We start from the raw sequence: 229,845 nt of genomic DNA on the forward strand, positions 1-229,845 counted from the left end.
ATTAGGGCCATTGGGGGATGTTAGCTCCCCACCAGCTGCGTGGTGTGCCTTCTCAATGATCAAAAAACAGGTGTTTTGCCTTGATAATTTTATCACCTTGTCAGTGTGCCCAGAGATGAAAAAGGTCAAAAATCGCTGTCCTAGACCAGGGGTGCTCACACTTTTTTGGCTCGAGAGCTACTTTGAAACCCAGCAAGGCCCAGAGATCTACCAGAGTTTTTTTTACAATGTTCGCGCCATCATAACATATAACATTTATGTGTACAATGTATGTTGGTGTACCTTGAGCCCCACTGAGTATAACAGGACTTACTCCTGAGTAGACATGCCTAGGATTAGACTGTGAGGCTGTAATACTAGCCACACTTACCTGGGAGTAAGCCCCATTGAATACAATGGGCCTTACTTCCGGCGTTTCCTCCCAGAGGCACCTGAAGGGGAGGTCGGCACTCCGCGATCTACTCATTTTGCCTCGCGATCTACCATAGATCGAGATCCACCTATTGAGCACCCCTGTCCTAGACCCTCCTTCATGGCAAGTGGATCTACACGCCAAAGAGTTCCTGTAGTAGGCTAGTTCAGTGGGGCTTACTCCCAGGAACGTGTGTATAGAATTGCAGCCTCAAGGACTGTCATGAATGCATTCCTTGGCCCAGCGCATATGGCTTGTGGCAGCAGCAGCTACCATGCACCCAGCATCCCACATGGGCAGCAAGTCCGGGTGAGATCAGAAAATATAAGATCCCAGGAAATTCCTGGGCCTTCTTCTTTGGCTCCTTGGCCCCCTTTTTGACCCTGGGCCCAGGTACAAATTACCCCCTTTACCCACACTCATGGGCCCTGCTTCTCAAGTGGATTCACAAGTCAAAGAGCTACTGTAGCAGGCCAGTTTCCTCACAGATCGGAGGCTGTGTTAAGGAGCATCATGAATGTGTTCCTCGATGCAGCACATATGGCTTGCAGCAAGCGCATGCCAAGGGTAGTGCCCCCAGCATCTCATGTGGGCGAGTCCGAGTGAGATTGGAAAATGTAAGATCCCAGGAAATTTCTGGACCTCCTTCTTTTGCTCTTGGGCCTCCTTTACCCCATCTCATGGGCCCTTTCCCAGATTGCCCAAAGACAGAGAGAGAGAGAGAGAGAGAGAGTGCGCGCGCACACACACGTGCGCTACAATGTGCCCTCACTCTTCTTAATTTTCTGGAAACCTGGCCCCAATTCCAGTTAGAGCTGGCCATGATGAAGCTTGCACTTGAAAACATGTTTACCAGGGGGAAGAAACTCCATTGAATGCTGTAGGATTCACTTTGGAGGAAATATGCATAGAGGCTGCAATCCTAACTCTCTTTCCTGAGAGAAAGCCCCATTGAACAAAATAGGACTTACTTCTGAGTAGACCTGGTTAGGATTGTGCCCAGTCTCACTTATTTTGAACCTATAAAACCTACAGGGAAACTCTCACAAAAAGGAATTTTGTGGCCCTTTACAAAGAATGGTTGTTAAGTTGGTAGCAACACCTTACAATGGATTCAGTGGGATGTGCAGCAGCCTGGGCATGTTTACTTCAAAGCAAGCCCCACTGAGTTCAGTAGGACTTATTCCCTAGTAGGCAACTTAGGGTGGCAGCCTTGAGGCCAAATGCAGGAGATCCATGATCAGAATTTCTCATTTTTTTAAACTATAGGGGAAAACTTTTTCCCCTATTAATTAATTAATGGGTAAAATTATTTTTTAAAAAATTAATAGGGGATGGGCGAGGGGAGAATGACTTGGATCAGGAGGAGCAGTGTGGTCTTTTTCCCCCATGCCATTTCTCTCCTTTGCCGGACCTCTGTCCATAACTAGGATTACCATCTTCTTAAAAAATTATCTTGTGGGTGGTGGTGGACAGCTCGACGAAAGTGTAAACCCAATGTGCAGCGGCAGTAAAGAAGGCCAATTCTATGCTTGGGATCATTAGAAAAGGTATTGAGAACAAAACAGCTAATATTATAATTCTGTTGTACAAATCGATGATAAAGTCACACCTGGAGTATTGTGTCCAGTTCTGGTCACCACATCTCAAAAAGGACATAGTGGAAATGAAAAAGCTGCAAAAGAGAGCGACTAAAATGATTACTGGGCTGGGGCACCTTCCTTATGAGGAAAGGCTACAGTGTTTGGGCCTCTTCAGCCTAAAAAAGAGGCACGAGAGGGGACATGATTGAGACATACAAAATTTTGCATGGGATGGACAGAGTGGATAGAGAAATGCTCTTTACCTTCTCACACAACACCAGAACCAGGGGACATCCACTAAAATTGAGTGTTGGGAGAGTAGGACAGACAAAAGAAAATATTTACTTACTCAGCATGTGGTTGGTCTGTGGAACTCCTTGCTACAGCATGTGGTGACGGCATCTGGCCTAGATGCCTTTAAAAGGGGATTGGACAAGTTTCTGGAGGAAAAATCCATTATGGGTTACAAGCCATATTGGGTATGTGCGACTTCCTGATTTTAGAAATGGGCTATGTTAGAATGCCAGATGCAAGGGAGGGCACAAGGATGCAGGTGTCTTGTGTCTCCCTTGGGCATTTGGTGGGCCACTGTGAGATACAGGAAGCTGGACTAGATGGCCCTATGTCCTGATCCAGTGGGGCTCTTCTTAAGTTCTTATGTAACAGCAGTCTAATACGTAGTACTGTAGGCATGGAAACTTTACCAGCTATGAAGATGAGTGATAGAAATAAGCTGTGCATCAGGATGCTGATAAAAACACAGGTGCAGGGCCAGTGAAAAAGTTGGCAACCCTTTTAGTAACAGTACAGAGCTGAGGATTCAGTTTACAGTCTTGGTAAACCAAGTAGTCACAACAATTAGTGAAAACATAGTAAGATACTTTAATGTTAAGCTTGTAGCCTGTTTTTAAAAACCATCATTGGTGTCAAATGTGGTCAGTGGCTTCTGCTCTACATCTCTAAGCAGTGAGAATTTCCAGGATCTGCACTTCCAAAGGCAGGCTCCTGCTTCCTTGGGAGGAGAGATCACTGGAAGCGGATATATACTATAATACTTTGTTTACAACATACAGGTTTGAGCATCTGGTGGAGTTAAGTACAGGTTGAGTATCCCTTATTCAGACTACGTACTTGGGATGGGCAGGTGTCTGGATTTCACATTTGTTTGGATTTTGGAATAATTGCAAAAGTATAATGAGAAATGCTTCCTCTTGCTCTTTTCATCCAAACAGGTGCCTGCTGGCCTCTGGCATTTTTCAACATGTCTGTATGGGTACACACCACAAAGCAGAGAATTAAACTTACAGTTCTACCTGCACTGTACATGGGAATGAGTACAAGGCCTTCTAGTGTTCACACTGCAGAAAGTTAAAAAAAAGTCCTGGACAAAAATATGTGGATTTCAGAATAGCCCAGATTTCAGAAGTACAGATAAGGGGTAATCTACCTGTACCACATTCTTGCAAATAGCATACTAGCACCTTCTTAGACTCTATTTCAGCTTCTCCTGGGTCAAACCCAAAGGCTTCAATCCTACCCACTCTTACTTGGGAGTAGGCTGCATTGACTACAGTGGGACTTACTTCTGAGTAGACATGTCTAGGATTGGACTCTAATTCTCTGCCTCTTTCAGCATTTGCCAGTACACGCTGCCTTTGTCTCACTTATGAATTCTGGGAGGAAGGAGGGGAGAATGCCTTGGTTCCCTTCTCTCAAGCAGATGTACTTAAACGGTCCTGTGGGCCCAGAAGAGGCTCCCATTCCAGGTTTATTTTTTCCCCCCTTTTGTATTTGTTAACTCTCTTTTGTCCATTCCAGGCAAAATGGCTAATCACAACTGACTGTAGTGCCAGGTTCATTCACAACAGCAAATCCCAAGTTCACAAGAATATAAATAGCTTTCTAGTTTATTATTCTTTCTAGAATTATTATCTCTTGGATATTCCAAATTACATATTTGCCGCCTCTTTTTTTTTTTTTTAAACCAACTATAACTGTCAAACCAATACTTTAGTTTACTGTAGATAACATGAAAGAAAAGTGGCAGGGCCTCATAATAGCACTGGTCTGGTACCACATCTGTTAAAATTTTATCCCACCGTTCTTTCCTGATGGCAACATCGAACTGGAATGCAAACTATTTCAAGTAATTACTGTAAGGATTAAAGGTGTGCGCCACAGGTGTTCAGCATGTGAAGCTGAATTAGGGGAATCATTTCATGTTGGGGGGGGGGGAAGTATTAGCCAAGATTTAAAAGCTGTTTTTGGATATACAGTATTCAGAATTGTCCAGAAGCTGCAGTGCCTTTTTCGAGTCTTTGTTGTGGTTACTTGCTATAATCCACAATAACTGGAGGTTTAGGTTCTGTGGAGGAGCCATCATGGGTGATCTGGTATATGTGTGAGTGACTCCCACAAATCCCTTGAGCTAAATTCTAAAAGAATGTGTGTTTTATCCATTCAGTCCTGTCTGACTCTTGGTGATTTTATAGGCCAGAGCTCTCCATGCTACCCTGTCAAGCACAGCTTCTTTGAGTTGTTGGACTTTCATCTTCGTATCTGTTTTGATGGTATCAAGCCAGTGTATTTTTTGCCTTACCCTTCTTCTTGTTCCACTAACAATTCCTAACACTGATTTCTCTAGTGAATTTGCATGCATGACATGGCCAAAGTAAATCAGATGTACAGCACAATCCTAACCATGTCTACTTAGAAGTAAGTCCCATTAAGTTCAATGGGATTGCAGCTGTAGTCTTGCAATTTTGGCTACTATTGATGAATCTGGTTTTATACACTCCAGCACTTTCGTATTGGTTACCCTGGCTGAAAGACTAACAGGAGTTTGAAAACGCTCCTCTCACGCATAGCACTTTCAGTGCAGAATGTTCTTTTGTAAGCGACAAACACAAAATACATGATATACGAGCATCATATGCAGTGTTGAGTTGCCAGATGTAATACGGCTGCTTTTTCTCTGGGTCTTGGTGATCCAATCAGGTAGAACAGCACCTCATGAATTTAAAGTTGGTGTCATCCAACCCTTATAAAGTAGAGGGAGAGGAAGTCATCATGCAAAGAAGAAAAGCAAGTGGTAAGAGGGTGTGCTCAACATCATGTTTCCAGCCACTTTTCAGTGAGCTGGATTTATTTTAGGGCACTATGAAGAGAAAAGTAGCTGGGGAGGACAAGTAGAGGGGGGTTCTGCATGCCCCTCATGCACAACATTTGTCTATCTGTAATTGTGCCACACCACACCTTGCAGGTGTTTTGGGACTTGTTTTTGAAGACACAGTACTGTCACACTGACTCTATGCTCAGAGTCTGTTTCCTTGCTCTCAGGCCTGCAGAGAGGATTTCTGGATATTTTTCTCACTCAGGTGCAAATGACAGAAGAGAAAATATGCAAACCTTCAACAAGATATGAGAGAGCCCAACTGAATTGTGGGCCACCCTTTGAGCAGTGCCACTCTGTCGAGATGTCACTTCGCAGCTCAGCAGCTACCCTGCGCATGCCTGATCTTGTCTAATCTCAGAAGCTAAGCAGGGTCAGGCCTGGTTAGTACTTGGATGGGAGACCGTCTGGGAATACCGGGTGCTGTAGGCTTATACCATAGTCTTTCGAGACTAAAGGTTGCCAACCAGCTGCTCTACAGAGTACCAAAGCTACTCTGCAAAGCAGCGTGGCTGCAGAAGGGTGAAGCAAGTAAAGGCAAGGTCCTATTACTTAGTAAAGTGGATTGGAGGGAAAGTAATATTGTTTTCCCAAGACTACTCAGCAGGAATACAAATGAAAAGAGCAGAAGTGAAAACAAAATTCTACATAGCAAGCAGATAGAATTTGCACCGATGTATCCTGCAGTCTTGAAAATATTTTATGATGGGACATTTGAACCTTTCATACATAAAAAGATTCTCTGATTTTTCTAAAAAGAGCTTGAATTCAGGAAGAAAAACAGTAAGCAAGACTGTATAAATATTTTCTAGCTGCCTTGGGTAAATATACCATTTCTTGCAGTAATAATATTCTGTTCATTGTGGTGTAACTTCTAATACTGCTATCTGTAATACAACATGTAACATAACAGGGAGTGGATCCTCTGCATGGTCTGGGAAAATGATGCCTTTTGCCCAATTATGTTGAATTCAAAATGTACCTCCTTTTCAAGATCTACTTGTTGCAAGTTAACCGTAACAGTTAACTTATGTTATTCTAAATAAAATAAAATAAAATTAGAACAAATTATAACTGGTAACAGTTTTCATTTGCAATATTTACTTGAATTGAAGGTTATGCTAAATAGCTTGCAATTGTTATTAGGCACTGATGTGAGATGTTTTCATCTCCTTTATATAGCACTGATTAAAATTTGGCAAGATTTCATTGTAAAGGTTACAACAGATGCGTAATCAGCAGTGACCAAGGGAAATGCTAGTGAACAGGTGTGGAGCCTGAAACAAAAAAGATATAATTCTACATGTAGAATTGCTGACTGGGGCAAAGATAACAGCCATTGAAGATTGTATCAATATATGCATGGATGCTTGGTGTGCATGAATGGCATCAGCAAGAAAATGAAGGGTGATTATCTGCAGGAAGGAAAGATTATAGAAACTGACTGCCTAAGCTGTAGAGTGAAAATTAACCCCAACTTTTAATTATATGTCTTTATTCTTCCATTTTGAGTTATATACTTGAGGGCGCAATCCTAACCCCTTATGCCAGTGCTTTCCAGCACTGACATAAGGGCAGTGCAGCTCTGAGGTAAGGGAACAAACATTCCCTTACTTTGAGAAGGCCTCAGTGAGTGACATCCAACTGCAGGATGCAGCACATGTCCCATTGGCACTGCTATGCCAGTGCTGGAAAGCACTAACCTATGGAGTTAGGATTGCGCCCTGAGTTGTACTATTTTTTTCCTCCTCAGGTGAGCCTTAGTTTAGATCCAAAAAAGCTAATGTGACTTTGGGCACAATCCTAACCAACTTTCCAGCACTGACATAGCAGTGCAGTACAATACAGCACTGACATAGCACTACTGACATAGTGTGGCGTAAACTGCATCCTGCAGTGGGAAGGCAGTCAAGGGCGCCTTCTCAAGGTAAGGCATGTTTGTTACCTTACCTTGGGGCTGCATTGCGGCTAGGCCAGTGCTGGAAAGTTGGTTAGGACTGCACCCTTTGAGTCTCATGGGCTACTACATTATGATGTGTGATATTTATTTATTTATTTATTTATTTATTTATTTATTTATTTATTTATTTATTTGGCAAGAGGTCTCAATAAAAAGGAGCTTGTGCCAGGCAAATAAGAAGGCTGGTTAATCTCATACTAAATAGAATTAGAACCAAACCAACTTCCTATCATGCTTTGGCCTTTTAGATATGCATTATAAGGTAAGTCCTTATAATGAGGCCTTCTATACTGCTGCAGACTGTGCTCCAGTGTCGCAGTTGCATCAGTGGTGGGCAGTGTTAAATACAGGGATGGACCATGACTCAGATTTAAGATAAAGTGCGTTTTTCATGACTCATACAGACTCGATTTACACGTCTTTCGAACCCAGAACTGACTTGTGACTCATGTCTTTTCTGGGAAATGAGTCACGCCTGACTCTCAGCTTGACCTGTCTTTTCAAAAAGTTTCTAACTCGAGTCAAAATGACTCTAAAAATGCCTCTGAAAGAATTGCGACAGCCACCCATTATGACTTGGGGAGGGATGAGTCAAGGGGACGGTGACTCAAGACTCAACTTGGTCTTGGCACTGTGACTCTGGCACATCCCTGGTTAAATAGGATTGGGCTGCAAATCAGGTACGTAGTCAGCCAAAAGCAAGGACTGCTTGCTAGTTGGCTGCTTTTGGAACTCATGTCAGGTGAATGACAAATTACTGTCTGAACCTTCTGTTTTCAAGTGAAAACTGAACAGGTGTCTTGCATTGCCTCTTGCCAATTTGACTACACCTGTCCAAAGAAATTTATGGTTAACTTCCAGATGTGCGTCAACAAGCCCCTAAAAAAGTCATAGTAACAAGACCACAATAAAACAAAAGAAAATATGCATATAATGACTCCTTTTCCCTCCACGCATAATTTAACTCTATCAGTTAATGTACACTGGTTAGCACACTCGACTGGCCGAGCAAGATAAGGTAATCCGTTTTGCTACAGAACCCTTTCTAATGAGTAGCGTTGTGGCTAAAAAGGGGAGTGGGTGGGCAGGATCTCCAGGTTTTCCATCCTACTTCATGTGGTCAGGAGGCTGAATGGCAACCTGCTCCCTTACATTAACTGCAGCTTATGCAGTAAACATGCTAAGCTTTCACGCTGGAATCCATACTGAACTTAACAGTGTCGGGGTGGGTGCCGTGGTCTAGCTTTTTTTTAATCTAATGAGCCTAAACCAATCCTAAAAAGGGGGGGGGGGCTAACTATCACCAACAGTAAGTTAAAAACTGAAAACTAAAAACAACTAAAACTCAACCTAAAAAGCTAAAACTAAAACCAAGCTAAAAACTCTGAAAACCAAAAACACTTGAAGCTAAAATAACTAAGGATTAAAACTGAAACTAAGCATCAAATAAAACGAGAGACTAAAAACACTATAATAAGACGTTAAAAACTCAAGCCTAAAAACTGAAACCTGACGTTTCGCAGTATTGCAATTCCTGCCCCACTCTTTCACTGAGTTGGTTGAACTTGCTAGAGACCAGTAAGGAACTGGTATTTTGCATGTTGGGGATCCCATCTTGGAGGAGGAAAATCGAACCGCAAGCCCAGGCGATCAGGCTCTTCTTTACTCTGCTTTCCCTGTTTTTCCATGTCTTCATTCTTCAAAATGAATTCTAACCAGAATTCTCCATTCTGCCAAGAATTTTATGCCTGCAGAATTTGAAGAGTTCTTCTTGACTTGTGATAAAGTGGGAGGGCCTCTGCTCCATGGCAGCCACCAATAGAACATCACATTACTTCATAAGAAAAGTCCTTCTGGAACAGGCAAAAGGACCATCTAGTAGGGCATCTTGTTTCCCCCTGTGGTCGATTTTCTGCCTTTGGGAAGCCCACAAGCAGAAGAGAAGGCAGATTTGTCTCCCACCATCACTCCCCCACAGCTGGGATTCAGAGGCACACCACTGCTGAACCTGGCAGTAGTGGAAAGTCTTTATTCCTAGACTTCCTTGGTCATTGGAAACTTCCTGGACACCCTGGAATGTGCTTCCCCAGGTATTCATCTGGTCCTGTCATTGTTAGTTTTTCACCACTTGGTGAAAATTTGCTTATTCCAAGAAGCTTTCGGTGGTGGGAGGCTGTTGATTATGTTGTTAATCTTAGTTGCCAAACGCTGTTGGTTGTTCTTTGCTTTGTTCTCTGCCATTCTGAGGGTTGGGTCATGCTGCTGTTTGATTATTTTTTGATATCTCTGTGGGTTAAATTACCAGACTTGTGCAGCGATGTAATACTGGGGGCGTGCTATCGTCCTCCAGACCAGAAATCGGATAGGGACCTTGAAATGAGGAAACAGATCAGGGAGGTGACAAGGAGAGACAGGGTTGTAATCATGGGGGACTTCAATTATCCTCATATTGACTGGGTCAATTTGTGTTCTGGTCACGATAAGGAAACCGGATTTCTTGACGTGCTAAATGACTGTGGCTTAGATCAGCTAGTCACGGAGCCCACCAGAGGACAGGTGACTCTGGATTTAATTTTGTGCGGTACGCAGGACCTGGTTAGAGACGTAAACGTTACTGAGCCATTGGGGAACAGTGATCATGCTGCGATCCGTTTTGACGTGCACGTTGGGGGAAGAATACCAGGCAAATCTCTAACAAAAACCCTTGACTTCCGACGGGCGGACTTCCCTCAAATGAGGAGGCTGGTTAGAAGGAGGTTGAAAGGGAGGGTAAAAAGAGTCCAATCTCTCCTGAGTGCATGGAGGCTGCTTAAAACAACAGTAATAGAGGCCCAGCAGAGGTGTATACCGCAAAGAAAGAAGGGCTCCACTAAATCCAGGAGGGTGCCCGCATGGCTAACCAGCCAAGTTAGAGAGGCTGTGAAGGGCAAGGAAGCTTCCTTCCGTAAATGGAAGTCTTGCCCTAATGAGGAGAATAAAAAGGAACATAAACTGTGGCAAAAGAAATGTAAGAAGGTGATATGGGAGGCCAAGCGAGACTATGAGTAACGCATGGCCAGCAACATTAAGGGGAATAATAAAAGCTTCTTCAAATATGTTAGAAGCAGGAAACCCGCCAGAGAAGCGGTTGGCCCTCTGGATGGTGAGGGAGGGAAAGGGGAGATAAAAGGAGACTTAGAGATGGCAGAGAAATTAAATGAGTTCTTTGCATCTGTCTTCACGGCAGAAGACCTCGGGCAGATACCGCTGCCCGAACGGCCCCTCCTAACTGAGGAGTTAAGTCAGATAGAGGTTAAAAGAGAAGATGTTTCAGACCTCATTGATAAATTAAAGATCAATAAGTCACCGGGCCCTGATGGCATACACCCAAGGGTTATTAAGGAATTGAAGAATGAAGTTGCAGATCTCTTGACTAAGGTATGCAACTTGTCCCTCAAAATGGCCATGGTGCCAGAAGATTGGAGGATAGCAAATGTCACGCCTATTTTTAAAAAGGGAAAGAGGGGGGACCCGGGAAACTATAGGCCGGTCAGCCTAACATCCATACCGGGTAAGATGGTGGAATGCCTCATCAAAGATAGGATCTCAAAACACATAGACGAACAGGCCTTGCTGAGGGAGAGTCAGCATGGCTTCTGTAAGGGTAAGTCTTGCCTCACGAACCTTATAGAATTCTTTGAAAAGGTCAACAGGCATGTGGATGCGGGAGAACCCGTGGACATTATATATCTGGACTTTCAGAAGGCGTTTGACACGGTCCCTCACCAAAGGCTACTGAAAAAACTCCACAGTCAGGGAATTAGAGGACAGGTCCTCTCGTGGATTGAGAACTGGTTGGAGGCCAGGAAGCAGAGAGTGGGTGTCAATGGGCAATTTTCACAATGGAGAGAGGTGAAAAGCGGTGTGCCCCAAGGATCTGTCCTGGGACCGGTGCTTTTCAACCTCTTCATAAATGACCTGGAGACAGGGTTGAGCAGTGAAGTGGCTAAGTTTGCAGACGACACCAAACTTTTCCGAGTGGTGAAGACTGGAAGTGATTGTGAGGAGCTCCAGAAGGATCTCTCCAGACTGGCAGAATGGGCAGCAATATGGCAGATGCGCTTCAATGTCAGTAAGTGTAAAGTCATGCACATTGGGGCAAAAAATCAAAACTTTAGATATAGGCTGATGGATTCTGAGCTGTCTATGACAGATCAGGAGAGAGATCTTGGGGTGGTGGTGGACAGGTCGATGAAAGTGTAAACCCAATGTGCGGCGGCAGTGAAGAAGGCCAATTCTATGCTTGGGATCATTAGGAAGGGTATTGAGAACAAAACGGCTAGTATTATAATGCTGTTGTACAAATCGATGGTAAGGCCACACCTGGAGTATTGTGTCCAGTTCTGGTCGCCGCATCTCAAAAAAGACATAGTGGAAATGGAAAAGGTGCAAAAGAGAGCGACTAAGATGATTACGGGGCTGGGGCACCTTCCTTATGAGGAAAGGCTACGGCATTTGGGCCTCTTCAGCCTAGAAAAGAGACGCTTGAGGGGGGACATGATTGAAACATACAAAATTATGCAGGGGATGGACAGAGTGGATAGGGAGATGCTCTTTACACTCTCACATAATACCAGAACCAGGGGACATCCACTAAAATTGAGTGTTGGGCGGGTTAGGACAGACAAAAGAAAATATTTCTTTACTCAGCGCGTGGTTGGTCTGTGGAACTCCTTGCCACAGGATGTGGTGCTGGCCTTTAAAAGGGGATTGGACAAGTTTCTGGAGGAAAAATCCATTATGGGGTACAAGCCATGATGTGTATGCGCAACCTCCTGATTTTAGAAATGGGTTATGTCAGAATGCCAGATGCAGGGGAGGGCACCAGGATGAGGTCTCTTGTTATCTGGTGTGCTCCCTGGGGCATTTGGTGGGCCGCTGTGAGATACAGGAAGCTGGACTAGATGGGCCTATGGCCTGATCCAGTGGGGCTGTTCTTATGTTCTTATGTTCTTATGATATTGATTTTAATGACATGCCTTGATCATCATTTTTGAGTGTTCTCCAGGAAAAAAAAATGAACAAATTTGAAATATATACATGTATATTTGGTCTCTCTTTTAGTTTCACAAATAAGAGCCCAATCCTATCCTTCCCCCCCCCAGCCGCACCAAAAAGGAGTGCACTGTAGGGGTGCACAGAGGGGGGTGCAGATTGAGAGGCTTTGGAGGGGAAGGAGATTCCCTAATCCCTCTTACACCACTCCACAGTGGGCCTCCTCAGATCTGCTCTGGATGTTTTGCTGGCTCAAGTATGAGAGAAAGTTGATGGAGAAGCTGCTGACGGAGAGAATAGTATCTGGCACGTGCCATCATCATTGGGTCCACCCATAGCCTCTCCACGTCTGTTTCTCCCCCTCCCTGCCTGTTTTTGCCCCCCCTCCCGCCCCCTGCTGCCTTATCTGCTCCAATGGCTGCAATGGGTCTGGAGACAAATGGGAAGTGCCGCTGCCTCTTGCAGTTGTGCTCCCCAAATGGCCACTCACGGAGTGCACCCCGTGCTGATGGTGGCCATTTTGCAACAGCAGAACTCTGGGCTGTCCAAGAGTGCAGGACTGGGCTGTCCAGCAAAGACTGCAAAGCTTCTCTGTGATGCTTTGTCTGATTTACAGGCACTGCTACAGAAATCCCCAAAAATGGAAAAAATGTGGCAGCAGATAAAGTTTGCATGAAAAGCAAGAGGCACTAACAAATAACACATTTTAAGAGAGTCATATATGGTAAACATAACTATTGATGCTATACAGTCAGTGTTTCCCTAGAGACATTAGGGCAATGAAAGCTGTTTTTAAACCCCTCTCTCTAGCGAGAATGAGGTCCTCCTACAAGTTGTTTTTCTCCCTGAATTGGACACTTACATGCCAATGGCTTTAGAGTCTGAGGGAGTGGACAGGCACTATTAACTAATCCCCGTGTCCTGTCTCCCAAACACAATCAAAGCTAAAAATTCAGGGATGAGGTTTGGGTTATCTCTGAGAGAGCTGGGCTTCGCATGGCCCCTTCCACCTGTGTTGATCTTACCTACTCCAAATCCCCCACAACTTCTGTCTAGGTTACTCACTAATTCACTGTTTCTCAAACTGTAGGTCGGGACCCACTAGGTGGGTTGTGAGCCAATTTCAGGAGGGTCCCCATTCATTTCAACATTTTATTTTTAGTATATTGGACTTGATGCCAGTATGGTATATGACTGCATTTGATTAGATCTGTACTTTTCACAGGCTACAGTGTATATGCTTTTAACAGTGATAGTCAATGGGGCTTACTCCTGGGTAAGTGTGAATAGGATTGCAGCCTAGAAGTGTTAAAAATGTTTCCTGCTTGATGATGCCACTTCCGACCATGACATCATTTCCAGGTTAATGACATCACTTCCGGTGGGTCCCAGACAGACTGTCATTCTAAAAAGTGGGTTTGGGGCTAAAAAGTTTGAGAACCACTGACTAATTTATTACCTCTTCTGATTCCTTCATATGAGCCTCTCTGTGCATTCATATCCACTGGCTTTCCTCACATGTTGAACACACCCAATTTTTAAGGCCTGCATGGCATATGTTCACTGTATGTCTTTGGTGTGTAAGTGGCAGAGCCCTTGATTCCCATTTCAATCACTGGTGCCTCCAGATATTAAAGGGAAAGACCCCTGTCTGGAACCCTGGCTTTAACAGCCTGACACAGGGTAAAACCTTAGGCGTAACTAGGGTGGGGCCTGAGGGCACATGGGCACATGTGCCAAGTGGGCACATGACTGTTCCTCAGGCTGCACCCTAGTTACAGAGGAGGCACTGGTGGCTTTGCGCCCCCATTCCTTCTCCCTGCTCGTTCAAGGGGAGCCTCCACAGAAGAAGGAAGAGTGGGCATGAAGCTGTTCCAGGGAGCACTCCATCTTTGGGGAGGACCTGGAAGTGACATTACGTGATACCATGCGATGCCAGGGCAGTACGTTAGGCTTCTGGGTAGAACAACTTAGCAAATGCTCAATGTATTTATTCTGTAGCATTCACACTTTGTTATAGGACAGCGGTTTTCAAACTGTCTGGGAATTTGGAAACTGCTGTAAGTCCTTGCGGGGGCAGGGGGAGGCAGTGGGGGCGGGGGGAGGCAGCAGCGCGATCTCTAGGATCACACCACTCGGGGTTGCAGGGGCTTGGGTGCACTTACCAGAGCCTCCTGCAGCCTCCCGGGGGTGTGGGGAGCCCTGCACGAGCATCTGCAGGGCTCCCTGAAGCTGCAAAAGTGAAAGTGGAGTGATCACGCTCCACTTCTGGTTTAGCAGAGGCGGGGTGCAATTGCTTCACTTTCACTTCTAAAGCATTGGAGAGCCCTGCAGACAGTTGCGCAGGGGTCCCCGCACCCCCAGGAGGCTGCCGGAGGCTCTGGTAAGTGCACCCAAGCCCCTGCAGTCCCCTGAGCGGCATGATCCTGGGGATCGCGCTGCTGCCTCCTCCCTGCCTCCATGCTACCCCCGCCTATTAAGGGGGCAGAGGCCAGGGCCCACAGGCTGGGGCGTTGCGATGCCCCAGTTTGAAAAGCCCTGGTTGTAGGAGAAAATCTGTCTTTGGAGCTTCCTGCTTGGACTGTTTGAAAAGTCTACAATGCAAGACTGATGAAAGTTTCAAAGGATCAGCCCATCACTTGATAATTGTCTCCATCCTGTAACTTTGAATAGCTTTGTTTTGAACCCATTCGCAGTGAGATGTTTAGATATTTCAGTACAGTGTCTGCAGAGTATTTAAAAAAAGATACATCTCTCTCTCTCTCTCTCTCTCTCTCTCTTCCTCTACAATTTTGTTTGGATTGTGAGCATACAAAACATGTACCCAGTTAATGCTCAACGTATCTGGTACCATTTACAAAAGTAAACCTTTAGACTTAAATCACTGCCGGGAAATTTACAAGCCCTTTGCTCGCTGTGTTTTGATTGAGCTGTCAGGGGCAAAGGCTCTTGGGTTTATATATAGCCTTCTGAGCTCTGGGACTGAGCCCCTTTCGTGTGTTTCCTCGACATAATTTTGCTTTACCATGAAGGTGGGCTGAGCGGAGCAGATTGACGAAAGAAAGAGTGGGCTGGTCCCTTCATCTGGGAGAGCTCCCTCGCTCTCACCAAAGGACGGTGTTACAGAGAGTGCAGTCCACTGCAGTGGTGGCAGCATTGAGCTTGTTGCTCTCTTTCTAACATCATCTGCTAGGCAAGCTGCAAGTTCAGTGAACATCCACAGCTTACAGGAAATATTGTTTCTGCAAATGAATGCTGCCTAACTTCACCAGGAAAAATGGGTACAGGGGATTTTATCTGCATCACCATGACCGGAGGGGCACCTTGGGGTTTTAGACTGCAAGGTGGCAAAGAGGAAAAGCAGCCTTTACAAATTGCCAAGGTAGGACAATAAAAGACTGTCTATCAATACTTGGGGAGAAGGGGAAAAAAGAGTTTCTGGCAGGGGTTTGTTTGAGGGGAGCAGTTTCCCCAGCTTTCAAGTGTTTGATGATTACTTCTTTTCCGTATTTCTTTTAAATTTGCAACATTGCACCCAAATGTATTCTTAGAATGTGCAGGTTTTAATTTTAAGAGAACTAAGATTTCTTCCACTTGGTTACTGAGAAAGTACGAAGGGATTCTTTTCTTGCATTAAGACCTGTGAGATGTTGAGTGCTTTTAGCTCCTGTTGAACTTGCTGAATGATGTTGAAAGAACTCAGTACAGCGAGGAGTGGGTCTTGAGCTAACAAGCCGACTTTGATGAGAGATTTGTGACACTTTTTCTTCTAGTCTCTCCTGGCAATGGAATAAATGCGTGGCTACTTGAGAACATACAGCTACCATTTGGGGGAACTGGGGAAAGCATGATCATGAAGCAATTGCTTAACATTTAATCAAGCAATCTCTAGAGCTAGAATCATCTTCTTGAGATGCTGCATATGTCCTGATATATTTTTAATAGTTTACAATGAAATATTTCTGATTCACAATAGTGCTTACAAGAGCATTTAACAAGTATTTCTGAAAGTATCTGCATCATTAAGATTAAACAGTTTGTTTGGAAAATGAAACAATAGCTTAATGACAATTAATTTAACATGAATTAAATGTAAATTTAATATTTTGCTGTATTTGGGGACAAATTGTGTCTCCTGTGTGGTAGAATTCTATGTAGTTAATGCTTAAATAGTAGAATTTAGGATTAATTTTGGCTTAATTACTATAAATCATATCACATTAATGAAGTTAAGACATACAACACAATCCTATGTAAGAAGGAAATTTCATCAAGCTTCAACTCGATGGAAACTCCATAGAGTTCCATTGATGGAGTGGTGGAAACTTCATAGAGTTTCCACCACTCCATCTATAGTTTATTGGGAAAAAGATCTACAGAACTTTAGTGAGACTTGCTTCCAGGTGAGCATGTATGAAATTAGGCTGTATGGCTGAAATCAAACGTACCCTTGGGCATAATTTAATCCAGCCAAATTTACTTCTGAAGAAGCAAGCATAGGATTAAGCAGCATGACAATTTGCTTCTAATAGGAAAGGAAAAGGGAACACTCATTGTCTCAGAATTCTTTGAAATGGGTATGTAGGAATATATTACACCGGTTATAATAAATTCTTAAAGATTCTTAAACTTTGTTCAAATATATTATTTGTGTTTTTCAAACAGATAAAATGTTACTTGAAAGTACTATAAGATTTATTATAACTGTATTAAAATAGTAGTTAATTTCTTTTGGTAGATGAATATTGCCTTTCATTCTCTACGAAGACCCTCTCACCAGATTTTATTTTTTCTTTTCAACATGGCAATAAGCAGTGCAATGAGCAGGGCATCGAACAGATGTACCTTTATTAAACATGTTTTAGTTTGTTTGCAATAAATTGGTAAATTTGTTCTGAAACAAAAAGTTCCCTAGATCTTGTATGCAACTGTTCTTTTGCAAGGAATAGTGGAATCCTGCCACCTAGTGAAATTTAGGTGGGTGAGAGTAAAGAAAATATTAGAATTAGAGAGTGGGGGGTTTTGTCCCAATAATAATAATAATAATAATAATAATAATAATAATAATAATAATAAGCCCTATCCTATACTGGTTTTGGACATCCAGCTCAGATCCCAGGGATAACGACCTGGCATCCTTGGTCAAGAGTTGCAGCATGCATCCACAATATCTTATCCACTATCCATGGTATGTGGAATGTTTTATTGGTCATGATGAGATGAACGTGACCGCTTCCTCATTGGATCAAGTCTATCTAGTCCAGAACTTCCTTTCCAACAGCTGCCAACCAGATTTCCTTGGGCGTGCAGAAGCAGGCCATGAAAGTGATGGCTATACCCAGTTCCCAGCATCTCATATTCAGAGGTATACACAGTAGTGCCTCTTGCTCACAGAGGTTACATTTAACTAGCACCTACTAGCTGTTAGGAACCAGAGAAGCTGCAGACCACTACAGAATCCACCTGGCTCAGTATTGCACACACTGACTAGCAGCAGGCTCTCCAAGTTTTCACGGTCATCTTTCCTAGCCCTAGCTGGAAGTGCCCAGATTGAACCTTGGTTCCTTTGCCTAGAAGGCATATGCTCTACCATTGTACTGCAACCTTTCCCTGTTGCTAGACTTATCCTCAATTAATTCACACAATCCTAAATATCATCGCAGTCAGTGGTGGTTGTAGCTTCCAGGTCAATTTCCATATGGCGTGAAGCAGCATTTCTTTTCATCAGTATTGAGCTTCCTGTCATTTGCTGATATTCTCGGGTGAGAGAACTGGATACACATGACGATAGAATCAAATTATCAATGATTTCTTGGACATGTAATTTGCAGCAAACCACCAAGCACTGCTGATACCCAATCTTCACTTGCTTCCGAAAAGCTCCTCCTTGGCAAATGTTATTGAATGAATGGAGGTCCCTCAGCAAGGGTGTTTGGTGGCTTGTTCTCCTTGAAAATAGTATAAATATTGAGTGGTTTAAAACAGGGGTGCTCAAACCCTGGCCCTGGGGCCACATGCGGCCCTTGAGGCCTCTCAATGCAGCCCTCAGGGATACCCCAGTCTCCAATGAGCCTCTGGCCCTCTGGAGATTTGTTGGAGCCCACACTGGCCAGACGCAACTGCTCTCAGCATGAGGGCGACTGTTTGACCTCTCACATGAGCTGTGGGATGAGGGCTTCCTCCACTTCTTGCTGTTTCATGTCTGTGATGCAGTAGCAGCAGCAAAGGAAAGGCCAGCCTTGCTTTGTGCAAGGCCTTTTATAGGCCTTGAGCTATTGCAAGACCATTCATTCATTCATTCATATAAGTTCATCTTTAATATATTCATTTATGTAAACTTATGTAAATTTATTCAAATTTTAAATATAAATTAATTCTTTTTTTCTCCTGGCCCCCAACACAGTGTCAGAGAGATGATGTGGCCCTCCTGCCAAAAACTTTGGACACCCCTGGTTTAAAATGAAGAGAAATGGAGAGGGAGGGAAAGCCTGGCAGCATTTTATCGACTTATAATGAAAAAGAAAGTCTGTTTGGGTGACTTTTTTCCCCTTGCTTGGTGTGTTCTTTACTACGTCCTAGCATCATATTGCCTACTGATTTTTACACTGTGGGTCTGCGCCATTGTCTATAATATAAAACAACAAAGGGGAAACTTTGAATTATTTAAAATAGCAAGCAAAGAAAAAGAGCTTGGCTGAAACAGGACTTCACAAAGAGTCTGTAATAGCCATGGGACCCCACATGATTAGAGTCTTTCCCAGCGTCCGTTCCATCAGCTGGCCTATGAGGGAAAGGGAAGCCTGCCAAACTTCCAGTATGTTCTGTTAGGGGGATTTCCCAAGAGATATGGTGAATCAGCAGATCTTCAGAGCATCCTGCACTGACATTAGGCTGTTCTGAAGAATTCTGGGATTTCAGGCATGGCTGTCATAGAAAGCTTGGTTGAAATAATTCAGTCCATTTTAACGCTGCAGTATTTCATCCTGAAAACATGTGTTTACAACTCATTTTTATGGGCTAACATCATCGTAACTTACTTCAGCCTTTGATTTGTACAGAAGATGACCCATGATATAATAAGCTGAAAGAATCGAAACTATTATGTTGCCCAAACCAGGGACACTTAGCTCATCTCTTTAGCCTCTTTCAGGCAAATGAAAGCATGGAGGGGGAGTGTGATCCCATTGCTGTCCCTGCCCCCAACTTCAGTGCATTGACTGCATTTGTGAACACAGAGCCTATGTGCAAAGAACATAGCTTTTTGTAAGGTTCTTGATTGCATGGAGAGAGCCCACACATGTGCAGTTTGTATGTGGAGAGGCCATGTGTGCACTGAGCCAAGAGGTCTTGGAAGCAGGGCCAGTCAAACAACCCTGCTCTCCATCGGCATGGTCAGTCTTTTTGGTGCTGGCCTCATTAAGGTCCTATGGTTCTGAATCAGATTTCATGCCCAAGGTTCAAAGTGGAAGAGTAAAAATATCCTGCTCTTGGATTTACCCAGTGGCCAGTGTGTCAGACAAAAGTTCCAGCATTCTACCTATTATCCAAGTGCAGCAAGTGCAGTCTGTCCCTGGTCTGTCTCCCTGGCTATGGGCCTTCCTTCTTTGCCTCTTAGCCTCAGACTGTTGGCCAAGTGTCTCTTCAAACTGGGAAAGGCCATGTTGCACAGCCTGCCTCCAAGCGGGCCGCTCAGAGGCCAGGGTTTCCCACTTGTTGAGGTCCACTCCTAAGGCCTTCAGATCCCTCTTGCAGATGTCCTTGTATCGCAGCTGTGGTCTACCTGTAGGGCGCTTTCCTTGCACGAGTTCTCCATAGAGGAGATCCTTTGGGATCCGGCCATCATCCATTCTCACGACATGACCGAGCCAACGCAGGCGTCTCTGTTTCAGTAGTGCATACGTGCTAGGGATTCCAGCACATTCCAGGACTGTGTTGTTTGGAACTTTGTCCTGCCAGGTGATGCCGAGAATACGTCGGAGGCAGCGCATGTGGAAAGCATTCAGTTTCCTCTCCTGTTGTGAGTGAAGAGTCCATGACTCACTGCAGTACAGAAGTGTACTCAGGACGAAAGCTCTGTAGACCTGGATCTTGGTATGTTCCGTCAGCTTCTTGTTGGACCAGACTCTCTTTGTGAGTCTGGAAAACTTCTGCTTAGTCTACTAGAAAACTGATAAAGTCGGTAGGCAAGCATGATGATAATGGTCTCCTTAAAATGTTAATGTCTCGACTTTCCGCATCACAGTTCTTTGTTACAGCTTTTTGCTCAGGTTCAAGTAATCATCAGTGAGTGGAAGCGTTGTTTATGACTAGCTTAAACTCTGTGCACTCGGTTAGTCTGAATATACACTGTCAGGTAGACTAATTCATTATCGATGAACCTGACCTGAGTAAATGTAATTATGTGGTTCCATGGGTTTAGTCCATTTTGTGTACCAAGCAGCATTTTTATGAAACAATTTGCTTATACAGTGTTTGACAAAGGACGCAATCCTGACCCAGGATTGCCGTAAGGTACGTTTGCGCCTCCTCAGGAGGAAGCCACGTCGGTGCACAAAGATGCGCCGATACATGGAGGCTGAATCCAGCTTCTGTGGTGGCTTCCTCACAGAATCTTGCGTTGGCCCAGCTGGGCCGATACAAGCAGCAAAGGTAGACAGGGAGGAGGTGGGGAGGAGTTAGGAGGGAAGCATTCCTGGCCAGGGGGAGGGCAGGTGGTGGTCGGCTTGGGGCCACAATCCTGCACTGGATACAATGCAAGCCTTGTTCCAGTGCAGGGTAGGATTGCACGCAAAGTCTTCTGAATTTTCTATAGGGGACATTTTGAAGAGCTGAGCTAATCAAACATCACACATTTCATTGCTTGGACATATGATAATGTTGCAAAAACCTTCTGCTTTTCATTGTACTCTTACCCTATATAAACAATAGTCATATAGAATTCAGTGACGTTCCAGATAATTTGGGAGCAGTGGGTTATTTGGAAGACACACCCTACCTACCAATAAGAGCATGTGCATTCACATCCCGTCCTTCCCGGTGCACCTTTTCCTGATAGAACAGGAGGTTTGTCTGAACTGACCTTTAATACATTGTTTCAATGTGACATAGTGACCTGCATCAACATACACAGTTGACTCCCATCAGCTTCAGTGTGAAATAACCACCCAGGTGAGCTTAACCTGAGCACTTATGCAGGGTTTAGAGCTTGACTAGAGCTCCTGATCATTGGAAAGAATAAGGAACTGGCAGAAGGAAAAGAGAGAGAGCATGAGTTAAACGCCTTGTGTTTTAGTTTGACATTTCCTGTGTGTTTAAATGTTCCAAATGTGTCCTATTTGTTACACTCTTGAAATTTGTGAAGCAACAGTTATACAAGAGTCATACAGCAAGGCAGTTCTGAACAAATGAGGTGAACTTCTGAACTTATAGCTTTCGTAATGCTATCATGACTTCTGGGCCACGCCAAAAATGATTAAGAATGGCTTTTTTTTTTTTTCTGAAGAACCTCCAAGCCTTGTTTGAAATAGGGGAAACACTGTGTTTGGTAAAATTCTTCTCTGCAAACTGATGGACATATCCAGTTGCTGTAGGCAAAACCTGGAAGACGTTTGTTTGAACATTTTGGTCACTTAGTATTTCAAAACTCTTGTGACACAATTGGAGAACACAAGGATGTTTTATCTGTAATTTACCCATTTCTTCCTGGCCCAGAGGTGTACACATTTGTTATTTGTTGCATATATGCAAAATTGGGCAGAAATGGCTTAATGGAGGACTTTTAGCATAAAAAAGTTTAGCATAAACTTTTAGTTAACACCAGAACCAGGGGACATCCACTAAAATTGAGTGTTGGGAGAATTAGGACAGACAAAGGAAAATATTTCATTACTCAGCGTGTGGTTGGTCTGTGGAACTCCTTGCCACAGGATGTGGTGATGGCACCTGGCCTGGATGCCTTTAAAAGGGAATTGAACAAATTTCTGGAGGAAAAATCCATCATGGGTTACATGCCATGATGCGTATGTGCAACCTCCTGATTTCAGAAATGGGCTATGTCAGAATGCCAGATGCAAGTGAGGCCACCAGGATGCAGGGCTCTTGTTGTCTTGTGTGCTCCCTGGGGCATTTGGTGGGCCATTGTGAGATACAGGAAGCTGGACTAGACGGGCCTAAATCCAGCAGGACTGTTCTTATGTTCTCGGCATACAGACTGTATCTTTCTTCTGCATCTTGAGGATCATAATTTTTTTACAGTTTCTCAGATGGAAGTCTAAGACTTAAGAGAATGTATATGGGGTACAACCAATCCAGTGCTGTGGGATCATGGCTGCTTCTGTCAATAGGGCCGCAGGGGCTGGCTTGGTGTGGGTGTGGATCCTTGGTCATTGCTCCACCTGGCCAACCTCTGATGCTGCCCTTCGAATGATCACATGGGATCTTTCCCTCCCCACTAAAAGCCGGCCAGGAGGGACAATATTGAAAAACTCATGTGATCAGCACCAGCTACATGGCTGAAATGTTCCCATATGCTCTCTGGCATTCACAGTGGGATGAGTTTATTTCTGAGAGTTTGGGCATTATATGTAAACTTTCTTTGACAGCAATGATCCAATCTTTGTATCATCTCTAATACTATCAAGTTTTTCTCAAGGGCTCATATAAACATTTGGCTTTGATGTGTTAAAGCCATGGAGAAAGGTTCAGGCATAAACTTAAAGTTAATGAACTGTGTGGTAGCCAATGGAAATTGGAAATATATTTGTACCTAAGTGGACTTGCATGTGAGTGTGAAGAAATAAAATAAATTTCGTTTAATGCTTCTTAAGGTGTATACAGCACTAAAACCTTTTACTTGCTCAGAGGTCCATGCCAAGATACAAGTTTCATAATCAAAACCACATTTCCCTGCTCTCACTGCAATCCTCACTGAAACTGCCCCTGCCCTCTACCTCCCCAGCAACAATATACCTCCACTGTCAACTTACAAGCACTGATAGAGGCTTCTGGAGCCACCACTTCACACACTATCCAGCTGCGTGTTTGCAGCAGAGGCCCAGAAGTGTGTGACCGTGACCCAGCTTTTGCACTTCCCAATAGGGTTAGGACTTAAATCCTTATATGGGAAGTGGCTGATTCCTGGAAAGAGATTCTGGGACAAAGGAAAACTAAGGACTAGGGGCGCAATCCTAACTTGCACTGGAGCAGGTAGGCCAGCGGGTCTGCACTGCATCCAGCACAGGCTTGGGGCCAGAATTGAGACAACCTGAGGCAAGGGGAAAACTCTCCCCTTACCCCATGTTATGCTGCACTAGCCCCAATAAGTCTAGTTGGATCTGTGCCATCTTCTGAGGTGGCACAAATCTGAGTAGAGTGGAGCAGCCTCGCGGCTCAGTGCCTCTTGGGAATGGGGTCAGAATCCAGCATAACTGCCAGGTCTTGGCCCTGCCTCCTGCTCCCCAACCACCTGCCCCCAGGAACACCTACTGCCTGCCCTTCTCCCACCCCTAAACGCCTCCTCCCCACCCTCCTCACACACCCCTCCAGACCCCTGCGTTGGCCAAGCTTGGCTGACGCAAACGTACTCCGCCAGGCCTGAATCCAGCACAGGTTGGCCAGCTCAACTCCTTGCGCTGGCCTCCTGTCTCCTGGATTGACACAAACATGCCTTATGGCACGTTTATGACACCCTCTGGGTGACTTGTGCCAACCTAACCCAGGGGTTAGAATTGCACTGTAAGATCCTGAGACAGGAAAACTGAAGAGATATCGCCGAAGCATCTACTTGTCAGCTATTACATTCAAATCAATTTGTTCATTAACAGCTTCCAATTTAAATGAAATCAAAATTACATTCCAGCTGAAAGTCCTCAGATATTTATTTGGAAATGGTCACATTAACCCATCAGAAGAACATGATTTTGAAAACAGGCTTTGACCCAAGCAACACTGAAGCAAACCTCCTTGAGACTTAAGTGTCTTATATGGGTTCTGTGTCATATACACAGAAGTACTTTTGGGGGGGGGGTGTACGTGAATGAACACTGTCACGAAATACCTCAGAAAATCATGTTTCCCTTTCATTTGAAGACCCAAAGAAGGGGCATCACAAGGCAAAGTAGACATGTTTTCTTCTGTTCTAGCAGTACAAAGCCTTGTCCAGTTTTCCACTATTAAATTACACTTCACTTTGGGGTTATTTACAGATCAGATGTGATACATTGTTAAGTTGGGCAGCATGTTAGGAAAAAGTAGCTTGCTGCAGGCCAGTCCTCTTTTATAGGCCTTTTCCCAGGGTGTTGTGTTTGTGTAATATAGCCTGGAAGGAATGCTGCAGTCACTTTCACTGCCAAGGGAGTCATACGGGCATTTAAACATCAGTACAGCAAGGCCAGGGACAGACCAGGGACAGACTGCACTTGCTCCCAGTGTGGAAGGGATTGTCACTCCCGAATTGGCCTTTTCAGCCACACTAGACGCTGTTCCAGAACCACCTTTCAGAGCGCGATACTGTAGTCTTTCGAGACTGAAGGTTGCCAACAACAGCAAAGGCAATTATAATCAGGAACCGATGGCAGCCTACCTGGTCAGGTATACATTTGCCAAGACCTGTGCCAGATTGACTTTTGTGTACGCAAGAAACATGAGTCCAATGAAGCCACAAGGATGTTTAACAGTCCAATCCTGTGCATGTCTACTCAGAAGTAAGCCTCACTGTGTTCAAGAGGGTTTATTCCTATGAAAGCGTGTACAGTAGAGGATTGCAACCTAATGGCCTAATCCTATTGTTGGGCACCACTACCGGAACTAGTGTGCCTCCGGCGAAGCATGCTTTATGGCTGTCGCAAACAGCTTTCTGAAAGCACATGGAGCCAGAAGGCTTACTGAGCATTTTGTGTATTTCTTGTAGACCCACACACGCACACCCCACAATAGCATGCAGTGTGTGCTTCATTGGCATGCTGCATGCTATAGTGTGGTGGGAGGTTTGGAAGAGTGTGGCCACCTTTTCAACAGTGCTACTTCTGCTGAGGCATCGCTTTACAGCTGAGAGGTACTACAGAGCCCAATTATAATGGGGGGGGATAAAGAGCTTCTGGAGGGCCACATCCAGCCCACAGGCCTTATGTTTGACATCCCTGATTTAGTCAATGATAAAAAGTGGACTAAATCAAAGTATTCCTCTTTAAGTGGATGCATGGACTGTCTGAGAGGAAACTCTCTGGCCTACAGAACAGTCTATCATTTTGACTCAGGATTGCAGATATACAATCTAAACTTGGCTGATTAAATGACGTATGTTGGTCAGTATTTTTTCCCCCCAGGAGCAACATTCGGGTTGAAAATCAATTACATCCAATGATGTACAAAACCAGGTTCCAAATTTCATTGATCCAGGTTTTTTGTTTTTTTTAAAGCATATGGAAATAATCTGAAAGGCAAGACTATAATTTTATGTCTAAAGAAAGTAGAGTCCCAAGCAAGAAAGCGAAATGTTATATAGCTGTCTGCATGGATAGTCATGAAAAGGTCACTCCAGAAGAACACGGATGATTGGTGGATGTGAATAAGCATTTTTGACCAGTATTATATACAAATGAATGCATTGAACAAACTGTAATTTGAAGTTAGTACTCCATGCATAAGGTGCATGACTAAAACTGATTCCAAAAAGTATTTGGAGCATTCATTCCCATGGATGCAAAGTTATGGGGATTGTAGAACGTTTGGCATAAAGGCCTACCTTCTACATGTGCCCTACTCTGCCTCCCCCATTATTTAGTGTGCTAATGACTGCTCAAATCAGGATGTCTATGTGTGCTTTATTATACTAATACAAGCACTTCCCCCTTCCCTAGTGCACTGGTGTGCAACTTGCTTCATTACGTGATAAGGTCGCCATCTATAAACCGAGGGCCCAATCCTAGCCAACTTTCCAGCACCAATGCAGCCATACCAATGGGCTGTGCGCTGCATCCTGTGGTGGGGAAGGCAGTCACACTGGCCTCCTCAAGGTAAGGGAATATTTGTTCCCTTACCTCAGGATTGCATTGCAGCTTCATCAGCACTGGAAAGTTGGATAGGATTGGGCTGTGAGACTGGCTCCCACAAGATCACATCTAACCATTTCTGGAATAATCTCCCTGTCACAGTTGTAAATGCACCAGAGATTCCCACAGCATTGTAGGATGGTGTATCTAAGCAAATGAACTGGTGTTGAAATAGAAAGAAAACTTTCTTACTGTGCTGGACTTGACAGATTGTCTCTTTGCTTGAATGTTCAGGGTTTAACTGTAACCACACTAACTTTAGGAAAAGAACTTGCACAAGTTGGCTGCTGAGTGATTTTTGTGGTTTTCAGTGTCTCCTGGGGGCAATTTTGGCTAAAAGAATGATTTAAAATTGAGACCTACATTAGTCCACAGTGGAGAAACTATAATAACATACGTTCTTTTACTGTGATGACCAACTTATAAAATTATCTAATGTGAAGTGATGCAGCAAAATCCTTAGTGTGAATGAGGCACACAGCATGATAATTAGTTTGAGGGTAGACTATGGTCTTTGTTCTAAAAAAAAAAAAAAAGTGACATGAACAAATGCAGCTTTGAAATAGTCACTGAGAACAAAGGCATATTGCATACGTGTCTTGTTTCTCCCTCACTGGCTGTTCTCATCAGATTTTGATTTGCATAGCTGACCTAGCAACAGCTCTGTTGATCACCATTAACAAAAGCACACAGTTGGTACCATTGAGTGAAACTAAAATTAGAGCATCCATGAACTATTTAAATCTGGACATTTGGGGATTGTTGCTTGATCAGACCATGTGACTGAATGAAGAGAGATCCAGGACAGTTAATGCAACAAAGATGAAGTGGCACGATTTGGCAAAATTTGGGATAAATTTTTGCTGAACTTTGTGAAGCGATAGAAGAATGCAAACATAGTTCTCATATCCCAATCATAAATATTTGCAAGTATCTGTATTCACAGCAGTATGGTGCATGATCTAGCCCAGGGGTGTCAAACATAAATCCCACGGGCCAGATATGGCCCTCTGAAACTATTCATTTGCCCCCTGTGATAACTGGGCTCTCCAAGCACCACCGTCAGCTGCTCTCAGTTGTGAGCTGCAAAGAGAACCATAAGCAGAAGCAGTACTGCTGAAAGGGCAGCGCTGGGAAAGCCCAATTATCAAACAGGCCACCCTTTCAGTGCCACCTCTGCTGAGGTTTCACTGCTGAAAGGGCAACCCACATGATGATTGGGTTCTCCCAGTGCTTCTCAGAAAGCAAGGAATGATACAGGGGAAGAAGCAGGCCAAGAGGAGCCTGCCAAGGAGCTGGGAGAGCCAGTTTTCATGTAGGCTACCCTTTCGGCAGTGCCACTTCTGTGCCATTTCTGCCAAGGTGTCACTTGGCAGAGCACCTCTCAGCTGCTGAGCTGCAAAGTGACACCCCTGTAGAAGCAGCACTACTTAATGCTTAATGACTTCAGTTGCTGCTTAATAATATCACTTACAATCTCAGCAGGCCTAATAATTCTGTTTGGCCCATTATGTGAAACGGTTTTGACATCCCTGATCTAGCATCTGAATAGTAGTGCAAGGCAGCAAAGAAAGAATATTCTACCTCGCATGGTTATTGCGATGACAACATGAGCTATATTATTGAAATATTGCCATCGGCTGATGAAATAAGAACTTACCTGTAGTATTCTGACAGTGCTGTCCTATACATGTCTACTCAGAAGTCCCATTGGGTTCAATCACTCCCAGGTAAGTGTGTATAGGACTGCATTCTCAAATTCTGAAAACACAGGGTTTCCTAGTAACACTAATCTGGGGATGGAGGATATTTGTTAGTGAGGATCAATGGACAGGAGAAGCTATTGACTCCATCCCCTGCTTTCCATCTGTGATTTGCAAATAGCACCATCATTGTTCTTTGCTTACTGTGCTCACACAGTCCTTGGGGCAGAGGGGGCATTTTCAGGGGTGAATTGACAACTGTTAAGCACATCCCACCAATTTTCCCTTTGCAAGTGCCCTCCACCCTAATACAGCAAACTTGGGTTTGGGAAGACTATTTGCTGATTTCTACCTGGGGGTGGGGGGGGGGACATACAACAGATGCTACCTCAGAATGCCAGATGCAGGGGAGGGCACCAGGAAGCAGGTTGTGTCTTGTTGTCTTGTGTGCTCTCTGACGCATTTGGAGAGCCACTGTGAGATACAGGAAGCTGGACTAGATGGGCCTTTGCCTGATCCAGTGGGGCTCTTCTTATGTTCTTAGAATACCCAAAACAGAGAATATGTTCTTCAGTTGTTTGTAGGTACAGCTTTATTCAAAATGAGCTGACAGCTTCATGTAAAGATCTTAATTGCCTGGAAAAGTTTTCCCAGCTAAAAGTGAGCATTAACTGCATGTGTGCCTTGCCCAGGACAATGTCAATTTAAGTACCGTCCTCCTGTGTTGAAATCTTTGACCATCCTTATTTTGGAGAACTTAAAAAGAAAGAAGGTAAATGCTAATTTCAGCCACAAATACAGTAAACTTTCATTGTGGTTCCTCATTTTCCTTTCATCAGGGACGAGTTTCCAAAGAGCCAGCAGAAACCTTGTATCTCGCTCGAGCATCTTTGCTGAAACAGTCAAGTGGATTTTCGGTTTTGGCATAACACTTCCCATATGTATTTCTCTCCCCAGGAAAAGCTCCAAGAGTCCTCCTAAGTTTTCTTGGCTGTTTCTATGGATGTTTTCTTTCTTTTTGTCATCTTTTTATTAACCAAAATTATGCCAAATGAAATGTACAGGTACACAAGCATCTGAAATAGACAAAGCCAGCAAGAAAGAGCAATTCTCAGTAAATACGTAACAAAAGCATAAACAAACCGAATGATAAGAATAATGGAAGATTGTTACTAGAATGCTAAATAGTCCTACGTTTCATTAGTCATGACTAAGGAACTTAATCATGACTAAACTACGTATTATACATTGAAATGTCAGCAATTCCACCAGTATAGACCCAAGTAGTTTGATTAGCCATTTTCCATCTTCTTCTTTCAGAGAACGATTTCAGAGATCGTTCTTCTCTGCTACCATTGCGTCTGCTGATAGCCGTCCGGCAGAGCTGTTCCGTGTGGTGCGGGGCCTCCTCCATCGGGCCCCGCCAGTGGACCAGGAGGAATACACGGTCAGCCGCTGTGACGTGCTTGCCCAACACTTTGCAGATAAAGTTGATCGTATTCGTCGCGACTTGGATGCCACATTGACAATGTCTGTTGATGTCCCCTTGGCAACTGCTTGTCCAGTATTGTGGGATTCTTTTCAGCTTGTGCAGCCTGAGGATGTGGACAGACTCCTTTGGAGTGTGAGGCCGTCTGCCTGCCTGCTTGACCCTTGCCCAGCTTGGCTGATTAGAGCGGCCCGGGGGGGACTGGCTGAGTGGACGGGGAGGGTGGTCAACTCTTCTTTGATGGAGGGGACATTGCCGCTCGCCTTGAAGCAGGCAGTGGTTCGCCCCCTCCTGAAGAAGCCCTCCCTGGATTCCACTGTGTTGAATAACTATCGGCCAGTCTCCAACATCCCGTTTCTGGGCAAGGTAATTGAGCGGGTAGTGGCGTCTCAACTCCAGAGGGTCTTGGATGAAGCGGATTATCTGGATCCTTTTCAATCTGGTTTCAGACCGGGCTTTGGGACGGAAACTGCCTTGGTCGCCTTGGTGGATGACCTACGCCGGGGACTGGACAGGGGGAGTGCGTCCCTGTTGGTCCTGCTGGACCTCTCGGCGGCTTTCGATACCATCGACCATGGTATCCTTCTGGGCCGATTGGCCGAGTTGGGAGTTGGAGGCACTGTTTTGCGGTGGTTTCGCTCCTACTTGGAGGGTCGGTCCCAGATGGTGGTGCTGGGGGATGCCTGTTCGACACCCTGGCCCTTGAGGTGCGGGGTGCCGCAGGGTTCAATTCTGTCCCCCATGCTATTTAATATCTACATGAAACCGCTGGGAGAGGTCATCTGGGGGTTTGGAGTGAGGTGTCATCAATATGCTGATGACACCCAGCTCTATCTCTCCTTTCCTCCAGACTCCAAGGTGGCGGTTGAGGGCCTGGAGCGCTGTCTGGAAGCAGTGAGGATCTGGATGGGGGCTAACAAGCTGAAATTAAATCCGGATAAGACAGAGGCTCTCCTGGTTCGGAAATCCTCGATGCAGGTGCTGGATTATCAACTTGCTCTGAATGGGGTTGCACTCCCTCTGAAGGAGCAGGTTCGCAGCTTGGGGGTCCTCCTGGATTCACAGCTGCTCCTGGATTCCCAGGTGGCGGCTGTGGCTAGGGGGGCCTTTGCTCAGCTTCGGCTGGTGCGCCAGCTGCGACCGTACTTGGATCGTGCAGACCTGGCCACGGTGATCCATGCCACGGTGACATCGAGGTTAGATTACTGTAACGCGCTCTATGTGGGGCTGCCCCTGAAGACGGTTCGGAAACTACAATTAGTACAGAATGCGGCGGCCCGTGTGGTCACCGGAGCCAGGCGGTTTGACTCTGTCAGCCCGCTTCTCCGGGGGCTGCATTGGCTGCCCATTCGTTTCCGGGCCCAATTCAAGGTGCTGGTTTTGACCTTTAAAGCCCTATACTGCTCTGGGCCAGGATATCTTAGAGACCACCTACTCCCGTACAATCCGGCTCGCCATCTCAGGTCATCAGAGAAGGCCTTTTTGCAAGTGCCGCCACCCAAGGAGGTCCGGGGGGTGGCTGCAAGAAATAGGGCCTTCTCGGTAGTGGCACCAACATTATGGAACTCCCTTCCCCTTGACTTGAGAATGGCTCCCTCTCTTGAGAGCTTTCGGCGAGGCCTGAAAACACTGTTGTTTAAACAAGCCTTCTGATTTCTGGCCTTCTTAACTTTTTATACATCTTTTAGTTTTACAGGCTTGTTTCCTCGGTGATCTGCTCTTTTACTCTTTTAATCTGACTACTGTTTTTATGGCCCTGTAGTGTGTTTTTAAATGTTTTTATCTGTCTGTATTAATGTTTTTTAAATTTTATTGTTTTTAATATGTTGTTAGCCGCCCTGGGTCCCGTTAGGGAGAAGGGCGGGATAAAAATAAAGTTTTATTATTATTATTATTATCTAGTTCCCTACACAAAGCCAAAAGTAACCTAGAATAAGCAACTCTAAGGGCCAGATCCTATATCCAATGCTGCCTGGGCAACTGTCCTCTCTGCACTGGTCCAGGGCCTCAACACCAAGAAGATGTCACAGATAACAACTGGCAGTGAATGTTTTCACCAGCCAACAAAGAGGGTCTTCAGGGCAGGCAGGGGCAGGCTGGAACTGGGTGGGGGAGGGCAGGCTGAAGGGAGGATCAGGCCCAGGAAGGGGGTAGAGACAGTGGCAAACTCTTCCACCAGATCCTATGGCCCTTCTTGGCTTGCAGAGCCCGACGTGGGCCTCCTTGGTTCTGCGCCAGCAAAATAGCTGGCGCAGCTCCAAAGAGACCCATTGGGGAAGCAGTGGCTTTACCTGGAGTACCATTCCCTTACCCCAAGGAGACTCCAGAGGCTGTCCCAGCCCCATAGGATGCAGTGATGGCCATTTTGGTGCCATTGCTCCTCAGGGTGCTGCCAGGGGATAGGATTGGCCTGCCCGACTCCAACAACTCTTCAGAAAGCAATTCTGGTTTATAATAATGAAGTTATAGATAACTGATTATTATCCTTGGGAGGCAATGAACTGTGGAGAAAAATTCCTTTGTTCAACACCAATATTTTATTAATGATTCTAACCCAGTGTTTCTCAACCAATGGTACAGGTTCCTCCAGTGGTATTTGAGGTGGTGTCTGGTAGTGTTTGTGGTACCCCCTGACATCTGCTGCCTGGCAGTAAGACTAGTGACATGACATGGCAAATTGGTAGGAGGTTTTGCTGGAAGAACAGAGCTCCAAAGCATGCTTTTCACACACTAAAAAGCTCTCCTGTCCACCCTGAGCCTTTCAGTGGTGTCTGTCACATCGCATCCAGCTTCTCAACCCAGAAGTAACTGGCGATGACGTCATCACCAGTTACTTCTGGTGGTACTTCCAACGGGTGGATCATGTGAAGTAGTACGGTGGGAGATAAGCATTGAGAAACGCTGTTCTAAGCAGATCTGAAAGGGAAAGGTATGTTTAAGGTTGAAGTAATAAAAGGAACAGAAGACGGAAGACATCTTAACTTTATTCCCATTTATAATGGTAATTACTTCTGATATCTATTTAATAAACTTTATTTAAATAATAACTTTATTTTAAAACTATCAAATCTGTTTCCTGGAGAAAATGGAGCTAATTTTTGTAGTTTTTACAGCTGAGATTGTGGGAGTGGTCTGTTCCTCAGAATTAGATTAATGGAGATTATGCCACAATAGTTAAGACCATTTGTGGACCATAATTTTGAAAAGAAGACAAGTGACATCACAAGCAAGTTTTTCTGACTTAGTGATGTGATATAATGGGTTGTATCCTCAGGAATACACATGAAAATAAGATGGCATTTTGTGCAGTTCTGTGTCTGATTTTGCAAGTGCTTATGGAGGAAACTGTGCAACAATGAGATATTTAGGGCACAATCCTAACCCCTTATGTCAGTGCTTTCCAGCACTGGCACAGCAGTACCAATGGGACATGTGCGGCATCCTGCAGTTGGGTGTCACCCACAGAGGCCTCCTCAAAGTAAGGGAATGTTTGTTCCCTTACTTCGGAGCTGCATTGCCCTTATGTCAGTGCATTGCCCTTATGTCATTGTACACAGTGCTCGTACAATGTGTTGTATTGGGTGGTGTGCAAGCACAGAGCCTGGAAAGGATTCCAGATTTCTAAGCTCAAGAACCACACATAAGAACATAAGAACAGCCCCACTGGATCAGGCCATAAGCCCATCTAGTCCAGCTTCCTGTATCTCACAGCAGCCCACCAAATGCCTCAGGGAGCGTACCAGATAACAAGAGACCTCATCCTGGTGCCCTCCCTTGCATCTGGCATTCTGACATAACCCATTTCTAAAATCAGGAGGTTGCGCATACACATCATGGCTTGTACCCCATAATGGATTTTTCCTCCAGAAACTTGTCCAATCCCCTTTTAAAGGCGTCTAGGCTAGACGCCATCACCACATCCTGTGGCAAGGAGTTCCACAGACCGACCACACTCAACAGAATTGTAGTTTGCATTGCTGGCCAAAATGGGTGTCCTCGGACTTAAGAACATAAGAACAGCCCCACTGGATCAGGCCATAGGCCCATCTAGTCCAGCTTCCTGTATCTCACAGCGGCCCACCAAATGCCCCAGGAAGCACACCAGTTAACAAGAGACCTGCATCCTGGTGCCCTCCCTTGCATCTGGCCTTCTGACGTAGCCCATTTCTAAAATCAGGAGGTGGCACATACACATCATGGCTTGTAACCCGTAATGGATTTTTCCTCCAGAAACTTGTCCAATCTCCTTTTAAAGGCATCCAGGCCAGATGCCGTCACCACATCCTGTGGCAAGGAGTTCCACAGACCAACCACACTCTGAGTAAAGAAATATTTTCTTTTGTCTGTCCTAACTCTCCCAACACTCAATTTGAGTGGATGTCCCCTGGTTCTGGTGTTATGTGAGAGTGTAAAGAGCATCTCTCTATCCACTTTATCCTTCCCGTGCATAATTTTGTATGTCTCAATCATGTCCCCCCTCAGGCGCCTCTTTTCTAGGCTGAAGAGGCCCAAACGCCGTAGCCTTTCCTCATAAGGAAGGTGCCCCAGCCCTGTAATCAACTTAGTCGCTCTCTTTTGCACACACTATCACTTCCAAGAGTGCAGGAGTGCTTTGAAATGCCACGAACCTGGATGTGTGTGTGTGGGGTGGTGGTGTACAGGAGGTGTTTGTGTTCCAATTGGAGCAACAGCTTGTGGTTGCAGAGGGGGCTTGTTCAAAAGCTGCAAAAGGCAGGGTTGGAAGCAGAGTGAGGGGAAGCATGGACAGAGCTTCTTGCCTCAAGGACCCTCTCAGGACAGGGCGGGGGGAAGAAGCGAGGCCAGCCCAGGTCATTGTGTTGAATGGGGCTTACTCCCAGGAAAGTGTGCACAGCCCAGACAGAGAGAGGCCACAGCAGGCACATTTCCACCCCCAAGCAGGCAGAGGTGCCTCTCCATGCAACATATTCAATGCCTCAGTCAAAAGTCAGTTCAGTTGTGTTCAAAGGGGCTTATTCCCAGGGAAGTGTGTATGGGCGTGGCTTAGTCCAAAGGATGTTGCCAATGTCCTGATCACAGATGCTGTTCAGAAGGGAACAGCTAAAGCTTCCTCCTCTCCCCCACCAAATTCCAACCAGATTCACAGAGTATGAGAGGAGGGGCACTTTTTTCTCACCAGGTAGGGAAAAGTACTTTCTAATGCAAGTGTATGCATGCCTACTCAGAAGTAAATCCCATCATGCTCAATGGTGCTGGCTTCGAGGAAAGTGTGCATAAGTGTGCATATGTACATAATTATGTTCTGAATTGAAATCTTTGTCTACTTTTCTGAGTGTGGGTGTGAAGGGTGGCTTGGGTGCAGAGTGACCAGATGGAATGCAGGACAGAGTGCTTGTATCTTTAACCATTGTATAGAAGAGATAATTTTGGCAGGTGCAGCTCAACATTGTATTGGCAACCTTCAGTCTCGAAAGACTATGGTATCGCGCTCTGAAAGGTGGTTCTGGCACAGCGTCTAGTGTGGCTGAAAAGGCCAATCCGGGAGTGACAATCCCTTCCACACCGGGAGCAAGTGCAGTCTGTCCCTGGTCTGTCTCCCTGGCTGTGGGCCTTCCTTCTTTGCCTCTTAGCCTCAGACTGTTGGCAAAGTGTCTCTTCAAACTGGGAAAGGCCATGCTGCACAGCCTGCCTCCAAGCGGGCCGCTCAGAGGCCAGGGTTTCCCACTTGTTGAGGTCCATCCCTAAGGCCTTCAGATCCCTCTTGCAGATGTCCTTGTATCGCAGCTGTGGTCTACCTGTAGGGCGCTTTCCTTGCACGAGTTCTCCATAGAGGAGATCCTTTGGGATCCGGCCATCATCCATTCTCACGACATGACCAAGCCAACGCAGGCGTCTCTGTTTCAGCAGTGAATACATGCTAGGGATTCCAGCACGTTCCAGGACTGTGTTGTTTGGAACTTTGTCCTGCCAGGTGATGCCGAGGATGCGTCGGAGGCAGCGCATGTGGAAAGCGCTCAATTTCCTCTCCTGTTGTGAGCGAAGAGTCCATGACTCGCTGCAGTACAGAAGTGTACTCAGGACGCAAGCTCTGTAGACCTGGATCTTGGTATGTTCCGTCAGCTTCTTGTTGGACCAGACCCTCTTTGTGAGTCTGGAAAACGTGGTAGCTGCTTTACCAATGCGCTTGTTTAGCTCGGTATCGAGAGAATGAGTGTCGGAGATCGTTGAGCCAAGGTACACAAAGTCATGGACAACCTCCAGTTCATGCTCAGAGATTGTAATGCAGGGAGGTGAGTCCACATCCTGAACCATGACCTGTGTTTTCTTCAGGCTGATTGTCAGTCCAAAATCTTGGCAGGCCTTGCTAAAACGATCCATGAGCTGCTGGAGATCTTTGGCAGAGTGGGTAGTGACAGCTGCATCGTCGGCAAAGAGGAAGTCACGCAGACATTTCAGCTGGACTTTGGATTTTGCTCTCAGTCTGGAGAGGTTGAAGAGCTTTCCGTCTGATCTGGTCCGGAGATAGATGCCTTCTGTTGCAGTTCCAAAGGCCTGCTTCAGCAGGACAGCGAAGAAAATCCCAAACAAGGTTGGTGCAAGAACACAGCCCTGCTTCACTCCGCTTCGGATGTCAAAAGGGTCTGATGTGGAGCCATCGAAGACAACAGTGCCCTTCATGTCCTTGTGGAAAGATCTGATGATGCTGAGGAGCCTGGGTGGACATCCAATCTTGGGGAGAATCTTGAAGAGGCCGTCTCTGCTGACCAGGTCGAAAGCCTTTGTGAGATCTATGAAGGCTATAAAGAGTGGCTGTCGTTGTTCCCTGCATTTCTCCTGCAGTTGTCTAAGGGAGAATACCATATCAGTGGTGGACCTGTTGGCTCGGAATCCACACTGCGATTCTGGATAGACGCTCTCTGCAAGTACCTGGAGCCTCTTTAGTACAACTCGGGCAAACAGCTTTCCTACAACGCTAAGGAGAGAGATGCCGCGGTAGTTGTTGCAGTCACCCCTGTCACCTTTGTTCTTGTACAGCGTGATGATGTTTGCATCCCTCATGTCTTGAGGTACTCCACCTTCTCTCCAGCAGAGACAGAGGATTTCATGCAGCTCAGTGACGATGATCTCTTTGCAGCATTTTAGGACTTCAGCAGGGATGCTGTCTTTTCCAGGTGCCTTGCCAAAGGCAAGGGAGTCCAGGGCCACGTGAAGTTCTTCTAGGGTTGGTTCACTGTCAAGCTCTTCCAGCACAGGCAGGCACTCAATGTTGTTCAGTGCTTCTTCGGTGACTACATTTTCTCTGGAATATAGCTCAGAGTAGTGCTGCACCCAGCGTTCCATCTGCTGCGCCCGATCCTGGATGACCTCGCCTGTGGCAGACTTCAGAGGGGCAATTTTCTTCTGTGTTGGACCTAGGGCCTGCTTGATACCATCATACATCCCCTTGATGTTGCCCGTGTCAGCTGCTATCTGTATCTCGGAACAGAGCTGGAGCCAGTAGTCGTTAGCACATCTCCTGGCAGTCTGTTGGACTTTGCTGCGAGCAGTTCGGAGGACCTGCAGGTTGCGCTCACTGGGACAGGCCTTGTATGCTGCTTGAGCTCTCCTCTTTTCCTCAATGACTGGTGTCAACTCCTCAGAGTGGGCTTCAAACCAGTCTGCCGCCTTGTTGGTCTTCTTGCCGAATATGGACAAGGCGGTGTTGTAAACGGTATTCTTGAAATGTTCCCATCTGTTGGATGCGTTTGCGTCGGCCGGGCCTGGAAGAGATTCCTCAAGCGCTTGTGCAAATTCCTCCACTTTTCTCTGATCCCGGGTCTTGCTGGTATCAATGCGAGGTCTTCCTTCCTTTTTCGTGTGATACAGTCGCTTTGTTTGCAGTTTCACTCTGCTGCACACCAGGGAGTGGTCAGTGTCGCAGGCAGCACCATGATAACTGCGTGTGATCTTGATGCTGGGAAGGCTGGAGCGTCTGGTGAGGATCAGGTCGAGCTGGTGCCAGTGCTTTGATCTTGGATGTCTCCAAGAGACTCTATGTTGGGGCTTTGTGTTGAAGAACGTGTTGCTGACACAGAGACCGTGATGACAGCAAAACTCTAGCAGGCGTTGGCCATTTTCGTTCATCCTCCCAGTGCCAAACTGACCTAAGCAAGTGGGCCATGAACTGTTATCAGCACCAACTCTAGCATTGAAATCGCCGAGGATGAACAATGGCTCTTTTACAGGGATTTTCTTGACAGTGGTGGCCAGGTCATCATAGAATTTGTCTTTGGCTTCTGCTGGAGACGACAGAGTCGGTGCATAAGCACTGATGAGAGTGATAGGTCCTGCTGATGACTGGAGCTGCAGGGACAAAATTCTTTCACTTCCCACAGTAGGTGGGATGATGGATTTCAGCAGGGTATTTCTGACCGCAAAGCCAACGCCATGTTCCCTGGTTTCGTTTGGTGGTTTTCCCTGCCAGAAAAATGAGAAATTTCTCTCCTTGACAGATCCGGAATCTGGCAGCCTAGTCTCTTGAAGGGCGACGATGTCCATCTGCAGTCTGCTCAGCTCCATGTCGATGACAGCTGTTTTGCGTGCGTCGTCTATTTCTTGCAGGTCATCAGAGAAGCCAGGTGTCATTGTCCTAACGTTCCAGGTGCCCAGCTTTAGGGCAGTAGTTTTCTGTTTTCTGTTGCATGGTGCAGAGTTGTCGATCCGCTTGTCGGTTTTCACCCTAAACCCCACGCACCCCATGAGGTTAACGGACCGTGGCGAGGCAACACCTTACTGGCTGGGGACTGCCCAGCTTAAGGCGGGCGGTAGCTGCCCAATGAGATGCAATGATCTCTCCCACCGTCGGAAGCAGCCCCTGGCGTCATGCTCTACGCCAATCGAGCAAAGACTTATAACCGGTAAACTGCTGCTTCCCGTGTTGTGCCGACGCCGTATGGCGAAGTTGGAGTGTCCTCTCCAGTGCGCGAAGCCTGGGTAAAGAAGGTATGGAGGATAGGCTGTTACCCATGCAGCAAATCCCCCCTCTCCACGTCGCTGGAATGGTCCAATGGAAAGGCAGAAGCCAATACGGTTGGTTCCAGCGGCGTCGCAGGAGTTGCCAGAACGTGACTGTGTTCAGCCATGAACTGCCTAAGGGACTCCGGCTCCTGATTTTGCCTCGAGGTTGACTCCTGAAGGCTTTTCCAGAACTGGATGTAGCCACAAGGCAGTGGAGGTTTGAGGTCAGAGTTTCCTTCTCTTAGATGAGCTGCCTTCCTAGGCTGACGAGTCCCATCTACCCGGTGGCTGTTTAGTCGCCTCTTACGACAAGTACAGCCAAACTGAGGGCCTATTCTTAGCCCCCAGCCCCCAGCCCCCAGCTCAACATGGAAGGTTTAAAAAACTGCACCTGTCAAAATTCCCTCTTCTCTACAATGGATGCAGGTATAGGCACTCCGTCCCCCCTCTGTATCTGGTCACTCTGCTCTGACCATCCCCATATGCCTGCTTGGGGCACAATCCTATGGCTGTTTGCTGAGAAGCAAGATCCAAGGAGTAAGCAAAAAGTGTGCAAAGGCTCTCATCACAGGTAGGAGCAGGATTTTTTCTGCCCCCCAAACAGGATATCCTCATGGGGAACCCTACCTTTTTCAGCAGGCAGGTGCTGCTGAGATACATGCAGATACAGGAAGGAAGCCAAAGGCTTATTGGCAGCAGCGGAGAGAGTGGTCTGGCTGTTGTGATGAAGACTCCCCCCAATTGGTGTGAACATGTGGTTGCAAATCTCACATGGGTCTAAATTAATTGATGTGACTCATGTTGCCATTGAGTGACTGCATGTTTGTTCTGGGCCCATCTCTCCATTCCTCCTTCAGTGTGGCTACAGTTCCCCAGTGGCAGACCTCCCCAGCCCTGCGCCCTGGGGCAAAGGTCCATGATGGCGCCCGTGCCCCTGTGCGGGCAAATCCACCACCCTCCACTTACCTGGAGTGCACAGAGCCCCAGGACGCATTGGGGAAGTCTCCTTAGGCTTCCCGGACATCTTAAACTGTGCTTCCAACAAACTGGAAGATTCCAACCATGTCAAGAGCCTCAGAGAGGCTTCCACACAGTCCTAGAGACACATTAGGCTCCGCGCTTGGGGCACTTGCCCCTTTCACTTAATGGTCCATCCCTGCAGTTCCAAATGTTCTCTGGGCAACGGAAAAGAGTAAGAAACCAGTTTACATCTGTAGAGTTGATGCACTCTGGGAGTGACTTCTCAGGGGCCACCTAGCAACCTACAGGAATACACAAGGGTTTGAAGCAGGGTCTCCCACATCATTTTAAATACCTAGCTTCCAAAAACAGATGGACTTTTCTACACAGATATTGTTCACGGCGAATGAAGCTGGATCCACACTGAGTTTGTTTCATTTCAGTTCTTCTTTTCCCTGTTTGTTTTTCTTCTTTCCCTTCTTCCTACTTCACTGTACTATATTCAGAAGACGCCCAACATTTTGATTCCAAAAAAATCAACTGAGGTCAGCCAACTGCAGGCTTTAATTCTGATACAATTCCCAAGACAAATATATTGTATCAGCTCCGGACGTTTTTTCTGGTTTATTTATTTATTTTCACTGAGAATCTCGGGGGGGGGGGGGGAGAAGAAAACCTGGTCAGTGTACAAGGCAAGGAGCAGACGGAGCAAATGCCGTTTCCTGCTCAATTCTGCTCTGGTGTCTTCGACCTCCATGTGGGGCTGGTGTACCCTGTGGAGCTCAGATCTAAGGGGAAAGACTACACTGGACCTTTTGCTTGTTTTTATAGCTGCCATTTCCTTCAGCTCCATCAATGAAATTCCTTGTAAAGGACTCCTTTATAGCCATACACCAAAATGAAGCAATATCTTAGGGCCAAATCCTATCCAATTTTCCAGTGCTGGTGCAGCTGTGCCAATGGGGCATGCACTGCATCCTGTGGTGGTGGGGAGGCATTCACCACCAAGGAGGCCTCCTTAAGGTATGGGAACATTTGTTCCCTTAACTCGGGGCTGCATTGCAGCTGCACCAATGCTGGAAAGTTGGATAGGATTGGGCCCTTGGTTTGTTGCAGGGAAAGGTTTTGTTCCTTGAGATCTGGAGCAAAGAAAGGCATGAACAAAAAAAATATTTGGGGCAGTTTCATAGTTATCTTAGAGACCAATCCTGTCACCTGCCCCCCCTGTGCAGCTATGCCAAAAACAGGCATGCTGTATCCAGTGTATGTATGTGGGGGGGGGGGGGGATTAGTGGGCTTCAGAGGGGAAAGGGGATTTGAATCCTCTTACCCCTCCATTAGCCTCCCGCTTTGCAGTGGATCTCCTAAGACCTGCACCTGCAATTTTGCTGATGCAAGTCCAAGAAGACAAAGGGGGCAGACTTGAAAAAAGAGGGGCTAGGAGATACCACAAGTATAGTTGCAAATTAAACAACATACATTCTTGGCATTTTCCTTGTTCATTTACCTGTTGAAGAATTTTGCGTAGGTATTTTAAAAATAGAAATAGTTACATATGTTTGAATTGTACATACTATTCAATGAAATCATAGAATTAGTTATTAAAACCACCTGCTACAGATAAGGTTCTTCTACACAATAACTTTACATCCCTACCTAAATTGTTTTGTGCTAAGAGATTTTCAGCTCAATCCAGCACAACTCCTTATGTGGCAATTTCTTATCTAGATATAAGATATAAATAGTATATTCTACCTTTCCATTAAAAAAATAATGCCCGGGGTGTCTATTGTACAGTATTTCTATACTGCCTTTCTCACTTGCTCTCACAATGATTGAGAGGACCCAGGACAGTTCCATAGGCAGGCTGTCACCAAACCCTGTTTTTACAAGCGGAGTTTTTACAATTCATGTTCTATGAGAAACTCACAGAGCTCATCATCATAATCCAGATGCTTTCCTTCCTGTGTGGTCATCATTCTTTTTCTGCAGGAACAGCCACAAATCAACCAGGTATTATTTGTTCTTGGCAGCTGACCTCCACACTCCTCCACCTCTCAGCAGCTTATCACAGTTGACTCCTTGCCCTCTCACAGCTGGTGATCAACAATGATAACAACTCCTCAAGGTTCTATTCCATCACAACAGCTTATCAGCTATGATGATCTCCCATCCAAATAACAGCCAGGTTTATTCCCACCTAGCTTCTTTGGGCAAAGCACAGCTTTCACCTCCAGACCACACCTCCTGCCTCTTTATCATTTATAAGCTGCTCTGAAAGCCCTTTGGGCTGAAGTATTGGGGAACAAGTGTCTCCAAGAAGAAGAAGCAGAAGCAGCGTGCATACCCAAGGAAAACACTTATTTTTGTCACAGGATTCTAGGTGGACTCATATGTTCGTTATCACCATTATCTTGATCCAATCTGTTCATAAGGCTGTTAAAAGTGAAACTAAATCCAGAGATGTTCTTTGACCCCTGCTGCTTCTGTATTAAGGTTTTGCACAAGTGAGAAGCATAAGACCTGCTGTCACCCTGCCAATCAGGGGGCTGCATGAACTTGTTTGCAGGTTCCTGAGTACACATTTGTAGTACAGTGTTAGTGCTCATTTTCCTTCCATCCTTGGTCCTGTGATCTAACCAAATAACTGCTATGATGATGATCATTTCACATGTTCACACAGTTTAGAACAAAGTTTTGTGACCTACACGAATTGTATTGTTTTGTTTTTTAAAATGTTTCAAAGGAGGTCCTTTTTTTAAAAAAAACTTTCTACAACTATCAGTTCTTGAGCTAAGGAGAACGCCTTCAAATAGGACTGGAAAGAAGTTTATCACAGCAAACAGATCTGATTCCCTTAAAAGGAAGCAGCTTCGTTTTTCTTCTGCCTCTCTGGAGAACTGGCTACAAACTGGGAATTGTTATTGTATGACTCATTTGAGGACCAGAGCTACAGAGAGTTTAGATAAGATTTTAATAAAACAGACCCCAGATTACTGGAAGGCAGCTCTTTCTTTAAGGTGGAAGATCTCAAAACATTTTAAGGCAACAGAGTGAAATAAGCAGTGTGCAAAGAAGCGTAGAGGCGTGTAGTTGGTATTGCACATTGTTTCGAACACGGGAAGTCCTAGGCAGAACTGAGGAAGACCCCCTTCCAGCTGAAACCCTGGAGAGCCAGTGCCCCATTAGTGTAGCCCAGTGATTTTCAACCTTGTGCTGCGCAGCATATTGGTGTGCTGCAAATGGTCCACAGGTGTACCGCAGAAGTTTGGGGGAGAGTGATTTATTCATAGGGCTACTGGGGGTGAGCTCCCCTCCTTCTAGCAGCATGGTGTGCCTAGTCAGTTCAAAAACTGATGATGTGCCTCGATAATTTTAGCGTCTTGTCAATGCGCTGTGAGATGAGAAAGGCTGAAAACTGCTGGTGTAGGCAATATCAAGCCACACAAATTAAATGGTTGGCTCAGTATAAGGGACTTAATTTTGGCAGCAGCAAAGGCACAGTTACAATTTTAGGTATTGGTCTTAGCACTGGGAAAAATTCCGCTCCTTACAAAGAAAATTCTACACTTCTGTTTCGCAGCACTGCTGATCATGGGTGTGGTGCAGGATCTTATGCAGATGTGCAAATCAGATATTCTTGAAAGTGGGCAGACAGTATTTCCAGTGACACACAGGTCATCCAGCTGTGTTAAAATATTGCAGTCTGTCTTTTCTCCTGGATCTGATTCTCAACTTGATCATACATTTGCCTTGTGATCTTAGAGCAAATGCAACTGTTTGTGAAGGATGGAAGAGGGGTGGAGGGTAACTTGGGCTCAGACTATCAGTTAGGGAGGATCCTTTCTCCCTTGCTGCCTGCTGTGCTCTTCCAACTGGTCAGACTGGAGTTACTGGGAAGTTGGTAGCCTTCCCATTGCCACTACCAAAGACTAAGAAGTTCAAACAGATAGAGGCTGCCTTGGGAAAGTCCCACTTCCCAAGGTTAACAAAGGAGCCTCTAAATCGGAGGAATTCTCCTTCAAGCCAAACAGTAGCAGAGCTAAAATGCTCTGATGGGCATGGCAAAGCTATTCCCTCCTCAGTAAACTTGAATTGGGCAGGTCGTACTATGAAAATGCATTTTCATTCACCCCTGCTGTGTAGAGGGGACCCTTTAAAAGGTACCTTGGTCACCCTGGTAGCAAAGTGGGATGGGGAAGTATGAGCTTGTTGACTTTCCTGGATCTCTCAGTGGATTTTGATATCAGTGACCATGGTATCCTTCTGCTTCCATTGCTGCCTGCAGAGCCAATTTCAGAACATGATGTTGGAAGACTACTCTCAGGCCCCATGACATGTGTTATAGTCCCACAGGGTTGTCTCTCATTCTCTTTCATAATTATACCTCTGAAGTGAGATTATCAGGGATCTAGAGTGAGACATCATCACTATGCTAGTGACACACTAAACTTTATTTCTCCTTTTTATTTGAGTCAGCTGAGGCAGTAGAAGTACTGAACTAGTGCCTGGTAGTTTCAGTAGTGGAGAGAAAAAGGGCCAAAAAAGACCATGACGGAAAAGCAGAGTATAAATTATATAAATAAATACAAAATATAGATATGGGAGGAAGCAGTCTTTCAGGTACTGTATTCCAGAACACAACTTGTGATCATTATTATTTCCATATTGCATGCCTGTCTGTTTGAATGTGTAATATATATCAAGAAAAAGTTTGCTAGGGATATATATTTTTTAAGTATCCTGAGTTAGGCACTGGTATTCAAGGAGTAGAATTATTGGCTCTAGTCAATGACTTGAGCCGGGGGAATTTATGTACAGTCCATCAAACCTACACTGTAGGAATTTTTTTTGCAGTGTATTCTTCTCTAAAATCAGCTTATTGGAGCAATGGATTTTGGGTACAATACACCAGGAAACTTTTCTGCACATTTTAAATGAATAAAAGGAGTGCAAAGGAAGCAAGGAAGAGTTCTCTGTGGACAGCATTTACTACTAATTCATAGATGCACTTCGGTGGGAAATTGTGTTTATTATAGCAATCATCCTATTAAATATCTGCTAAGCTTAATTGTTTGCAAAACTTTGGATTAAAAAAAAATTATCTCTGTTTAAACTGGTCAGGACTAAGATGGGCAACAAGCATTAATGCTGGAAGCATAACTGCCAAGATCTTAGGAGTAGTCATCTGCAAAGAAATATAGTACACTGAGAAAAATTATTTTAAAGAGTGTGCAAAGCAAAATATGAGAGATATGTAGGGCAGGTCTGGATATACTCTTGCTTTGTGCATTCTAGTACCTGTAGAGTTTATGTTGGGATATGTGTCTGAGGGCCCAATCCAGAGAAAGAGATGGGCCTGCGCAAGGGGCCAAGCCAGGAGCATCACGAACATGCTGTAAAGCGCATTCATTCCTCCTTTAGAGCAGGCTAAGCCAACACCCAGATGCACACTGGCTCTCAGAGGCCAGATTCAGGTTCCATGCCAGTCAGACAGGGTAAGTTCATGATAGCACAGGCAAACTGGTGCAGTGACATGGGGTAAGCGGATAAATATAATAAAATAAATATCCTCTTACTCCAAGTTGTGACACAGCTACCTCCAAAACTGCGCTGGATACAGCACAGCAGGGCCTCTGAGGAATTTTATCAGGGCGTACAAAGTTTCTTTTGGGACCCTTCCCAAAGAGGGCGGCAGTGAAACAGAGTGGGGGGGTGGCAATGGGGGGAGAATGGCAGGGGGGCAAAATAGGCAGGGGGAAAGTGGCAACAGCTGGAATGGTCTTTGGAGCCCAGGTCTACCAGTCATCCCAGTGCAGAGTTCAGGTCTACCTGCCTGCCCAGCACTGGCAGCTAGATACAGTAATATGGGAACCAAACACACTCTTAAGTCTCTCTAAAATCTTTCAAATATAGAAGATCATTGCAGGAGATTAGTATCACTGTATTTAGGCTAACACTAGAATGGAAAGTGTCCTGTGTACACCAAAACAGACTTCTGCAGCAGCTGCTGTCCCACAGCTGTGTCTCTGAGCTCTTCTATGCTCCTCTGTGAGAAGCAAATCCACAAGCCAAAGAGCGACTATAGCAGGTTGGTTTTCTCCCAGATGTGGCACTGTTAAGGAATGTATGTATTCCTGGGCCTGGTGGGTATGGCTTGTGGCAGTACTTGCCACCATGTGCCCACAGTAATGCCCCCAGCATCCCGCGTGGGCTGTGAGTCTGGGTGAGATTGGAAGATGGAAGATCCCAGGAAATTTCTGGGACCCTCCTTTCTGACCCTGGGCCTGGATAAAAATTACCCCATTTACCCCCCTCTCCTTAGCCCTGCAGTGCAGGCCAGTTGGCCTGCCTGTTCCAGTGCAGTTTAGGATTAGGCTGCCTGTGTCTTATTTTCAGAATCAGTTTATCTGAATGGACACCCTATTTTTTTCTCTATACTTGCCTTTAGACTCAGTTTCTAGCAGTTCCAGACAATAAGAATAAAACCTACCCATAGATGAGAGCTCTGTTATATCTTCCAAGCTTTTCCCCCCCCCCCCTGTTTGTCCTTAAAACAGTCACAAAAAGAGATTTGGTGTTGGATTGGGCTCTTCTGCATACCCAGCAGAACTAATAGCATGAATGGAGTTGCAATTATAATTGGGAGAACAGCACAATGGGAAAGGGTTAAACACTGTTCCTTCTGATCAAAACCGAAGCCTCTCTGTCTGTAGCCGATTTATCTTTTTTTTTCTTCTTCTTCTTCAAGTTGGGAGATTTGATCATAGATTTGTCACATCTGTTTTGGCTGTAAGCCAGGACTAAGAATTAGGGAGTGTTTTAAATCTGTGTCCTTGAGTTTCCTTTCCTCTGTTAGCAGCATGGCTGCTGCTTTCTAACAAGTGCTTTCCACATTGCCCCAGTAATCTGTGCAATGCGGAAGCCATTTAGAAAGAGAGGATGACAGTGTATGTGGGCATCCTTCAGTCTCGGAAGACTATGGTGTCACGCTCTGAATGGTGGTTCTGGAACAGAGTGTCCTCTCCAGTGCGCGAAGCCTGGGTAAAGTAGGTATGGAGGATAGGCTGTTACCCATGCAGCAAATCCCCCCTCTCCACGTCGCTGAAATGGTCCAATGGAAAGGCAGAGGCCAATACGGTTGGTTCCAGCGGCGTCGCAGGAGTTGCCAGAACATGACTGTGTTCAGCCATGAACTGCCTCAGGGACTCCGGCTCCGGATTTTGCCTCGAGGTTGACTCCTGAAGCCTTTTCCATAACTGGATGTAGCCACAAGGCAGTGGAGGTTTGGGATCAGAGTTTTCCTTCTCTCAGATGAGCTGCCTTCCCAGGCTGACGAGTCCCATCTACCCGGTGGCTGTTTAGTCGCCTCTTACGACAAGTGCAGCCAAACTGAGGGCCTATTCTTATCCCCAGCCCCCAGGGATGACAGTGTAACGTCTGACACAACTACTACTATAGTCAGAAAGTCAAAAGCATTGGCATGGGAAGGAACCGCATCATCTACCCAACCTGCACGTAGTCGCTTCAGTCCATATGCTTTCAGAGTGGTGCGGGAAGCAGCACATGGAAGCATCAGCCGAACCTCTCTGATAAATTAGGAATGGAAGCCAAAATCTGCTTTAATTGTAGTCTATCAGAAAACAGTATCAATCAATTCTTGGAGGGATCTCCAATTCTTCCTGCATTTAGTCCTTTTCAGACCGTATACAGACCATACCATATACAATGGATTTGTATAGCGGCATATGTAGAATTTAGAGATGCTTTAGTGCAGGGGTGTCAATCATAAGGCCAGCAGGCCAAATGCAGCCCCCAGAAGTAATTTATCTGGTCCCTGTTATAATTGGGCTCTCCTAGCTTGACAATTGGGCTCTCTCATATCTTGAAATATGAACGAAATTGCACATTTTCTCTTTTGACATTTGCAGCTAATGAGTTTCTAAGTGAGAACAAACTGCTTATTTATGGTCATCATCTGTTTAATGATGTCACTTCTGGCCCTCAGCAGGCACCATGAATGCTAACTGGTCCAGCCCTCTGTATGAAACAAGTTTGACATCCCTCCTTTAGTTAGTGGCCTGATCTGTGTCTCTCACATATTGTTCACAAGGGGAAATGAGTGTCCCTCATCATGCACTTCTACATGTGAAAAAGACCATACACACTCCCAGGGTTGACTGAGTATGTGTTGAGTACATTCATATCAAGAGGGGAACCCTCTTTCTAGAAAGATGTTCCACTTCCCCTGCAGTATTAAAGAAATGAAGGAACCAAACCCACTCTGCTTCAGATGGTGGTTAAATAGGAATCTATTCACCTGATGTCAAATTCAGAAGACATGCTACCCCAGGGCAGTGGTGGGGATAAGCACCATGTGGTAATCTTTTCCTGTCGTGCATAGGGAGCTGGTGTTAGATGGTGGCTAATAAGACAGAGTGACGTTTCAGACTTCCCTGGTTTGCATCTCACCTTTGCAGTGAACTCCTTGGCTGTGGTTTCAGGCAAGTCACTCCTCAGTCTCAACTGCAATGGGATAAGACTACTTACTTTTAGATAGCAGTTCCCAAACTGCTCTCTGGGAGTTTGGGAATCACTGTACGTGCTTGTGGGGGAGGCAGTAATGCAATTGCCTCCATCGTTCCGCTGCCAAGGACAAAAGGATTTTTCCCCCTTACCTCTGGTAGCACCTGTCTTTGGGGAGGCAGTGTGGGAAGCCCATGAACCACTCTGCAGGGCTTCCCAAGCCTCAGAATAGCAAAAATTCCTGATCACAACCCACCTTTGGTTTTGCAGTTGCAAACCCAGAAATGGGTCGTGATCATGATCTTTGGAGGTTCTGAGGCTTGGGAGCCCTGCAGCAAAATCTGCGGGCTCCAAGCACCCCCCCCCCCAGAACACCGGCGCTGCCAAGGGTAAATAAAAAAAGAATGCTTTTGTCCCTGGCAGCTGTGCAATCATGGCGATCACATTGCTGCCTTCACCATCACCATTGCCCTGCTTCTTAATGGGATAGAGACAGGCAGTGGCATTCCTGGCCACTGAACCTTCCAGGCCCTACCTCCAGAGGTGCTACCCCCCCACCTGGAAATGCTGCCAGTGTGGCTTCCCCAGCCCTCAGAGTGCCTCTGGGGAAGATCCTTAGGCAGCGACCCTCAGATTGGCACATCGATATCAGTGGCTGACTGAGTGCCAGTTGGAGGGTGCTGCTGGGGGAAGTGGATGGAGGTGCAGCACTGTTCCCCCTAGCCTGGCACCTGGGGCATTTGCACCCCTTTCCCCCAGGTATGCCAAAGGAGACGGAGCTTCCCTGCCTGGGGCGTCATGACACCCCAGTTTGGAAACTTCAGCTTTAACATGAGTATAATGCCTGTGAGTTCTCTGAAACATGCAAGCAGTTGACAATCCCAAGTATAATTTCACATATGTTTACGTTAACATTTAATGTACAAAGGTGTTTCACAGAATGATTCTTGTAAGCTGGACAAATGTTCTCCTGATACCTTGGGTTTCAAACTGATGTATAATCCTACAGTCCTACAACATCTTCAGCATCTAATTATCTGCAAGAGAATGGAATGAGTTCAGCCCTTGGAAAAATTGCACACACACCCTTTAGAATATTTTGCTGTACTTGTTAAAATTAATTGCATAGTTCCTATTAGTTTAAATGAAAAGAAACCGCTATTTAGACGGAGAATTGGGTTGAAGAACAGTTTGGCCCTCTGTCTTTGTGGCTGGCTGTTATTACTGTTCTTTGTGCAGAGAGCAACTATTTGGAGTTAAATCTGCTAACTCCTAGCAATGAACAACTCTAAATTGCCTCCTGGATGGCTTCCACACTGAAATATGCCTGCTCTCTGTCCAATAAAACACTAGGATTTCAGGTCTGAATCACAGTGGCCTAAAACGGTCATTGAAGGCACTGTAATTAAGTGCAGAAGAATGAATTGGATGAACTTCTGTTTTGAAATTTATACTTTTCTAGTTGAACAACAGAGAGAACTTTTAATTGCTTGCAAGTTTGTTGATGGCATTTTTTTAAAAAAAAACAACAGACAACAAAACAGTAATGGATCAATTTAGCCCAGCTCTTACAGCAGGTCTTACAGTACAGACTACTCTGCTTCTGTCTCTATAGAAGGGTAGCCGTGTTTATTGTAATAACTTGCATTTGTGATTGATGTTCTACTCCTTCCAGTAGTCTGTGCCCTCTGCTGGAGAAAACATCCCCAGATTCCACTATCTTGGATGACTATTGGCCAGTAATCCAATTTATTGTTCTTCGGCAAAATACTTGAACCTGTGGTGGTGACCCAGCTCCACAGATTCCTGGATGAAACTGTTTATCTTGATCCTTTTCAATCTGTCTTTTGGCCTGGTTTCAGTAATGAAACAGCTTTGATTGTTCGACAGCCCAATCCTATCCCAATCGACAGCCCAATCCAGAACCTATGGGCCTTCTGTGTCAGCGGATATTGTGATCTGCTGACACAAAAGGCCCAGCCAGGGTGGAAGCATTATGCCACTGTCATGTGTGATGGAGCTGCTGGTGGAAACATCCAGTGATTCCACATGTTCACACTAAGCTGGGCATTCCACAGGTACTGGTAAGTTGATAGCCGGTTGAGCCATGTGTGGGGGTGGAGAAGATTGGGGTGTTTCGGGGGAGGAAATGAGGTGGCATGTCATGGCAGGGAGTGACTGAATCCAGCAGCAGTTGTGCATGCCAAATCCAAGTGTGTTTCTGTTGGTCTACTGTCTACTGCTAGATTCATAGGATCATGTAGAATCATAGAGTTGGAAGAGCTACAAGATTATTGAGTCCAACCCCCTGCCAATGCAGGTACATTTCTGATAAGCTGCCAATCTCTGCTTAAAGCCGCTCCGGTGAGAGTCTACCATCTTCTGAGACAGACTGTTTTATTACCAAAAAGGTTCTTACCATTGGAAATTCTTTTTAATGTTTAGTCAAAATTCCCTTTTGAATTTAGAACCATATGTCCAGGTCTTACTCTCCAGAGCAACAATGCTTCATCTTCCACATGACAGCCCCCCATATATCTGTAGATAGTTATCTTGTCACCTCTTAACTGTCTCTTCTCTAATAAAGTTCAATGACTTCAAACTTTCCTCATCCTGGTTACTCCCCTCTGGACTTGCTCTGGTTTTTCAATAACGGTATTCCAGGTGGGCCGTCTCCTCCAGGAAGGCAAAGTCCAAGTCTCCCTTCTTGGTGTCCTGTAGCAGATATTCATAGTTATATTACCATTGCTTCCCTCCCTTTTATTTTTATCCAAACATCTGGACTTTGCCACCCATCTTCATGGATTTCCTCACAGACATCAGCTTTGTTAACATCTACTACTCTCCCTTCCTACTCCTAGGCTGGCAGTGATGTGAGAGCCTTCTAAGTGGTGACCCCACTCTTTGGAAGTTCCTCCCACCAAATGTGCACCTGGCCTCCTCCCAGCACATTTTTTACCAGACACTAAAAAATGTGATTTGTTTAATAGGCCTTCTCTGAACTCTCTTGATTTAGTTGCTGATTTGGTGGAAGTGTTTTGCTGCTGCTGTAGGTTTTGTTTTGTTTTCTTTTAATGGTATGGCTTGTACAGATTGTTTTAATTTTCATCATTGTTTACTTTGAATTTCCTAGTGGAGAAAATGTGGAAAATAAATGTTTAAAAAGAAATATTCTGGAACAGTCCACCCAAAGCTGAGCATTTTTAAGGGTCAAACTACATGCTACATTAAATTTGTAGTTTGGTCCTTGTGCGACTGTTGTGGGGAGGGGGGAATATTTTAAAATAACTGCCATGTAGGGTCCCACTCTAGATTGGCACCATGGTGGGGGTGAATTGTCTTTAGCACTTTCCTTCTGCTGCAGCCCTGATATTGATTGGGCCCCACACAGCTCCTATTTCCCCTGTTGGACCTTCCTTTTCAGGTGAAATAGAAGCCATGACGACCCCAACCCGAGTCATGGTGGAGAAAAAGGAACACACACATACACGCACCCATCCTCAGTAAGAAACACATGGGGGCAATCAACACTTTTAATATTACTTGGGCAAATCTCATTGAATTAAATGGGAAAGTTAAATGTAGGCTGAAATCCCTTCCACTGAAGTAAGCTGGATGTAGAAGAGCTAAACTTTGAAAGAATTGTGTCCACTGTTTGCATTTGTTAGATTGTTCTGAGAAAACAGGGCTTCTCTAAGGGTATGTCATTTGGTTTCCATTAACTATTCATAATTTCTGTGGTAACTGATATCTTTTGGCCTCACAACAAACCTGCAAGAAGAGCAGAAAGACCTCCTAGGCTGAAGGTGACCTAAAACAGAAATTAAACAAATACGTTACTATGGTTTATGTTATGCCTGGCTGATTTATATCAGATTCACCACTGTATTAATATCTATCAGAATGTAATAGTGTTTTTGAGCAATAGTTAAAGTTGTCAGCTCGATGTTTATGCATTCTGTGTGTGTGTGTGTGTGTGTGTGCGCGAAAAAAAAATTGTATCTATCAGATTATGACCGCTAATAAGACAAGGCAACTTTCCCAAAGCCAACTGCTGGCAGCAGTGGCGTCACTAGGATTTGCGTCACCCAGTGCGGGAGGCCTGCGCGTCATGACCATGCAGTGGGCGGGGCAACGCCCCAGGTGGTGGGAGTGGTGATGTGCCATCACCCCGCCCCCACTGGTGTTTTGGCTGTACCTTTTGTTATAACACAGATATTTCAATGTGGTTTGTTTCATTGCATTCTGCATGAAATTACGCATTGATTGATATATAACATGATGGTGTTATTCCTCCAAACTCTGATTTTAGTGATTTTGAAAACTTGGAGAGTCACACACAAACACACACCCGTGTCAACTTACTAACACCTTATTGCAGTAGTTCTCAAACTTTTAGCACCAGGACCCACTTTTTAGAATGACAATCTGTCCAGGACCCATTGGAAGTGATGTCATGGCCAGAAGTGACATCATCAAGCAAATTAAAATAAATAATTATAAATAATTAAATTAAAATAAAAGAAATAATTAAATAAGGGGGAGCCAGTCCTGTTCCACCAAGTGAATCTAGTCTGAAGTAAGTCCTATTGTGGTCAATGGGGCCTACTCTCAGGAAAGTGTGGGTAGGATTGCAGCCTGTGAGCCCAATCCTATGCATGTCTACTCTGAAGTAAGTCCCATAGTGGTCAATGGGGCTTACTCTCAGGAAAGTGTGGGTAGAATTGCAGCCTGTAAGCTCAAGCCTATGCATGTCTACTCAGAAATAAGTCCCATAGTGGCCAATGGCGGTTACTCTGCAGTCTGCCTGCAATACTCCCCCCCCCAAAAAAAAAGAATCAGTGAGATCTTCAGCCCTCCCCAGTGCCCAGTTTAAAGTTCTTCTATTTCAGGCATATCAAGATAAAGACCCACCTGGCTTTGCAAGTGCAAAATAGAAAACATGCCCCTTACCAGTTCAAGCCTCTGTTTTTGTCTTTTTCAGTGGTGGGGGGAGGCTGCCTTCTGGAGCATTTGTTGCACTCCAGCTCCATCGGATTGGGACCATTCTGGTGTCCTCACATTCTCCTTTGCCTGGCCTGACCACCAGCCAAGGCACGTCTGCCTACTCGCAAGTAACGCGACCACGAGGCTGCTTCGCTGTCCATAGGGCTCAATAGACTGCAGCTGGGGGGACTTCCTTCTCGGGTGTTTTGGGGGGCTGCATTCATTGGATGAGGACCATTCTGACATTGTTGGAGTCCTCTCAGCCTGCCCTTTCCAATGAACTAAGGCAAGTTCACCTACTCGTGAGTAAACATGGCCATGTGGCTTCATTTCAGGCTCAGACTCGCAGCTGAGAGAGAGCTTCTAGGGTGTTTGGGGGGGGCTACATTTTGCATTGCGTTCCTCTGGGAAGTCCGCATCCAACGGTGTATGGCATGATGGGGTAGCTCCTACAGCTGCAATTTTAGCGCTTCACCCCCCTGGCGCTTCACCCCCCTGGCACGTCACCCGGTGCAGCCCGCACCCTCCGCACCCCCCTAGTGATGCCACTGGCTGGCAGGATTTGCTTCCATAATAAAAAATGTTAGTCTTCTAGCTTAGTCAGCTCTTCAGGTCAGAAGTCATATTACTCCAGTGACATGGGAACTTCAACAGCACTTGGAATAATTAATGTGATGCATCCAGGCCTCATTGGAGGAACTCTTTATGACATTTCTTTCCATGATAGCTTTAGGGAATATAGGCTAGCACTGGTGTGTTAGTGGTGTGGGCTCCTCCCCCATTGCCCAGTTGCCAACACCTCAGCTCATTTGGCAACCTTCAGTCTAGAGAGACTATGGTATCGCTCTCTGAATGGTGGTTCTGGAACAGCATCTAGTGTGGCTGAAAAGGCCAATCCGGGAGTGACAATCCCTTCCACACCGGGAGCAAGTGCAGTCTGTCCCTGGTCTGTCTCCCTGGCTATGGGCCTTCCTTCTTTGCCTCTTTGCCTCAGTCTGTTGGCCAAGTGTCTCTTCAAACTGGGAAAGGCCATGCTGCACAGCCTGCCTTCAAGCGGGCTGCTCAGAGGCCAGGGTTTCCCACCTGTTGAGGTCCACTCCTAAGGCCTTCAGATCCCTCTTGCAGATGTCCTTGTATTGCAGCTGTGGTCGACCTGTAGGGCGCTTTCCTTGCACGAGTTCTTCATAGAGGAGATACTTTGGGATCCGGCCATCATCCATTCTCACAACATGACCGAACCAATGCAGGTGTCTCTGTTTCAGCAGTGCACACATGCTAGGGATTCCAGCTCATTCCAGGACTGTGTTGTTTGGAACTTTGTCCTGCCAGGTGATGCCGAGGATGCATTGGAGGCAGTGCATGTGGAAAGCGTTCAGTTTCCTTTCCTGTTGTGAGCGAAGAGTCCATGACTCGCTGCAGTACAGAAGTGTACTCAGGACACAAGCTCTGTAGACCTGGATCTTGGTATGTTCCATCAGCTTCTTGTTGGACCAAACTCTCTTTGTGAGTCTGGAAAACGTGGTAGCTGCTTTACCGATATGTTTGTTTAGCTCAGTATCTAGAAAAAGAGTGTCGGAGATCGTTGAGCCAAGGTACACAAAGTCATGGACAACCTCCAGTTCATGCACAGAAACTGTAATGCAAGGCGGTGAGTGCACATCCTGAACCATGACCTGTGTTTTCTTCAGGCTGATCGTCAGTTCAAAATCTTGGCAGGCCTTGCTAAAACTATCTATGAGCTGCTGGAGATCTTTGGCAGAGTGGGTAGTGACAGCTGCATCGTAGGCAAAGAGGAAGTCACGCAGACATTTCAGTTGGACTTTGGACTTTACTCTCAGTCTGGAGAGGTTGAAGAACTTTCTGTCTGATCTGGTCCGGAGATAGATGCCTTCTGCTGCAGTTCCAAGGGCACTCCGATCTTGGGGAGAATCTTGAAGAGGCCGTCCCTGCTGACCAGGTCGAAAGCCTTCGTGAGATCTATGAAGGCTATAAAGAGTGGCTGTTGTTGTTCCCTGCATTTCTCCTGCAGTTGTCTAAGGGAGAATACCATATCAGTGGTGGACCTGTTGGCTCGGAATCCGCACTGCGATTCTGGATAGACGCTCTCTGCAAGTACCTGGAGCCTCTTTAGTGCAACTCGGGCAAACAGCTTTCCTACAACACTAAGGAGAGAGATGCCACGGTAGTTGTTGCAGTCACCCCTGTCGCCTTTGTTCTTGTACAGTGTGATGATGTTTGCATCCCTCATGTCTTGAGGTACTCCACCTTCTCTCCAGCAGAGACAGAGGATTTCATGCAGCTCAGTGACGATTATCTCTTTGCAGCACTTTAGGACTGCACCTTTTAGGACTGCACTTTTGCCAACACCATTGACACAGGAAGGAGTGACACTGTATTGCTCTCACACCACTACAATGTGAACATAGAAAGTTGCTTTATTGTGTGTCATTACCATTGGTCCATCTAGCTCAGTACAGTCTGCACACCATTGGTCCACCTATCTATACTGATTGGCAGTGTCTGGCAGCAGCTCGCCAGGCCAGATCTTTCCCAGCCAGACTTGAAGATGTCTGGGATTGAAACCTGTACCTTCTGCAGGCAAAGCAGGTGCTTTTCTACAGAGCAATGACTCAGTCTCAAGCATGACTGGCCAGTCTTAGTGGCTATCAGCATTGAGAGTATCAAAACCGACCTAGTGAAGGTGTGCAGTTATTAATGAGTCTAATTAAGCAGAAGATCCTGCATAACTTACCTCTAGATTGTGGACAGTTGGGCTAAAGAGGCAATGCAGATAAGTACCAAACAGATTGTTGATACTCAAGCAAAGTGGGAAGCATTGCAATGTAGCTCCTTCCCATATTGCTAGGGTAATATCAGACCCTCCCTCCCCCAGAAGGATGGAATGTCATGGTGCTGTACAAGCTATTTGATTGTAGAATGGTTGGCAACCTTCAGTCTCGAAAGACTATGGTATAAGCCTACAGCACCCAGTGTTCCCAGGCAGTCTCCCATCCAAGTACTAACCAGGCCTGACCCTGCTTAGCTTCCAAGATCAGACGAGATCAGGCATTGTAGAATACTCCAGGGAAAATATTCATGCATTTCAAGTTGATAGCTTTTCCCTAGAGGTGATGGTATGATCTAATACAGTGGTTCCCAGACTTACTGGGGTCACTGTACACCTGCAGCCTCTTCTTCCTGGCTCCATCAGGCACCACCATCTTGGCTCTCACGAAATTTCATGAGATTCTGCAAGAGAAGTCCTTTACAGGTTACAAGTCATAGTAGGTATGTGCAAGCTCCTGGTTTTAGAGGTAGGCTGCCTCTGGTTACCAGATGCAGGGGAGGGTGCCAGGCCACAGGTTGTGTCTGTCTTGTGAGCTTCCTCAGGCATTTGGTGAGCCACTGTGAGATACAGGAAGCTGGACTAGATGGGCCCTTGGCCTGATCCAGCTGGGCTCTTCTTATGATGGTGCCAAAATCTCACAAGATCTTGCAGGATCCAAGATGATGACACCCAAATCTCCTGAGTTTTGGGCACCCCATCTTGGATTTTTCAAGATTTCACAAGATCCAACATGGTGGTACCAGGAGAACAGGTAGAAGGAGCCACTGGGGACATCCCATGACACACACTTTGGGAACTAATGCTTCCATCATCAACGAGATTCATCGGAATCCTTAGAACATGTGCAGGCGACCTGTTCCCATACCAGCATCCTTTAAAAACTGCGGCAATGCTGGCATGGGAAGGAACAAGTTCACGAGCTTCTCCCATTTGGTTCACAGGAGCACTGCAGCAGCTCTCTCTCTGTTCAAGGGCGCAATCCAGAGGCACCCTTGTGCTGTCGCAAGTCCCTTGCACCAGCCCAAAGTTGTCATGAAAGTGCTGTAAAGCACTTTTGAGCTGATGTAAGGGGAGATAAGCAGGGGCCCACACAGACCCCAGGGACGGTGAGTTTGCGTTGGCCAAGCTCGGCCAGCACAGGAGTCTGGGGGAGAGTGGGGATGTTGGAGAGGAGGCAGTAGGGAGGCGTTTTGGAGTGGGGGGAGGGAGGGCAGCGGGTAGGAAGCGGGAGGCAGGGCTAGGATCCGGCACTTATGCCAGATCCTAGCCCTCAGGCTGACCCATGATCATCCCAAAACTTGCACTGGATACAGCGCAAGCCTGCCGGCCTGCCTGTTCCCATATAATTTAGGATTGGGCTGCAAGTTATTTTGGGATAGGCCTACAGTTGACAGGCCACCATTGAAGCATTCCATTGCCAGGATCTTCAGCTGCACCCATTTTTGTATCAGTATAAATTACAGTGACTGTTCTGGCTTTAAAAATGAAATTAATCTTTATAAACTGTGCAGTCACCCACCCTTCAGCTTGGGTTAGGCCACTTAGAAAACATATTGGTTATTCCAAGGGTGCATCAGATACACACACAATGTTGCAAATAACCCAATTATGGCATTTCTCTGTATTTAAGTGGGTTGGCTGAGCCCAGTGAACACACGAACCTGGTATATTCAGAGACTGGCAAGGCATAGTTGGTCAGATGTGTGGCATTTGCCAACATAAGTCTTTTGTCCTATTTAGGAAACAATTTTGTGTTTTTAAATTTCATTTGGATGCAAAATCACAATGTAGCTAGCAACACACTGGTAAGAATAGCAGTACAATTCCTTTTAATTCCAAGTGACCTTGAAGATAACCTTTTGCTTTTTTCTAGGGTCAAACCGTCTGGCTCTCAGAAAGGAAGTTCAGATGTCAAGGCTTTGCTGGGTTTTGCCATAAATTGCTGTTTCGTTTTATCCTTATGCAATGTTTTGATGGCGATGGGAAAAGACAGTTTCGGTCCTTGCACAACATCCTCATTCTAGACAAGACTGAAGGCCAAATTAGATGTAAGGGGTATGTGCAACCTCCTGGTTTTAGAAGTAGGTTATCTCAGATTGCCAAGTGCAAGGGAATGGTACCAGGAAGCAGGTATCTTGTCATCTTGTGTGCTCCCCAAGGCATCTGGTGGCCATTGTGAGATACAGGAAGCTGGACTAGATGGGTCTTTGACCTGATGAGGCTCTTCTTATGTTGCCTGACAGAAGATGCCTGAACAATTTCCTGGTGGTTTCTTTTAAAATGAAAAGTCACTGCAATGGGCTGCCAGTTTGAACAGAAAATGAGGGGAGGGGGTGTCAGCTTGGCATTTTGGTGGTTTTCTGCTCAAAATCATGCACACCCAAATGCTTCTCCATCTAGGGGGAGTGGGGTGGGAGAAACTGAACAGGAAGTTCAAGTGAACCAGTTCAAGTATTTTTTTTCTCATTGCCACTGGGATAGGATCAGATGACTCTGCCATTAATGCCAGATATAGAATATCATTTTGACTGCTCCAGTGCACATCCCTGTTCATGCCACAGCATTAAACTTAAATTATGGGACTGGGCTCCCCATCTTTATGCATGAATTGATTGTAAATTATTAGTCATTTATCATTTATATCATAGTTGGGCCAAAGTAGAACCCGTTAACTTTCAGGTAAACCACCTCCTTTAACCAGTTGACCTTTGCATGGGTAACACTTCTCTATCTGCTGGAGCACAGCACAAGGAAATAGGGAGAATGGCCCTACCTTCCAGCAATATGCTACTAACTCAGTGCTGGGAAGATCTTCTGATTGCCTTGATAAGTGTGGATGCCCCCTGTCTTTCAGCACTGCACTCCGGCTCAGACCTGGAAGATGAGAAGAGTCACCCAGTTGCCTTTCACTCTTTTCTGGTGCTGCGCTGTGTAAAAAGAATAAAATGGCACTGATTGCCATGGCTTCCAACAGCCATAGAAGGCATGAACTTAAGATCCATTATTTGAAGGGATTTTTCAGGGGGAGGGTATCACATGGCTCATTTGGCCCCACAATTTCTCATAAATGATACTTTGGCTCAGTCTTAAGGTATATATTGTACCATAGTTGGACTTGACACTTTTGTATGGTAATAGAAATGAAAAGCAAGTTCATACCCCAGTTGGCTTACTGAAGGAATGGATTATGGAGAACATTTGGATACTACAGAGGTTAGACAGCATTCTGTTTCTGAACGTTTAACTGTAACCTAATAATCTGTCACCAGAGTTCTCTGTCACAGGAAGTGTTTTTCACTTTTGTGACAACACTTTAAAAAAAAAAGATTGGGTTAAGATTATATTTGACTATTTCTATTCTTTGTTATACCACATTTAGAATTAATTTATTCTGCATTGCTTCACACGTGTCTCACAGAGTCAGCCAACCTTACAATTTTATAGGTTCTGAGGCATTTTCACTGAAGGAAACATAAGACTGAGGTACATAATAAAAGCTAAACTAACAGCGCAATCCTAACTTGCACTGGAACAGGAAGGCCGGTGGTATTATTCACAGTTAATCTTAGTGGCTTTCAAGGATATGTAAGGGAAATCTATTTACCATGCATTCCCCAATAAATACAGCCGACAACAGGTATAGGATTAAATGGGCCACTTTATTAACTTACAACAAGCGCAACAAGGCGAAATAGGAAACAATACCCAAACTAAGTGCGGGGTTCTAAATAGGGGAAACGGCCTAGCCGTCTACGTCCCCCAGTCTCATAGGGCGTCCACCCAACTCCAGGCGTAGCTCAATTGTTATTAAGCCCGCCTTTCACTGTCGCCCAAAGAGGGTAAGCCAGCCAAACTACTCTGCCTTCAGGTCACCCCTGCAAGGCCCCAAAGTTCAGACCAGGGGCTAGCCAGCCTACCTCCCCGAGCCGGTCAAGCATCCAAAGAGCGGTTCTGGCTCACCCCTGCCCTTGCTGGCTTAGATTGGACGCTGGAGAAGGTCTTCTGTCTACCCACCCCGCACTTCTACCGCCACAAGGAATGGAACTGAGTCGGGTCTAGCGCCTGCGTGCTAGATCAGGCTCAGTTGTCCCGCCCCCCCAAGGCCAGCCAGCCAATCAGCTGGCAGCAAAGCCCTGCTGCCAGCTGATAGGGGGATAAGCCTGGCAATCATTGCTAGCGTGCCCATACAGGCACGCTAGCTGCCTTAAGTCTCATAGTTGTATGTATGCAAAAAATCATTTCCATGCCTTGGGTCAGTTAATTATGCACAATCGTTATCAATGTCAATACTAAGCGACTGAATGCAGCTGCAAGCTTTTAAAAGTTTGCAGTGTGTGGCAGTTACATTTGGTTAGCTGGCCATGGGCAGGATGGTCAATAGCTGCCACATGCTCAGTGATCATGTGACTGAGGGCTGAACTTGACTTGATAAGGGGGGTGTCATGTTTAGTTAGTGCCCCTAATGTCTTTCCAAAAGGCAGCCATGGGCCTCTCGATCCAGATCCAGATTGGTTGGATCCAACTGTACATGCATGTAACTATATGCGAGATTCAGGATCCTGCCTTATGTAAAGTACTTGATTGTATGGGGAAATCTTGTACATGGGCAATTTCTATGTTCATGTGTTCTCTTCACATCTCTAACTGATGTTGGCAACCTTCAGTCTTGAAAGACTATGGTATCGTGTTCTGAATGGTGGTTCTGGAACAGCCTCTAGTGTGGCTGAAAAGGCCAATTCGGGAGTGACAATCCCTTCCACACCGGGAGCAAATGCAGTCCCTGGACAGTCCCTGGTCTGTCTCCCTGGCTATGGGCCTTCCTTCTTTGCCTCTTAGCCTCAGACTGTTGGCCAAGTGTCTCTTCAAACTGGGAAAGGCCATGCTGCACAGCCTGCCTCCAAGCGGGCCGCTCAGAGGCCAGGGTTTCCCACTTGTTGAGGTCCACTCCTAAGGCCTTCAGATCCCTCTTGCAGATGTCCTTGTATCGCAGCTGTGGTCTACCTGTAGGGCGCTTTCCTTGCACGAGTTCTCCATAGAGGAGATCCTTTGGGATCTGGCCATCATCCATTCTCACGACATGACCTAGCCAATGCAGGCATCTCTGTTTCAGCAGTGCATACATGCTAGGGATTCCAGCTGAACATGTAGCATAAAACCTGATTTCCCCCTCCACACCTTCACTGAACAGGTCAGAAGAGCTTTTTAATGTTCTGAGATCCACTCTAAAGCAAACCTATTCAGCAATTCCACCCACTCAAAACCAAGATATGCTCGAGCAGCTGGTCAGAGTGAGAAAGAACATACTAAGAAACATCGGCTGTGTGAACTTGATGATGACTAATGAAAAAAAATCTAAGAAGACTCAGCCGAGCTTGAGCAGTCTCCCAAAGCACAATTTACCGATCACTAACAACAGAAGCCTCACTAGCAACCACAATGAATTTGTTAAAGGAGGACATTCTGAATTTCTTACCAATTTAGGAAACGGGCAAGAAATAAAATGGTGGAAATATTTCGTAGAGGGCAAGTTGTCACTCCAGAAATATTAATCTTGTGTTGGAAGTACTATGGGGGAGACACCTCAATGCTATTCGAATTCTTTCTCCTCATCTTCAGACACTGCTTTGTTACAGAAACTGGAGACTAGGAAGGGCAGTTTGCATCTTTATCCTTTCCCAGCCCCTCTGACCTCCTCTTGTCATTTTGAAAGTCAGAGACTTTTACAGCCCAGTCCTAAATCCCTCCTCCAGTTCCGCCTTCCCTCACCCTCCACCCTCCTCCCTCCCTGGAACACCTCCCTCTGCCCTCCTGCCACCTTCCCCTCATGTCTATGATGCCTGATGCTTACCTTTGCTGCACCTGTGGCTCGGCTTGCACTACAGCCCTTAGGACTGGGCTCTTAATGACCTTCGGTTTATGAATTTTGACAAAAGTTTCTCCCTTTGGTTCTTTTTTGGCAGCGGTCATTTTTATAAACTAGAAATTCTGATTGAATACAGTACAGACTTTGTGTGAATTACACCTTCTGGACTCCCACTGATGGGGAATTAATTAAACGACACAGGCAATTTGATGACTTTAAAAAAAAAAAAATTCACATTTCTAGGCTCCCACCCCACCCCCACCGTAGAGAAAGTGAGCTGTTAGTACTTAGCGTTAAACAGATTAAGAAATGAATTATTTTTAGCACTTTAATCCCGGAAAATAAACAGAGCATCAATACAGTTTTCCACGCTAGGATGTGTGTTTCCAACATGAAAAGCTTGCAAAGGAACTGTGCAATGTCTGAAGTTGTGCATAATTGATCTTCCAACGGGCTTGGAAAGGCTAATCTGTTACAGTTGTTGTTTCTGGCATTCCCCTTCATGTGAATAATGCTGAATGCTATTTTCTTGCTTCAAATCCCCAGATAACTGCAGTCAGAAAACACACACTTTATGCAGAAGAGCAATCAGTGATTAAACTTGCACACCCAGATAACCTTTTCTCAGTAAGCTACATGTTATAAACATATTAGTTGGAGGTTAGGAAGACTGGATTAAATGGTTTAGGGTGGGTTGGGTGTGTGTGCAGATCAAGACTTGTGGGCTCAGTATTGTCTTCTTTTAGAATCTCCAAGGCAGGCTTACCAGATGTCCTCCTTTTCCAGGACTTGGCCTCTTTTTTAGTTACACGTCCTGGAAAAAACTTACATATCCTCCTTTTCCCTATGAGCAGCGCAGAGCCTTCTTGTAATTAAAAGATATTATGTAATAAATTATACGTAGTATAGTTTTAAATTTAATAATAAGTAATATAGTGTTTAAATTAACCATATGAAATCAATATACAAGTGTTTTTAGCTTTTATTTTGTCATGTCCTACATTCTTCTTGGATGTCCTACATTTTGGAGTTCCTTGTTCTCTTTTGCAGTTATGATATCTGGTCACCATGCTCCAAGGCCTAGCAATGGGCAGCCCAATCCTGAGCTGCCCATTGCGCAAGGCTACAGCGGCATTGAAATGGCTGCCAATGCATCCTATGGGCATTCGGGCAGCCACCCACAGCCCCAGACGCCTCCTTGGGGGAAGGGGACTTTGGAAGGGGACACAAGGAACGTAGTCCTGCAGTGGGGCTACTAGACTCTGGATCGACTATTTAGCTGGTGCAGAGTGAAGGAGTCCCACGTTGGGCCAGGAGGCCTGACACAGAGCTATGGATCCCTCTCCTACTCCACTCCATCCCACTGCCATGCCTTTCTCCCTGCCCACCCCCTGCCCTGGAACGCCTTCCCCCACTTCCCTGCCCACCCTGATGTACCTCTCCACCACCCGGTGCTCCACCAGCCACCAAAAGGCACCAGTTCGGCATGGGCTTGTGCCAAGCCTGGCACTGGGCCAGCGCTAACCCCTGCAGACGTGACTGATGGCACATTTGCGACAGTGCGGGCTGTTGGTGAGCTAGCGCACATTGTTCAGGATTGGGCCCTGAATCAGGCAAGCACAAAACAGACCTAGAATTAAGGGGAAATGTACAGCCCAGGAATTTGTTTTCAATATCAGTATCAGAACTGAATTCACTGTTTCTTTCACACAAAAATTCATGCTTGGTTTTCCTCCAAGCATTTTGTTTTATTTATTACAGAGAGTCAAAACAGACATTATACAGAATGAATAGAATGGAAAAGTAGTTTTGTTTTTTAAGCAGCAGTGGGGGTTGTGAAATGGGGCAGAACCATGGTGGGGGGGTAAGGGATTTGGGGGCAGAATCAGGACTGGAACCAAATGGGGGCAAAGCTCTAAAGCCTCTTGCGATGATGGACATCCCTAGGATTCCTTTCTTTTCCCCATAAGTTTCCTTTGACCGCCTCAGCATAAAGTTCAATAGGAAAGAGATTTCCCTGGCACTCTGAAATCAGCATGGGCAGGCAGACAGATCATTTTGTGAATTCCTTATCTTCTTCATCTGGGTCTAGTTGGGAAAACAGATCCCAGCCAACTCATCCACATGGATTGGCATGCACCAGCTGATCAAGCTTCCAAACCTACCTAACCAGACAGAGGGAAGGAAAAGGTGTTTAGGTAATTGTAAAACAGACAATAGGATGGGACAAGGGCATAATAGTTTCACCCACCTGCTGGGGATCAGAGGCAGTTAATGGACTCTTCAAGCTGGTATGTATGTACAGTTAGGGAACAGTGAGACTTAGATGAATTATGGATTCCCCTCCCTTTTTTTTTTTTTTTTGGGTTTGCTTTTAAATTTGCTTGTAATCATCTGCTCAAATATTCACTGGGATCCATAACTGAACACTGTGAACATTCGAGCCATTTTTCCAAGCCTGCTTAGTTAGCAGCAGCAGTTCTGTCCATGAAGATCCAAATTTATTTGGAACATTCTAAGCTGACCTCTTCCTCAAGAGGACTTGGGAGTATATTATGGAGACAAAATCAACAGCGTTTCAAATTTCTCTCCAGCTACATAAGAACAGCCCCAGTGGATCAGGCCATAGGCCCATCTAGTCCAGCTTCCTGTATCTCACAGCGGCCCATTATCCTTTCTTGCAATGTGATGATACAACAAAAACCAGATTCTGAACTCAGGGCATCTGCAGAGAATCACTGAGTTGGAAAGGACCAGAAGCTCTCAGCTCTATAACAGGATTCTCCACACACCGTCCTAAGCCCCATTTTGGAGTACTCCAGTGTTGAGAACAGTACAGATATCCTCTCACAGTACTCTTAAAACTAAATAACTTCCTTTTGCTTGGGGGCCCAGTTGAGCTGGGACTTTACTCTTAGTCTGTAGCAATCTTATCTTACGGACAAGACAGGGGCCTGTCCAAGAGCACCTTGTGTAAATGGAAGCAGAAAATGCTTGGAAAATTGAATGCCTCACGTTGTGGCATAACTGCTTTGAAGGGGAAATGTTAAAATCTTAATTTTAAAACAGGGTGCCTAAGATAGAGCTGGTTAAAAGATATTTTATAAAATAGCCAACTATCATAAAAAGAAATGTTCAGCCAAAAGTATTTGCACTGGTATTCTGTGAAAAACTGTAACCAACAATATAATCTTTTCCATTTAGGGTGCAGGGATTCAACAGGGTTTATAGTTCCTATTTTAAGGGAGTACAAAATATGGTCAGGAGTGTGGTGTTAAGGAGCAGTATCTACACCTCATAAAACTCGCTAGCATCCTGTATTTCCAGTTCTAGAAGTTCTCTGTCCCAAGCAATTATTGCATGTTTTCGTACTGGACTGCAAGATCTCAAAAGTTCTCAAAAGCCCACCTCTCCCTGCCTATAAAATTGTCAGCAACTCCATGGATATGGTTCAGGGTGAGACTGGGGCAGCAGCCAGGATATATTTGGAGGAAAACGTTGCCCCAAATGTAGCAGCTTCACACAACCATATCAGGGCATGTTCCTGGGGACATTTTAAATGCCAGCCATCACATCGCTACAGTCCTGTCCGTCTCTGGCCAACAGAGTGAGACGCACAGCTTGACTCCTGCCTTTTTAACTTCATACTTTGTTGTAATATCTCAGGAATTCGCTAAATCACTTTCAGGTGCTGTGAGACCGGTGTGGCCTCCAAAATGAAACGGAGGCTAATGAAGAAGTATAGGGTTACTATTTTGTTTAGTCATGAAGAGTAGGTCTTTTCCTCCAGAAGGCTCTTTTCCTGAGCTGTAGGTAGCTACCCCCAGAGAGCTGCCCTTAAAGAATGCCAGCTGCACATGGACATTTGACTGTGGGGCTCCCCCCCCCCGCCCCACATCTCCATGTGCTGCTGCCCATAAGGTAGGAAAAAAGGAAACACATGACAAATAAGGATACTCTTGCTGTATTTTTTTTTCACTGACACATGTTTGCAAAGAGCCTTTGCAATTGACCAGATGTGTTCCTATTTCTGCAATCCCATCCATGCTTAGTAGAGACTAATAGCTCAATCCTACAGGCTATTTGCGACAATGGGACGAGCATCCCACCATGGCAAAATGCCCAGTGAAGGTATGTAGAACCAGGGCCTATAAGAGGAATTTTAACAGGGAGAACAAAGCTTCTTCTGTGCCCCTTCCCAAAGGGGAAGGGGAGCAATGGGGGCAGGCAGAACAGGGGGCAAAATAGGGCGGGGGAGGGTGCTGACAGCCACAATAGTCTTTGGAGCTCAGGTCTACTAGGCGTCTTGGTGCAGAAGCCGCAGGTCTGCCTGACCATGCGGCATTGGCAGCTAGATAAAGTAATATGGAAAACCAAACACACTCCAAAGTGCCTCTAAAATTTTTGAAATATAGAAAATTGATTACAGAAAACTAGCATCGTTGTATTTAGGCTCACACTAGAATGGCTCGAAATGAACTTCTGCAGCAGCTGTAACCCTACAGCTGGGTTCCTGAGCTTCTGCTAAACACTGCTTCATGATTATGGGATCCACAAGCCAAAGAGCTACTGTAGCAGGTCAGTTTCCTCCCAGATTGACACTGTTAAGGAGGGTCATGGATGCTTTCCTGGGCCTGGTGTGTATGGCTTGCAGCAGCAGTTAACACTTCATGCACAAGGTTGTGCCCCAGCATTATGCGCTGGCAGCGAGTTCAGGTGAGATAGGAAAATATCAGGTCCCAGGAGTTTTCTGGGCCCCCTCCTTTGGTTCTTGGGTCCCTTTCTGACCCTGGGCCCAGGTACAAATTACCCCCTTTACCCCCCTCTCCTAGGCCCTGTGTAGAACACACCACCACTATGCAGGTTAAGCTGCTGAGCTGCTGTCACAAAGCAGAGGCAGCAACAGTAAGTCAGCACTGTGGGCATAGTGTAGCATGGAAGGGGAAGGCAGGATCAGAGGAGTGTAGGAAATGTTCTGGGGAGGGAGGGGCTGGATCTCAGTGGTGGTGTCTTGCGCCAGGCTCTTATAGCTGAACTTTGGAACACCCCCGTCTCTCCTCAGATTTTCACCAGCAAAGGTTTTGGTATATCTGAACCTTGGAACACCCTGTCTCCCCTCAGATTTTCACCTGCAAAGGTTTTGGTATAGGTCCAAGAAGATCAATAGATGATTGGGCCATCTACTGGCAGGTACTTATCTCCTGCTGGCTGTCCAATCACCCCACCCCTACAGCATGCTATGCGCTCCTTTTTTGTCACAGCTTCATGCTATAGCATGGTGGGGGGTAGGCCTGGGGTGTAAGTTCTATTGATCTCAGAGGGACTTAGTACTGAGCACATATGTTTAGGGTTGCCCTGTCTGCATCACTTCGTTTCATATGATACCAAGTTACAATATCAGAGAAGGTGGGCAATTTGCGTTTAAGTAAAATATGTAGTAATTCCAGAGATATGGGCCAAACTACACACAATGTGGTAGTTTTGGGCACAAACCTAACCCATTTTCCAGCACTGACATAAGGGCAATGCATCTCCGAGATGAGGGAGTAAACATTCCCTTACTTTGAGGAGGGCTCCGTGAGTGCCACCCAACTGCAGGATGCAGCACATGCCCCATTGGCACCACTATGTCACCACTGGAAAGTTGGTTAAGATTTGGGCCTTTGTGACTGAATCTCCTGATGCCTTTTTTCTTTAAGCAGCTTTCTCTAAAAGTAGCTGTAACAGGCTCTGATTTGTGTTGGGGCCATGGTGCTGGGGGATGGACCTCCCCCCCCCCCCAAATCACCCCTCTGAAATTCCTATTCTATGCAATAGATCCCTAGTGGAACATGATGTAGGAAAGTTGCTGTGCTAACTTCATATGAATCTGTCTTGTCTCAGTACTGTCTCCACTGACTGAAAGTTTCTCTCCAGGGCTTCAGAGAGAAATGATGATCCCTCTCACTGAGCTACAACCCCATTTTCAACTTGGGGTACAACTTAGGGTACACATGCCTTTAGAAACTGTTCCCATCTCTGGGTGGTGCCCCCACCACTCAGAGTGAGTGCATGAAAATGGAGATCTGTAACAAGTTTAGTAACATGTTTCTTTCCCACGTTAATAAGCTTCCAAAAAAAAACCCACACACAAAAACCCCCTCCAGTTATGCGGAGACATATTGCTAAAAATAATGTCGGGTCCTTTTTTGCACGTGCACTTCTCTGAGTTGTGGGAGAGGAAGCACCAGGCAAGGAGAGGGGGAGAAATAGCCTCAGATGCTTGTGTTAAGCTGCTCCTCTAGTTGCAGTGTCTAACTACTTTGGACCTATTTTATGATCATCCTTTTACAGCTAAGTCATTAGGTATGGGGAATTCATCAAGCCTATTATAGGAGGTTTTCTTACCTTAAAACTGCACTCTTTTTTCTCCCACTATTGTATAGTCTTGTCCTTTCCCCTTCTGTTTTACCCAAGGAGACTTTAAGAAAGTTCATTTCAGAAATTTGTGACAACCCCAGTTTGCATTTATTTAGATCCTAAACTCAGACTGGAGCATCTCAGTTTGTCTTCCAATTGCTGGCATTAAACACCAGTGATGCATTTTTCCTGCAAAGCTGCAATCCTGCACACAGCCTGCTTAGATCCCATTGACTTCAGTATTGTGCATAAACACAACTCTGACTGTGCATAAAACTGCTTAGGATTCCTCCTAATAGAAACACCTTTTCTACAGTTGCAGTTGGGCATTTTTCAGAAAACATTGTTTGCTAACAAGATATAGTTTGCCATCAAATACAGAAAGTACTTCTTCATACAGCATAGATTTCATTTATAGGATTTACTGTCACATGATGTGTTAATAATGGGCACTAATGTTGCACAAAACTACTCATTATGCTAGAGCAGGGCTGCCCAAACCCCGGTCTGGGGGCCACTTGTGGCCCTTGGGGGCTCCCAATCCAGCCCTTGGGGAGCCCCCAGTCTCCAATGAGTCTATGGCCCTCCGGAGACTTGCTGGAGCCCGTGCTGGCCTGGCGCAACTGCTCTCAGCCCGAGGACAACTGTTTGACCTCCCTCCTGAGCTGTGGAATAAGGGCTCCCTCCACTACTTGCTGTTTCACATCTGTGATACAGCAGTGGCAGTGAAGGAAAGGCTAGCCTTGCTTTGTGCAAGGCCTTTTATAGGCCTGGAGCTATTGCAAGACCTTCATTCATTCATATAAGTTCTATTGTTACCAAAAAGGGCTGTTATGTTTAAGGGAGTTATTATATTACCCTTTTGGAAACTTTAGGACCATAGGCTGGATAGCAAGACAGCGTAAAGCAAAGAAATCCCTTGTTTAGCTTAAAGAGGAGACTGGGAGAAAGGTAACTTTCAATCAAAGTATTATATTTTTATTGCAAAAACACACAAAGGTAAATATAATACACATGGAAAATGGTAAGTATATTTCTACTTGAATCCTAGTACTTGGATACAGTGTACCTAGCTTTTATGATGGCTGCATGTGCTATGTATTAGGTGTATCCGATAAGGAATCCGAAAAGGATAGGTTGTAGGGAAGGATTTTAGGGGTCCCTGGTCTGCCTAACCCTGTTTGCTAACTAAAGATGGGGGAAGAAGGGGAGAAATAGGTAGGATGGAAGGGAGAGAGTTTTAGACGCAAGATATATTTACCTGTCCAGGGGAGAAGTTGGATGGGAAAGAGTCCTGGGAAGGACCACTCCCTTGGGAGGGCAGCCAGAGAGAGAGCCATGTGCTCGGAGCTTTCTCTTAAAGGGTTGTGGCTGGCCTAGAATGACCCGGATGTGTCCTAGTGCTGGTCTAGATGCGCATGCTCAGTACACACAATGGTACACGTGGAGTATGTAAGAAAGACATGATGAACCAGAAGTCAACTTACCAGCCAGGCTGACCTTCTGGGGGAGGGAGGCAATTTGCATAAGGTGCTTAAGAGTGATAAAGCTACAACAAAAGAACAATAGACTTTTTCCTCTGGAGGTGCAGGCTTGTTTTGCATAATCAGGAGACATTCCTTGACTGGAGGAGGGGATGTAATCACTGTGAGCTTTGCAAACTTGTGACTTCTACCAGGTTTTTTGAAATTGGGCTTGTTTGCTTAGCCTGTATGATATCTTAGTCCATAATATATATACAAAATCATAACTTGGAAGGGAAAAGGAGATTTTCACGTAACACTATCTCTAATAAATTCATTTATGTAAATTTATTCAAATTTTAAATGTAAATTAATTCATTTTTTCCCCGGCCCCTGACACAGTATCAGAGAGATGATGTGGCCCTCCTGCCAAAATGTTTGGACACCCCTGTGCTAGAGAGAGAGAGAGAGAGAGAGAGAGAGAGAGAGAGAGAGAGAGAGAGAGAGATGTGGCAAAACCACCACAGTAGGGATGGGGATGAGTGGGATGGACTTTGATAGTTTGCTTCTGTTGTGGTTCTGACCCCGTACATGCATCCCCCTATGCACTTATCTTGCTGGAACTTCCATTCCATACACACTTTCCATATAATGTAAAGCGTAGCTACTGGCCTTAGACCCTTTTCAAAAGGAATTAGGCAGATTCACGGAAGATAGGTTAATCAATGGTCATTAGTCATGATGTGTATAAAGAACCTCCATGCTCAGAGGAATTAAACCTCTGGACACCAGTTGCTGAGGTGCAACAGCTATTGCTTTGATGTCCTGAATGTGGACTTCCCAGAGGCACCTGGTTGGCCACTTTTGAGAACAGAACATATGCACAGCTAGACCTCTGGTCTGAATCTTACAGAGTTCTTCCTCTGTAGAATTGAGTGCATCATGTATTAAACCATACAATAAATGTATGCAATTTTCTTCTTTGTGTACGCTCATTGTTTTAAAGCAGTCATTTGATTAAAGCCAGAGGATCTTTTCATTCCTTTGACCTGAACCAAACTGGCATAGAACAAGGCAGCTAACTAAAAATTATTCATTCTAATCAAGTCACCTTCCAAGCCCTGAGCAGATCATCTGTTTCTTCTTCCAAATGTTGGCTTGGAAGTCAGTTGTATGATTTCATATCAAGTGTGAGAAAGAAGATAGAGGCACAGAGGGAGTGTTGCACTGCCAAAAAATTGCAATTGGATGTTGCGTTGGGGATCTTGTCTAGTTATTCACTTACAGATATCTGAGCAAGCTAAAACAATCCATCATGGGTCTAAATATTCTTTCAGTATGGAATCGGGTGGGGGCAGGCTGAATTCTTTTCTGATCTCTGGTACAACTCACAAAACTGGAGAGCACAACTTACATGGAAGTTATTGGATGTAAAATGTTACCCAAGGGTGGAGGGAAGACAAAGGTACACATTTTAAGTGAAAGGTAATTAGCCAGATGGTAGCATTTTAGAGAACTATTGTAGGGTCATTACAATGAATGAACTGAACCTGAATCAATAATTTGGTACTTTGGCCAAAAAGATTAGTGACATGTCAGGTGGTGTCGATCTCAGAACTGCACTGAAGTCTCAGAAAGTAGCAGCACTCAGGGTACCAGGTGCATACTTGACCACTTGCAAGTATCTTGCATGTTGCTGGAAAGAATACTTGTGCCCCAGAATCACCCAGGACAGGCTAAAGAACAATATCCTCTTACACCTCTGCAAGCCTCTTGCTTTGTAATGGGTCTTCTCGGACCTGCACTGGCAGTTTTGCTAGCCCAAGTCCAAGGAGAGAAAGGGGACAGGGAGATTGCATGAAAGGATGACAGGATTCAGCACGTACCATACCCACTGGGATCCACGCTCTCCTGCAAACTCCCCACCCTGTTACATTCTCCTGCAAATCCCCCACCCTTCCCCACCCAGTTTTGCCCCTCCCCACCCCTGTTCTGCTCTCCCCCACTTCTCCCACTGACTTGCTTGCTCCAGTGGGTGAGCGGGAGAGTCAACAATGCAGGTGGGAAGGTGACAGCCTCCCCACTGGTATCCCTGCAGCGCTCTCTGTAGTCTCCTGCTGAAAAGCACTTTACGGCACTTTTGCAGCAGTTTGCGCTGGCAGAACATTTGTTTTGGCAGAGCTAAAGCCCTATAGGATTGGGCTGTTAAACACGTCTCTCAGCAATACATGTAAAGTAATATGTAATTTGGTCCTAAATAATGGGAAGAATTGCTGGCTAGCTTGGGGCAAAATAACCTGCCTAGTGTGCTACTGGAGCAAACCTGCCATTGAAACTGCTGGAAAGCTTCCCCTTGCTGCTATAAGCTCCCAGCATACTGGTTTCTTCGGAGTGTGGACCCATTATTTCTGCAATGATTTTCTGGCTTCAAGGGATTGTAGTTACCCTGCTTGCCTGTCACCAACATGATAAAGCCCCTTGTATAGCACAACTGAACTGCTCTGGAGAGGAAAACAGGCCATGAAGAAGATGTGCTTAGGGCTGTAAAAGGCACTGGGGTGCATATGTGTTGACACACCACTTTCAACAGTCAGACTCCTTCACCTTATCTCTTGCACTACCCACACTTGGTTGTGACGGCAAACCCGGTAGACTGAGCTCTAGGCTTCAATCTATGCTGCAGTATGGTCAGCTGATCTGAAAGGCCAGACCCAGTGAACAAGGTCTCGTATAACATGGACCTTGAAGCTGGTTCAACTATCAGTACTGTGAGAGAATGTCTTGTTGAATCAGATCAAGGTCACCCTAATGTAGCCTTTTTCTGACCATGGCCAGCCAGCTACTTTTGGAAGGTTTGGGCTCGATGCGTATAGCTATTCCCCATTGTTTGTCATGAGCATGTTATGTTCAAGGTTCTATTTAACTTCAGTCCATTTAATTATCAATTCTGGGAAAACTGGCTTATATTTTTCCATTTTTTCTCTCCTGAATCATCATCATTGGTGCAGCTGGAAGATGTACCATATCGGGGCACAACTTCTAGGGCCACCCCCCTCTGAACGTTACCAGATCTGTGCTTTGGACATGTCCAGAGGGTGTTCTGAGGCTACGTGTGGCCTCCCCAGGCCTCATAAGGCCTTCTAAGGCCTTCAGGAGGCCTTAGAATGTCACTTCTGGTTTTGTAGCCAAAAAAAAGGAAGTGACATTTTAAGGCCTTAGAAGACCTTCTAAGGCCCAGGAAGGTTGTATGTGGCCTCAGAACGCCCTCCATACGTGACCAGAACACAGTTCCTGTCATGTTTGGAGGGGGCACAGGGGTGAGCGAGAGGGGCAGGATCATGGCAGGAGTGGCATTGCTGCCCCTGGGAAGAGTGCTGCCTGGTGTCCTGTGGCCCTTGTGACCTCCCCTCAGCTACACTACTGTGTACTGCCATGTTCAGTGAGGTCTGCACAATACAACGACAACACCATCATCAACGAACGTCATGTTCAACACAACCCAGATTACACGGTAGAACAATTTATGGGTCATCTGAAGTTCACAAGAACTGTTCCTATTTCCACAAGAAATCCTATTTCCACAAGAATGACAATAAACCATGTTTAAAGTAGCTTTGACTTTCTAGGTTTTTGCACTTCACCTTTCTCAGTGAATTTGAAACCCTGGTCACGGCATTATACAATGTCTAATGCAAATCTGCAAAGTAATCTTTTGCCTGTTCAGTGCTGTAGTGACGTTCAGCCTGACTTTTGCTATCATTCCACAATAACAGGATCGTTTTCTCTAGTTGACCCTACATTCTTCTCCTCCTCAGTGAATTCACTGCCCCCTGCTGCCAAGAACAATGCACACATAGGATCTGTTGATTTCAGAGAAAACTATTAATATGAATTCCGTGTAGCCCTGTTATTGTTGAATTGCCAAGTGAAACATTATCTAACCTGGACATGCTGTCACACTGAAATTACCAGTAATAAATCTAGCCGCTCCGTTAACAGAAAAGGCCTCTGTACCATGGAAAGAGCTTTCATTTAAAATATCATGGGATTTCACTGATGATCTTTGGCATTGTTTCATAAAAGCTACTTGCATTAGTTTATACCAGTGTTTCTCAAACTGTGGGTCGGGACCTACTAGGTGGGTCACAAGCCAATTTCAGGTGGGTCCCCATTCATTTCAATATTTTATTTTTAATATATTAGACTTGATGCTACCATGGTGACTGCATTTGGGGTAATGTTATAGACCTGTATTTTTAACAAGCTACTATGAATATTCTTTTAACAGTGATAGTAAATGGGACTTACTCCTGGGTAAGTGTGGGTAGGATTGCATCCTAGGATTGTTAACAATTTTCCTGCTTGATGATGTCACTTCTGGTCATGACATCACTTCCGGTGGGTCCTGACAAGATTCTCATTCTAAAAAGTGCTAAATGTGTCAGAACCACTGGTTTATACTACATCAGGGGTGTCCAAAGTTTTTGGCAGGAGGGCCACATCATCTCTCTGACACTGCATCGGAGGCCAGGGAATAAAAGAATTAATTTATTTTCAAATTTGAATAAATTTACATTCGTTACATAAATGAATATATTGAACTTATATGAATGAATGAAGGTCTTGCAATAGCTCGAGGCCTATAAAAGGCCTTGCACAAAGCAAGACTGGTCTTTCCTTTGCTGCCACTACTGCATCACAGATGTGAAACAGCAAGCAGTGGAGGGAGCCCTCACCCCACAGCTCATTCAAGAGGTCAAACGGTCGCCCTCATGCTTAGAGCAGTTGTGTTGGGCCAGTGTGGGCTCCAACAAATGTCCAGAGGGCCAAAGGCTCACTGGAGACTGGGGGCTCCCTCAGGGCTGCATTGAGAGGCCTCGAGGGCCACAAGTGGCCCCAGGGCCGGGGTTTGGGCACCCTTGTACTATATGAAACAAGCACACATCTAGTAACGAAGAAAAAATCCTGCAAAGATTATCAGCAAATTGTGAATTATGCTTTGGGGCATATTTCATAACTGTTGGGCTTACTTACACTGATGGTTTTCCCCAGGGCAGTTGTTCATTGTTTTTGTGCAGCATGTTTCTATGCTAGTTTGATGGATTAGTTTGATGGACCGAAGTAGCTGCCTTGGGTGCCCTTTGGGGAGAAGGCAGGGTGAAAATTGAATGAATAAATTAGTTTGCTCAAACTGTATTTGACTGGACTTACTTTTTCAAGTAAGTGTGTATTGGATTGTCATTTATTGCTTCTTAATCCTTATTCAATGCATTTATTTTGTGTTTGGAATGACTTTTTCATATGAAGATAGTTTTAGGTGGCAGGAACAAGCCCAAAACAGCCCCCAGAGACAATTTTGTCTGCCATATTCACTCACTAATTAAGTGGCAGACATTCAAAATGAGAATAAGTGTTCTAGCTTTTTGTGATTGCCTACATTCGTCTCTCATCCATTCACCTTCAGGAGACATGTTAGTGCCATGTGATCACTGAATGCAAAAGTGCATGAAAATGTCCACAGATTTGTTGCTGATCATTAGTTGTTAGCTGTTTATTGCCACAGGTTAGTTGTTATTGCCTCTTCTATAATGCCATTGTACACTTACTCAAATCCATCAAATGTCTAAGGAAGCCATCTCAATGCACCTCCAAATGGTGCTAAACAAGTTACTCAAGCACTGGTGACAACTCCCTGAACAGTATAATGAGTGACCAAGGGCGCAATCCTAACCAACTTTCCAGTACTGGCCTAGCCGCAATGCAGCCCCAAGGTAAGGTAACAAACATGGCCCCCTTACCTGGAGGAGGCCCCCTTGACTGCCTCCCCACTGCAGAATGCAGTGCACACCACATTGGCACAGCTATGTCAGTGTTGGAAAGTTGGTTAGGATTACGCAGCAAGATGAATTGTTGGTTGAGAGAAATCCAGAGACCGGTACTTTAAAAGCAACTAACACCCTAGAAATTCCTTACAATAAGATCCCGTTACAGATGAATTATACCTTCACTATAACAAATGCCTTTCATATGGTACTTTTTAGCTTGACAGTGTTTATATAATGCAGACTTTCACCTAAGATTCAGAATTCAAGTACTGGTCATCCAATACAAGTTCTTCATGCGTGCCTTCAGCACTTCAGAAACCATGAAACTTCCATGAAGCAAAAGGATAAACATATTTCATTTGTGCTCACAGTGGGAGGAGAGAGGAGAGAAATGGTTTGGAGTCAGCACTGCAGAGCTATGCTGGAATAAAATATCCCACAATTGTATTAACCATGCAGATGATTTGGCCTACAAGGGCACAGGCCTTTTCCTGCCCAGCCCTGACTTCTGGGAAGTAGCTTAGGGAGCAATCCTATCATGCGCTGGAACAGGCAAGCCAAGAGGCCTGTGCTGTGTCCAGCGCAGGTTAGGGGCCATAAGTGGTTCAGCCAGAGGCAAGGGGAAACATTTCCCCTTACCTCCAGGTAAGGGCCACTGGCCCCTATGGGTCTCCTTGGACCTTTTCTGCTTGTTTCAGTGCAGGCAGACCGACACAAGCAGCTGAGGAGAAGCCGGCACAGAGGCTTATGTCAGCCTCCGCAGGCCAGTGCTTCTCGGAGTGCCGGTCCAGCTTCCCCTCCAGGAGGTGCAAACGTGCTTTACGTGCAAGGGACTTGGGCCGGCATAGGACACAGTTTGGATTGCACCCTGAGCCATAGTGCATGTTTCCTCATGAGTGTGCCTTGGTCCATTGGAAAGGGCAGGCCAAGAGGAACAAAACGCAACCAGAATGATCCTGATCCAATGAACACAGGCCCTAAAAACACTCAAGAAGGAAGTTCCTCCCTCCAAGCTGTTAAATGTATTGAACCCTATGGAATTTGAAACTGAGCTACAAGTTTGTGTTTAATCATGAGTAAGCCAGTGTTTAATAGTTCCTTGCTATGTTGGAGTTTTTTTCCCCCTGCACTTTAAAACCAGTTTGTTTCCATAGCAATTCAATGCTATGTTCAATTCTATAAGTCTAAGGGTGCAATCCAGCCCTTGACTTGGGCTTGCGCAAGTCCCTTGCACCGCTCAGGAGGGTCATGGGGAGGGCGGGGAGGATGAGGGAGGGAGGCGTTCCTGGGCGAGGAGAGGGCGGGCAATGGGCGGCCCTGGGGGCAGGCGGGGAGTGGGAGGCAGGGCTGGGATCTGGCAGGTATGTTGGATCCCAACCCCTGTTCCCAGGGAGAATGGGAGCCGCTCCGCTCTCCTTGGACTTGTGTCATCTCCAGAGGTGAAAAGTGGTGTGCCCCAAGGATCTGTCCTGGGACCGGTGCTTTTCAACCTCTTCATAAATGAGCTGGAGACGGGTGAGCAGTGAGGTGGCTAAGTTTGCAGACAACACCAAACTTTTCTGAGTGATGAAAACCAGAAGTGATTGTGAGGAGCTCCAGAAGGATCTCTCCAGACTGGCAGAATGGGCAGCAAAATGGCAGATGCGCTTCAATGTCAGTAAGTGTAAAGTCATGCACATTAGGGCAAAAAATCAAAACCTCACATATAGGCTGATGGGTTCTGAGCTCTCTGTGACAGATCAGGAGAGAGATCTTGGGGTGGTGGTGGACAGGTCGATGAAAGTGTCGACCCAATGTGTGGCGGCAGTGAAGAAGGCCAATTCTATGCTTGGGATCATTAGGAAGGGTATTGAGAACAAAACGGCTAGTATTATAATGCCGTTGTACAAATCGATGGTAAGGCCACACCTGGAGAGTTGTGTCGAGTTCTGATCGCCACATCTCAAAAAGGATATAGTGGAAATGGAAAAGGTGCAAAAGAGAGTGACTAAGATGATTACTGGGCTGGGGCACCTTCCTTATGAGGAAAGGCTATGGCTTTTGGGCCTCTTCAGTCTAGAAAAGAGGCGCCTGAGGGGGGACATGATTGAGACATACAAAATTATGCATGGGAAGGATAAAGTGGATAGAGAGATGCTCTTTACACTCTCACATAACACCAGAACCAGGGGACATCCACTCAAATTGAGTGTTGGGAGAGTTAGGACAGACAAAAGAAAATATTTCTTTACTCAGAGTGTGGTTGGTCTGTGGAACTCCTTGCCACAGGATGTGGTGACGGCATCTGGCCTGGATGCCTTTAAAAGGAGATTGGACAAGTTTCTGGAGGAAAAGTCCATTACGGGTTACAAGCCATGATGTGTATGTGCCACCTCCTGATTTTAGAAATGGGCTACGTCAGAAGGCCAGATGCAAGGGAGGGCACCAGGATGCAGGTCTCTTGTTAACTGGTGTGCTTCCTGGGGCATTTGGTGGGCCGCTGTGAGATACAGGAAGCTGGACTAGATGGGCCTATGGCCTGATCCAGTGGGGCTGTTCTTAGGTTCTTAAGTCCGAGGACACCCATTGTGGCCAGCAATGCAAACTACAATTCTGTTGCTTTAAGGTTGGGGATGGCACACAGCACTGCATAAGCACTGCATAAGTTAACGTCTTCAAAAACAGTGGTGTGTCTCAGATTCTTTCCCCCCTTTCAATCCCACTCCAGGGCAAGTGACAACTCTTCCTCACAAGCACCATTCCCCTGTTATATCCCTGACTTATCCGAGGGTCATGGAACATTCCATGTTTTTTGACTGAAAACCTGCCCTCACCTTATCTGTGAGATTGCCTTAGAGGCGAGTATCTATGGTAATTTTTAATACTCTTCACAGATTAGCAAGGTATGTTTAGGAACCAGTAAAAGTGTCATGAATTCTGTCAGATCCACAATTCACCTTAAATATGAATTTGTGGCACATTTAATGACATGTTGCAAAACTGACATGTTGCATGAACTTGACATGTTGCAAAACTGTGCACATGAGAATATTTATTGTTAACTTGTGATATGTGATAAAAATTGCCCCTGGATAAACAGTAAGCATTGTTGTCAATGGGTAGTGACAAGCAATTCTTCTGGAAAACTTGCTTACAGATTTCCCCTTCCATTCAGATGCTTCTTCTTTACAGAAGAACATGTTCTTTTATTCAATACTAACTGACTGAGATAGTCCTGGTGTTGAAATGATATAGGAATCCATCTTCCGACATGTTAAAAGTGCCCTTCGTGTTTCTGTAAAGTGTAGAGATAGTGAGCCCCATTAATTCTCTTTCAAGAAATGCTGATCAAAAGGCTTGTTGAGCTTTGCCAGGAAACATGATTTAAAAACAAAAAATCCTTGGGTGCTCTCCAGTGACCTATGTCACTGGCTCCAGCCCAGTTCTGAGGAAAGAGATGTTCCCATCACCATGAAAACAAGTATTAATTGGAAACACTGGCAGGCACCAGGCCAGAAGTTGGATGGGTATGGACAATGAACCTTCCTTAAAGTTACTCCCTCCAGGCCGGTATTCCAGGAATGGTCACATTGGCTAAAAACGTAAACACATGATTGTGCCTTGCTAACTTTTATCCCCACTGGAATTTTGTTGACTGAAAAAGTAGGATCGGGGTCATTGTAATATGTGAAATGCACAGGCCAGGCTTGTATATTGGTTTCCCTATTATGCTGTATTGAGCGTCAGCACAATCCTAAGCATGACTACTCAGAGGTAAGTCCCATGGTGTCCAATGGGGCTTACTCCAGGGATGAGCCAGAAACACAGCGCCAAGTCTTGAGTCAAGTTCTGAGTCACCGCCCACCTTGACTCAAGTTGCCCATGAGTAACAAGGGTGGCCTCCCTGTCTCATTCAGAACTGTTTTTTAAGTCATTTTGACTCAAGTCTGAGTCTTTTTAAGAATAAGTTGTGGAAGCAGTGAAAAGAAAACAAGCAAGCAAGCACACACAAAAGTTAACCTTGATTCTATTCGAGACTTTTCATTTTTAGTGTAAATCCTCCGAGTTTCAAGTCAGTGCCCAAGTTTTTGACATGGGTGACTCAAGTCTGTACGAGTCACAAAAGATGTGTGTTTTCACAACTCAAGTTCAAGCCATCTGAGTTATGGCCCATCCCTGGCTTATTCTCAGTGAGTGTGTATAGGATTGCGGCCTGAATTAAGTGTGTGCTGTCCCTTTAAGCATAATCCAGCCTCCTGATTGCTCCACTTCCCTTGGCCAAGGCAAAGCTCTGCTGCTGACCTGCATTAAAAGCCTGCCAGGGCGCTTTCATTCACAAATACTTCAGAAGGAAGCAAAAGGCCATAGGGCTGCCAAATTGCTGGTAAATCAGGGTTATCTTTTAGCAGAAGATGAAAGAGGCACTGAATTGCACCATACTAAATTTGCTTTGGTTTATCTCTCAAACACTTCTGTTTATTATACAACTTTTCTTCTAGTCTTGCATATGCATTATCAACCATATTGCAAGCTCTGTTCTGGACAATAGATGGATATGATATGGTCCCTACCCGGAAACTTAAATCTGCATTAGACGGACAAGTCAGGGAAGGCAAAGAGATGAGGAATGTATTACGAGCAACAAACAATAATTATTAAAGATCAGTTGGGCAGCCCAATCATATGTAACTCCCTGCTCAGCAAAGGAGCCAAGCCAGTTGGAAGCATGCTGTAACTCACAGGGGAATTTCATGCCCGGAGGATATCTGGGTAAGGAAACATTTGTTCCGTCTTCACCAGAATGGGTCTCCTCAGACCTGCACTAGTGATATAGCTGGCGCAAGTCCCAGTGGACCCAGGAAGATGGATTGAGGCCCGGAAGAGGGATAGAGTATTAGTGGCACTGCTGCCACCAACATCGCTCTGTTCCAGGCCTGTTTCCACCCTCATTCTGTCCTGTCTCCTCCCTGATTCACCCCATCTCCTCCCTGTTCTTCCCTCTCTCCACCTCCCTCTTACCTCCTGCACTGACTTACTGCACCAGGGGATGTGAAGCAACCTCTGGTGTATCACCATGGCTGCTTGCCACTTGCAATGGTAGCCCAGCTCCGTGATGCAGCATGTCACATTTTGTGACACCTGTAAAGGATCTTCTGTTGCTGAAACTCTGGTTCTGGCAGTGTAAGACCCTTACAGGACTGGGCCAAAAAGCATTCATTCTAATCCAGCTATGAGAATTCACAATATACCCTACAGATCAACTGCAATTGTGCTACTTGTCCTCTATAAACGGCAGCTGAAGAGAGTGATGCATGATGACAGTACTGTGAGATATCATGGATTATTAAGAATAGTCATATATACCACTTTTCAATGAAGCATGTTCTCAAAGCAGCTTTCACTGCAAAAGTGATGAGAAGACAGAGCTCTCTCCCAGAAGAGCTCACACAAAGGAAAGACCAGCAAACGGCCACTAGGAAAGACACTGCTGGGTGTGAATAAAATGCAACTGCTTTCGCCCTGCTAGATCTGAGAGATCCGTCGCATGAGAAAGTGTCTCTTTGCCCAGCAGGGGTTACCAGATTAATTTGGCTCAAAGTTGATTCCCACATTACTGCTGCCAGCAATGTTTCTACATGGCAAATGGCTCTGCCTGGGTGGCTCTGGCATGGGACACCCCCTGCACCATTTGAATCCCCCCAATTGCACATAGAGTTTCCATACCAATGCTGTACATTTCTAGAAGTGTCTGGAGTTAGAGTGAAAAGACTTTTTACAGAATCAGGGTGGCCTACATGGTAGGCCTGTTTCTGTAGCAAAAATGCTACCCTGGCAAAATGCTATCCTAGCTGCCTGTGATGAGTTGATATAGTAAGGCTAGATCAGAATGGCATGTTTTCTATAAGAACAGCATCAAATGGCTCCCCATCAATTGAAAATAACTAAGTGAAATAATGGTCCATATATTTAGAAATTATTCCCTGTTCTGATCCTTAATTAGATTCAGTTCTTGTGTAAATCTTGTGTAAATCTCTGCAGCTGTTTTCAATAACAGTATAGTTTTTGTTCTGCTGATTTAACCTCTGTCTGCTCAATCAGAAGGAGCCTGGTGAAATTATTGTTGAAACCAGATGACTTATAAAATATTGTACTTTGTTTATAAGTTAATATTTAGATTGTGTTGTGCTTGTGGAACTGAAACCTCTGATACTGGCTGAGTGAATGCACACATTCCAATGAATGGATGTGTGCCACGGCACCCAAGGGTGCTGTGGTAAACTCACAGGGGTGCCATGGAATGTTCCCAGTAGCCTCTTCTTACTGGCTGTCCTGGGTGCTGTCATCTTGAATTGTGCGAAATCTCAAGAGCCAGGAAATGGTGCTGTGACCACCGTAGGATTGGGAACCATTGCTGTAGGAGGAAGGAGTTCTAGGAAGTCTCACCAAGAGACGGGCTGACTAAAGAAGATAGGACAAAATAGGACAGGGGACTGCACAGAAGGGATGTGAGGAAATCATGGGAGGTGAAAACAGGAGTGGCCTCAGGAGTCGACCAGGTTGGATACTAGCTGAAGATTCACACACATCAAGGGGCCTGAGCTCAGTACCAGTGGCAATGGAACACCACCCAATGCACCGTCAGAGTGGGCAGGAGCACCAAGAGGGTGCCCAGGACTCCCACCAATCTGGTGCTGACACTGGATGGAAAGATGGCATTGAAGAGTAATTTTGGTAAGAAGCAGGACTGACAAAATTCATATGAGGTCTAGGATCAGGGGAAGCTGTGCACTATTGGCAGGAAAGAAGTAAACAAGCAAGAGAAGATTGAATGGATGGAGCGCAGTGGGTCAGGGAGCAGAAGCTTGCTAACTCGACAGTCTAGAGCCTGTTGAAACTCTCAGTGCTAATTCATGAGGATTAGGCTTGTCCTTTAGTACATGAGAAACCAAACATGTAGGAGTGGCATCAAAGCCAGGATGGTTACTGGCTGAGGGTCCATGCTTTTCAGGAGGCCTGCCTGCCTGGGTTGGCCCCTGTTCTCTCAAAACTAGTATTAGTAGTAGCACCTAATATGCCATTGGGGCAGATATGCAGGGCTTTGCCCCAGGCTCCCTAGCAACCAGGTGCCAGCCCTGGCTCCAAGCCATGCTTGATTTTATGTCATCCAAATCGCTATTACTGTTCCTTTGAGAGCTGCAAACATGGGAGCTTTTGTCTGTTGTGGCTTCTGCCATCACTGCAACATTGTGAACAGATACTCTAAAGGGATCACAAAAATGTCCCCTTTTTGGACTCTTGGGGATATTTAGGACCACGTGTGCACCACACTTCATTTTCTGTCAATTGGGAAAGAACCCCCACCATATTTTGATCTTCTTGTGAAGCAAGAAGGGATACCCAAGTGTGTTTACATTTGTTTTGTTTGCTTGCTTTTAATGTTCATGGCAATGTTGTACAACGTGCACAGTCACAAGACAGCCAACACAAATTGGGACAATAACATAGAGATAAACATTAAAACGGTCTTCACAGAAGTCTGACCATTTTGAATCTGGGGATTTTGCCACAAGGTGGCAGCAGGGTCTTATTTTAAGGTGCTTTGTTTTCATTCTTCTCCAGTGCTCAATAAATTAAGTTCTGCAGACTTTTTGGAGTTTTAGGCTCTGTCTGATTTTCATTTCACTCATTTCATTTCACTCATCAACCTACAGCATGGATGGTGTTGTGAGTGATTTGTCACACAGGAGAAACTTTCAAATAAGAAATTATTGGAAACCCAGTGAGAATCTCATGTCTTCTTTTAAACTAAAAATGATCTATTTTAAAGCAGATCTAGTGATTGTCTTGGACTATGTGTGTGGAAAACATCAGCCTTCAGTGTGGCAGAGGTACCTTAATCATTTTAATACCTCTGTCAATCAATGACGGAGGTCCAAATCCTAACCAACTTTCCAGTACTGGCATAGCTGTGCCAGTGGGGCATGTACTGCATCCTGCAGTTGGATGGCAGTCACAGAGGCCTCTTCAAAGTACAGGAATGTTTGTTCCCTTAACTTGGAGCTGAATTGCCCTTACCTCAGGGCTGGAAAGTCGGTTAGGATTGCGCCCTCAGATGAATAATAAGTATGAAACTCTACATTCACAGGTGGATTTATGAGTAGGAAAGATACCATAGGAGATATCTGATATTTTATTCTTTCAGACATCATCAGAATTAAAAGAGTAATTTCCCAAAACTTTGAATTAAGATTGCATGCAAGAAGTCCATGTTAGGTTTATTCAGGCGGAGATCCAAGTAGCCCCACAAGCGAGCTAGGGCGTTACTTGGGGTAAGGGGAAAAAATATCCCCTTATCCTGAGAAGACCTCAGCTGGCTACCAGCTAGCCCTGGATACAGCCTGAAAAATGCAGCCTGGCTGCACCAGCCTTAGGACTGAACTGTGATTTTTTAAAAATTATTTTATTAAGTAATTTTGTTAGTTATGATTATCTCCACTAAAATTAATGGATTTACAGCAATATCAGTGTTGAGTGGGATGCATCAATTTACTGTGAGCTCCAGGTTTTTTTGTTGTTATAATCTCAAATCCACAGAACTTCCTTTTGCCCCCAAGTTTCATCACATCAACCCTGTGAGGAAGGTCACTATTATCCCCATGTTACAGTTGAGTTGCTAGAGCCCATAATATGGATTCATGATGGGGGCTGAACTTGATACTAAATCCCTCAGATACAAATCTGAAATTCTATCCACTGGATCATGTGAGCTGCCAGTCTTTTTTATTTTAAGTTTCTAGTCATTAAGTTTGCTGAGATGAATGAAAAAGTAGCACTGTCACGTGTAAACAGTTAAAAGAATCTTGAGATGCAACAGGAATGTTAGTGCAGCATGCCCACCCAAATACTCTCTCCCAGTACAGATGAATTATGAAAGCAATGCATCAGTTGTGTTCGTAACATAACATGCAATAAAATATTTAGGCTTGAGATGTTGTATTTGAATTGCACCCATTTACAAAAGATGGGGCTTCTAGTTTTTTGAAGTTAAAGAACACAAATAAAGGACACATGAGGCCAAACTAACTGTGGATTCCTTTCTTTTCAGTGTCACATTTTTTGAATCCCCACAGCCAGAAGTTTTGTGCAGTTCAAATAATGCCCCTGGACATAGAATCATCCCTGTTCTACCTTTAGCGACCCTGAAGCAGCTCCTGATCTAACTTCTGTGGAAGGAATGGAGTTGGTGTCCTTAATTTAGCCCTGATATCTCATCTAACCCTGGCAGTTGAAGGCCAGGCTGGCCTTCTGAAAGCCTGCCCTATGTGAACATTGTGTCTTGCAGCAGTAGCACCAGCTGTTGCCGCTGCTTTTTGCTCTTCTAATGCCCAGGGACATAGTGCCCATGCAATCCCAGCCATTAAGAGATCACAGTGCACTAAGGTCCTTGCTAGAAATGCTCCTGGAAGTCTCCTATTCTGAATTTCACTCTCCTCTACCCAGATTACTGTCTGAATTGGGGAAAAATGTATTAGGATTTCATCCGAAACCCTGAGGTGGGGCCGGGCAATGCCACAAGACTGCCACCCTTTGAAAAATGGGGAAAAATCCAGGACTGAGGCAGGACCTAAAGACAAAGGGCAGGGCTTTGCAGCAACTACAAACAGTCTGAACTCAAGTTTTGCTGCCCATTGACCTAAGAAAAAAAAGTATAAAACCTGAAGAAACTCTCTTCTGAAGAAACTGGCAACTCTCAAAACAGTCTCCTTTTGGTCCCACTTAATGCAGGATTCCATTAAGCTACTCTGAGTTCATTAGTGGTGAGCACATGCAGCGCAGAGAACAAACTGGATGTAAGGACATAAGAACAGCCCCACTGGATCAGGCCATAGGCCTATCTAGTCCAGCTTCCTGTATCTCACGGCGGCCCACCAAATGCCCCAGGGAGCACACCAGATCACAAGAGACCTCATCCTGGTGCCCTCCCTTGCATCTGGCAAAGTGATTGTCTGCGCTGTTGCGCACAGATTCATTTTGCATGGTGCTTTACCAGTGTTCAGCAGGCCATACGCTCATCAGTAAAACACTATACAGGAAGAATCTTGATGAAACCATATACTCACATCAGTCAAGATTGTGCACTGATTGTGTTTTATCAATGCACATGTCTGCACTGATAATATAGGTTAGAAAAAAAATGTCAGTGAACTGACTGAATTGAAGATGCACCGTGCATGCTCCACTTTTGGAATTAATTAGAAACCAGAAATCTGGAGGAAGGTCAGAGCCAACCAGAAAAACAAAACCAAAGAAAAAATGGAACTGGGAGAATCCCGTCACCACAGTAAGGTAATTCTACAGATGGACAGTATTCCTTTAGGAAAGAAACATAGCATATTGAACCTGATATATGTCTTCAATAACCGATTAGACATCATAGAAATTTTTGTCATGAGAAGGTTGGTTGGCAACCTTCAGTCTCGAAAGACTATAAGCCTACAGCACCCGGTATTCCCAGGTGGTCTCCTATCCAAGTACTAACCAGGCCTGACCCTGCTTAGCTTCCAAGATCAGATGAGAGGGGTCCATTGAGATGTCACAGTGGCAACACTCAGTTTCATAGCTTCATAAGTTTGTGAGGGATCCACTGAGCCAACCTGCCATAAACCTTAGTAATAAGAGGGTAGCGATTGAAATACCTGTTCAGTTCTATTAACATGCCCAGATCAAATGGATGTTATTGTACTATTGAAAAATACAAGGTACAAATGCATATGTTTGTGTTAGAAGTAATCTTTTGGCTCTTGTTCTTCACAATGGATTATTAAAATGAAATAATAACTGTTGTAATCAACGAAGACAAGCTTTACAGAGGATGGAAAGATGAAGAATGGACAGGGGAATTAAAATTTGTAGATTACATGTACATTTGGAAAAAAAAAGAGAAACATGCATATATTGTACAAGATAAAAACACTGACCATACTCTGATCCCACTTCTAATGATTCCGCACGGACCTTTAATCTACATTCATATCCCCAAGAATTGGTTCTTTTCTCCTTCTTGGAATATCTGCCATTTTGATGTATTACACGAAAGTGCCTGTCTCTCCAGCACAACCTTATATAGCTGGTTGCATGGAACGTCCCTCTAAAAATAGTGTTCTCTTTGACTTTGAGGTGCCAGGCAACATGGAAACTGTTATATTTCAAGCTGTCATTTTGGCTAATGCATCCAGTATTCTTTTAATTGTCTGTAAAATACGTGAACTGGACCATTGTGAGCACTTTGCAAAATGAGAGGCAGCCAGCAGAAGCATTTTGGATTGGAGGAGTAAAATATAGAATGCCCTTGGTGAAGTGTTGCTCAAGTTACACCCTTGGAGGCTTAAGTCTTTTCTTAGGGTACAATTTGCATTCCCTTGAAGTCAGTTGGGAAACTTGAATGGACTTTAATGGATATGGGTTGCAACTTTTGTGTCCAAATCCAAACATGTCTAGGATCGGGGTTTAGTGGTGCAGGATGCGGCACCCATCAGAGGTGAGGCACTCAGTGTCTTTTCATCCAGATCACCCCTTAAGACCTGGGGCAGCAGCAGAGTGATATACTCACCTGAGCATTATTGCTCCGCTGCTGCCTTCTCCTGTCCTTTGCAGCATCAAATGTGCTTCCTTGGGGAAACTGTGATGATACAGGGACCTCTAGAAAGCCCACTGACAGATAACTCCAGGTGGCTTCTGAGAAGGAGATGATGACAGAGTGACTTGAGCAAGTGACAACTAAGTGAGTCTGTCTTTGCTTTGGGAGGGGCAGACGGATGGATATTCTTTTCCCTAAAGTGGCACTGTGGGAAAAGACTGGTTCTCTCCTGTCACCATTTTCTGCTACTGAGAAGAGGGATGAGATGAATATGCTTTTCAAATGGGCACATTTTCAGTGGGGCAAATGTACACCATGAGGGACACACCTCAGGGTTTTGCCTGGGGAATCTCCCCACCTGCTGGCATTCTCCAGCTGTCCTGCTGTCATAATTCAGGGCTGACTCAGAAAAAAAAAGTCTTCCTGTAAATGGCTAACCAAAGAGTGCCCATTACTTGTGGTTAAGTGGGGCATGGGCAAAGAAATCCCTCAAACCCATCTTCCTGGGCAAAGAAATCCCCCAAAGCCGTCTGCCTGACTCCTCCCATTTTATCAAGAACATGCCCCCCACTTCTAAAAACAGTAGCTTAGGGGGTTGTAACTAAAGGTAGGGAAGCTGGGGGAATAGCTGCCCCATAATTTGAGCACTATTGACTACTGCTCTCATTGCCTTACTCTCAGAGCAGATGAGAAACTGGCTTTTGTGGCTTCTGGTGTTGACTGGGATGCTGCCAAGCAATGAGATAAGTCATGAAAAATATCTCCTTCAGTGTACATTTCAGTGTTATCCATTGACATCACTGAGAGTGATAATTGCATGCTAGGTGAAAAAGAGACCCATAAAATGCACTGGTTTCTCTTCATGTCGCTTCCAGGATTTCTGTTGGGCAGAGACATGCATGCCTTCCTAGTTTGTTTATGTCATCATGTACAGGAAAGCCATACACTACTAGACCAATTGGGAGAAACAGATACAGGCAATAGAAGAAGCAAAGAGCTGTGGCTTCTATGAAGCTTGCTTTTGCTGAAATTATGGTCAAGTGTGATCTCCGTTCACAGGTGTTATCTCCATCAACAACCTTGCAACTGATGGTTCATAGAGAGCAAGACTTTCTCCTAAACATAAAACAGGCAAGAGTAATATAGATATGCTGTGCTGGTTTCAGAGATAAACATTCTTATTTAGGGGTAAACGAGAAAATAAGAGGAGGAAGCAGGCACTTCCAGACTCTAGAACCAGAGGCCTTTCATGAGGTCTGTAGACCCCAAATTCCTTCAGCAAATATTGAAAAACACAGTTCTATTCCCTTCCAAAGAAAGTCAAGTGGCAACCATAAAGATTCTCTCTGGTTCTGTCTGGACAACCAAAGCACATTTTGGTATTGCTTTTCATTATTAGCATATCTTTAACGGTGAGGAAAGCAGGGAGAAAATTCATTTCTTCTTAAATAAACCCTGATGGGTTGAATCAGGGTCACTGTGCTGGGAAGGTGTCTCACCTATTCCTCCCATGCCATTTTCTCAGTCCAGCTCATCCCAAAGCTGTTATTTGCTTTCCTGGGGAAGCATCCATCTATGTTTCAGAAAATATAGGAATTATCGGGAGAACTGATTACAAATGTCTTATCTTCTTTGGTCCTCATAAAGGCTTTTCTAACACTACAGTTGTTCCTGTAACCACCTGTTCCCTCCTTTCCTATACATATTTTATTTCTGTACCTTTGGAGCCCCTTTCAAGCATTTTAATGAGCAGGTATGGTGGAGGAATAGGTTCCTGTTCCACCTACACATGTTCATCAGACTGTTTGGAAGTGGCTTCTAAAATTGGAAAAGGGCACCCCTGTCTGCTGGAGATAGAGATTCCCTACTATTTGTACAGCACTATGTGTGGAGACACTCTATAGATGTTCTAATTAACATATATATTCTGGTGGCATAGCTGCAGTCCTACTCTCCCACTGCACAGTCTGTAGAATGCGTGAATGCCATGTTGGCATCCTTCAATTTCGGAAGACTATGGTATCGTGCTCTGAATGGTGGTTCTGGAACAGAGTGTCCTCTCCAGTGTGCGAAGCCTGGGTAAAGTAGATATGGAGGATAGACTGTTTCCCATGCAGCAAATCCCCCCTCTCCACGTCGCTGAAATGGTCCAGTGGAAAGGCAGAGGCCAATATGGTTGGTTCTAGTGGCGTCACAGGAGTTGCCAGAGCGTGACTGTGTTCAGTCATGAACTGCCTCAGGGACTCCGGCTCCAGATTTTGCCTCAAGGTTGACTCCTGAAGCCTTTTCCATAACTGGATGTAACCACAAGGCAGTGGAGGTTTGGGATCAGGCTAACGAGTCCCATCTACCCGATGGCTGTTTAGTCGCCTCTTACGACAAGTACAGCCAAACTGAGGGCCTATTCTTATCCCCAGTCCCCAGGGGAATGCATGAAAGGGGATAAAGGCAAGAAGGAACACGAGACCATCAAATCGATCACTACAAATGATGATGCACTGGGTACTACTACAGTGAGCAGTACTGAGGGCTGAGGGCTTGGCCTAGCTAGATAGGCCTCCTAATGGTCATGGGGCTTTGGTCAATGCTCAACCTGGTTGATCTCTGATGCCATCTCTGTTCACCCAGCCCTTGCCAGGGATCTACCAGTGATCTACCTTTTGCCTCCCTCTTCCCACCACTGTGAGTAATATGTCCCTTATTCCTTTCCTGGTCAGTCACTCTTGGGGTGCAATCCTAACCCCTTATGCCAGTGCTTTCGAGCACTGACATAAGGGCAATGCAGCTGTGAGGTAGGGAACAAACATTGCCATACTTTGAGGAGGCCTCCGTGACTGCCACCCAACTGCAGGATGCAGCACATGGCCCATTGGCACCACTATGCCAGTGCTGGAAAGCACTGACATAAGGGGTTAGGACTGCGCCCTTCATGCTAGAAGAGGTGTTAGAAGAGGAAGGCCAAAATCCTATACACATTTTCCTGGGAGTAAGCCTAATTGAACATAATGGGCCTTATTTCTGAGTAAACATGCATAGGATTGCACTGGAAGTGATCTAACTGGTGGCTCTGTAATGTAAGATATTTAAGAGTAAGGATAGAAGCAGAGTAAACACTGTGCTAATGAAAAGAAAGGGATTGCACAGTATATTTGGACAGAACACGGAGCTCAAGTGCAAGGGGCTCACTGTTGGGAAATGTGATGTGTCGTCAATTTACCAGATTAACATTTTGGAGATCATTACCTCATCCCTCCTTCGGTTGCTCATCTTGGACTTCTGCCAGAAGGGAAAAAAGGCAACGATTAGCAAGATGATAATGATAGCCTGTTTAGGTACTGCTTTTGAAACTCAAGAGAGCTTTTCCTTCCACTGAAGTCAACCAGCTATTTGGCTGCAGTCAGCAACAGTGGGCGTCGAGGTACACAGTGAAATGGTTGGTCTCTTACCACTTTTCATTTTTAGTGTACACAGCATAGGAGCCCATCGTGACTCCCACTCCTGAGACAAATAGCAGCTTTGGGAGGAGACAGTTTTTATCAGAACTGCAATGCAGAGGGAAAAGGTTAAACCTCCTCTACCTGTTGTGGTCCTGATCCAGATGCCCCTCTCTGGAGCTATTTTATTAAACACACGCAAAGCAAAAATATCTCGTTTGCCCCAGCAGTAAAAGGCCCAGCATTCCTTCTGCCTCCTATGTGTTGTACAGCTGTAGCACATTTCAAATTTTTGTATCTAAATACACTCCCCTTAAGTCGGGTCTAGGACAGGGAAGATGAGGCAGAAGTGCGGAGGGAGTCTAATATGAAAGTTATGGAATGAATTGAGTATCCAGTTTTGTAGGTGATCAGGGCACATGCAAAGCAGCTGTCTGTAGGGTTTCTTCTACCTTTTCACTTGTACATTATGGACAGCCTAATCCTGTGATTTTCAACCTTTTTCAGCTCATGGCACACTGACAAGGCACTAAAATTGTCAAGGCACACCATCAGTTTTTTGACAACTGACAAGGCACACTACACTGTCAAGCGGGGACTCACACCCCCCAGTTGCCCTACTATCAAATGATCCTCCCCCAAACTCTCATGGCACACCTGCAGACCATCTGTGGCACACCAGTGTGCCATGGCACAGTGGTTGAAAATGGTTGGCTAAACGATTCACCATATCAGTGGGGCAAAAGAAGTAGAGCAGTGGGAAAGCTGTACGGTGACCACAGTATCATTATAGGTATCAGGCCAGGTTCTTTTAATCACAGTATTCTAATTCCTGGTTAAATTCATGAGAAATATCTGGGAGCTAGCAAGAGGTGCAGCAGGCAATCACAGTTCCTTTTCTTCCACCCTTGGTCTCAGCTCACAACTGGAGACAGAAACCCCCACCCTGTCCTTCCTGCCTGTCCCCATTCATTTGTATCCATGGATGCCCCTAAATCTTGCCAGTATCTGCACTATTTCTTTCCTCCTCAACTAGTAATCATGGATGAGCTCCCAAATGGTGCAAGCATTCTGGAGTGTCCCATTTCTCTACATAGTGCCATTTTACCCATGACGACACTGTCCTTGAAAAATCTCATGTTCTAGGAAAGTGGAGCCTTTATGGGGAATCTTTCCTAGCTCATGCATGGAGAAAGAAAAATCGAATGAGGGTGATAGTGGGAGAGGATTCTAGAAAGAGTTGAGCACCTGGGAGAAAAGCAAGGTTTCTCTCTCTCTCTCTCTCTCTCTCTCTCTCTCTCTCTCTCTCTCTCTCACACACACACACACACACACAGAGAGAGAGAGAGAGAGAGAGAGAGAGAGAGAGAGAGAGAGAGAGAGAGAGAGAATGTATAGTACTGATGTAAGAGAAACCAAATGTTATGGGACTACTCCCTGTACCCAGCCTAACATGCAAACCTTTCTATCTAATTTTGTTTAATTACTTAATTAATAGTGTGTTGGGTGCTATAAACTACTTTTTTTCTGTTCTAAAAACCTAAACCAACCAGGTTAATCTAAATCAGAAGGGTGGGGGTGGAGTGGAATTAGCAGCAACATGGCAAATCCTCCTCCCTCTACCACCACAGCCCCCTAGAGTACAACTTTGTTCTATCCCCTTCACCATGTGGGGACAGGGTATTGTGATATTGTCTCTGGTTTGGGGCTTCTATGCATATCAGAGGTAAAAAATGCAGCAGGGGCTTTGCTGGCTTTGTCATGCACAATCAATTGATCCATCGATTCATTAGCTGTTGTCTTGATGGTACCTCAGTATTTTGATGCAGCACAATCCTAAATTCAGATCCTTACTCAGAAGTGTAACTGAGGTCAATAGAATTTACTCCCTAGTAAACATACGTAGCACTGCAGCCTTATCTTCTTGTTCATGCTATTATTCCCACTGTATTTCATGTCAGAGATGGCAGCAGCACTGTAGTAGCACCAAGTAGCACTGAACAGCCTTTATCTTTAGCCTTTATCTAATCTCTATACAAATCCATGGGTGCTAATTGCACACAAGTGCCTAACAACACCTATTTGTGATACTTATGGAATGCAGCGTGACCCCATCCCACGTGTAGTACGCATCTTGATTGAGTAGGACTGCCTGGCTTTGAATCTGCAGGCAATAATAAATACAATAAACTGATTCTCACTCTAATGTTTTATTCGGTTTTAGAATAAATCATCCCTAACTGGTAGTACTATCTGAGCTATTCAGTACAGTACTGCAATTTCCTGCATATAGTGCACTGGTAATTTTATTTAGTTGGCAGTCAATATGTTAATACTGTTACAAGGTTCTGCAGAGCCACTGTTGCTATTCCAGTATTTATCCAATAACATAGGAAAACATACTTCACAAGAGTAGCACAACAAGCAATGATTAGATTATATTCTTAGTTTTGAAATAAATGGATGAAAATTGTGAGGACAGGAAGAATAAAACTAATTTTACCCTATTTCTGGTCACATGAACTAAATCAAATGTAGAATTATTGAAATGATTATTAAAAACTTGAATACCATTGGTTCAGATAGCCTTGTAGTTGAACTCACTAATGAAGATATCCAGAGGAACCAAAGCAACAAAAATCTCCCACATACCCCCAAATCACCATTCAGTACCAAACAGGTGGTACTGAATGGTCAGTACCAAACAGTCAGTGGTTAGGTGCTGATCCTTTGCTAGTCTGTTGCTTAGTAGTTATTTGTTCAATCTCTCAATCTTCTGGCTATGTTTATTAGCCTTTGGTTAAGACACCCTTATCAGTAATACAGATTTCTATTATTAAAGAACCAGGGATTCGAGATACAATTGGAATCTCGAAACCATTTTTGAGGGAACATCTGCCTGCTGTGCTTATCAAATATCAGCATGTGTAACATAGCAGCAGTGGTATAGCCTCCTCTAGAAAACCGTTTTCTGATGCTGTAGCTGAGGACCGACCTTCAGTCACACCATGTGAACCCACCTATGTCTTGAGATTGACCAGGGAGGCCTTGTGTTCTTTTTGTTAGAGGTGAAATTTGTGAAGATCAACCCTCACACATATATCTTACATGTAAAGAACACATGATTTTATTGTATTGGTTTCATGGATTTTATGGTATAATTGAGTTGCATAGAAGCTCTCTTGAATAGCTAAAATATAAACCTAATGTTTAGATGTGTATACTGGTTGGCTCTTCAAGATTTGACTTCCCATGGGTGCTGACCCACATCTGGAGGGTCTCACTAAACCTCCTGGATGTGACCAGAAGTGCTGCACCTCCCCACCTTTGGTGCCATTTTGTTTTTTGGCAAAAAACCCAGAAGTATTTTGTGCACCTCAGAAAGCCTCTTAGAGGCTTCAGTAATGCCTCTTAGGGTTCAGTAATGGATATCCCCGCAGATACCAAGGGCAAACCTGTATTTTATTTTGATTTAATTAAAACTCAACTGTCAGTTATTTCCTTTGATGTGGTTGCTTTTCTTCTGAGTACCAGCCTTGAGGAGATGTGGCATCAGAACCTGAGGTTCCCACTGAGTTGTGGTTTCATTGTGTAGCGTTGGGCATTCGGGAAATTAAGACTTCAGCTGCAGTGGGTGCCATGAGGATATTCAGATTTGTTGCAGTGGACTGTCCCTACCAGCAGGTGGCACTTTATTGGACTTTGCTTAAAAGGAGAGCAGTGTATTACAGGATGCATCTTTCATCAGGAGCAACACGCTCTGCTGGGGGAAGGAAAGAGAGTCTTTGAATGTTCCAGGGAGCAGCTGTTGTCTAGACATTCTCTACATAAGCTGGTTCAAAACTGTAGCAGTGACCACCGAAGGCCAGAATGGATTTCTACTGTTCCAAAGCTGATGGAGTCTTTCAATCAAGGACAAATGTTTCCTTAATACTGGTGTTAAAACATTCTTGACTGCCTCCATGAACCTGCAATATGGCTCGAGGAATGAATGTCATTCCTAGTGCTAATGATGGTTGTGAGTAGTTCTGTTCCTCCTATATCATTTAGAGCAATCTTCTGTGTGATTCCTGACATAACCCAAATTCAAACTGGAAACTTGTATTTCTCCTAAAAATTCATTTATTTTTAAGATGCAAAAATGTAACATTTTATTATTATTTTTTTTCAAAATGCACATTATTCACTTTGCTGTAAGGAGAGCTTCTTAGCCACTACCGAATATTATCACCAAGCCCTACTGCAAAAATGGTAATGGAAAGTCATCACTATATCAAGCAACAACATCAAAAAGGAATGTCAATTGCAACTGCTTAGAGGGACATCCCAAAAACTTCAAGCCTCTTCCAAGAGTGTGTGGATGTTTATCTATTCCTGCAAGGAAAAGACATGCACGGCATACCATTCCATATTTGTAAATGTTTATCATTTCTGCAAGGAGGATAAAGGCTATGGAGACTCCTTCTGTATTGTCCATACGACTGCCTAGTACTTTAAACATTTAAAATGAATGGCTCACAGCTATGTCAAGGAGTACAGTACTGTATTGATGCTGTGAAGGAAAATTCCAAAACACTTTCTTTCACTGAACACTGAATTTTTACTGATGTGTTAACCAAATTCTGATTGTCCCTCACCATTATTTTTTAAAGTATATGAGTTTTTGGTAGAAGCATGCCAACAGCCCATGGGATGTGATGAAGGGCCACCTGCAGGATTGGGTCATGAGCCGCTTTCAGACAGAGCCATGAAATTACATTCATGAATGGATTCGTCTTGATTTTCCTATTATCAGCTTCCACCCATGTGATCTTATATTCAGCTTCCTGTGACTGTGTGATTGCATACAATGAACACAGTTGAACTTATTGTTAAACCTATGTTTCTCAACCAGTGGTATGGGTACCACCAGTGGTACTTGAGATGTTGTCTAGTGGTGCTTGCGGAACCCCCAGACACCTGCCACCTGGCAGTGAGACCAGAATGTGACACAACAAATAGTGGTAAGAGGCTCAGCGGGCAGAGATCCAAAGCATGCTTTTCCATGCTTGAAAAGCCCTCCCATCTACCCTGAGCCTCTTACTGGTGTGGGTTGCCTCACATCTGGCCTCCCAACCCAGAAGTAACTGGTGATGCTATCATCACCAGTCACTTCTGGTGGTACTTCGAGTAGGTGGACCATGTGAAGTGGTTAGGCAGAGGAAAAATATTGAGAAACACTGTGTTAAACTATTATTATGAATACATTTGTTTTTGTATTGTGAGTACGTGATACTTTCCCTATTGTTCCAAGCATCTTTTCTTTTCTTCATTCAAGGATCTATGCAAAGCCAACTACTTTGTGGGCAGGAGGTCTGGTCTAGAGGGTAGAGCCTCCATTTGCCTGAAGATTAACATCCACAAGGTCGCCAGTTCGAGGCCACCGGCACTGTGCGACCTTGAAGCAGCTGGCAAGCTGCAGCTGAGCTGTTCCATCTGCTCGGAGCGTGGGAGGATGGAGGCCAGAATGTTAAACCAGATCGGAGTGTAACATCTTGAATGTGGTGGTTCTTGAAAGAAAGAACCTTCTTTCAATTTGTAAAAATCCCTGCGTGGATTTAATAAGCCTGCCTGTGTAAACCGCCTTGAATAAAGTCTTGAATAAAGACCAAGAAAGGCGGTATATAAATACTGTATATTATTATTATATTATTACCTTGGGCAGATGGAATGCAGGATCCTGAATTACATTTTCATTTTCAGTCCTCCATGCAGAAGCCTCCTTATTTGCTAATAGTGACTAGCTGAGCAGTTCTTAGATAATAACCTGGCAAATGTCACTGCTCATTTCAGAATATCTCGGCAAGAACTGTATAGCCTATGAATCCTAAAAGAATGTAGAGATCTTGCATTAGGTCTTCAAACTCCTAAAGCAAAGCAATTCATCTTGCTAGTGCTTAAAATGAGCTACCAGTTCCAGTGGCACAGGCTCTTGTTTGTGATTGTGCTTCGCAATGTGACTCGGGTCATAGATATCCCAGACCTCACTCTTCCACCAATGCAACCTGAGATAATCCGAGGAATGCAAACTTGTTTTAATTCATGGAATGGTTGCGTCACACTTGAGGATTCCTTTCTGCCATCTTTTCTTCTTCTTCTTTTCTTGAGATTTCTTGCACATCAGGCATGCGGATTAAAATATTTATATACTTTATAAGCTGCTTTTCAACAAAAGTTCACAAAATCATTTACATAGCAAAAGGAAACAGAAAATGCTTCTCTGTCCCAAAGGGACTTGCAATCAAACGAGAAGTGCAAACAGCCGCTGGGAAGAACTCTCTGCTGGGTTGTACAGGGACAGTTGTCCTCCTTATCCTGTTAAATATAAGGGAGTCACCACTTTAAACTGGAGGCAGGAGGTCTGGTCTAGAGGGTAGAGCCTCCATTTGCCTGAAGATTAACATCCACAAGGTCGCCAGTTCGAGGCCACCGGCACCGTGCGACTTTGAAGCAGCTGGCAAGCTGCAGCTGAGCTGTTTCATCTGCTCGGAGCTTGGGAGGATGGAGGCCAGAATGTTAAACCAGATCGGAGTGTAACACCTTGAATGTAGTGGTTCTTGAAAGAAAGAACCTTCTTTCAATTTGTAAAAATCCCTGCGTGGATTTAATAAGCCTGCCTATGTAAACCGCCTTGAATAAAGTCTTGAATAAAGACCAAGAAAGGCGGTATATAAATACTGTATATTATTATTATTATATTATAAACTGTACTTTTTTTACCCAGCTCGTATTAAGAACCAAACAATATCAAGCAATAAAGGAGGTATGTGAACAATATCTGACCCGCCTGGTTTATAATTACAGCAGTGCGTTGTTTCTTATAGATTTGTGTCTATAAGAAAAATAAGGATGTGGCCACTGGTGTACTGGGAGGGTCAGCAGGTGCAAGTGCTCCCAGGCAGCATTGCTGGGGGGGGGGGGTGCCACTGCCTTCCACTGCCCCCCCCCCAGCTGTGCTGCCCAGGCAGCCTGCTGGCAAAAGCTGCCCACATGTACTCTCTGGACACAACCCCTCTGGTTGCATCTGGAGGTGTCTGAGGGCCATAAAGCTCTCTGGCCCTCAGAAGGCTTTTTAAGGCCTTCAGAAGACCTTAGAAAGGTACTTCAAGTATTAAAAAAAAAGAAAAAAGAGAATACCATTCTAAGGCCCTCGTTCGGCATTAGAAGGCCTTCTGAGAGCTGGAGAGGCTGCACATGGCTTCTCCAACCCTCAGAACACTTCCAGACACAACTGTGTGGCACAACCCTAGCAAGTCACTCCAATTGCCCCACTTCTGGACCCCACTGATCCTGATTCTCTGAATTTACCATGCTTTCATCCCAAATCCATTTAAGATAATACAGGTGCGCCCTGGTATTCACTGGTGTTCTGTTCTGGAACCCACCGCAGTTAACTGAAAACGCAGATACCAGGGAACGCCCCCACACCCTCTGTAGGTGGGAGGAGCTCCACTCCCCTCACCTCTAGAGGGTCCTCTGAGCCCAGCAGAGGCCACACATGTCCGTTTGCAGCCATTGCCAGACTCAGATTGAGCCTTACAATTAAAAAAACGCAACTTCCTGTTTTTTATAATACCAAAAGTGATGTTTTTAAGGCAGAGGGCCCTCAGAGGACCCTTCGGAGGTGTGCGTTGCGGGCACGCACAGGGGGCCCTGTGGACCCAATCCTCAGATAAGGAAATCTGCAGATATGGTATCTGCAGATACAGGGTTCCCCTGTATACATTTGCAAAAGCTATATTTGTAAAAGCTCAGCCAGTTCAAAAAGAATATGTTCGGAGGAAGCTTCTCTCTGTCTAATAACTCCAGAGGTCTTGGCCCTGTAGAGCTGAGGTGACATCTCAGTCCCCTGTGACTCAAGACTTTAGGGCTTAAGGTTTAAGCCATTTCTGCCCAATGTTGCATATACGTAACAGGGATCAAATGTGTACACCTGTGGGCTGGACAGAAATTAAAGCGATTTTTTTTAAGCAGCTGAGTATGACTCAGGCAGCAAGCACAGTGACTCTTGGAGAGGCAGGAGGCATCACATGGGGGATTTCTTTTACCTCATTACTCGCATGTTACCGATAAAGTAAGTTTTGCAATAAGGCCTGAGGCGCACTCTGCAGTATGCAGCAGAATGTGGCAGTGGATTGAGGGGAGAGAATTCTAGACTGTACCACTTCAGTCTATAGGCCGGAGGCACACCATTCCGAATGTGACGTACTGGTGATAGAACAACTGTGTAAGGACAAAAATGAGCACGTCAGGGATGTGAGTGCCATGTGCATACCGTTTAAATATGCAGAAATGTAACCCATTCTGTGGGCACATCAAGACTCTCATAAGAAGAGTGTGGGAGCACACTCACCATATTTTTTTCAGGAGTGCAGTCTTCTCTCAGGACTGGCATTTGGGGTCAGTTTCAGTATGACTGCTGATCCCTGAGGCTACCACTGTCCCCATTGATCCTGGGGCTGACTTATGTAGGCAGGAGCCCAAGGAGGGTAGTTTGTCCCCAGGGGTCTGGAGTTAGTTTGAACTCAGGGGAAACCCATGCTTGCTGTTTATAGCTGAAGCCAAGTTTGCATACACTGGTTCGCTATGTCTCTGAGATATCATGAGGCCGCTTCCTCCTCCAGAGCGGGCTTTCAACATTTAGTTTTTTAAAATGACAAAACAATACAGTGATGGACAAAACATTCAGTTGAGTGAGTATGCATATTGTGCTTTAAAAATACTGAAAGACAAACTGTCCACCTGAAACTTGCAGTAACAATTCAGTGATAGTACAGCTAGCTCTCTGTTGGCAACCTTCAGTCTCAAAAGACTATGGTATCGCGCTCTGAAAGGTGGTTCAGGAACAGCATCTAGTGTGGCTGAAAAGGCTGATTTGGGAGTGACAATCCCTTCCACACCAGAAGCAAGTGCAGTCTGTCCCTGGTCTGTCTCCCTGGCTATGGGCCTTCCTTCTTTGCCTCATCTGTTGGGCAAGTGTCTCTTCAAACTGGGAAAGGCCATGCTGCACAGCCTGCCTCCAAGCAGGCCGCTCAGAGGCCAGGGTTTCCCACCTGTTGAGGTCCACTCCTAAGGCCTTCAGATCCCTCTTGCAGATGTCCTTGTATCGCAGCTGTGGTCTACCTGTAGGGTGCTTTCCTTGCACAAGTTCTCTGAGCCAACACAGGCGTCTCTGATGCATCCTCGGCATCACCTGGCAGGACAAAGTTCCAAACAACACAGTCCTGGAATGAGCTGGAATCCCTACAGCTAGCATTGGTGTTCCAATCACAGGAAGAAGCCAGGTCACTGTGACTAATGACTCCTGTCTGTACACCTGTATGTAATTCATCATTAAAGTTGTCATTATGAACCATGATCTGCACTTGACTGCAGTTCCTCTCAGATACTTCAAAAGAAATAAAAGAAAATAAACAGGAATTTATTCTCTAAGGCAGGGTTTCTCAAACTGTGGGTCAGAACCACTTGGTAGGTTGTGACCTGATGTCCTGCTGGTTCTGGTTTGGGCCTTCCCACCTGCCCTTGCAACCTGTCAGCTCCAAATTGGAGTCCTCCGAATGCAAATGGAGGACACACCTGGCCTCCACATGCCTCAGAAGGCCTCTAGGACAGCCATTTTCAACCACTGTGCCGTGGCACACTGGCATGCCGCGAACGGTCCCCAGGTGTGCCATGGGAAATTTAGAGGTCATTATTAGTAGGGCCATTTGGGGGTGTGAGCCCCCCATTGACAGCACATTTTGCCTTGTCAATTGTAAAAAAACTGATGGTATTCCTTGACCATTTTAGTGCCTTGCCAGCGTGCCGTGAGATGAAAAAGATTGAAAATCTTTGCTCTAAGTGCAGCCAGAAAGTCACTTCTGGTTAAGTTTCAGGTTCAAGAAAGTGACTTTGATTGCTTCCAGAGGCCTGCAGACTGCAGAGGTCTGTGGAGGCCCAGCACTGGAAAAGGAGGTGGGTCGCAGCACCCTCCACCGCAGAACAGGTGGGTTGCAGCAGGGGGAAGTTGTGAACCCCTAAGGAGAAAGTTATTGGACTTCAACAATGTCATGTTCAGTTGTTTTCACGTGAATATTATGAATAGACTTTCTTTCTTTCTTTTTTTAGATTCGCAACAAGAGTAAAGCATTCAAGGCTGGGCTTTGTGAAGGGGATGAAGTGGTATCTATCAATGGCAGCCCTTGTGCTGACTTGACTAATTCAGAAGTTATTGCCCTGATGGAAGGCCTGGCTGACACTCTCCAGATGCTCATCAAGAGGTAAAGGAAACTCAATTTGGCATATATTCTGATGGATCCGTGTTATAGTCCTATCATTACTTCTTTACTATAGATTTGTATGGGCAGCAGGTACTATGCAAATATTTTGTTCAAATATGCTTTTTATTTTTACTTTCCACATTTTTATATTGCCCTTCCTCTAAGGAGCTCAGGGTGGTGCACAGAGTTCCTCCTCTCCTTACAACTTCATCTCCTGTGTGGTAGATGATCATGACTGGTCCAAAATCTCCCAGGAAACTTCATGACTGAACAGAGATTTGAACCTGGATCTTCCCAGACTCTATGTCCAAACCACTGCACCATCCTGGTTATTAGAAACAAACTTGATTTCAGAAATATTCACAGTGCTTGGTTATACAGGGCTCTGTGTGTGTGTGTGTGTGTGTGTGAGAGAGAGAGAGAGAGAGAGAGAGAGAGAGAGCACATTCTTTATTAAATGAATAACCTAGAATCCAATTGTACTCCCACTTGCCTGAGAGTAAGTCCTATTGAGCTCCATAGAGTTTACTTCTGAATACACTTGCATAGGAGTGAGCTGTAAATTGTATTAAATTGTAAAGTTAAGCTCCAAGAAGATCCCACTGAAGAAGGCTAAATGGGGGTTAAATGGTCTGTATAGTGTAGGTTATGTTGACTTCATTTTTATACACTGGATGAGTGTCCCCATGCTGAAATTTCACTTGGGGGGGAGGCAGCAAAGACAGACTTGGTGGTGTGAAGGGAGTTGTGTCATTTCTCATCATGTAGCAGGTGATATATTTGTGCAATCAGAGCAATTTTCTCAAGTATGCATAATGCAGTTGAAATAATGTTGTGGCAATATCGTGACAACAGAAGTCCTGCTTTGAGAAAAGTTGCCTGATCCTGCACAAAAAAATGGCAAACACCTCTGCATTTATTGTTGTTGTTGTTTTGTAAGGGGGGGGGGGAGAGAAATAATGCAGAAAGTCTCCAAGTATATTATTTTACTCCTGGACAGAGCAGCCTTGTAAGGGGGAATCTCTTTCTTTCTCTCCCCCTAACACAGACACAGCAAGCTACCAATAAAGGCGAACATGTAGCTGGCTTACCCCCAGGCTTCCTTCCTACAAGGAAATGTTTACAGATTCATAGTTTATATCTTCTGAGCACCACAATTGATTGTCCAAATAATGCAATCTGATGGAAACCAGCTACGGTCACAGGACTCAATAAATTAAGACGTTTGACCTTTCGGGAGCTCCAACCACGCTTTGATAAATGTTATAGATTGGTCCTGAGTCCAGATCCTGTTTCCAGCAACCAGTCCTGATAGGAGCGACTGTGAGGCATCTCTGACACGTTGACTGATTTATTTATCCCTTGTCAGCATATCTGGCTTTTCTGGGGTCTGTATACTGCGTGCTTTAGAATGCCCAAAATCTTCAGGCTTTTTTTTTGGTTTTAAAAATTAGTGACGTTGCCAAATCCTACATAGTTTATTTAAGGTTCTATTGAGTGTAATCTTGCTTTGTTGCAGCCAAACAGAAAATTTGTGGTATAGATCACTGGGACAGACAACATCTGAGGCAACTGGGACTGCAGCTTTCAGGGATTTGTATTCTCTGCTGTCCTTTAGGATACAGTTGTGGGAGTCCCATAAGAAATTACATGATGGCAAAATGCTGAACTTTATTTTAGGCAAAGGAGCACTCAAACATGGGGGTAGGCTGCTCACAAAGAACCACAAATTCCTTTGCCCAGATGATTTATGAAAACAAGTCAAATTCCCCCCCCCCCACCTCGTTCCCACACCAGCTCCCATAGGGCTATCAACTTCCTTGGTCCAACAGCTCCTACCCTTGAAAGGCAAGCCCTCCCTGTCCCTCAGAACACCACCCAAATGCAACCAGAAGTAATGGGATTTAACCAGAAGTTGTTTCCTGTCACATCCTGGAGTCCTTCTGAGACTCAGGGAGGCATCTGAAGTTCAAATCTGTAGATGCCAAGCCCAAGGATAAAGAGGACCCAATGTAGTTAAATGGTTGGCAACCTTCAGTCTCGAAAGACTATGGTATAAGCCTACAGCACCCGGTATTCCCAGGTGGTCTCCCATCCAAGTACTAACCAGGCCTGACCCTGCTTAGCTTCCAAGATCAGACAAGATTGGGCATGTGCAGGGTAACAGTTGCTGGCTGCATAATTGAAATTCTGTTTGCTAAGGTTTATATATTTATGTAATTATTCTGAAATCCAGACACATCCAAAATCCAGACACCTGCCTTCTCCAAGCAGTCCAAATAAGAGCTACTCAGCCTGTAGTTGGTGTAGGTGCAAGAAGGCCTGTTGGCAGCCAGGTGGCCAATGGAGAAATAAGTTACAAATATTTTTACTTACCTCTCCTGGGCTGTCTGGTCAGCCCTCCACAACAGAATACAGCATGAGCTCCGGCAGCACAGTTGCATCACATAAACCGGTGAGGTTAGGATTGGTGCATTAGGTTGCAATTTTATGCATACTTCCCAGGAAGAAAGCTCCACTGCAAACAATGGAACTTACTTCTGGATAGATATGCATAGAATTGTGTTATTCTTTACTTGGCAGTAGAATCACTGCATTGACATGGGTGCAGTTGGATAGGATTGGGTGACCCGTTTGTTTTTTATCACAACCGGAGCAGAAACAAGAGAGCTGACACATCTTTTCTGCAACCCACAACATCCTTTCAAAGCTTCCAGATTATCATTTATCAGCTGCACTTATCAAAAGGCGCATTGTGAGACCGTTTGGGACAGGGAGCCATTTAATTATTTTATCTTGTCTGTAAACTGCTTTTGAATATCTTGGTTGAAAAGTGGTATATAAATGTTGTTGATTATGATGATGCTTTGTAGTCTTTAATTGGTCTACAATGCAAATGAAAATTCTCCTTTGCTTTTCTGTGTTCTTTATGAAACACATATTTCTCTTCTATATTCTTTATGGAACGGCATTCACATGTGTCACACGTCTTGTAAGAAAGGTTCAGATAAGCTTTTCATGGTCTCACGTGAAAGTTAAAGATAATCACATTGCCCCTGCAGGTCACACTGTTTATTTACATATATTTCCTCCACCACAATTACCAGACACTGAATGGGGTTGATTCACTTTTTGCATTTATATTTCATCCTTGAATGTATGTGGGATGTGTGAATATCCCACATATATGTGAGATTATGCCACATGATCCTCACATCTATGCTGTGAAATAGATTATACACAAGGTTTACCAGTAGGAAGGAGTTGTAGCTCAGTGGTAGGGCATCAACTCTGCAGGTGGATGGTCCCAACTTCAATCCCTGGCATTGCCACGTAGGGCTGGGAAAGTCCCTGTTAGGAACCTTGGAGGGCTACTGAATATTGAGCTACTAGATGGGCCAATGATTTGAGACAGTATACAGCACGCTCATATAAGATTCAAGGCTGAGAGCCTGGTTTTCTCTAACTTGAGTCCACCTCAAAACTGGCTATGGAGAGTAATATCTTAGGGTGTATTATTAAGATCAAATTATACTTACAGTAACATATTTGTTAGAATTTGCTTTTCTGTGTGTTTGTGTGTCTGCAGATCTTCCATTGGGGTAAGTGAGGCCTTAAGTCCTGAAAAAGAAAATGGAGACCATAGTAGTATTACTAAAGAGGAGTATAAAGAGAGCACCACCCTGCAAATCAGAACAGCTGAGCAAAGGCCCCACAGAGAAGTGCAGATCACAGGGGCAACCATGGCAACATGCCAAAGAGAGCAGCAAGGTGATGTGGAGGCCTTTTCCGAGACAAAGCAAGAAAGAGAGATAACACACTGTCACAAAATCCCTCCCAAAGTGATAGAAGCCCCCAAAGCACGCTTGATAGAAGTGCCTACTTTCGCTACAGGAACTGGTGAAAGGCCAGGCCCTACGGTGGAGCTGCAGTTGTCTCTCTCACATGACAGGCACAAAGGCACCAGTGCTCCAGGTCTGACTGTCCTGAGGGCTGAGAAGAGCAAATCTACAGAAACAGGATCCACCCCACCACAAGATGGAACTAGCTGGGTGACTTCAGTTCCTGCCACTGGAAAAAGCCACACTGACCAATGGTCAAGTAGAACCTTCCAGATTGTGAGTGGTAAAGAAGTCAAAGCGACCTCAGGAGCCCGGACCAAAGAGCCGTCTCTCACCAAGGTGGAAGTGATCCTGGACTGCTCTGACCGGGAGAAGGAAGCATCCAGGTCTCTGTCTGAAAAGGGGTGTGTTGATTCTCCAGTGGAAGGAGGGCAGTCAGAAGCACCTCCTTCTGTCGTCTCCTTTGGAATCTCATCAGAAGGCACAGAGCAGGGAGAAGACGACCAGCACTCTGAAAGGGAACCTAGCAGACCTCACAAACACAGGGCAAGGCACGCCAGTAAGTATGTCACAGCTAAACCAGTTGCAATGCCTTAGGATTTCATGTTGTGCTAGACAGCTTTTCAAAGCATAATTGCATCCATGTGCCTAGTAATTTTCAATAATGCAGTTGGGGGGGGGTTTCTAACTGTTTCTTATTTTTGCCCCTCTTTAAACAAGTACTGTTTACTTCTTTAAGCAAATACTGTGGTTCAAGTTTTATCATTTTCATCTTGTCTCCACAAACTCCATAATCAAAAGGCTCTAGAAACTGACCATGTTAGAAAGCATGCTCTGAATACGATTTAACGTTGCTTTGTGTGAGACTCGGCTACTTACTTCCCAGTTGTAATAACAACTATTTGCTTGTACAGACAACCTCGTAGGCTTCTCAACAGGGCTTTAAACTGCTGTTCGAGAAAGCTTGTACCAGAAGAGAGGGGCATTGCGCGGCAAAGCACTGCTTATTTCGGATTTCATCCTTCACAATGAGTCTCTGTTTTGTCTAGAACAGGCAGACACCTTTAAAAATACAAATGATCTATAAAAAGCAGAGAAGAATTAAAAAAAAACAAAAAACAAGTCTCGTAGTAAAGCTTGATGATGCTTGCAGAAAGTCAGTTTGACAGACACCAGCATGTGTATTTTTGGCTAGTTATCCGATCCTTTCAGTTTTGCAAGGCTTCCCTGGACTGTAAAGTGAACTTATGATTCCTTCTGCCTTCCCTGCTCAGGGGTCAGTGCAAAATCAGAGCAAGGATCTTAATTTGCAATAAACTGAATGAGAAATAAGAAGAAGGCAAAAAAGACTAAGCCTGGCGCTCTTTGCTCAGAGCATCTGTTTATCGATTCACGTCTGTTGCCGACACATGCGCAGTCGTTCCGGACAATTTCCAGAATTCTGTCAAGGGATTTCATTGCAAAATGGCAAAGGCGCAATGATATACTATAGCGCTGAGCTCTCTTATGCAGACGGATGGGATAAGCATTGCTAACCCATTGCTAATTCCTCTATATGCATATTTTTAGCACGATAACCATTTGTATCAGCCTGTGGATTAATCCGTTACTTGCGCTTAAAGCATCCGTATGGAATCCGCACATTTATGCCATATTGAACAGAGTATAAAAGAACAGCGCACATGCTTTGCATTTTGGCAGCGAAGTCAGCAGCAACTGTGGAATTGTGACTGTCAGATCACACCGTCTCTTTAGAAAGGAGCAAAAATAACACCCGCATCAATGTTTGCTGTCTAATACGTACTTTTAAGAAATCACGTGCCATTTCAGTGCCTGTGTATCAGGCGATAAGTTTTCAGCCTGTCTTTTAAAGAAATTCACTCCTTTCTAAAAATATAACCAAAGGCTGATCTACAAAGAGCCACTTAAGGTGTTGGAATGCACAAGGACTAAGCATGTACCCAACAGGATTTTTGTCTCTTTTTTCCCTTGGAAGCTAAGCCTCCATGCCCATGCCAGATCACTACTTGGTTCAGAAACTCCCAGTTTCAAGGGAGGCTTGCCATGTGGAATGGGGCGAGGGAATGAGGAGGTTGCTGTCTGTACCACCCAGATCTAGAGCATCCTTGGCCATGTGGAATGAATGGGGTTCTTTGGATCCTAGCAAGAATCCAAAGAAAAATTACTTTGTCAATGCAGATCATTTTATCTGAACCAGTTTTTTATTTCCAAACTGAGTGAAGCAATACACATAATACAACGGACTCTGTTGATGACACTTTGAAAGCAAAGTGGGATAGAATATCCCATACTGCAATATGTACTAATCTGTAAAAAGAACAGGGCAAAGGTACGCTATGTATTATGAATTATGTATTCTTGACATTAAGTCTTAAGTAGGGTGGCTCTTGAGATAGAATATCCTATGAGGCAAACAGCCACTGGAGGGGACAATTTAGACTGGGAAAATTGACACAGAGGAAAATGGTTAAACACTCATGGATATGAATCCTAACCCCACCACCCCTAGGGCTACCCTTAGCTTATTAAAAGGTGCAGGAGATCAGACCACAGGTTTCCTCACATCACATCAAGTTTGGCTCTAGGGTTGCTTATCATGTACAATGTCCACTAACCATACGTCGTACTTATCTATGAGGATGTGTGTATTTTGTAATGTGGGAATTGCTGCAGATGCATTCAATTGTTCATTTTTTTCCTTTCTTTTCCCCTTCCCCTGCACCCCATCATCCAATGCATGCATGTCTGGAAGTAGACATAGTTATCAGTTACAGATACTGGTGACACTATTTTTACACTGCAGAATGAAAGCATGTTTGTACTCAGGCATGAACCTACACTGTAAAAATGTAACATAAGAGGCAATCTATATAGAAGGCAAAGTAATTTATCGTAGGATAAGCAAAATGCGAGAATTCTCTAGCAGTTGCTTCAAGGTGAAAGACAAGACCCTTCTGAAGCCTTTTTAAAATGATAGAGTTGTTGGCAGCCTAATATATCCCCTTCATTTAAGAATGTGAATGAAAGCCACTGATCAGTATATAGATCTAGAGCAAACAATACACTTTGAATATACCATATTTCTTCTTAAAAAAATGTTTTATTTATTAGTCTGATTCAGAGCCCAATCCAGAGCCGCACCTCTGCGTTTGCAAGGCACGTTTGCGGGGCTTACTGCCGGGCACCCGCGTTCCGTGGCTCGGTGGTCTCTGTGACCACTGGGCTGCAGGACAGGAAATGGGGGCGTGGTTGGGGGTGTGGGGGAGGCGTTCCGGGGAGGGGGGAGGCATAGTCAAGGGCGTGGGGGCGTTCCCGGAGGCGGGGGAGAGGCGGGTCCATGGAGCTGAGCTCCACAGGATCCAGGATGCTCGGGCAGGGCTGCTCGCCCTACACGAGCGCCTTCACTTTAGTGGCAACCAAACAGTCACCACTAAAGTGAGTAGTCCCATTGCGGGACTGCTTCCCTTACTCGGGGGAAGGGGATGAATGTCCCCTTCTCCCAAGGAGCCTCCCGCAGTAGCACGGGAGGCCCTGGATCTGGCGGGAGACCTTTGTGGAGCCGCTGGGTCCCACAGCTCCAGGCAGCTCAGGATTGGGCTGTAAGACAATTACTTAGTCTTTTAAATTGCTTAGCGCCCAATCCTATACAGAGCTATTCAAAAGATAATCCTATTATAGTCAATGTGGCTTACAGTGTGGATAGGACTGCAGCCTTAGGGCCCAATCCTATCCAATTTTCCAGTGCCGGGTCAGCTGTAGTAATGGGTGCTGCATCTTGCAAGGAGGGGGCAGTCACAGAGGCCTCCTCAAGGTATGGGAACATTTGTTCCTTTACCTTGGGGGTGCATTGCGGCTGCACCAGTGCTGGCAAGTTGGATACATTTGGGCCCTTAGTCTTTTAAATGCTTATTCTTTCGATAGCTTGATTAAGGGCCCAATTCTATCCAACTTTCTAGTGCCAATGCAGCTGCAATGCACCCCCGAGGTAAGGGAACAAATGTTTTCCTTGAAGAGGCCTCTGTGACTGCTGCCCACCCCAGGATGCAGCTCAGTTGGCACTGCTGCATCAGCACTGGGAAGTTGGATAGGATTGGATCCTAAATATCACAATGAAAATACCACACTGAAAGAGGTTGAAAAAAGTCAAAATTATTCTATTTCAAAACATCTTCGGAAGTGACCTTGCTTAACAACGCAAGTCATATTTGAAGCTGCATGATGTGTCAGCGCAAGTGGAGGCAACTAGCTTGAATAAAAATAAGAATGAGCAGAACTAGAAAGAACAATAGAAAAGCAAGAACAGCTCAATTCTAACTGCAGTGGCACTGGTGTGTAGCTGAGAGCAGCGTTGGCGAGGGCTACACTATATCCCACAGGGATTTTCAGCTTCTGGAGGTCTCCTCAGGGTAAGGGATATTTGTCCCCTTGCCCCAAGGTAAGCCCCAGCAGCCGCTATAAGCCAATTTGGATGACAGCCAGTGATATTGCTGGCGCATTTCCGAGTTGCCATACAGACAGTTCAGGCCTGGGAGGGGGGATAGGATATAGTGCATGCCTGCACTGCAGATCCTGTCCCTCTCCTGGGCCTGATCTACCCACCTCTGTCCCAGTCGCCACCCTCCCCCACCCCATTCCATCCTCTCCCACCCTTGCGCTGGACTTACCTAGTCCAGCGGGTGTCCATGCAACTGCTGGTGTTAGTGGGAAGGTTCCAGCCTTCCCGCCAGCATACCAGGTAGGAGTGCTGTCGCAAAACGCTTTACGGCACTTTTGTGACAGCACCTACCAGTGAAGCACATATTGCCAGCATACCAGCTGAGCAGGATTGGGCTGTTAATTTGGAACTCAGGGAACAGATATAATTAACATTGCAATTCTAGCTATAAAGTCCTTCTGTTCCTTAGTGGATATGATTCCTATGCAAGGCCATTAACAGTATTGCCTTCCTCTGTTTCTATCATTTGTTTCAAGTTCTTGTAATTACAAATTACAAGTTCTTGTAATTTATTGTGTCCCTTAACTCAGCAGCAAAATTGTATGGCCTACTAAAGATGCAGATATGACCAAGAACCAGAGAGTTGATGGCCAAGATTGAGATAGCTACTTTGGGTATGAACAAGGCGTGGATAGGGCCAGTGGGATTCTTGAGTTTTTTTTATTTGAACAGCAGGTCATATATAAACTACTGCTGAAATTCCCTTCATTTTCAAAAGGGGTTTTTATACAGCACAAGCCTCTGTAGTTAAAGAAGCACAAGCGCAATTCCACTTGTGCGTTGGAATTAGTTATACATTTCTTGATATCCTGATCTATATTATTTGTTTTTTTCCTGCCATGATTCAAAGTTTCATGCCTTATGCAATAAAAATTTCAGTTTTATAACAACAACTAGCAACAGTTGCTAGTAGTATTTTCACACTACCACTAATACGTTAGATGGCCCAGATCTGCTTGCTCTTTTTGATTCTGACCTTTTCATTTTAATGGGATCAGATCACACTTTGGTTATAAAAAAGATCTAAATGGGAGAGGCTAGTAGAACCAGCTATAGTCCAGAGTGTATATAAGTAAGGCATAATTCACCTGTTTATGTAAACCTGTATCCTGCTCTGCCCTGAGTGCTTAGCATGGATAGTATATTCCATAGCAGTTAGAAAAGATCCAATTAAAAAAAGAGTATCTATGAAAATGAATTGTTTGCTTATTTAGATACCTCTAAAGCCATCAAATGTCATTTGCTCTTTCCAGGAATTATTCACAACTGAAATATCCTGTTCATTCTAGGAATGCCTCTAAAAGTTCAGGCTAAAAGCAAATATTGTATCTTATTTGTAGCAATTATTACCTTCCCAATGAGTTTAGAAAAAGATTTCCAGACAATACAAATTAATGGTTTCTCCCTGTTCGTATAACTTTACCCAGTGTTTCTACAAGTAATTCTCTCTAATGAATTAAGAAATGAGTAGCTCATTTGTACCTTCTTGTTCAAATTAACTTTCCCATAATTTCACTGAAAACACGTATACCTGAGGGCACAATCCGAATATGGGCATGGGTTGCACAAGTCCCTTGCACCAGTCTACCAATGTCATGAAAATGCCGTAAAGCAATTTTGTGCCACTGGGAAAGGAGGGAGGCCAGTGCATGGACATGCACTGACCTCCGCAGGCCGGCCCAAGCCCTGTTTGGCCAGGGGAAAAGGTAAGCCCCTTGCTGGCCGAGCTAGGTTGGTGTGGGGGTCTGGGGGGGGTTGGGGAGGGCAGGAGAGAGGTGTTTCAGGGGGGAGAGGGTGGGTGGCGGGGAGGCCTGTGGGTGGGGGGGGTAAGTGGGGGTGGGCTCAGGATCAGGCAGACCCCATCCCCGTTCCTGGGTAGCCCTGGAGCAGCTTTGGGCTGTTTGGATCTGCGCCACCTCCTGCGGTGACGCAGATCCGAGTAGCCCCATTGGAGCTGCTGCCTCTTTACCCGGGATAATGGGAAGTGATTCCCCTTGTACCGGGCTGAGCTGCTTTCAGCCCCAACCTTGCCTTGGATGCGAGGCAGGTTCGCCAGCACGTAACACAATATGTGACACTGCTGATTTATCTTCTATCTTTCACTGGCTTAGATATGTACACAAACAGAAGCAGATATGGTACATCAAAGGCTCTCGTAAGCTGAGCTAGCAAATCTATCAGGGAAAAAAATGTTAAAAGAATTTCAGTTAGGGAGGAATTATTGCGGAGCAATTTTTATCATTGTCGGAACTGCGGGAAAAGATTAGTTTTAATGCCCTGCCCATGCATATTTGCATATGGGAGGATTCTTTCTGTACTGAAAAGAAGATTGAGTACAATATTGTATCCCAAATAGCTATTCTGTATCTTGCACTTAAAATTATTCTCACGTTATGCTGGACTCTGTTCACTGAAATATGCCCTCTATTCTTTTTCTGCAGGGCTCAGACGGAGTGAGAGCCTGTCAGAGAAACAGGTGAAAGAAGCCAAATCTAAATGTAAGAGCATTGCCCTGTTACTGACAGCGGCTCCTAATCCCAACTCCAAGGGGGTGTTGATGTTCAAGAAGCGTCGCCAAAGGGCCAGAAAGTACACTTTGGTCAGCTACGGCACTGGGGAGCTAGAGCGTTACGAGGACGAGGGGGAAGAAGGTGACAAGGAGAACACTTTTGAGGTAACCTTACTAGGCACAAGTGAGTCTGAAATCGATGAAGATTTCTTCTCTGACATTGACAAGGAAGACCGGATTGTGACATTTGATTGGGACACTGGGCTGCTTGAGGTTGAAAAGAAACCAAAAAGTGGGGACGAGATGCAGATGCTTCCAGAGACCAAGGGCAAAGGGGCACTCATGTTTGCCAAGAGACGGCAAAGGGTGGATCAAGTAACAGCAGAACAAGAGGCCATGAAGATGCAGGCGGTGCACAGTGTGGAAGAGCATCGAGAAGTCATGACAACAGAGAACAACCCCAAATTTAGTTCCTCATATCAGGCAAAACAGGAAGAAGTTTCAAGAATGCAGAGCCATGTAAGCAAAAGCTACATAGAAGTGAGTCGCGGTCATGGCCCAACAATCCAGCAAAATGGTATTGGGGTTGTACCCGAGAACAATATGATATATCCATCTTCTGAAGCTCTCAAATCAGCCGCTTCCAACAGAACAGCCAAGCCTTTCCCAGGTGTGCAGAACAGAGCAGCAGCACCGTTTTCACCCACCAGAAGCATGACTAGCCCTCTGTCAGAATTACCTCCACCACCTCCTTATACTTCAGTCAGCCCACCGCCGGAAGCCTTGTACAGAACTGCTTTGAGCCCAGTCACCAACACAGCTCAGCCAGCCATTTGGTCTCCGACAGAATCGACAGAACAGATCGCATCCAGGGATGAAAGGATTGCAGTGCCTGCGAAAAGAACTGGGATATTGCAAGAAGCAAAGAGACGGAGCACTGCAAAACCTATGTTTACTTTCAAAGAGGCCCCTAAGTTGAGTCCAAATCCTGCTCTTTTGTCCCTTGTGCAGCATACAGAAGGCAAAAAAGGCGGGGCTACTGGCTTTGAATCTGGTCCTGAAGAAGACTACCTCAGCTTGGGAGCAGAGGCCTGTAATTTCATGCAAGTACAAGCAGCCAGACAGAAGGTCCCTCCTCCAGTTGCTCCAAAACCCTCAGTAAAAGTTTCTTCTGCTGCTGCTGCCACCCCTGTTTCACCAGTCTGGTCACCTCCAGCTGTGGCTGTAACCCAAGGTCCTGTCTTTCCAGCACCAAATTCACCTGAAGTGACGAGTCCTGTTAAGACAGCACAACCTGCATACCCCCCTGCACCGCCTCCAAGTACTCTTAATCTTGCTGGTCCCTTTAAAGCACCCCAAACAGTGCTATCACAACAAAATTACACACCCAAAACAACACCAACCACACCACTCGGAAATACTGTGCTTGCTGGAGGAACTGGGCCAGCCTTTGAAATGCCCCCTGCTCTGAGTGGGAAAGGAGCCCAACTTTTTGCCAAAAGGCAATCACGGATGGAAAAGTATGTGGTAGACTCAGAAACTGTGCGGGCCAACATAGCACGAGCTTCGTCACCAACCCCATCTTTACCAGCTTCTTGGAAATATTCTTCTAATGTTCGAGCACCACCACCTGTAGCTTATAACCCTATCCATTCCCCCTCTTATCCTCTTGCTGCTACTAAACCACAGTCAAAGTCCCCAGGAGCTGCCAAAACTACCAAGAAAAAAGCCAAGAAAGCCCTTAGTTCCTTAGAGGTCATGAAGCATCAACCATACCAGCTTAATGCCTCCTTATTTACTTTTCAACCTCCTTCTAAGGAAGGGCAAACTCCTAAGCAACCTGCAAAATTTGACTCAGCGCCTGCCTCGAAGCAACCTTTACCTTCAAGATCACTCAATGCTGGTTCTCCTTCTAATGTCCAAGCATCTTCGGTGTACTCTGTACCTGCCTACGGTTCACAATCTTTCTTCCAGTCAAATGCCTCTAGCCCAGTAATTGAATCTTGTGCATCAACAGGCTACCCTACTTTTTTGAAGCAAGAACCAGCAGCACCGTCTATGTTTACGACGCCAAGGCCAAAGTTTTCAGCCAAGAAAGTTGGTGCCACAGCACAGGTGTGGAAGCCCTCAGCCATTGAAGAGTAAAACTTACAGATACAGCTCAGTATCCACTTTGCTTGCAATGAAGTGTTTGCAGTGGTCATCTGGCACCCAAAGTGATCCTCAGCTTACTTAATAATTTTCAAATATTTTGCATGAAATTTGGGTCCAAAAAAGGCTTAAATCTTTTTTAATGACTCAAAATGAATATTAATTTGAAATGTCACACATTTATGAATGCAATTCTCTTTAATATATTTGCATGCACCGTGTCCTAAAATGGGCATGTGCCACTCAGTATTAAGTAAGCAGGATGCTAGGTGCTAGTGCTTCAGTACACACATACACAGAGAACACTGTTCCTGTATTTCAACAGTTATTACATACAGTAGCTTTCACCAGGTTTTTTTTTTGGTTTTTTTTTTTGTGGGGGACGGGGACGGGGACAGGGACGGGGACGGGGACGGGACTATTCTCTGATGGCCAAAGGGTTTGAGCACAATCAAAATAACAGTATTAGATTTATTTCTAAAAAGTGCCTTCTAATATGAATGTCTCTTGTGAATGTTGTGTACAAAGTAGGTATAGGGAACTTGACCCAATCTGCAGTTGAATCCCTATAGTGAATCCTGTTGAGAAATCAATTCATTCATATTGAAATCAAATCATTCATCTTGATTGATAATGGGCTGATTCATGCTATTAGTTTTTCCCACTTCAGCAGTATGTGTGGGGATGAGTTTCTTTCTGTATTAGCGCAATCACAATTGGAACACATTAAGTGGTGAAATCCCAAGCAAACAACTACCCTGATTCTCAACCAAAGGCTGTGCATGGACAGCTACCATGGATCCATGGTTGTCTGTCATTTTATGATCATTCTGACAATGTAGTTGCATTTCATGTGATCCCATGATCCCCAATGATGTGACAATAATGAATGCAAATTAGCATTGATTGTCAGCCTCTGGTTTGTTTCACTTGAGGTTTCATTGCAGAATTGGGCCCTTCTCTTCTAAATGGTGGCTCAGTTGTGATCCATGATCATGAGTTACCACTTTGATTTCCCACCCTCCAAAAACGGTGCCAGTAGAGGGTGAGTATTACCATGTGTGGGAGAAGAAACATATTAGGGAAAGAGATGTTGACTGGGGAGGTTGTTAGAAGTTTCCCCTTTTTTTAGGAGACGTTGCCCTCCTCAGTGCTATCATGTTTTCTTGACAACCAGAAAGTGACATATCTTGGGAGAATGACATATGTTGGGAGAAAGACAATTAGAACTACTGAAGAGCCAGGAGGATAAGCTGGATTCTGCAGCTGTGGAAGTGATGCAATATGTTCTTGTGAAAGCATAGTGACTAAAAACCAAAGGGACATGTCCTTGAATACCGGTTTTGCAACCAGAGCAGTATGTGCCTTATAAATAACTGTCTAATGACATGCCATGATTCCTGACCTCATCTTTCTGCTGATCACTTGGGCACAGTCTTGTTTTCACTGTGGTATTTCCAATCCTGCTTCTTCCATGGTATTTCTTTTTACTCTGTTCTTGCTCTTTCTCCCTGCTTTTTATTAATACACTGTGGACCAGGAGGATCAAGACACTGTTACCATGCCATGTTCTGCCAAGTTTCCAGGACTAGATTCTGCCAGTTTTACTAATGGTTGTGATACAAAAGAAAAATCTGGACATACCCTGTATCTCTAGAATATCTATAGCAATGTCACTCTAGACAGTGGCATCTGAGAACATTCACAATACCACTGAATGCAGATTTCCAATGGCATAAAAGGAGGGCTGATGGATAGATGTTTCCAACTTTTCCAAAATTATTTTACAACATTGACTTTCATTGCTGTTCATGAACATAAGAATTCTCTACAGCTAAACAAACATCACAAAATAAGTGGCATGAATTACTGTGGAATTAGGAAAATTCTTTAGGTTAGTGGTTCGCACACATTTAGCACCAGGACCCACTTTTTAGAACGAGATCTGTCAAGACCCATCGGAAGTGATGTCATGACCAGAAGTGACATCAAGCAGGAAAATTTTTAACTATCCTAGGCTGCAATCCTACCCACACTTACCCAGGAGTAAGTCCCACTTACTAACATTGTTAAAAGAATATATATAGTAGCTTGTTAAAAGTACAAGGTCTGTAACATTTCCCCAAATGCAGTCACATCCCATGGTAGCATCAAGTCTAATATATTAAAAATAAAGTACTGAAATGAATAGGACCCACCTGAAATTGGCTCACAACCCACTTAGTGGGTCCCGACCCACAGTTTGAGAAACACTGCTTTAGATGGATTCAGATAACAGCCAAAGTGGCATAGTCATTGAGTAGTGAGAGTTTGTGTGAATGTGCCTACTAGAGATAAGAACATTTTTCTGAGCCTTATTTCAGTATAGTTTGGACAAACTAGATTATTTTCCTGGTCATCCAACCTGCTTCCATGCTTAGAGGCTTTCGGGTCTCGGCACGAAGCAATGTCTTACTAAAGGCTAGGAGACTGTAGCTTAGTGGAGGCTTCCATGCATTGCATATTTCCAAGTTCAATTCTTGGCATCCCCAGCTGGAGCTCTGGAAAGCCCCTGGCTGAAACCCTGGAGCGCCACTGCCAGTCAATGTACTATAGACAATACTGGGCTAGATGGACCAATGCTCTGACTCAGTATAAGGCAGCTTTTTATGTCATTATCACTGCATACCAGACCCAGGAGGCCATAGGCCTTACTGTGGCCATAATGCCATGAGTTGGTCCCTCCTTTCCAAGTCCTGCAGATTCCAACAGTGTTTTCTTCCAAAGGTTCAGAGTCTTAGATATGGATCAGGCTAAATCAGTATAAACTGGAAAAACAACAGTGGCTGAACACATTTTTAGAAACCAGCCCATTCTATATGTAGAGAATTCTTTTGCAGCACAACTTATCTAAAAATATATGGTACCAATATTTTAATCCTCTTGAGGTCTTTATTCTGTTCATTTTCCAGTTATATCCTATTATATTTTTTCTCTACCATTAAAATTGGTCCTTTCTTCTTTACTTGTCTTTTTTTTTTTTGCTTTTTCTTTGGTTTCACCTGTTTTAAGTGAAGTTAATATATAGCTTAGGCTTTCTTCAGGCAGCAAAACTTGCTCAGAATGCCATCAGATGCATTGACATGAACTTAAATTCAGCCTGAATTTAAGCCCCATAAAATACAGCCCCATAAAATCACAAAAGTACTATCTGTCTACATCAGTAGGAACAAATTGCTCTAGATCAGTATATGAGAATCATATGTATTTCTCCATCTAAGAGTGTGCCCAAAAACATTGTGGAGGGTACTTGCTCAGACTCTTACAGATGTTTTTAGGCATCACATGTAGGAAAAAACTAAAGGGGAATTCAATGGTTGTATCTTTCATGATCCCTTAAATTCTCAACCTTCATTCTTCCTTCTGCTTGTTAATTTCTCTCTGAAATGCTGATCAAAGAATGTCATTGGGATAATGTCCCATTGCTGATGACATATATTTGTGATAACATCTCAGGAATAAGTAACTGTTCTTCCCCAGTCTGGTCGCCAAAAGGTGACTCTTGGCCAATGGCCTGGTTGCTGACATTTCACAGCTGCTGACATCATCCTGCTTGTGTCTCAGGGACTACACCTTAGGAATCCGTCTGCTTTGGGTAAGTTGAGTAGACACCATAATATCTGCTGAACTGGGTTATGAATTGAGTTTTGATAAGCTGTGATGATATGAAGGCTGAGCTGAATGGAAATAAGTTAATCAGACCTGCCAGGTTCACATAATCATTTTTAATGTGCTGAGTCAACATGAGTTGTTTCCTCAATGGATCACCACATATTGAACTAGACTTGTGTGCAGGTTTCAAAAGCCTGAATCAAGGCACATAAGTTGCAACTTGGACATGTGCTGAAGCATTCACCAGCCTGAATCATCCCATTGAAACCCACAAACAAATTAAATATGTGTTGACTTCCACTTGTTAAAAATACTTGTTTGAATCAGAAATTGTTTCTGAGAAAAAGAAGTGTCAAGTGTTAGAATCCACAAAAACTATATCTTAAAAACATTACACCTACAGTTACTAGAAAAAATAATTGCCCCAGAAGTCCCTTTAGGAGAAGGTATTGTGGGTTCATATGCTTGTCCAGTGTTTATTTTTAAGGGACATTTTCTGAGAATTGTACTGTGACACATACATACTGCCTTGACACACAGGGGAACCCTGCCCTCTTCCTGAGTTGAGAGGAGAGTTTTAGATGCTTTTCATTTTTAACTCCACAGGGAATGGGTTGCAAAGGGGATTGGTAATAGAATACAGTGCCTCTCACCTCTTGTTCAAATATGGCCTAGGGCAGGAATGACTGAAAGCCATGACCAGCTGCTGAGTAGCCTGAGTGACATCAGTGTATGGTGACTGTCCGTCCCGTTTAAGCAGAGTGGCTTATCTTGCACCAAACCACAACTCACAGAAGTATTTGCTGTCATGTTTATCAGAAGGCCAAGTAAAGATGTGAACAAACCCGAAGATAAAAGCTTCTACTTAGGGCTGTGTCATGTACACCCCAAAATCCAAATCATATGGCAAGGGAAGGCAATGTTTGCTTTTGTCATTGTTGCCACAAAGCCCCAAACAAACTGAAAACCGGAATACTTGAAACAGAGAGGAATGGATGATTCGGGTTAGAAGGCCAGCAGTGAGAGAAGGGGTGGGAACAAAACAGTTGCCAGCCACTGCCCCCTTACCAAGCCTTTCCATATGACCACATTGGTTCTTCTAAAAGAAGCTTCCACACTTCCACTATGCAAAGAAGGCAAATGCAATTGTAGCCTGCATTAGTAGAACTGTAGCTTCCAAGTCATGAGAAGTCATGGTTCCTCTTTACTCCACATTGATGTTATTTGGCATTCGTGGGGTTGAGAATCTCTGTCAGCATAACACTCAGTCCCAGCTTCAACACAGTAAAGGAAGAAGGAAAGTTCAAATGCAAGAGAATACCTTTTCCTGTGGGAGCAAGAAAAGAGGACAGTGGGTCAGTGGGACAGCTAAGGCATCTGACACCCTGGACCCATAAATTTTTAACACCCCCATGCTCCCCTTACACCTTCCCTGGACCTCAGAAGGCCTCTGAAAGGCACCCCCTCAAGGCATAATAGACCCCCCCACCCTGCCTTAACTACACCACTGCAGTGGTAATGACAGCTTCCTGGAATGTGACTGCAAGAAGAAAGCAGCAATAAAGCAAGCTTTGCTCCACAGTTGCACTCTACTGTAGCCCAGCTTTAAAAATACAGGTTAGATGGAATTGGTCCATGGGATCCCCATTCAGTGTGGCTAGGCAAGAGAGAAGGAAAAGTGAAGGCCATGCATCCAGGATAGAAGGAAGCTGAGCAGTGGTACACAGCAGGCTACAATAGCGCCATTGGGCATCCTTGATTATAGTGGAGATGTCCTCATCTCCCCATAGTACTCACTAACCAGCATATGTAAAGGAAACTTAGGATATGGTAGACATCATCACAATAGCAGCACCACAGGAGACCAAGAATGATTAGCCTTGCAAGTCTCAATCTCTGTGAATCCTGGGGCTCTGGGTGTAGGGATATGCTGATGCCTTGACCTGGGGAAGGAAAGGAACCTTGTAGCTCAAGAAGCCAAAAGTTTAAATGGGACCTTCTCTGGAAGTACTGCACTAGGTAGTGAATCCACAGATATGCTCTTCAGATGGAGGCAGAGCACAAGGTCTTATTCCTGTGTGTCAACCCTCTCTAATTTCAGCTGAGAATTTACCTACTTTTCCAACAAGGAAGGTCAGGGATTCTTACTTGCTCAAATCCTGCTTTTCTCTATACCTTTGCTTGGATTTGGTATCTACGTGCCTGCACTTGAACATAAGAACTAGATTACACTGAATCCAGACGTTGGGCTACCTAGCTTGGTATTCTCTATACACAGTGGCAGTGGCTCTCAAGGGGATCCAGACAGGCGTTCTCAGCCCTGCAGGGATGTTGCTACATCCCAAGTTTGCTTCTGTTCCAGCAGCACAAGTTACCACTGCTGAGTTCTCCCATCTTATCTGACCTCAGTGCTTCAGGTCTTCAGTAAGACTGGTGATTCTAATCTTCAGTCTCAAGTCAAGGGAGCCACATCCATCCTACTCAACAACTTGCTGGAAAGGCCCCTGGTGACCTAGAGAACTCTCAGCTAATCTCCAACTTTTAGGTTGATGGGCTTATTGTTGACAAAGAAAAGATCTTGCTCCACTCACCACAGAGGATTTTCCTCTTGTAGTGGGAGGAAACAGGAACAGCAATTATGGGGAATAATTAGAGAGGTGGATTGATGTGTTTCTACAGAGTCAGGTGCCACTGAGAGCCTTGAATTGTTTATTTAGGCTGCCTTTCATGTGAAGCATTCAAAGCTGCTAACAAAAGTATAATAAAACAATTTAAAACTAATTAAAATCAATTACAAGTAGATGAAAAGGATGTCATCTATTTCACTCATAGATAAGCCCATTGTGTTCAGTAAGACTTGGAGCCCAGTCCCCAGCTCTGCGCACCATCTTACTGCCGGCATGCACTGTCGCAAACATGCCATAAGGCACATTTGTGGGGCTTAGCACCAGCCCAGCACTGAAGCAGCACAACCAGATGCATTTTTGGCATGCCAGCAGCCCCGTGCTCCGGGCAGCTCAGGATTGGGCTGTTAGGCTGTAATCCTATCTTACTGGAAACAAACACCTCTAATTATAACAATTAAATAACAGATAAAAACAAAACTAGGAACAAGAGTAAAGTTAGCAAACAGTCACAAAATCACTGACATAAAAATCATCTGCTACAGATCTGGGGGGGAATTATTTACCTGACACTGAATAAATTATAGAATTAGCATCATCCAATAATCCTTGGGGAATATTCCACAACTGAGGGCCCAACCCTATCCAATTTTCCAGCACCAGTGCTGCCGCACTGCAGCCCCGAAGTAAGGGAGCAAATGTTCCCATACTTTGAGGAGGCCTCTGTGTCTGCCTCCCCACCACAGGATGAAGTGCATGCCCCACTGGCACAGCTGCATTGGCACTGGAAAATTGGATAGGATAGGGCCCCAAATTGCCACTACTGAGGAGATCCTATCCCTGAACACCTCCCATTTCACCCAGAAGTCCTCCCAGAAGTCCTCTGAGAATTATGAATCATGAAGTTGGATGATGAAAATTGGACAAGAATAGACAGATTGCAACATTAGTCATGGGACAGTTTATACTCATGAATGAAGAGGAACAAACCCAATACCTGTAGAACTCTATTGAGAGTGAGGGACAAGGATGTGTAAACAGACCGCCCCCTTGAGCTATTGTTAAAGATAGACTGCTAAACAATGCAAGTCTGGATGTATCCAGTGCTAGAAAGTTGAGGGTCTGAAGCCCTTAGAAATAATCTGACATCACTATTTAAAATGTAGTGCCAATATTGACTTCTCTACTCCCAACAAATACACATGAAAATATGAGTTATTTGGTTTTAACTGAGGTTAAAAGAAGTTGTCAGCTCTTGACAGCAATTCAAACTACCATTATACTGTACAATTAAAACTAGCTGTTTGTCCTTAAAAATGAGAGACACAATCAAGGGCTATGTTATATGCTACATGTCTGCTACACATAAGTTCAGACTTCATGTGGGAAACCCAATACAGAGACCAAATTTTTTCACATTTTTTAAAAAAGTACCACTCTTCCTCCAAGGAGCTCAGGGTGGTATACATGGTTCCTTCTTCCTTTTGTCTTCACAACAACCCTGCAAGGTAGGTGAGGCTGGGAGATAGTGACTAGCCCAAGGTCACCCAGGAAGTTTCATGACTGAACAGGGATTCAAACCTGGATCTTCCAGGTCTAAACACAATACCAAAACCACTGCCCCATAATGGCTCTCGTAAGCAGATGCATATACAGCTGAGTCACTGAAGAGAATCTCACAATGTATGTCCTTTCAACTAGATACTTGCATTGGTCATTACCATGTGGTGTTTTGGACATGGAAGTGACTCATAAGAACATTCCCATTTCTTTAGTGTGAAATAAGAAGCAGTCTCAAGAGATATTAAGAGACAGCTGAGCATCGTCAGTTCTCAAGCCTACTGGTTAATGTACTTATATGGGTTTGTAAGCCTTTTTAAAAAAATTATTGGGTAAACCATCGTTACCATAAAGTAACTTGTATTGTATCCAAAATGCAAGAGTAACATTTAAGTTACTCAAAACCACTTGTCACTTTGTTTTAAGTGGGAATGCTTTCATTTCTACCAATATATATTTGCAATAAGGGCCTTCACAGTCAGTTGCAGACCTACCATTAGGTCCAATGGGGCAAATGCCCCAGGCACAAGCCTCAAGGACCACGTGTAAACCTCTCTGAGGCTCCCGACAGGGTCGGAAACTGTGCTTATGGTTTAAGTGTCAGGGAACCTCAGAGAGGGGGTGGATTTTTCGCCAGGGGTGGCAACAGCCCACAAGGGGGCACCATCGCAGACCTTTGCCCCGGGCGCAGGGCTGGGGAGGTTCACAGTTAGTTGCATACAGTTAGTTGCATACAGTGCAGTCCTAATCATGTCTACTCAGAAGTAATGCTCATCATGTACTTACTCCCAAGTATGTAGATTTAAAGCTTTGAAAAGACATCAGCACATCTGATTATGAAGCTGTAAGATCAGGAAACACGCTTGTAGAATGGCTGACAACAAAGAGGATTCCATAGTTTTTCTAATGTTTCTATCTGTATTTTATATTGTATTTTAACTGATCGTTAACAGTTTTAACTTTAAAATTGTTAACTGATTGTTAGCCACCTTGGATGCCCTTCGGGAAGAAAGGCGAAGTATAAATCAAATAATTAATGAATAAATAAGTAATAGTTCTGTACACTAAAATTACTTCAACCCAGGCTATCACCACCTGTGCAAAAATGCTCTCAAACATTACCAAATGAAGTTTAATTGGGGAAAGGGGTTGTTGCTAATTTGGGATTAATTTAGCGTGTGCACATTAACATTCCAGTTCTGAAAGCTTGACATCCAGCATTCTTCGGATGCTTCATTGCCAGAATATTCAGAATTTTGTTTGAAATGCTGCTTTTTTTTTTTTTTTTTTTTGGAGGGTTGAGAGTTGAATTAAATAAAGATTATACGATGGTATATATTATACCATTTATCAAGTTAATTCCTCTTACTGAGAGTTATGGGGATTTAAAATTATATAGACTGGCTTAGCAGGAAAGAAGTCTATGAAACTAGAATTTGTTCATCCTCATTAGAAAATGAGGACATTTTTTGCTTCAAATCTTTTATAAAAACCCTCATATGCTTTCCAACAGATCACTCTTGCTTGATAAAATGTTTCACAATATCGGTGGTGATGCCTTCTGTCCATCTTGTAGCCATTTTGACTCTGGGCGTCCTAAATCCTGCATTGCTGCTGCATTGCTTCGTATCCAGGAGAGCACAAGACAAGCTTCTGGTGGCAAGCCAGCCATAACTTCTCTCAAGTCATGATTTTGCACCCATTCTCTCTGCACTGGTAACCTTGCATTTGGATTTGTGTATTATGTTTTACATGAGGCTGGCCTTGAAAATAGAGAGGAAGTTTCAACTGGAGCACAATGAGGCCACTCCTTAGGTCCGGCCCATCCATGAGGCCAACTGGGATGATCACCTTAGGCAGCAGATTGGTGGGGGTGCCCATTTCTGCCCATCTACTCTGCTGCTGCTCTTTCTCTTTCCACTCCCTGGATTGGAAAAAGAAGAGGGGGACAGAGGAAGAAGAAATGTGGGTGGGAGGAGAGTGCTGAGTTAGAGTATTGGAGAGTACAAGCAGCAGAGGCCTGCATGTCATCAGATAAGCATTTGACATGCCACCTAATGTAGAGGAGGTCTTGGTCCAGCCCTGCCATTCATCATATAGTGCAAAAAACAGATCACGTCATTCCAGCCTTAGATTGTTTGCAATGAATGCCTGTTTGCTTCTGGTTTCAAAGTCTTGAATGGCCTAGGTCAGCAGTTCTCAAACTCTCAGGGAGTTTGTGTGTGTGGGTGCGGGGGGGGGGGGAAGGGTGCTGCCACTTACCAGAGCCTGCAGCAGCTTCCCAGGGGTGAGGGGAGCCCCCACGCCAGCCTCCGCAGGGCTTCCCAACATGCGGAGACAGTAAAAATCGCTATCACGGCCACTTCTGATTTCACAAACACAAAACCAGAAGTGGTTGTGATCGCAATTTTGAGGGTCTCCCCAGTGTAGGGAGCCCTGCAGAGACTACACCTGCACTCCCAGGAGGCTGCTGCAGGCTCTGGTAAGTGGCAGCAAGCCCCTGCACCCCTCCAAAGCAGTGCAATCTAGCGCATTGCATCATTGCCTTCCCCCCTCCCCACCCTTTAAGGGGGCAGAGGCCAGGGCTCTCTGGCTGGGGCATTGCAACAACCTAGTTTGAGAACCATTGGGTGGTGCAGGCTAGTTAGATCTGAGATGATTTGAGGCAGGGCCTTTGCCCATGGAACTTATTCCCGCAGATGATTAAATGGCTGTCTTTCAATTATATCGTAGCTTATGCCAACAAAGGCCTAGATTTCTTTTTAGTGCTCTGTTTTAGCTAAGTTGTTTTATTGATTTGTTTGATTGTTTCAGAGCCCAGTCGTAAGGGCTTCAGTGCCAGCAATATCCTCGCACCAGGAGCGGGGAGAGACCAGCGGAGGCCTCCTCCTCTGGACCCTATGCCCCATGTCAGGCTTGGAAGCCCAACACAGGGCTTCTTGAGTCTGCCCCAGTGATTTAGCTGGCACAGACTCGAGAAGCCCCATTGTGGAGGCTGGGGCTTTACTCGGGGTAAGGGGACAAATGGCTTCTGTGGCCCTGCAGGATACAATCGCAGCCATTTCGGCACCACCAGGAAGCATAGGATTGGACTGCCCAAAAGATAGTGTTGGAAAGTGTTGGAACAGCATCCAAGAAATTTTATAAATAAAATAAAAGCAGGTCAAAATGATATTACTAGCTGACAGCTGCATTCAGATGTTATGACAAATCATGGTGCGTTTTTTTTTATGTGTGAACCTACAGTGTGTCGGCTCACAAATAGGATATCAAACCATGGTTTAATGTCAGTTAGCAAACCACAGGTTCTGCTAACTGTGGTTTGCCATTATATCCAAATTCTCAAACTGTTGACAAATAACAGTTTTGACAATGGCTCCTCCGCAAGAGTGCCATGAAGATGGGAATGAATTTGTGAAGCTGAATGATGAGCAGACAGAAAATGAAAGCAGGCAAGGAGCTCTAAACTATGGTTTGCCTGTATGTGTGGAAGCTTGAGCCAAGATTAGGACACACACTTAGCACAAACCACCATTTGGTAAGATATCTAAATTGATCCTATCTCTAGAATTCTTCTGCAAACAAGCCAAAATATTCCTTCCCAGCACAGGAAAATTTGGTGTTGATTTGAAGAATAGGTTATGTCTCGAAGGTGGATAGCTCCCTCTGCCAGGTAAAGAATACATATACATACTGTAAGCATCTAAGACCACTCTGGAGAATACAGTACAAGAGTTAGACTCTATTGGCGAGAACTTGGAAGGAACATTATCAAGGCCTTTGCATACTCTATGAAGGAAAGCCCTGTTAACAGAAGGCCTGACCACGAGGAAAAACCGCTTACGCACAGTATCTTCCAGCTCGCCTCAACAAGCTATCTGGATGGCAGAGATACTCAGCTGCTTCAGCTCTTCAGAGAAGAATTTTTCTCTTATGTTCTGAAAAGGTGAGAATGCCAGAGAATGGGCCAATCAATGGCGCTGGTTCCAGCAGCAACCCTGAAAGATTATTTGCCTTTACGTGTTTCAAGATTTTCATGGCAGTCGCATGACTCTGAAGGACATTCTTCAAAACAAATTAAAGACCTCTTAAGGGGGCATACTGCAACTTTTTTTGAGAGTCTCCCAGAGTCTCCCAGCAATCATTCTTTCCCCCCTTATGGTCTTCTAAGACTGCACAAATCCCAGATCTAGCTTTAATCTGAGTAGTATGACCTGCAGCCCAGTATCGCATTACATACTCCATCAATGCAGCTTATAATGGGAATTTGACAGTGGATGTTAGAAGCAACTTGAAAGTGAAACTTGGCAGAAGGTTTGTTGGGTTTAAAACTTGATGGCGCACATGAAGCTACCACACCATGTGTGAGAGAGATGCAGTGGTAACTCACGTGGCAATAGACACCTCTTATTCCATCCCCAAAAGTTCCAGGGCATTGAATTGACTCAAGAGGCACACGTACATTTGAGAAAAACTTTCCTTAAGGGGACATTGCTTCCTCCAGTCATGGAAACAATTGTGTCCAAAGATAGCATGTGAAATGCACACCTCAACTGTGAATTGTATAGTCTGACAACAGGTTCAGAATCTGAAGGCTTCCCATGATTAATTGGATCCATCTGGAGCAACAAATGTTGCTTTCACATTTTTTTTTCCTATCTTGTACAGAACAATGGGGGGAAATAATAGGTTTTGATAACAGTGTTTGCTTTGCCCACAAGGAGCTTCTTCTTCTTTGCTTCCAGTTTAGTTTTCCTTGCTATACATCCAGTTGCACTTAGTTTCCCTCTGTTTTGAAAGTGTTTTGCTGTCCTGGTTTGCAGACAAACTAAGATTTGGACAAACCATAGTTTGTCCTATATGCATAAAATGGCAAACCATGGTTTTCTGCAACTTGGGATCAGAAGTTTCTAATCTTAACAGAGAAAGTAAAGGACTGTGTGAGCCCAAAGCTCCTGCTGGCATCTTCCTGTAATGCCAAATTTTGAACAGCTTTGGTTATCTCTGAGCTTGCAGTATTTCTTGACTACTATTTACAGAACATCATTATTATTCAGAATGCATTAACATCCTTATTTGTTGTCTCAACAGCTCTGTGAGATAGCTTACTGCTATTTCCATTCTACAAATGGACCATTAAAGCTGAGATATAATTAATGGCTGAAGTCACTCTGTGAGCCAAGGAGTGACATAAGATTTGGTTACTCTTAGATTACAATCCTTACAATCCTTAGATTACATGCTTACTAGGGCAGTGGTTCTCACACATTTAGCACTGGGACCCACTTTTTTAGAATGGGAATCTGTCAGGACCCACCGGAAGTGATGTTGTGACTGGAAAAAGATATAATCAAGCAGGAAAATTTTAACAATCCTAGGCTGCAATCCTACCCACACTTACCCAGGAGTAAGTCCCATTTACTAACATTGTTAAAAGAATAGGGGAGGGCACCAGGATGAGGTCTCTTGTTATCTGGTGTGCTCCCTGGGGCATTTGGTGGGCCGCTGTGAGATACAGGAAGCTGGACTAGATGGGCCTATGGCCTGATCCAGTTGTTCTTATGTTAATAAACATAGCAGCTTGTTAAAAGTATAGTTCTGTAACATTTCCCCAAATGCAGTCACATACCATGGGTAGCATGTTTAATATATTAAAAATAAAATATTGAAATGAATTGGGACTCACCTGACATTGGCTTGTGACCCACCTAGTGGGTCCCGACCCACAGTTTGAGAAACACTGTACTAGGAAATAAAGACAACTGCATTGTCAGTTGAATTTACTTCTCAGTAAATATGCATAGGCTTCCTCATTTACTTCCTATTCATCTGCTCTAGCCATTGAATAACAAAAGTCTTTGAAGGTTCTAGTCCCTATCCAGTCTAATAACTGCAATAATTGTTTTGAAACCTGTGATCCCAGTTTAAAGATCAGGACTGGTCAGAATAATGTCATGAAAAGTTCCCACTTCTAAGACCCACTTCTGCTACTGTTGGCCTGAATGAGCAAAAAGTACATGCAATTATTATTTATTTTCTTTATAGCACTCTGAGGGGAATATAACTGTATAGTTTTAATGTTACTGTTCCTCTCATGGGAGGGACAGCCCAATTCTAAGCTCTGCTGGCACAGCCGGGCCACACGGCCTCTGCTGTATCCAACACAGCTTAGGAGCACGCTGGAGGTCTCATCAGAGTAAGGGGATATTTTTCCCCTTAGCCCAGGTAATGTCCAAGCCTGCCCTATGGGGCTACTCAGCTCTCCACAAGCTATTTAGCTGGTGGAAGTCCAATTGGTCCAGTGTAAAGCTGGACAGCCTGGGATCAGGGCTAGGATATGGTGGAAAAGTCCTCCACTGATCCCATCTTTCCAGGCCTTCCCTGCCCTGTATGTGCCTGTTTTTTGTTTGATTTGGATTTTTTTTAATTCTGTAATATTCATACTTCAGAAGCCAAGGGAAGATTTGAATTGTGCAGAAAACTGATAGTAAAAGTGGTTGAATTAAAATGATGTTTTGAAACTGGGAATGAACTGAATTGTCAATGTGTTTGAGATCAGGAATGGCATGTTCCAGGGGATCAATGCCTGAATTTGGAGAACTATGTGCATATATGTGTGCACACATGTGTTGATTTGGAACATGCTGTCTGCAGATCAATGGATTCTGAACATTTTCAAGGTGCAAGAATATATTTTATTATTTTCCTTTTGTAATGTAACATGATAAAAATAATTGTTGAACTATAGTAAGTTATTTAATAATTTAACTTAAGAAAAATGCAATATGCAAATATTAAAAGTTGGTTATTATTTGTTGGTAGTAAATGCAGTATTAAAAGTTTTAGATTGGGGGTCTCCAGAAGGATGACTATATCTGAAGATAGGATATAAGTGTGAGAACTGTTGATTTAAATGATTGATTGGTTTCTGGCCAAATTATAAAGGAGACAGGCATGCAGTCTGCACCTGTTATTGGCGTCTTGTTCTACTAAAATCATGCATGTGTGCATTACTATTGATCTCCAGAAGGTGGCAGTAGTTGTATTAGAAGAAATAGGCTCCTAGTTAGTAATAAGGGAGACATGACACAGAAGTACTATGAACTGCACAGATTATGATAATCAGAAAGTTCATGAACAGTAAATGACAGATCAAATTAAAGCAGTAGCTTTAACTTAGCTTCAAGTAGGCAAAGCTCTGTCTGTGAGTTTGTGCTAAAAAAAAAATCTCTCTTTCCTTCATGTTATCATTATTCTTGATCTTAGTGATCAGGAGATTTCTTAGTTTCTTTTTCTTCCACAGTGCCATGACACAGAGAAGTAGAGTAGAACTGTGAAATATTAGGATTTTGTTTATGGCTGCAGTTTTCAAACTTTCTACCTAGAGGGAACCATTTCCAAATCAGTTTGCTGAGGAAACCCTATGGGTTGCACATCCCAATCTTATTCAGTGCCTTCATGGCGGGACCACATGGAGGTTTCCTCCTTTGTTTCCTTATCCTGTGTCAAGTCCCAGCCTGCCCAAAGGGGCTACTCGGACCTGTGCCAACTAAGTCACTGGTACAAGTCCAAGCAGCCCTATGTAGGGTTTTCAGACCTGGACAGAGATTTAGGATATGGCAGAGGCCACTGTCCCCACCCTCTCCCCACCTTCCCCCGTCCCAAACCATCCCCTCCCTGCCTTCCACCCCAACCCATGACACATCATTACCATTACCAGTGCCAATGGAGGTTTTCCATTTGCAACACTGGCCCAGCAACTCCTGTCATTGGTCCTGTTTTTGTGCCACCAGAAAGCACCCATATCTGCCAGAACATGACTTCTGTCAGCACAGGGTGACCATAGGAATGGGCCCATACTCTGAATACCTGTAGAATTTTTCTGGAGTAATTCATTTCTGTTGTTTGTTAATGATATCAAGGTATTTTTCTATGCAATGCATTTCAGCAGCGTGGTATTATTAACAACATTTGTTGTACAGGCATGCCCCCTTATCCACAGGGGTTCCATTTGGGAACCCCCTGCGGATAGCCGAAACCACGGATATGGGTGAACCATGACCTGGACGCTCAGGAGCTGAGGGGAGGCTGGCTCCCTTTGCCTCTGGAGTGGTTTCTGAGTTCAGCAGAGGCCGTGGACAGATGTCCATGAGCCTCTGCCAAGCTCAGTCTGAGATTTAGAGCTCAAAACGTGACTTCCGGTTTCATGGAAAAACCAGAAGTCACATTTTTAATGTCTTTTAAGACGTTATACCACCCCCTTTTAAGGCATTAAAACATGTGAAATCAGAAGTCATGTGTTTTCAGCTGTATAGCTCAGTCTGAGCCCAGCAAGGCCATCAACAGATGTCCACAGCCTCTGCTGAGCTCAGAAACCCTTTTGGAGGGGGCATGCGTGCGGTAGGATCTGTGAATATGGGGATAACTGAATGTGGATTATGGGAGCCGCAGATATGGAGCCCCCTGTACTTCTTAAATTGACTGCTGTTCCTTGCCTTGCTGCTGGCAAAGTTATGAACCAGGACGGTGTTTTGCTACCCAATACACACACTGGGTAACCCTGTCCTTTATAGAAAAGTAAATGCAGGAGACTGACTACTGTTTATCATTTTGACTTACAGTCTTACACAATCATGCTGGTGTATCAGAGCTGAAATATAACACATGCTCAGAGTGACACTGTCATGTGTTTTGTGGCTTTCCAAAGCTTGATATTTCAGCTTATGCATCATCAGAAGTGTTCTCTTTTTTTCCCCACAGCTGCAAATGGGAACAGAAGTAGAGAGCATTCTCTACTTGTATTACACCCCCTTTCTCTCCTACTTGAGTTTGCTTTGTGACTTTCCTCTTTAATTTGCTTTTGCTTATTTCTTAACATATTCTTCAAAAATCTAAATTCCTCGACTTCTGGATGTATGGGAAATAAGTACAGAGGAACCCAAAGGATAGGTAAGTTTTGCACACTGAAGTAGAATTCACAAGAACATTGGTGATTTGCACCACCAATGTTTCCCACAACAAAGTGATCCCTCTTCTCACCTGCCCCCCACATCCCATCATGCTATGGGACATAGCTGTCTTGTGAACAGCTCAGTCTCTGTTTTGGTCACAGAAGTCTTGGTTTTCGGTGCATTCCAAACATGAACTGCTGCCATGGTGGGGTCATTGGTGAAACCAGGATACAGGTACAAGTCTGTCTTGAGGGAACGTACAATAGTTATTATCAGCCACTGCGGCACGGCACATTGGTGCATCTCAAATGTTCAGCAGGTGTGCCATAGGAATTTGGGGAGGGTCATATATTAGTAGGACCATTGGGGGATGTGAGCCCCCAACCAGCAGTGTTATGCCTTGTCAGTTGTCAAAAAACTGATGGTGTGCCTTGACAATTTTTGCACATTCTCAGAGTGGTGTGAGATGAAAAATCACTGCTGTAAAAGGTCACTTTGTGTTGGGGAAAAAGTCAGATTTGCTTCTGCTTTGGAAGTGAATAAGGTTCTCTGTCATAAGTCATCCACTCATAGGATAATTCCTCCAACTTGTTCGCCTACTCAGAGGGTTTATTCTATTTCTAGCTTATTATTGTACTCACTGCAATAGAAACATGTTGACCAATATTCAGAGTAATAGAATACATGTTCTCTATCCAGAAAAGCTTGAACAGAGGATAGGAGATATCCATGCACATGATTTGCCTTGTGCTTTAATCTACCTTTAGGGAAAAGCTTGAGCAGAGACTAGTGCAGTCTCCCTGAACTTCAGAAGGCCACATTGTCACCTTGGGTCTACTGTTAGGGGTGGGTTGGCACCCCCTCAAGGCTAGGTACCCAAGGCAATGTATCCCGCTGCAGCCCCTTAGCTATGCCACTGGGAACAGGACCTCTTGAGAGCAATGAATTGATCCTTCAAAGCAGTGTTTTAAGTTCTTATAGGTTAGGAACTTGTATTGAGGTGTTCATGGGCTGAATTCCTCAGTTCTAAGTTTAGTACATTATTACTATACTAGGAAGCACTGACAATTTATGACCTAAAGTCTATTTAGTGCACAATGACTAATGTTCCGTATCCTGCTTGGTCATACCTATATAAATATAGAGATCTGCTCCACCAAAATGAGTGCTGTTTCTGAAATAAAACTGATGGAAGAGTCATCATACTCTCATAACTAGCTAAGGAAAAAGCCTGTGTGGGAACAGTATGGCAGTGCTCTTAGAAAGAAATGAAAAGCATTTGCCAAGTTTTCCAGTGAGCTTAACGTAGTTTAAGCGAGCATGGCACATACTAAAAGACAGGGCTGGCTTTGCCATGAAGTGACCTGAAACAGTTATGTGCATCACGGCCACCCTTGGAGGGGACGTGTCATAAAATGCCTCTAATTTATGTATATTTCTGTATAAATCTCTGCGATCCTCATGGTTTGGGGCATTTCCACCCTCCTCCCTGCAACTTGCTACTAAAGAATATTTCAGTATTTCAACTTGCTACTTGCTTTTGTTTGCATGGCTTCATTTGCGTCTCACTTCCTGCGCTGGAATGCTTGAGTTAGGAATGAGCCGGCTGATTGGCTAAGGTTCCTGCCTATGGCCCTCCAGGCAGAGAAAAGGTAGAGATAAAGTAACAAGATATGTCACTCTAGCCAAGGAAGAAAACGAAGAAGGGGATGGTAAAGCTGGAGCTGCTCCAGATCACCTCTCCCCACCTGTTTGGTGTTTATGAAGGACTAAGTAAGTAGAGAAGGTGATTTATGGCCCAATCCTGAAGCCAGTGGTGCCCAGGGCTCCAGTGGTGCCAAAATGGTGACTGCAGGATCCTGTGGGCACCACAGCTTCTGCCAGGGTCTCATTGACTATAATGGGGCTTACTCCCAGGGAACTATGAATAGGATTGCAGCCTTAACTTGCAAGCCTAGGCATGTCTACTCAGAAGTAAGTTCCATGGTGTTCAGTGGACTTATTCCCAGTAAAAAGTGTGTAGGATTAAACTGATATCTTTCTTCCACCGAGGGCTATGTTTGATTAAGGTTGAAAAAATATACAACCATGGGCACCACATACAGAGAATGCCTCCTGACATTTTCCCATTGAAATGAATAGAACTTGCCTTGCACTTGTTCTTTTCAGTTGGTATGGCTCGTCATTACGTTAATGAGGGAAGGAATATGCAGACTTTAATGACTCAATTACAGTTTGTTCTCCGTGTAATGGATTGAAGTTCATACAATGTTTTAAATATCATTTTCCAAGCAAGAAATATTTTCCTTGTTGTTTTTTTAAATGAGATTAAATGATTTTGTTTATTACATGGCCAAAGAATATGTCTATGATAAAAAGATCTAGTGTTTATTTTGCTGACCCACATGCTATTAAACTATTTACTCCCCTTTTGGGAATCAAGGGGAATGTTCATGTGGCCAGAAAAGACCCCTTAGTATGGTTATATAGACCCATACATGTAGCCTAATAGACAGTGTTTGCAAGGAAAGTCTAGGCTGTGCACAGATGACTGAAGGCTGCAATGAGCGAGCCCTTTGTTGAGTACAGAGTTTATGAATGAAAGTGCTCATTTCCTAAACAGATTAGGATTTGTGGAATATGAATGGATTGCTCCTATAAGTGGGTCAGGTTGTTCTGAGACTATCAGGACACGGATTTTTTTTATTTAACAAGAAGGTTGAATAGAGTGTCATCGTGGTGGTAGGCAAATCTGTGCAGTTTGGATGGAGAAGCAATTTTAATTTTCACATGGGTACCTCCCTAACAAAATTGAATATAGCCATTCTAGCACATAACTACTGCCACAGGAAGTAGTTATGACATCTTACCTAGATGCCTTTAAGGGGGGATTGGACAAATTTCTGGAGGAAAAGTTCACCATGGGTTACAATTCATGGTAGTTCTGTCCATGTGCATGGTAGGTATGCACAAGGTAGAGGTAGGCTACCTCTGATTGCCAGATGCAGGGAAGGGCATCAAGACACAGGTTGTGTCTGTTGTCTGGTGTGTTCCCTGAAGCATTTGGTGGGCCACTGTGAAATTCAGGAAGCCGGACTAGATAGGCCTTTGGCCTGATCCAGCGGGGCTCTTCTTATGTTCTTATGCTAATGTACTTTTATTTTAAATTAGGGGCAAACATAATTGTTCTTTTGGACATAATCGTTTGTGGAATAAGTACAACAAAATAGGATACTTTGGCCAAACAAATTACTGTATCTACAGGTATCAGAGCAAATCCCTTCTCTTCAAACAGCTGTATGGTTGCAGAGGTATGGTCCAGTTGTTCAGTTGGGCTTGCCCTGGGCGGTGAAGATGAGCTAGCCAGGTAGAACCTAAGGACCCTGCTTGGGCCTTAGTGTGAGAGGGCAGTCTCAGACACAGCCAGCCAGGGGAAGGGGTTGAGAATCGTTCAGTATCCTCCTCCTGCCTTAATAGGTCACAGGCAGCCAACTCTCAGGGCTGGTGTCTACCCTATACTGAACTCTTTATTGGCTGCTAGGGAATCTTTATATACAGGAACCTCTGGTCTCCACCCACTCCTCTGGTCTCCTTCTGCCTGTGCCCCTGTGTAAGTAATGTTCTTGTTGTGGGGATGCTGCAGTCCTGGAAGAAGCCTCATCTCCATACCTGGTTGCCCTGCCAGGTCTTCCAGAAGGTTGCTGAGGCTACGGCTGTGTTGCCACGCCATTGGCTGGTTATCTGGAGGGGGTGGGGCCATCCGTTACCCAGGCATGTCACGGTTAACTCAGAGGTAGCTGTCACATCGAGCACCGATCATGTCAGCCAGCTGAGCTCACCCCAGCGGGCCCAGCTGCTACTACATTGTCACTTTAGGGAGTTCACTGGTCAGGCCACCCAACAATGGGCCTGTTCAGGCTGCTGAAGAAACTGCTGGCCATCAGTGGCTCCACTGGGGCAGTGGTGTGGACCACCCCAGACGACAGCACTTCAAATATTGGCCACAGTCCACTAGGCACTATTGTCATTGCTCCACTGAAATGAACAGGTGGTTCACAGCAGTGGTGACTGGTGGATTGGAATGACTTTCTTTAGAGGAATGCTGTTAAAAACATTGGGCAACAAAAAAAATGTATTACACAGTAAGAGAATTTCTTCACAATTACCTCTTTTTTGCTTTATAATTTTCCATCTCCCTCACTGTCAAATGTGTCAATCAAAATTAACAAGAAGATTGTAAGCCCTCCCTGACTACCTGGATGCCAACTGGATTGCATTTCCATGTCCTCATGGGCCCAGCCTACTAATACACAATGCAAAAGAAAACAGGAAGAGATTACTGGTAGTCTAGTCAGCCATTTTTGCCCAGATGCTCTATAGATGACAGCAAACTTTGTCTCCCTGTATCTGTTTTACTTGACTATTTAGAACCTTTGTTTCTGTTTGTCCTACATCCTCTTTCTTTCTCTTGATTCTCTTCCCTTCCCTGAATTCCATCATAGCTATGTTTATGTCACTCTCTAGCATAGTCGCTCTGGTACTTCTGGGCTTATTCCTGCACACCACTGACCCTAGGCTTGATCCTGTTTTTCATCCTGCCTGCATTTGATTCAGCCACAGTGTTGGAAAAGAAAAAAAACAAAAAAAAAGCCACTGTGATCAGCTTGCATCTGGTTGCCCACAATATGGGTTGGCTGTTGAGCCTGGTAATGGTGATTTGTCCAAAATAATTGGAAAAAAAAAAAAATTGGTTTGGGCAAAGGTATAACAGGCTGTTGAAACTGCAATTACAAGCAATGTTGAAATCTGAATTTCACTCAAGTTAAAATTTACCAGCAAGTATTTACCCAATTTTTTTAGACCAGTTTAACTCTTTATTTTATAACAGTGGCTGGCTGGCGTTCCTGCTTTTTATATGAAAATCCACGGGGTTTGTTTTGTTTTTAGATTTTTTAATTATTGTAAATTGTTTTTTTTAATGTTGTATTTTTAAGGTGTTGTAAGCTGCCTTGTGCGCCCGTTGGGCAAAAAAGGCGGGGTATAAATTAATAAAATAAATAAAAATAAATAAAATAAATAACAGGGCTCTCCAAACTCTGACCTGTGGGCTGGATCCAGCACTCTGCCTAAGCCCTTCCCTGCGTGAACGGTGCTTACCATTCTGCAGAAAGTCTCCACAAAGTGTGCCCGTGAGCCCCCAGTCTTCTTGCCAGCCAGTCACTTCTGGCCTCTGTTGCCCCAGTGGGCTTTGCACCCAGATTTCGGGGCAGATGCAGCGAAGACTGGGGGCGCACGGCGGTGCTTTGCAGGGGTTCCCTGGTGGAACAGTAAGTACCATCTGCACCATGGAAGCCTTTGTTTTATATCATTGTGTTACACTGCTGGGTCAGTAGCCAAATAACCATTGGCTTCCATTTGACATTGTATTTCATTGCTATTCCATGAATGTAATTATATCTGAAGTTTTGTTCATCCTAGGAAAGAGGCGACGAACGGTCCTTGTCACTCCCTGGATGGCCTTCTTCAGCCACTTCGCCCTGCATGTCCCCTGTTTCTTCTGCGATGTTCCAGCCGGGTCCTGATTATTCTAGCAAACCAGCTCCAGCACTTGACAAGCCTGGGAAGCGGCTGACTCCTTGGGAAGCAGCGGCCAAGTCTCCTCTTGGCCTGGTGGATGATGCCTTTGGGCCCCAAACCATTCAAGAGTCAATTGCTGCAAATGTCGTGTCAGCGGCTCGCAGAAAAACACTGCCTGAGCCGCCAGATGACTGGAAACAAAAAGTTGCCTATGAGCACCCTGCTCCAAGTGCCCATGCCAAATTAACGTCATTTGGAAGGAGCCATTCTGCAACCATATGCCCTGCAAAGAGCACCAGGTCTGCTCCCGGCTCCACTGCCCATTATGGCTCTCAGCTGCAATACGCATACTATGGTCAACGTGCCCAAACAGATCCTGACATGACCTCCATGGATTCCAGGTCTGATTACTGCCTGTCAATAACTGACTCCAACTATAATCCACATCCAAAGGGATGGAGGCGCCAAACATGAGAATCTAAGACTCTGTCTTCGTTTCCCTCCTGGGTGTTCTATAAGTCTTCTAAAATGAAATGAATATAGGAAGTGGGCCATATGGATATGTGTTTTCTTGCCTGACAGTATGAAAGAGATCGAGAGCAATCTAGAAAGGAGCACAGTGTCCCTGACGTGTCTAGTGCCTCAGTCGTACAACAGATGTTTCCATTTGGTCCCAGCCTAAGGTTTTTTCTTTGTCTTTGTGTTCCTTCTGTTAAGACGATGCAGAAATCGTGAAATCAAATAACTAAGCACAAAGCAATGTCTCCACGTTTGAAAGCTACAGCTGGGAAGACCTCAACAAGTGTGGAGTTCAAGCGTTCGTGCATTAGCCAGTGAGCCTTTATGGAGAATGTAATCTTAGAGCTCTTGAAAAAGTTTGTTTCGGCTTCCCATCCCAGCCTGCTTGTGACCGGTTAAAGGTCCACCCCTACTGCTGACCTATCTGTAGTTTGGTGGAACTCTGATCTCCATTCTGCACAAATGACATCACTAATTTAACACATTTTAGTGGTAGTAGCTTTTCCCCCCTCACCAAATCAAATAGGGCTTAATCTATTGAATAACTAGTTAGTAAAGTTAGGTATAAGAGACCTATGCACCTAAACTCCTACAGAAACTGTTGGTGAGTGCTGTGGCATGGATTGCCATGCATCCACACATTGGCCAAAATATAAAAATTGACTTTCACCAGTGGTAAACCCACTTTTTGCTTGTTTCCTTATTCAGTCCTGAAGATTCAAATGTCAAATTTTTTTCTCACTGTTGCAGGACAATTTTTCATACATTTGAAACTATATCTGACAATGCTACAGTTAAAGACAGACAACAGCAGTGATGAATTATAGCAGGATATCAACGATATAAAATGGAGCAACATAATCAAAGGGGTACATTTTGATGGTTTATTAAAGGCAGGAAATGTAAAGGCTTTAGGTTTTCCAAACCCTGTGATCTGAAAGTTCACATTACACCTGAGAGGACCCTGTTTGCTCTCTGATGCTGCTTCAGGATATTGCAAACCTGTAATTTATTGGGATAATTTCCTCATCTTATTTACCAGTTCAGACTTGATGGTAGTTGTGCTTGAAAAAACCACCTTCTTGGCATGTGATTCAACTAAATATTCGGAAAGGTGAATAAGAGATGAAGATACATCTTTTCACATTTACTCACACTAGATACATATAGCTAGCAAGCTAGGTGAATAGAAAAGATGGCCTGAATAGGCAATGAGATTACCTTTAAATTCAAGCTGCATCCTGCTCCAGCTTCTGCTAGAGCTCAAGGCTATTCCATCATCATACTGAACATACCACAGATGTTGGTGTGTTGATAGCAGCATTTAGCCATTTGCAGGGAACGGGAAGGTTCAGGGGCCTTCCAGAATGGGGAGGGCAGGGGGCAGGAAGTGGGCTGGAGAGGGTGGATCTTGGCAGCACAGGTACATGCCAGATATTATGCCCAACTTTCTAGCCCACAGCGTCCCTTTACTTTCCTCAGATATACGCCATCAATATAGCTGGCATCAATCCGCGGAGACCCATAGGTGACCAGAAGACCTACAAAGAGGTAAGGAAAAAGTTTTAATTTACCTCTGGTTGGTCTTCTGAGAACCCCACTAACACCACCATGCAAAGTGTGCTCCGTTGACATGGCTGCATGCTGTAGTGTGGTGGAGGATTGGACTGGGCTGTATAGAACCCTACATTGCTCACTGTTCGCAATTCAACATTGTTGTCTAAAAAAAGCAGGTTTGCTTTTTTTAACGCTGGCTTTTTATTTTACTCAGACCCAGTTGGTTTCAATACTTAGATAATTATTCTAAAGCTTCGTAATTTGGGGAAGCAGTTTCAAAAGTGTTTGAATACTCATAGACATCCAGGTAAAGAGGAACTGTCAAGGGTTGTCTCTTCAGCTGACCAGTAAATATGGGAGGCTGAAGATCACAAGGTCCCATGTTTGAAGGCTTGGGGGAAAATTTGGCTTGTGAAGAAACCATTCCTGGTATTTAGAATATAGCTGGAATGAGGGGGACTTAAGAAGAGTAAGTGATGATGTAAGTGGAAAACAATGGTTCGGATTTCATTGCATATGATTCGGAATTAGTTGTTGCAACAATGAAGTAATATACACACCTCCTAGGAACATTCCACATTGCACTGGTTTGTGAAATGTTTACCTTACTAATTATGGAGAGCTTCTTATTCTCTTGGGTCACTAGCATGAGTGTTTGTGGTGGAACTTTTGATTTAGTAATAGGTCAAAATAAGGGTACAAAGTAAGAATGGTGATGTTTTTAGGAAGTCAGGTTCATATGGAAGAAGTAGGTTTATGCTACGTGTTCAATGGTTTGAGTCCAGTTTAGGGCAGTTCATATAAAGAGTCTTACATACATTGAAAATTACACATTAGTTGAACACATTTGTTGAACCAGAGTGTTTCTTGGTTTTTAAGCCAGCTGAGTCTCATAGACATTAATAGGCACAATCCTATCTCCCACCAGCCCAGAGTGTGCAGCACTGCTGACGAAGTGCATGATGTATGCTATGGCTGGTAGGATACCGGCCAGCCCAGGAGAGGTAAGTGAAGGACATTTTTACTTACCCCTCCATAGGCCTTTTGGTCTTCAATAGGTCTCCTACATCAGCTCCTTAATTGGCATAAGTCTGAGGACACTCTGTGGGCAGGTCCAGGTTGGTAAGGGGGTATATAATCCTGTGTGTGCAACACTGATATCCACCCTCTGACCAGTCCTTACCCCGATCCATGCACGATCTTCCCCAAACCGCCAACAACTACCAATGAGAGGATGGTGAGGCTTTGCTGCCTGGTGGAACCCACATGCAGTGCCAGGCTGTTTGAGCTGGGGTGCCCATTCCGCAGAATGATAGTGTGGCTTTCATGCCATCAGGCCAGGACTTATGATGGCAGATTATGAGATCTGCCACTGTAAGGCCTGGATAGGATTGGGCTGTGACATGAGTAACTTTAAAAATCAGTCAGTGCCACTGAAGTGCCCTCCACGCCGGAAGAACGAATGATCCCAGCTTTTAAATTTTATGATCGTAACTTAACTGAGCAGTTAAGTGATATGTATATCCTGAAGCTTCCACAAATAGCTTCATGCTTTAAGCTATGATCTGAAGCACACTTACTTGTTAGTATGTCCCACTGCACTCAATGGAATATCCATCCAAGTAGATGTGTTTGAACCTGATATGCCAGTGAATCAGGGTCCATTTTATGTACCAAAAGATGTAGTCAGGTTTCTGTTTTGACATTTTCTACTTTTACGTTGAAACCATAATAAAGTAGTTTTGAGAAAACAAGAAGGTGGTCAAATGCATCTGTAGAATATCCCTTTTTTCATTTCTCAGCATTGTGAAAACTGTTTTATACCTTTTCTTTGTAAATATTTGCCTGAAATCTGATGCAGCATGGATAAAAGTATGGCATAATATCCCATCTCAAGACAGATAGCAAGGGCTCCTTCACATGATTTTTTCCCCCCTGTCACAAAATGATTCCCATCAAAGAATACCAAGATGGCTCAGTTTGTTGATGAATGTTTTTGTGGGGAATCAACCCCATTTTTACTTTGGGTTGGTTCAGATTGAGTTCCAGATCAGATTTGGTATGAAGGATGTTGTTTTTTATGCCCAGCTGTGTTTAAAGTAAAACAAACGGAAACAATGAACCCAATCCAAATCCACGATGCAAAGTTCACGAATCTGTCCACTTTAAGCACGCTTAACTTTTTCTGGGTGTGTTTACACAGGTGATTGGATTGCTCAAGGGAGGCCCAGGCCTCAGAAGGCCTTCTGGAGATGTCTGGAAGGCACTTCCATTTTTTGGTGCAAACCAAAGTGCCTTTCAGAGGCCTCCAGGTAGGGCCTGTCTTAGGGCAATGTGGCCTTTCTCATGACATTGGACCCCACTCTCTGGGGGCCCCACATCAGGGCAGCAGGTGGATCTCCACTGCAGCCAGCATCTGGCAGCCTGGGAGGGCAGTGCGGCAAGTGGAGTATGGCTTTGTCACTGTCTACTGGGACTGTTTGATCTGAAATGGGCCTCCTGGCATTATGTCACCGCCAACCTTTTCCAGGTGCCATGCTTTGTGTGCAGCACCACAAGCATCTGACTTGCCACGGCTGCAGTTGCCATGGCTTCCTGGTGAGTGGGGGGGGGCCCTACGCAAGTGGTTCTGGGGTCAGCCATGCCTCCAGGAGGAGGTCTCTTGGTGTCTCAGAATACTTCCTGGATATGACTGGAAAACCATTCTGGTCATGTACAGGATGTCCTTGAGGTCCTTCAGATGTGGGATCAACTCCCACATTGAGTCAGATCCACAAGCGCTTAACCTGTGAATAAGAAGGGTCCACTGTACTTACCTGGGAGTAAATCCCACTCAGCTCCATTAGCCTTGGTTTCAAGTAGATGCGCATGTATTTGTACTGTACAGGCATCATTCCATAAGAAGAATGTTTACTTGCCATAATGCTGAACAGTTTATTCTCATTATATCACACCTGGCTGGGTATTTATGCCTAGGTCCTATATCAGAATCTATGCCTACATCCTTTGAAGAATTACAACTAGAGTTTGTTGTTCATTCCCACCCCCCAAGTGTAGCTTTCTTTGCTGTTCATAGGCAGAAATACATGGCTTTTTCCAATGGTGATGGGAAAAGATGGGAGATGGGGAGCGACACCTATTGAATTTCTACTTAACTTTTGAAAAGCCAAAAGATGGAGATTTAGAAGCCCCCCTTCCACTCAGCATCCCAATGTCTTTTCCTCAGTACTTGACCTATATAAAAGTAAGCTAAGAACACAAGAGTTGTGGTTTCAGTGCATTGTTTGCATTCATTCAGATTGTCTTCTGAGGTGTATGCTTCCTTCTGCTGTGCTTTAAGGTTGATGAATACATTTAAATTTTGACTATTCTACTGTTAAAAACACTAATCTAGAGATGTCTTATTTCACACGCCAGCAAATAATCTTTTCTGGTACAAGGAAGTGCTTGGAGATTTCATGTGATCCAGTTGCTCAGATTTTACAAGGTTTGCTTACACTGTGAGGCCTTGTTCGGATCAGCCAAAGCTGGCTTTATATAACTTATAAAGTCATGGAACGTTCATTAGGAGACCTCATTGGAAAATGAAAAAAGACTTTTCTTTTAAAAAGCAAGGAGAAGCTTGAAAGCAAAGTTGCAGGAAATCAATTTTGAGCATGGAAAATGGGAGATTAAGACCTATGTGAACATGTTCTGTGAGTCAACATCTTCACTGATGGTATTTATCACTGTCATGGCACAGTTCAACAACCACATACAGTGCCATAACCAATTGAATTATTCCACTGTGAGTAGTCCTTACATCTCTCTGAGGACAGGCATATAGGCTGATACTCAGTTTGCCTTTTGCAGTAAGGCTTTTTGTACTTAAAAAGTACTGCCTTTTGCAGTACCAAAACAGAACTAAAAAGGCTGATATAAGGAAAAATTTTAGGCTGGTAGAGGATTAAATAAAAATTGAAAGAGAAGATGTATTTATTGCATTGCTGTTTGGAAAAATTGAAACACCACTTCCTTGACAACCATCTAAGATCCCATACAACATTCATTCATTTCCAAGGTAAAGTTGCGACATCCTCAATACGAGAGTCGTGAGGATCTAGATAGTCATTGAAGTTGCTACACAAACCAGGCTGCATCCAGAGAAAGTTAGTCATGCTTAAATCCCATTGAAATTAATGAGACTAACAGCCCAATCCTGTGGGTTACCCTATGACATTTATGCTGTCATAAATGGCTTTCTGATGCTGCGTGCAATGCAACCCCAGCCAGCCATTCTGAGCAGCCTCTGCAAAACAGCATCAGCATCAGAGGAGAACTGCCACAGCCGTTGGACTGGGCCTGTGCCAGTATGTTGGTGGGTGGGTGTGTTATAGGCAGGGAAGGAGAGGGCAGTGGGAGTTGCTGGGCAGATCAGATGAGGGCAGAAAGTGAGGACTGGACCAGGGGCTGGATGGATCTCAACAGCAAACATACACACCGACTCCAATCCCCACTTCGATTGGATCCCCCATTCCCCTATCCAGACTGCCTGCTTAATCTCCTCCAGCTTTACACCAGCTATAGAGCTGGCACAGGTCCGAGAAGACCCACAGGGCAGGCGAGTCAAACATGAGGCCTGCAGGCTGATGTGGTCCCCAGAAGTTCTTTAACCAGCCCTTGGACTCTCCCAGCACCACCATCAGCTGCTCTCAGCTGCTGAGCTGTGCTGAAGCATCACTGCTGAAAGGGCTGCCTGGATGATAATTGGGCTCTCCCCTAGTTTGAAAATCGTATGATCAAGATGTGCATATTTTCTATTCTGTCATTTGCAGTTAATGAGTTCCTAAGTAAGAAAAAGTGCTTATTTCTGGTCATGACCTGCTTAACGACATCACTTCCTTCTTAATGACATCACTGCTGGCTGTCAGCAGGCATCATGAATGCTCTTCGGCCCACTGTATGAAACGGGTTTGACACTCCTGCCTTAGGGCATCAGGGGGCTTACGCCAAGATGAGGTAACAAAAGTTCCCTCACCTTGGGGAAACCTCCTCATCGCCCCCACCATAGGATAATAGGATTGGGGCATAAGGCTGTGATGCTATGCATACTCACCAGGGAGTAAGCCCCATGGATTATAATGCAACGGACTTCTGAGTAGACATACATACAATTGGGCTGTAAGGCTGTAATCCTCTACATTTACATGGGAGGAAATGCCACTCAGTGGAATGTACTTCTGAATAAACATGTATAGACTTGTGCTGTTAGTCTCTTCAATGTTAATGGTGCTTCAGTCATGACTATCTTTCTTTACATATGGCTCCATATATAGTGCTTGGGAACTGTCACTCTGCATGCTTTTGCTTTCCATGCACGGTACACTTTTTTCTAGCCCTGATTCTGGGGAATTTAACCAGGGCCGGCCCACCTGTGAGTCCAATTGAAGCTGTTGCTTTAGGTAGCGGATTGGTATGGGGGGGGGGGCTTTCGTTTCTGTCAGCCTCCTTGCCTCCACTGCTTCACCTTCTCCTTCCACTCCTTGAATTGGGAAAGGAAGAGGGGGACAGAAAGAAAATGTGGAGGGGAGGAGACTGCTGAGGTAGAACATTGGAGAGTGGGAGGATTGGAGGCTGGCACACCATCAGATAAAGAGGACAGCATTTGGCATCAGGTAAGGAGGACAGCATCAGGTGTCAGGAGGTTTTGGACTGGCCCTGGAAATACCTTTCATTGAGATAGATGCGTCAGCTTTGTATGTGTTCTGAGAATTGAAGTCCTTATTTCTTACCTGTGTGTGAAGAGACAGAGCTTCTTTAATGCAGAACATGCTCCAGCTTCAACTCAGTTGGCTGTTGAAGTCATCCTTTACCCCAGAGATTCCTGCAAAAAAAGACGTAGAGACTCTAAACATGTGTGTGTTCCTGAACATTAAGTGCCTGTATTTATATTAGCAGGAAGGACATCTTACATTATGTGTTTATTTTGATTAGCTTCCATGTAAGTTGCTATCTATGGCCACTGCCTTTGCATAACAGGTAAAGTTTGTACTCTCACTACGTAATTGTGTTCTCACTTGCACAAGCTGTTATTTTGACAAGGAAGGACACCTTGTTAGATGGCACAGTAGAGATGTAAAATTGTATCATCTAATAAAAATGATTTTACCAGTCAGATAGAAGACTTGATTTTCTTTTCTTCCCACTCAAGGTTGCCTGGGCATAATCTGAAACATAATAAAGTTTAATCTCTTGTTTGGAACCACACTGCATTTGTCGGTGACCCCTTGCCATTGTGTCCGCTTCTAGGAGCTTAAATAAATATTGGATCCCAGGGCAACATGTTTCGTCTCTAGAAAAGAGAGGACACGCAACCTTGTAGTCTCAGCAGATATTAGCACTCTCCCCCAATGCATCAATTCCATAATGCAAACTGCCTCCTCTCCCCCATGTTTTGTCCTCAGTGGCTAACAGCAGACTGGTGGGTAGGAGACACAGGGGGCATCTGCTGAACTCACCAGGCTAGCTTCTTTCCCTTCTTTCTTGCTAGCTCAACCAGTTCAATCACACTCCATTTTCCTTTCTGCCTTCCTGTCCCTGCAAGGCATTCTGGGGCACTACCCGACTGCCACTCTACTTTGTTTGGACAATGACAAATGTGCCTCTGCAAAACACATCCCCATCATCAAGCAGTGCATGCCTGTATGATAATGTCCCTGTCAGCCCATGGTTTGAAACTAATGTTCAGAGTTAACGACATTTTACCTAGGCCTATCATAACTAAGTCAAAGACAAGTAAGATATTCTGGTTAACTGTGTACAGGTGACAAGTAAAACAGTGTACAGGTGACAAGATTTGTTGATTACATAGATAATAAATAGTACTAATTGAGTAGACAAATATATTTGACTGCGTATATCATAGATTCATAGAGCTTTGAATCACTGAATTGGGTTTTCAAGGGTGTTTGGGTTTTTCTTACAAAGGGGACTCAGAACATAGTTTAGTGTCTGTCAGTCATTACACATGAGTGAAATTATTACAAGTCTTCCCTAAATGATGGATGGGGGTAGGGAGAAAGAGAGAGTTTATGGCCCAATCCTAGCATTTCTGTAGCATGAGATCTTTTACAAGTACTGCAAAATGCAATTGCAATACAGCCTCCATTCCTATAGAATGGGATGGGGGAGGGATAGGGTGGAGACCAGGGAGGAGAGGAGGGCAGATTGAGGATGGAAAGGGATGGTATCAGCCACAGCAGCAAGGTTGATATCCTATTGCCTTTACTGGTCTCAACTTGCCTTCCCAGGTCCTCTCGGACTTGCACCAGTTATGTAGCTGGCACAGAGCCTAAGAGCACCAACTGGGCTTTGAGGGCTTACTCTGCGGCAAGGGAACAAAATATTCCCTTACCTCAAGGAGGCTTTCATGACTTGAAACACCCCTGCAAGATACAACACACACCTCAATGACATGGCTGCATCGGTGAATGGGGAATTCGGAAGGGCTACTAATCAGTATAATTACTAATTAAGGCATGGGGTTGCTTACCTTCATTGTGGTCATGTCTATATTGTAGAAATTACAAAAAAAAAGTACAGTTATTCTGTATGGTGAATAAGATGTTAAGCCCTCTTAAAATTTAATCAGTCATTTTCTGATATTAACACCAGCTTTGGCTTTAACCTGAGATTACAAGGTATTTGATGGAAAAAAAAATCCATCATTTCTGAAAGATAGCTAGTATGGTCAGCCCTGTGGCATTTTAATACACTTTATATGCAAATAAAACTGATGAAATATCAACACAATATCTGCAGATCTAATGATTTCATTTAACCATGTCCGTATAAGACATGCAGTAGTAGCTCCTGCATCAGAGCACTGCAAGGTCATAATGGATGCAGGATTCCAAGAGATTTGTTTGAAAGGCTATGTAATTTAAAATCCAGAACTAGGATGGCATTGATACAGTTGTTTGAGTTGTTGGCATCCTTCAGTCTCGGAAGACTATGGTATTGCACTCTGAATGGTGGTTCTGGAACAGTGTCCACTCCAGTGCACGAAGCCTGGGTAAAGTAGATATGGAGGATAGACTGTTACCCATGCAGCAAATCCGCCCTCTCCACGTCACTGAAATGGTCCAATGGAAAGGCAGTGGCCAATATGGTTGGTTCCAGCGGCTTTGCAGGAGTTGCCAGAACGTGACTGTGTTCAGCCATGAACTGCCTCAGGGACTCTGGCTCCGGATTTTGCCTCGAGGTTGACTCCTGAAGCCTTTTCTATAACTGGATGTAGCTAAAAGGCAGTGGCGGTTTGGGATCAGAGTTTTCCTTCTCTCAGATGAGCTGCCTTCTCAGGCTAACGAGTCCCATCTACCCGGTGGCTGTTTAGTTGCCTCTTACAACAAGTACAGCCAAACTGAGGGCCTATTCTTATCCCCAGCCCCCAGGGGAAGGGTTCTGGATACAGTCCAGTTAAAGTTACTTGAGCTTTTATCCTATTAGGAATCAATGGGATCTCAGTACACAATTAGGGGCTTTGGTTCGTTAGATGTAACTTCATCAGGACGGACGTCCTTATAACTTTCCGATATATATTTTGGAATACATCGATCACTGAATACAGTTTTCAATCACTGAAAACTATATTCAAGATTTGTATGAACCAAACTAAATATTAATATATTTTCTCGCCTTATGGGTATAGAGCGTGACCTGAGATTGTGCAACATAACAAATAAGAGGGCAAATTTGCAACAGCTTTTAAGCCAAAATATTCATGCAAACTGAGTTCTGTCCAGTAGAGGGCAGTAATACCTAGTAACACAAACCAATGTAATGTAGTACAATGCACATAGTCATACTGTTTAAAGCGCCATACTCAGGAGAGAATAATTCTGCCCACAGCAATTTCAGATTGCCTGGTGTCAGCTCTAATTTTTATGCACTGCGATTTGTCTGCTTAAAACGCATGCAACCACTGCAACAGGCATAATATTTGCACGTGGGTATGGAAGGGTGATTGGATCCAGCTCTGTGACAACTCTTTTCTTCAAGTTGAAGTTCATGTTCCTTCCCCACCTTTATCTCTTGAACTTTGACTCACTCCTTTGTTTCCTCCTCCTCAGATGCACTCATCAGAACACTTAATGCTTCAGTGTAAGCACTACCGCTTTAAGCCAGTTGAACCAATTGCTCCCAATTGGGTCCCATGCCTAAGGGAGCCCCATGCTAGGGTAGTCTAATAATAATCATAGTTTTGTCAAATCCCCACAACAACACATTGCAACAGATACCTAACACCACGTTGCAGGTTTTATAGAGAGCAGCAAGGATTTTAATTTTCTTCTGAATTCTTAAAAGTCAGTAGTGTTTGTTTAAGCTGTTTATATTTTGGAATTTTTTTTTACTTTATTTTTTTTTTAATATTTCTTTACTCAGCGTGTGGTTGGTCTGTGGAACTCTTTGCCACAGGATGTGGTGATGGCGTCTGGCCTGGACGCCTTTAAAGGGGATTGGACAGGTTTCTGGAGGAAAAATCTATTACGGGGTACAAGCCATGATGTGTATGTACAACCTCCTGATTTTAGAAATGGGCTATGTCAGAATGCCAGGTGCAAGGGAGGGCACCAGGATGCAGGTCTCTTGTTATCTGGTGTGCTCCTTGGGGCATTTGGTGGGCTGCTGTGAGATACAGGAAGCTGGACTAGATGGGCCTATGGCCTGATCCAGTGGGGCTGTTCTTATGTTCTTATGTTCTTATATGTTAATTATAGAACAGAGTAAAATTTATTTCTCTGAAAAAGTTAAAAAGACAAATATGCCAATATACATGTAATGTGTATTTTTTTAGGATTCAATGGTTCCTGAAAATATGAGTAAAAGACTGAGGGATTGCTTTCCGTTCTACCATAGAGATATAATGTCTTTAATTAATTTTATTTATATCGCTCAGTTTCTACAGATTCTTTGAACCAGGGATCAGCAAAAAATGTTTCCGGTTGGGCCCCCGCAGCTCCTAAGGCTGGCCTTGATTGTAAAACAATTGAAATTGGTGGAGACTGTGAGATTGTTGGGAAAACAATGAATGGTGTTCTAAGTTTTTCTGTGGAAGTGTCCATGGCTGCAGGCTCCTTCTGTGGATAGAAAGACAGTTGTGTTCATTCAGTGGGATCTTCCATGAGCCACTACCAGTTTATAGAAAGACTACTGTTCTTCTTCAGTAGCTTCATGTACATCACCATATTGTTAGGGTGACCCTGTTCCTAGGATTGAATGGATTGATTAACTTTTCTATAGAATGCTCAATATTACAAGCAGAATAATAGACATTTAAACATTTACAGAGTTCATGATTTTTTCTAAAAACTATTCTAAAAATAGATTAAACTGAAAACATGTGCAACATGGTCCTATGCATGTTGACTCAGAAGTTGCTGTCAAGTGTGTTCAGTGGGGATTGCTCCCAAATACATATGTGTTCGATAGCAGCCTTAGAATAATTACACAATCTGAACAACTTCTAATTCAATGTTCTTTTATCATAGACCATACATGCATGGAGTATAGGAGGGAGACAAATCATGTCTGTTATCATTGTCAGGTTTTGTTTTTTTTAAATAAAGTTAGGTCTCCAGACCTCATTATGCAGATGGAAAAGGTAACAAGTGTATCTAGATGGGGCACCTAATGGTTGTAAACCAGTGTTTCTCAGACTGTGGGTTGGGACCCACTAGGTGGGTCACGAGCCAATATCAGATGGGTCCACATTCATTTCAATGTGCATTTTATTTTTAATGTAGTAGACTTGATGCTACCCATGGTATGTGACTGCATTTGGGGAAATGTTACAGATCTATAATTTTATCAGGCTACTATATATATGCTTTTAACAATGATAGTCAATGAGCTTACTCTTGGGTAAGTATGGATAGGATTGCAGCCTTTGGGATGTCTGGGGAATTTTTTTTAAACACCTGATCAACTGCTTGGGAGGGTTAGGAGGGTTCATCTTTATTTTAAGTAAATTTTTAAATTTATACTTATTGTAAACTTTAAATGTATTTAATTAATTTGATTTGGTCATATGGGTTATTAAAAATTTTCCTGCTTGATGATCTCACTTCCGACCATGATATCACTTCCGGTGGGTCCCGACAGACTGTCATGCTAAAAGGTTTGAGAACCACTGTTGTAGACTACTCTGCATGGTTTCACATAATTATATATGTCATTCAAGATCGTACTAAAAATATTTCAAATTCTATGCGAGTCTCCATTTTGCACCCAAAACAAAGTTCAATAGATGAGGCAATCTGTGCACACTTGAATTATTTGCATAATTTGTTAAGTAGAATCCTATTTGATTGCATAATTCCCATCATTTAGTCTGGAGTTGGAGGTCATGATCCATATTTGCATAGAAGTATGACAGTCTGCTTCTCCTGCACAAGTCTCTAGCACGGCTACCCAATCCAAGGCTGCCTTGTAAGAGTTCCCAAGTGGTTGCCGCTGACGTATTTGCAAAAGGAAAAATGCTTCTATCACAGCTCTTTCCTAACTTCTGATTCACAGCCATAGGAGTTCTATGGAATATGTTAGACGTATCTGGATCATCGCTTACATCATAAACATTAGCTCATTAAACCTCCCAGCAGTCTTGTGAAACACATAAATAATGAAGTCTAAACATGGGGAACAAATGACACAGCCAAGTCATATGACATCCATTTACTAATACCATATAGCACCACAGAGTGCTTAGGTATGCTTAGCTTCATATGCAAAGGTGTATTAAAACATAGGTTTATTATTAAGAAATCAGATCCCTGAAATTCAATGCATAAAAGATATATTTGTAAAAAGCTCTTGCCCCATGGAGGGGAGGGAGGAGATAGGACATGTGCATGCTGGAGTTCTAGAGTTCTAGAGAGCAACGTCTATTTCCAAGTCATATTGAGGATCTAGGATCTTGGGCAGATGGCTGACCGCCACAGCTTGCAAGACACTGGCCCAGAGAATGAAGGTATTCATTTATGAAAAAAAAGGTTTTCTATTTTCCTTGATTGGGGGTTTATCGTGAACTCAGTAACACCGACATGGGCAGTTGAATCCTGCTTTGTTTCTGTGGGTTAATGATTTTGCTGTGTTTGAGGAGTACATTGCTGTGTTTTTGTTTAAACACTTTATGACCTAGCCTAAACTTTCAGGAGAGCAATCTAAACAATTATTTAAGAAATCAACCAAAATAGCACATGCTTTTGGCAAGGAGCGGCAGAAGAAATGGGAGTGGGGAAAGAATGCACAGCACACCCTTGGTAATGACTGTTTCTTGAAAGCAAAACAGAAAAGCATGCCATGAGATTGTAGACCTCGGTCATGGAAACAAAGAGTTCATAATTCCATGAGTAGCAAAAAAGAATTTCATGCCTTCTCCAAACCATGGCAATCCAAACATGATGGAAGTGGAGGAAGAGGTGCAGAGGTTGCACATTCCCATCCTGACTAACCAGGAAACAGTTAGTATCTGCAGGGATAGGTTTATGGAATGGGAGAGATACATAGAAACTCTTCCACCACTATTATGTGATCACAACTGAGACCATACACAGCTCACATCTAGCAGTGGTACAGACAATTGGAGCTAAGCTCCAAGCTGGGCACACACCCTTCTAGTTTCAGTTTTCATTGTGTGGAATGATACACGTGGTGTTTATAATGGTTCCATTCCCTGATCCTGGCCCATATCCTGGTGTACCTTAAGGAACTGAAGATGAGTTTACCCCATGATTTATAATGTATGAAAACATCCAGACATCTCAGGAACATAAACTAGGGATGTTGTTGGATGTTTATCAGGGTCCTGGGACCGCTGCTTTTCAACCTCTTCATAAATGACCTAGAGACAGGGGAGAGCAGTGAGGTGGCTAAGTTTGCAGACAACACCAAACTTTTCCGAGTGGTGAAGACTGGAAGTGATTGTGAGGAGCTCCAGAAGGATCTCTCCAGACTGGCAGAATGGGCCGCAAAACGGCAGATGCGTTTCAATGGAAGTAAGTGTAACGTCATGCACATTGGGGCAAAAAATCAAAACTTCACATATAGGCTGATAGGTTCTGAGCTGCCTGTGACAGATCAGGAGAGAGATCTTGGGGGGGGGTGGTGGACAGGTCAATGAAAGTGTCGACCCAATGTGCGGCAGCAGTAAAGAAGGCCAATTCTATGCTTGGGATCATTAGAAAAGGTATTGAGAACAAAACAGCTAATATTATAATGCCGTTGTACAAATCGATGGTAAGGCCACAACTGGAGTATTGTGTCCACTTCTGGTCGCCACATCTCAGAAAGGACATAGTGGAAATGGAAAAGGTGCAAAAGAGAGCAACTAAGATGATTACTGGGCTGGGGCACCTTCCTTATGAGGAAAGGCTATGGCGTTTGGGCCTCTTCAGTCTAGAAAAGAGGCACCTGAGGGGGGGACATGATTGAGACATATAAAATTATGCAGTGGATGGACAGAGTGGATAGAGAGATGCTCTTTAAACTCTCACATAACACCAGAACCAGGGGACATCCACTAAAATTGAGTGTTGGGAGGGTTAGGACAGACAAAAGAAAATATTTCTTTACTCAGCGTGCGGTTGGTCTGTGGAACTCCTTGCACGGATGTGGTGATGGCGTCTGGCCTGGATGCCTTTAAAAGGGGATTGGACAAGTTTCTGGAGGAAAAATCCATTACGGGTTACAAGCCATGATGTGCATGTACAACCTCCTGATTTTAGAAATGGGTTATGTATCAGAATGCCAGATGCAAGGGAGGGCACCAGGATGAAGTCTCTTGTTATCTGGTGTGCTCCCTGGGGCATTTGGTGGGCTGCTGTAAGATACAGGAAGCTGGACTAGATAGGCCTATGGCCTGATCCAGTGGGTCTGTTCTTATGTTCTTATGACTTAAGGCATTAAACTCTTTTGGCTGTGTGGACATTTTTTTTTCCAACCAGAAGTCTCAGTGGCTATTATTTCTGAGGTTCTTAGTAAACAGGTATACAACAAAATCAACAGAAAATCATCTTAGTGTGGGATGCCATAGTTTCAATTAATTAAAAAAAAGATATAATTCACATGACCTACAGATATTAAGAGGTATTAACGTAAATGTGCATGGGATATAAGAAGTCAAGGATTTGCTTATTAGTTATGGATGTACATATGCATGTACATATCAACAGATCTGGCCCATTGCATGGAGGTGAGAAAAAGTATACCTGTCTCACCCCCTCCACCAGCACATTACCCCACCTCTGACATCCCAACATGTCTCCCCCCCCCAACATCCCCCACATGTTGTGAATACATCATGCTTGAATATGGCCTAGTTGCAAAAAAAAAAAAAAAAAAAAAAAAAATTCAATGTACAAAATAGGCCAAAATCTCATGAACTGAATGTTTTGGGTGGTTATCACACACTTTTGCTAACTACACATTGGAGTTTAATAATATAGGCTGTAGTGTAATGTGATGTCCCCATATGGATGTTCAGGAGCATGAGGGGTGGGACATACAGCATGACAGAGTGGGGCAGGCAAACTCTTCCCTTCTATGCCATGGGCCAGATGGAGGAGGAGTATGATCTAGTCCAGCCCAAGATATAACAGGGGGGGAAAAAAGCCAAGCTAGCAAAAGGAAGTTGGCATGACTAAAGGTACACCACAACTAATGGTAGTTAAGAATGTGCCCCATTTTCCTGCCACAAATTTAAGATAGCTTAATTACCTTTTTATTCCAAGTAATGATAATGCTGTTGATACTATCTGGGTATTTTCATTTCTAATTGCTGAGTAAATAATCTCCTAATAAGGCATGCAGCAACATCCTTATCTTCTACATGAGCAAAAACCTTTTTGGCAACAGCCTGAATTGCCATAAGTAAGCCCCATTGAATCTAATGGGACTTCTGAGTAGAAGTGCATAGGATTGGGTGGTTGGTTCCCAGTGGCTTTTCTTTATGCAGCAAACAGGCCCCAGTTCAGATGGGTTTCTGCTTTTCTGTAAGCAAAAGGAATTGCCTAGGTGCTGAATGGAAAATTCCATTCTCTTTTCCACAGGCAAGCAATTCCTCCACATCAGTGCGGGGTTCCAGCCATCTTTCTCTTTGGGTTGGAGGTAGACTCTTGGGGCGTATCTAATGGTAAGCTTATGTTACTTTTATACCCTTTGACTTTGTACTACTTAAATGGGTTCTTGCAAAGAACTCTGGAAACTCATTTTAGTGAAAGAATGGAGAATTTTGCTAGAGATATTTAGTCCATGTCCAAACAATACCTCCTTGGGGAAAGGAACAACTGTTTAATAAGTTCACACTGTAGAACAGTGTTTCTCAAACTGTGGGTCGGGTTCCACTAGGTGGTCGCAAGCCAATTTCAGGTGTGTACCCATTCATTTCAATGTTATTTTTAATATAGTAGATTTGATGCTGCCATGATATGTGACTGCATTTGGGGAAATGTGACAGATCTGTACTTTTAATATCCCTGAGGGCTGGGGATAAGAATAGGCCCTCAGTTTGGCTGTACTTGTCGTAAGAGGCGACTAAACAGCCACCGGGTAGATGGGACTCATCAGCCTGCGAAGGCAGCTCATCTGAGAGAAGGAAAACTCTGATCCCAAACCTCCACTGCCTTGTGGCTACATCCAGTTATGGAAAAGGCTTCAGGAGTCAGCCTCGAGGCAAAATCCGGAGCCGGAGTCCCTGAGGCAGTTCATGGCTGATCACAGTCATGTTCTGGCAACTCCTCGACGTCGCTGGAACCAACTGTATTGGCTTCTGCCTTTCCATTGGACCATTTCAGCGACGTGGAGAGGGGGGATTTGCTGCATGGGTAACGGTCTATCCTCCATATCTACTTTACCCAGGCTTCGTGCACTGGAGAAGACACTCTGTTCCAGAACACTATTCAGAGCGCGATACCATAGTCTTCCAAGACTGAAGGATGCCAACAACATATGTACTTTTAACAGGCTACTCTGTCTATGCTTTTAACAATGATTGTCAATGGAACTTACTCCTGGGTAAGTGAGGGTAGGATTGCAGCCTAGAACAGTTAAAAATTTTCCTGCTTGATGACGTCACTTCCAGTCACGACAACACTTCTGGTGGGTCCGGACAGATTCTCATTCTAAAAAATGGGTCCTGGTGCTAAAGTTTGAGAACCACTGCTGTAGAATATAGGAAATAGAATTAAAAAGGGAAGGTCACCAAAATGGCTCAAAAAGGCACACAAAGAGGCAAATCTGAAACTGGTGATTGGGCATCTTCCTGAAGAGAGCTTCGACCAACACATTTCGACAACGTCTTCCTGAAACCTTTGGCTTTGTACCCTGTTCCGGCTTCTCTGTTCTGGCTCAATCCTGTTCCAGATCTGAAAGGACCACCTAGCTCCTTCTTTCTTGGCCTCCCCCATTTATATGGAGCTTTCCATCCATACCTATTTCCTGCCTCGCTTGGCCAAGGGTTCCTCTACTGTGAAACGAATGAAGCTTAAGCTTCAGGGCCTGGTGGGTTGGGTGGAGTGACTGGTAGAGCCTCAGAAGTGACTTTAGTCCATGTTGCTGAAAAATTTTGGGTCTTTCGTATGAGAAGGAGTTTTAAAATAATAATACTATGAATAATATAGTGTCATAGTCGCATGACTCAAATTGATTATTTTTGTTGTTGTTGCACCAGTGGGCCTTTTTAATCCATGGATTTGGAACCTGTGGATTTGACTCATTGCAGGTTCCAAACCCACGCTGGAGTGCCCCACATGCAGTGGCATACCGCCCCGGGGCAAAGCGGGGCGCCAACTGGAGGGGGGTACCAGAGCATGTGCTCTAATTGCTTCCTCCCTTGGAAAGCGATTGGAATTCATGCTCTGTTTCACAAGCTGGCTGGCAAAATTACTGTTGGTTGGGAAAGAGCCCCCATAACCATTCAAGCTTCAGAGCCCCAGAAATGTAGGTTCGCCACTGCTCTTGCCTTGGCCATAAGTCAATCAGTCAGTCTATATAAAACTAAAGTTAATACAAATCTTAATGTCAATAAAACAAGGAGCAAACATTCTGACACATTATTACCTAACACAACTGAAAGAGCAGATATGTACACTAGGTGTGTCACTTCATCATGTAGTAGCTGACAAATCCATAAAATGAATTACTAGTTGCATTTGTCTTTGTTATTTCAAAAACCGAGACCTAGTAAAAATAAACATCTCATATCAATGTGGGTCATGAACACTATGACAAAACTTAATATGATTACTGCTATGGCTTGCATCACTACAGTCTAGTCAGTATCCTATGATCAGCCAGAAGTAGCTTACCTAAAAAAGAATGACATTGGTTAATTTCAGATACAGGAACTGCAACACTCCCACTATAAACCTACTATGTCTTTTGCAATGCACACAGTACCAGTGGAAGTTCACAATCACATGTGGCTGCAGGAAGAGGTCACCTCTGATGAGCAGCAACATAAGGGGAGATGGGATGGTAGAACCAGTGAATGCGTGGGTCAACCCAGTGCAGGTGTGTGCCTTCTGATTGGCCAAGAGCACCAATTGGGCTTCTGATACCAGTGTCCCATCCTCACCCTTGGCACTCCTGGCCAATTGGCAGCTGTATACCAGCCAGGGCTGACCTAAGACCTTCTATGACCTAATGTGCTGTGTTAAATGCTTAAGTCTCCTTACCTAATGATGTGCCAACCCCAACCTCTCCTCTTCCCCACTCCCTGGATTGAAAAAGGAAGAGGGGGGTAGAGAAAAAGATGAAACATGGCAGAGAGAAGAGTGGTAGGCTAGAGTGTTAGAGATGTTCTAGCTCATCACTCTCCACTCCTCCACACTTCCACTCCACCCCCATTTTTCTTTTCAGATCTAAGGAATGAGAGGAGTACACATGGGTGGGTTGAGGCGAACACCCCATGCCAACCTGCTGCCTGAGGCAATCACCTTAGTCGGCCTCATGGATAGGCCAACTGGCACCAGAACAACTGCACCAATACTTAAGAGCAGTGGCAGACCTTCATTTTTGGGACCTGAAGCTTGAACTATTCTGGGAGCCCCTTCACAACCAGCAGCAAGGTCTGGGTAACCACTGTTATCTCCTTCAGTGGGGTTGTTCCATGACAGATCAGTACAATTATTTTTAAAAAAGATTTAACGACTACATCTCAGATTTTGATTAAAATTGCTGTACTGGACTGTTATTCCTCTAGGGTCTTGTCGTCTGCTAAAAAGGAGGGGGAAATTACATTAGCCATAGCAGAACATCCAACTTACCACAACACTCCACCAGTGTTACCACAACTTACTTCCAACTTACCACAACACTCCACTCCACAACATGACTCTCAAACTTTGGGAATGTAGAAATATATAACACGAAAAATTGATCGATTTGAGTCATGTGTCTATTACACTATACCAGTGGTTCCTCCACATTTAGCACTGGGACCCACTTTTTAGAAAGAGAATCTGTCAGGACCCACCTGAAGTGATGTCATGATCGGAAGTGACATCATCAAGCAGGAAAATTTATAACAATCCTAGGCCACAATCCTACCCACACTTGCCCAGAAGTAAGTCCCATTGACTATCATTGTTAAAAGAATATACATAGTAGCTTGTTAAAAGTACAGGTCTGTAATATTTCCCCAGATGCAGTCACAGGCCATGGTAGCATCAAGTCTAATATATTAAAAAATTGAAATGATTGGGAACATAAGAACATAAGAACAGCCCCACTGGATCAGGCCATAGGCCCATCTAGTCCAGCTTCCTGTATCTCACAGTGGTCCACCAAATGCCCCAGGGAGCACACCAGATAACAAGAGACCTCATCCTGGTGCCCTCCCTTGCATCTGGCATTCTGACATAACCCATTTCTAAAATCAGGAGGTTGCACAAACACATCATGGCTTGTACCCCATAATGGATTTTTCCTCCAGAAACTTGTCCAATCCCCTTTTAAAGGCATCTAGGCTAGACGCCAGCACCACATCCTGTGGCAAGGAGTTCCACAGACCGACCACACGCTGAGTAAAGAAATATTTTCTTTTGTCTGTCCTAACCCGCCCAACACTCAATTTTAGTGGATGTCCCCTGGTTCTGGTATTATGTGAGAGTGTAAAGAGCATCTCCCTATCCACTCTGTCCATTCCCTGCATAATTTTGTATGTCTCAATCATGTCCCCCCTCAAGCGTCTCTTTTCTAGGCTGAAGAGGCCCAAACGCCATAGCCTTTCCTCATAAGGAAGGTGCCCCAGTCCAGTAATCATCTTAGTTGCTCTCTTTTGCACCTTTTCCATTTCCACTATGTCTTTTTTGAGATGCGGCGACCAGAACTGGACACAATACTCCAGGTGTGGCCTTACCATCGATTTGTACAACGGCATTATAATACTAGCTGTTTTGTTCTCAATACCCTTCCTAATTATCCCAAGCATAGAATTGGCCTTCTTCACTGCCGCCACACATTGGGTCGACACTTTCATTGACCTGTCCACCACCACCCCAAGATCTCTCTCCTGATCTGTCTCAGACAGCTCAGAACCCATCAGCCTATATCTAAAGTTTTGATTTTTTACCCCAATGTGCATGATTTTACACTTACTGACATTGAAGCGCATCTGCCATTTTGCTGCCCATTCTGCCAGTCTGGAGAGATCCTTCTGGAGCTCCTCACAATCACTTCCAGTCTTCACCACTCGGAAAAGTTTGGTGTCGTCTGCAAACTTAGCCACTTCACTGCTCAACCCTGTCTCCAGGTCATTTATGAAGAGGTTGAAAAGCACCCAGGACAGATCTTTGGGGCACACCGCTTTTCACCTCTCTCCATTGTGAAAATTGCCCATTGACACCCACTCTCTGCTTCCTGGCCTCCAACCAGTTCTCAATCCACGAGAGGACCTGTCCTCTAATTCCCTGACTGTGGAGTTTTTTCAGTAGCCTTTGGTGAGGGACCGTGTCAAACGCCTTCTGAAAGTCCAGATATATAATGTCCACGGGTTCTCCCGCATCCACATGCCTGTTGACCTTTTCAAAGAATTCTAAAAGGTTCGTGAGGCAAGACTTACCCTTACAGAAGCCATGCGGACTCTCCCTCAGCAAGGCCTGTTCGTCTATGTGTTTTGAGATCCTATCTTTGATGAGGCATTCCACCATCTTACCCGGTATGGATGTTAGGCTGACCGGCCTATAGTTTCCCAGGTCCCCCCTCTTTCCCTTTTTAAAAATAGGAACCCAACTGAAATTGGCTCATGACCCACTTAGTGGGTCCCGACCACAGTTTGAGAAACACTGCACTCTACCGTTAATATTTTTATTTTTATTTATAAAAAAATACCTCATACAGCAGATCCAACATTTTTAAGCAATGTGGACTAACCCCTCCATGATTAGGGGCCCTGATGCTTAAGCTTCATTATCTTCACAGTGGATCCACCCCTGTTTAGGAGCAATCCTATCCTGGCTCTTGGATGTAGGATCTGCCTGTTTTGAGACCTACTGCTGCCCACAGTGAGAACTAGCATGCATTTCAAAATAGGTAAGGCATGTTTAATTCCACAACTATAGCAAACTGTTGTTTGGAATGGAGGATATATCTGGCATGACTGGATTGTTGTAAAGAGGAAAGCAGGCACTACTTGGAAAGGCTGTTTTCTGTTAATCATCTAAAAAGAACATGGCTGTGAATAATAGTGAAGGACTTCAAAGCTGAACTAACCAGAACTGTTTTTGAAGGACAGAGAGCAGAAAGGAAAAAAAAGGGGTGGAGGTGGGGGGGAATCAGGAATAAGCAGAAATCAACCAAAATGATGCAGGGGAACAAATTCACATAGGAGCCCACAAAAAAATCTGGAAGAGTGAGAAGCTGGTTCAGGAAACCATCTACGAGTCCTCGTACATCCAAAGTGAAGTTATGGAGCAAATTGCATTGGGGTGTGTCAGACCACAGACTGTTCAGTTTCAAGGAAAAAACGCACTGGGAACTAATGAGCAGATCCTTGGTTGGTTGGTGGTTGCCTTTATTTTTCCAAACTTAGAGACAGCAGCAATGGAAGAGATGAGATGGTATTTGGCACTTTAAATTGCTTTGCCTTGCGACTTGTGAATTCAGTACTTAACTGGATATATTTTGTTCTGCAAGGGAGCTGGAGCCAAATAGACAAGAGGCTCTGCGTAGAGAGGAATCCCACTGAATGATTCTTTTTTTTAAACAACGGACCCATCTGTCTCCCAGAACTGATAAAAACATGTCCTGATAGCTGGGCTACATTCTTGAGTATCTTGGCCCCACTTCTGAAACACACAGGTTTCTCAGGCATCTAGAGATAAAACCTCAGCAACAAAGGAAAGCAGAACTGCTGTACTGTCTTCTTTACCTTTCAGTAGTACGGTTTCTCTGATGCTAGAAACTACTGTATACCATTACTTGAATTAAATAGATTTAGGGATCAATCCTAACTGACTTTTCAGCAGTGAGGTCAAAGCAGTGCAGCTCTGAGGTAAGGGAACAAACATTCTCTTACCTTCAGGAGGCCTCCATGATAGCCATCCAACTTCAGCAGCCATTTTCAACCACTGTGCCATGGCACATTGGTGTGCCGCGAGTGGGTCCACAGCTATGCCACAGGAATTTGGGAGAAGGTTTTTTATTAGTAAGGCCAATGGGAATGTGAGCCCCCCACTGGCAGCATGGTGTACCTTGGCAATTATCAAAAACCTGATGGTGTGCCTTGTCAGTGTGCCGTGAAATGAAAAGGTTGAAAATCGCTGAACTACAGGATGCAGCACATGCCCCATTGGCACAGCTGTGTCAGTACAGGAAAGTTGGTTAGGATTTGGGCCTTAATTTAATAATTAAATGTGTCATTTAATTATTGGCATAACTGTGTCAGTGCAGGAAAGTTGGTTAGGATTTGGGCTTTAATTTAATAATTAAATGTGTCATTTAATGATGACACATACAACGTTCAATGTTCACCCTGAATTGGTGGAAGAGAGTGTGTATGTGGGGCAGAGAAAATGAGATCCGTGCACATAATGAAATATTCAGCTCTCTGGCAGAGTATTTGGCTCCTCTTCAGACCTTGGACTGGAAAATAAAAGGTATGATTAGCCCATGAAGCATTTGAGTTTGGTGTGTGTGTGTGTGTTTTTTTTCCCCCCCAGTCCCATTGATCTCAGAGGGAGAATTCATCAATGTCATTTCAAGTTGCATAAACACAAAAGAGTGCAAGAGCTTTCTTCGTGGTTTTCAAGGGATTGGGCCCAACATTACTGTTCCTCTTTCTTAAGGGTGAAGGAGAAACAGTGTTTTGAGATGCAGGGAGGATTTTAAAGAAAAGGTGAAAACAGGGGCTGAAAATTTTTGCAGGGGGTCCTTCCCTCCCCCCTCTGGCCCAGTTTACCTGGTATCATTGTGGAGACAGCTCTGAATGAAAACCTTAGTTGAATGAAATGCCCCTAAGGTTTTGCTAAAGATTAGTGAATTCTCTGATATCTAAAAGAAATGTTGGGTGTTTCAGGTCAAATCCACCTCAAGGCATGCATGTCACTTCCTGCACAGTAACACGCTAGGCCGTGGTCTGAGTAGCTCTGGTCTCCTTTCCTGATCCATGCTACAGTGACATGGAGCCGCTGAGGGGAAGCGTACTCACGGCATGCACCGACAGGAACAGAAGTCTTGAAATCTTTGTGATATGGCAAGGGCCCCTGCATAGTATTGCAAGCCTGGCAGCACACAACTGCTCTGTGCCTCTAAACGCCCACACCAGCCCAGCCTCCCTATTCCTATTCTTTGACTCTTTCCTCCCTGAATGAACTGTTGTCGTGATTTGTTTTCTTTAAAATATTTTCACCCTTGGGAAAGGTGGGACAGTCAATTATTTACAGGCGAAAAGGGGGAGGAGAAATCAGGGTGATTAATGAGCATGTCAACCTAAGGAAGAAAAAAAACTACCACCACCCATCAGCTACGTGGCAGTTCTAGGAGAAGGCATTTATTGTTGGCATTTGTTTTATGGAACACCCTCTGCACTGGGAAAAGCAAAGCTTCAAACGATGCAAGAGTTGCCTTGTTGGTTTAAGGGGAGTGGAACTGAACAACATACAGTATGTTTCATTTCTCAGATTGCCCTTCTACCAACCAGTACTGAAAGAATGGGAAGGAGATTAATAAAGTGGAAGTGGGCCTCTCTTGTTTAGTCAAGCTACCCAGATTAACAATCTCCGCTATTTCATGAAAAGTGGAGGTGAGGAGAGACTAGGAGGACAAAGGTGGCCAAGTGCATGCTGGTGTGTGTGTGTGTTCTGGGGGAAGGATGGCAGAATTGGGGGTGGCGGTGGCTTGGACCGCCTTACGTCCAAGGAGCTCAAAGTACATGCTCCATTTTAGCCTTGGTTTTGAATGGTTTGCGGACTGGTTTGGATGGTACTTGCTGAAGCAGCCCTTTCCATTTGCACAGTTCAGCCAAACTGCCTCTCTACCTGCACTGCTGGCATTACTTTTAAAATAGCATTACTTTTAAAGTAGCCTGGGTAGAGAGGCAGCTTTGACAAGTCACCTCCCCAAGCAATTAAGCTACACTTCCCCAGAGTTCAGAAAGTAAAAGGGACCTGAACTCATACAACATGCATGGCGCAGCTGTAAGGCCAGTATTGCCCAAACCAACCCATAATGAAGTGTTTCCATTTCTTTTTGGCTGTGCCATTTTAGCCTCACTAAAAGCCAACTTGTGTGAGGTCGGTTGGGATGCAAGAAGACGAGTAGGTTCAAGGTTACCCAGTTTGCTTTACGACTGAGTGATGATTTTAAAAACAAGTTTTCCTAGTTCAGGTTTACAGCAGTGCTGAACTACCATAAAATAACTTTCTTGGCTGGAATCACTCACCTTCTCTGTTGCCGTGACCAAGCTAAAACAGTCCTACTCAGAAGAAGCCGGAGAGAGGCCAAAAAGCGTTGCCTCCTGCTTCTGCCCTGATGGCATGTGATGTTGTAAAAATAAAAGTTGGAGAGAAGTTCACGTACTGAGAACCACCTCTGTATGCAGTTAGAGCCAGCTCAGGGAGAGCTTCCAAGCAGCTACTATGATGTTGATAGTGGCCTTGTTTTCATAAAAACATACAAAGAGCCCTGCTGGATCAGACCAAAGGTTCCATCCAGGGCTGCCCCATTCATGGCACCAATGGAGGCAGTCACGCTGGGGCAGCAGTTTTGCAGAGTGAAACCACTTCTATCCACCTACTTGTTTCAGCCGCCGCCCCTCCTCCTATTCCTTCTCTCTGACCTGGAAAAGGGAAGGGAACAGAAGTGCGGAGGAGAGGCGCGTGGTGGAGCACAGCATTGGAGATGCCCTAACCCACCACTCTCCTCTCCTCTCCACACTTCTTCTGCTCCTTCCCCCTTTTCCTGTTCCAATCTAGCAAGCAGGAGAAGCAGAGGATGGCACGTTAGCAGGCAAGGCAGCACTGGGTATGCCGCCTCAAGTGCCAGGAGGTCTTGAGTTGGCCCTCAGTCCACCTAGTTTAGTATCCTGGCTTCTAGGAAGCCTAGAGGTGTAACGTACCCAGGGAAGTGATGTTACGCGACATTGTGCTGTCACTTCCAGATTTTCCCTAAAGGAGGGGGCACTCACTGAGGTGGCTTCACACCCTTCTCCTATGAAGGACCCTTTGAAGGAAAAGGGATGGGGGCACGAAGCTGCTAGTGTCTCCTCCATAACTGGGGTGGAGCCCGAGGAGCAGTCTTGCACCCTTTCTTGGTGCAGAGTCCTGGGCAGGTGCCCCTAGTGATGCCTCTGAGGAAGCCAAGCAAACAAGCCATGAAGGCAACAACCCTCTTGCTGCTGCTGCTTCCCAGCTACTGCTATTCAGTGGCACACTGTCTGCCTCTGGAGCGTCTTCTGTAGAGCCATCATGATGAATAACTCTTTGTCCACTTTTGGTCCTGCATCAGTGCCTGTAGGACAAGATAGCAGTATTGTGTATTCGACTCCAAAACAGCACTGGATGGCTTTGTAGCATTTCCTGCCTCTTTGTTCTGTGCTTTGTGCTACTTGCTTCTTGAAAAGGTTTCACTTTTTTAAAAACACGCATCCTTCTCACTGTTTGTGGAAGGAAAAAGGTAGCTAGACTGAGTGACAAGGCTCCCTGGGATGAGTCCTTGCTGCATGTAACACTCCTCCGCATTGCAGGTGTTCTAGCTCTAATTGTGATGACTTGCAACACAAATATTAATATCAATCGCACATGGATGTTTTCACAGCTGGACGGCAGATGGCTGCCAGCCAGGCTGCCCCTGCCTTGAAATAAGTCAAAATGCCACTGTTTTCTTTCTGGAGGAGAGAAAAGCGGGTGGAGGGAGAAGAAAGCCAGCATTTTCTGTTTATTGACACAGAATTTTCATACAAAGATATTTTCTTTCAAGCCCCTTTCTTAGGAAAATAGTTAAAGAATCCACCTTCCACTATTCTGGCTGCACATTCTGAATATATCACTTGGGTGTGTATGTGCCCAAGACGTCTTTTCTTTGACAATCACATAGCACAGTTTGATGTATATGTGCTCAGAAGTAACTCCCATTAAGTTCATTTGAACTTACTTCCAGGTAAAACAATGCAGCCACAATTCTGTGTTGTTTTTTTTACTGTCCTTGCATTTCAGACAGACCTTTTAGAATGAAATTTTACATCTTTGTGTTATAAAGGAGTGGGATGGAAAAGGAGTATTATGGGGTGGCATGGGGGCTGAATATGTATCTTTTTTGAGCCCCAAAATTTGTCTCAATGAGCCTGACTACAGGTTGGGTCTGACTGCAAAATTCTTAACTAAGACTGGACCACTTTATCACGTGTACAGCTTAAATGACTGTTGGCGTTAATGTCTGATCATTATTGGTGTGCAACTGCGAGCAGAAATTAGGATTTATAGTACAAATGGCACTCTGCTCTCTAACCAATGTAGGTTTGCATTTGCACAATGGTTAAAGCTACAGTTCTCATAGACAAACTTGCTTTTAGCCTACCTATATCCTGCTATTAGACAATGTACAGTCAGTTCTTGTTATTCACTAGAGTTTGTTGTTGGCAACCTTCAGTCTCGAGAGACTCTGGTATCGCGCTCTGAAAGGTGGTTTTGGAACATCGTCTAGTGTGGCTGAAAAGGCCAATTCGGGAGTGACAATCCCTTCCAAAACGGGAGCAAGTGCAGTCTGTCCCTGGTCTGTCTCCCTGGCTATGGGCCTTCCTTCTTCCACTAGAGTAAGGTTCCTGGTAACCCTAATACAGTGGTTCTCAAACTCTCAGGGAGTTTGAGGATCACAGTAAGTCATTGCGGGGGAGCGGGAAAGGCAGCAGGGGAAAGCAGAGAGGTGATCCCCAGGGTTGCATCACTAAGGGGGGTTGGAGGGACTGGTGCACTTACCAGTCCCTGCTGCAGCCTCCCAGGGGTGTGGGAGCCCTGCGCGACCCTCTGCAGGGCTCCCCAAGCTTCAGAAAGTGAAAGCAGAGTGATCGCGCTCTGCCTCTAGTTTGCAATCGCAAACCAGAGGTTGCGCATGATCACTCTGCTTTCACTTTCTAAGACATGGGGAGCCCTGCGGAGGGTCGCCCAGGGCTGTCCACACCCCCGGGAGGCTGCAGCAGGGACTGATAAGTGGATGCCAGTCCCTGCACCCCGCTTAGCAACACGATCCTAGGGATCGTGTCACTGCCTCCCCACTGCCCCTGCCCTTAAGGGGGCAGAGTCCAGGGCCCACAGGCTGGGGCATCGCAACGCCCCAGTTTGAGAATCCCTGCCCTAATGGATATCAAATTCACAGATAAGAAACCATTGATCCTATGGGATCAATGGGGTTAGGTACAAGGGGTATCCTAGGGGGGAGGGATACCATCAGAAGAATTCAGCAGAGATCCTCAGGAAGCCAGCATATCACAGCAGGAAGTGCCAAAATATCTCTGAATGCTGCAGGAACCTGCCAGAGGCTGCAGGGACCTTCAGCATGGCACCTGCAACCAGCAGAGTCCCCTTTAAACTAACTGGCAGAAGCTTCTGCTGGCCATTTTTAAGGGGTCTGCGCTAGTCACAGGCACCATTCTGAAGGTTCCTGCAGGTCTCTGCATAGCAGATAATGAGAACAGAGGTGTAGATAACAAGAGAAGGTAGCAATTCTGCCCCTCATGGATAAGCACATTTGCTTATAAAGAGTACTGACTGTAGTTGCAGGATGAAAGTCTGTGCCATGTGGTGGTTAGGTTGTTTTACCTTTTTCCTGGATTCAACTCAAATGCACAGTCACAAAACAGAAGCCTTGGGCCAGTTGCTGTCTCTCAGCCTTGTCTAATTGGGTTATTATGAGGATTAGGTAGGGAGACCATGTGGACTGCCCTGAATTCCTTGGCAAGGAGCATAACATCTCTCAACTGTGAGATGAACAAAACTACTGCTGTGACGCCATTTATTGAAGGGGCAGAGTTTGCCAGAAGAATTGTAACTTCAGGAATAAAACATGTTACACAAGTTTACTTTCTGTCCCAATGGTTCTGATTCAATTTGTCCCATGCCGGACACATCCCATTTTTCCCCTAAACAATTGAGGGTCAGAGAACAATCTCTAGCGCCCTTAACAGCAGTCTCTCTCACAATCTCTTCCCGTAAACTTCTACCCTGATTACGCTTCAGAAGAGAAATTGCATCTGCATGTACTCTGCCAGGCTCAGTTATTTTGCTGTTCCGACCAAAGAGAAGCGAGAAGACTTGGCAGAACACGCTGAAACTGAGAAACCTTGCTTTGAACTTAGGCTTCCCTTGGGGAATGAAGGAACGGAAAAACTAACATGAAACGGAAACCGTTTCTTTAACAAAATGTTGCAAGAAGATTAATGATCAAAAGCTGATACATACTAAACAGGTATCGGACTCCTTTAAGGCTATCTTTCTTTATTTTTACTGAGGAGAGGGTGAGGGAAAATTAAACAGACCTATTTTAAAACATAGTACATAACAGCCAAGAACACTCAAAAAAAATCTTCTGATGTTTGTAATATGACACGTTAGTAAACAGTGTCTGAGTAAAAAGTAGATCAATTGTGAAGACAAGGTTCCAAACCAAATTAAAGCTAGGCCCCCAAAGCAAGATTATTCAAACATTATCAGGTGTGATCTGTGGATGTTAGTCTAATAGTATGCTCAGCCCAGGAACAGCCCAGCTATGAAGCTGGTTCAAACCCTTGCTTCAAGGGGTGGGCTGGGTGAGGAGCAAGCCGACAGAGGATGGCCCGCATCCTCCTCCAGACTGCCTGGCCACTCCACCCAGATGCCCCATCCTCTTCTTGCAATTTTATCTCCTCCTGCAGCTCTGCCATCGCTTCTTGTAAAGTGTTCAATGGAGAGAATGCTCCCGAAATTTCCCCCTGCTTACAAAAAGTGGGGGTAGACTGGAGCAGGAAGAAAAAGATAGGGAGGTGTGCACCGGCAGTGGGGTGGGGGTATATTACAGTAGCCCAAATGAGATGTAACTAAGACATGGATAACTGTAGCTACATCTACTTTTTTCAGAAAGGGCTGCACCTCACACACTCACTGAAACTGGACAAAATTGCACAGTTTGGGAACTACTGCTGTACAGACTTACCTTGGAGTAAGTGCCATTAAATTGAACTGAGCTTAGACACACCTAGGTTTGCAGTGACATAACTATCATGACCTTTGATGAAATAGTGCAATGGACCAAAAATACATAGAAATTCTAGACTCGCAAGTATAAAAATGGTTTATTCTACAATAATAAATAATAATAATAAATAATGATAATAAAAAAGAGATAGTCAATAAAATCCAAACATAGAAATACAAAACTAAGTATAATTGTCTGGGTAGCAATAAAACTGAGAGGGAAGTTGATATCTGTTTCATATAAAAAGCTGAATCTGTGGGAGTATACTGCAACAAAACAGGATAAAAACTTGCAATGGTTGTGCTATAAATGATATAATAAAAATGAGAAAAATGACTGAAGGTTGACTAAATAGAAGCATGAGATAAAGTCTTTGCTAGGGTTGCACCATCTCCTCTTTTTGCCTGGAGGCTCAGGGAATTGCACAGACTCTTTGCTGACATAGATGAGCTTACTCTGTGTACACAGCGTAGCACACCAATGTTGCAGACTAAGGTTAAAGAAATCATCTTAATCATAAGTGTAATTTTGCAATTGTAAAAAAAAAATGGTAATGGAAAGTTGTGAAACCTGTTTTCCTGATGCTTTTACAAGCGATTTTACGAGCGAGACTAAACAAAGTTGGCAGCTGTTGATTGTGGCTCATGGCTACTTACTCTAAACTGTGTCCTGTGTGGCTGCATCAGTGTGGGCATAAACATCATGGACTGAAATATCTGAAACATCTGAGACCACTGAAACCCACGTTTTACAAATAGGTAACTGAGAGTGAGCTAGAGAACCTATGGCAGAGATGAAATCTGAATCCAGTCCTCCAAAATTCAAGTGCAAGATTCTGTCTGCTGGACAAACTCACTGTGTAAATGTAATAAGTGAGGCAGCTCCTTTTAAGTCTAGCATTCTGTTATTGTCCAACAGCAATGGGAAGCTCTTAAAAATGCTATTTATGCAAAGTTCTGTTTTGTAGCAAAAGCTAGAACAGTGATCCTAGCCTATCTGCTTGTCTCTATAAAGGGGGAAAAGTCATAATGTCTTTAATGTTTTGAAGAGCAAACTTAATACAACTAGTTCACGCTACATTTAGGCCAGGAAAGCTTACAGATATTCTAAAAGGCAAAAGGAATGTTCAAGAAATGATTTAGGGGGTAGGGCCCAATCCTATCCAGTGTTCTAGCACTGATGCAGCTGTGCCAATGGGGCATGCGCTGCATCCTGCATGGGGGGGGGGTCAGTCACAGAGGTCTCCTCAAGGTAAGGCATTCCTGGAAGAGGGGAGGCAAAGCAGTAAGTTGTGCAGGTGCCTCAACACGCTGTGTAAGCGGTACCTCCCCTTGCCATCCGAGCCATTCCAGGTGTTAACAGCACCGTGAAGGAGATGCGTCGGCATTGCTCTCACCACCCAAAATGGCTCCAAAGGTGAGAGGGAGGGGCTTCTTACATGGCGCATTGAGGTGCCTGTACAACTTACTGTTTTGCCCCCTCTCTGGGAACCCCACTGCATTGTGGCTGCATCAGCACTGGAAAGTTGGATAGGATTGTGCAATTCTGTGCATGTGTCCTCAGAAGTAAGTCCCACTGAGTTCAGTTGAACTTATTCTCAGGTAAATGCATAGGATTGCAGCCTAAAGAACAAATAGTAATAGGGGGGGAACTGTGAAGGCTTATCTTAACTGATGTTTCAGTCTTGGATGTAGCTCAGTGATTATTAATATTTCTTTGCTATTTCGTTATGACAAAAGACTTTTGACTATTGCCTTGGTCTCCCATGAGATCATGGTTCTAAGACCTGGGACCTGCCCAACTGCACCAGTTACCAGGCAAGATGGTGCCCACAAAATGTGCAATTTGAGAGACGCATCCCAGCATCCCTTGCAAATCTGAAGATAAAGCTGGAACACAATTCATACAGGGAACATGCCTGTGTGTGATGGGTGATTTGCATTGGGCAGACTGGAGTGTTACTTGAGGTAAGGAGAAAAAAGTTCCATTATTTCCAAGGAAACCTCCAGTCTGCCCAATTCCAGCATATGATACAGTGAACCATCCGGCAGCAGTACATCATTGTTCCAATCACCAACAAGTTGAGAGAAGCCCAGTTTCAATGGTACAGCCATGTTCTGCACGCCGACAGCAATACGCTGACGCAGAAGGGCCTTCAGTTGGAGGTCGGTGGCAAATAACCAAAGGGCTGACCGAAGCAGCACTGGCTGAAAAAGCTGCACGGCGACATGAAAATCACCTGCCTACACCCGAACCAAGCCTGCAATTGAGAGAAATGGCCACTCTGATCCAAAAGAACGGACCCCACCACCTCATGGGAGAAACGCTAAAGAAGAAGATGCAGTGAACCATTGCTCCTGTGTTGAATAGGACTGGGTCATGAGTCTTCTCTGTAAGTGCTCCCCATGAGATCGGGACCATTCACTTGCTGAAATAATGTCTTGTTTGCTCTGTAATATGAATGCTTCCATGTTCACTGCCACCAAACCGATCAGAATGAAGCATTTTCAGAAAAGAAAAAAAGTCATTCTCAAATATTATTTAATGAAGTACTGAAGAATCTCAATACAAGCTGAAAATCTTGTGGAATAGATGTCTCCATTTCTATCCTGCTATAAAATCTGAAGATGTTCCTACACCACGCCTGAAAAAGAAATTTAGAAATTAAGGGAGGAAACGGGATTATTTGCTCCAGTTTTTTTTTTCCATCATCCAGCTTTCTCTTCCCTTCTGGTCAGTTGTGTAAATGAGAGGAAATTGTGTGATGAGAATCATCCCATCAGGAACAAGAGCAGACATGGAAAGAATTGGTTCACTCAGTCCATAACTCTTAAGAGGAAGAACTGAGGTCAATATTGCCCTGGGCTCTTTATAGCCAAGTGTCTGCCTTTCATTCAGCATGCTTTCCTTTCACTGAAATTCAATTTGCTTATGGTTTGGTCCTGCTGTGCCAAAGAACTGAAGAAATCGGAGGCAAATGACTCATAACGCTTCAACCTCTTGTAACACAGCCCTAATCCATGCAGCAAAATGAAAATGTAGACTTCTAAATGATTAGGGCTGCAATCACATTCACACTTACCAGGAAGGAAGCCCCATTGATTATAATGGGACTTACTTCTGATAAGATATGCATAGGTTTGGGCTCTAAATGGACTGTACCACTTCAGGCCATAGGTGCACCAGGAAAAACTTAATGCAATTTAAAAAATGTTAGCCCAGCCTGCTCTCTGCTTTTCCAATTTTCTATTTGTAGGAAGGCCTTTTTTGGGGTGGGGGGATGAGGATCATTCAGAAACAAAAGGGTTGTTCCCCCCACCTGCAGTCTGAAGTGGTTCAGACCAGTCTCCGTCTCCCATTATTGTTCTTGCTCATTTGGCCATGCAGGTAGATCAGATTGGAGTTGTGACGTGGTAGACCTCAGCTGTTGGTGAACAAATGTTGTGATTAACTTTTATTGCACTCATGAAAACTATAGCAGAAACCATGATGTTGAACCATTACACTTGTTCTCATTTAAATATGGCAAAACTCCCACAGAAAGGAAGACTGGCCTCCCGAGACCTTTCAACAAACATTGTTTAATGAACAACATTTAAATCATAAAGTATGTGAGTAAAAGTACTGTACGCTTAATGTTTTAGGCTGTTCCAGATATCCCTAATGCTGGAATAAGGAAGAAAGAGAAGATAGGCTGAGATTCAGCAAAGACTTTAATGTGTGATTAAAAGTGGGCAATGTGGTACAGTTATTAAGATTGCCATCTGTCTGGCTTTTACCCAGACAGTATGGAAAGTGAAGATCTACATCCAGTGCTAACTGATGGAGCAGTTTGGTAGGGAGAGCTGCTGTCCACCTTTGTAGGACAGTCAACTGGGATGTGGAATTCCCACCCTTATCTGTTGCAGTGGGGGGATGCATTTCCATGCACAAGAGAGCGTTTTGTTTGTGCATATCCACTAGGCCCATAAAGCAGGTGCCCAAGGTGACCCGGTGCCATCCCTGTTGGATGCCAATGCAGAGAAGGCCCTGTCTGCCGGCAAGCATCCAGAAGGGGGAAATGATTATGTTATGCTCTGGGCTGCCTCTTAGCTCCACTTTGGCATCACAGGATTCCCCTGATGTCACTGCTGCTCGGCTCCAGCCCTGCCACCTGCGCTCCCCTGCTCAGGCTTTTCAGCACCCCCTTCAGGTGGGCTGCTCCTGTGACGTCACCGGCGGCAGAGAGTGCCCCACCTCCCCCTGTCCAGATCTTCAGCCCAGGCTGGCAGGAGGGGAGATGCTCCTTTGCCCGCCACCTCCAGATGCTTCTGCTGCCTCCCCACCCAGACCCCTTTCCCCTTCCTGGTACCCCTCTGGTTGGGTGACTCTCCTCCTCCTGGAGCAGCCTGGGGGGAGAGAGCCAAGAGGCCCCCCTTTTCTCCCACCCACCCCCCAAGCAGGACTGGTCCAACCTGTGCCTGCTGGGGCAAGTGGACAGCAGCCCCCAGGGAGGCGTCCCTGCCTGCAGCAGTCCAGCAGGACATGGGGGCTCTGAACCCTTTATGCCTTCACAGCCTGTCGGGTGCTTCCAGTCCCCAAAATGATGGCACCTGGGCTGGGCTCCAGGTACACAGGGAGACCCAGATGGGGTGTTTCAGCTCTCCAGAGAGCTGGCCACAAGAAGGTCCACCTGCCCACAGAACCCGTGCAACACTGTGAAAAGCCCCCCCCCGACCCTGAGATCCAAGGGCAGAGGGGAGAGTCCGCCAGCCAGCCAACCAGTCCTGCCCTGTGTCCAGAACCTGTCTGTCCAACCCCCCTTTGAAAGACATCTAGGCTGTCAGGTGCCATCACCACCACCTCCTGTGGTAAGGAGTTCCACAGACCAACCAGAGCGGGCAGCCCCTGCCCAGCCTTCCCATCTAGCACCCCTGTGTGCCCAACTCACTTTAAAAGGCATCTAGGCCTTCAGGGCAATGGCGTCACTAGGGTTTGTGTCACCCAGAACAGGAGGTCAGTGTGTCTCCCCCCGCCATGATGGACCTCCTCCCAAGCAGTGTGTGGGGCATAGACCTGGGTGGTGGGTGTGGTGATGTACCATTGCCCCACCCCGCTGATTTTTTTGCTAAACTTTTTGATAGAACACAGATATTTCAACATGGTTTCTTTCATTGCATTCTGCTGTAAATTACATATTGAATGGTATATAACATGATGGAGTTATTCCACCTGCTCTTTGGAAGGAGCTGCTTGTCAGCCTGTGTGGGAGGAGGCCAGAAAGTGATACAGACCGCAAAAGTTCCACCTGAAATGTTGTGTGGTTCTTGAAAGATAGAACCTTTCTTTAATTGTAAAAATCCCTACAGGGATTTAAACAGCCTGCCTATGTAAACCGCCATGAATTAAAGTCTGAGGAGAAATCTGACGACCAAGAAAGGCGGTATATAAATACCTGTACTACTACTACTACTACTACTACTACTACTACTACTACTACTACTACTACTATTATTATTATTATTATTATTCCTAATAACTGTGAATTTAGTGATTTTGGTCACTAGTAGTGTCATCCCCCGTGTATCACCTTACTAATACCTTATTGGTTCCATGCTGTGTAATAATAACATCTCATTGGCTCCTCAAACAATCAGTCTCATTGGTCTGTTTTGAATTAAGGAAATGTACTTTTTCACTACATAAGACACTTGCATTTTTGTTTTCTGGTTTTTTGGCCATAACTTTTGAAATTGAGATATTTCACTCTGGTATTTTTCACTGCACTCAGCTGTATATTGCGCATCGAATGGTATGTAGCATGATGGTATTATTCCTAATAATCGCGATTTTAGCTATTTTGGTCACGAGTAAACATCTCCCCTCCCCCGTGCACGTCACCTGGTGCAGCCTACACCCCCCTAGTGACACCACTGGATTGAACCCAGGAGTTTCTGCATTCAGAACAGATAAAGCTACTATTAAACTATGCCCCACTCCTCCAAGTTAAGGTGCCTAAGTAGGCTTAATGCATGGACAGGAATGTCATCTGTTCTTACTAGACCCAGGGAGTGGCCTGCCCAGTGGACACAGGACCAAGTCCTGGAAAAGCATTGATGGGACAGGGCGCAAGCTAGCAGAGTGCACCTGCATATGTTGGAGCAGCAGAAGAGCAGCAAGGCATGGCAAATGTCTGTAGGAGCCTTCCCATCTCCCAGAAGTGGGGGCTTAGAAGGTGACTAGGCTGGGTGGGTAGAACCAGGAAGGGGGAGGGACCAATCAAGGCCAGGGGACTATAAGGAGAGGGTCAGGACTAAGAAAGGGTTGGAAACCAGCTGGATGGGAGGTGCCAGAGCCCTGTAAGGCTGGAGAAGACCCCTGCCCCGTTTTGCTCTCCCACCACCCCTTCTGCCTACCCTGTCACCTTCGGTGATGGGTGGCTCCAGATCTGCTGGCATGGGCAGGAAGGCATTATTTTTAATGCCAAATGGCACCACAAAGCTGTGATCCACAAGTTTTCTAGCATCTTGGTAACAGATCAAATTTAATAAAAATAAGTGTTCTTCTCCAAATATTACAGAAAGATGGTCTGCTTTCCTGATTTAAAAAAAAAACCAACACAGATTTTAAAATATCTCACTTTCAAATTTTATTTAAAATAATGAACATTGTCAAGCAATATTGAACACTTTGGAACACAATGCGTTTATTGTTATCAGTATTATTCTTTTTAAAGTCAGCATACTTGCTTTTAACCAATCCTTGTGTTTTGCTGCATAGACAAAATCTTTAATCTTTAACAGCAACTTTTTTTCCTCCTTAATGGTTTGCTTAATTTCATGCTGTTATCAGATGCTTCAGTACTGCAGAAACGTGCTGAGTCGTAGCAGCAGATGGATTCTCCTGGCCTTCTCACAGATGACTGGGAAAAAATGGAGAGATGTTGTCACAGTGGCTCTAGCCCTGCCCACATCAGTGAGTGCAACAGCTTGACCCTACACTTTGAACAGAGTGTAGCTTTGCAAAAGAATACACTTGCTGTAGAAGAAACTACCTGTCCGTGGGTGGGGGATTCAATAAGGGAGTTGTGCATGGCCCTATTGGAGAGAAGTAATACGTTAATTAAAGGTGCAAGTATGAAGGTACTAGGTTTTACTCCTTGCAAATAATCACAGGCATTAGCCAATAGACCCTGGAGATGCTTGATGCGTTTGTTCTGTTCCAGTACACTGGACGTCTCAAAACAGACAGGAAGACTCAAATCTTACAAGAGAAAACACAGACTGGACAATTTTACTCCACTGGTTCCTTACACGAATACAGCCAATTCACATTCCAGTTCTTCCGCCTCTGACCCCACAATCTGGAAGAAGACGTGCAATGGACAAGTCTGCAATCCGAGTCTTCTGCAGGCCTGGCTAGGATGAAATAATGGAAATATCCATTATGAACATGATACAATTTTGAATACAATACTCCAAACTGCAATAGATAGGCTAGACAAGGGAGACAACACTAAGATCACCACAACAGCTTACAACTGCACATTTATTGCGTGACAGCAGAATAAACTGAAAAACTCTGACAGCCCAATCCTAACCAAATCCCAACATTATGGTGCAGCAGAGTCTCCACCACATCCAGCACAGGAATTGTGGTGGCTGGAGGTTTTCTCGAGGTAAGGGGGCCCTCATCACCTTACCCTGGGTAAAGCTCCAGGAGGCTCTATGGGGCTACTCTGATCCATGCCAGCTCTATAGGTCGTGCAAATCTGGGCTACCCCATGTCGAGTGTTCAGGCTTGGGAGGAGGATAGGATACATCCTTGTTCAATTAACTAAATAAAATGGCTTTTATAAGGTGATATCCTAATCCTCTCAATTTTTCATTGCCCTCTCCCAATTGTATCAACCCATAAGCACCATTTGGCCATATTGGATCTGGGTTGTTTCCAGGTGAGCTGAAGACAAACACACTTATGATCACGTTATCCTTGTTTCTCCCTGGAGCAACCTATAGCTTCTGTGATTGTTAAGGGATTATGGAGTAATATGCTCGGGGAAAGACCTGTAAATGGTATATTGTTCTGCAGGAGGCAAGGAATGAAATGTATTCCAAATGTCTGCTGCTCTACCAGGTCTATAGTCCTGTGGGAAACATGGTATCAGTGCTGCTACCAGGTTTGCTTGGGCTCCTGGCACACTGCACACTACTGATGTCACATGGATCAAAGATTGGCTCAGGTAGGTGAGGTCTCTGATGGTCATGTCCCCTTGGCCACTTACTCCAGCTGCCATCTGCAAAATAAGAGATGGCCAACACAAGCCTTTAAATGCTTGTTTGTCTTGTTTATTTTGTGATTTATTCTCTCCTTAGAGCCCAGAATAAGTTATATAATCGATGATTCCCTCCACAATTCCTCCACAAAGAAGAGTGCCTGGTGCCATCTTTATATAATTTTGGTGCCAGGTGAAAATGTTTTTTATTTGACCAAACATTTTAGCATTTTTTAGTTTTATGCTGCTTCTTTTGACTCTGCTCTGCTTTAATGTATTTGTATGCATGTTTTGTGTTTAAATGGTTTTAATTGCAATTGTAATTGGAAAAATTATAATTAAAATAATTACGCATAATGCTAATTACTGACAGATCATTATAATTATATTTCTATTATAAATATTCAATATTTTAGAAATATATTATAAATATATATTTAAATTATGTATTTACATACAAAATAAATCATAATTACTATGACATATCATTGTAATTATATTTCTATTATAAATATTCAATATTTTAGAAATATATAATATTGAAATTATTTATTCACATACAAAATAAAGATTCATATATTTCTGCTGTCAAAGATCTTGAGAAATTTTTAACTTGAAGGAGTGGCATAACTTAAAAATAAAAACCACAAAAACTTCGATCAACCCCTCAAAATAAAACACAAATTAAAACATAAACAATATATGCTCAAAAGTAAACTACAATAAGTTATAACCCCATACATGTTTAATCCCTAGTATTAGAAATTCTCTCAACCAAAGGCTCGCAAGCAGGCTTTAAAATATCTCCATTGGAAGGAAGTTCCACAATTATGAGGTAGTCACTAAATTTTCCTCTCTTTTCGTCATTACTGGTCAAACTCAACACATTGATGGTACAGTTAAGGTGAGTTCAGAGACCATTATGAAACACGAAGCAGGAAACAGCCTTCAAATTACATAGGGCTTTAGCCCTTTGTAGGTCAAAGAAGCAACTTGCAATTATAGCTGCCAGAAAACAGGAAGCTGGGGCAGGCGGGAGAACACTGGTGTGAGCAGTTTTCAGTGACCCTGCTTGGTAAGGCATAGCATTCAAATCCAGCTGAATTTAAAGGCATTTGTGCCAAGTTCACAACCGAGCAACAAAAAGAGCCAAGCAATGATGTCTAAAAGGACACTTCATTAGCCCTGCTCAGTTTCTGGGGAAGAATTTGGGGTAATATAGCTGTTGTGTGTTTATCAGCAGGACAGGCTTTGAGATGTCACTATATCATTTAAGACCTGGTCAGTGTGCAGTGACAGAAGAGCTCACTTCTTGGGCTGCTTTGCTAATCTCAAAAGCTATAGCTGCTGGACACCGGCTGCTTGATATCATTGAGCTGCCACTCCATTCTTCTGTCTGTAGCAACTCACCAAGTACGATGCACAAAGTGCTGTCAAGCAACAAGAGCTACAAAAGAAAGAAACATGACCTTTTTATCATGAAAGTCATTACAACGAGCTGTATGGAGCTGTGTCCTTTTAGCCTGAGCACAGAGGAGTAAGGAGACACAGAGGCACTGTGTAAGATGGAACATTAAAAGGACAGGCATTTCAACAGGCGATATTAAAAGCCATGTTAGGAATCTGAGGATGTACAAATGACTGGGTTTTTTTTTCCTATGAAGCAAAGACTTGCAAAATTATGTTTTTAGCACAGACAGCATTGCAGAATTTTAAGTGCCATCTTCAGACAGACAGATTCTGCCACTTTAGCCAGTATAGACAAGGTATATGGTTTTATCTCTCAGCAAAGGATTAGTCCATTCTTATCCCATCAAATATAGTCATTGGCATCCACCAATTTAATTGACCTTATTTTAAAGTGTCTTTCTCCTGCTTATAACCCAGAGATTAGCATTCTCAAAGGTGATGATGAGATGAGCTGGACAAGAATGAAGAAGCGTTCCAACAACTATTTCAACAAGCTGTGGAAGAGCTGTGTATGCTTTTGTGCTGCATGCAGCTGAATCCTTTCTGTTCTCTTCTTTCGCCAGGAAGATATGAGTAGCTGAAGTGTTTGCGTCTATTAATAGCTACTTTATGTCAGTGAGATGCCAATCTTTTGGGAGAGGGTCAGTCCCTAGTTTGTCTCGGTACTAAGCATCATGCAGACCCAAGAACAAGCATAGAAACCATCCAGGACCAGGCAGGTCATCCCCACCCATAACAAACTCCATCAACTTCACCCGAAGCACCCGGATCACTGCTCTCCAGAACAATCAGGTAAGTGTATTGTTTCCTGAAATAACCTGACATTGACTGTCCTGTGAACTTGCAACTTACAACAATAAATGGATCACTTTCTCTAGCAATTTGTCTCAGGACTTTCGAGATGGCTCTTTGTTTATCTAGGGTTGGTGCTTAACAGATGCTAGTTCAGAGGTTAACTACTTTGTTGAGTTGCTGCTGGTATTTTTAAGGCACTTGCAAGAGATTTTGAGTTTTAAAGACGGCAAATGAAAGTTGGTAAGAAAAGTAATATAGAAGTCAATCATGGACCAGGGGAGGGGGATTAATACACTTTGGTAGCACAAGGAATTGCTTCCACACAAGCTAAAGATAAGCAGGCAAACCAGGAAGTGAGAAGGCCCAGCTCACATTGTACCTGATTTTGTTTTATGCAACTGACAAATCCTTGGTCCATTGGAGTTTCATATGCATCGTCTGCCATCTGTATGCAAGGAATGACTGCTGGTGTCTGAATTTTAAAACACAGGATTGACAAGCAAATAAGAACAGCATTCAATTCCGGAACCAGTTATTTGGATTAAAATACAACAAGGTGATGCTCAACAACTTGACAATTCCTTTCCTCTCTCTCTAGTGAGAAAATCACATCTGACTGCAATGCTATCACACTCTGCCCTGGTCAAAGAGAGGCAGCAACAAGCATCAGCCATCATGAAGGAAATCCAGAGAAATGGTATAGAGTTAAATCCTTGTTCCGACTGTATGTCCACTGTCAGTCTGTACCCGTTCTTTTTAATCTTACAGCATTAATTCTCTTACAGCTTTGCCTCTGGGTGTGCTGCCATAAATAATCTTGCAGGGCTATCATGCTGCCTATGGTAACTAATCCTTTTGTAGTTGCCTCTTTTCATTTGAAAGCTATTTTCAGATGAACAACTGCTGTGGAGGAATGAAGTAATCTAACAGCTGATGTACATTCTGCCTGGGATTGACTTTCAGAATATTATTTGGGGAGGGGGCTAATGTATCTGGATTTCATTTTGCAGAACTATTCACGCAGAGGAAAAAGTATATATCTTCTACTTCAGTACTGTCTTTAAAAATCCAGTCAAGCACATTTGAAATGTACATTGTGTTTCAATCTCTGCCTCCGCCCACTCTAAGCTGGCCCTGTCTTATCCAACCATTCAAAACACAGTTCCCAATTAATCTGTTTTTAAGACACGTTTTGCAATAGATTTCTTCTGTGCCATCTTTAGGAAAGAATTCCAAAAGGCTTTGTTTGGCTTGTCAACATTTCCACATGAAGCAGCTGAAAGTTTGGATCACTATAAAATTTACAAAACCAGTGGCTTTTTTTTTGGGGGGGGGGGGAATGAACTATGTAGGCTTCATTTGAGGACGACACTTCTGAGGGAATTTATAGGTCCCAAAGCAACCATGTCAGGACTCTCCATTTCCCTCCCCCCAATTTTGAAACTCAGTACTAACATGTGAAACACCCAGATAGTCTCAAACACCCACACATTCATGCTCAAACATATTGAGGCCATTCCACTCAGTAATGGCTTGGTCAGAAGAGCTTTTCTCTCTCTTTCCACATCAGAAAGCCCAACCACTGTGCAGCTTTCAAATTTAACTATACCCCCCCACACACACACACACAATGTGTTCCTTTCACAGCCCACTAACACACTAGTGACTGTGACAAGACTAGCTGCTCTCTTTTGGACTTCAGAGTATATTTAAATGGCAAATGAACCAATTTTATACTAGCTTAGTTGTCATGGCTTTCTCTACAAAATCCTTATAGCTGTAGTTGGTACACAGAGCATAGTTCCCTAAGAGATTTATGCATATTTTATCCTCCCCAAATTCACTGAGTGAATGGGAAAGCACTGGCTAGCCATCCTGCACCTATGCCCCCATTGGCCATGACTTTATGAAGCACTCAACCACAAATGATTCCTTCAGTGCCCATGGAGCATGGCCAATGGAAGCATCAATGCGAGCTGTGTGACTAACCAGTGTGACCCTGTGACCCTTTATTCAGGTTGTCTTTTTCTGCTGATGCTTTTTCCTTTGGTTAAAAGCATTGGGGTGGTGGAAGGAGGCACACACTGCATCCTATTGCAGGAGTGCAATAAGGAGGTCTCCTGAAGGTAAGGAAACTTTTGTTCCCTTACATCAGGGTAAGCCCCCTGATGCCCTATGGGCCTTCTTGGACCTATGCCAGCTCTATAATTGGTGTAAGTCTGAGGAGAGTAAGCAGGGAGCGTAAGCCGAACCAAGGGGGATTGAATTCAGTGTGCACATTTGCCACCAAGATCCCCCTTCCAGTCCAGTTCTCATCTCTTGCCCTCTCATGATCTGACCAGTAACTCCACCTGCCCTCCCCTTCTATGACATGCCCCCCATGCCATTGTACTGGCACTGCCTAGTCTGATGGCCATGGCAGTGCTCCTGTAATGCTACTGCTGCTCTGCAGTGCTGGCTTCGAATGGTCTGCCAGCAGAGTGCTGTGCACAGTGTCATAAAGCCATTTACAACAGCAGGCCTCTGTCCTGCTGTCATAGGGCAGCCCATAGGATTGGACTACGTGTCATTATCAACTATACTGTATTTTGAGATTAACATTCACAAGCCACTTGACAAATCATACCTACCCACCAATGATTTGTTTCCAACAATAACATTGTGGTCGAGCAAGAAAAGAGGGAAGCATCCAGAGATCTGCCATTTCAGGAGCCCCAATCCTACTGGAAGGCAGTGTTGGTGGAATGTGTGTTCTGCTGGTGCTGGCTGCTGCAAAACTGTTTTGCAGCAGCACAAGGAGCAGGTTTGCCAGCAGGAAGGACGGAGGCCTCCCACGTGTGCCAGTTGAGCTATGGAGGCCTGCTGGAGCAGGTAAGCCAGGTGGAGGGGCAGAATGGGGTGGGAGAGGGCAGGAGGGCGTTGAATGGGATGGGGGATGGTGGAATGGGGAGGAGACAGCAGTATCACTGGCACAAGTCCAGTTGACCCATAGTGGCTTCTGGGGCTTACCCTGGAGTAAGGGAACAAATGTCCCCTTATCCTGAGGAGATCTCCAGCAGCTAACAATCTCCTTCAGGACACAGTTATCCAATCGTCAAAGTCTCTGGCAGCAGTTTCACAGTTTACACCTACTGCACTGGTGGAGCTGCAGACTGAGGTTTATGTAGTCTGAGCACCTAATCAGAGTCTGCCACAGGGTGTGGCAGGCACAGGTGCTGTGTAATTCTGCTGACTCAGCTGCCTGTAACTTGCCTTGAACCAACTTGTTAGCTTTGTCTCTGGCTTTGCTTGAGCAGAGAGCTAACATGTAGCCCATGTTGGTGTCACTATATTGCCATGAGGGGATTTAGGTTGGATTGGGCTGCTTGTCTCTTCCAGGAGCTGTGTTGTTTTCAGATTGTTCCTTCCTTCTCATTTATCCATTGCAAATGAACTGGGAATGCAGAGAGAGAGAGAGAGAGAGAGAGAGAGAGAGAGAGAGAGAGAGAGAGAGAGATTGCAGAGAAAGTTGGCCAAAGATTTCAAACAATCAATGGTTGGTTCATTCACCTGGATTCATTTGAAGCTAGGATAGCTTCACATGGTCTCTGTTTTGAATATATTTTCGGTTTCTGCCAACTTCTGTTTTCACCCAAACTGAATATGCACAATGCAAATGTAGCACTCCTCTCACAACAGAGTTGCTTGCATTTACTCTGATAAATGATAGCCAGTCAGCCCTTTCGACACATCAGTAATCAAACCAATTAGATTATCAAAGAGAATTATAACCACGGTATAAACGTGAGTGTGTGGTCACATTGTGCTAGTTTAATTATGAAATACCAAGTTGGAAAATGGGTCACTCGTGTCTAAGAGTTGTTATACAGCAATAATATCTACAGGATGTCCTCACTTAACATTGTGAATAAGTTCTTGGAAGCTGCAGCGTTAACCAAAACAGCATACGACAAAACCAATTTTATCTGGGGCTGTGACTCAGGTTTGCTGGAGCATGACCATTGCTCTCTGCTGGCGCTCTGGCCAAGCCAGCCCCTCTGTGCTCCACAAAGGCCAGCTGCACACAACCTTTTGTCAGCTGTGCATGGCTTTTCACAGTTCCCCCAGTGGCTTCCCCCTTTCCCGCCATCTTGAGGTGATTCACCCCCTGGTGATCCAGGTGGTGGGACTTGCCTGGTCGAGCTCTCTGCACGGCACCAGAAGTGTCAATGGTGGTCGCAGGAGTTCCATGGGAGCCGTCTGCTGGAGACACTCCATTGTCCCTGCCCGGAAAGTCACAGCCTAGACAGTAAACAAGAGTTAAGTTCCTATCATTTATTGCCCTGCATCATTTATTGCCCTGGTCAAGAATCTCACCAACGTTAAAACGAAAAGACATTGAATGAAAGGATGTTAAGTTAGAACTTCCTTTATATAGCAATTTCAGTTTTTAGAATGGGTAGGACAAAAGAACTTCTCCTTTTAAGCCATCTTTCAAGCATACTCTTTCTTGCTGTCCTACTTTCTGAAACATTTTTTTTAAAAGAATTGACTAAAGATTGTTCAGATTCAGCCTTCATGAACAATACCTGCATTATATTCCTTTAAGCTGACCAGCAGTTTTCTTATCATTTTAGTATATAGCAGTGGGAAAACTGAAGTGTTATTATTCAATAATGGAAAATCATGTTCAGATTTTTAAAGTGTGGCTCTTCATTTTTTTAAGTAAAGAATGCTGCCAACCTCAGTTTCCCACTGGACAACCCACTTCAACATAGTTGTATCTAAATCAGTGTATTGCATCAGTGATCCAGACACTATATATCATAATAAGCCTAGAAAGTTGCCAGAGCTCTATTCTCAGGTATCTACTGACTGGCTTCCTCCTTAATGTTCCAAGCAGCATTCTTTGGCCACTCAGTAATTCTGCTTCACAAGAATATGGAACTGTCCATTGCTGCTGACTTCCTCTAAGAAGGTGCAATGCCCAAGACTTCAGGGAAACACAGATGCCAATTTGGGGTTTTCCTCCAACAAATTAATTTTTTTTCACTTTATTCAGATTTGTGCTCATATTTTCCTACACAAAAGCTATGAAGCTGATGACAAGATTACATTGGATCTTGTCCAACACTGCACAATTCATGGCTATCTCTGAATGCGAGATGCAAGGGAGTGTCACAGGATACAGGTCTCTTGTTGTCTTGTGTACTCCCTGAGGCATCTGGTGGGCCACTGTGAGATACAGGAAGCTGGACTAAATGGGCTTCAGAAGCCATACCAACATCACTGGTGTGATTTTTGTCATATCCAAAGCCTGTCCAAGTAACACCATGCTAGCATGGCTCTCCTTGTAATGCTGGTGCAGCTTGCCCAGTAATAGTGTCACAATGCTTTCTAGCAACACTGACAGCATCCATGGAAATGCCAGCACAGTCCATCAGCCACGGAGCCGTTTTCTGAAAGTGGCAGATCATCAATGTGTGTTCAAAATGCTCCCTTTGTGTGCCAAATACCCATGGTTCCCATTACCCAAGTTCAACTTTGAGAGACCAGAGAGATACTGCCCCACACTGTGCATCTTCTCATCTGAGCTGTAGTCTCCCTGGCAGGGTCTTCAGTACTGGGGTTGCTATGCTCTAGTTGGGTCCAAAATGTAATCTGTATCCTATGCTCCATCATTAGGAAGTGGGGGGGGGGATTGTCAGGAGTTGCAATTTTCTCCTGTTTTTCCTTATTGGATTACTCCTACTTAAGCCAACTCTGTGTTGGATTAGCATTTTTTTTCAGCATCAAGGGCATGTCTGTTGTCTGAAGGGGGGTTAGGATATGGTGTATGTATTGACTCCTCCTCTTCCCTCCCACATCATGCTCCAATCTCCTCCCTCTTTTGGCCTCTTCATTGGTGGAGTTGCACTGGTGTCTGAGTGATGTCTGTGCGACTATGGCATTGCGTTTTTCTGGCATTGTGTTAGCATTCCTGGTGTGTCTGTCGGCAGGCATACTTCTATGCCAACAGGTTTGTCATTGAGCAGTTGTACATGGATATACACTGTTCTATCTCAAAGATAGGATTGAGGCATCTATTTTTAGTTTAATAATTGGGAGTTCATCTGGTATATCAAATTTAAGCAAACCATAACAATTATGAGTGGGTGGCAATCCTACCTCAAGTTCACAATCAGCTATCTGGTATTATCAAATCAGCAGGTTTTAATTTGATATTCATTAACTTGCTAATGTCAAATGTAGGTGCTTGGTTTGGGTGCTTTGTGTAAAGCAGCTTTAGAGACAGGGCACCTCAACAGGGCTGACCCTAGATCTCCCAACACCTGAGGCAGTGTGCTAAATGCTCCTCCCTTCTCTGATGAGGTGTCAGCCTTTGCTCTGCACATTCCCTGGATTGCAGAAGGAAGAGCAGCATAACAACATCAGGGCCTTGTTGCATCAGGCCAAGGACATCCAGCTTCCTGTATTTCACAGTGGCCCACCAGATGCCTCTGGAAGTACACAAGACAACAAGATGCCAGGATCTTGTTGCTACACCCTTGCATTAGCACTCGGAGATAGGCTACCTTTAAAACTTAGAAGCTGCACACAGTTATAACAACTTGTATGGGAGATGTAGTGATAAAGGAAGTGTGGAAGAGAAAAGAGACCCTCTGGCCAACCACTGTTCTCTCTCCTCCATAGTCCTTCTACACTCCCCTCTTCCTGTTCCAATGCAGGGAGTGGGGGGAGGAGGAGGAGTAGTGGAGGCAAGTGGGCCAACATAGGCCCAATCTGCTGCCTGAGGTGACCACTTTCATTGCCTCTTAGATGGGCTGCTCCTGTATGTGTCAGTGTTCAAGGAAGTAGAACTTTCAAAAAGGAAGAATTTGGAGTCAACTATTTGTTCAATAACATCAGTTCTTGAACTTTGTAATGTAACTTTGTAAATACTGTTAATAATAATAATAATAATAATAATAATAATAATGATGATGATGATGATGATGATGATGATGATGATGATGAAGAATTTCTTTCAAATGTTATGATGCAGTTTAAGGACAATAACAGCAATACCCTCCGTTTTTCACATTTCTTCTCAAACGCTGCTTCTTATACAGATGCTGCCACATATGTTCTCCTTATTGGCTGTCTTACTGGATGTCTTCCTCTGTTTCAAAGTAATACATTCACATGAGAGAAGCTCCCAAAGGCAGGGGCATTTGACGAAATACTGACCACACTGCAGTTAGTAATACTGAAGTCATGCAATCAGTATAAATGCAGCAACTATTAATCAGAGAACTGGGATTATACCTCACATTGAATGTTCTGGAGCCTGCTGTTTAAACGGCACATCATTTCACATTGTTTATTGGAAGTGTATTGATCCTGATAACTTTTGTGTCAGCTACAGAGGATTGAGATCATTTTGAGCACTTGCCTATACACAGAGTACTTGCCTATACACAGTGCCCTCGCACAGCTCTGATGGCCCAATCCTATCCAATTTTCCAGAGCTGGTGCACCAATGGGACATGCACTGCATCCTGTGGTGGGGGGAGAGTCACAGAGGCCTCCTCAAGGTATGGGAACATTTGATCCCTTACCATGGGGCTACATTGAGGCTGCACCGGTGCTGGAAAGTTGGATAGGATTGGGCCTTCTTTCACTTCCATGGAAGAAGTTCATAGTGGTTTGTACCCATTTCCTTTCATTTATATGTAAGCAACCCAACTCAAGGTTACACTGAACGGGGTTATGGAATGCTGATAGGAAGAGTCATGTAAATCGCCCTCTGCGACACTGGCTAGGTGGGCATCCCAGCCAGTGTCTTACAAACCAGATAACTACTCTATACAGAGTGCATAGAAATCCCCTGAAGCCAAGCTCTATGTCTACTCCATAATCTGCTATTATTGTTTGGCCCATCACCAAAGAAGAGTTTAAGGTTCGTAAGTGTTTATTCCTCTTTCAGCACAATCCCATGCATGGTTACTTAGAAGTAAGTTCCATTGTGTTCATTGGGACTTACTCGTAGGTATGCATAGGATTGCAGCCTTTGATTCTAAGGTGCAGAATATGAGTTGATGTGAAAATTCTTATAGATATGCCAGACCCACAGAGCCTCCATCCAGACACATCTTATTTGATAATATCAAGGAAGTGATGGTTTATTGAGTTATTTAAAATGTTCACTGGAATAATAAACATGCTGTTATAATATTTATGCTTTCGGCTATAAAATTAAAGTGACAGCATTCAAATATAAGCAATTTCTACTTTTCTAAGCACATGCACATGGACTCCAAAGCTTCTTTCTGTTTGGACTCCCAAGAATTGTTAATTCTCCCATGCCATAAATAGGTATTTTAGACTGTAATCCTAAACATACTTTCCAGAAAGGAAGTCCTATTAAACGCTTACTTCTGAATAAACATATTGAAGATCAAGCTGAAAAAATCCCATTTCTGTTCTTCATTTCCAGTCATAAGGATAACAAGAAGTATAATATAGGACACATGCTCCAAATGGGTCTGAAAACTGTAGTTGAGATGAAAGAGAAGTCAACACATGTTTTCATCTCAGCTCTATAAACCTTTGATAAAGGAATAGTAATGGATCCAAGTGACAGTATGTATATGGTGAAGGAAATTTCCAGTTGTGTAAGGAAAGTCCCCTGCATTTTTGTGGATTCCCCTCTTGTCACACCCATATTGTTTCTGAGGGTCCCCCTAACCTGAGGGGTGGATATGGGCGAGTTGAGAGTTTCATTCTAGGAACAGAACTCTTTTAATGTTTGTTAAGATACAATTCATGGCTTTTTTTCTTATATGGATGAAAATAAATGGTTAGCCACCAATGGGTACATGGTTCTGAATTCTGAGGTCCATGAGTAACCTTTGTAAAGTGAAATCTTAGAAATCCTATCTACATACCATGGACTTCCACCAGCACTATTATGCTGTTTCGAAACTCTGAGAGGGTCAGACACAAATTGCTGCTTAAGGGCCCAATCCTATCCAATTTTCCAGAGTCAGTGCTGCTGTGTCAATGGGGTATGCACTGCTTCCTGTGTTGGGAAGGCAGGGACAGAGGCCTCCTCAAGGTATGGGAACATTAGTTCCCTTACCTCCGGGCTGCATTGCGGCTGCACCGGTGCTGGAAAGTTGGATAGGATTAGGCCCTAAGTCCTTACTGAAATGTATGCCTCCCCAACCAAAAGATACATAAAAAAGCTTAAATAGTAGAATTAGAATAGTATGGTTGGTAGGTATGAACAAGGATAATGAAATCATACTTAATGTACAATCATCCCCTCCCTTTTTAAGATGGGGTAAGGAAGGACCAACAAACAGAGGAGCACACAAATCAAACCAGAAGATATAATTCAAGATTGCCATTAGTAATATCCTTAACTTCTACTATGGAATCATGACACAGACCTATCAAAAAAAAAATCTTTTTTTTTTATTTGTCAATGAGGTTTGAATGAATTTAGGATATTTTTGGGCTGCTGAATAAAAAAAATGACATTGTTTTTGCCCGATTTGCTCTAGGTTTGGGAATACAGCATAGCCTCTTGATATGCTGATGCCAAGAATAGGTCTAACTTCTATGACAACAAAATGTGTGTAGGCCTGTGTGATCTATAGCTTACAGAAATCAGTAGGAATCTTCGTTCTCATGCAGATTGTCTATCAGCTTGTCCTCTGGCTATCCCCATGCGGCTTGTCTATCAGCTTGTTTCCTTCTTGTCATCCTTTTGAAGTTAGCTAACATCAGGCAAGCTCTATGCACAGTTTAATTAAAGCAGACAGCAGAATTAGGTTTTAATTGACTGAGGGCTCAAATTAATCTCACACTTAACATTTCTGGAAAGCTGCCTAGATACACAAACTGGCTTGGATCCTCACTTGTAACATGAGATGACCAATGAAAGTTCTGAAGCAGGAAAGCCAAGGATAAACAATCCTTTAATAGTTGAGGGATTAATCAGGCCCAAAATATTTAACATTCACGAGCAAGCAACATAAATTATGAGAGGTCTGAACAAAAGCAGTCTATTTTAAGACAAAAGAAATTTGAAACAGTAACAACGGATCTGACCTGAGTCAAAAGGCCATTTTAACATCTGAAAATATTTTTGGTTTGGAAGGTAGACTGACTTCCGTAGGGTTAGGCCAGTGGTATTCAAACTGGGGGGTCGCGACGCCCCAGCCTGTGGGTCCTGGCCTCTACCCCCTTAAGGGGCGGGGCAGCCAGGAGACAGAGGGAAGGCAGCGGTGCGATCCACAGGATCGCACTGCTCAGGGGGCCTGCAGGGGCTTGGGTGCACCCTCCAGTCCCTGCACCAGCCGCCCCTGTGTGCGGGGAGCCCTGTGTGAGCGCCTGTAGGGCGCCCCAGGTCAGGGAAAGGGAGAGTGTAGCGATCACACTCCGCTTCCGCTTCTGCAGCCCCCTGAGCGACGAGATCCTGGGGGTCGTGTTGTTGCCTTCCCCGTGCCGCCGCAAAGGCTTACTGCGGGTTTCAAACTCCCAGAGAGTTTGAAAACCACAGGGTTAGGCAAACCAGAGTGATCATCCTGGGCCCACACTTTGGATGACTCTGAAGTTCAGGAGGAGGATAGGATAGCAGCAGCCCCATATCACGTCCTTCAGTGTCAATCCTGCAGTCTAGAAGAGCTAAAATATTTGGACCTCCTTGTTACCACCACCACCACCACTACTTCTGCCACCTCCTTCCACTGTCCCACAATTTTTAAAAACCAGACCAGACAGGAGAATTCTGGGAGCTGCAGAATCTGTTTTGAAGAAATAGTGCAGGGTTCTGCACAGGGAAGGAGGAGGTTGTAGTGGTGGCAGGCGCTAAGGGTACATGTGCACTTTAGAAAAAGGGGGTGGTGGAACTTGGGGCTCCACTTCAGACCTTGGTCCAACTTCAGCTGGGCTTGAATTGTCCCAGGCCCACATCCCCTAGGAATGCCCTTTTGGGAGGTTATGTGGCTCATGATACCAAAGAGGAAATTCATCATAAGTATATATAGGCACTAGAGTCCAAGAACTAGATTCCACCATGGAGTTCAGTTCTACACATGGCTTCCCGATCCTCCACTATCCTCACAACAGCCCTGTGAGAAAGGTGAGACTAAGAGATGGTGACTGCCTCAAGGTCACCAGGAGAACTTCATGATTGAATGAGGATTTGGAACTGATACTCCAACCACTATGCCATGCTGGCTCATGTGATAATTAGCTGGGCTTGTATAGTCAGTTTCCTATTTGCCAATGGCAATAAGAATTGTCTCCAAGCCATTAAAGGCAGAGAATTTACTGAGATGAATGTTAGTCCTTGTCTGTTTTTGCTTAAGTCTCTTGATGTGCCAGAAATGATTGACATTGGTATGTGTGGGTAGCTGGGCTAATTAAAAAAATATTATGGGCTACTGACCTTTGTGGACTTGTTTGCAAAGTGATTGGCACTGTCAGCTATTGGCACTGGTCACATGTCAGGCAGTCAGGAGCAGGAAGGGGAGGTTACCCAAACCAAATCCAGTTTCTTCCTGGAAAGAAACACAATGATCAATACAGTCAGAGCTCATCAGATGGTATGTTTGGGATGCAGAAGCAGCTGAAGTGCACTTTGCATACTGGGGGCAATGAACTTTGCTCCACAGTGCCCCTTTGCACTGGTAGTAAGGAAAATCCATGAATGATCAGATAGATGATAGATCAGGGGTTTTGAGTTAATCATTCATTAGTTATCCCCGAAAAACGTCTTGAAAACTGAGGATAATACACTAATTAACCTGGCTTAATAATTTCATTCTTGTCATGCAGCATCTTTTTGTGTATCAAAATTATCTGATTCAAAACATATTTTGGAAGCTTTTGTTTTGCTATTTACGTTCAAAAGAGGAGTGCCAGACTTAAAACCAAACTCGCTTTCTGGAAGACTCATTTTCGAGTTTCTCCCACGTTCCTGTGGAAAATACCAGCTGTCTGGCCAGGGTAAAAATATTTTGCGGTAACATGAAAGCAGACAAATCATTAAGAAATCCAGAAATATAAAAATAATGTGGATTATCTCAGGAAAAATATTTCTCCCTATAAAATAAAATAGCAGAGACTCTGATGGTATAGTTTTATGTAGCTAAGCTGGCGTCTAAGAGAGTATTCCTCCAAGTGACGCTGCAGTGACACTCTATTTTGGAAAAAAAAAAATGTCAATACAGCTCTCTGGACTGTTGATTATATTTTTTCCCATCCTTCCTGCAAGAAGCTTGGCATGGTATGTACAGTTCTCCACCCCACAACCCAGTGAGGTATGTTGGGCTGGGAGTGACTAGCCCAAAGTCACCAAGTAGTCTTCAGCCAAGCCACCAAGTAGCAGCGTTAAGGTCTTTTCAATACTAGTCTGTCACTCTAACCACTACACCACACTGGCTTTCATTAGTATAGTATCAAATAATATGTAACTCTTCCCCTAGTTCCAGTTTCTTTATATCTGCCCAAATCTGTACCATGCTGTACCATGTAATCATTTTGCACTGTTCTATTTCAGTTTGGTGTAGGTGAGTGTTGATGAAGTTGTAGTGCTGCCCATGGATACTGATATAGCAGTGAAATGTCTGTGATCCTACAGCAATATGGAAGGCTGTGAGGTTGCTTGGGGCACTGGGCAATCTCACCATCTGAACTCTACTATGGAAAATTCTTGTTGTTGTGTAAACTGTGCTCTAACAAGTCACTCCTGAGTAGGCTGTAGTAAATGAGTGGCTTCTTCCTGAGACTTCCTAGCCAAGACCTTCTGTTCCTTTTCTTAGTTGCTATTTCCTCTTGAACCTGTGTCTATCTGCCTAAATCAATTATTCATAATATGTTGTGGATCACAGTGTATGTGACTGATATATTGCCTTTGGCTTGACAGCTACAATGATATAAGCCTTATTTAAGAACAGTGATGGTCAGCTAGTGACCTGTCAGCTAGATCAGGCCCACAAAGCTTAACTTTCTAACTGTTAAGTCCGTGATTTAAAAGTGATTAATGATGACTGAATCATGCCAATTATTTTGATGGATTTTTGTGTGTTTGTGTCATTGTGTAGAATCAACTGAACTTGACCTTGGAAAAAAGGTCAGCATTCCTAGAGACATCATGCTGGAAGAATTGTCACTGCTGAGTAATAGAGGAGCACGACTATTTAGGATGCGTCAAAGAAGATCGGACAAGTACACCTATGAAAACCTTCATTTTTTATCTAGCAAACCAAGACATGTGAGCATTTTAAATTATATTTTTTTTAGGATGATGGAGATTGGCTGGCCTGTGATAAGCTAAACAGTCCACGAAGCTTGCACACAAATTGCACTGGGTGCTTGACACAATTATCCCCATCACATTACTCAGACAGGTAGCAAAAACAGATGGTCTGTTGATGACCCAACCCTACTACACACATTCCACTGGTGTGCGCTGCCGAAAAAGCACAGTAAAGTGGTCTGCAGCAGTGCAAGGCTAAGTGCACTGGCAGGAAGGCTGGAGCCTTCCTGCTGGCAACAGGAGAATAACAGAGGCTCGCCAGGGCAGGTTATGTCCAGTGCCAGGGTGGGGAGGGGGCTGAAAAGGACGAGGGAAGGTGGGATGGGGACAAGATGTGGTGTGGATTGGACAGATTGAGCCAGCATGCGCCAAATCCCAAAGCCCTTCCCAGGCTTGAACTGCCTGCATAGATCAATGCAGGCTTGCACCATCTATAGCTGACCTGTTGCAGCTGCTGGGGCTTACACTGGGGAATGGGGACAAACAACCCTTTACCCCATAAAGACCTCCAGCAGCCAAACACCCCTGTGAGATACAGCATAGCCCATGCCAGCACGATGTGAGGATTTAGATTGGACTGGGCTATGAGCCTTTAGTGGGCCACTATAGTTAGTGGTGGACTGCATGCAGCTTGATGGGTCACTGATTGTGCACACCTCACCAAAATTACTTGATTTGAAAAGATGACTTAGAGTTTCTGAACATTCTTTTAAAAATGAACATATGAAGCAACTGCCTTATAATGAGTCAAATTCCTGGTCCAGCTAGCTCAGTATTGTCTTCACTGGCTGGTAGGAGCACTCCAAGTTTTCAGACAGGGATCCTTCCTAGCTGAGGATACCAGGGGTTAATACTGGGACTTTCTGCACACATAGGCATGTGCTATACCATTGCTCTGTAGTCCCTCCCCAATGAAGAGTTAGATTCCAACAGTGAGTGTAGGTAGAGTCACAAGAATATTAGCACCCTGGGATGCTCCATATTTCCTGACTTCATAAAAATGGCTGATAAACTGCTTCAATATCAAGGATAATCCTTTTGCTCTGTCTAGAACATTCAATTCAATTCAAATCTGGCTAAGCTACATGTCTTTGAAAAACTGCAGTTGTCCAAACTCAATGACAACATGCTGGAACATTATGACATTTTGAAGAGGCTGGCAGTACTGGTAGTTGTTCAAGAACAATAGGCTCAAGGGACGTATAAGGTTTTCCTGCCATTAGTCTTCCTGCCAGCCAGACCTGCTGCAGTCCTGAATATAAGAAGTAGAACATGATATTACTTGCAATCCTCTTTGAAGTACAGGTGTGACCCCATATCTGTGGGGATTCCGTTCCAGGGACCCCCACGGATATGGTAACAGTGGATATGGGAAACTTTGTCTCTGCCATTAACATTATTTAAATGTTTACTGGATCAAAAATGTTCTTGCTTTACAGGTCACTAGAAGCATACAAGCTTATAGCAATTGCTCAGATAGCCTGGACATTTAAAAAGACTATACTGAGGTTAACAAGAAGCAGAAATTATCATAAAGAAGAGGAGAACACAGATAAACATAGCTGTATGTAAAGGTTCCCTTTCTCCTATGGAAGGAGTCGAGGGAAAGGTCCATCTGTTGGAGTTTGGGAAATGTTGGATAGAATCCGGAAATAAAGAAAACATGCTGAATAATTTAAAATAGAGGAAAGTGGCTGGAGACAAGAAATAGGTAGGCCAGATGAAAACACATTATAACGTATCAAATCTAGGCAGTTGTTGTTGGCATCCTTCAGTCTCAGATGACTATGGTATCGAGCTCTGAATGGTGGTTCTGGAACAGTGTGTCCTCTCCAGTGCGCAAAGCCTGGGTAAAGTAGATATGGAGGATAGACCGTTTCCCATGCAGCAAATCCCCCCTCTCCATGTCACTGAAATGGTCCAATGGAAAGGCAGAAGCCAGTATGGTTGGTTCCAGCGGTGTCGCAGGAGTTGCCAGAACATGACTGTGTTCAGCCATGAACTGCCTCAGGGACTCCGGCTCCGGATTTTGCCTCGAGGTTGACTCCTGAAACCTTTTCCATAACTGGATGTAGCCACAAGGCAGTGGAGGTTTGGGATCAGAGTTTTCCTTCTCTTAGATGATCTGCCTTCCCAGGCTATCGAGTCCCATCTACCCGGTGGCTGTTTAGTCGCCTCTTATGACAAGTACAGCCAAACTGAGGGCCTATTCTTATCCCCAGCCCCCAGGGGAGATTCTAGGCAGTATAAGGTCATTAAACAGTATTTGTGGTATCAACTGAATGAAAAGAACAAAGCTTGGACTTACTTAACAGTTGGAAGTGAAAACAGTTAGTTGCAGTAGAAAGAAAAAGCTGAAAAAAAGATCAGTTACAGAAAGAGTAGGAAGAACTGGACAAAAGTTCATAGATGTTCTTTTCCTCTTGTTTTTATATCACAGGGAGGAGAGGAGGATTCCTGCAACATTTAATCATGCTTTTAACTGTCCCAGTTTTTCCTTTATTTAGGTTCAGTGCCTCTTTTGTCAATTTTGCCTGTTCCATCATATACTATAAACCAGATTGGCAGCATTGCAGGAACCTCAATTAGCTACAATATTCAATTATTTTTCTCCTCTTTTACCCCTTCTTACAAGGTTTACCTTACCCTTCTTGTAGGGCTGATAATACTATGCAATGGAAGTGATGCCACTCTGAGATACCTTGAAAAGATAGATAGAAAATATATTAAGAAACCTACTGCAAACTACAGCAGGAAAGATAAATATCTGGACAGGATGGAGAGAGACAGAAAAATCAAGCGGAATGTAATGTATTATCCAGCCATACATACTGTGAAAAAAAGAGTAGTCCTTAAGCATAGGGACCTACACAGGCAATCTTCTAGGAGAGAGATATTCTCAAACTTTTAGCACCATGATCCGCTTTTTAGAATAAGAATCTGTCAGAACCCATTGAAAGTAATGTGACAGGAAGTGACATCATCAAGCAGGAAAATTTTTAACAATCCTAGGCTGCAAACCTACCCACACTTACCCAGGAGTAAGTCCCATTGGCTATCATTGTTAGAAGCATATAATAGTAGCCTGTTAAAAGTACAGATCTGTCACATTTCCCCCAAATGTAGTCACATACCATAGTAGCATCAAGTCTAATATATTAAAAATATTGAAATGTATGGGGACCCACCTGAAATTGGTTCACAGCCCACTTAGTGGGTCCTGACCCACAGTCTGAGAAACACTGTTCTAGGCTCTAGAAAGTATCCTGAGATGTGCAGGTCCCAAGAATTCAGGTCAGATCCTTCAATGTTGGTTGAATTGCATTGATGTGGTTTAGCTTACAGCTTTCATTGCCAGATAAATGGGAAGCGATCATCACTCATGAGTGGCAGAGCACCAAGTTATTCAGGTCAGTTCAAACAAATGCCAGTAAAAACATTGTTGCATTCCACAGACACAAAGACTTGTTATGCTGCCTATTTTATGTGGAAGCTATTTTAGAAAACTAGCTTAATGCTGTGATCATAAGTTCTATATTCTCTCCTCTTATTCTTCATCCTTTTGCCTCCAAAGTTCATATTACAACAAGCAACTCTAGGGCAAGGAGTCTAAGGGCCCAATCCCATCCAACTTTCCAGCACCAGTACAGCAGCAATGCAGCCCCAAGGTAAGGGAACAAATGTTCTCTTTCCTTGAGCAGGCCTCTGTGACTGCTTCCTCACCATAGGATGCAGTGCACCACCACTGGAAAATTGGATAGGATTGGACCCTAACTTATGGATGAAGACACAGTGTGTGTGAGCCTCCCCATGAAGGACTGGTGTTTTAAAGCTATCTCTTATTCCATGCTTTAAATATTTTTTCTCTATCCAAGGAAAATTGTACTCACAGGCAGCCTGTATTTAAAACCTTTTTGTTCCACATCACAGCTAAAATAAGCTTCTGACTTTTTAGAAAGCTCTAATTCTATGTTAAAGTACCAATGATTAAAGCTTGGAATACCGTCTTGGAACTAATGACCCAGTAGAAAGGGTGGATAACGCCAGCCTTTCATCCATCTTCAGGAGGTGCCTTTACTAAGGTTGTTATGATCACAAGCTGAAGTCTAGCTAGAGGAATCCTTATTTATTACTTATTTCAGTTATTTCTATCCCACCTTTCCCTCCAAATAACCAGAGCCTATGTAGAGATATTATAGCCAGATGTCCCAGAGTGGTAGATGGAGTGACTAAGTGCAATAGTTACGTGGAATGGGGCATTTTTTTCACCAATACATGGCAATGGGGCCAGTTGCAAGTTTCAAGGTGGGCTCAGCAAGCTGCCCTCTGTGGGTCCCCCTCCTCACCATTCATGATGGTGCTTACCTTAGTGGTGGAGGCCACAGCCATCCTGTCAACAATTGATATACACCCACAACTACTATTTGCATTGGAGCAAGGCTGTTTTTGGTACCATTGGCAACTTCCTTCCCAATGCAAATAGTGGTGGGGGGAGAGAATTCCATTGCCACTATAGCACAAAAGGATTTAAAAAACTTTCCTCCTCTGTTGCTGTCCCAACCCTATTCCTGAACAGACTCCACCCCAGAACTGCTACTTAGGAATAACCAATATAATTAAATAACACGAGCAAACAATATGATTAATGTAATGTTAGCTGAGGACTGAAGATGTCAGTGGAAGTAGCTGTTGGCTAGAAGAGTAACTGATAAACTGAGAGCCAATCCTATCAAACTTTTCAGCATTGATGCAGCCATGCTAACATCCTCTGGCAGGGGGCAGTCACAGAGATCTCCTCAAGGTAAGGGAACATTAGTTCCCTTACCTCAGAGCTCCACTGCAGCTGCATCAGTGCTGGAAAGTTGGATAGGATTGGGCCCTGAAACTGAGTGAAATTGCTGCCACATCTGCTTAAGATTCCCCGTTTCAAAAGTTTTCCTTTCCTTCTAAGTACCTGAAATAAGGTCCATTCATTATATATTCTGGGGACAGTGATGTTCTGAAATAAGAACAACATTTTAAAATAAGGGCATCTGACAACCCTCACTTCAGGGAAAAGGATATTCTATTAGATAACTCACTTGCCTGGAGCAAGAGAGGCTTATCATTCCTAGCTTGCCAGATACTTTCTATTCTAGCTTGAAAAAAGCCAGCTAATCTTTGTGGCATCTTCATTCCACATCTCAAAAAGGAGGAATAATACTTCACTATTTCAAAAAGGAACTGTGAGCCTTGCAAGGTGTAGCACTCAGATACCACAATGGAAAAGGAAAAAGCAATCAGAAAACAGGTAAGTTGACACAGACAGACAGAAACTGTATCAGCATACCAGTTAGGAAAAAGGCAGATAACTAAGACACTGTTTTCAGAGTCCCTTGGCGTCTCTATTGTGCACCTGATAGCTGTGGTATTTATTCCCATTCAAATGCAGCACAGTGAGATCATGCAGTGTGTTCAACTGAACGCTAGTGACATGGAAGCTGGCCAGCAGCATGCACCTACGACACCTCCCAACACGCCTGATCCACGGAGTCCACAGAACCCTGAAAACATTGCCCCAGGTAAGACACTGTGCAGCTTGTACAAGAGAGCAACTTTTTATTTACTGAAACTTGGCAGAGTCATTTAAGATCAAATTGCAAAGAACGGAGCAACTTTCTAGTTTCATATCAAAGCGGAAGCACAAATGGATCACAGCACCTATGACATTTGTGCCATGGTTAAAGTATAGAAACATCCATGAGAGGACTAAGGGCCTTTCCAGACAATCTGCCCAGAGAGAAAAAAACTTACAGTCCTTCACTGTGCAGTGCTTGCCCAAACTCTGATGGCAGGTCAGGAACTTCAAAACAATATCCTACATTCCCAAGCAATGAATAGGTAGGTTGGTTTTGCTGGGGAAGAATAGTTAGGCGCTGTTCACGCTTATTTCTTTTTCCTCTTTTGTAAACAAGGCTGGGTGACTGCTCCCTCTATGACACTGCACAGTGGGGGGATATTAAAATAAAGCATTTAAACTAGCATGGACAAACACTCCAGCACAGCGGTAGCACCCTACTGGTAGCATACAGCCACTGAAGATGTAAAAACAAACAAAATCAGGACATTTTTACAAAATGCTGCAGGCTTCGGAGGGGATGGAGGAGTAAGTTCTTACCATCATTACTAATGCCATCACAAGCAATTACCAGTGAGAACCAGTGAGAATCCTAAACACACTTACTTGAGAGCCAGTCCCACTGAACTCTGTGGGCCTGTTTTGGATTTTACTGTGAGTGTATGGCATGGTTCTGCGACTGCCCAACACAAGCAAACAAATTAGTACTCTGCATCCTGGGAAATAAATCTTTCATTTTAATAATATAATAATATATACAGTATTTATATACCACCTTTCTTGGTCTTTATTCAAGACTTTATTCAAGGCGGTTTACATAGGCAGGCTTATTAAATCCACGCAGGGATTTTTACAAATTGAAAGAAGGTTCTTTCTTTCAAGAACCACTACATATTCAAGATGTTACACTCCGATCTGGTTTAACATTCTGGCCTCCATCCTCCCACGCTCCGAGCAGATGGAACAGCTCAGCTGCAGCTTGCCAGCTGCTTCAAGGTCGCACAGTGCCGGTGGCCTCGAACTGGCGACCTTGTGGATGTTAATCTTCAGGCAAATGGAGGCTCTACCCTCTAGACCAGACCTCCTGCCCATTTTAAAAGAGTGAACCGCCTAGAGGTACCCAGTGCTGCAGCACTGCTAAAACTAAACAGGTGCAGGCCTGATTAGAATTCAACCGGAGCTGGATGGGAGGATCAAAGCAATGTGCAAATATAATGTAAGCTAAGCATTGATGCAACACTGTAGAGCAGCGTTTTTCAGCCGCTGTGCTGCATCACAGTAGTGTGCCGCGAGGCTGCCTCAGGTGTGCCGCGAGATCAGAGCAGACAGGCAGCAGCCAGGCAGAGGGGGAAGTGGCTGCTTTGCTCCTGCTCCTTAGCGAGAGGAAGGCGGCAACCCGATCCTGATTTACCTGGGAGTAAGCCCCATTGACTATTATGGGGCTTACTTCTGAGTAGACATGCCTAGGATTGGGTATTAAGTCCTTGCCTCCTCTGCGTGCTGATTGGGCAACCAGAGAAGTTTGGAGGAGGTCCCCGGCAAGTGGAGTGAGTGAGAACGAGGGAGTCAGGAGCAGGCTGAGTCTGCTGAGGCCACCAGCCTAAGAGCTGGCTGGCTCAAAGGGTCCTGGATAGTCCCTTTTCCTTGCCACAGTTTGCCTGCAACTCCCCAAAGCGACCCTCCCTGCATTGCCTTTTAGGGGAAGGGCACTGGGCCCCAATCTTCTCCATACTTACCTGGGAGTAAGCCCCATTGACTATAACAGGGCTTACTTCTGAGTAGGCATGCCTAGGATTGGGCTTTTGGTCACACATTTTTTTCTTAAATACAGGATCGGGCAATTGACTCTTCTCCCCACCCCACTCCCTCCCACAGGCACATTGCCCCCCCAAATCTCATAATTGCAGTCAGCACCTCTCTTACTGTCCCTCCCTTCACTCCTCCGCACCTTCCAAAGGTTCAGAATCACTTGCTTCAAGTTCTCTCTCCCCTCCACTCCAGCTGAATCCTGTAGTTGTTTCACTCATGTCTCTTCATTGCCCCTCACCCCACAGCTCTCCTATGTGAATTTTCTTTAAGTCCTTTAAAAGTAGAAGCTGTCTAATCTGCGTGGAATCATTTATAAAAGCAGCCTTTTTCTCCCCATTATGACCACTATGTAATGCTTCGTCACATAACAGTTTTATATATGTTTATCTGACTAATGATGCACACGTGTTCAATCAAAATTGATTGAAAAATTCTCATGCCAACTAGCAGCTTACTACACCCTTAGTAACGGCACCTTAAATAGGTTAACTATGGGCCCAATCCTATCCAACATTCCAAACCAATACAGCCACACCGCAGCCCAGAGGTAAGGTAACAAACATTCCCTTACCTTGAGGAGGCCCCTGTGACTGCCCCCCCCAACAGCAGGACAGAGTGCATGCCCCATTGGAATGGCTGCATCAGTGCTGGAAAGTTGGAAAGCATTGGGCCCTAAGTTCCCATTAACTAGCTTCCCCCCTCCACACACACACACACACACACACACACACACACTTAAATAGATGGAAACCATGTCTGTGTACATTTATCTTTTAAAATCAGGACACATTCAAATGCACTTTTGCCGGTCTCACAGAGGTATGTCCTAAATGATATGCAGACTAGCGAAATGCAGTTTTATTTTATAGGCATAACTGCCAGTTAAAGGCAACATTCTTTTTTCCTGCTGTGGCATGAGCTTGGCTCCTTCTCCCATCTTACTCCTCCACTAGCATGACATATATACTTGCTTGTGAATCTAATTCTGATTTTCTCATTGTCTTTGCCATTTCTGTCTAGCCATAGTTCAGCTGAATTGCTTACCTTTAATTTTTTTTTTTAAGTGCCTTGTCAGTTTATCAATGTATTCATTTGTTCAGATCATTTTTTCTCTAAACTCTTAATCAGTGTTCTGAAACTTGAAAAGCTTGGGAGTGGTCCAATGTCTTTGGGTGCCTGAAGTAAGGGGCCCAAATACATCTGTGTTCCATCTCTCTCACCCCACTGCTGGGCTATTCATCCACACCTCTTCCCCTCTATTGGCTCCTGCCTTGTGCCTATTCTCCTCTTTCTCTCTCCTCCCACTGGGGAACACCTTCTCTCCTCCTTTTTGCCCCCCCCAACCAAAACATGCATTTCTTTCCACCCCCCCTCCAAAAATGCTTTTTCTAATTCTGCCACAGTCTATGAAATGCTCAAATATCTCCTTCCATAGTTGACCATTGTGTTCAACAGGATTACTTCAGAATCTTAGAATGGCAAATTGTGACCCAAACCATACCTTGGTCACATGCTTACAAGTGTCAACTAACTTAGAATGTCTTATCTGCTCCTAGGGGATGTAATGAGAATGAATTTGATGCATAAGAGGAAAGTTAGGAGACTGGTACCATAAAATCCAAAGGTGATGTTATAATTTTCCACCCAAAGGATATTCTGGACCATTGAAGACAATTCCACCTGAGAGGTTCAACACTACATCGGTGCCAAAGTACTATCAATCACCTTGGATAGAAGCCATCAGCAATGACCCAGAGCTGTTGGAGGCCTTATATCCTAAACTGTTTAAGCCAGAAGCAATGCCAGAGCTGCCTAACTTTAAGAGCTTTAACAGGTAATTTTTTGAAAAGATGAAAAAAGTTTTATAAGGTGGTGGAAAAAATAGCATTGAAAGCAATTAACTGGTTACTTGATTAATTGCTTAATTAATTCATGTGCCTATTATGCAAATAGGTATCCCAATTTTATCCAGCATTGCACTGAGTTTGTAGAAAATCAGATGTCTGAACCATTCATCAAAAGTGAGGATTACTTGTTCCACCCTCTTTAGAATGGGCAGAAAAGGAAATGTCACACAGTGAGATCCACCTACCCAGGAGCAGCGAGCCAAGGTCATCAAAGTGTCTGGCATAAGGCCAATGCTGGCCCCAGGTTGCTCAGAATCCTGCAATGGGGCTCCTATGCCTTCCCCGATGCACTACCACTGCCACCCATATTAAGGGTTTGGGGGTCTGTCCAGCAAGGCAGACCTTCTACTGGTTATAGCTACTTGACTACTGCCTTAGGTGGCCTGATGCAGCCTCTGTATAATGCAAGTGAACTAGGCCAGCTAAGAACTTGGCATATATGCTTTGAAGTGAATAAGTATTATAGCTTCCCCTGGTTGGTTTACAAATGTGAAGATTTCTTGTTAACAGCCTTGTGGTTGTTATGGCCCAATCCTATGCTTCTCCCACCTCCAGGACATGCCAAAATGTCTCATGCTACTTCCTGTGGAGGGTGGGCACTCCTCCTCTACCTAGGGCAGGGGTTGGCAACCTGCGGTTCTAGAGCCGCATGTGGCTCTTTCAGCTGTCTGCTGCGGCTCCTCCAGGTGAAAGTGGCAAAGGGGGTAACAGGAGGCACCTGTGCTGGGAGGGCAGGCTGCTTCCCTCTGCCCCCTGAACTCACTGCCCTCCTGTCCCTTCACCCCCACCTGCCCCACATTGGTTTCCCTTTTCAATTTTGCCCTCTCTGCAGGCTTAAGCTCTCTGTTTTTCCCTTCCCCAACTCTCCAGCAGGACGCCTTCCTCAGCCATTGCGAGCCCTTGCAGCCTGCCTTTCCCTGAGCAGGTCCCCACTCAGTGCAAGGAGAGGCTTTTCCTCCACAGCTGAGGAGACATCCTGTGTGTCTACTTAGTAGTAAGCCCCATTACAGTGGATGAAGCTTACTCCCAGGAAAGGGTGCCTGTGATTGCAGCCTTAAAGCCTGCTCCTATGCGTGTCTACTCAGTAGTAAGCCCCATTACAGCAGATGAAGCTTACTCCCAGGAAAGGGTGCCTGGGATGGCAGCCTTGGAGCCTGCTCAAGGCCAAGCGCAAGGACGGGTGAGTGGGAGCCTGCACAGGTCTGTTCGAGAGCAAGCCCAGGGCTACTCCCAGGAAGTAGTCCCTGAGCTACTCCCAGGAAGGTGTGGAAGGCTGTAGCCTCAGCCCCCTCCTGTGCAGGTCTACTCACAAGTAAGCTGTAGTCAGTGGGGCTTCCTCCCAGGAAGGTGTAGAGGGCTGCAGCCTCAGCCCCCTCCTATGCAGGTCTACTCACAAGTAGTCAGTGAGGCTTCCTCCCAGGAAAGTGTGGAGAGGACTGCAACCTGAGAGCTCCAACCAACTTGTCTGCTCAGAAGTCCCATTGTAGTCAATGGGGCTTACTCCCAGGATAGTGTGGAGAGGGTTGCAGCCTGAGTGAGGGAGGACAGGCAGGCAGGGCAGAAGCTGGCCTGTGGCTGCCCCCCCCCCAGCTCTGGCTTCTTCTCTTCCCCACCTCTGGAGTCTGTGTCCTTTTTTCCTTCCAGCAGGGTGCCTCTGGAAGGTGGGGGGAGTTCTTTAGTATCCATGTAAGGCAGGGGTGCTCAAACTTTCAACTTTAGGGATGCTGGACCTTTAACAAGTGTATAGAAGAGAGAATTTCAGCAGGTGCAGCTTGTCATCTGTGGGATGACAAGTTGCACCTGCTGAAATTCTCTCTTCTATACACTTGTTAAAGGTCCAGCATCCCTAAAGTTGAAAGTTTGAGCACCCCTGATGTAAGATAAGCAGATGTCCATATGTATTGGAATCCTGGAAGATCTGGTAAGGAGGTAGATGTGGTGTCAGCAGTGGCCCCTTTAAGGGTAAGGCCTGGGCATCCAGCAGAGTGTGCTGCATAGCTGCAGCCACTTGAAGGCAAAAGGGCCCTCAGGGATATAACCAGCACCTGAGGCAGGAAGGGGGGTGTGGGTTGGAGAAGGAGTGCAGGTTGGAGAGGAGACTGACTGGGCTTATTGACTTTGACATGGATACTCTGACTGATTTGACTGACTGACTTTGGAATCTAACCTTGGATTGTGACTTGGCTTATTGACTTTGGACTCTGCCCTGGATGCTCTGACTGACTTTGTGACTAATGGACTGCTGGAGACACTGGAGTTTGGTGTGTGGCTGCTGTGCCCAAGACCTGCTGAGGATCAAGGGTCTGCTGTAGTGGCGGGAGGCTGCTGGCAGGAGAGAGGACCTCTGCAGGTTGAATAGGGGAGCTACCCTGGAGGTGGGGTCCAGTAGGAGTGCAGGGCAGAACCAGGGTCACTTGTTGGGGGAAAGAAGGGGAGCTAATTTGCTTAAAGTGGGCCTAATTCTCCAGGCAGAGAATGGCCTTGGAATCAGGCAAAACACCATAGAGGACCAGGCGTCTGAAAACACAGGACAAGAATGTATGACAAAACTAACTAAAAGCTACAAGAGGGGGCTACATTATAAAAATGGGACCTATAAGAGCATAAAGGTAAAATAAAAACTATATATGCAGTCTTATCTTCATTTTAGATGTCAAAAGGGTTTTGTGGCTCGTGAGGTGTTTTTTTTCCTCTGGAAAACTGGTCCAAATGGCTCTTTTAGTGTTTAAGGTTGCCGACCCCTGACCTAGGGGTAAGCCTCCATGGCACAGAGGAGTCTATTTAAACCTGTACTAACAAAACTGCTGGAGCAGGTACGTGTGGACCAGGGCAGCAGGATTGGGTTGAGGAAGGGGATTAGGATTTGGTGGGAGCTGCTGCCTCTGAACCCATCACCACCACCCACCAGATCTGATCTGCCTGCCCCTGCCTCCATTCCACCCTCATTCTGCCCTTATTCCACCCTCTCCCACCAACTTTGTTGTTGGGCCTTCTCCTGGCCATCACTCCACATGGGGCTACTTTAGCTGCACTGTTGGAAGGCCATTTGCGATGGCTGTAAAGCGTTCCCGGATCTCAGAGTGCTAGTTCCAATGGTGGGAGGCAGGACTAAGATTGAACTGTTAATTGCATAAAGATTTAAGTACCATCAGTTGCCCCACATTTCCCTCTCCATCCCTTGGGGAATCCAAGAACTTGTAGCTCATCCTTTATTAACGGAATGCTGAGTATTGTACTCTTTTGTCACCCTTTGAATATGCTTTTCAACTTTTAAAAACAGGAAAATGCAGGCTACGCTCTCACACAAAATTAAAATCTAAGCATCATATACAGAGAACAGCATACACCAAGAGTAAGAAGATAGACCAAGAAAGAAAATGTTTACCTCTTTAAAGAGGTCTTGTGGCTTTTTGCAGAACCACTGGACATGTTGACATTGACAGTTAGCATTTTGGAAACATTTTACAAAATAACCAGCTGCGGCTCATACTTATTCATGCTCAATACAGTGATTTCATTTATTGAGACACTCTAATGAATGGCTTGCATTTAATTCCAAGTGACTGGCATAACACAAAAAAATCCTTTCAGAAACTCAGAAAGGTAGCAGTCAATTTTGCTGCAGAAAACAGGAAGCAGGCACTGCATGCCTTTAGCAGCTTGTCAGAACCAGTATTTCAAATTCTGCAAAACAGAGGAAGCAAAAATTATGACTGGAGAATGGAGAACAGCAGCGGACAACTTGGGTGGGGGGGTCTACCACAGGTTGTATCTGGCCTGCAGATAACCACTGTCTAGCCCAACAACCCAACTGACTGCTAAGAAGGGGCCTCTGATTCTTCCAGCAGCTGCCATCTCAGACCTCACAGATTGCTGAAAGCCATTCTGGGCAGACATGGCAGGGAGAAGTGGAAAAAATACAGTCTCTGTTTCATATTATCTAAAACTGTTTCAGCTGTCTGTGAGCTTGTTCCCCAGTTTCATCTGAGCAGGGCCTTTTGCAATCACTGGCTAGGATGAAGAAAGCACACAAGAGAGAGGAAGATGTGGTGCATGAATAACCCAGGACAGGATGATCTTTCTGAGGCAGGAGGTGCACACGTGTGTGCCTGCGATATCTGAACCATGTAACCCCAGCCACTATCTTAGATTCAGCCCACTGAAAAAATGAAGTTGCCAACCAGTCAAAGAGATTTACACACAGGGCCTGGCTAAATCCCACACTTCCTGTTTGCATAATTATGTGCAAAAAATAGCTCTTTATAAACAGGAGAAAAAAGCAAGGAAATGGTTTCTCGTTTGATGTTAAGTCCTCCAGAGAGAATGAAACAACAGATGCAGGTCAAAGTGATCTCATGACTGTGTGTGTATGCTATTGGCTGTTATTTATTTAATTTACTGTATTCAAAATTTGCTCTTCAAAACAATTTTTTACCAAGGTGGCTTAAAACATACTAAAAACAATAATATAATAAAAATTAAGTATCAAAGCAGTAGCTGAAACAGCAGCATAAGACCAGTCATATTAGGGATTCTAATATATGTACATCTAAAAGGCTAATAAAATTAAAAGGTCAGTGCCTGGCACCAAAATCATGTTAAAGTAGGCACCAAGCAAGCACCTCTGAAGAGCATGTTCTCTGAGGAGCCGAGGTGGGCTCTGTCATGGCTAGGGAGGCTTGAGTGGGTGAGGAAGCAGAGGACCAGACTGTCTAGGTCAGAAATCAGGCTGCAGACAAAGACCAGAGGTAGAAAGCATTGTCAAAGTTGGACTGGAGTAACAGGGGAATCAAGTTAAATACAGTCCGGGCAAGGCAAGGCAGTTTCGCTGGCCTAGGGGCAAGGCATAGAGATCAGCTGACCACAGCTACATTGGGCTCAGTGTTCAGCCTGGCATTGCCCTTGGTGCATGAACTTAATTCCTCCAGCATGCTGACAGACCAGAACATGAGACCCACACATACTCAGCTCCACCACTTAAAATGCCACCCACCACACTTCAGTTGTGGGGAAAATAAAGAAAAAGAGCTGTGTGTAATAAAGGAAAAGAGTTTAAGTCAAAAGCACTGTCCAGGTAATATTAAATGCATCTATGTCAGATAGATTCTAATGGAAATCAGTGGAAATGATAGTTTTATTTGTGGCCTAATTAAGATAAATTGATTGGATTGTGCCCTAAGGCTTGTATTCTAGACACAGGTTGCCTCATTCACACAGAAGTCAGTAGGACTTAAGGAGCAAGTTGTATGCAAGTTTGCAATCTAGCTAATTTGTGGTATGCATCGATCAAGGAATCTCTAGGCCTTGTGAAGCCAAATATAGTACCTAGGAAAATTTGGAGAAAAAAACCCTACAAATTAGACAACTCTGGGCCCAATCCTAACTGGCCCTTGGGCCGGCGCAAGTCACCAGTAGAGGAGGGAGCACAGATGTGTGCTGGCCTCTGGAGGCTGACATAGGCCCCGCAGAGTCACTGCCATCGGTGAATAGGTGGTGGCCAAATCAGGCCGGCGCTGGGGATTGGGAAGGGTCAAACGGGGGCATTCTGGGGCAGGAGGAGGGCAAGCAGCAGATGGACCCATGTGCAGGCCAGGGCCAGGCAAGGGCTGGGGGCCAGGATCCGGCACTTAGTCCAGATCCTGACCCCATTCCCAGGCAACCCAGCACAGTGCTGGGCTGCTCAGTTCTACGCCACCTCTTTAGGTGCTTGGAGAGGGCTGAACAGGGGTGTTCTACGATGGGAGGAGGGCAGGCGGTGGCCAGGATCCAGCACTTAGTCCTGATCCTGACCCCATTTCCAGGCTACCTGGTGCAGATCTGAGCAGACCCATTGGGGCTGCTTCTGTGTTACCCAGGGTAAGGGGAATGAATTCCCCTTGCCCTGGGTTGAGCCGCAGGCCGTCCTAACCCCGCTGTGGATATGGGGCAGGCCAGCTGGCCTCTCCATTCCAGTGCAGGTTAGGATTGGGCTTGTCTGTTACTATTTTCAAAAAGTGACCACAGTGACTAATGGTGATGTGAATAGAACCAGACCAGGCCAGGAAGTCTGGTCTAGAGGGTAGAGCCTCCGTTTGCCTGAAGATAACATCCGAAGGTCGCCAGTTCAAGGCCACAGACACTGTGAACGGCGAGACCTTGAAGCAGCTGACAAGCCTAGGCGAGTTATGCTGAGTTATTCCACCTGCTCTTTGGCTGCTGTCAGCCTGTGTGGGAGGAAAATGGAGGCCAGAATGTGATACCAGAGCATAAAAGATCCATCTGAAATGTTGTGGTTCTTGAAAGACAGAACCTTCTTTAACTGTAAAAATCCCTATTGGGATTTAGTATGTATTGGCAACCTTCAGTCTCGAAAGACTATGGTATCGCGCTCTGAAAGGTGGTTCTGGCACAGCGTCTAGTGTGGCTGAAAAGGCCAATCCGGGAGTGACAATCCCTTCCACACCGGGAGCAAGTGCAGTCTGTCCCTGGTCTGTCTCCCTGGCTATGGGCCTTCCTTCTTTGCCTCTTAGCCTCAGACTGTTGGCAAAGTGTCTCTTCAAACTGGGAAAGGCCATGCTGCACAGCCTGCCTCCAAGCGGGCCGCTCAGAGGCCAGGGTTTCCCACTTGTTGAGGTCCATCCCTAAGGCCTTCAGATCCCTCTTGCAGATGTCCTTGTATCGCAGCTGTGGTCTGCCTGTAGGGCGCTTTCCTTGCACGAGTTCTCCATAGAGGAGATCCTTTGGGATCCGGCCATCATCCATTCTCACGACATGACCAAGCCAACGCAGGCGTCTCTGTTTCAGCAGTGAATACATGCTAGGGATTCCAGCACATTCCAGGACTGTGTTGTTTGGAACTTTGTCCTGCCAGGTGATGCCAAGGATGCGTCGGAGGCAGCGCATGTGGAAAGCGCTCAGTTTCCTCTCCTGTTGTGAGCGAAGAGTCCATGACTCGCTGCAGTACAGAAGTGTACTCAGGACGCAAGCTCTGTAGACCTGGATCTTGGTATGTTCCGTCAGCTTCTTGTTGGACCAGACTCTCTTTGTGAGTCTGGAAAACGTGGTAGCTGCTTTACCGATGCGCTTGTTTAGCTCGGTATCGAGAGAATGAGTGTCGGAGATCGTTGAGCCAAGGTACACAAAGTCATGGACAACCTCCAGTTCATGCTCAGAGATTGTAATGCAGGGAGGTGAGTCCACATCCTGAACCATGACCTGTGTTTTCTTCAGGCTGATTGTCAGTCCAAAATCTTGGCAGGCCTTGCTAAAACGATCCATGAGCTGCTGGAGATCTTTGGCAGAGTGGGTAGTGACAGCTGCATCGTCGGCAAAGAGGAAGTCACGCAGACATTTCAGCTGGACTTTGGATTTTGCTCTCAGTCTGGAGAGGTTGAAGAGCTTTCCGTCTGATCTGGTCCGGAGATAGATGCCTTCTGTTGCAGTTCCAAAGGCCTGCTTCAGCAGGACAGCGAAGAAAATCCCAAACAAGGTTGGTGCAAGAACACAGCCCTGCTTCACTCCGCTTCGGATGTCAAAAGGGTCTGATGTGGAGCCATCGAAGACAACAGTGCCCTTCATGTCCTTGTGGAAAGATCTGATGATGCTGAGGAGCCTGGGTGGACATCCAATCTTGGGGAGAATCTTGAAGAGGCCGTCTCTGCTGACCAGGTCGAAAGCCTTTGTGAGATCTATGAAGGCTATAAAGAGTGGCTGTCGTTGTTCTCTGCATTTCTCCTGCAGTTGTCTAAGGGAGAATACCATATCAGTGGTGGACCTGTTGGCTCGGAATCCACACTGCGATTCTGGATAGACGCTCTCTGCAAGTACCTGGAGCCTCTTTAGTACAACTCGGGCAAACAGCTTTCCTACAACGCTAAGGAGAGAGATGCCGCGGTAGTTGTTGCAGTCACCCCTGTCACCTTTGTTCTTGTACAGCGTGATGATGTTTGCATCCCTCATGTCTTGAGGTACTCCACCTTCTCTCCAGCAGAGACAGAGGATTTCATGCAGCTCAGTGACGATGATCTCTTTGCAGCATTTTAGGACTTCAGCAGGGATGCTGTCTTTTCCAGGTGCCTTGCCAAAGGCAAGGGAGTCCAGGGCCACGTGAAGTTCTTCTAGGGTTGGTTCACTGTCAAGCTCTTCCAGCACAGGCAGGCACTCAATGTTGTTCAGTGCTTCTTCGGTGACTACATTTTCTCTGGAATATAGCTCAGAGTAGTGCTGCACCCAGCGTTCCATCTGCTGCACCCGATCCTGGATGACCTCGCCTGTGGCAGACTTCAGAGGGGCAATTTTCTTCTGTGTTGGACCTAGGGCCTGCTTGATACCATCATACATCCCCTTGATGTTGCCCGTGTCAGCTGCTATCTGTATCTCGGAACAGAGCTGGAGCCAGTAGTCGTTAGCACATCTCCTGGCAGTCTGTTGGACTTTGCTGCGAGCAGTTCGGAGGACCTGCAGGTTGCGCTCACTGGGACAGGCCTTGTATGCTGCTTGAGCTCTCCTCTTTTCCTCAATGACTGGTGTCAACTCCTCAGAGTGGGCTTCAAACCAGTCTGCCGCCTTGTTGGTCTTCTTGCCGAATATGGACAAGGCGGTGTTGTAAACGGTATTCTTGAAATGTTCCCATCTGTTGGATGCGTTTGCGTCGGCCGGGCCTGGAAGAGATCCCTCAAGCGCTTGTGCAAATTCCTCCACTTTTCTCTGATCCCGGGTCTTGCTGGTATCAATGCGAGGTCTTCCTTCCTTTTTCGTGTGATACAGTCGCTTTGTTTGCAGTTTCACTCTGCTGCACACCAGGGAGTGGTCAGTGTCGCAGGCAGCACCATGATAACTGCGTGTGATCTTGATGCTGGGAAGGCTGGAGCGTCTGGTGAGGATCAGGTCGAGCTGGTGCCAGTGCTTTGATCTTGGATGTCTCCAAGAGACTCTATGTTGGGGCTTTGTGTTGAAGAACGTGTTGCTGACACAGAGACCGTGATGACAGCAAAACTCTAGCAGGCGTTGGCCATTTTCGTTCATCCTCCCAGTGCCAAACTGACCTAAGCAAGTGGGCCATGAACTGTTATCAGCACCAACTCTAGCATTGAAATCGCCGAGGATGAACAATGGCTCTTTTACAGGGATTTTCTTGACAGTGGTGGCCAGGTCATCATAGAATTTGTCTTTGGCTTCTGCTGGAGACGACAGAGTCGGTGCATAAGCACTGATGAGAGTGATAGGTCCTGCTGATGACTGGAGCTGCAGGGACAAAATTCTTTCACTTCCCACAGTAGGTGGGATGATGGATTTCAGCAGGGTATTTCTGACCGCAAAGCCAACGCCATGTTCCCTGGTTTCGTTTGGTGGTTTTCCCTGCCAGAAAAATGAGAAATTTCTCTCCTTGACAGATCCGGAATCTGGCAGCCTAGTCTCTTGAAGGGCGACGATGTCCATCTGCAGTCTGCTCAGCTCCATGTCAATGACAGCTGTTTTGCGTGCGTCGTCTATTTCTTGCAGGTCATCAGAGAAGCCAGGTGTCATTGTCCTAACGTTCCAGGTGCCCAGCTTTAGGGCAGTAGTTTTCTGTTTTCTGTTGCATGGTGCAGAGTTGTCGATCCGCTTGTCGGTTTTCACCCTAAACCCCACGCACCCCATGAGGTTAACGGACCGTGGCGAGGCAACACCTTACTGGCTGGGGTCTGCCCAGCTTAAGGCGGGCGGTAGCTGCCCAATGAGATGCAATGATCTCTCCCACCGTCGGAAGCAGCCCCTGGCGTCATGCTCTACGCCAATCGAGCAAAGACTTATAACCGGTAAACTGCTGCTTCCCGTGTTGTGCCGACGTCGTACGGCGAAGTTGGAGTGTCCTCTCCAGTGCGCGAAGCCTGGGTAAAGAAGGTATGGAGGATAGGCTGTTACCCATGCAGCAAATCCCCCCTCTCCACGTCGCTGGAATGGTCCAATGGAAAGGCAGAAGCCAATACGGTTGGTTCCAGCGGCGTCGCAGGAGTTGCCAGAACGTGACTGTGTTCAGCCATGAACTGCCTAAGGGACTCCGGCTCCTGATTTTGCCTCGAGGTTGACTCCTGAAGCCTTTTCCAGAACTGGATGTAGCCACAAGGCAGTGGAGGTTTGAGGTCAGAGTTTCCTTCTCTTAGATGAGCTGCCTTCCTAGGCTGACGAGTCCCATCTACCCGTTGGCTGTTTAGTCGCCTCTTACAACAAGTACAGCCAAACTGAGGGCCTATTCTTAGCCCCCAGCCCCCAGGGGAAATTTAGTATAGCCTTGGGATTTAGTATAGCCTGCCTATGTAAACCGCCTTGAATTAAAGTCTGAGGAGAAATCTGACGACCAAGAAAGGCGGTATATAAATACCTGCATTATTATTATTAATTATATTTTTGGCTTAAGTCCTGCCTGTTCATTATAGAGACCCACTACCAAACTTCTTTTCTTATAGTTCATACCTGGCATCATTATGGTTACAAAAAGATGACTAGATCTGATCTCAGTGTTGGGAAAACACAAATGATGTCATTCTGAGGAGAAAATGGTAATGCAAGAATGACATTGCTCTTTGAGCGAGTCATCTCCTTGCACTTCCACTGTGTCATTCCAGGAAGAAATACCTCTAGGAATTGTAACTGGGTACAGTACGTCAGAGGAATACTCAGCCCTGGTCTTGCAGATGTAAGGGCTGGCTCCCACATCTGAATCTGAAAAAAAAAAGTCCTAAACCAAAAAAGCTTTGTGTGTTTATCAGCTTTATCACTGACTTCAACAGTGCAGGCCTCAGGTAGAAAGAATGACTGCAGCTGCAATATCCTCTCAGTTATCAGGCCCTGCCACATTGGAATACTGTTCACATCCAGCTGTGACAATTAAAAAAAAAATTGGAAAGGATTCAGAAGAGACTTACAAGAACACAGAGGTCCAAAGGGAAAATGCTCTAGTGACTTGCATGTTTTTAAAAATAAACAAATGAAGTTTTAATCATTTTTAAAAACATATGAGTCACATTCTTATCACAGGACCACCTGAAGCAACACAGGGCGCCAGTAACAATAAAACCCATAACATACAGCAAAAATATAAAACAATCAAAGTACTAAACAACAGTCATTAAGAAAAAGGTCTGTCAGATCAATTTAACATTTAAATAAGCAACAGCAAGATTCAAGTAAAATATGGTAAATAGCCCAAATTTTTTTAAAAAGTATTTAGGTAAGGTAGGTAAAGGTTTCCCCTGCACAGTCATATCTGACTCTAGGGGGCGGTGCTCATCTCCATCTCAAAGCCAAGGGAGCCAGCATTGTCTGAAGACATCTGCCAAGCTCATGTGGCCAGCATGCTAAATGCTGAAGCGCACGAAATGCTGTTACCTTCCCACTGAAGTGGTACCTACTTATCTCCTTGCATTTACATGCTTTCAAACTGCTAGGTTGGCAGGAGCTGAGGCAAGTAACAGGAGCTCACCCTGTTCCGCAGCACCGGGGTCTCAAACTCCTGGCCTGCTGACCTTCCAGCCGACAGTCCTGTGTCTTTAACCACTCAGACACCAGGCCTCTCAAAAAAAGAGGTATTTACTCAATTACAAAACAGAAATTAGGTCCAGGCAGGTTTTTTTAAGGAAGGGAATCTTGAGATGGTGGCACTACAATTGAAAAGGCTGTGTCTCACTGCCCTAGCAGACTGAACTTGAGTGGGTGAACAAGGAAACCCACAACAAGGTCTCTCCACCTCAGAGAAGAAGGAGTCAAGAGAAATAAATGAGTCAATGGTGTCCCTGAAATACACAGAACACAGGCCAGTTTGGAAAGAAAGAAGAAACTAGGCTAGTTTCACTCAGCGCCTTTCACCCACTTCCCCACCGAGAAAGCTTTTTAAAAAGAGAGGCAACAGTAATATATGTTCCAGCTATTTCCTGGTACCTGACTCTCTCTGAAGAAAATCACTGTCTTTCTTTTTGCCTTGTTAGAGATACCTTGTTAAAATGTTGTCAGTGTGAGCTAACAAACATTTGTCACCCTCTTCAACATCTGTAAAACTTAAATCCCTGGCCAGTGTGGGGGGATGCATTTTGCTTCTGCATCGCCGGGCTAACGCTGGGCAGGCCGCTCGGCAGTATCATGGACCGCCAAGCCGGAGAGGAAAGCTGGGGTGGGGGGAGAGGCGGGGGGGAGGTGGGCAGAGGGTGGAGAGGAGGCATGATGGGGAGGCAGGGGGCGGGGAGAGGGCAGGCAAGAGGCATGCTGGGGGAAGGAGTGGGGAGGCAGAGAGGTGGGTCCGGTGAAGCTCCGCTCCACAAGGTTCCTATCCATTCGTGTAGGGCTCGGCGCCCTACACCAATGCCTTTACCTTACCCCAAGTGAGTAGCCCCATTGCAGGGCTGCTTCCCTTACTCAGGAGAAGGGACAAAAGTCCCCTTCTCCTGAGGCGCCGTGCACGGCAGCCTGAGGTGCACAGGATGTGGCGGCAGCCGTTTTCAGTGCCACCGAAGCTGGGCGCCCCAGGCAGCTCAGGATTGGGCTGCCCATCAGTGGAGAATGGGGTGATTGCATAGAATGCAGAAATGAATATAACATATACAACGTGATGAAGAACTTTTAACAATGTATAATAATAGAGGAGGTGGGGCTAGCTTTGTGATCCTTGGTATGAGAACTGGGGTGTTACAAATCTGTCCCAAGTGTTATCTCTGAAATATTGGAGGGTATAGAGAAGTCTGTCCATTTCCATCTCTTTTTTATTTTTAAAAAGAGTACTGTACACAGGTTAAGACGCACCCATTTTGACTGAATGTGTAGAAAGGCTCTAAGGCAGTGATTCTCAAAAGTTTTCACACCAGGACCCACTTTTTAGAATGACAATCTGTCGGGACCCACCAGAAGTGATGTCATTAACCTGGAAGTGATGTCACTTTCAGCCATGACATCATCAAGCAGGAAAATTGTTAACATCCCCATACAACAAAATCAAATTAAATTAAGTAAGTAAATAAAAAATTTACAAGTTTTTTTAAATGTATTTAAAATAAAGAAGAACCCTCCTAACCCTTCCAAGCAGCTGCTAATCTGTTTCAAAAAAAAATTCCCTAAACATCTCAAAGGTTGTAATCCTATCTACACTTACCAGGAGTAAGTCCCATGACTATCACTGTTAAAAACTTATACATAGTAGCCTGTTAAAAGTACAGATCTGTAACATTTCCCCAAATGCAAGCACATACTATGGTAGCATTGAGTTTATTAAAAATAAAACACACATTGAAATGAATGGGGCCCACCTGAAATTGGCCCACGACCCACCTAGTCGGTCCCGGTCCACTGTTTGAGAAACACTGCTCTTAGGTTGATATTTAAAATCTGTTTAAAAGGATTTCAGAAACACAGAGAACAACTTTTCAACATATCTAAAACGAATATACAAGCAGTACTTACATTGTAGAAGATAAGAATATAATGTGCACTCCCTTTGTCCCTGAGGGGTGAGAAGTTCTGGAGTGCTACTCTGGTTTCACTGCACCTGAAGAAGAGAGTACTGGTGTTTTAATAATAAACTCAAATGAAACTCTTTATGAATAAGCAAGCTGAGACAAGTAGCATGCACCTTACTACCATGAAACAACAAATTCCTAGAAAGAGACACCTTTGCATCCAAGAGTGCCTTCAGCCAACTCTTAGATCTCTCCCTCTGTGTCTGTTCTAAGCTTCTTCCTTTATTCCTACTCTCTCTCTCTCTCCCCTAACATATATCAGCCCCCCAGCTGCGTGCAAGTGGAATGTGACAGCTTCCCCATACTTCAGTGGCTTTCTCCATTTCAGAGATAATATTCTATATCGCATTTTTTAAACACCTTCAATCTAATTGTCAGGAACATTAACATTACTTGATCATATTTCAGGCTTTGATCAAGCATAGTTTTAAGATGAACCTGTAACAACAGGTTAAGGGGGAAGGTTTTAGCTGTAAGTACAACTCACTGATGGAGGAAACAGCCTGAGCAAATGACAGAATCTCTTCCTTGGTGGTTTTCATGGAAAGACTGTGTAGGCAACTTTGGAAAAATGCTTTAGATACATAATGATGTTTTCTAAAGGAGGAATTGGATTCAATGACTCATAGGTGATCATCCTCTCTGAATGGAAGTTCTAGAAAAGAGGAGAGTAGATCCTCTTTAGGAAGCAAAGGGTAATATATCAGCATAGGGTGTAATAATAGTCTATTTCCTTGTATCAAATTGGATAAATCTAGTGATACACTTATATGAGTCTCTCTGCAATGCTATGCATGTCTAATCAGAAGTAAGTCCTACTGAGTTTAATGAGAGTTACTCACAGGTATGTGTGCATAGGATGGCTGCCTAACAGTCCAATCCTCAGCTGCCTGGTGCTTAAGGCTGCAATGGCATCGAAATGGCTGGTGCTGCATCCTATGGACACTGGGCAGCTGCAGGCGCTGCATTCTATGGACATTCGTCCCTTTCCCCTGAGTAAGGGAAGCAGCCCCACAATGGGGCTACTCAACTCTGAGCCGGCTATTTAGCTGATGCAGAGTAAAGTAGTACCGTGTTGGGCTGAGAGGCCCAACGAGGGGCTTTGGAGTCCCTCCCCCACCTGCCCCACTCCCTCTCCTGCCATAACTTCTCCCCTCCCTCCCCCACCCTGAATGCCACCTCCGCTAACCTCTCCACTGCCCAGCGTTTGCCTGGAGCTCTGGACTGCGGTCACCCATCATCTGCCTGGTTCTGACTCAGCACCCTCTCCGGCTGGGTGACAAGTGTCACAGGCATGCCTTATGGCATGTTTGTGACATTGTGTGCCATCAATGAGCTGGCGCAAAACGTTCAGGGTTGGGCCCTATGACAGCTTAACATGATTTTTACTCATTGCTTTTATTGTGAAATTAATATTTGCTCCATGGGTTCCCCTCCCCCCCCAAATAGGAGAAACATCCAAAACAGAACTTTAGGTGAGAAGTGAGGCACTGCAGCATGCCTGAATGAAATCATAAACAGGCTTGACTGGTTCGGCTTCTCTGCGTTGTCAGAGAAGCAAGGCTCCCTTCCTCAAATGGATTGTTTTCAAACAGTAAAGGAATCCAGTCCATCTGGAAGTTGCTCTGTTACTGATCTACATACTGCAAGACTAATCCTATACGTTGCAAAGCATCTCCTGCAGCTTGCTCAGTGCCACATTTGTACCACAACCCTCAAACCACTGAAGCCACAACAGTCCTCTTTAGAATAGCCTCAATATTTTAAAATCCAAGCACGCCAATCACTGCATGATCATTTTATATGCAGAGCAACAGAGGAGACTAAGAATAAAATTTTGTTTGCTTAATCTGGGCACATGCAGCATATTTTTTCATTGGTAATTTGGCATTCTTGTCTAGCCAAATGATGTTACTACCTACTCTCTCAATAACTTTCAGTCTTCAAAATCTGAATTTTTATTCTACAGACAAACTTATTAGATAGGTAAAGGTCTCCCCCGTCATTAAGCCTTCAGAATCTGAATTTTTATTCTACAGGCAAGCTTATTAGGGCCATAGGCTAATTTGGATGCATAAAATATTTAAGAGAACTGAAAAGTAAAGTTAATGAAGAAAGCAAAGAGCTTTGTTCACACACACAGCCAACATTCTTACACACACAGAACACAGAGCTCTCTTAACAAGCAGGTTATCCTCTCCTGCTTCTCAACACATCCTTGAATGCTCCAGGACCACCTCTTACATCTAAATAACCCGTTCTTCTCCTACAATACAAAGTCATTTTTCCAGCACTGACTTCTAGGTAGTCAAAGCTCTTTGCAAGAATAGGTATGCACTGTTGCTGGCCATGGAAGATAGAGAAGGGAGTAACTGCTGGACTAGAAGAAGGCAAAGAAGGCAAAGTGCATGCTGGCCTGAGGTGACAATACCAATGACAAAGAAGATTAACTTTTTTTCTGAATAAGCAGTCTGAAAGGGTACCTCTTAAACTTCTTGGGTTCTTGTTTGAAACATCAGTTTTCAGAGTTTAACTAACAGTAAGGTTCTCTACATAGGAACAGACTGTATTCCATGAAACACAACACAGTGAATGCAATCTAGCCTACAATTACGTGCAATTACCCACTCCCAATTGTGCAACTGTTCTGCATATTGAGGGTCAGCTGCTTTCAGGAGTCACAAAATTGACAAAAGAACCCAAGGTTGGTCTAATTTTCTGCTGTATATAATACCTGCACTTCCCTATAACACTCAATTAGTAATAGGACTTTTTGGCACTGGGTTTTGATTGCACACAGTGAATCAGGCTTCAAATTACATGTTTAGGCTTCATGAAATATAGGGCATACAACTCCTTGACATCATCCAACTGATTGCTTTAAGGAATTTACTCTTGCCACACAATAACATTTTACTAGTTAATTACTCTTTATATTGATTCCCATTCACATCTATTCAGCTCACAAGCAAAGCCATCCCTAGGGTATGCTGAATCATCTGGAGAGGCCCCACTGGGCAACATCCTACCATCTTATTCAACACCACTACCAAAACTGTAGCAGCAGTGCTGGAGAAGTTGGGATTGGGACACTGCAATCTGTTCAAACGGCTCTTTTAGATCAAATGGAGCAGGATCTCACACATCACCTCCTCTTTCTTCCTCCAGTGCTCTGCTATTTCATTAAACCAGAAGGGGTGCAAGGTTTCTGGAATCAGAATCCTCTTTTGATTCTGTGCCCACCAGTTTTGAAGAAGTGGCCAGGGCTGAAGGAGAAAGGAGGTGGTAAGGGTATATTGGTGTTCATTAGTACATGTACTTTAAGAAAAAGGGTGAGTGGAGAATTTGGGCACTGTATCTCCAAAAATGTCCTGGCACCTGCACTCACTAGGGACAGCCCACAAGTATAAACACATTATCTAAGTGTATTATAATTTAATTAGAAGTTACTGCTTTTAAAACATGAAAATATGTGCTGATTTTTCAGAAGCCAGTAAATCAGAGACCATATAACTTGTCCACAAACACATCCTATATTGTTTTTTATTATTATTTATTTTTTCTATTAACACATACAAACAGATAACATACATTTAGGAGTGCTAGATAACAACAACAACAACTTTATTTTTACCCTGCCTTTCTCCCCGAAGGGACTCAAGGCGGCTTACAATAGGTTAAAACAGATTAAAAACATAATTTAAAACAAATAAAAACATTAACACATATCATAAAAACAGCAGTCAGATAAAAAATAATCAGGTAAAAAGAGCATAGAGCAGCAAATCATAAAAGAATCAGACCTGTAAGAAATATTAAAGATGTTGAAAAGATGTTTAAAAGGCTGAGAACTCAGAAGGCTTGTTTAAACAGAAGGGTCTTCAGGCCTTGCCAAAAAGTCTCAAGAGGGGGAGCCATTCTCAAGTCAAGGGGAAGGGAGTTCCATAGCGTTGGTGCCACTACTGAGAAGGCCCTATTTCTTGCCGCCGCCCCATGTACCTCCCTAGGCGGCACTTGTAAAAAGTCCTTCTCTGATGACCTAAGAGGATGAGCTGGATTGTATGGGAGTAGGCAATCTCTAAGATACCCTGGCCCAGAGCAGTATAGGGCTTTAAAGGTCAAAACCAGCACCTTGAATTGGGCCCGGAAACGAATGGGCAGCCAATGCAGCCACTGGAGAAGCGGACTGACAGAGTCAAACCACCTACCTCCAGTAACTACACAGGCCTCCGCATTCTGCACTAGTTGCAGTTTCTGAACCGTCTTCAAGGGCAGCCCCACATAGAGCGTGTTACAATAATCTAACCTCGATGTCACCGTGGCATGGATCACCGTGGCCAGATCTGCACGATCCAAGTACGGCTGCAGCTGGTGCACCAGCCGAAGCTGAGAGAAGGCCCCCCTAGCTACAGCCGCCACCTGGAAATCCAGGAGCAGCTGCAAGTTCAAGTGGACCCCCAAGCTGCGGGCCTGCTCCTTCAGGGGGAGTGCAACCCCATTCAGCGCAAGCCAATAGTCCAGCACCTGCATTGAGGATACCATATACCATAAATACCATATACCATTACTAATTAATCATACTATATCTCCTAATCTACTTACTCATTTCTACCTCTTATTGATTTATCCGTTTATTTATATAATATACAATAAATTTTCCCCAATGCCCTATACTATATTTTCTAAATATTTACTTTCTACCAAGCGTAAACTAACTTCAACTGCTCATTAATATTAAAACAATATTTTTAATATTGCTCATTAATATTAAAACAATATTTTTAATATTGCTCATTAATATTAAAACAATATTAAAACAATCTAATTAACAAAATTATTACCTCAGCTATTTCAACTCCAATCTAATTCTCCAATCTAATTACCCTTTTTTTCTTTTACATAATAACCACATATAAAACAATTCTTCCACACATTTACATTTCCAGCTATATATATATTTTAATACATTCCAATTCATATTTATCAATTTCATATGTATTCTTTTTTTCTTCTTCAAATAAATTTGGCCCATTGTTATTAGCTGAATAAATCCTCCAATTTTCTTTAACCCTCAGATTACACCTCAGGGTTCTTTTTCTTTCTTACTTTCCATTTTTTCTCCTGTAATATCTTTAATAATTTATCTCTATAACAGAATCTGATAAATCCACACTTTCTTATATAGGATGTGTTCATTCTTCCAGTTAACGGGATATATTTTCTCCTTCTTGTTCCAACAAATTTTGTGATTTGTGCACTCCTGTTACTCTGTCCATCTTATCTTTCTCAATCTCCACCAGTGCCTCTTCTTCGTCCTGTTGATCACCCTGTTGATTTTCCTCCTTGTCCACTTTTTCACTCCCTTGTTTATCTTCTGCTTGTTTCTTCACATCTTCCAATTGTTCCTTACAGACACCTATCTGTTGGGAAAGAGTCTCCAGACTGACTTCAATCTGCGAGGACTAATTCAGCTGTTGTCGCTCCATAACAAGCAATCTCTCTGTATTAATCAAGATTTTCTGTATCCACATTTCTGGAACAGAGTCCATTTTGCAATTTCTCTCTAGTCCACTAGATGTCCACAACATATTATTCTCCTCACTTCCACCACATCATTACTACTCTGCCATCTGCATTCCTTACATACCTCTTGCAGATAACAGTCCAGTGTGGTTAACTGGAAAACACAGCAGTGTGGTTAAGAGAAAAATACAATGAAAGAAAACAGTCTCACCGTCTCTGGTGCAGAGAAAACAAAGCTCTTTCAAATCTAATGAGAACTATATTTATATCCAATTAGATCCGAGAATAATTCTGGATTTTAGTTCACACCCAAGTTATAGTTGTAATTATAATCCACCACCAATTTATTCCATGACAGAGAAAAAGAGCACTTTTAACCTCCTTAAAAATTCTCTCCTTAACGCCTCCAATATATCCAGGGCTTTTAGCCAAATCAGTCAATCAGAGCTGGGGACAATATTAACACTTGCTTATCTTAAATTTCCAGCTTAAACTTTACACTTAACGCTTTTTTTCCCCTCCTCCATATGGCATCTCAGCATGGAGCCAGCAGCTTGATTGCAGATCACTGCACCTCCCCCAATACTGTCACAAACAGTTAGATTCCTCTGAGAAGAAACCCCCCCCCCCCGGTTGGGCTTTCAGTTTCCCAGATACCTGCACTGATGAAGATCTTGTCTCTCCTAACAAAGATCTTCACGTCCTCTTCAGACCTGCAGTATTTGGGGGAAAACAAACTGTCTCCTAGGAGCTCCTGGGGACATGTCTGTTTGTCCACTGTTGGCTCCTCCTCCTCCAAACACATCCTATATTGGAAAGTTACTGAGCCAGACAGCACATGTGTATATTTTTAGCAATGCCATTGGGAAACACACACAATACATTATGAAATAGATTTTACATACCAGTCCTCCTGATACTGAGTTAGACCATTGCCTCATCTAGCCCAGGATGGTCTGTTCTGACTAACAAGGACTTCAGCAGAAATCTTTCCCAACACGTTCTATCTTATCTTGTTAACTGCTAGTGATTGAACCTGGGATCTTCTGAATGCAAAGCATGTGCATTTATACAGAGCCATGAACTTCTTGGCTGCATCTTCTAACTTGTCAGTTATCTACAGAATATGTGTACAAGACATTTTTGAGATTATTTTTATAATTTAGTATATTTATACACTGCTTTCCAATAAGTTCTCAAAGCAGTTGACAAAACAAATGTGAAGATGGCCACTTTGAGGACCAGAAATGGAGGATAAAATAACTCCTGAATAAATAAAAGTAGGCTTAGAAAAAAGAGCAACAATGAGTGCCTGTACAGAACTTACTCCCTGATAAGTGTGCACAGAATTACAGCATTACTCTCACATATATACGTACATGATTGCAGTCTTAAATTATTTACCAGTCCTATTGCCTGAAGTAGCAGGTAATAGTTTACCTTCAAAGCATATTAAAATATTAATGAGTTTCACTGGATTCACAAGAGGGTTCTGATACAAGGACTTTGAGATTAAGATTTTAATAGAAAATATTCCCCCTCACTTTTGCACCAATTGTTTCAGCTAGATTATTTCTCGAAGACGACTAGTTAAATTTCTATGCGTTTTTAATACTTTTCAAGTTGCCTGCTGACATCTGCTTTACCATCAACATTAGTAACAAGATAGGAATAAAACCCCTTTCAGCTTTGTCAGCCCAATCCTACTCAAGTCCCCACCCCCCACCAATGCAGCTTGCACCAACAGAGCATGTGCTGTATCCATGCGGCGGGGGTGGGCAATTGAAAAGTTTTCCTCGAGGTAAGTTAATATTTGCTGAGAAAAGCTTCAGTTGCCGCCATGGGATTCTTTGGATCTATGCCTGCTGTTTAGCAAGAGTAAATTTGAGGCAGGTAACAGTGGCAGCAATAGAGATACAGTCCCATACGAAGCACGACTTCGCCCATGTAACAGCAAGACAGTAGAGTGCCTGACCCACACATTATTGTATTGCAGTCTATATAAGGATATTCGTTTACTCCACTTAGATCCAATTCTCTCAAAACTTCCAGGACATCCTGATAAATTTATTCTACAACATTTGCTAAATGGAGTTGATGAATCGCTTATTACCCAATTAGCAACCTTTATAAAACTGGTAATACAGCACCGCAGAGCTCTCCCTCCATTTAATCAGTTGGTATAAAATAATGTAAGTCCAGTGTTGTAAGAGCTATTAACATAGATAATACAAACATATAATGCTTCTGTCAACTATAAAAATTTTATTCTTTGACCTTCTGACCTCCAATGTTAAAATGGGCGTAATGCTCATGTAACTTTTTGTACTATTTATTGCTACTTTTTGTTTGTTTGTATGTCTCATATGCCAATAAAGGTAAATGAATGAATGAATAATAGACAGGATTATCAGCATACACAAGTGCCACCTAGACCTCCTCCCGTCCACCTCCCTCCCCACTCTGTTAAACCCCTCAAATGTTGATCCTATCTTTGTCGGTCCAGCAGTGACCCTCCAGTGCTCCAGTGCTGGTTTGGCAGCACACCTAAAATGGTAATTGCCAGAGGCCATTTTACAATAGCAGAACTGTGTTCCTGCCCAGCTGAAAAACGAGCATTCAAGCAATCTTCCTCAAAATGTAATTGGCAAGGATCATAGAGACAACATGCTAAAAATATTCCAGAGGTGGTTAATAACAAATGTATCATTATACAATCCAGAAAAAATACTTGGAAACAAAGGAAAGTATTGGTTTTGATTTACCTTTTATTTACTCTTGTTCCCAATATCCAGAGTTGCTACTCCTTTTGGAGGTTTTGAGAGAGCATCAAAGATGGTTAAATTCAAAGTTCCGGATTTCAACTTTCTGCTGCTAAATGATCCACGATTTATGGTCCTTGCCAATCCTCTTTCTACCAGGCGGTCCTTCAACAGGACTCCTAAAGGATGGACCTCTGAGAATATTCCCATAATGATAACCATACAGCCTACAGAGGCCAACGGCGTTCCAGAAACAGATGATCTGTGAAAATAAAGTGCAGTGTGCGTCATACATCAGAATCAGTGTGGTGATATCTTTATTTTTTAGCATAGGCTACTTATATCACAACATCTTCTCTTATGTAGCTTAAATGTAATAACATCTGATGCTGTAATGATTTTCTGAGTTTATTTTCTTCTACTGATCTACAAATAAATTAACTTGGCCACTACTCTCAAAACAAGTCGAAATCTTTTATGTCCATACCTTCTAGCTCCTATTTGCTCTGTTTATTAAATGAATGTTTGACTAAATTTTACGTTATTGCATTTTCATATTGAGAGGAGAGGTGCTTTTACTCTAGCATTGCTGGTCTGCATATTGTTTCTGGTTTGGACAGCATCTCTTAGGGAGATGCCATATCTTAGGGAGATGCCAATTGGCTATTGTTCTAGGGAAAGAAGGGTGAGGTCATAGGCTGTTTCTGCTTCCCATGTGGAATCAATTTATTATTGGGGGTTATTCTGTATAATGAGAGTGCCTATAGGCAGGAATAACACAGGATAAATTATTGGAAGCAACCTACCTAAGTCCAGAGTAAACAAATACAGGATATACATGGTTTTATGTTCAACACATAGACCAACCCCAAAGAACAGGTTCAAGAGCAAAGAAAGATGCTTCAGACTGCAACATCCTTTTCATGGATTAATTGAATCACTTTAAGTTTTGTATTGCTCCTGAAAGAGTAACAATTTTGCCTGTTGTGTTTTCTTATACAGTGTAAGAAACCTGCATTTTAATACAAGAATTCCATTTTATTCCGCTGGTTATTAATGTTAGTAGTGTTTTATTTACATAGTATCAATTTTGAAAAGGCAGTTTAGTACTATTTTCTATTATTCTTCTGACTGATACACACCGATACACAATTTATGGAGGCATTTGAAGATACTGGAATCACTTGACTGAAATGCCACAGATCTGCTAATACATCTGTCAATGACTGAAATTCACTATGTGTTTTTTATGCTGGCAAGTACTTAATATAAAAATTACATCACGTGTAAAATGTGACATGTGATCAGTGATTAAGTATATGAAAGGTTGTTGCATCGTGTTTTCAAAACCAGTTTTGCAAGCATGGTGTTAATATAAACTGACATATGTATAATGTGTGAGTAAATGAGGACCAGACATGGTGGAGATGACATCATTCTGATAAATCAACAAGTCATATGGCATCTTAAGGAATAACAAATTGATTGTAGCATGCAATTTCATGGGTCAGAATCTGAAGTGATCACACAAACAGGGACCCATGTGATGATAACACATAAAAATGCAATAGAAAATTTGTCAGAGAGAAAGAAGGCAGGTTGCTTACCAGAAACTGCTTTGTTGAGTGTTCAGCCCCTGCTTTCAAGTGTGGGAAATCCTATGCATCCCATGTGCTTGGAGGATAGAAAGAGTGCCCGATTCCTCAGTTCCTTTGAGGGTCACTTTCTACATTCAAACTGAAGCATTCAGAGAGATTCAACAGTTGGAACCACACCTACATGAGGGATGGTCAGGCAGGTCATGTGTCTGCACACATATGTTGTTGCTGGAAAACAGTCTGTCCTCCTTCTTCATGGATTCTGTGTAGCTAGACTAGCTAGCTTCTTTCTTACTTTGAGGTGGATGCAGGTTAACCAGGAGATGTTCTGCAGAACACTGCACTTAAACAAGGCATCAGTTCTTGACTTTGAGTCCACAACACAATGCTTAATAAAAGTCAATGAGAGGTACTAAATTGTGGTTCCCAAATTGTGCGTCACGACATCCTGGGGCATCCTGGGGACCTTGCCAGGTCACTGCAGGCTGCCAGAAAGACATCATCACCAGTCACTTCCAGGAGCTGCTCGCTGCGCACACAGCTTCCATGATCATCGTGGATCCTAATACTTTGGGAACATATGGCATATACCATTTTCTGCTTTAGAGCTCCGGGAGCAGAATGCCTCTCATATCCCTGGCAGAGTAAGCTGGTGGTCCCTTCACAGCTAACTGGTAAGTTAGAGTAACAGTCTGATGACCCAATCCTAAGCCCTCAGAACACTGATGTACCATCAGGTATGCCAGTGCTATGAGAGCCCTGCTGGTGCAGTAGCCCCTTTGCAGGGGATAGTACTAAAACCTACTAACCCAATGGTAAAGAAAAAAGATGAAAACTGAGATTAAAGTCTCTTGAAATTTTCTGAGTGGAAAAAAAGACATTGCTCAGTGTTGCTGCTTCAACAGTGGTTGAAAAGGAAGTGAGGGATTGGGCATTCTTTTCGTCCTCCAGGCACTCAGCATGCACAGGTTTCCTTACTCAAGAGCAGGAGCAAAACACTAGAAAGTGCTTTGGAGGCTTCCAAAGTCAGTTCTGTGCACATGCTGAACTCCACTATATGTGACTGCACAAAGATGTGACTAGCATGTGTGAGTATACTTGAAGATAATGGGAATGAAGCTTAACCTTATCTCCTTTTAAAAATATAACTATTGCTGGCTAAGACGGAATCTCTATTATTCAAGGCACAGAAGCAGAGAATGAGGGCCCTATCCTATTCAACTTTCTAGTGACAATGCAGCCTCAATGCAGCCCCCATAATAAGGGACCAAATGTCCCCTTATCTTGAGGAGGCTTCCATGACTGCCCCCCCCCACAGAATGCAGGCACATGCCCTATTGCAGGGGTGCCCAAACCCCAGACCTGGGGCCACTTGCGGCCCTTAAGGTCTCCCAATCCAGCCCGTGAGGAGCCCCCAGTCTCCAATGAGCCTCTGGCCCTCCAGAGACCTGCTAGAGCCTGCACTGGCCCAACACAACTGCTTTCAGAGTGATGGCCAACTGTTTGACCTCTCACATGAGCTGTGAAAAGAGAGCTCCCTCCTCAGCTTGCCGTTTCACATCTGTTTCAAGCAAGGAAAGGCAGCCCTGCTTTGTGCAAAGCCTTTTACAGGCCTTGAGCTATTGCAAGACCTTCTTTCATTCATTTACGTTCCACCTCTAATATATTCATTAATGTAAATTTATTCAAATTTGAAATGCAAATTAATTCTTTTTTTTTTCCTGGCCCCCAACACAGTGTCAGAGAGATGATGTGGACCTCCTGCCAAAAAGTTTGCACACCCCTGTCCTATTGGCATAGCTGCAACAGTGCTGGAAAACTGGATAGGATTGGCCCCTTAATTTCTTATCAAGAAGTAGCAGGAACCAAATCTGATTGCTCCTGATAAGCATGATAGGGACAACTTTTAAGCGGTATGGTTTCAAATATAAATAAAAAAAATAGCAAATGATGGATGAAGGAGGGAAGGACATGCAGATGGAGAGGATCTATCCAAGGCTCTATGCCATCATCAAGGATTCTCAGGTTACACCTTCACATGGTTCAGAGTCCAGTCATTCTGACAACCAACATGTCAAGCAACTGGTTGCGATCTCTAAGAGCTAATTCCTCATCTACTCATCAATATCCAACAACTTCTGATTACCAGGGATAAGTGAAGCTTGCTTCCAGTTGATTTGGTCTTTATGCCACAAACTCCCAATGCTTCTTAATTCTCCTTCAATTTAGACCTTGCTGCTCTTTCCTTGATCCAAGATCTGTCCTAGTATTTTTGAAACCCACCTCCCTCTGTTATTCCAGTCTGCCATGCTTCCTTTTTTTGGTTGTATGCAAGAAACCATTTTCTCTTCTGACGTTGTCATGATCCTTCAGAAACAAGTAACTGATTTCTCATCAATTTTTGGACTTGTAACCATGATTGTTTCTTCTTTGTATCTTGGTTTGAACCACAACCATTAAATCTTTCTGGGTTGTCAGCATACAGCATACTTGGTTCATCTTTTGTCTTGTTCTTGATTCTGTAAACTATCTGTGAATCACCTGTATGCAAAAATGCAAAATAAGGTTGTCTGTAACCTCTTGAGGAGCAAACTAGATTTATTATAGAGGATCTTAGTGTGCAGCTCAATCCTAGCCACATTTGGTCAAAAGTCAATCACAGTGTTAATGGGCTTACTTCTAGGTAAGAATTACAGTACTAGTCATGGATGAACTCGCTTACAGAGAACCAAGCCTGAAATCTTGTCTTACGCTTATCTGGCAGGAAGTTTCACTGGACTCAGCACGACTGATTTCTAAAGAAAATTATGTGAGATATGCAAGAGACACATTAGCCTTAATTTTTTTTTTAAAGGATCACACAGAAAATTTAAGAAATAAAATTTTATGCTAAACCTAATCTTGCTTTAAAAGGTAAAAAAAAAAAAAGGCAAGTGTTTTTGGTGGTACAGAAGTTAGTTTTTGTTAAGAACATATAAAAACACAAAACACCACATTTTGGTGTTTAAGATATTTTGCAGAAATTAAAATAGATTACTTTTCCAGTTAGAAATAATACAGTAGCTGCATCTGCTGACACTATATCACCTACCTAATGCACTTTTAAACCATTTAAAATTAATAAAAATGAGAACTTGAAATTGGAACACGTAACACCACAAATCACAAAATCTGTGAAAAAATAAAACCATTATCAAACAACCCCAGTGATAAAGTAAGATGGTGGAACAGGTAAAAGGTACATTTTTTACATGTTACAGAGATTTAAAATGCTTCCCCTTTTTCTCAGTCTCTTATGGCAATGATGTCCATACATGTGCAAGTACATATGTGACAAAATATAACATACGTCAATACAACCTTGCATTTATCAACAAAAACCCTGAAAGTGGATGTAAGAATCATATAAGGGGATCTTGGTTTAGTGACAATGGGATCCTCTTATAGTCCAAAGCAAAGCAACATGATTTGGGTGATGTCCTCCTTTTTGGAAAAGTAATTGCACAACAAGGTGGCAAGTGAAGGTATTTCTAAAGCATGGCAACACAGTACCTTACGAGTTGGTTGAAAGGGCAGGACCCATACTATATAGCACAGTACTGTAATTGTGTAAGGCTAAAAATGTGGTACAGTTATGTGACTTGCAATTTTCCATACTAAATACGTGTCAGTGTAAATTTCTCCAATTACATAGCACTTTTTCTGATGTCCATTTAAGCTCATTGATGAGATCTTTAACAATTTCTGCTTCGTTGTTATGAAAATAAAAATTGTTTTCCATTTAACGTGTATGCTATTCATTATTTTAGTTTTAGCCATAGTGAAGTTTCAGGTATTCTTTACATTTGGAAAGTTACAATGGAAAGGTACGTTTGGAAAGCAAATGGAAAGGTACATAATTCCTTGTTGAAATAAAGCTTTTTGGCACTATCTGTTATGTTATATATGCCAAAATCCAGCTCTGGTTAGTCCACTATCTAAACAGTATCGCTAAAATGAAAAGGCAATGGCATCACATCCTCTCCAGAACGGGGCTATTTGGAATTGCTTATTCCTCAATGGTTTTATCATTATCTCAGACCTTAGCACCAGAGACTGATCTGCTATACTACTGCTGGTGGGATGGAAAAGGTGGAAGAAAAGTCAGCATTTGCATTTCACCTCTAAGAAATGGAAGGGGTGGTGGAGGCCTTTCTGCAGTCCACATTTTAAACTGAAATTTCAATGTTGCAGCTGTTTCAGATTTGGCTAAGGGAGACCTGCCTGTAACAAAACCTCTCTAAAACCATTAGGTAATAGGGCAGAGCAAAGATAATCTCCTACAACACATGTATTTCTGATAAGACCATCACTCTCTAAGTTGAGGTTTCCCCATTCTGATAAAGTGCTTTCCTTTGCATGAAATACGCTGAATTTCCAGCTTACTAAAGTCTATTTTACACCTATTATTGATTTATTATTATCTGATCTTTGTAGATTGTATCTAGCCAACAGTTGTGCTCCTTGTATCATGACCCTGAATTTTGCTTTCTGGTTTATTTTATACATTTCTTTAGAACATTTTTTTCCTCCTCCCTTTATCCTCCAGTTCTTTTGATCTTAACTACAGGCACACTTGTAAATTTTTTAAACATTCACTCTTGGTTTTTTCCTTCCTGTGCACTTCCCAGAAGTCAAAGCAGTAGCACATACATAAGCACAGCTCCCCCTTTGTTTACTTCAACCAAAGTTGACCTCACCTTTAATTTGCCTCAAGCTTATTTATTACCTTTTATAAGTTTTCTGAGTTGTAAGCACATACCAGTCAGGGAAAATTTCCTTTTAAGTCATCTAACATTTCTTATAATGAAAAGAGATGCCTTTCTCTTCTTATCCCAAGCTACTGATAATAATGGACATGGAAAAACTATTTACAAATGCCTGATTTGGGAGGAAGGGGAAAGAGTAGGAGCTGCATATGCCTTAGAAATAAATGGAATATTTTCTCAATGATCCAATTTCTAACTCCAAAACAACACTATTGCAATTTAGGTAGCATTTGTTACTTAAATTCTTCAACACCTTCTACTGTGCAAAATGCAGGGCTCTCAATGCATTATGTAACAATGCCAGAACTGGTCATGGCATTTGAAAAGTACGTTCCTAACTCAAGCACTAGACCTTAAATAACTTATTTTTTCATTCCTTGCATCATCCTTACAAATTTGCTGACATGGTTCAGTTATTTCTCTTAGGATACTGGCTAGCAAGCTGAGATATTGAATAAGGAGAAAAAAGTCCTGAATGTGTTACCCTGGTGAATTCAGTGCTTGGTACAGATGTCATACTGCTTAGGCTAGCTAAATTACAGAACTGAGCTTTGCATCCAATGGATTTATTTGCAAGGCTTTCTACCATCACAAGGAGAAAGTCATGGGGAGCAAGAAATAAAATAGCAAAGATTCCTATTCTTTCACTGAATTGAGGAAAAACATACACACCAAAAAAACTCTGATAAGTAATCTGACTAAACAACGTTCAGTAGTTGGACAGGATAAAATGTACATAACTCATGAGCATTATTTTCCTTGAGAAAACAAATTTGTTTTTAAAATTGAGAACCTATGGAGGTAAGTAACTAGCAGCCCAATCCTATCTGCTGCATGCTCTGGGCCAGCCAGGAATCAGACAGCCTGGGAGAAGTAAGTACTGTACAAACATTTTTTTACTCACCTCGCAGTAAGCTATCTGGTTCCTAGGTCTCCTCAGACCTATGCCAGCTTTTGGGGGGCAGGGAAGAGTAGAATCTAGTGTGTGAGGTTCCTATTGAGATTCACTCACCTCCTGTCCCCCACTTGGTCCATTCCCCGCTTGGATCCATCCCTCACTGCCAACTTACTGGTATGGTGGAAGTTTTGTTGGCCAGTGTTACCTACGTGTGGTCTCTGGGATTTGTGCTGGTGGCAGCAGCCTGCAGAATGGCAGAGTGGATGACACACCACTGTCCTGAGCTTTATACTAGCAGATCATGAGATTCACTAGCATAAGGCCTGGATAGATTGGGCCCTAAGCTTGAAAAAGCACACTGTTCTATTTATTTTACAAAAAAGAATCTGATCTTATGTTTAAAAAAAAAGTTTTCCTAGCTTGATATACCAAATAAAGTTATTGTCTAACCTAAAATACTGTACTGGCATCTCAAATTACAGAACAAATCTCGCTTCTTTCTATCTGATCCTTTCAACACACATGATCCTAATCATTTTTTATTCTTGGTTGGTTGGTATCATTCATTTAAGACCCTGTAGCACTATGTGAGTCAGAATGGCAAAACTTCTTTCTGCTACTAGGAGCACTGATACTTCACTTTTGTTAACTGTATAGGTACCTTATTTTAGTGAAATTGTCTTTCTTTTCCTCAGGTACTTTGTAATAGCCAGTCCTCATAATCTTCAATTATCCTCTCAGCTTTTCCTCTCACCTCCTAGCTGTCACCTCTAAATGCAAAAAAACTTCCTTCCCTCTCCACAATTCTGGCTGACAAACTGCCCAGTGAAGAACAAATATCCAGCTCTTTCTGATTGGTGATTATTAAACAATAGTGACTATGTCTTCACAATCCCAAC

General features: G+C 44.2%; 2 protein-coding genes and 1 pseudogene across 2 annotated transcripts; 2 read left to right on the forward strand and 1 right to left on the reverse strand.

The window, feature by feature from the left end:
- The first annotated feature begins 15,378 nt into the window (after positions 1-15,378).
- On the forward strand, positions 15,379-137,828 carry SYNPO2 (synaptopodin 2). Its single transcript, XM_066632693.1, has 5 exons — positions 15,379-15,543; positions 100,445-100,596; positions 104,186-104,997; positions 111,396-113,578; positions 135,879-137,828. The coding sequence occupies exons 1-5, from the start codon at positions 15,439-15,441 to the stop codon at positions 136,449-136,451; spliced, it is 3,825 nt and encodes a 1,274-aa protein (XP_066488790.1). The 5' UTR covers positions 15,379-15,438; the 3' UTR covers positions 136,452-137,828.
- LOC136656304 (5S ribosomal RNA) lies at positions 102,655-102,771 on the reverse strand (annotated as a pseudogene).
- Positions 137,829-177,097: 39,269 nt separating the features above from the next.
- On the forward strand, positions 177,098-227,025 carry MYOZ2 (myozenin 2). The gene is made up of 6 exons (XM_066632562.1): positions 177,098-177,267; positions 177,869-177,967; positions 190,350-190,519; positions 195,996-196,125; positions 199,641-199,824; positions 221,676-227,025. Exons 2-6 carry the CDS (start codon positions 177,892-177,894, stop codon positions 221,908-221,910), a joined length of 795 nt encoding a protein of 264 aa, XP_066488659.1. The 5' UTR covers positions 177,098-177,267; positions 177,869-177,891; the 3' UTR covers positions 221,911-227,025.
- Positions 227,026-229,845: the final 2,820 nt, after the last annotated feature.

This window comes from Tiliqua scincoides, chromosome 6 (genome assembly GCF_035046505.1).
Source record: "Tiliqua scincoides isolate rTilSci1 chromosome 6, rTilSci1.hap2, whole genome shotgun sequence".
NCBI lineage: Eukaryota > Metazoa > Chordata > Lepidosauria > Squamata > Scincidae > Tiliqua > Tiliqua scincoides.

Coding starts and splice junctions, on each gene's coding strand:
- SYNPO2 (XM_066632693.1), top strand. CDS start 15,439: ATGGGTACAGGGGATTTTATCTGCATCACCATGACCGGAGGGGCACCT. Junction 100,597..104,185: donor CTCCAGATGCTCATCAAGAG/GTAAAGGAAACT, acceptor GTGTGTCTGCAG/ATCTTCCATTGGGGTAAGTG. Junction 113,579..135,878: donor AAGTTGGTGCCACAGCACAG/GTGTGGAAGCCC, acceptor TGTTCATCCTAG/GAAAGAGGCGACGAACGGTC.
- MYOZ2 (XM_066632562.1), top strand. CDS start 177,892: ATGCTATCACACTCTGCCCTGGTCAAAGAGAGGCAGCAACAAGCATCA. Junction 177,968..190,349: donor GAAGGAAATCCAGAGAAATG/GTATAGAGTTAA, acceptor GTCATTGTGTAG/AATCAACTGAACTTGACCTT. Junction 199,825..221,675: donor AACTTTAAGAGCTTTAACAG/GTAATTTTTTGA, acceptor CCCAATATCCAG/AGTTGCTACTCCTTTTGGAG.